The sequence below is a fragment of the Ascaphus truei genome, chromosome 1, assembly GCF_040206685.1.
Source record: "Ascaphus truei isolate aAscTru1 chromosome 1, aAscTru1.hap1, whole genome shotgun sequence".
Lineage (NCBI taxonomy): Eukaryota > Metazoa > Chordata > Amphibia > Anura > Ascaphidae > Ascaphus > Ascaphus truei.
This window is the reverse complement of record NC_134483.1, coordinates 119,034,215-119,315,014: the sequence shown is the minus strand read 5'-3', so window position 1 is coordinate 119,315,014 and position 280,800 is coordinate 119,034,215. Positions and strand designations below refer to the sequence as shown.

Here is a 280,800-nt window from a genome sequence, read left to right as displayed (position 1 = left end):
CTGTGTCTCCAATAATGTGTGTCTGTATAGGTCTGTGGGCCCATTTATATATGTGTCTGTATAGGTCTGTGGGCCCATTTATATATGTGTCTGTATAGGTCTGTGTGCCCATTTATATATGTGTCTGTATAGGTCTGAGGGCCCATTTATATATGTGTCTGTATAGGTCTGTGGGCCCATTTATATATGTGTCTGTATAGGTCTGTGGGACCATTTATATATGTGTCTGTATAGGTCTGTGGGCCCATTTATATATGTGTCTGTTTAGGTCTGTGGGCCCATTTATATATGTGTCTGTATAGGTCTCTGTGCCCATTTATATATGTGCCTGTATAGGTCTGTGGGCCCATTTATATATGTGTCTGTATAGGTCTCTGTGCCCAATTATATATGTGTGTCTGATTAGGTCTCTGAGCCCTTTATATACACACACACATATATATATATATATGTATATATATATATATATATATATATATATATATATATATATGTATATATATATATATATATATATATATATATATATCAAATGGAAATATAACTGTGTGCTCATTTGCATGTCTTAGGCAGGTCTGCAACCCCACCTTTCACCATTATCACCTAGCACACAGCACTTCCACTGCAGCAAGGGATTCTGGGAAATTACATGCAAATGAGCACACAGTGCCACCTTTTGCTTCAAAACCATTTTTAACGTGGTTCCCTGGGGGCTCATTTGCATGTCATTTCCCAGAATCCCTTGCTGCAGTGGAAGTGCTGTGTGCTGGGTGATAATGGGGAAAGACAGGGTTGCAGACCTGCCTAAGACCTGCAAATGTATTAGTACATACAGTAATATTTCCATTTGCTATATGCTTCGCTGTGGAGGGTTTTTGTCACTTTTTTTACCCACCATAAACTTAATAATAATAATATATATATATATATCTCCTTAATGGGATCAACTGTCGGGCTAGAGCTAGACCATACTCCAACCTGAGGTATATTCCATCCCACAATGAGCAGCCACTCACCTTTTTGTTTCAACATTGTCCCTCGTTCCCTCCAGTGTGAGCTCTCACAAGCAGGTCCCTCATTACCTCTTTGTATCAGTTGGCACTTGTTTGTCCTTATTTATATCTGTAAGTACCTCTGTTTATGTAATTATCAAATCTCTGTACCGCACAGCGGGATATGTTTGTGCTTTACAAATAAACAATAATAATCATTTCCCTTGCTCATGAAAGGTATTTAACATCCCTGGTGGAGATATTAACCCATTTGCTGCCTTTATGACATGTATGTATGTCTTTATTTATATAGCGCCATTAATGTACATAGCGCTTCACAGTAGTAATACACGTGACAATCATATAAATAAGAAATAATACAAATAACACATAATGGGGATAAGTGCTTCAGGCATAAAAGTAACATTGTAGAAGAGGAGTCCCTGCTCCGAAGAGCTTGCAATCTAATTGGTGGAGATAACGTACAAAGACAGTAGGAGGGCATTCAGGTAAGTGCGTCTGCAGGGGGCCAAGCTTTATGTATCATGTATAATATTAGCCACGGTGCTACTCATATGCTTCTTTAAGCAAGTGTGTCTTAAGGTGAGTCTTAAAGGTGGATAGAGAGGGTGCTAGTCGGGTATTGAGGGGAAGGGCATTCCAGAGGTGCCCGGGGAGTCAGTGAGAAAGGTTTAAGGCGGGAGAGGGCTTTAGATACAAAGAGGGTAGAGAGAAGACATCCTTGAGTAGATGGTGCATAACGAGAAATTAGGGCTGAGATGTAAGGAGGGGCAGAAGAGTGCAAAGTTTTAAAAGTGAGGAGGAGAATTGAGTGCGAGATGTGGGGTTTGATAGGAAGCCAGGAGAGTTATTTCAGGAGGGGAGATGAGGAGACAGATTTAGGAAAGAGTAGAGTGATTCTGGCAGCAGCATTTAGGATAGATTGTAGGGGAGACAGGTGAGAGGCAGTAAGGTCGGACAGCAGGAGGTTACAGTAATCAAGACGGAAGAGAATGAGGGCCTGAGTCAAAGTTTTAGCAGTCGAGTAACAGAGGAAAGGACTTATCTTTGTTATATTGCAGAGGAAAAAGCGACCGGTTTTAGATACATTTTGAATGTGAGGGGCGAATGTGAGAGAGGAGTCGAGTGTGACCCCTAGGCAGTGTGCTTGGGCTACTGGGTGAATGATGGTACTTCCAACAGTAAAGTGTAAGGAGGTAGTAAGGCCAGGTTTGGGAGGAAGAATGAGGTGCTCTGTTTTTGCCATGTTAAGTTTAAGTCGATTGAGAGCCATCCAGGATGATATCACAGAGAGACATTCAGAAACTTTGGTCTGTACAGCAGGTGTAAGGTCAGGGGTTGAAAGGTAAATTTGTGTGTCGTCAGCATAGAGGTGATATTTAAACCCAAGGGATGTGATTAGGTCACCTAGAGAAAGTGTGTACAGAGAAAAGAGAAGAGGTCCCGGGACAGAGCCCTGGGTACCCTTACAGAGAGATCAATAGAGGAGGAGGAGGTGTTAGCAGAAGAGACACTGAAAGTACGATGGGAGAGGTAAGAGGAGATCCAGGATAGAGTTTTATTACGAATACCAAGAGTATGGAGAATGTGGAGGAGAAGAGGGTGGTTCACGGTGTCAAATGCTGCGGAGAGGTCGAATAATATGAGCAGAGTGTAATGACCTCTGTCTTAGGCAGCATGGAGGTCATTACTTATTTTAGTTAATTTGTACTGATGGAGTCCTCCGGAGCTGAAAAGCATGACCGTTTTAGTTGGCGGTGTTCTTGCAATATGGCCACCAGTATTGTCCAACTGGAAGCACAATATCATCCCATATAATGTCACAACTTCATTTTAGTCAGCAGGAATAGGCAGCCATTTTGATTTCCCGAAAGGGAGAGAAAACACCGGCAAGTATATTGGCAAGCAGTGGCTAAAAATAGCACGATCCAGCACTGGAGGGACCCCCGGCTCGAATTCTTAAAAATAAAAAATGGAGGGAGGTGCGATCACTGCTTTCAATTCGTTAAAGCTCCCCTAAAAAAGGAAGAAGTATAAAAACAGAAAAGCAAAAGTCATGTGTTATTAAAAAGAAAGTCAAACAGTGTGTAAAAAGGAATGGTACCCCAAGTTTGTAAATAAACAAGTAGTCCTACTCCATACTCCGAACCCTCTAACACCATCACATTTCCACCTCAGATTACAGCACCTACAAATACCAGTTGTGAGCACATTCACATGCCTTTAGATTGGGATTTCCCTGATATGTCTGACCTTTCCCCATGTTTGCCTGTAGATGGTGCCCTGAGCCAAGGCACAGCTTGGAAGTTGCTGCTGCTGTTGTTTGCTGGCTGCTAGATGAGTAGGAGGACTGCAGAGCCTGTGTGCGAGTATAGCTGCCTGTGAGATCATTTCCTGCCCTGATCTTTCCAGGGATCACAAGTACTATCTGTTGGAGCAGCAGCGGAGAAACATGTCTTCAAACTCCAACCTGAGCACAATGCAGAGACTGGTGGAACAGCTGAAGCTGGAAGCTAGTGTGGAGAGGATCAAGGTAATATAAGACAGCTACTCTTGTAAGGACCTTATATTGTACTTACAAGAACTTACTTTGCTGATTGGTCACCATCTGATACTCTGCATAAGTTTTTGGAATCCCTGTAAAACATTATATTGTTGTTATTGTGTAATTTTCTAGCAGGGCATTGTATGTCTCATATGACAGCAGTTGCCAACCTTAATTTATGAACCACTATAATTAAAGATGAAAACCTTCTGAGCAACCATTTTTTTTTAAAAACAGATGTGTCTATGTCAGTTATAAAAATATCCCCATTTGCAATCTCAGCATTTCGTTTTAGTTGAATGATTGCAATTGAAAGCTGCAAAACATGTGAATTCTTATGTATTTTTTAAAAAATAAATCAGTTCTGTTGTATTAGATAATACTGTATTTTTTACATTTTTATTCAACTCTTAATTCAAATTTTAATGTGTTAAAGCATCCTTTGATTCCTATAGCAGGTTTTATCCCACCTCCCCAGCAGTACAAGATAATTGCAACACTTTCCTGTTTGTGATAATTTGTTGCCAATATTCCCAACAGGTTGAGCTGTAAAGTATAACAATAGATAATGTTACCTTTATAATATAAGGATACATTGTAGCTGCTGAATTACACTGACTGAAGCCGCCATTATGTAAGGCACACAATCAGGATTTTTGCAGATTTATAACATGAGCAGCAAACGATTGCCAGCCTAGGTAAGAATGTAGCATTATACACCGTCACATGAAATTAAGTATTTCAATCAATCTGACACACCAGAGGTTAACATTGGTTACAAATTTTCTTAAAAATACATGAATTGTTTTAGGACAGGAAGTCCATGCCTAGCTTTATGTGCTGATCAAAGGATATCTGGTTTTGCAAGTTGGGGTAGGGGGGAGGGGGATTGAAATATGGCTTCCCTGACACTAAAATAAACAGGACCCTTTTAAATGTACTGTGGAAAGGCATTCTTTGGGGGTATTCTGCAGAGTATCAGGGGGCAGGCCAGAGAAGGTTTTCCCAAAAGAGTAAATGTATTAAATATGAAGATATCATGGAGCTGACACCTATTCTCAAGAATAACAAATAGATATTTGTAATAGTTGCAATGAGACGAATCAAATGATGCCAAACACTTCATGATTAAGAGGTGCCAAGGACAGATATCTGTTTCTCATGCAAAAATAGATGGTATATTGTCATATTTTATATTCAGGTGAGTATATTAAGTACATACACCAGTGAAGATGGTGTGTGTCTGAGTATTATAGAAACAAAGTTATAAAGTCTTTTATATATTGAGGCAAAGTTAAACGTCAAAAGGAAGATTTTTACAGTTAAGTCATAGAACTGTTGTGGGGCTGATTGATGAAAAGGGGTGGGCTTATGTTGTTTTCAATGAGAAGAAATGGAATATAAGACATAACATTAGATTTTCACCAAGGGAGTATCTGACGTCAACAAGGTATGTGAAGTCTCCTACTTTTCCACACAAGACCTTTTTGAAGAAGAAGCATGTTTAGTGGTAATGTATAGGAATTCTTAGTATATCCTTATTTTTCATTTTTTTTAGCACACTTATATTTTTAACTGAAAAGTGCAAGTATGGCAAGCACTAACTTACTCCAGTGTCTGCTTTTAAAGAGGGTGGTTGAGGAGGGAAGGGGGTACAGTCCACGCACAGCAAGGATTCTATCTTCATGGTGTACGTCAAGGGTGCGCAAACTGGGGGGCGCCCTCTCCCGGGGGGGCACTAGATTTTCTGGGGGAGGTGGGGGAATGGCAGTTACAGAGGTCCCATGTTCTCTCCTCAGGCATTTAAATTAAATGCCGGGAGAGCGCAAGGCATCTATAATACACTTACCTTCACTTCTAGCAACGCGTCGTCATGGTAACCCGGCATCAAATGACACAGCAGGGTCACGTGATGCCATGTTAACAAACGTGATGTCTCATGACACCGCGTGTCATTTGACGCCGGGGCCAAGCAAGGGGGGGCACTAGGCGCCAACTAGAGCAGGCAGGGATGCGCACGGGGAAATGTTTGCGCACCCCTGGTCTAGGTTATCATTAATACAGATGTTGCCATTATACAATTTTTAAAGGAGGATTTCTCCCCTATCTATCCTCGAGCCAAATTGTGCAGCCAGCCATGGTTCCCAAACTTTTGTGAATTTATCACATCTATCTAGAAGGTACAGTATGGTCATTCTTTTCAGGGCAATCTACACCTTGTAGCCAATACTATACGAGAGATTAATTTTTGGGCTGAGTGCAGGAGCTCTTGTACTGATTTATTTAACAAAGCCACCCATGGGTCTGCGAGTATGGAGACCCTAAAACTGTTTACGAGTAAGAATATTTCGGACCTTAGGGAATCCATCTTGGAACACTCTCACCAGATATGGACCAATCCTTTTATTCTTTTGATGAAACTGTCTGAATTTATTATAACTATGTTCTTGTAATAAAAAGTGTATGTAACTGTGTTTTTAGATATTAAAGCCAAGCTTTAATAAGTAATACTTTGGACTTTGGTCTCTGATTTAACTGTTGCACACTTGGTAGAGCGTAATGAACATTTTTGGACACATTTTGCTATAACAGAATCATGTGTGTGTTAAGTGCATAGTTTTCTTAATAAACAGGGAGCAAAGACTGCAAATAATTACATATTTGATATTTCTGTGGTGGTGGCAGCGGGTCAAAGATATATTGTAATGGAGTAAGGGTAAATATGAACTAATTTGAAGTACCTTGCGAAGGAGAAAGGTGAGGCAGTTAGTTGTGTATATTAACTCTAGTTGCATATTACTTGTGTTCAACAAAGACCTTAAACTTTAGAAAAACAGATTTTAATAAACTGCTACGTTCTTTTCTGAGAACTTGGACCCAAAAAGTGGGACTTAGAAAATGTCTCACCTTGAAATTTCTGAAGCCGGCTCACGTCTATTTCTCCAAGAGCATCTTTTGGTGATTTCAAATTACCTGCTGCTGTTTTGGTGCTCAAACCTTAGAGAATCTCAACACCTGCTGGCTGCAGGGTTTCTTTTATAGTAATTTAATTCACAAAATACTACAGCCAATCCCAGCGTGGGAACTTTAAAACCAGCCAATCGGATGCCTGCCAGTCTTCTGCTTGCCCGGCTTCAGATCTTCTGAATGAAACAAGGGCACGTGTGAATTTGCTACCTTAGCCACTTGCTATGCAGAAGCTACCTGCGGGGCTAGGTGCATTCAGGTATGGGAAGGCGAATGCTAGCCAGAACAGCCTGCACTGATCCCAGGACGTGGGTACTTCACCTAGCAATCCTGCCCAAATGTTCAACACACCTCTGGTAGCATCTGTGGCGTTCAAGTCCGGACCTCGAGTAGACACAGTGGCACCACAGTTTGGTAGCCCCCTGGCTAACTGAGAATACCGGCTTTGAAAGTCCCAGTTTATTTTACAGTGCACAAGCATAATACATTATGAACATACCTGTTTAATAGAATATACTTTACACTTTTATTCTAAGTATTTTGGCTATGAGGGGTAGAATGGGACCCTTTACTTTTATTCCCAGTAGCCATCCCCTCACACACGGCAAACCTGACTTAGACTTAAAAATCCTTATTGCATTATGGGCTATTAAACATTTATGAAACAAAATATTTTTCACCATATTTCTTCTAAGTCCCAAAGTAGAATGAAAATACACTTAGGTTTATTCCCAGGGCTGTAGCTCATTCCCTTAAGAAAAAACAAACATATAACTAAAAAAATGCTTAGGTGTGTTCTCAGAGCTGTATCTCCTTTCTTTATTGAAAACTGGACTTAGGTTTCATAAAAACCCTCACAACCTCATATACGATTGGAGTATCCCCCAGAACCTCTATACTGTTGTTGTTGTGCAGTGTGCTGGTTCTGGGGATCTGTGCATATACTGGGGGACCCTCACTAACTTAGGAACCCCTGACTTTACCTGGGATACACATATCCCTATGCTCCCATTTACCTTTCTGGTCTGTGCAGAAGCGGGGAAACCTGGCGGTGAGTCGCGTAATTGTTTTCAAGGGAGGATTTTGACCGGGGTGATGTGTCTATATGTCCCCGGGAATCTTGACCTGATTCCCGGATACATTTTTGGGGCGGCCAGAAACTCTGGACCCCGGCAACCTATGCACAATCTGACAACACTTTTACCACAGCCCCCCACCCTGCACCCCTTGAAACTCATAGCCTCTTAATCTCCACTGGTTAGCACTCCTGGAAAGGCAAAACACACATACATTCTTTATTGTTGTACATGAAATGCATATGATTGTATAACAGACAGGTTCAAGAGCTGACACTCTCTAAAACCCCAAATATGGCTCAGAGGTAACCAGCCATGCATACCTTTATTGATGGCCTGGTTACCCCCTCACCGTCACATGGAGGAAGCACAAGAGTGTGCTCCAAAAGATATCCCTTTTGGTGGTGCACAACAACCTATTACTGATAGGGATGATAGTAAATTAAATCTACAAACTTTATTACCACAATATTAAATAGACGAGAGTGCAGGACAAACATTTTAGTAAAATTTGGATGGTGTACAGGTCCTAGTGAATAGTACCAGGTAGCAAAACTGATATTGGCACAGTTTAAATGTATATACATAAGTGTAACAATACCCTCCCTTGCCTCCTCCATGGCAATGGTCCCATTGCGTGGGAGAGTTTGAGTGAGCTCTGTCGGCCATATTGTGGTTGGCGCAGCCACATACATATGGACTGTGTGTAAGGCAGTGGCCATCTTGAGGTTGGTGCTGCAGGAAGATGAGGTCCTGTCATTCAGGATTTCCTCCCCGGACTGGAGGCGGCGTGCTCAGTCCTGACGGAGCTGGCAAAGGAAGAGGTAGTGTCCGGGGAACTAGTCAAGCCCCCTGGACAAGGCCAGACCCGTTACCAGTAGGCCCCAGCTAGTTTCCCCTACACCGTAGTAGAGTATTGAAAGGCTGGCCAATAGTAAGGGACTTGAAACCTAGGAAGGTACACACGTGCACCAACACCACACAGGGAGGGTAGCGCTGCCCTCAGATATATCTTTGGGTGTGATTGTTCTGCCGGACACCAGGTTCTAGCTGCCCAGGGCACCCTCCGTACTTTGGGGGAACAATTGGATTGTTACCTACTGGAGATTGTATACACAATAAAAATTGTATTGCAGGGAGTACTATGGGATCATAGTAAAGTGTGTTGCATATACATTGTTTGGATTGTGGTTATTTGAGGTATATTTGTTCCTTTGAGGGCCAATCTCACCAACGCTGGGATCCTCCACGGGTGGAGGTGCTGCACCAGCCACCCCAGGCTCCCAAGCGCGGAGGCTCAGGCCTCTTGTAAGCCTAACAGGTTAGCACCATAACACCCGTATCAGCCAAATGTCCCTTAGGAGGAGGGATGGGGTGTTACACATGTATAGACCAGGGGCGCAGCTATAGCCCGGGCTCCGCCCCCCATGCTTTTGGGGGCCCCGGTGCGGGCCGCTGACAGGTGGGGGGGAGAAACTGAGGCGGAGTGCTGCAGAACTCTGCCTGCACCTGCTCTCCATGACATCAGGGGGAGGCGTTACTATGTGCTGTGTGGAAGGTATGCTGTGTGTATTTGAGGCGGGGGAAGGGAGAACCAGGCTTATAATAAAGATCAAGCCACTTGTTACCCCTGACTCGTGTTTTGGGGTCCTAGAGTGTCAGCTCTTGGGCCCGGGCATTGTGTATGCATTACTGTGACTGTGTGCAAAATATGAAACAATTGCCGTTTGTGTTTTACCGTTTCCAGAGGTGCTGGGACGCCCTGCTTCAGCACAGTGCAGGAAAAGGTAAAAATGGGTATGAAGAGGTTAAAAGATATCTGCAGGTATACACGGAGTTCTTAGTATAGCAAGTGGCTCCCCAGTATAGCAGAGGTACCCACATACTGTACATGCCCAGGTATCCTGAGCCTAGAGTAGGGGTTCAGGAAGGTGCTCACACTAAGGTTATGAAGCTGAGCAGATTTGCAGTGTTTTAAAGGTTTAAAAGTATTTTTCTAATGTGTGCCAGGAATGAGGCTAGTTTATGACCCACCATTCCAGGGGGCAAGTAAGCATAACCGAAGGCTAGCTTATAAGGGACCCTCGGGAGAGGCCCTCCAGGATGTATACAAAATGTTAGAGCTTCAAAGGGGTTAAACTGCTGACCAGCAACTGGGGGATATTTTGACCAGAACCAGATATTCTGTCATTGAGCAAAAGGGGTTTGGCCAGCTGGTATTATAAGCTGGTGCAGGCCATGGGGAAATTGTTCTCTGCTGTAACATTAAGAAGGAGAGGGTGGGGGTGAAGAGGAGTTTTATCACCATCACAGATTTGAACCCCGCTCAAGATTAATCAGTTCTAAGAGATCCATCTAAGTTTTTCATGAGTCCAACAGTTCCATCTTGTGTGATTCACCTGAGATTCAGTCCCATTGGATAAGTTCCAGCTCTGAGTAAATCGCCTACATTTCTCAGAGGCTAAGGGACCCCGAATTCAACAGCAAGAGGCCACAGGAAGGAAAAGTGGCCAGGAATATTTTGCTGTGTGTTTGCAACTAGAAAGATTAGTTTTGTTATCCCAGTTTCCTGTAGTTTTCTTTTTACTGTATTTTTGTGTAACATAGTTGTGTACGTTCATTAGGTGAATAAACGCAATTTATTTTTCTCTCTGCTTGCTCAATCAATGATCCCGGTAATTAAAAGTCGTAATAAGCTGGGTCCATCGTGACATTATTTGTGTGTTTCAGTCTGTCACTGTCTGTCGCTGTCTGTCAGTCTGCTGTGTGTAAATTTGTCAGCTACAGTTTGCTCTGTCAGTGTGCTATTTGTGATTCAGTGTCTGTCAGTGTGCTGTGGGGTGCAGTTGATGAAACTTGCCCCGGGTGCAAAAACACCAAGTTACTCGCCTGCGTTTACGCATATTTATATTATCAGATGCTTCAACAGCTGCTCGGTCCGACCTCCACTCCTCAGACGTCCAGTCAGAGACCCCCTCCGCTCCCCTTCCTCCATGCTCCTCATCCTCTCAGTCAGGCCTCCCTCTCTCACTCCTCATCTTAAGGGGGCTATTGCAGTGTGCGTGTTTGGGGGGGTTTATTGTAGTTTGTGTGGGGGGCATGGAGGTTATTGTAGTGTGTGTGTACCTACCCAATATTCTTATGTGCATGCTCTTATGTAGCTAGACTGTATATCTTTACTATATGCCGGTACTGATTCGACCAGCTGTAGGGTATAGTGCATACTCCGATATTCGTGCTCTCTGTGCCTTTAGCAGAATTTCATATCACCTTGGTACACATCGGTATATCTGCTCACACTGTTGTGATACCTTGGGGAGCGCTACCAGGTACATTCTATTTAGAGTACTAATGAGGGACCACTAACTATAAGTTAGAAGTAAGCTTAAGGTTCCATTCCACTATATACTAGTGTCTATACGTGTATTGATACACTTATGTGTATACATTTGTAGCCAGGTCACCCTATGCCCCCTGCGACCCCCCCGGGAGCCTCCGTGGCCAGGAGCGATGTCGGGTACTGCCGGAGGCCAGCGACCGACCCGATGGCCATCCCAAGGGTGGGGGCCGTTGCAGGGAGCAGTGCTCTGCCTCCGCGAGCAGGCCGGTTGCCGGGGACGCAATCGTGCCGTTGCTAAGGCCGCGGTCGCGTCTCTAAGGTCCCGGCGGCCGGCAGAGAGTGTGCCGCCATTACCCAGCCACTCGCGCATGCGCAGTGATCGCGCGAGTGTAGGAGCAAGCCAGGAGAGTCGCGCGAGAGTAGGGACAGGTAGGGAGATGTTGCGGCGGCCATTAGGGGTTAGTGCAGGCAGAGGGAAGGCGCGCACGCGGCCGCAATGTTATTGCAGGCGCCCAGGGACTACAATTCCCATAGGGCTTATCTAGGGAGGCACCAGGTGCCTCATAGGAGCCAATAGGGCTGTAGGCCTGCCAGGAGGAGAAGTGGATACATTTGGCAGGCTGGCAGCTACGAGTCAGTTAGAGAAAGGAGCAGACGAGGGAAGGAGGTAGGGTACAGGAGAGAGGGACTCCCTGTACTAGGCCAGCACCCCCTTGGCCCAAGATAGCTCTGAGTTACCCCATGATAGTGAGTGTTGCCAGGGACTGCCCTAGAGTAAGGGACCCTGTCACTCAGGTTAGTCAGTTGTTAGTGGGAGTCAGGACTGGGAAGAGTTAGAGGAGCAGAGCAGACTATTAACCCCTTAGGTCCCAGATAGGCTCTCACTCTCCTTTTTGTGGTACTACAGGGACAGGCCCTAGGTTAGGGTACCTGTCACGGTAGTGTCAAGTGTTAGTTAGGGACTCAGCGTATGCTGCGGTTCCAGTGACGGAGTTCGGACCCACGTTGGGGTCCACAGAGACTGTTTCCAGGGTGGGATCGCCCTCGGCGGTCCGCGTGCCAGGAGTTCGGTTGGAGGATCAGACGGATTCATCACACGTCTGACCCTTTGTGAAGCGTTGCTGATCCGAGCACTGGAGTGCTCGGCAGGTATCTACAGTTCTAAGTGCACCAACGGGCCCTTAGTGTAACTGTGACTGCGCAGTCACCCAAGTTCTCTCTGCAAGAGTGTGGGACATTGGGTGGGGTTCTTTGGACACTGGGTGGGACCTGGTGTTGGGAAAGCGTCCTGCGGGACGTCGCAGTAAGTGTCTCCTCTAGAGAGGGACACCAGTCAAGTTGGTATTATGATGTGATGTGTGTTATCTTATGTTCCTGAGTAAATAGTATTAGTTATTATACCCCATTGTGTATGTGATTATTGTGTTTGTCCTGCGAGGAACCACTCCCCCTCTGGTGGGAGCCATCGCAGGTGGAGGCGCTGCATCGTTGTGAGTACCCCTAGTATAATTGCCCCAGGTTACCCGTGGCGGAAGCTCAGCCCTCCTGCGAGCCAACAGGTAATGCACCACACCTATGGTAACATCGTATGTTCCCTTGCACCCCACACTCTATCTGTGATTGGGGGGGGTAGGGGAAACTCGTTACACATTTATACTGTGCCAATATCAGTTTAGCTGCCTGGTACTATTCATTAGTACCTGTACTGTACACCACCCAATTTTACTAAAATGTTTGTCCTGCAATTTGTCATCTTTATACTTTTGTGCTATCAATGTTTGTAGCTTTAATTTACTATCGTTGCTATCACTAACAAATAATACAAATAACAGGTCATGCGAATAAGCGCTTCAGACATAAATGTAACATTTAGGAAGAGGAGTCCCTGCTCCGAGGAGCTTACAGTCTCATTGGTAGGTAGGGGAACGTATGGAGACAGTAGGAGGGCGTTCTGGTAATTGTATCTGCAGTGGGAAAAGCTTTATGCATCGTGTATAGCATTAGCCACGATGCTACTCATATGCTTCTTTAAGCAAATGTGTCTTAAGGTGGGTCTTAAAGGTGGATAGAGAGGGTGCTCTTCGGGTATTGCGGGGAAGGGCATTCCAGAGGTGTGGGGCAGTCGGTGAGAAAGGTTTAAGGCGGGAGAGGGCTTAAATAAATGGTGTGGCAACGCAACGCGCTAAATGAGTACTACATCTGTAGCTAATCATGTCATGAGCTCAGGCACTCCAGGGGCCTCATTGAGCAAGCGCAGGGGGGCACAAACGTTTCCCCCTGCACCCCTGTGCCTGCTCTCCCGCCTGCTCGTGCCCCCTGCCTTACCTTGTCTCTGAGGTCAAATGACGCTGCAGGGTCACGTGACATCACGTTGCAATAGCAACCGGAGACAAGGTAAGAGGCCTTGCGCAATTCGCCGGCATTTAATTTAAATGCCTTCGGGAAAAGCTCAGGGCTTCTAAGTACCCTGCCCCCACCCTAGAAAATCTCCCCCGTGCTAAGGGACATTGCGTTTTAGTTCTCCAGATCGGACAAGTAATGGAAGATGAGACCTTCTCCTTCTGTCTTGATCGTGTGATCTCTCCCGAGGAACGGCGGCAATGTGCCAGAGGGGGCTGTGGCATTCTGGCGACGCCGCGCCTTCGGTTCTCAAAAGTTTCATCTACACAAATGAAAACTGCACAAGATATAGATAGTTTTTCCTATATATGACACCGTGACTGAGTTACCGTATTATCTGCAGCCGGGTCAGCTGCATCAGGGCCCACCACCTTTTAAGGGACCCATCCTTGCACACGCTCGAACACTTTTCTGACACTTATTTAAATTTTTCCCACTGGGGAATTTCATCTGAAAAAACGTCCCGATTGGTCGCTTTGTCTGATGTAAAATAAGCCCTTAGATTTCAAATGTATTCCTACAGTAAGTGCGCTCTGCATTCCGTTTCTGGTAAAAAAATAAATAAATAAACTTGCATCTACAATAGTATTTATTGTTCACACTCATTTTGTTTTTGTTTTTTTAAATTCCTTTTATTCACATTTGTTTCTGCAAAGTGTGTAAAACGGCAGAATTATAATTGCAAGTCGCAAGTGAATTTAACATAAAAATAATAAGCATCACTGTTCCCGTATCACATTGTGATCACACCATTTCCCTCTCTCACTGTGGCTCCCTTTCTTACAGTGACACCATTCTTTAATTGTCTCCAAAAAGCAGCCTTCAGGCATTGGCGCCCTGCCTAATGCATGACTATTTATTGAACATTTCTCTCCTATGTTTGGCAGCTATTGATTCTGTTTGTGTTGTAGGAGCAAGCTAACTGCCAGCTAGTTCAGCCATTTGCTAAACCGAAGACAATTAAATGTTTTAGATTATGTAGCCATGCCACCTTTGGCTACTAACCTGCCCTACTCCTGGGTTTTCCCCACTCACTGGAGCTGCACTTGAGTGACAGTACCTGCCAAGTTCCCTTAAATGAGTATCTCATCTCAAGCCATCACTATATATCTTTAACCGCTGCTACAACCAAAGAATTATCAAAAATGTAATTTACAGAGTCTTTGGTCCCTGTTTACTAAAGAAAATAGGCACTTAACACCCACGTTTGTAAAAAAACGAATTCTTAATCACAAATGCAAGCTTTTTATACCAACAATCCTAAACAGGATAGGCCCACCTTCTGGGTGGACTCTTAAGCTCCTCTCATCAATCTATAATTACACTTCCCCCCCATCTTCACAGCTCCATTCCCCCCCCCTCCTTCACAGCTGCGGTCTCCCCTCCCTGCACATCACTCTCCATCCCCCCTGCACCCCACGTCACTCTCCATCCCCCCCTGCACCCCACATCACTCTCCAGCCCCCCCTGCACCCCACATCACTCTCCAGCCCCCCTGCACCCCACATCAGTCTCTCCCCCCTGCACCCCACATCAGTCTCTCCCCCCTGCACCTCACATCAGTCTCTCCCCCCTGCACCTCACATCACTCTCCCCCCTGCACCTCACATCAGTCTCTCCCCCCTGCACCTCACATAACTCTCCCCCCTGCACCTCACATCACTCTCCCCCTTGCACCTCGCATCACTCTCCCCCCTGCACCTCATATCAGTCTCTCCTCTCCCCCCTGCACCTCACATCAGTCTCTCTCCCCCCCCTGCACCTCACATCAGTCTCTTCCCCCCTTGCACCCCACATCACTCCCCCCTCCCTGTACCTGACATCACAGTCCCCCCCCCTGCATCACCCCCCGGTGCTTGTTCCCCCCCCCCCCCACCGGAGCTCACGCGGGTAAGGTGAGTCGGGAGGCAGTGCGGCTATGTGAGGCGGCGGATGATGCGGGAGCCGGCACCCGGTCCCTGGTGCTCCCTCGGGTGAGGCGGTGAGTCGGGAGGCAGTGCGACGGCGGGTGATGCATGAGCCGCCACTCGTTCCCCTCCCTCATGTCCCCGGTGCTCCCGCGGGAGCCGGCGCCGATATGAGGCGGGTGAGTGTAGGGTGTGAGAGGCGGCGGGTTGAGGTGAGGCGGTATGCTGCTCGTGCTGAAGGGTGGCGGGTTGAGGTTAGGCGCGGCTGCCGGGTGTGGGTGGTGTGACTATCACGCCCTGCTGTGACGTCAGCCCACCCCGCCGGCCAATGAGCTGTGGCCATCCGCCAGCCAATCACAGGGGGCACAAATACACACACAAACATTATTTCAGTCTTATATATATAGATTTACACTGTAACACATATACAACGTGAGTTGTAAGGCAATTGATGAAATTTACGAATAGGATATTTCTTTTGTGTTGCTGATGGAACAACCTGTTTTTCAGTTTTCATATGGTTGCATGCCTTGCACTTCCTGCATTTATAATTCCCAACAATACCTACTCGGGTTTTAATATCCATAGGCACTTTCTTTACAGTTTTGACTTGACTGGGCGCTAGAATTCCCTTCAAATTTTGGGCCTTCCTAAAAACAATATCAGGTTTTGATTTTATTAATGGCCCCAAAATGGGGTCTAGTTTTAATATCCCCCAGTGTTTACACATGGTCTTTTTTAATTGAACCATGCGTGCTATTGAATTGTGTAATGAAGGCTGGCATTGTTTTGCTTAACTCCACTCCTCCTTTTACATCTTTTCATATTATTAGATTTTTTTCTTGTACTGTAACAATGAGGAACGTCTTTCTTTTTTGACTTTCTCAATTGATGAATTGAGTAAAGACTCGTTATTTATAAAATGTTTTACCAGGAAGTAATACATTGAGTTACCTCTCGTTTTCAAGTCTGTCCTGGTCACAGAGTTAAGATGACAAATAATACATGGTACAAGTACAGTTACTTAAGTGATCAGGGTATACATTATATACAAGACATTGCGTGCACAGTTAGAGATAATATATATTATGGGCGTATGTAACAGTTACAGACCAGATTAAAATGTCAGACAGCCTTAGTTTTGAAAGAACTTAAGACTGGTGGTGGTTGTGAGAGTCTCCGGTAGATTGTTCCAGTTTTGGGGTGCATGGTAAGAGAAGGAGGAGCAGCTGGCTTTATAATCTTTTTGGAGGCATCTTTCCCTAAAAAAATGAGTTTGTATATTGAGATTTTCTTCAATGGTACTATTTCTTTTTCATCTCAAAAACTGATTATAAGAGAGATTCTTTATCCATTTAGGATCATGGCAGCTGGTGGGGTACAGATACGAGTTTTTAAATTTGTGTCTTTAAAGTGTGTTTTGGTTTGAATCACACCTTCAGCGATGAATATTTCAAGGTCCAAAAATTGAACAGTTGGGATACTGTTCATACCACTAAATTTTAGATTATAATCATTATTATTTAGGGTCGACACAAAGTTCAGGTACGAGGATTCACTACGGCCCCAGATGATCAAAATATCATCTATGTACCTCCTCCACAGCTTCAGCACACCGACCACAAAAACAGACTCCCAAAAACCGACTCCCACTGCCCCATGTATAAATTGGCAAATGATGGGGCAAAAGTTTTTTGCAAGAAATAAACAGAATCAAACATAAATTAATTGTGAGTTTAAAATAAACTCAATAGATTTTAAAATAAAATCAATTTGTGTATGGGGTAATTGATAATTAACCGTCAAAAAGTGTTGAACAGCCGTCACCCCCTTGGAGTGAGGGATACTAGTGTACAAGGCCTGCACACCCAAAGTTGCCAATCAATATCCCTCACTCCACGGAAACTCTTCAATAGTGCGTACACTGATGTTAGTTGGGGGCTTTATTAACCCCTGTACTTCCGGAGGGGACAGTAACGCTCTACAAAGCAAGGGATATTTGTTCTGTGCAATGTGTTATACCGTACTTGTTTCCATAATAGGGAATGGATTTCCTTGCCCTCCTATGTATGAGAGTGATGATTTGGCTTTTCAGACGGCAGAACTGTGCTAACACAATCCCCCGTTTACCCCTCTCATTTTTCCGTATGACAAGATTATGCAGAGGAAAGAATTCACTTCATATAATTACTAAACCCACACACCTTGCTTTAGAATATTCAAGTACATAGCTGAGGGCATTTCTACGTCAATTACATTTGAAAGTAGAAAATATGCTGAAAATTCTGTCCCATTGCCATACTTGCAACTCTGCCCTTCAGCTAAAAACTGTTTTTTCTTTTTAATTACAAAATGCTAACAGTTATGAATAATGGGAATTATCCTGTAGGCTCCAATACCGCCAATACGGTGGGAAATTATGGAAAGGCCTATTGACGTCAAACATTTAAAAGCTATTTCCAGCACCCAGCCCAACCTTCTTTTTTTTTTTTAAATGTATTTGTATCAGCAGGCTGAGAAGCAAAGGGTCACCCAGAGCTGAAACGTGTTAATTTCTGCTACGGCTAACCTCTGGTTCCTGAGATACTTCCCGGTAATGGTAGCGTTGGGCCTTTCTGGTCCGCAATCCCACAGACCAATAGAAAGCCGCAACGGACGAGGACCTTCCCTGGAAGTTCTGATATGAAGTCGGAGAATGAACCTTCAGGGACCAGGGGGTCCCCGGAGCTGAAAATAGTGTTACAGCTGTAATGACCCACTGGTTTCCATCCTGTTACAACCAACAAAGGGGGGTTAAATCTGACAGGTGGGGTGCAGCTGCTTTATAGACCAGAATATTAAGCCGAGGAGGATAGGCATGATTTTGAAAGCAATAGTTTTATTCCCTTCACTGAATTGGATACGTTTTTAGTAGATGAAGTATTTTCTGGCATCAGACATTGAATTTAGTTTAACACAATATTAATGACAAGCATAATGTTTAACATTTGACTAATTTTGACTACAGAGTTCTATTTCCGACAGTTTGAAGTGCCAAGATTTTTCTATTTTTGTCTTGCTGGGAACTATTTAATCTGGGGTATGCACCAGTGTTTGATAAATGAATGATCCTGAAATGTCATGTTGGGTTTCCACCTTGTGCTTTGTTACACAACTAATTTCCAGCTCCTTTTAGGCACTGTTAGGAAAGATATAAAGCTGTGCAACAAAATTACTGATGCATATACAAACAAGTGACAATAGTATAAATCTCATCTGTGCCTGCAGCTGAGGTCCACTCTCTCACCCAGGGAGAAAATGATTTGTCCAGAAAAAACTGAACCTATAGTGTAATGTGGTTGAGAAACAAGGAATGTCCCACTCCGTTGAGGGAACTCGCAAGATTGCTGTTTTTTGGGCATTGGACTAGAAGTAGAGCAGAAACAGACCACTCAAAATATGGGATGTCTTTTCTTCCTATAAGTGTTACTCGATCTCCCATGTATTAGGACTTATGTGAAGGAAAGTTGCAGAAAGAAAACTTTAATAAAAAATATATGAAAAACAAATGCAGGGAGTGCTCACAAATTTGAAGATAGTATAGCGCGGTTAAGAGTACATCAGACTCTAAGCTGTGGTGGAGGTGCGTCTTTCTCGCTCCTTTCTTGCTCCGGTGTGTTTTCTCTGGCGTGTACACAGTCTACAATCCACTTCTGCATCACATGGTGGAAAATCTCCTCTCGCTTGGATTGATCAGATGGGATACTGGCTAAGCCTGCAGCTGGGCTCTCACACGTTCACCCTATGCATTTTGCTAGAGCTTCATCAGGGGTGCAGATGATCTGCACCTCTGAAGCTATAGCGAAATGCGTTGGATTTTCATTTTATGCTAACCATTATAAAATACATGTTTTTGATGTAAGAATCGGAGCTTGTTTTGACCGACACAAAACTCGCGATAACACAAGACAGTATATCTTGTTAAATCACACAACATCAGAGTTTCCGTAGGATTCACTGTTGGTGCAGGGTGTCACAACATAGTCCACCATAATGCAGAAGACGGGACAATGAAGTCTGCTACTTCTCTGGTTGACAGATGTCCCACACAAATTATTAGATGGATATTATTAGTGTCTTTCAATTCCAATTTACTGCTCTGTGAAATGTGTTGGTGCATAGTGAATATATGGTGATGATCATATTGCTGTATGTGGTTCTTTGCAGGTCTCCCAAGCCGCAGCAGAGCTTCAGCAGTACTGCATGCAGAATGCCTGTAAGGACGCCCTGCTGGTTGGAATGCCTGCTGGAAGTAACCCATTCCGGGAGCCAAGGTCCTGTGTGCTGCTCTGATGTTAACTACTGACTGTGCTGGATCAATGACCAACGTGAGTTTTAAATGCAAAGTTCTAGAACCAGCGCAAGTCTAAATATGTTGATGGCTGGAATATAACCACAGTCTGGGACTTGCCCTTTTATTGGGTATTACTTTAGCTACTGTTTCTGATGTATTTATTGTTAGAACTTCTACAGGGGTGCAGAAAAGCAGAAGTGATAATCATACAAATGGGGTTCTGATGATGCCTCATATCACGTTATAAGGATATCTGGACATAAGCTACCTAAATGTTTGGAATAAATAATGCTTGAGCAGCAGGGAAACATTTGATCATATTGGATAAGATTTGATAGACACACAAAGGGATATATTCACTAATACAGTATGAAAATCACTTGAATGATTTCTGCTTTTGGCTTATATACTTGGGAAATATGCTACCAGGTATATAGCAGAAAATAGCAGCGCTTTGGTTGCATAATGGGAGAATTATTTAAGATCCACTGATGCTGAGCAAAGTTGTGCAGTGGTACTAAAATATTGATTTTTCTTTTGTAAACTCATAACTTGATCAGTGTGCCACGTGCCACATATTGTAACATTTTGATATCTACAGTAATGTCATAGACAAAACAGCTACTTTTGCATTATTTTTTTCCTTCACATTTTTGTCAATTTAACAGCCCAAAAATTAGCAGCATTTACAATCTGTCAAACAGAAATGGGCCACGCTCTTTCAAGGGGGCAGGATACGTGGTCAGTCCAAATATATATTATTTTTTTTAGGGGGGGGAAAGGGGGAGCCTGGCTGACCGGCATGGAAAGTTGGGCATGGCCAGATGTCGAGCCCAACTTCCATGTCTGGCTGCTGGAGCCTTTGTTTGGTGTGAAGCCTGTCACACAAGTCCAGCACTTTTGACACTTTTTACCTTCGGGGATCATTCACTACGCAAAACAAGGTAGTGGAATAAAATGACGTTTATTTGGGTGAAACCCACATACACACAATGAATATTTATTTATAAAATGTTTTACCAGGAAGTAATACATTGAGAGTTACCTCTCGTTTTCAAGTATGTCCTGGACATAGTTAATATGACAAATAATACATGGTTACAAATACAGTTACATAAATGAACAGGGTATACATTATATACAATACATTGCATGCACAGTTAGAGATAATATATATTATAGGCGTATGTAACAGTTACAGACCAGATTAAAATGTGAGACAGCCTTAGTTTTGAAAGAACTTAAACTGGTGGTGGATGTGAGAGTCTCCGGTAGGTTGTTCCAGTTTTGGGGTGCACGGTAAGAGAAGGAGGAGTGGCCGGATACTTTGTTGAGCCTTGGGACCATGAACAGTCTTTTGGAGTCAGATCTCCGATTATAAGTGCTGCATGTGGTAGTGGTGAGGAGATTGCTCAGATAGGTGGGTAGCTTGCCCAGAAAGTATTTCAAGGCAAGATGGGAAAGGTGAACTTTGCGCCTAGACTCGAGTGATGACCAATCTAGTTCTTTGAGCATTTCGCAGTGATGTGTGTTGTAGTTGCATTGGAGAATGAAACGACAAATTGAATTGTAGAGGGTGTCAAGTTTGCCAAGGTGGGTTTAGGGTGCCGAGCCATATACTATGTCTCCATAGTCGATCATTAGCATCTGCTGTGCAATACGCTTTCTGTCCAACAGGCTTAGGGAGGATTTGTTCCTGTAAAGTACACCTAGTTTGGCATAGGTTTTGGATGTCAGGGCATCAATGTGCATTCCGAATGTTAAGTGGGAGTCAAACCATATGCCCAGGTATTTAAAACTAGTAGCAGGAGTTAGGGTGGTGTTAGCGTTGGTTCTGATCTGGAGCTCAGTCACTGGAAGCTTTAAAAATTTAGTCTTGGTCCCAAATACCATTGTTACAGTCTTGTCAGTGTTTAAAAACAATTTGTTTTGGGAAATCCAGTTTTCGAGTCTCAAAAAGTCAGACTGAAGTATGTGTTGAAGGTCAGAGAGGCTATGGCTGTGTGCATATAAGGTTGTGTCATCTGCATACATGTGTATTGAAGCTTCCTTACAAGCTGTGGGAAGATCATTGATGAACACTGAGAAGAGTAGGGGCCCCAGAACAGAGCTTTGCGGGACGCCACAGGTGATATCCAGGGGGTTGGAGTTAGAGCCTGAGATGGACACATGTTGGGATCTACTTGATAGGTAGGACTGAAACCAGTTTAAAGCATGCTTCCCTATTCCAGAGCTCTGGAGTTTGTTAAGCAGGATAGCATGATCAACAGTATCAAAAGCCTTTGCAAAATCTAGGAATATTGCACCAGTGAGTTGACCACGTTCCATTCCACACTGGATCTCATTGCAAACTTTTAGCAATTTGGAATTGGCTAGGGAAATTTGTCTTGGTATAGTAATCGCTTAGTTGCGAGTGGACACATTTTCCCATGACTTTGGATAGGATTGGGAGAAGGGAGATTGGCCTGTAGTTTGAGACAGTGTTTTTGTCCCCACTTTTGTAGATTGGGACAACTCTAGCAGTTTTCCAGGTCTTAGGGATATGGCCTGCAGACAGGATAGAGTTGACTATGGAAGCAATTGGTTTGGCAATTGCTGGGGCACCAAGTCTTAGGAACCTAGATTGTAGTAAGTCAGGTCCACATTGGCTGCTTAGTTTTAATTTGAGGAGCGCTTGTGTAATCTCCTCTTCGGATACTGGGCCAAATTGAAAGTACAGAAAGAATACACACTTACTGGGGGTCTGGGGTTTATAACTAGCCTCAAATAGTTGCAGGGCGCCTGCTTCGGAAGACTTACCTTGACCAGGACCTCGTCCCGGGCTACGTGGTACTCTTTTTGGGAAGAATACCCAACCGCGACCACTACGTTCTATTTTCAGAACGTGGTCCTCGTCTGACTTAATCTCAGCTAGGCAGGCTTTCCTAGCTTCAAAAGTAAAGCTGGTTGCTCTGCTATTCGCAACAGAGCAACTTTGAAAAGCTGGCTCGAAAAGCCGGGTGAGCGGGAAATATGAATCGGCCAATGGGAAACGCGCCTACCTGCAGCTTCTTCTCCCAGCCAACCCATTGCCACCCGCTGGGCAGGCTCTACCAAGTCTGGCAGTCCAAAAGGTGCCCCAGTGGGATGCCCTTGTTCTCCGGACCTAGTACTCCGCCCTTCCCCCGTTCACCAAACTGTTTTCTCACCTCCTAACATGCCTTCTTCCCTTTGATCTACGATGTCTATGCAGACATCCCGGCACCTATGTAGATGCCTGGGCTGACTGTATAGACATCAATACATACTGTATAAAACATAACACACTGTTTTATTAAACAGATATCTCTTGGGGAACCCAAGTGTGGGAGAAATGGGTCTGGAATACTTGGGCTCGAAAACCAGGACCCTGGGGGACATTGTGTAGCCCCAGTGTAATTCACTTCATGTACCAGCAAATCATGGCTGCACGTCGGGAAGAATTACGGGACTACCGGTAACTTTGTCCCCTAAACTCCTACACAAAATGTAAACACTGGGGAAGGGGGACAGGTGAACCACACAACAGATCAGGTTTTTCATATACATTAGTGTCCCTAGCTTATGGTGCTACTTAGCTGCCAGGGACCCACGGTTTTCAGGGGTAACCAGTCGGGCTTTACCTTTTATTATGAAGACTGACTACCCCATATTGTCACAGGGCCCTCATGCAAGACCCCCCACCAGCCTGGGTGCCCGTGTCCCGGTCGGTGCCAGAAGTTAAGCCTTTCCCTAGCAATCTAGCCCAACTTCTGCACCCCTCCCACCCCCCTGCATACAGTGATGGCTTATATTCCTTTTGTCCTATTTGACATCCAGAAATATTCAGTTTAGGGTGGATAAGGTTACCAAGTGGTTCCATTGAGAGTGCAAAAAGCAAGGGAGATAAGGGACAACTCTGTCTAGTCCTGTTGGCTATATGAAAATAACCAGGTGTCATACTGTTAACCTTGATAGCCACAGAAGGGCGGGTGTATAGGGCTTTTATTCCCTATAAAAGTCTAGGACCTACTCCAAATTTAAGCAGTGTTGCAAACATATAATCCCAGTTAGGCCTTTTTCTGCATCTACTACTAACAGAGTCATTGGGATATTTTTCACTTGTGTAAACTGTATGATATCTATCAACCTTCACATGATATCCCCCGCTTGTCGATTTTAATAATGAACCCTAATTGGTCTGGAGGAATGATTGTATGTAGGATGGGTTGGGTCTGATAGCGAGGACTTTGGTATATATCTTAACATCTGTGTTCAGCAAAGAGTTTGGCCTCTAGCTGCCACAGACCAAACTATCTAGGACTTTGGCAGCTTTGTGTCATTGAATTCTGCCTGTGCTCATGTATGGATATGAAACTTGGACCCTAATTGTCGATAATTTAGAAGCTTCAAACAACGCAAAAAAGTATGGAGAGATGTATGCTGGGTATTACCCGAAGCGACAGGTAAAATAATGAATGGGGTTGAAACCAAATAAGTCTCTGACATCACAAGGGTGGAGAAATTAAAATGGCAGTGCGCCATAATATCGCAAGAAGAAATAACCATAATTGGACAAAGATGGTACTGGACTGGATTCCAAGAGAGATTAAAACACCACGACAATGACCAAAAGTAAGATGGGAGGATGTAATCAGAACATTTATTGGGGCAACTTGGAGAAGAGAGGCTTGCACCCGCAATACCTGGAAGATCACGAGCTATATAGATGTGACCCTCCTAGTGGGATTACTATTGTCCACTGAAGGGGTTAATAGGGCATTAACAGGTTAATGTATAGGAATAGCCCCAGCTAAATGTAACTAATTCCATGTAGCTTATTTAAATAACATATTTCAGGTAACCAATATATGTTGCCAGAATAGTCCCTGTCGGGTGACCAGCCCCATCCTTAGTTCCAGAACTTGCTGGAACTAGCACCTGCTAAAGGTAGATCCTATTGGTTAAGGATGTCTGCATCTTGCCCAGTTGTAGGGGCAGGATAGTGACATCACTCAGGGGTATAAAAGGAACTGTAGAAGCTTCCAGACCCCAGGATCCTGGAGGACACAAAAGGAGAAGAGTCTCACTGTGTTTATTTTATGGTGTTATTAGTATGTCCTTAATGTGTAACTTTGAATGAACAATGTCCATTCACCTTTTGTTTTTTTTGCAGTTAGAGAAGTGTCCCCCCAGCTACAAAGGGCCTGTAATATATTATGAAGATGCCATAGCTGCTATCTATCCTTCAAGAATGACGTGCGTGACAGTTCAAGACAAGGGATCCTTAAACTAGGGTTCCTGGGAACTGTCACAGCTAGAGTTGCTCTAATGCCAACGCTTGGCATATGCACACGAGGTTGTTACAGTGAAGACTTCTACAGTAGGTCAGTGTATGGATGATAGGTGCTGGATAGAAGTGCACCCCTATACAGAGTCTTGGAAAGTACCTGGTAGTGACTCCAGATCATTGAAGCTATAGAAGCGCAGTTCCCCTTAACCGTGGGCAAGGGAAGGTGATTTGTACCTCCCTTGGAAGCCATTTGTACCTCCCTGGGAAGCTACCTGGCACCGTGACGCTGGTGAATTTAAACGTGGATACCGGCACCCCATAACTGTAATATTAAAATAAAACCCTGCGATCGTCTGTTAGAGGCGCGCAGGTAGAGTGACTGATTCAGTCTATATCTGACTGCACGTCTCTTACAGACAGGTAGAACCCGGTAGGATTCACACAGCAGGGACCCCCATTAGTCTGCTGTGGACCATCTCGCGGAGTGTTTGGGGAATTGGCCGTGATTTGGGATCGTGACTTGGTCGAATACCGGTGGCTGCAGCTGTACCTCACTTACTGTAGTTTGGACTCTCCTTTTAGTATCAGCCGGGCAAGGAGGGGTTACAGATACATATCTCCCAGTCTTCTAGCTGCAAAATCAGGGCAAAAAACACAATCCTATTTATCCAAGCAAAATGTCACAATGTTTTCTATTGAACCGTATTCTTTTAAATATCTGGTGCAGTTTGTTTTGTCGGTAGTCAGATTTCATGGGAAAGAAAAAAAGCTATGTAAGACAACACCATGAGGTCAGAGATATATTTTTAAACAGGTATTATTATTATACACTTGGCAGAAGAGAAAATCATGTTTGTTATACTAAAGTGACATGCTACATGATTATGTAATCGCATAATACTGGGTATGTCACTGCACAATATTGACCAGATTGATTCCTGTCTTTTATTCTTGTAGCAATGTTGATATCAAATTCTGTTCATGTAAATGTTGGATATGTTTTGTCTAACCAACCTCAGTTGTTTTGACTTCACAGACGACCTTATTTGGAGATGATGAAGTGGTTAAGATGTTGGTCTAGTACACACAAGCATGTGAGTTCAGCCACTCATCTTGACTCTGGCCCCTATTCAATAAGCGGTGAAGCAGCTTCCCAGTGCTGGAGAAAATCAATGAGTTCAAATGAATGGGACTAAAATTTACTCCATCACTGGGAAGCTGCTTCACAGCATATAAAATAAGGCTCAGAGTGTGATCGTTGACAAATCACTTTATATTATTATGTCTAAGCTCGTTCAACCATTGCTCCTCTCTCTGCTTTCATCTTTCAGAGCGGCCTTGTTTGTATGCTAGGATTCTATACTAGAGGTGCTTGAATGCTATTGGAAAATGCAATTCACCTAATTCTTTCCCCTCGCCTTTAGTAAGGGCGTCCCAGTACATTTCTGGAAGCCACTCCTAAACTTTCTTGAACTTTTTGAAGTGAAACTTCTTTGCTGGTACCTGGCACAAATCTCCTTCTTGGAGACGAAAGTATGTAACGGAAGTGATGTTGCTGCTAGCGCATGCGCAATAGTGCTCGGCACCGTCTGTGTCTGTTGCCATCCACGCATGCGCTGTACTGTCCGTTGGCATCTGCGCATGTGCATTGTGTCCGTCGACATCCACACATGCGCAGTATTGTCCGTTGGCATCCGCACATGTGCAGTAGTGTCCGTTGCCGTCTGTGCATGCCCGGCGCAGACCGCACATGCACAGAGGGGACACAGCTACCCCCCCTCCCCACCCCCCTTTTGTGTGTGTACACATAAATAAACAAAAGGTACAGTGTTATTACAGGAATTCCCAGTGGGTACAAATATAGAAGTGCAAATAGCAAAACATTTAAAAATCTACCATTTATAATAAATAATGGTGAAAAAGAATGAATATAATATAGCCACTGTAATGATTATAAAAAAAAAAAGAAAGAAGGGTGTGTGCCGAGCACGCGCGTCCTAAGTCAACTTCCTTTGCGTTTTGTCACTGAAATTGTACTTTGATTGAATGAAACACTTTTGAGTAATGGCATTTAGATACTTTACAATCCAAAATATATGTATCTTACTTTAGTTATCATCAATTGTATCATGTATTCCAACTGATACTGCGAATATTTCTGCTGAAAAAGAAAAAAATAAATAAAAATAAAAGATTTAATAGTATAAAGTCTTTCATTCAATCAAAATCATAACAATCAAAATACAATTGCAGTGACAGAACGCAAAGAAGTTTCTCTTAGAACACATGTGCTCGGCACACACTGGAATGGAATGGGACCTTTCTGCGTGGCCATCTTGCCACAGCCGATCAGCCGCAGGGGACAGGAAGCCGCCGGCCATTTCACCACGAAGGTATGTGGTTAGAGGGTTTAGTGTTAGTATTTGGGGTTAACTTTAAGGGTTTTAGGGTAAGTGGTCTGATTGGGGGTTAGGGTAGGGGGTTAAGTGTTTTAGGGTAATGGGTTAATGGTTAGGTGTGAGGGGTAATGGGCGAAGTGTTTTTAGCGGTTAAGGCTAGGGACTTACCTTCGCGTGAAACGGCCGGCGGCTACCTGTACCCTGTGGCTGTGAGATGACGCTGAAATGTCCTAGACCGCTCTGAAACTCTGCGTGGGATAGAACATGGCAGACAGAATCAAATGAAGCTTTCATTCCAGACTGATGTCACTGTCCTCACGTAGGATCGTGAATTCTGGGAGAATAGCATCCATAGGATCTCGCTGATGTTTTGGCAATCCGTACAAATTTAAATTGATAAGTGAGGAGATTTTAAGATGCTTTTTGGAAAAAGGGCAGCGTATTACTTTTAGCTGGGAACTCCTGTTATCTGTTAAGATCTAAGTTGATTTTGGGTAGGATTGCATCTTTAAAATGTGTTAGAATTCAAAGCTTGCAAACTGTAAATAATAGACATTATTAGCATTGCCCACAACGCTTCTGGGACCACACAAGAGAAGGTGTGTGGTCCTGGCAGTTACCCTACCATATAATTTGTATGTTTTACCATCATATATCAAGGTGTGTATGTGTACACACATACACCTTTTCAATATAGCATTTAGTTTCACTCCTCCAGATGCATTTGCTTGTTACTAAACCTAGACATATACTCTTACTGTCTCTGTAAGACTCCCAGTCCTGATACACCACTACAAATTTCAGCTCTTTTGTTCAGGGATTCCTGTCCCCCAGTTTTTGCCTAAGGCTGAGTCCCCGCTGGCGCTGAGCTCGCTGAGCTTGGCGCGGTTACATGCATATATATATGCATGTTCCCGCTCACGCAATGCGCGCGTGCGCAAATGCACGGGCACACACGCTTGGCGCTTTAGTAAACACATTTTTTAAACTTTCCAGCTCGCTCAATAGCCCGCAATGCTCCTCCCTCCTCCCCCCCGCGCCCGCAAGTTGCAGGACACCCGGCGCTCATGCTCTAAGCATGAGCGCGCTCAGCGCCAGTGGGGACTCAGCCTTACACTCAATTCACTCATCTATTTTGTAGATACAGAGCTCAGCTCTGATGAAGGTCCATGTTGGACCGAAACATCAGTCTGTCTTCATCTGATCTAATAAAATGAATATATGGTTTTTATTCATGTGCTCAGCTTCTGCTGCTTTTGCATCTATTGCATTTGGTGTTTTGGGGCATTAACCATTTAGCTGAAGGCACTAAACTTTTGGAAGTAAGTATTTTTGTATTTGAGCTTTTTTTTTTTTTGTGTTTTCAGTCATAACTTTGTATTTCTCATCTATTTTGTACCATATTTCATCTATACCATGTCTTGGTCCCTATTGTGCTGAAAATTGTGAGCACTTTCACTTTCTTGACAACGTGAAATTTAAGAGAAATTTGTGAAAAACATGCTTTAAAGCACATTTTAAAACGTTTGCACATCTTTTCTCCTTAACCCTTTGCTACGAGAAGGGCCTGAAATGCATTGAAAAACTGTGTGGCAAGCAAGTCGTTGATCCAATCTGTGCTAGATGGGATAATTTGCTTTGAGGTTTTACAATGCACTGCACCCCTCTGTGTATCTGAAGAGTTTTAATGTCAGCCCACCGTATTCTATACAAAATACAGTATATGGACAGGTAAGTGTACAAAAGGCAACACAAACTATGAATAATAAGGGCAGACCGTATGAAAAAGTGTGTCCAAATAATCACATATTACATTGGCTAGGATGGATACTCCTAAACCTATAGAGGTTATTCATGCAATCGATTCGTGCAATAGTCATCCAATGGGTGCTATCGCTCAGTAATGAATAATCCGCTGCGGCAAGCCGTGTGGCACAAAGCAGTGCGTTGCTGGACTATCTGGCAGTGAAGGGGTTTGCTGCAGTCGTTGCGCTGCAGAACGTGCTTGACATTGCAGCTGCAAACATTAAACATGCTCAATTCCTCCCTTGTTTTGCAGCCAAAGAAAGTCTAGTGCACTCTTCAGACAGTCTGTCTTAGACAGACTCATAAAGAAACATGTCTGAAGCACTTATTCCCCATATCTGTTATTTATGATTGTCACGTGTATTACTACTGTGAAGTGCTATGTACACTAATGGCGCTATATAAATAAAGACATACATACATACCTAGCAGCCAAGTGTAACATTTAAAAAAATCTTCCCCACCCCACTTTAAAAAGCGCTTTTAAATGCATTAAAATAAACATTCTTTTTAGTCTAAACTTTGCTGGAAACATTTTTCCAGCTTCCCAACATTCCTTGGTGTAATCCCAGAATGCAGTGTGGCAAATGTAGCCACCCATATCCTGCTTCAACAGGGTTTTTTTAAACTGCTTTCTCAGGCCTGATTTGCAGGGCATCTTGGGCCAAATCTCTTTATCCCCCTAATTAATAGCTTACTTTGCACTGCATTGTAAACCCTCTTGTTACTAAAGAAATGTTGAAGTCTTCAAACTACATGCGAGATCCCTTTTTGCATTATACTGTAGTAGTAAACTGTCCCATCAAAACGTCCAATTTGTTTCACGCTGCTAATTTCTATGGCCTTATTACATTGCTAAATATTTTGTAAGTGATGCCTTTTGCTTTCCTTCTTTTTAGGTAACAATGCCACCCAGAGGATTTCTCCCCATGCTTGGAATGAAGAGAGTCGGCCTTCCCTGTGCCAGTCCTAATGATGTGGCCAGAAAAAGTTTTCCACATATTTATTAGTTGTTTTCCATAATACTTCACCAGATATGTTTGCCAACGTTTTTTAAAATAATTTTCTACTATAAAACTTTTGGTAAATGTTACATTGAATAATTCTGGCAGTTATTGCAAAATGTGATGTAGCTGTCACAATGTTATTCTTTGTATTTGACACTTGGTGCTATTATTACATGCCACATACAATATGTTGTTTTCACCCCTTTTTTTTAAATTATTATTAAGTATTTTGTACAGGGCTTTACATCCTTTTGTTTGGGCACTAATAATTAATACTTGCACCTATTACTTTACACAATAATATAAGATATTAATATAAGTCATTACCGGTTCAAATAGAATTAGAGATTTGGTTTATTCTAGACTGTGTGGTTTTTTTTTGTATCTTGTTTAAATTTGACCGGTATATCAAGTTCACAACATGTAATGTTACTTTCTTAGATGTGTGCAAACTCTTCCCTCTCCATAAAGTGTCCATCCCAAAAAAATTGCTATATTTCGTTACCCATTAGGGGGGTGTAAAGTATGCTTTACAAACGGATGTAGGTTTAGGTTGGCATTTACTGATATGGTGTTCCCTATCATAATGTGTCATTTTTAAAATGTATAAAATGAATTCCCCGAACTATGATACTTTTAGCCAAATTGCCGATTAGGCGGCACTCTTTAATCCCATCGGGGCCTCATCACTCCTGTTTCTGGTATTGTCCTGTGATCACAAAACACCATGCGCTAGTTCCATCCTACATCTCCCTGAATACATAATGATCGCATCAAACCACACACCTGTAGTTTCTTTTTTAAAAATTCTTATAAAGAGGACCTGTTCTATTTATTGCATTCCCATTCACATGTATTGAGTGCTATGGCTTGCAATGCCTTGGTTCTTTAAACACAGCTGCTTATAGTAGAAATGTGTCCAATTAGCTGCAACCACTTATAAGACCGCATGGAACTAATAGAAGTGACATGGTAACTGGTTAAATCTTGGTTATTGACTACGTAAAAATATATATAGATGCCTCAGTTTTTAAAATCACTTTTGTAAGATAAGTTTAATAATTAAAACTAATATACAGCAGAGACTTCTCTCCCCCCCCATGATATTGTAATTACATTTACTGTATATATAATACATGCTAATTAAGAAGAGGGAATGAGTGCATTTATATAGAAAGACAGAATATACTGTAAGGGAAACAAAACAATTCCCAAGTCTGTTTGCTTGTACTGAGTGATACTATTCAATATGTTGATTCATTCATTGTACTGTATATTACCACCTACAAAAGAACTGGCTAGTACAACACAACTCTTTCAAGTGCCTGATATATTCAGGTACTGTATGAATGTATTAAAGCAGCAAAACGTGAAAAATCCTATATGTTTTTTTTAATAAATGAGTTCTGTAGTATTAGATAATACTGTCTGCATTTTTTTTAAACTCCTATTGCCATTTTTAATGATTTCTGTTAATGTACTGATCATCCCTTTGGTTGCTAAAAAAAAACATTTAGAAAGTCATATCTACTTCCTCTTTTTAAACTGCCTGTGACACAAACCTTTTTGAGCTATGTCCTTTGGCAACAAAGTATCACAGATAGATCTGTTGCTGTGTTCCAAACAGCAGACTGTCTATTAGTCTGAAAGCTGTAACAATAATGTGTTACACTTAGTAATATAATGTTACATATCAGCAGAAAGTTAGAAGGCGGCCATTTCGTTAGGCACACAATCAGGATTTTTACAGATTTATAACGAGCACCAAACGATTGCCAGCTTAGGTAACAATGTAGAATTATACATTCATATGCTTTACATTTAAAAATAAGAAAAGAAAAAAAAGGGGGTGAAGCTTACCTTAAATGTAGGATGGACCTGCTTTAAGAATAATAGGTTCACTCTCGCAGTCCCCATCTTGCAGCTTTGCTTAGTGTTCCCACATTACTAATTTAGGCTTAGATATATAAAACCACTGTAAAAAATATTACCAAAACCAGACATTTATCCATTTTGTTGCTGTAGTATAACATATATCTTGTACCAAGGCAAAACAAAAGGAAGCCTGACCATTCACTGTACCAAACATATCAAAAGTCTTGTCTGAAGGACATGTTTCCAGGACAAGAGCAAATGGCTCTTACGGAAACCGTGGACAGTATATGAAAGAGAACTCTTGAAATCCAAGCATTTGTATGACATAAGGCCTAGGTTTGCCCATGTTTTGATCTATACCTTTATCTTCGTGCTGTATGTTCCTGAAGCTTCCCATTAAAGTAGAAATGTGCTTTTGTAGTTCTACACTGTGGTTTCTGGGTAAGTTAGATAGATGAACTCACGCAGGGCTACTTACAGATGCAGCAGCCATTATTTTAACAAATCACGGCGCAGTTTGTGTGCGCTGCTGTACTCCACGTAGCATGAACGCAGCCAATCGCCCCAGGCACACGTGTTTATCGCAGTTGCTTTGTTTACATTTCATGGATGTGTGCAATTAAATGCAGTGAAATGAATGAATTGTAATGTGTACAGTACTGTGCTACTGTGTCAATTTCAGGTGTTTAAAAGCCAGAACACTAAAATGCAATTTTATGCAGTCGCCTGCACCTGCGTCTTAAGGCGCTATGGTTGAAAGAAATCCTGCGCCATGACATGGGTATTCCGAGGTATACACCGCGTGATTTGTTAAAATAATGGCCGCTGCATCTGTAAGCGAGCAAAGTTCAAGTAGAACATTGTAATAACTGTGCTCCTATTTACAAGAACTTCTTATTTATTTCAAAAACTGCTGATAGCTCTGCCTCTTTTTATAATTCAGCATTGGCCTAATTTAAGGAAACCTCCTCATTTGATGCTTCAACAGCATTTATCTTTGCCTGTCATTAACTGCGTTCATAGAAGAAATCCCGTACAGTCCCCATGTAAATATCTAACAGTTATTTCTGGGTTACCAAAGCATTTTATGCCCCATTCACTTGATTGAGACGAATGCTTCACTAATGAGATAACTGCTTCATAGCATATTGCATAGGGGCCAAAGAAACATATAAAGAAAATGATGGTAGATAAGCGCCATTTGATTTACTTTAGCCCAGTGTTTCCCAACTCCAGTCCTTAGGGAACCCCAACAGGTCAGGTATTAAGGATATCCCTGCTCCAGAACAGGTGGCTCAGTCAAAATGACTGAGCCGCTGATTGACCCACCTGTGCTGGAGCAGGGATAGTCGTAAGACCTGACCTGTTGGGGTTCCCTGAGGACTGGAGTTGGGAAACACTGCTTTAGCCCATAAAATTTCCTGTACTTACATCAAGAACATGTCATCTGTATTTTTTCCTAGTTATTATCCTTAAAACGTTTATATTTGTCTATGCACCTGTACCAACTAACCCTGAATGTTGTTGTAATGCATCTAAAACCTTCTCCATAATGGGTCTCCTCTGCCCAGTTCTTTCACCATCCACATCCAGAATACGTTACATTCTCTTGTGTGGCCATTTCTAGGTTTACCAAATGGTTTTATCCGCCATCACAATTGTAAGGTTTCTATATGAGGAACTATGGAAGCAGACACAAACTATGTGTGGTCAAAAGTGTCAATGATAGGTTGTTACTGTATATGCTCTTCTAACTGGGCAAATAACATAGACCGTTATGACAAACAGAGCATAAAGGGCTAAGCATTTATAATCCATTGCTTTCTTTTATTGTGAAAAAAATAAAAACGGATGTACAGAAGATGTTTTTGTTGGTATGCTTTGGATGTGAGGGGGTGTTTAAGTTATTTGCCTGGTTTAAAAGGAAGCAGAGATCACAACAACCAATACCAGAGTTTGGAAAGCTTGTAACAAAACTAACAATGCCAATGTTATTAACAGTGTTGATCCCAGAAGGATCAGAAAAGGTTCCCTCTATTAGTAGCACTCTATGTTGGAGTTCAATAGGCGGACTACAGTGGTCCAACAGATAATTACTGTAATTAGGTCTATTGACCTATAGGGACCGGGAAGATCAGGAAAAAATAATAAAGTTTTATTCAAATATTGGTTAAAATACACATATATAACATTCATACATTAAAATAACCCCATGGTGAAGTGGCTAAACATGCAGTCTATAAAGGTAAGTATTCTTTTCCATTCATAGGTTCAGACTGCTGTCTAAGCGTCTATTTTAAATTGATCTATTTAAAATTGATTTATGATCCTTCTGGGATCAAAACTGTTAATATAGTTCCTTTCTCCCCCCTGAGCACCTGTTTCAATTCATTTTCATTATATTATGTACATATGGGATGAGCAGTCTTATCTCCTTTAAATGCCAATGTTAATCATTTTCAGGTGTGTTGAAAACAAATGAAGTGTGGACTGAGGGTGAAATTGTGTTTTATTTTTTATAGCTTTATGCAGCTATGGGGTCTATTCTATAAGGTGCGATAAGTGCAGATGACGTGCTATTGCATGAAAAGTCCCATTGTGATCAAAATGATAATTTTTAAGTGAGAATATATAGTTTGACTATAGTTTGACTGGGGACTGGATCTACTGCAAACTCTTCTACACAAGGCAAGATGAGCTACTCTGACCACACTATGATCCCATGCTTGTTATCCTGCACACTTAACACCCCCTTTACACCTTATTTTACTGCAGCCTCTCCCAACACTGACTGCACACAACTGCCCTCCCCCCCTCAACCCTCACCCCACTCAACCCTCTGCAAACCCTGAATAGGCCCTAGCATTGCAAAGAGCAAAACAATTTGACAAGGAAAAGGCACACCTCTGCTGTTTAGTCTATACACACTCACTTGGCTCACAACAGCTTCATACAGCATTACCTACCTCTGTGATAATGAACTTGCTATGTACCTCAACTTTGTTCTTTCTCGTGGTCTCATGGAAATGTTACTCTCTCTATCCACTACAAACTCATACCTCCTGGCCCACACCCAACATCACCATACACCCTGGATTACTCAAAAGCCTTGCACTATCTACTGCAGGCCTGCACAACTCCAGTCCTCGAGGGCCGCAAACAGGCCAGGTTTTCAGAATATCCCTACTTCAGCACAGCTGGCTCAATTAGTGGCTCAGTATGAGCCAGCTGTGCTGAAGTAGGGATTTCCTGAAAACCTGGCCAGTTTGCGGCCCTCGAGGACTGGAGTTGTGCAGGCCTGTTCTACTGAATGTTGGTGGAGAACTCTGAAAACCTGCATACCAACCACCGCTCACTCTAATGGCAAACATCACAAATTTACAACTTGCAAACCACTACTCACATTTCTACTCATACTATTACTCTCTTTAGCAGGTGATATTGAACTTAACCCAGGCCCTCCCTTTTCAACTCCTGTCCCATACCCTATGAGAATACCCCCTTCAAATTCCAAAAAGGTCTATCTTTCGCCCATATAAATATCTGTAGCCTGCTGCCCAAACTGGATGAACTAAGGGCATGGTGCCTTATGCATAAACCCAAAGCCATCGTTCTCATAGAAACATGGCTAACCCCTAAAACCCCTGATACACATATTGCCATTCAGGGATACTCCATTTCAAGGAGAGATAGGTCAAAGAGAGGAGGAGGAGTGTTATTTTATATTGCAGACACCTTACAGTTTACACTGTTAAATTGCCCCCCAAGCCCACCCTCTTTTGAAATCCTAGTTGGCAAAATTTGCCTCCCCTTTTTTAAGCCTATCTTGGTTGCTAGCATCTACCGCCCCCCTAAAGCCACTCTACAGTCCCTGACTGATATCACCCAGTTTCTAGGCTCCATTTCCTCTCTAAATGAGAAGAGTGAGCTGCTAGTTCTTGGGGATTTCAACTTCAATTGGCTCGACCCTAAAAACCACAAAATCCAGATACAACTCAAGTCACATAATCTAACGCAACTCATTTCCCAACCCACATGGACAACCCTGAAATCTCACATCTATTCCAGCTAGACTGGATTCTCTCCTCAAATCCCAGCAGAATCCAATCCTCTGGCATCCTTCCTGACATTTTCAGTGACCATGCAATAGTGTACTGTGTAAGGAAAATTAAACCACCCCAATCAAGCCCTAAAGTTCTCACTAGAACAGTTACAAACTTTAACACACAACAGTTTCTGGCTGACCTTACCGACTGCCCTTGGTACAGAATCGATTTAATCCCAGACCCTGATTCTGCGCTCGACTATTTCCAATCCGAGTTCTTCAAACTCTTGGATACCTATGCTCCACTACGCCGAATAAGAGCACGGGAGTCCACTTTCTGTGGGTTATAATTGACCTTATAGCACTCTACCATTTCAGGGATGCCTTATGGAAAAGCTACAAAGTAACTGGCACTACCAAGGATCTCAATCACTACAGATGCCTGCGGAACATGTGCACAAGGCAAACAAAACACGCAAAAGCAAAATATTACTCTGACAATCTTCACCAGAATACCAAACCCAGCTAACTTCTGGAAGGTTATCAACAATATATTCCAGCCTTCTAGCCATCAACAACCAAGTAATATCACTAAGGAGGATATTACTCTGACAAACCCCACAGACATTGCAAATGCATTCAATGATTACTTTGTGGAGTGTGCTACTAACTTATTAGCAAAACACAACCCAAACCACAAACATGAACCTCATTCTGTGAGTACCCCTTTAGCCCCACCCACTCCCAACACTGCTCTTAATTTTCAATTTGTCCCAGTATCTGAAGAGGAGATTACACAAGTGCTCCTCAAATGAAAACTAAGCAGCAAACGTGGACCTGACTTACTGCAATCTCAAGTTCCTAAGATTTGGAGCCCAGCCATTGCCAAACCAATTGCTTCCATAGTCAACTCTATTCTGTCTGTAGGCCATATCCCTAAGACCTGGAAAACTGCCAGAGTTGTCCCAGTCTACAAAAGTTGGGACAAAAACACTGTCTTATACTACAGGCCAGTTTCTCTTCTCCCAATACTATCCAAAGTCATGGAAAAATGTGTTTACTCCCTATTAAGCGATTACTATACCAAGACAAATTTCCCTAGCAAATTCCAATCTGGCTTTCGCCCCAAACACTCCACGGTAACTACCCTGCTAAAAGTCTGCAATGAAATCCAGTGTGGAATATAACGGGGACAACTCACTGGTGCAATATTCCTAGATTTTGCAAGGGCTTTTGATACTGTTGATACTGTTGATGATGTTATCTTGCTTAACAAACTCCAGTGCTCTGGAATAGGGAAGCAAGCTTTAAAACTGGGTTCATTTCTACCTATCAGGTAGATCCTAACATGTGTCCATCTCAGGCTCTAACTCCAACCCCTTGGATATCACCTGTGGTCTCCCGCAAGGCTCTGTTCTGAGGCCCCTACTCTTCTCAGTGTTCATCAATGACCTTCCTACAGCTTGTAAGGAAGCCTCAATAAACATGTATGCAAATGACACAATCTTATATGCACATAGCCCTAGCCTCTACGACCTTGAACACATACTTCAATCTGACTTTTGAGACTTGAAAATTGGATTTCCCAAAACAAACTGTTTTCAAACACTGACAAGACTGTAACAATGGTATTTGGGACCAAGGCTAAATTCCTAAAGCTTCCAATGACTGAGCATACTCAATACTTGGGCATATGGTTTGACTCCCATTTAACATTCGGAATGCACATTGATACCCTAACATCCAAAACCTATGCCAAACTAGGTGTAGCTTACAGGAACAAATCCTCCCCAAGTCTGCTGGACAGAAAGCGTATCGCACAGCAGATGCTAATGCCAATTATCGACTATGGGGACATAGTATACGGCTTGGCACCCCAAACCCACCTTAGAAAACTTGACACCCTCTACAATTCAATATGCCGTTTTGTTCTCCAATGCAACTACAACACACATCACTGTGACATGCTCAAAGAACTAGACTGGTCATTACTTGAGTCTAGGCGCAATGTTCATCTTTCCTGTCTTGCCTTCAAATACTTTCTGGGCAAGCTATCCATCTACCTGAACAAGCTCCTGACTCCTACCACATGCAGCACTTATCATCTGAGATCTGACTCCAAAAGACTGTTCATGGTCCCAAGGTTCAACAAAGTATCCGGCAGCTCTTCCTTCTCTTACCGTGCACCCTAAAACTGGAACAATCTACCGGAGACTCACAGCCACCACCAGTCTAAGTTATTTCAAAACTACAGCTACCACACATTTTAATCTGGTCTGTAACTGTTACATATGCCTATAATATCTATTATCTCTTACTGTGCATGCAATGTCTTGTATATAATGTATACCCTGTCCACTTATGTAACTATGTACTGTAACCATGTATTATTTGTCATCTTAACTCTATGCCCAGGACATACTTGAAAACGAGAGGTAACTCTCAATGTATTTCTTCCTGGTAAAACATTTTATAAATAAATAGACTTTAATAGGGCTTTTCCTGCGATAGCACATCAGCTGCACTTATCACAATTTGCAGAATAAGGGCCTATGACATTACCTATATTCTTGCCTCTGCTCAATCCTTTCTTTATCAGTTTTACCTGTCTCCACTGCCCATTAACTTCTGAAACGTTTTCATTAGTTATCTCCCTAAAATCCGGAACTCTCTTACCATCAGTTGTCACCAAGCACATATTTCCAAAAAAGCATTACAATAGCTAGAGTAATACTAAGGATTACACTGTCTTGTCAACAAAGGTTCCTCTGTCCTATTCAGTGTGCTGTTGTGACGACTCAGGAGATTCCTTCCCCTCCTTTGCCCTCTCTCCCGTCTCCTGTTGCCCCTTCTACTCCCCACTCCTCTCCTTTGCCTTCCACCTCTCTCCCTTTGCCGCAGCGCGTTCCCCGCAGGTCTCGCATACCCACGCGGTCCCTAAGTCCCTGCTATGATCCTCCCTGCTCCCTCTCTCCCGCGGTGCCAGCATTACCTTCCCCTGTGGTGGCATCCGTCCCGTTGCCTCCTCCCTGCGTGGTGCCCGCGGCGCGGCGTTCCGCGTGCCTAGTGACGCCTCCGGTGCGTGCACTCCCTCAGCCCATGGAGGGCGCGTACACGCTCCTCCGCTGGTCTCCCTGACCCACCTGCTCCCTCCTCTCGCCTCTGCATGCCGTCTCGCGGTCGCAGGTCACGCGCGCGTTCCCCTTCTCTGGGCTCCGTGCTCCTCCTGCATCCTTCCCTTGCTCCGTGCGGTCCCTCTCTGTGTTGCAACCTGTGCGCGCGCATCCCCAGCTTACAGAGGGCGCGCGCACATGCTCTTCTTATCCTGTTCCCCATGTCTCCGCCTCCCAAGCCCTCCAGACCATTCCCTTACTGCCCCTTCTGTCTCCTCCTCTTCCCTCCCTGTCGTCTCCCACTTCTCTCTCTACTCCTCCCCTCTCTCCTATTGGTATGCCCTCCTTTATAACCCCTGTCTGTCCACTTCTTCCTCGCTCTGCATAGTTCCTGTTTCCCTGTGTGTACCTAACCTATGTGTGCTCCCTCTGTGTTCCTGTTGTTTCCTGCTCCTGTGTTATCTTGGATTTCCCTGGCTTTGACCCCTGCTTGTCCTGGACTACTCTGCTCTCTGGTATCCCTTTGAACCCTGCTACACATACTACTTCGCTTACCTCTAGCTTCCTAGGACCTGGCTTATACTCTGACGATTCTAACCTCTGGACTCCTGAACATTGGCACACGGACACGACTATTCGTACGGACATCCCCAAGCGTTGCAAGTATAAACTAACAACTCTTCCTACAGGCCCAGCAACGCTGTACCACACTCCGGGCTTGCTCCCACTGCTGTGGGTGTGTGGTATCATACCATTCCCACCTCAGTACTGGGATCTAGCCTGGTCTGTGGGCATACAGGCGTGACATTATGCAAAGCCCAACAAACGCAGACCCCCCTGAGGTGGGTACAAGTATTACCATAGCGGCCTTACACTTCGTTAGCGATCAGCTGTCCACTGTCTCCCAGCAATTGGCCACCTTCTCCCGTAAGGAGGGTTCCACGGCTTCTGCGCCATCAATGGTGACTACCTACGCCAGCCCTGGTCCACGGATCCCCTCTCCGAATCGCTACGATGGGGACCCCCGCACCTGCCGCGGTTTCTTAAACCAATGTGAGGTGCAGTTTGAAATGTCCCCCTCCCTGTTTCCTACTCGCCGTGCTAAAATTGCTTATATATATGCTCTGCTCACCGGAGACGCTCTTGCCTGGGCCTCCCCCCTATGGGAGCGTAAATGCGAAATAACGCAAGATTATCCTTTATTCAGACGTGAATTTCAACTTGTGTTTGATACCCCCGCACGGCGCGAGACAGCCGCCTTCTCCCTGTTTCATATTTCTCAGTGCCGAAGATCAGCTGCCAAATACGCCATCATGTTTCGTAAGCTGGCCGCCGAAGTACAGTGGAATGATGAGGCCCTCACCGCTGCGTACTGGCACGGACTCTCAGATACATTGAAAGACGGTCTGGCTACTCATGCCCGGCCTACGTCCCTGAAGGAACTCATCACCCTGAGCGTACGCATGGATCAGCGTACGCAGGAGCGACGTCACGAGAGACGCTGTTCCCGTTCTTCGCCCTCTGTTGTTTCTCACATCGTCGCCCACTACTCCTCTCCTGGCTCTGGAGGCACCGGAACCTATGCAGGTCGGCAGTCAACAACTCCAGGCAACCGAGAGAGCGCGGCGGCACCAGAACAGGCTGCGTTTCTACTGTGCTTCCTCGGAACATCGTCTCCAGAATTGTCCCTTGAAGCCGGGAAACGGGCACACCCAGTAAAGGTAGAGGGGCTTCTACTGGGTACTGTCTCTCCTAACTCCTCTCCTTCCGAAGCTCTCCCAAAGACGTTTATGCTCCTGGCCACGTTGGAGGGTCCCAACCTTGTCGTAAAGGTGGAAGCGTTCATCGATTCTGGATCGGGCGGTAATTTCCAGGACCAGCAGTTCGCATTGGAGAATCAAATTCCCATGGTCAGAAGGAAGAGCCCTATTGGCCTAGAGGCCATCGACGGACGACCGCTCCAGCCGGCCTTCATCATTTGGGAGTCTATTCCTCTTAGCTTGACCCTGGCTGATGGTGACAAGGAGGTAATTGTCTTTGACGTTTTCCAATCCCCTTCCGTACAAATTATTTTAGGATTGCCTTGGCTTCAACTCCACAATCCGCGCATTGATTGGTCCGGTACTCTGCCTATCCAGTGTCCTTCGTCCGCAGATGCTGTGCCAGCGGATCCTCCCGTGGTTGTGCTTGCCGGTCTGGACTCCGTACCTGCCGATCGGTTGTCCCTGCCTGCTGTGTACCATGAGTACTTGGATGTGTTCAACAAGGTACAAGCAGAGGTTCTTCCCCCTCACCGTCCGTACGATTGCCCTGTCGACCTCATCCCTGGGACTGTCCTGCCGAAGTCTAAGTCTTATCCACTCTCCATCCCGGAGACCGAGGCCATGACTACTTATATTCAGGAAAATATTTAAAAGGGATTCATCCGCAACTCTACCTCTCCTGCCGGGGCTGGCTTCTTCTTTATGAAGAAGGATGGATCACTGACGCTTGCATCGACTTCCGCGGACTTAATAAGATCACGGTGAAAAACCGGTATCCTCTTCCGCTCATTTCTGAACTGTTCGACTGTCTCCAAGGGGCCTCTATCTTCTCAAAAACTTGACTTAAGGGGTGCCTATAATCTCATTCGTATAAGGGAAGGAGATAAGTGGAAAACAGCGTTTAACACACGTTCTGGACATTATGAATATCTTGTTATGCCTTTTGGGCTGTGTAACACCCCGGCCGTGTTTCAGGAATTTATGAACGACATCTTCCGTGATGTATTGGGAACTTTTGTCATTGTCTATCTAGACGACATTCTTATTTTTTCTAAAAATCTGGAGGAACACATTCAACATACCAAACTTGTGCTCTCCAGGCTTCGTTCTAATCGTCTTTACACCAAGATGGAGAAATGTCTGTTTCACCAGGCTTCCACGGCCTTCCTAGGCTATATCATCTCCAGCCAAGGTTTTTCCATGGACCCAGAGAAGCTGAAGGCGGTTCTCGACTGGCCACTCCCTAATTCGCTCAAGGCTGTGCAACGTTTTCTTGGCTTTGCCAATTATTACAGGAAGTTTATAAAAAAAAATTCTTCTATTGCTCTTCCCATCACCGCCTTGAACAAAAAGGGCGCCGACGTCTCATCCTGGTCACCTGAGGCCATTTCAGCCTTTGAGATTCTCAAGAAGGCATACGTGTCTGCTCCCATCCTTCGTCATCCGGATACCTCCCTCCCCTTTACTTTGGAGGTTGACGCCTCAGACGTAGGAGCTGGAGCAGTTCTTTCCCAGAGGACTTCTCCCCAAGAGAAACTCCATCCTTGTGGTTTTTTTTCACGGAAATTCTCAGCAGCAGAAAGGAATTATGATGTCGGTAATCGCGAACTTTTGGCCATTAAGTTGGCTCTCCAAGAATGGAGACATCTTTTGGAGGGTTCCAAAGAACCAATCGCTATTCTCACTGACCACAAAAATTTGTTATATATTGAGGGGGCTCGTCGCCTAGGCTCCCGCCAAGCTCGCTGGTCACTCTTCTTTTCCCGCTTCAACTACACCATCTCGTATATTCCTGGGACCAAAAATGTTAAAGCGGACGCCCTTTCTCGTCAGTTTGCCTCTGAGACTGAAGCTAAAGAAATCTCGGAACCTATTCTCCCGGCCAAGTGCATAATTTCTGCTAACAACTTCGATGTGTTGGATGAGATCAACAAGGCACAAGCGCATATTCCCAGCAGGTTCAGGGTACCAGAAGGACGTCTCTATGCTGCTCCATGTTTTCGCCATAAAGTGTTACTTTGGGGTCATTCCTCTAGAGCAGTTGGTCATCCAGGCTTCAAAAGGATGGCAGATCTCATTAAACTGACTTTTTGGTGGCCTAAGATGAATCAAGACATTCTCGAATTTACCTCCGCCTGTCCTGTGTGTGCCCAGAGTAAAACTCTCCATCATAAACCATCTGGACTTCTTCTACCACTTCCCATCCCTGAACAACCCTGGAAACACATTTTGATGGACTTTATTGTTGAACTGCCTACTTCCAAGGGGATGAACACTATTTTGGTCGTGGTTGACAGGTTTTCGAAGCAGGCACACTTTGTTCCCCTCAAGGGCCTTCCCAACTCTGCCACCTTGGCGGACGTCTTCTCCAGACAGATCTTCAGGTTGCATGGCGTTCCCATTTCTATTGTCTCGGATCGTGGGTCTCAGTTCATCTCAAAATTCTGGCGGGCCTTCTCCCAAAGATTAGGTATCTCTCTCTTGTTTTCCTCTGGATACCATCCACAAACCAACGGTCAAACTGAAAGGATGAACCAAACTCTTGAACAGTATCTAAGATGCTTCATTTCAGACTCACAAGATAACTGGGTGGATCTTTTACCATGGGCCGAATTTGCCATAAATTCCTTGAGGAACGAGTCTACTCAGGAGTCTCCTTTCTTTATCAACTGTGGCTTCCACCCCAGTAGTCTCCCTCTCTCACCTTCTGGTGTTCCTGCAGCTGACTCTCATATCACTAACTTACAAGAATCCTGGAAAAAAATCCTTAAGTCTTTACAGTCTGCGGTTGCCAAACAAAAAACCAAGGCAGATCGCCACCGTCAAAGGGGTCCTTCCTTCAAACCTGGTGATCTGGTGTGGCTGTCTTCCAAAAATATTAGGTGAAGGAAGAACTCAGCGGATCAATCAGCCGGCAAACGTCACATCATGACCACTGAAGAACTGCCGGGTGCTGCTGAAGGAAAACTGCACGGTGCTCCTGTTGCTGGTATCGGTGGCATGCTCCTGCTCGTGGTAAGTAAAACAGGTGAAGGAAGAACTCGGCGGTCACTGCTCCTCTGGAAGAACTCCAACCAAGCGCGTAAAAAATAAAAAACTTTTATTTAATCAAAAGAAAAAAGACATCCACATGGACTGTGAAACTCTGACGCGTTTCGTTCTATGGTAAGAACTTTATCAAATGCGTCAGAGTTTCACAGTCCATGTGATGTCTTTTTTCTTTTGATTAAATAAAAGTTTTTTATTTTTTACGCGCTTGGTTGGAGTTCTTCCAGAGGAGCAGTGACCGCCGAGTTCTTCCTTCACCTGTTTTACTTACCACGAGCAGGAGCATGCCACCGATACCAGCAACAGGAGCACCGTGCAGTTTTCCTTCAGCAGCACCCGGCAGTTCTTCAGTGGTCATGATGTGACGTTTGCCGGCTGATTGATCCTCCATTACACCGGATGCAGGTGAGGCTAGCAGTAGCTGGACTCGTGATTTACCCTGGGGCTCTGTCTCGATAGGGCTCCTTTGTACTTCTACCAGCCGTGCTATCAAAGCCCCCCATCCAGGTTATATTGGTTCATAATGGAGGTGGATCTATAGACATACTAACATTTAATCTGTTGCTGCGGTGTTCAACTCTGTTTTCTATAGACCCACATTATCTGCTCAGTTTGTAGCATCAGTTTTTCAGGGTTCATTCCCTGGTTTCTCTTCTAAAAATATTAGGCTAAAAACCCCTTCACCCAAACTATCCCCTAGATTCTTGGGACCATTCAAAATCTTAGAGAGGGTTAATCCAGTAACCTATCGTCCCGATCTTCCCCCAACAATGAAGGTTCCGTCCGTGTTCCATGTTTCCCTCCTTAAAGAATTTATTCCCAGTCCTCATTTCCCGGACCCCTCTTGGAGACCCAATCCTGTGTCCACCCTGGGCCAACAGGAGTACGAAATACAGTCTCTCATCGACTCTCGTTTGTCTAAAAATAGACTGCAGTTTTTGGTACACTGGAAGGACTATGGGCCTGAGGAACGTTCCTGGGTACCTGCACATCACATCCACGCTCCAAGGCTACTTTCTCTTTTTCATCAGAAATTTCCCCTCAAGCCGTGGTTGGATCACTCGGAGATTGATCCTCAAGGGGGGGATACTGTGACGACTCAGGAGATTCATTCCCCTCCTTGTCCCTCGCTCCCATCTCCTGTTGCCCCTTCTACTCCTTCCCACTCCTCTCCTTTGCCTTACACCTCTCTCCCTTTGCTGCAGCGTGTTCCCCGCAGGTCTCGCATACCCACGCGGTCCCTGAGTCCCTGCTATGATCCTCCCCGCTCCCTCTCTCCTGCGGTGCCCGCATTACCTTCCCCTGTGGTGGCATCCGTCCCGTTGCCTCCTCCCTGCGTGGTGCCCGCGGTGCGGCATTCCGCGCGCCTGGTGACGCATCCAGTGCGTGCACTCCCTCAGCCCACGGAGGGCGCGTACACGCTCCTCCGCTGGTCTCCCTGACCCACCTGCTCCCTCCTCTCTGCCTCTGCATGCCGTCTCGCGGTCGCAGGTCACGTGTGCGTTCTCCTTCTCTGGGCTCCATGCTCCTCCTGCATCCTTCCCTTGCTCCGGTCCCTCTCTGTGTTGCAACCTTTTCTTGAGCTTTCCTTATTAAAAATATGTAAACGACACTGGAAAACCCTCTTCCTCCCCATCATCTCTATCTCCCCATGACTTCTCTCCCTCTACCATCACCCCTTTGTCTCTCTCCCCCCATCCCCCCTTTGTCTCTCTCTCCCCATCACCCCTTTCTCTCCATTCCAACTCCCCATCTCACCTCTCCCCAGCACCTCTCTCTCCCTGTGGGGGCCATCAGACTCAACTGCTCACACTGCAGGTCCCTGCACAGCGTCTTGCCTGCTGAGTGGACGCGGGCCGCATAGCGACAGTGTTTGACATCCCTGCTCTATACCATTAGTAGGCAACAGGCATCCCTTGGGGATTCACTTGCGGCCCTCAACTACTGGCTGCCCCAGCAGGCCGCGTTTGCCATCTCCGAAGTCCAGAGGGAACAGAGATGCTGCTGATGTATACTGGCTCACGCCTCTTCTGTGCTAATCACTAGTTCCCACAGTATAAAAAGAGAAGCGGGACAATATTCACCAGCGAGCTGGCATTATGCAGCTGACTGGAGGGTATGGTGAAAAAACCCTACCAATGGCAGCAACTTCCCTCCTGTCTGACTATCTATCCATCTAACATGCTGCCCTTTCAAAGGTTCAAGGGCTGCATATTGTATATCAGGTTGTTCCGTTAGCAACACCAGCATATATGGGTTAAATTAGAAGTATGTACCCTTTAAGAGATTTAGTTCTAATTTTTCATAAGGTCATGGTGTATTTAAAAAAAAAATCTGTCTAGCCCAGTTAAGCTAAACATACATTTGCTAATTCTAATAAATAATAGTGCGTGCACCCAGTGCCTAACATCTGAATTCTCATTCTATACGTTCCCCAATAAATATATTTATCAATTTTCTTTTACTCGTCATAAAAATATGTTGAGTTTAAAATAAATAAATAAAAATAATGCAAGTAAGGCACATTCCTCTGAAAACCACAATTACTATAATGTGAACCAGGAGCAGAGTGACTCGTAAAACCAATGTAATGCTCGCTAAAGAAATATTTTGGAACCTGGTTACTACCTAAAATAATTGCTATGTTTAGTTTTATTCCAAATATGGCTGTTTTGATTGCAAGGAGTAAAGGGCCAATGTGTTTTAACAGCTATGACTCTGAGGACCGCTCATATGTATACAGGCATGAAAGATGCACTCAGCGGTGTAATTAAGGGCCACTCTCTACCATTGTTGTGTCATGCTTAAGGGTGTTGTTTACTGAAGTTTTCCGGCTGTAAAAAAGGGTAGGGGGAACTATGTAAAAAAACCAGCACCATATTTAATAAATATGGAAGGGAAGGGGAGGGTTAATTCCCACTTGTGATGCTAACCAGGAGTAGGCAATGTTTGATCATGATATAAAAATATAAACATCTTCATAGCATAGGACAGTTCATAAGACTCAGGATTCCAGATAGTCCAATGTTAAACACACTCCCATAGATTATGCCACTAGCCATATAGGTAAGTCTTATGTGGTGGTCTAGGTGACCGTGTGTGGGACTGATCACATAAATGAAGTAAATGGATTACTCACTGCTGACCTTGGGGATATCCTGGTCCTGTCCTGCGTGCTCCTACCAAAGAACAATTGACGAGAGTACAGGGAAAACGGTGGTGCATCTGCTGCTGCTGCTGAAGATTGGAAACCACATCTCTGACGCGTTTTTAGTTTACTCTTTGATAAAGCGTGGGATACCACGGGAAACGCGTCAGAGTGTTCTTTTTGGCTGTTACTATGCCCTAAAATAAATTTTTGCACCTAGGATATTTTGTGGTTTGCAGTTTGTGGTTTCCAATCTTCAGCAGCAGCAGCAGATGCACCACCGTTTTCCCTGTACTCTCTTCAATATTTAATAAATAAAATGAATTCTTGTTGAAGGCAACTGAACGTTTACCTTTGCTAAATCTGGGGCAGTTCTGTTGCACTATTTCCCACCTCAGTTTTGCAGCTGGTAGCCTTTAGTCAATCACTCCCTAAATGTTTTAAGCTCTCAGCCATCTATTATCTTCTATATTTGTTACACAGCATTTCCACTGATTTTCTTTGCCATTTGCTCTGATTCATCAAGACTGCAAAGGCTTGTATTAAAACAGCAATCACACCCCCCTTATGCTTATGCTGTGATTATAATGTTTTCCTTGATAAAACTCATTTTTTTTTATTGCTGAGTGTTCCCTTTTTTATTTATTTATTTGGCAACAGCTGTTGCAATGACAACCTGTGCTCGCATAACATGTGTGAATGACGGAGGTCACTTCAAAGGTCCCAGAGAAGGGGATATCTATACAAGACTATTGTAATAGGGCCACTACAGAATATAAATCCTGTCTAAACGATACTACTATAATCCAACGTTATATGTTGGAAAAAAAGAGGTTAATAACTTTAGTGTAACAAGTAAATAACAACAATTATTATAGCCAAAGCCACATGCGCTATAAAAACAAAAAATAAAATGATACACAAAAGCTAAAATTAGAATGTCAGTACGTGGATGAACCAATCTCCAGTGATTCTACATTGCACTCCTTCAACAAACGGCCAAAAGAGAGCTACCCCTACGCGTTTCAAGGAATACTGATGATGGAGTACTCCTTGAAACATGTAGGGGTAGCCCTCTTTTGGCCATTTGTCTGAAGGCACGGTGTGTGGAAGGAGTGGAATAGAGAATCTCTGGAGCGTGGTCCCTCAGCGTGGTGATGTCATGAACGCGTGCACGTGGTGCGTAAAGACTGGAATTCCCGTGCTAACCGAGGACTCTGGAGACGCTACCAACGCTTTACACTAACTTCATACTTCATGCTATTTATTCACAGAAACGTTTGAGAGTTTTAGTCTTTATTTGATGGTGAATGAAATAGTACACTATGACGTTTTTGCTCTTCTATTTTTCTCCTAAGCGGATATCTATGCAATGCAACTGCAATATTTAGTGAAGGCTGCTTTAAAGGAGCAATCCAAGCCATTTTTTTTTCTAACAGAGGATTTAAACAAGAGGTCTCCGAAGCTTAACCCTTTTCATTTCAGCTCCAGGGACCCTATGCTTCCAGAGATACGTACCTCCAAAGGGGGTGCCAGTATCCCACTGCTTTTTAAAGCTCCCGCGTCACATGGGCCAAAAGGCTGCCACACCGTATGACGTCACGACTTTCTGTTGGCCCACAGGGCGTGGTAGCTTTGAAACTCTGTCATTACAAGGACCCTGCTAGTGGAGCGGCTACTGGCAACCCCTACGGAAATGTGTGTCTCCAGAAGCATGGGGTCTCCAGAACTGAAAATAACAGCTCAGCTCCGGAGACCCCCTGCTTCAATACAATGTAAAAAATTAAAAAAACGTTGCAAAACAAATCACCGGCTTGCACTGCGCCTTTAATGAAACAATGACAAAAGGATTTATTGTTGGAAATAACGAAAAAAAACACAAACTATTTATCTCTGTAGAGCACATTTCTGTTCTAAATCCTTTTTGGGTCCATGCATATCTCACTGGTCACTGGATACCCATGTTGCTTTGTAATGTGGTGCACTTACACCCAGCAGTGACCACGTTTATGTAACACTTGCCATGATGATATACTGGGGGTTGTGCATGAAAGTCTGGTAGCTGCACAACTGGAGCAAAAAAAACGGCACCAGATTTATCAAAGAACAAGTTCCCATAAGAAACAATTGTTTTATTTTATGCAGTTTTATTGCTTAAGTTTTGCAGCTTTTGGGACTTTGATACACAGTGCCCACTAAGTGCAACGTGTTGGTACTTCTCGTTGGCATTTATGGTTATTGTTTATTATTGGAATATATTTTTTTCAATGTATTTATAGCGTATTAGTGGTGCTTCATCGATTGCAGAGAATGTAATTGCATATAAAGTTTGGTTGATGGATGTAAATGTGATATGAATAGTTTTTTTGGAGGGTCATTGTGCGTGTGTATACATTTCTATGCATTTGTATACATATAAAGGATGCAGTATCACTGCAACAGAGAGTTCACTAGCAACTTTATTTGAATTTTAAAATGCAAAGACAACAAGGGATCTGAACAACTTGTGTCATAAAAAAAACCTAAATCTAATGCCTGTGTAAATAAACTTCTACAATAATAAATGAAAGAGCTTGTAGCACACAACAGCCAGTAACGCACTCCTCTAGAAGAACTTCAGACGCGTTTGACCATCACATCTTCCTGGGACTTTTTCAAATGATAGTTTCCTTCTTTTGAGTTGTGGCTGCTGAGCAGTCTGTATTCCTGCGTTGGAAGAAATTAAAGATGATCTCCTTTTTATTGGACAGCAAAGGACCATAGGCAGTGTTAGGGTTCATAACATCAAAACGGGCAGGTGTTATTTACTTTAGATTTTCTAAAGTTCTCATAGATAAGCATATATAATAGCAGAGACAGGCATCCTCCCAGTTGTGTTTTAAACAGAGTTGTCCAAGGTCAATTAAGTGATACCCATGGACCAGGTTTTCAGCGCTATACATGCCTAAGTAACTTGCCTTATTTATAATTAGAGAAAATTAATTGGTCATTCGTGTGTTAATAAGAGAAATCTTGAAAACCTGGTCTGTTGGAAGTCGGAGGACTGAGTGTGGACCACTGTGATCCGAAACAAAGGACAGACTTCTAAGACACTGACATCTGTACCTAGACCTTGTAAGGGTTAATTCAATTATACTATTATGATTTAAAAACAGGATTGCAGGTTGAAGTAACAACACTGCTCTGAAGACGTGTTGGTTGAATTTTTTATGTATTCACAATGATTTTGTGTGGCCCTGTGATTGCACAACTGTGCTTCCAATTGTAGGTACTGTATATTAAAATGAATTCCAGCAGTGACATAATTGGAAGCAGATTGAACGGTCCTCCACTTTTGGTATTATGTCCTAACTGGAGGTTTAAATAACTCAATGCATACCTGTTGATGCTATTCTCTCTGCCAAGACTGTCTCTGCTACAGTAGACCTTTTCTGAACAGCAAGATCTCCTCTCAACTGGTTGAAATGAAGGTCATCAAAGAGGTCTTGGCTGGCTTTTGTAAAAGGGACAGAATCAAACACATCTGTCCTTTGTCCTGAAGGGTTTAGGTCCCAAGGCTTCTCTGTAGACCTAGGTGGGCTGACATAGATAACATCTTCCAATTCATCTCTGTAGTATACTGGAGTTTTTTGGGGAAGGCCGAGAAGGTCTGTAAAGAAATTGTTTGTCTTGGTTAGAGAGCAAGGATTCTGCGCATTACCATGATGGACCTTGAAACGCTGATGATAGACAGGCATGGGGAAGTCCTCTTCTTGATTACAGAAGACATGATCAGCAAAGTTGTCCATAAGATATGCAGAGTGAGGCGCATGTTCAGAAATAATTTCAGACTGCATCGTTCTTTGATGCGGCCTGAGAAAGTCCAAAGAAGCCTCTGTGCTGTGGAGACCAAAACTCTGTGATGGCACTGTAGGTTCAGTAACTGTATGACTGCTCGCAAATGAAAAGGGTATTGGTGTCACTAACTTTTGGGAACACTCCTTGTTGCTTCCAATATTACTAAGGAAAGTCTGGTTCTGACCATACATCGTATATTGGTGTGCTTTGTGTTTAGTGGCTTCACCTTGGTAAGATGGAAAAGATTTAATGGAGTGGTCAGAAACTACAATATCTGTCGTCTTCAATGAACCTCTGTAAGGCTCAAATGCAGCTGACCTGTGCCTTATGTTGTCACTGAGATGTGGGTCGCTGAGACGTTTATCATGTTCGTGCATGGCAGATAATGACCTTCCGACAGAGTGGGGGAAATGATATGGGCTGGAGCAGTTTTCTGGCCTCTGTAACGGTGACATGTCAAGATGCCTTGGAGGAGAGGCAGAAGTGCTCAGCTGATGTAGGGAAGTGATGTCAGTAAAATGCTGCAAAGAAAAACATGAGAATATTTCATTTGCTTACTGTGTATCATAATGCAGATTTTATGTTTATTACAAGCATATAATAAAGATAAATATGTATCGCTGTAGGTTTGAAGATTTCTACCAGCAGAGTAAGCAGACCTATCTTAGGTTTTATGGAAACAATGCTGATGATTTATTTTGCGATCTTCAGATGAGTCTCTTTTTACAGCAAAAAATACATGCATATGTTGCTTAAATCTGCCTAAAATAAAAATTAAATAAAAAAAACCCTGCTTACACAAAGTGAATAAGAATTTAAAGCTGGACTTCACCAGATTTGCTTTTGCTACATCAGATGTACTTTTATTCATTACCATTGTGCACTTTTATTAAAATTATATAATATGAGATGTATATATATATATATATATATATATATATATATATATATATAGCACTGAAATGTTTATATATTAAAAGTTAATTCTGATATAACAATAGCAAATCTGTTACCCAAGGAGGAACTGGCATGCATTTTGTTCAGTCCTCAAAAATCTGAAAATACAAGCAGGTATCACTAGACAGAGCTTAAAATGTTTTGTTGAAATGTGGCAATAACTACATAAATATGTTTTGCAAAGTCGAATATACAGATTGCATCTTTAAAGAACTCCCCATCTATTATAACACAAGAGGAAGGGAGAAATGTCATCATGCAAGCTGCATCTTGTATTATTTTGTGTTTATCCCCCCCCAAAATATCACAAGTAGAGAGAATCCTGGGACATGTATAAGATGTAATGGTTTTGCCATTTGATTGTGGGAAGCAATTTGGCCTGTGTGAGAGAGAGTTCACCATCTCCATGTGGCACAACATTATTCCTGTAAATTATTCAGCAATGTAAATTCATTGTAGGTTGTTTTACCTTTTAAGGGACCAACATTCGGGTGCTTCACACAGAAGATGAAATGATCGTGTGCAGAGCTTTCGAAACATTGTTTTCTACTGTACGTCAAGTGTACTATGAGTTTTCAAAGGTTCTGCACACGACAATTTAAACTACAGTATGGAGAATCCTAATGCTGGTCCCCTAAAACAGGGGTGCGCGCAAGATTTTTCTGGGGGGGCGCAGGCGGTTGCAGAGGCCCCGCGCTCTTCCCCGAGGCATTAAAATTAAATGCCGGGGGATCGCGTGAGGCCTCTGCAACATCAACTTACTGCGATTCAGCCAGCGTCTGGTGCGTCTCCATGGTGATGTGGTCACATGACCCCGCAGCGTCATTTGACGCTCTAGGAAGGTAAGAGGGGGCGCAAACACGGGAGGAGTGTTGGCACTGGGGCGCAGCGCCAAAAGATTGCGTATCACAGTCTACCACAAATCTACGTTCCTCCGGAACCAAAACAGCTACTAGAACTTTGAACTACATGCAGCAGTGCACAGTCATAAAACATAAGTGCACAATGTCGGACGTGAAATATTTAGGAAAAACACTCAACGTTTATTTTGGATTCAAACCAAAGGCAAGTTACTCTTTATGTGCGAGACCTTATGAAACATGGGATAAATAAAGATGTTCCCAGCACTCATAGAAAAAAACACCAAAATACTTTTTCCGTATAAAATATATTGTAAAACATTTCTGACTTAAAAAGAATAGCACAGTAGTACAGTACATATAATACAAAGTTATCCCCAGTATGGACCACATCCCACATGGGTAAGTATGTCTATCATATACAACCCATCAGGTGAGTGTACTTTGTAAATGGGAAAAATTTAACAAAGCCACACATGAAAACGTATATCAAGGTAAATTAAAGTCTATGATTTTGTTTTTGTATTACAATATGAATGAGCTCTACAATAGTCATTTGTAACATAATACGGAGTAATAATAATGTACCTCAAATAATATTAGGAACACGTTGTCTTCGTGATATATCTGGAGCTTTTTTTTTTCTGGTATTACAACTTTTCTTTTACCAAGGTAAGTCAAGGGATTGGAAAGTATATTAATTATCATTTGCCCAGCTACATCACAGATACAAAATACTGCAGCATCAAAGAAAAAAAAAATTGAAATATAAACCAGGAGTACAAAAGAAAACAAATGTCATGAAAACCATTGTGATATATTTCTTTGATACATGTGGTTCTGTTTTTGAAACACTTTTCCAGAATAGAGATTGATCATTAACCCTGGTGTGTGGAGCCCTGGTCTTGATCTGCAGTATCAGAGACCACTCAGTTGTTCAACCTCCCGTTCTGTATCAAATTAGTAGTATTTCTGCAAACCTTTAAAACTTTTGATGGCACTTCTGGTAGGAGTTCTTGTAGTTGGTCAATGGTTGCTGACAGTAGCCACTGTAAAGATGATCCTCTGTGCAGCATCAGCTGAGCCACCATGGGGTTAATACAAGGAAATGCCAGTAGACATTCTTCTGCCTGGAAAAGAAAATTCATAGCTGACAATGACACACTCATAATGTACAACACATCAAAATAAAGCAAATAAGGCTTCATAAACGGTAGATGAAATTGTAAAAAATGTGATGTTCAATTACAAAATAAATTCTGTAAAAGTAAAGTAAAAAAAAAATTGGTATTTTAACATCAAAGTATTGATCCTTAGTGGGAGTACACTTTCTCAGTGCTCCCCATGTATGTTAAAATATATGTTTTTTTATTTGTTTCATTTGAGTGCATGAATTTGTCACACATTTTTCCTATGCAAAGTGTTTTTTCTTTGTGTTCATATTTAACACGTAAAGATGTTTCATACTAATAAAAGTACTGCAACCAAATCTTATTTTCCCCAGGAGGGATACGGTAACCACAATTCTGCACTAATGAAAAATACAAGCAAAGAAGTCTCCATTGCTGGAGGACATATTACTATATGTAATATATATATATACAGTATACTGAATTAACCACCAACATAGCAGTTTGACTATGTAAGTTGTTGCAGGGCTCTCTGGCAGAGAAAAGTTAAGGATGAAGCATGAGAATAAAAAGGACCCAGCTACCGATGTAGTAAGACTTCCTGTCTTCGATGCAGCGGATGAAAAAGCAAACATCTGCGTGATCGCGATGTGGGGGGACCCATGCTTCTGAAAGGGACCCCCGCAGCGTTTATCCTATGGTACCGTAACCAGCACAATCACGTGACGGCAGCACCGAACATGTTCAGTCTTACTACATCTGTATATTCTCTGGTCCATCCTCTGCTAGCTGCAGATAACAATGTTTCTAAGAGCCGCATGGATGCACCATTGAGCACTTTTCATCATTATGCCCTCTCTTATTAAATGAAGCTACACGTACATAATCTCCCTGAACAACAATGGCTTTGCAATACCACTAGCAAAAAGATAACTCACTTAAGGTTATTGTGAAAAAACATAAAGTGAATCCCTGCGCTTCTCCTATTGGGCTAACAATAAATAGGGAAATAAATATACATAGTGAAACCTAAGTCTGTAAGACAAAGGAGACTTTTGGTTACATCCTTTGGTCAAATAATGACAAGCCTGCTAACCAACGTCAAGGTAAGTCTCAGTAGCAGGTCCCTATGCATGCAAATGTTCTGTGAAATATACCCTGAAGGGGTTAATAAACTAAGCATATGTTTATGTAACTTAGTGCAGTTAAAAACTGGTATATACCAGTGAAGATACTCAGATGTAGGCAAGTAAAGTGGAAAGTGAATTTACAGGGACCTTTACTGGGAGATTATATACCTTGAAGGGAGAGACTATAAACCTCCCACAAGCTGCTCAATAAGCAGTTACAGGTGGATTGGCTAAATATATTAATCACACCCTAATAGTGGCGCCCACTGGAAGCGTGCTGCTAGGGATTTAATTCGGCTCAACAGAAACATGTAAAACAAATATATATATATATATATATATAAATTCATCGCGCTTCTCCATGTAAGAACATGCTGCTGGTGAAAAGATTGGCCATACATATGGTTATTGGACTGTTTTCAGTTTATTGATTCACATTAAACTGGTGTATGTATGGGAACTTATTCATTTGTGTTTTCCATAAGATCTTGGGCTCAAAGCTGAAGAATACATATTTGTAATGCACAGAAAATGTTCTCAGGAAAGCATTTTTTTTTCCTAACACAAACTCAGACCACATGTGGTCTTTAGATAAACATAAAACATGATCTCACCCATGGAAATTACCATGTATTTGTTTTTAGATTATTTGCTTTTGTTCATAAAGCGTTATGCACTCCCAAAAAAAGAACAAAATTGTCCAACCTTATTTTGGGCTGTGAGACTAAGATTCTGTAATTGTGCAAAATGCATTCTGCTGATCTTTCTCAAAGCACGTATTTCTACATTAGAAATTCACCCTCAAGCTCCACACCTCGGTATCTCTGTTCCTTGCTAGAGAAACATGTAACCCCCCCGTGTGATGAGATCTACACACTCACACTGCCAGCTGGCAGGTTCCTCTCCAATGTGCTTTGGATATGTTACTGTAATGAACATGAGAGCAGCCAATCATAATGGCTGTGGAAGAGGTGGGACTAAGAGGGAGAGGAGCATTTAAAAAGGTTGGCGGCCATGTTGAGTCAGATCTGCGCGTACTTGAGTGCTATCAGGTTTGGTCTACGATTGCAGTGTGCACGTGGCAGCAGTAACAGAGCATTACAGTCCAGACATGATCAAGTGTTTGAGCGCCGTTGGAGGGGACCCTCAATGGCCACAAGGCACAGTGGTACCTAAGCATCATTTTCAAAGTACAGGTCTGCAACAGTTCGTACATAATGAGCTCCCACGGTGTGTCGGCACCATCACAAATAGCCAATCTATGCAGGATTGAGTGGCTAACACACCACTGACAGTCACTTATACCTTCGCAGTTATTGTGAAGTGTATTATTATTGTATATTGTGTATAGTGATACTCTGCTGAGTTTCACGGGTTGCCCAGGTTATAAAGAGCATAATAAACCCGTTGTACCATCCGTATGCTATATTTCTCCCGTCGCCTGGCTGTAGGCCACGAATGGCCATGTAGTATCAATAGACCATTTAATATACAGGAAAATAATACAGTACAAATATAAGACATTTTAGAATACAAACTCATATTATGTACCTTACCTAATGTATCAGAACGTGTTAAAGCAGCAATCTCTACCGGATACCTATCTGAGTTTAACTTATAGAATGCTCATGTCTTGTCCCTTGAGCATGTCCTGTTCATCAATGTCTTAATCTCTAGTGTCTTGATTACCATTGTAACCTTTAGGCTGCTCCAAATATTTCATATGCTTATATCTCCTGAACAAAGCATCAGATTTTTCAAATAAAAACAGCTTTAGAAAGGGCAAGATGAGATCTATAATAGCTTTCGGGTTGGTGCAGTTAAAAGGTTTATACAAGTGTACACCAGATCTGCCAACAATCATTGTGTTGAAGCAGGGGTGGGGAACCTTTTTTCTGCCAAGGGCCATTTGGATATTTATGCAATCAGAAGGGAAGGCCCTAGTGACTACAAATCCCAGCAACCCCTGCTATATCTGATAGACACTGCACATCAGTCTCTGTAAGCTGTCTCCTACAAGACACACACACACATATATATACAGTCATGTGACAAAGAAAGTACATCCTCTTTGACTTCCATGGTTTTACATATCAGGACATAATAAGAATCATCTGTTCATTAGCAGGTCTTAAAATTAGGTAAATACAACTTCAGATGAACAACAACACATGACATATTACACTGTGTCATGATTTATTTAACAAAAATAAAGCCAAAATGGAGAAGCCATGTGTGAAAAACTAAGTACACCTTATGATTCAATAGCGTGTAGAACCACCTTTAGCAGCAATAACTTGAAGTAATCGTTTTCTGTATGACTTTATCAGTCTCTCACATCGTTGTGGAGGAATTTTGGCCCACTCTTCTTTACAACGTTGCTTCAGTTCAATGAGGTTTGTGGGCATTTGTTAATGCAAAGCTCTCTTAAGGTCCAGCCACAGCATTTCAATCAGGTTGAGGTCTGGACTTTGACTGGGCCATTGCAATACCTTGATTCTTTTCTTTTCAGCCATTCTGTTGTAGATTTGCTGGTGTGCTTGGGATCATTGTCCTGTTGCATGACCCAATTTCGGACAAGCTTTAGCTGTTGGACAGATGGCCTCACATTTGATTTTAGAATACTTTGGTATACAAAGGAGTTTGTGGTCCACTCAATGACTGCAAGGTTCCCAGGTCCTGTGGCTGCAAAAAAAACAAACAAATCATCATCCCTCCACCACTGTGCTTGACAGTTGGTATGAGGTGTTTGTGCTGATATGCTGTGATTGGTTTTCGCCAAACGTGGCGCTCTGCATTATGGCCAAACATCTCCACTTTAGTCTTGTCTGTCCAAAGGACATTGTTCCAGAAGTCTTGTGGTTTGTTCAGATGCAACTTTGCAAACCTAAGCCGTCCTGCCATGTTCTTTTTAGAGAGAAGAGGCTTTCTCCTGGCAACCCTTCCAAACAAACCATACTTGTTCAGTCTTTTTCTAATTGTACTGTCATGAACTTTAACATTTAACATGCTAACTGAGGCCTGTAGAGTCTGAGATGTAACTCTTGGGTATTTTGCAATTTCTCTGAGCATTGCACAGTCTGACCTTGGGGTGAATTTGCTGGGACGTCCACTCCTGGGAAGATTGGCAACTGTCTTGAATGTTTTCCCCTTTTGAATAATCTTTCTCACTGTAAAATGACGGACTTTAAATTGTTTGGAAATGGCCTTATAACCCTTCCCAGATTGATGGGCAGCAACAATTGCTTCTCCAAGATCATTGCTGATGTCTTTCCTCCTTGGCATTGTGTGAACACACACCTGAATGCTCCAGACCAGCAAACTGCTAAAACTTCGGCTTTTATAGAGGGGGTCACACTTGCTGATGATCAATTAATCATGGGCATTTGATTAGCAGCACCTGTCTGCTACATAGCATCTTAATTCCTATGGAAGCAGTAAGGGTGTACTTAGTTTTTCACACATAGCTTCTCCATTTTTGCTTTATTTTTGTTAAATAAATCATGACATGGTGTAATATGTCATGTGTTGTTGTTCATCTGAGGTTGTACTTACCTAATTTTTAGACCTGCTAAGGAACAGATGATTGTTATTATGTCCTGATATGTAAAACCATAGAATTCAAAGAGGGTGTACTTTCTTTTTCACATGACTGTATACAGTATATATATATATATGAAAAAGAAAAGAAAAAAGTGCACCCCATAGTGCATTATCTTCACAGTAGGAAGATGAATTCTTTATTATTAAAAAAGGTGGTAGGCAATGCACACTTATAAGAAGTATATATCCAATGTTCACATAAAGGTATTTTTAAGGAGCCTCGAATGCCCAGCCGGTAGATGGATTATGGGGACACAACCAACTCACTGTAATCACACTGGGCAGATGGCGTCTCTCATAGCACAGATAGCTTGTGCTAGTTGGTCAATGGCACAGCCCAGGCTTAACTGCGGGGTCCCCCGCCAGACAACAGGCAATCAATAGGCTCCGGGTCTAGGAGCGGAGAGTAGCGGATCGTTGGGGTACGTAGCCGGAGTCAGGATTGGAGCGAGTAGAGTCGTCGTAAAGCCAAAGCTAGGGTCAGTGCAGGATCATCATATTCCAAAGCCAGGGTCAGTGCAGGAGAGTATCCCAAAGTCCAAAGCCCAAGGCAGGGTCAGGCAGAAAGGTAAGAGGCAGACAGGCAGGATGCAGTGAGGTTCAGAGTCACAAACAGAACTTAAATTTCTTTATGTAGCCAATCAGCGTATTCCTATCTTCTACCACCTCCCGAAGGTGCAGAAGAGCCTCGTGAACCCACCAGGTAGGCCCATTGTGTCAGGGGTGGAGTCTATGACGTCGAGTGTGTCTAAATACGTGGACCATTTTTTACAAACATATGTGGTCCATCTTCGTTCGTATATAAGGGACACGCTCCACGTCATAGACTCCCTCTCTTCTATACAGTGGAAATCTACTTTTCAATGGGCCATCTGTGACGTTCAGTCATTATATACATGTATTGGGCATGATAAGGGTATCAAGGCTGTTGCGCACTTTTTGGGGGTTGGTGGAGATCTACATGTATCACAATCTAATTTCATCCTCTCCCTTGTCGGCTTATCCTTGGTCACAATTATTTTCTGTTCAGGGATAGCTTCCATCTCCAGACCTGTGGTACGGCCATGGGCACCACATTTGCCCCCAGCTATGCAAACCTTTTTATGGGTCATTGGGAATCCAAATTTATCTGGCCCAATGCACGGCTGGGGGCGGGTCTGGTGTTCTATGGCCGGTACATTGATGACATCTTGATCATATGGGACGGAGATGGGGGTGACCTCGAGCAGATACTGACCGACTTTAACTCCAATGATATGGGCCTCAGATTCACCCGCCAGATTAATGCATCTAGTATTGTCTTTCTAGATTTGGAATTGTCGGTAGATTTGAATCTGAATATCCAGACACGGGTGCATTTGAAGGACGTGGCGGTCAATGGCTATATACATGCAAAAAGTGCACATTATTCCAAATGGCTAAGCAATATCCCCCTCAGTCAGTTCAATAGACTGAGGAGGAATTGCTCGTCCGACCAGGTGTTTTGAGCTGCAAGCCGGTCGTCTCATCGACAATTTCAAACAAAAGGGGTATGATATGTCTCTGGTGCAGGAGGCATTCAAGAAGTTCAGGTCGGTTGAACATGTGGATCTATTAGCTAAATCAAAGCTCAAACAGTGCAAACAATCTATGCCTTTGGCAGATATCAACACAAATAACTGTGGGGTTAAGTTTATTACAAAATGTAATGGGTATTCCCACAAAATTAGACAAATTATCAATCGCCACTGGAAAGTGTTGCTCTCGATCCACACCTCAGCAGTCAGTTGTCCCCTGTGGCACCACTGGTCTTCCGCAAGGGTCTAAATATCAAGAACATCTTGGCCCCAAGTAGACTTAGTGATACTTCAGTTGAGATTAGTGGTTCACAGTTGGTGTCTGGAAACATTAAGTGTGGCAGATCTAGATGTCTAATGTGTGGACATCTGCATCTGTCGGATACTTTCTCTTCATTTAGCAACAAGTCTGAATATACATTAAAAAGTTCAATCAACTGTCTCTCCACATATATAGTGTATGTTTTATCTTGTCCATGTCAATTGCAATATGTGGGTCGCACTAAAAGAGCACTGTGTGTCAGATTCCTGGAACACAGACGTTCCATCATTAAGGGATGTGCTGGCACACAGTGTTCCTCGACATTTTTCCCAAGTACACCAAAAGGATCCCAAGGGACTTGTTATTATGGGTATTGAGAGTATTCCGAGTACAGGCATACCTCGCATTAACGTACACAATGGGACCGGAGCATGTATGTAAAGCGAAAATGTACTTAAAGTGAAGTACTACCATTTTTCCACTTATCGATGCATGTACAGTACTGCAATTGTCATATACGTGCATAACTGATGTAAATAACAAATTTGTAACAGGCTCTATAGTCTCCCCGCTTGCGCACAGCTTCGGTACAGGTGGGAAGCTGGTATTGCTGTTCAGGACGTGCTGACAGGCGCATGCGTGAGATGCCGTTTGCCTATTGGGCGATATGTCCTTACTCGCGAGTGTACTTAAAGTGAGTGTCCTTAAACCGGGGTATGCCTGTACCCTATTAGGGGGAGATAGATTTAAGACACTATGTATGAGAGAGTCTTTTTGGATTTACTCACTTGGATACTAGCACACTGGTTTAGTGTCCTCCCTTGCTGTTCTCTGCCTTGCTGCTCTGGTTGCTAGTTCGGTTCCTCTCCACCTATCCTAGGATGGGGTTCTGTGTTTTTGGAGGGGATTCCTCTATATTATATGATATTTCCTTAGAGTAGGTGTTATTTAATAGTTAATCCAGTTTTTCCTTTATCTTTTTATCATTTTAGTTATTTTTTATGTAACAATTGTTGTTATTATATGTAATTAGATATAATTTTAATGAATGCACTATGTGAATTATCAATTTAATAATTTCTGTTAGTACATATAATGTAAAGATTGTTTTGTGAATGTTGTTCCCATCACACAAGGAATTAAATAGGTTGATTTCAATATATTTTTTCAACTTTATTTAGATTTTTCTATAATTCATTTTTATATGGTGTAGTGGTATTTGGTTGTTTATATATTTATATTATTATATTCTAATTAATATATTGATTTATTAATATTTTTTGGAACTAATATTATAGGTTTAGGCTTTAATTTTAATTTGGTATAAATATATATTTTCTTCCATATTTGATGAAACTTAGATTGGTAATAGTGAGACAGCTTTCTCTAACACGTCATTGTGTTAGTTGAGTTTATACATAATTAAATTGTTTAGTTTTAGCTATTTTCATTGTATGATGAGAACAACATAATTATTGATGTTTTTTTGTTGTTATTCATTGTAATGTGAATATTTATAGTAATTTTAGAGTTATACGATTTGTGGTGAAACTTAGTACCAATGTGAAAATAGGTTTACTTGATCCAGCCTATTTAATTGGCTGTCCTTGACCAATTACATAACTCCTGATGAAGTCGCCGCAGTGTGACGAAACGCGTAGAGCTGTGACGTCATCACGTTCGTGTTGGTGTATTTGGAGTCCCTGGCTTCCCTGTGCTCTGGCTGGTGGTAATTTCAAGTGCTAGCAACCATTGTATGAGGGAGCAAAGGACGTGCAGGCATTGGATACCTTTTTATCTTGCTGCCAATTTGGGATAGGAGTTCATGGTGAACCTGGGCTGTTTACATCCACTCTGCAAACCTGGGACTCACCCTATCACCGCAGATGACCACAATAGAGATTTCTCTCCCACGAATGGTTCTGTTTAAAATCCTGTAAGTGCACGTTCTTATGGGTTGCTGATTTTTTAAATAAATGTACCTTATTTTTTACTCAGTTACGTGCTATGGAGCTTACGCTTTTGTTTGTTTTTTGTTCATATATTCCAAAAGTGGTTGGCTATACCACTCCCCTTAAAGCTGCAAAGACGCTCCCTGGATCTTCTATTGGGACTATATATCTCTCTGGATTTTTTGTTTGAGTGGAACATTCATTTTGGATTTTTCCTTTTTTTCACTATCACGTTATGGTTTGTAGATATTATTAGGTTAAATTGTGGTAAATTTTTTTTTCCAATGGTTTTATTAGGCATTTTTAGAAAATACAACATTCCTAACATATATCGTAGCCTAATATTTTCCAAAACATATTTTTTTAAGGGGGGAAAAAGAAAGGCAACCTAAGTTGTCCAGGAAAGAGAGGGGGAGCCTTCATAGAGAGAAGGTAAGAGGGAGGGTGATGGGGTAGATGAGGGGGTGTGAGGGAGGGGAGGGGGAGGGGGCTGGGGAGGGTTTTTGTAGACCCACTTGGCTGTTAGGGTGTTTCTGGTGAGATTCGTGTGAGTTTTTTCTTATGGAGGGGGAGTTGGTCTCCCTCTCACCTGGGATGGTCGGGGCGCTCTGGTAAAGTGGAACCAGGGTTCCCAGATATCCTCAAAGGCCGGGGTTTTTTGTCTGATGTTGGCTGTGAGCCTTTCCATAGTCATTACATCCCCAATCCTTTTCTTTATCGTGTTGAGCGCCGGCGTAGTCGTTTTCCTCCAGGAGGTTGCAATACAGCATCTCGCCGCAGTGAGAATGAAGGATATTAATTTCCTGGTGGGCCGAATTATATTCGGCATGGGTGCAGTATTTCACAATTTCTGGACAGGTCCACCAGATGTGGGCCATGTCCCCTCTATTACCACAGCCTCTCCAACATTGGTCTGATGCCAGAGGGTAGATCTGGTTTAATCGTGCTGGGGTAAGATACCAGCCAAACATAATTTTGTAGATGTTTTCCTTAATTGTGGTGCAAAGGGAAGTTTCTGAGGCTGCCTGCCAGATTTCCTCCCATGTCTCTCTTTCTATGTTAACGTTTAGATCAGCTGACCATCGCAGCATATAGTCGTGCTGTGTCGGGGACGTTGAGCGCATTAGGATATTGTATATGTCCGAGATAAGTCCCTTCTGGTAAGACTGGTCCTCACATAGATGTTCAAACGTAGTGAGAGCGGGGTATTCTGGATGAGGGCACGTAGCTCTAACAAAATTTCTAATTTGTAGATATTTAAAGGTGTCCAATTCTGTAATTTTAAATTTGTTCCTCAGTTCTTGGTAGGTCAGGAGCTTCCCTAGGCTCAGTACGTCGGCAATCGCCTCTATACCCCGTGTGTGAAAGTGGGCGAACAGCTTAGATCCGCATCCTGGAGGGAATTTAGGGTTATTAACGAGGGGAGTGAGTTGTGAGTTTGTGGATGAGAGATTAAATTTAAGTTTGCATCTGGACCAGGTGTCCCACGTGAATCGTGAGGCCTGTAGTTTAAGATTGTGTAAGTGGCCCCCTCCTCTGTTCAGGCTCCAGAGGGAGGCTTGCAGAGAAGGCAATTTGGCACACCGAGTTTCCATTCCCACCCAGCAACATCGGGTCGGGTCTGAGTTCCACATTACTACCTGCCTGAGCTGAGCGGCTAGATAGTATTTGTATAGGTCAGGCACCCCCATCCCTCCTCTGGATCTCGTGGTAATCAGGACTGATCTGGCGACCCTGGGCCTCTTACCCTGCCAAATGAAGTGGAGTAGTCTATTCTGTATATATTTTAGATCGGCGGCCGGGACCTGGATTGGGAGCGTCTGGAATAGGTACAACATTCTTGGGAGTATATTCATTTTGGTAGAGATCATCCTCCCAATCCATGAGATCTGATAACCTTCCCACCGATCTAGATCCCTTTTGATCTGATCCCATAGTTTCGGGTAGTTATCCCTATATAGGTCCCGATAGTGCCTAGATACATTAATTCCCAGATACTTAATGCATGAGGGGCACCATCGGTAGCTGAAATTTAGCTTAAGGAGTTTGACTGTGGGGTCGGGAAGACTAAGATTTAGGGCCTCAGATTTGTCGCTGTTTATTTTATACCCTGATACCTTTCCAAACTCCGTCAGTTCCATCTGGAGGTTGGGGAGGGAAGTTAGGGGTCTGGTCAAGGTCAGGATAATATCGTCAGCGAATAGGGAAATTTTGTATTGTTCAGTGGCCATGGGTATACCCTGGATGTTTGGGTTTTGTCTTATTTTGGCCGCCAGTGGTTCAATCGTGAGAGCGAAAAGGAGAGGGGAGAGGGGGCAACCCTGTCGGGTGCCATTTCTAATGTGAATTTGTTCCGCTCCTCCACCCGATAGTCTAACTGAGGCGGATGGAGTTTGGTAGAGCGCCTGGACACCCTTAAGAAAGGAGTCCCTGAATCCGAATTTTTTTAATGTTTGGTCTAGGAACAGCCAGTCAATTCTGTCAAATGCCTTCTCTGCGTCTAAGCTTAGTAACATAGCTTGTGAATCTGTAAGGTGGGCATGGTCAACCAAGTTAATGATTTTACGGGTATTGTCTGAGGCCTGGCGGCCCAAGACAAACCCGACCTGGTCCATGTGTACTAGTCTCGGGAGAATTGGATTAAGTCTGTTCGCCAGTATTTTACTGTATAGTTTTAGATCATTGTTCAACAGCGAGATTGGTCTATAGCTACCGCATTGTGTGGGGTCCTTCCCTTCTTTGAGGATTATGGCCAAATTGGCGGACGACATTGAAGATGGGATAGGACATCCTTCTAGAAATGAGTTGAACAATTGTAAAAGGTGGGTGGACAGAATGGGGAGAAACTTTTTATAGTAGGCATTCGTGAAACCATCAGGGCCCGGTGCTTTAGAAATTTTGGAGGCCTTAACGGCCCATTCTAGTTCTTCCGCCGTTATTGTGGCGTTCAGGAGAAGGATTTCCTCCTCTGTTAATGAGGGGAGGTCGCAATTAGCTAGATAGTCAATGGTAGCCGATAGCTCCTTCGGGTCTGGGCTAGCAGAGTGAGCCCTTAGGTTATATAGTTTAGAGTAAAATTTAGTAAATTCCTCTGCAATTTTTTTTTCATTATGTAGGAGCTCCCCAGCACTATTCCGAATCGCCGTTATTTGCGATCTTTTGTGTATGCCTCTTAGTTTGCTAGCAAGAAGTCTGTCGGCCTTGTTCCCTTTATCATAATACCTCTGACCCGTCCATTTAAGAGCTTTTTCGACATTGTCCATTTGGATTATTCTTAAGTCGCTTCTGGCAGAAGTCAACTGTTTATAAATTTTCCGGGAGGGGTTATTTTTGTGCTGTTGTTCTAAGCTTATTATTTTGTCTGTTAGCTCTTTGGTTTGTTTAAGTTTAGTTTTTTTCCGATGGGAGGCAATCGAGATGAAATGTCCTCTGATTGTCGCCTTATGGGCTTCCCACAGGCTCGCTGGAGAGGCAACAGTGCCTATATTTATCCGGAAATATTCCTTAAGGGATTTTTTGAGCTCCCGTACTGTCTCCGAGTGATTCAGTAGGGAGTCGTTCAGTCTCCAGGAATATGAGGTTGTTTTCACGAATGGAATGGATAGGGTCAGGGTGATAGGAGCATGATCTGACCACGTGATGGGGCCGATGTCAGTATCTAGGGCGGCTTCTAGAATGTTCTTGGTAGCAAGAAAGTAGTCTATACGGGAATATGTCTGGTGAGGGGCCGAGTAAAAGGTATAATCCCTTTGCCCCTGGTGTTGTGTTCTCCAAATGTCTAAAAGTGAAAAGTCCCCCATTATGTCCTTGAATTTTTTCCCCAGTCTTTGTGACTGGGTGGAGTGTTGTCGTCCTGGGAGGCTCGATTTGTCTTCTATTGGGTTAAGAGCCATGTTTAGATCCCCCGCGATAAATAGCGAGGATAGGTACTGTGGGTCAATTTCTTCCAGAACTTTTTTTAAGAATTCTGTCTGGTTCTCGTTTGGGGCATATAGGTTAATAAGGGCGATTGCCGAGCCTGAAAGTGAGCCGTATACCACAATAAATCTACCCTCTGGATCGGCCTGGATTTTTGTTAGATTAAATGGGGTGCCCTGACGAATCAGAATGGCAACCCCTCTTCGTTTGCTACTAAACGATGAGAAGTAACTCGACGGATACGCTTGCTGAAATGTTTTAGGCGGCTCCTTAGATGTGAAGTGAGTCTCCTGGAGGAAAACCACATCGCCCCCCGACTTCATTAGTTCCTGGAGGGCTAGGCGTCTCTTCTTATTGTTATGCAAGCCCTTAACATTTAGGGAAACAATTTTTAGCGCTTTTTGTTGAGACATTTTGTCTTAAGTTTTCGTTGGGCCAAGGGTGGGGTCCCCTCTGGTTTGGGGGGGGGGGAGGCTTGAGAGGGAGTCTTAGTGACTGGGGTTGCCTGCTCTGTCGGGGAATCTGCGTGTGTGTTGTCGTTGAAGAAGAGCTTAGAGACAAGCAGCCGAAATGGGGGGGAGAGGGGGGGGGAGGGAAGGTTGGGGGGGGAAGAGGGGGAGGGTTGGGTGAAGAACCGCTGGGACAGTAACAGCGGGTAGGAGAAGAAGAGAAGAAGGTCGACCCTTATGGGGTCTTAAAGATTGAAAACCGGTCTAATCTAAGGACCGGCTGGAGTGGTATAAGACCCTTGGGGGCGGGTCCGGTAACGGCCTCCAGCAGAGGCGGGCTGGGCAGAGACCCATAACAGTCTTCGGTTACACCCGAGCATACTTTCTCTAGGGTGCCCGAGTTGAAGAAGCTTCTAGGGAACCTGCTGCCGACAGGGCAGGTCGGGGCTATGCTCCCATCGCCCCCTTTTCCTTCATGTGGGGAAGGCTGAGAGGGGATAGCATCTCTTGGTTGCCTGTGTATTGAAATGCGGGTGAGATTGGGGGGGGGGAGTGGGTTGGGGCAGGTGGGAATGGGGGAGTGAGTTGCGTGCATGAGGATGAGTGCCTAAAGATAAAGGGGGACGAGAGGGGGGGGGGGGAAGGGGGGGGAGGGAGAGCCACAAGGGGGAAGGAAAGATAGAATGAGAAGGGGGGGAGGGGAGGGGGGGAAGAGAGAGGGGGGTAGAGGTGGGATGGTGAAGGGGTAGTTCAAGAACATGTTCCCCTTTGTTATTCATCTTAGCTAGCATAAAACACTCCAAGTACATAATACATTATACAATCCTTTACCACCAGGGTAGATAGTGCCAATCTTTTGGGATAGGCTACACACTCCTGATGTCTGGTGTGATATTGGTATGAGGCGTCATTTCCAGGGAGGTAGGGTCCTTGGGGGGGAGAGGAGGGGGTGAGATGGGGGGGTGGGCAAAAGGGGTGGGGTTGAGGGAGAGGGGGGGGGGGAGTGGGAGGGAGGGGGAGTGGGAGGGAGGGGGAGAAGGGAGTACGGGTGGGGGAATAACGGGTATGGGGGGGGGAGAGTGTGGGATTGGTGGTAGGGGTGGGGTGGGGGGAAGGAAAGGGAAGTGGGGGGGGGGAGGAGGGGGGGAGGCATATCTCTGCATAAACAACAATTTGTCTCAGCCTGTAAATGAAGCGAGAGTGATAACATGTGCTCCATACCGAGCGATAACAGTAGCGGTCGCAACAGCAACAACAAATCCCTTTCATGGGGCACTGGATCAAAATCAAGGTGGGGAAACTTCTATAACGCTAATGTTAAGTATAAAGAACAAGGGGGGGGAGGGGTCCTGGGAGCTTGAGGGTAGGGGTCAGTGGCTAAACCTGCTCATTCATCTAGTGGGGGCTAACACAACTGTAGGGTAGTGAAGGGGAAACCCTGCTGAATTTAGGGGTGGTGGGGAGAGACTCAGAGGGGAATATATATGGGTTTCACAGTTTTACAGACCCTGTCCCTGGAGGCAAGACCACGGAAGGGCGCGTGTGGGGCTATGTAGTCTTGTGCCGGCGGCTCTCCTCCAGGGAGGGTGTCTGTCGAAGATAAAAGAATGCCCAGGGAGGGCCCATTGGCCGAGGGGGAGGGGGGAACTGCCAGACAGCCCCGAGCTGGGAGTATCATGTGGCGTCAGCTGGATGTCACTCGGGGGCCCCGGCGTTCCGGTCCAGGCACCGCCGCCAGGTCCAGGCGAGGCCTCCGTCGGCGCCGGGTGCGGGTCGCGCATGATGCTGACGTCACTCTCGGCGCGTCCGTTGGCCTCGCGACGCTCCACGGATGGGACTGGCTTCCGGGTTCCGGCGGGGTCTCCATCTGCGCCGGATGTGAGTCGCGCAGTCAGCTGACGTCGGCTGTGGCGCGCCGTCAGACCTTGTGGTGCTCCGCGGGCGGGGACGTCTCTCTCGGGCGCCATTTTGTGGAGGGAGATGTGCAGCTCAGCCAGGGAAGCCACGAGGACCGGCATGCTCGCTTCGGACGCCATTTTGGGAGAGCCTTGGAGCAGGCGGTAGTGTTTACCCCGACGGACACCGGGGGCAGCTGTGGGGATCCGAAGTCGGCTGTGCGGCGTCTGCCCTCCGATTGCCCATGGTAGGTTTTCTGGAACTGGGGAGGAAGAGGGCCCCCCCCGCGGCTCCGGCCCGGAGGTCTTCTGCCTGGGCTAGTGAGATCGCGTCCGACGCCATTTTGGAGGAGTTTCGGGGCTGACGATGGCGTGGGCCCGGGCGGGAGATTGATTTGCCGGTTAGTCTTTTCTTATCTGTCCCGGGATTGCCTTTGCTCGGCTATCCGCTCCGATGCTCTCACAGGCTGATCCTCTTTGTCCTGGTCCCGGTTACCAGCTGGGTGGGCAGGTTGGAGGGAGTCCACGGGAAGGCCCAGGGCTTTTGCTAAGTGCACCATATCTTCAGGGTTCCGGATGGTGAGAAATTTGCCCTTGTGGGGAATAATCAATTTAAGAGGAAACCCCCATCTGTAGTTAATTTCTTTCTCACGAAGGAGTAATGTTAGGGGACGTAGTGCTTTGCGTTGGTCCACTGTGAGCTTGGAAAGGTCGTTATAGACCTGAAGCGGGTCGCTTCGGAACGCGATCGTGTCTCTCCCCCTGCTAGCTCCTATTAGTTTATCTTTGGTGGAGTAACTGTGGAGTCGCACGATCACGTCCCGCCGGCGGTTGGGGTCCTCGGAGCGCGGGCCCAGGGCTCTGTGCGCCCTGTCCATTTCCAAATCCCGGGAGTCAAGGTCTGGGCATATGGAGAGGAAGAAGTCCTTCAGGTATGCTCGCAGATGTGTGGGTAGCACTGCCTCAGGGATGCCGCGGATCCGCAGGTTCTGGCGGCGATCCCTGTTTTCCTGGTCCTCCAATCCGTCTCTTAGTGTATTTATTTCTTGGCCCAGGCGTATGATCTCATCATCGGCCTCTGACTGGTGGTGTAAAGCCTCGTCCAGTCTGGTCTCCAGTGTGGTAGTGCGTTCCTGCAGCCCCTGGATATCCTGCCTAATTTCTGCCACTGCGTCTTTTATATTGGCCTGTAATGACCGTTGGAGCTTGGCAAGGAGTTCCTCTAGGTATGTCTTTGTGATCCCCCCGTCCGGGGAAGAGGGGGTCTCGGTAGGGCTCGCTGAGTCTGAGAGGCCTTGTTTGCCTCGTGGGCCTGAAGCCTGGGGGCCATCTTGCCTTCTATTCCCTGTCTCACCAGGCTGTTTTGCAGGAGAGAAGAACTTCCCCACTCCCTGAGTCGGGGGATTTTTCCCCTTACTAGCCATCCCTCTGGTTTTAGAGGGTCGTCAGGGGCTTTTTTCAGGGTTTTTGCCCGGGGTAAAAGGGTTTAAATCAGCAGTTATTCAGGAGGGTCTCTGGAGCTCAGCTTTTACCCGACTGTCCTGGATGACGTCATAGACACGCCCCCCAAATTGTGGTAATTTAAATTTATTTTAATATTTTAAATATGTTATTATAATTTATCATTTATTAGGGTTATTTCACATCCTCTTTAGCACTACTTAATTTTTGTGTTAATATATATATTGTGACAAACGGCTTACTCCAGGGCTCCGCCGTCTGTCCGGGACTGTTAGAACACAGTCTTTTAGGGTAGGTTAAATGACGAGGCGTAACGTGCTGTTCCTTTAAACAGGCTATGCCTGGTTTATTCAGTCCCAGGCACTGAGACTGCCACAGTGCATACAAAAGAAACACAAGCAAAACAAAAGCCTGCTCACCTGAGCAATAACTTAACTAAGGTTTTCCCTGACTCAGGGTTGGAGTGGCTTTTCCACTTCCAACAACAAAAATAAGGACCTTTGCAGTTTTAGAAACAAGGAGCAAAATGATTTAACCTGTTTGGGGAGAGGCTTTTTCCCCTCTCTGCTTCCAGCAGCCTTCCTGCCTCCAGGCTCTTGGGGAGAGGGAAGAGGAACCAGGAAATCAGTCTTAAATACCTGATTTCCAACTAGCAGGACAGGTGACAGAAATCAGGCAGCAGACAAACTCTGGTCTGGATCCCTCATCCCTCAGTTCCAGCACTTGCCCAACTGTGGGATGGAGTGCATGTATTATGAGGCTGCACTTTCCAGCTTAAACAGGATAGAAACTGTTCAGTATCCTGGGAGCCCTATATATGGAATTTATTACCATCCCCTGGTTTCTGTCACAATATATATATGTGTGTGTGTGTGACTTGTAGGAGACAGCTTACAGAGACTGATGTGCAGTGTCTGTCAGCTATAGCAGGGGTTGCTGGGATTTGTAGTCACTAGGGCCTTCCCTTCTGATTGCATTTGGATGCTTGGCATTCACACCAGAACTACAACTCCCAGCACACAGCCAACAAACTACAGTGACATCACGTCCGGATCTGCACATGCGCAGTCACTCACTTTCGTTATTTTTTTCGTGACAATTTTCACTTGTTTTCCCTAGGAGATTTTTTGTGGGTGGCAGTGCCACTAAAGAAATTTCACTTCAATAACTTTTCTGGGCATTGCTGCTTTAGAAAAGAAATGAAGCACAGTTACTGTAGTCAACAGAAGTGAGGGTGTACAGTATTTATCATGGACTGTACAGTACCTGTACCGGTAACGTATGTGCCCACGTTTTACACCTGTACCAACAAATGAAGTTGGGGATACTGTGCATAAAAGATGAAAAAAAAATTGCATAGCCTCCCACACGCTTACCACTATCTGAACCAACTGTTGTCCAGATATTGTGCTTCATCTTCTGTCATGGATCAAACCCAATTCTACGGACGCAACAACCGGATTACTGCTGCTGTCCCAGCCACGAGAAAGAGAAAGGTAGCAGCTGTTTCCAAACGAAAGGCAATGGTGCCTAAAGAAATGGCACGAAAGCTCCCAAGGCAAATAACCCTGGATTGGGCTTTAAAAGGAAAAATTGAGAACGCAATCTCCAAGACAGTTATATGGGTGGAACACACTGATGCCCAACCAGATGTCCCTTGCCCCCCGAAGCAGAAGCCAAACAAGAAGTCCATTGCCCCATCGATACCCAACCAGACGGCCCTCGCTACATAGATGGGATTTTGATCATCTGGGATGGAGATGAGGGTAGTCTTGAACAGGCCTTAGCTGACATTAATAATAACGATCTAGGATTAAGATTCACTTATCTGACCAGTTCAAATGACATTGTCTTTCTGGACCTGGCGCTTTCGGTCGACGCTGACTTAGTGATACATACTGAAGTTCACTTTAAAGATGTGGCTGTTAACAACTATTTACATGCAAACAGTAGCCACCACCCCAAAAGGATTTGCAATATTCTTCTGAGTCAGTTAAACAGGCTCAGATGGAACTGATCTTCTGATCTCACCATTGAGGTAGTCACGTCGACTGACGGTAAACATTGTCCAGAAGGGATATGACACAGATCTGGTTCAGAATTCATATGAAAAAATGAGGGCCATTCCGTTTTGGTGATGTCACTCGTGCAGAAATATATACTCTAAATTGCCGGATTTTATTCTCTCCTTGTGAGTGCAGGTCCTTCAGACGGGTTCTTTTTAATTATTCAATAAATTGCAAGAGTTATGCTGTGAAGAATCTCTCTCTTTAAGTCTCTCTCTCGCTCTCTCTGTGTCTCTCTCTCAGTATCTCTCACTCTTTGTGTGTGTCTCTGTCTCTCTCTCTCTCTGTGTCTCTGTCTCTTTCTCACTGTAAGGAATCGGGGAACACGTCCTTTGCGACGTGTTCCCTCCTTACCTGTCATATCTCAGACCTCCACTCTGGCACCAGCGCATGTGCGCACCCCCGCTCTGCTTACAGAGCATGCGCAGCCCTTCTAGAGTGCCACGGAGTTTAGATCCGCCCCCTCGGACGTGCCGCGTGCACACGTGACGACGTGCACCGCTCCGCAGCTGCGTGGCAAGTACTTCTAGCCCACTTGTCTCCTCCAGCCAATCCTTGCCTCCGTGGAGGCCGCGGCTCCGCTCAGCCTCCCTTGTTACTGGTTGCTGTGTGCTATAAAGATCCTGCAGTTACATTCCTGCTTTGCTGAGCATAACTTGTTGTAGCCTTGAGCTCTTGCGTCTGTTGTGCCCTGCTCCTTGTCCTGTGTTCTTTTGCAGTTTAACTCTTCTTGTACCAACCCGGCTTGACTTTGGAACCCCGCTGGATATTGACCCCGGCTTACCCTCGACTCTGCGGACCTCTCCAACCTAGACCACGGCTATACGGACCTCCACGATTCTAACCTCTCCAATCCCAGACCACGGCTAAGGGACTTTGACTATTCTGACCTCTCCATTCCAAGACCTTGGCCAGTATCAACTAATCCACTCTCTCCAACCCAGACCCAGCAACATTTGACAATCCATCTGCCAGGCACGATTCCGCTGCTGTGGGTGCGTGGTTTACTACTTCCCCACCTTAGTACCGGGGTCCTGTCTTGCTCGTGGGCAGCGCAAGCGTTACACTCAACCTGTGTGTCTTTCTCTCTCTCTGTCTCTGTGTCTCTCTCTCAGAGTGTGTCTCTCTCTCTCAGGTGGTTGCTTGTGTTGGGGCCCAAAGAAAGGAAAATATAGAAAAAAGCTTATGCAAATGTGAAAAAATAATGCTTTGCTTGGGCCTATCCAGAGATATGGAGTCTGGCCCAGGGCTTCCAGATTCTGTGTCCCTATCTAATTAACTAATGGAACAGGGCTTTCCTGTGTTACCAAAGAGATGGTGACTAGGCAACAGATGTCTCAGAGACGGAACCTCTGATGCAGGGGGTTTTGTAGACAGGAATACGGCTACTATGGTTGGAGAGGATGCTCTCACCTCATTGGTGGGGCGTTCCCACTCATTGGTGGTTGCGTCACTACAGATCCTCTTAAGGTTTTTGAAGTACACCTGCATAGGGGGCAGCCTCTCTGTACTCTAAGGTTAAGGGATTTACTTCCAAAGGGGGTGTCCTTCTGTCCAAGTACAGTGGCTTTAGTTCTTGTTTTGGAGCTGCCTGGAGCTAAACTGCATTGATGCAGGCCCCGGGAACCCCCTTTCCCCCAAGATTCTTAAATCTGAAAGGGCTGCCGATGGCAGTTCTGGCCGGCCAAAGAAAATGTCTGTTTAAAAGTCCCACAGGCCAATAGAAAGCAGCAATGTCATCCCTTGCGGCTTCCCATTGGCCCGTTTGCCGTGGAACCTTTAAACAGAAGTGGGAAACTGGCATTACCTTCAGATGTAAGTATCTCGGGAAGCAGAGGATCCCCAGAGATGAAATTATAGCCATTCAGCTCCGGAGACCCCCTGCTTCCCACCTAGGGATATATATATAGGTCTTTTAGGGTTAATTTTGTTCTTTCACAGTCTCTATCAACGTTATTTCAGGTCTGTCGGATTTATCAAAGTTAGTCCTAGCCCTTGCCTATAAGGTAGAGGCTATATTCTTTTTACGGTCTTAACATACTCAATCTTGAGGGGATTATAACTGATAGGTTTGAGTTTTAAAGTCTGTAGCTGTTCTAGAAGACACACCTTTATCAGGACTAATGGTATCTACCTGGCAGCAGCTTTAAGTTTTAGACAGGGTGCCCATAGAGGCAGAATCCCATGGCATTCTGCATGCTATAATGAAGATAAATCCCTCCTAATAGAGCAGTTATCTGTAACACTTTGTTGATCACCGAGCATGTAGTTTTAGCACACAGCAGTATGTCACTTCTGGGTTATGCTGACATTACAGCTGGCCGAACACGAGGTGACCCTGGGTTTTGTACAAGGACAACCAATAGCTTTCCCTGAGGTTTTGTTTTAGGCTTTGTTCTGCATCCATTGGTTATCAGTCCAGGAGCTGCACTGTGCAGCACACTAAAGCACAAAGTAACATAACTCATATAATAATACAATCTGATGACAAGGAACAAACCTTTTTACCATAATTAAGCCCCACTATGATTTACATATATTCTACATACAGCCATCTTAAGTTTGGAATGAAGTGCTCATTACATTCCTGCTCCATGCAAAATATATAATAAAATGGTGATCAGCACAGACTGCTGCTTTGACATGACTTTCGGGTCATGTCACACCACATAATGCTAACAGGCATGATCCTCCCCCCTCTCCCCTCCATGAAAACGAACAAGTGCCCATGACATTCCTTGGGGACCATGGTCTATGCCTTACCAGGTACTTCATTTTTGCACTGTAAAGGTTAATATTTTGTGTTTGGACCTTATTCAATATGCTGTAAAGCTATCTTCCTCAGTCTTTGGAAGATGTAATATCCACTAGTTTAAATGAGAATTAAGCTTCCTCAGTAAGAGATGGATTCCTAGCATAATAAAGTGAGCTATGTTTTTTTTAGACCACTGTTTTACTGTATTGCACTATAAAATATATTGGTGTTTTAGAAATGTATAGTCTTGCAAATAGCATAAATGTAGTAAGAAGGGAATCTGTTGATATATTTTTTGTTTATGTAAGGAGGTCACCCCCGGTTCCCCTGATCTTCCTTTGCCCCCTGCCTTACCCCTGTGGCAGTGGGGGAAGGGAACGGCGACTTCTCCCGGCGGGCACCGCCCTCTTGGTTGTGGCGCGAGCTTCGTCCATGCGCAGTAAAGATCACGCACGCGGTCCCCATAGAAAAGAGCTGTACCAAGAACTACAATTCCCAGCAGCCTCTGGGGACTGCACTTTAACCCTTGTCACAGGCAGCATTGAAGCCAATAGAGCTGGCAGATTCTCATGCTGCAGAGTTGCAACAATGTTGTGTGCAGACAGGGTTTTTGTCAGTTGGAGCTGGGGAGCAGAAGGGGAAGGAAGGGTGTAGGGAGTGAGTGAAGCTCCTGCACCAGGAAAGGTCCCCTATATCCCAGGTAGGCCCCAACTCCCCACCAGGTTAGTGGGTAATTAATTAGGGACGGCCCTAGGTAGGGACGCTGCCCTTAGTGAGTGCTGTCTTGTCAGGGTCACGGCTGTCAGTGCTGTGAGGTCTGGCAAGAAGGCACAGGGTTTGTGCAGCACGGTTGCTGTACGTACCAAGTAGGTTGCAGCGCGTGGCTGCGAGTACTAGTTCTCAGTTAGAGTCAGGACCGGGAAGGGTTAGGGGAGCGGAGCAGGCTATTAACCCCTTAGGTCCCAGATAGGTCCTCACTCCCCAGTTTGTGGTGCTAAAGGGACAGGCCCTAGGTTAGGGAACCTGTCACAGTAGCGCTAGTGTTAGATAGGGAGACAGCGGACGCTGCGCTTCCCCAGAGAAGACTTGGGCTCAAGTCTGTGCCCAGAGACAGAGACTATCTCCAGGGTGGGATCGCCCCTGGCGGACCCTGGACAACGACCCACAGGATCAGACGGAGATCACCAAGCGGCAGATCCTTTGTGAAGTCCGTTGCAGGCCCGAGCACTGGAGTGCTCGGCAGGTAACTCTGACCTACACGTGCACCAACAGGCCTAGTAGTTCCTTAGTGACTGCGCAGTCACACATATCCGCTCTCTATAGATTGCTGGACATTGGTGAGGGATTACTGGACACGGGGTGGGATCACCCGTTGAAGGTGGGAGAGTTATATGTGTCAGGTTACTCAGTGTCTCCTCTAGAGATGGACACCCGATATTATGTGTATTGTTATTAGTTCATATGCTCATCAGTAAAAGTCGTTGGTTATTATACATACAGTGTATGTGGTTATTGTATGTGTCCTGCGAGGAACAATTCCTGCTCTGCTAGGAACCATCGCAGGTGGAGGCACTGCACCGAGTACAGGGTTACTCATATTATAATTGCCCCAGGTTCCCCGTGGCGGAAGCTCAGCCCTCCTGTGAGCCAACAGGTAACGCACCACACCTGGTAACATTGTATGTTCTCCGCACCCACACTATATATGCGATTGGGTGGGGTGGAATACCCGTTACATTTATTTTTGATGGAAGATATGAAAAAGTAAACAGTTGGTGACTTCCTTTTAAACATTCGTCCCACTCAAGCTTTTGAGTGCAAAGTTACTTTTTTTTTCATCCCCGACTTATAATTCATTGTATATGTAACCCCCCGCCCCCTCTGGGGACAACTATGAAATCTAAAGGGTAAACAGCCTTAATGGGTTAACCGGGTTGGATCACTCTGGTATTGCCCCTACCCATCAGGTGATATAGGATGACTGTGCAGAAGAGGGATTGCCACTCCCGTGTGACCAGTGATGCCCCTTTCGGGAGATAGCAGGGTATATATAGCTCCACCCAATGTTCTAGAACCAGGAGTTCAGACTGAGGGGTCACTGTGAGTCCTGCAAATAGGTTTGTGTTTATAGATTCATGTATTAAGAGTGTATTGTCCCTGTGTATTGTTTTCAGTTAAGGAACACATCCTATTTAGTTAGCGCCTATAGTAATGGCCCAAGATTGTTCTCATTCAGGAAGAGAAGTCCGCATCCGAGTTCTCAGAGTAGTAGCTCCGGAGCATAAGTGGATCGACCCCATCGGACGGTCCATAATAAACTCCTGATCCAATAAATATGGACGAAGAATGAACTACACAAAAAGGCAATACTGATCCCAGAAAGTAGAGTGTATTATCAGCAGGGGCCCACTGGAGATGGGGCACTAGTGACGCTTTGCAGGAGATTGCCAATCTAACCAATACTAAGGGAGACAAGCATAAGTACCTCCCAGCATTGGAGTGAGAGCTACCAGGGGAAGAAGCAGAGTAACTTTATGATTTGCTACTAGTTAATATGTCTGACGTGAAGTCTGTCTTTGTATGGCGAGCCTTATAAACTGATGTGAATAAAGCTCTTGTTTGTACTATAAACGTTCCTGGTGCCCATCATTGTTCTATCTGCATATCCACGCCCAGCCTGCACCTACCCTGCACCCTGAACAGGTATGAGAGACTGACCAATGCCATGTATACAGTTCAACTCGAGGTAAACGCCTTTAAAGCTGGGCAGGGAGGGTTACATATATCTTTATGTAGCAGTCAGTGTTCTCAGCATTTTACAAAAGGCACAATATAGTACATGGAATTGTAATACATTAAGTGCAACAAACAAGATCAGACAATATGTAAGGAAATCCCTGCCTTGGAGAGCCTACAATCTAAATGGTATGATGGGAGACTTACAGAGACAGCAGGTGAGGGAATAAGTGCAGTAGCTGGCAGTGCTTGGCCACAATGTTTGGTAGGAGTGACAGGGTGTGGGACAGTGGCCATAACTCTAGGCTATTGTACACTGGCGACACACTTTATTCGAGCTCGGCTAGTCCCACGAATTCGGGTATACCCGGGTGTATTGAGGTTTGTGACTGTTTTCTGCCCGAGTGCATTGAGGTATTTTCCAGGCAGGGATTGAAGCATTTTATTCCCGCTGGCTGCAATACTGCACAGTATATATATATATACTGCATTACAATTCATGAATTTATGCCATCTGGTAGACACGCGAAGCATTGCAGCCTATTAAATCCTAATCATTATCATTTAACAGATCAGCCGCCCGTCAGCCAGGCATGAACCCAGGCTGGGAAGGCAAACGCAACGGGGCTTGTCAGAGGTGAGGAGCGGCGCATTCCAGGTATCTGCCAGGTACATACTGGGTATTTGCTCGAATAAAGTGTGTCGGTGCAGTAATGTGTAATTTAAGAGGTTCAGTTTTAAGGTTTGACTTAAAGGTGGGGAGAGAAGGTGCCTGGCATATACTGAGTGTGAAAGATTTCCACATGTAAGGGGCATGTAGGGAAAAAGGTTTAAGGCGAGAGAGAGCAGTAGAGGTGAAGGGGGAGGGAGACCATTATCGGTAGTGCGCAGGAGATGAGCAGGGGCATAATGAGATCAAAGCCGATATGTAGGAAAGAGCAGATGAGTGGAGAGTCTTGAAGGTAAAGAGGAGAACTTTGTAGATGATCTGAAATTTGATGGAGAATAAGGGGGCGGATGGGGGGTGAGGGAGTTGAGAGGATGGGAGAGGGATAACGGAGGATAGGGGGGGGGGGGCAGGAGAGGGAGGAAAGCAAAAAAAAAGGGGGGGGGGGCACAGTTTGTGATTTAATTTGTTTTCTAAATATTTTTTCATGTGACCCGGTTTTTACATTTGAAAATCTGGTCCCCCTAGTGATCACGCTTGTTAAAAAGTCATTTTCAAGCTATATTGCCATGTTATCGAAGCTTTGTGAATAGCTATAGTACACATGCAATATCGCTTGAAATGAGCTCTTACCAAGCGTTGTCACTTATCGAAGCTTAGTGAATAGACCCTAATGTGTAATCATTTTTGTGGAAAGTGTTTAAAGGAGCACAACAAGTTGGTTTCTTTTTTTAAGTTATAGGATTGAAGCAGGGTGGCCCCGGAGCTGAACCCCATTCATTTCAGCCCAGGGAAGCCCCTGCTTCCCGAGATACTTACCTTCGTAAGGGATCTACTATGTCCTTCGTCACACAGGCCAATAAAGAGCCGCAAGGGATGACATCACGGATTCCCATTGGCCCGCAAGACACGGGACATTTAAAGCCTTCATTATGTTAGCCTCAACAAGCCCCGTCGGAGCTGCTTCCTGCAGACTTACCGGCACTCCCTACGGAGGTAAGTATCTTGGGAAGCAGATGGTCCCAAAAACTGAAATTAACACTGTTCAGCATCAGAGACCCCCTGCTTCAATCCTATAATAAAGAAAAAAAGTGTTGTGCTGCTTTACGAGAAGGCTTACTGAATTAAGCTCTACAAAAAATGTCTAGAAATAACTGCTGCATGCGAAAAAAATTATATTCTGTGACTTTGTTTATGTGTAGGACTGTGTCCCATTTATTGATATACTATAGATGTTGGTACAATTGGTATTAATAATCTCCCCATTAAGCTTGTGCACCAAATTTACAAACATTTTTGAAATATTTTTTACACTTAATTGCTGTTTTTTTTGGCAGATCCCATTTTAAAGACAACGCCCCAAAGATTGCTGCAGTTCTACATTAAAAACAGCTGAATAAAATTGTAGTTTGAATTTTTTTTAAAGAAATGATATTGGACAAAGCGTTGTAAACCTCACAAGTCTCTTCTTCAAGTGTAACGTGATAAAAGGGTTTGAAATCTGAAAACGCTATAATTTCATCAGTGATGAATGCCCATGTAGGTACAGTAAAGCTATGCACTGTGCAAAAGATGACATTAAAGGTAAAATGATGCTCATAGGATATCTTGGAAAATTAGCTCTTTTGTTTTTTTTATCGCTCTTATTTTTTCTGTTTGAGCTACACTTTGAAATCATGTGTTATTAGTAGCCTTTTTAAGATATAAGACACAGCCAGATGCAAGAAATCAATTTTCAATTGCAAGTAAAATGAGGTTTCAACGGTGTTGCTATGCAACATGTACGTAAAGCATAGTTCTGATGTCATCATAACATATTCCTGCAGCTCTGATCATAATACTCTACTTTAAAAGCTTAGAAAAGCATGGCATGGTTTAGACACGGCAGAATAATAGAACCCATTTTTCCTGCATGGAAACAATGACAAGTCTAAAGCCATTGTCGTGTTAGATGGATCATGCTGCCATGTCTATTGCGTGGATCATGCAGACAACGATACTGATGCTGTTAACAGACCAGTAATCAGGAATACACATCAGCACTGTTGTCCTGGAGTTGGTTGGCAGGTACTTTATCATAAACTTTGCCACGGCTAATTCTCAAACAAGGTGATGATCATTCAGGTGTCTACTCCTGCTACTTATCTGCACTCTGTTCTTTATTGTGACTTCATGGAAATGTTACGCTCTCTATCCACTACAAACTCCTCCTCCTGGCATACACCCAATATCATCACACACCCTGGATTACTCAAAAGCTTCGCATTATCTACTGAATGTTGGTGGAGAACTTTGAAAACCAGCACACCAACAACCGCTCCTTCTAAATGGCAAACATCTCAAATGTACAACTTGCAAACAACCACTCAAATGTCTATTTATACTTCTACTCTCGTTAGCAGATGATATTGAACTTAACCTAGGCCCTCCCTTTTCAACTTGGTCCCATACTCCTGAGCATACCCCCTTCAAATTCCAAAAAGGTCCATCTGTCACCCATAAAAATATCCATAGCCTGCTACCCAAATTATAACTAATTTCCCAACCCACACGGACAAACCTGAAAACTCACAACCATTGGTTGCTAGACTGGATTCTCTCCTCTAGTCCCAGAAGAATCCAATCCTCGGGCATCCTACCTGACATTTTCAGTGACCACCCAATAGTGTACTGTGTAAGGAAAATCAGACCTCCCCAATCAAGCCCTAAAGTTCTCACTAAAACATTTAGAAACTTTAACCCACAACAGTTTCTGGCTGACTTTACCAACTGCCCTTGGTACAGAATTGACTAAATACCCGATGCCGATTCTGCGCTCGATTATTTCCAATCCAAGTTCTTTAAATTCTGTGATACACTTGCTCCACTACGCAGAATAAGAGTACAGGAGGCCCACTTTCCATGGGCTTGAACCAACCTTATAGCGTTCTACCATCGCAGGGATGCCTTATGCAAAAACTACAAAGTAACTGGCACTACCAAGGATCTTAATAAATACAGATGCATGCGGTACATGTGCACAAGGCAAATAAGACATGCAAAAGCACAATATAACTCTGACAATCTTCACCAGAATACATCAAATCCAGTAATTTCCCGTAATATCTATTTTGCCTCAGTAACTGCCCCCTTATATCTAGAGTATTTTACATCAGTAACGCACCCTCACATCTATTTCCAGTAATTTCCCTTAATATCTATTTTACCTCAGTAACTGCCGCTCTTGAATTACCTGCCCCTGGGAATTACCGAGCTGGGCAGCAGGTCAATAGGACAGTAAAAGGGACGATGTGGGGGCAGGACTTTGGATTGTACCTTGTCCAAGACATCGCAATATTCTTTGTATACCTCTGGTAGAGAGTTTGTCTCCTTCGTAAGTGTGCACAAGGCCGTAACCTTATGGGCCAACACCATACAAGACTCTGCACAACGGGTACTCCATGGATGGGCTCTCTATTGGTCCGATCGATGCAAGGATTATGACGTTGGAGCCACGGAAGGCCCAGAATCACTTCAACGAAGGGGGTATGGATCACGTCAAGATGAATCTCCTCTTTATGGTCCCGTGCCGTCTTTAAAAGGAAGGGAATAGTCTGCAGGTAAATGAAGGCTGGTTGTAGAGGTTGCCCATCGATGGCATCCAATCCTACAGTACCTTTTTGCAGGTAAGTGGAATGTTATTCCGTTCTGCAAAGGCCTGATCAACAATCCACAATCCTGATCAACCCGGAATCCACAAACGCCAGTGCAGAGACGTGAAAACTCTCCCCAGTAAGATAGACAAAAATCAGAATCCTGGTTGGGAAGGTTTCTTTGGTGATAGGGGAGATGGACAGTGTTCCCAACGAGAATCCACGGGATCTCATTGGGAGTTGGCATGTCCCGGCTTGTGGGGACACTGGAGCACTTGATGGCCGGAATTGCCGCTGTACAAGCAGAGGCCAGCGCTGCGGTGGCGTTGCTTCCCGGATGAGGACAACTTGTTATCCCCAAGTTGCATAGGTTCCGGAACATCAGAGTGGGTAGATAGCGGAGTGGCGAAGTGATGGGAAGGTGATCTAGGTGCCTGTTGTCTATGGCGTGAACGTTCTGCCCTCCTTTCTTGCAGGCTTTGGTCTACCCAAATACAGATGGCGATCTGTTCCTCTAGATCAGTAGGGCACTCCTGTGCTGCGAGTTTGTCCTTTAGGGGTTCCGAAAGGCCCTGCCAGAAGGCGGTAGACAACGCCTCATTGTTCCATCCAGTTTCAGACACGATGGTTCAGAACTCCAGAGTGTACCTGGCGACCGGTCAGTCTCCCTGGGAGATATGCAAGAGAGAGGAAGCTGTGGTCATCTTACGTCCCGGAGTGTCGAAGACCCTACAGAACTCCCTGGCGAAGAGAGAGATGTCCTGCGTAAGGTCCGACCTCTGCTCCCAGATGGGGGAAGCCCAAGCCAGGGCGTCGTCTGTAAGACGATGTAGGCCACCTTGGATCTTGAGGAAATAAAACGAGAGGTGGTGATCTCAAATTGTATAATACACTGATTTAGGAAGCCTCTAGACCCATGGGGAGCCACGGCGTTGCGGTTAGGCAGAGCTCAGAAGCCGTCGTGGTGGGCAGTAGACTAGCAGCAGAAGTGGCGGGTGCTGGCGGAGCGAGTACGGGAGAAGCCGTCTGTGCCTGAACCGTGAGGGAATGGAGGCTCAGCTGTAGCAGATCCATCCATCGGTCATTATGCTCAAGGTATTTCTCTAGTTTGGAAAACATGTTAGCATGTGAAGACGGGGATCGCTCCACCTCAGCGGGGTCCATGTTTGTGGGGCTGAGCATACTGTCACGCTGTGCTCACCACAAACAAGGCAGGACCACGGTGCTGAGGTGGGAAAGGATATAACGCCACCCACAGCCACGAGGGCGCGTCTGGATTGTAGAATTGGTCGGGGTAGCCGGGTCAGGGTTGGAGAGGTACGGATGGTCGATATACTTGCCGGGTTCAGAGTAGGAGAGGTGCGGAACGTTGCAGGTACTATTAGCCGTTTTCGTGTTGATAGAGGGTAGAGTCATCATTGTACGGTTGCCAAGGTAAGGTTTGGAAAGAGTAGAATGGTCATTTGTCCGAATGCCGAGGTCGGTACACAGAAAGAGCAACAGCAAGACAAGGCAAGACTGTGGAGGCAGAAAGGATCCCTGATGAAGTAATTAAGTTTACGAAACTCGTAGGAATGATTTGTGGATGCTGTTCGGTTGGCGTGGAGGTGCGGAATACCGCAGATGTACCCTGTCCTGTTTGCAGTGCTGAGGTCTTGAGATATACTTTCCTCTGGCAAGGTTCCAGAGAGACAACAGTGGGGGACGTTAGCCTGTTCATTATTTTCCACAACTTGGACTCTGAGTGTTAATGTGTGCTGCTGGAAAGGACTTACCTGCTATACTGCTGCTGCTGAGGAGATACGCTTCTATTAGGAGTGGAGGCAGATGCTGTAAAGGAGTCCCCAAGAAGCAAGCTGTTCGTGTCCAGTTGTGGTAACATGTACCCTGAACATGTCCTGCTTGACTAACTGATTATTTTGTACGTGCAATACTACCACTTATTATTAATTCAATATAATTACTTATTAACCCTATGAGTTGTGCACTGTGTTCTTTTCTTTTTCTAGAAGACTGTGTAGCGAAGAGCCTGGGAAAATGGCAGCACTACATAAAGGGAGCCGTTTGCCACAATATACACATATATATGTATATATGTGTATATGTGTATATGTGTATATGTGTATATATATATATATATATATATATATATATATACACACACACACACACACACACACAGTGGTCGACAAATACGGGACAACGGACTTTGACCGCTGGCGATCTGCCAAGCAGCGCACGCGGTTCTGTTTAAAATCTCCTGCTCGCACCGGAAAAAAAAAAACCCCTTCCTGATTGGGCAGACGCGTGTTGGCGTGCTGCCAGGATTTTTTTTTGCGTGCAGCCAGGCTCTATGTGAGCTGAGCAGTCAAGCCCGCCCGTCCTTCTCTGCCCAGAGGTAAGTACTGATGCCCTCTCATACCTCCCCCTTTGTATCGTGTGTGTGTCCCGTGTGCTTGTGTTTCCATGTGTCCGCCGGGGGGGTGATCCTTTCCTCGGGAGGGGACAATGTGCTCCCTTGCCTGTATAACGCCTGGGATGCGGGAGATGGGGGATGGTTGTGGTGTGCGGTCGCGGCTGGTTGGCGGCGCGTGGTGGGCGCTCCCGCTTCCATGCTTAATGCGGGACTGGCGCGCACGGGGTGGGGAGGCTGGAGGGACTGGCGCACACGGGGTGGGGAGGCTGGAGGGACTGGTGCGCACGGAGTGGGGAGGCTGGAGGGACTGGCACGCACAGGGTGAAGAGGCTGGAGGGACTGGCACGCACAGGGGGGGAAGGCTGGAGGGACTGGCACGCACAGGGTGGAGAGGCTGGAGGGACTGGCGCGCATGGGGTGGGGAGGCTAGAGGGCAGAGTCTTGGTGCTTTTTCACCTGCACAGGTACACTTCCTCCACCGCCGGTTGCCGGGCTGGCCCGCCTGGGGCCTGGGGGGTGTGTGTGGGGGGTGGGGAGGGATGGGGGGGGGGCGCGGGGGTAGAGTGAGTGTGAGTGTGAGATTGTGTGTGTGGGGGGCAGTGTGTGTGTGTGAGTGTGACACCAGAAGTACCCACCCACCCAGTCGGTCACCCAGTCAGTCACCCACCCAGTCAGTCACCCACCTAGTCAGTCAGTAACCCACCCACCCAGTCACCCACCTAGTCAGTCAGTCAGTCACCCACCTAGTCAGTTAGTAAATGTCAGTCAGTCACCCACACAGTCATCCACACAGTCACCCAGTCAGTCACCCAGTCAGTCACCCACCCAGTCAGTCAGTCACCCACCCAGTTAGTCAGTCAGTCAGTCAGTCACCCACCCAGTCAGTCAGTCACCCACCCAGTCATTGAGTCACCCAGCCAGTCAGTCACAAACCCAGTCAGTCACCCACCCACCCTCTCTCTCTCACTCTCTGTGTCACCCACCCTCTCTCTCTCTGTGTCACCCACCCTCTCTCCATCTCTCAACCCATCTCTCTGTGCCACGCACACTCTCTTCAGGAAACTAGTAATTCTTATCTGGCTTTTTTTCTAGATTACTGAGGTAATCCGACACACACACACACACACACACACACACACACACACACACACACACACACACACACACACACACACACACACACACACACACACACACACACACACACACACACACAACTATGTAACAAGGACTAATTGTAGTAAAGTATACATGTAATACAATAAATAAACTTATGTCAAAAACAAATGTTATTAGTTCTTACTAGGAATTTATTCAATTTCTTTTTTAAGGGTGGGGCTGGGGTCGGGGCTAGGGCCGGGGCTAGGTGGCGAGTAGATGTTTTGGTTCGGCGAGTAGATTTGTGGGTGATTTGTCAAGCACTGTATATATATATATATATATATATATATATATATATATACACACACACACACACATGTTCAGGAGGGAGAAGTGTGCTTACAATAACTTTATCCTTGCCTCCTCTCTTCTCCATATGGCATGATTATGCAGACGCACTAAATATGAATACTACACCCACATACATTGCTCTAAGTATATAGCGGAGGGCTTTTTAAATCAATTACATGTGGAAGCAGTCTGCACAGTTCTTTATATCACGTTCCAGGTTATGTGCCTAAAAAGACATTGACAGCCGAGCATAGTACAGTACATGGAGTTCTTGGTAAATGGAACTTGGTCCATAAATAGACCAGAACGAAAGCAAAACACTCTTTATCTATTTTAAAACTGTAATTATAGTGGGAATACTTGGCAAAGAACGATGCCTACCAAAAATGCATATAATTGGTCAGTTTTCATTTTAGTTAGGCGGTTCTATACAAAATGTATTGGAGCCCCAATTTAAAGCAGCAATCTGTACTCCTAGATCAATTTTTTTACTTTGTTTTAATGGGGGTGGGGGGGGGGGGGGAGAGGGCGTGTGGAGCAACAGGCACCGAACCATCACTATCACCAACACTCTGAGTATAGGATCACCACAGTATACAGTAGGAGACTCCACCGTTCAGGGGGAAAAAAGAACAATTAGAGGGGGATGGTGTGTCAAGGGAGAAGATTGCTGCTTCAAAGTTGCAGTTGCAAATCATTTAAAAACAAGTTGCCAACCCAGTTATCCAAGCATTATAAAATGAAGCTGAACACCAACCTCAGAAGGCAAGACAGACAGCCAGGACTTGTCCAGCCACTTGTAAGGGTCGCTCTTACATCGCATGACTGTGTGCTCAGCAATCCGTTGAATCAATAATCCAGTCTCTTCCACTCCTGGAGAAATGAGAACCTGAACACAGATTTGAATTGTATTATGTGGTTTTAATGGGGATCACATATTACATGGTAGCAGTAATAGCCCTAAGGGCGGTTGCTATGTGAGTACAAAATGGGTCTCGTACTTCACTGTAGTAAACCAAAAGTTGTTCTGTGTGTAACCCCTTTCCCTCAGACTATGGAATCTGTCGCTGAGGTGGGTGCCTGAGTTATATATATATATATATATATATATATATATATATATATATATATATATATATATATATATATATATATATATATATATATATCTATCTATATCTATATACACATATATATATATATCTATATATATATATATCCAATGTGACGAAATACATAGTTAAATACTTCAATGTTAGTATGCTCATGAATAAGGGTCGAGGTGTGGAACCGGAGCACAGCAAAAAATCTAAAGACAACGCACCTACGCGTTTCATGTGTAAGCACTTTATAAAAACCTTGATAAAGTGCTCACTCACGAAATACGTAGGTGCATTGTCCATCTGTATTCCATCAGAGCTTTTCAATGAACTATTTTATCTAGAGTTGCCCTGGATCTTTGGATTTCTTGCCGTGCTCCGGTTCCACATCTCTCTTCCTGATTATCACGGACTGCATGCCCTGGAGTGACTGGACTGGCTGATGAAGGAGGCTGACAGGTAATGGGCTTCAGCCCTAAGTTAAGTTACCTTCTCCTCCTACTAAATATTTTGTACATTGTGGAGAGGATTTAAAATTGTGCCATTTTCTATGTGTACCTATAGGACACCACTAGGCACTTATTCCTCTGTGCCATCATTATATATGAACTGTTCTTATTGTGGGCAACTATTGAAGCACCCATTAACTACATGAACATATCATACAATTTGTATATAGGGTTCACATGTGATTTTGAGCACCATTCGCACCATATCCGGTCATTTAGTTAAACCCTTTGGCCAAAGCATTATAAGTCTGCAGTCACTTCACGGCATGACCAGTATGCAGGGCCTAACACTACTACTGTACCTGTGAAAATTCTCATTTACCTCTGCAGTGCAGGGAGAATGGCCTTAATACACCTGTCCTGCACAGGAACGTGAACATGAAAAAACCTGCTACTTAAAAAGTGGGGTTGGATGAGCTTTTCACTGGTAGTATCAGGACCTGCATTCCGGTAATGCCGTGAAGTGGCTGCAGGCTTATAACACTTTGGTCAAAGGGTTTAACTAAATTACCCTCATTCATGAGAATACACACATTGAAGTAATTAACTGTGTATCTTGTCCCATTGGATACCTTTGTCTTTTGTTGCAGACATTTGGCCACGCTTAGTAGCATTCCTTTTGACACACACACACACACACACACACACACACACACACACATATATATATATATATATATATATATATATATACCCACCGCAGTATATATATATATGTATATATATATATATATATATATATATATATATATATATATATATATATATATATATATACATATACATATATATACATATATATACTGCGGTGGGTTCTGGCAGCAGAGGAGGAAGACGGCGGCTGGCAGCAGAAGAGGAGGACTCAAGAGCGGAGCAGCATCAGATGAAGACAGCTGGTGGTGGAAGAAGAGGACCACCATGTCAGCAGAGCAGGCAGCAGAGGGCTTACATGGCCTGCGGCGGTAGCCGCAGGAGGAGAACAGCATTGACACCATGTGAGAGACGGGAGAACAGACGGGAAGGAGCTGTGCTGTAGCAGCGGCAGACACCGAAGTCAGTAGACTTCCGGGTCGAACCGCTGGGGCGCGCTCCTCCCGGCTGTTCTCCTGTCTCTCACATGGTGTCAATGCTGTTCTCCTCCTGCTGATGCCTGCCGTGTAAAGCCTCTGCTGCCTGCTCTGCTGACATGGTGGTCCTCTTCTCCCACCACCAGCTGTCTTCCTCCGGTGTCGCTCCACTCTTCAGTCCTCCTCTTCTGCCGCCGGCTGCCGTCTCGCCAGCTGCTGAAATCCACTCGCCGTGGGCGAGTGGGCTTGTGGGTTTGTCGAGATATAGGGATATATACCAACCTGAGACCGTGATCCTTAACATCAGGATCACCTTACACCAGTGATTTTCAACCAGGGTTCCACGAGCACCCCTCAGAGGTTCTGCGGTCGCCAGGAGGGGAGAACTGGGACAACTCTCCCAGCTGTCCCAGGCCCTGTGGCACGGCGATACCCCATGTAGCAGTGGCACGGCGGTACCCCATGTAGCAGTGACCCGGCGGCTACCGAGCTCAGTAGCAGCACTGCTATCCTTCCTCTCCCTGTTACTGCCCGGCACCGGAAGCTGTGTCAACTTCTGGCTGACAGAAGGGAGAGGATGGATCAGGTAAGCGCTCTCAGCGGTGTGTGTGTGGGTGAGTAAATGAGGAGGAGAGTGAGTGTGTGAGTGAGAGGGGGAGTGTGGGTGTGTGTAAGTGAGAGGGGAAGAGTGAACATAAGGTAGAGAGTGTGAGAGGGAGTGTGCGGGCAAGAGATGGTGCAAGGGGGGAGTGGCCCAGAGACTGGGGGTGAGAGATGGGGGGGCGAGCGTTGGGGTTCCCCAGAATTTACTAAACGAATTCTGAGGTTCCTTAACCAAAAAAAGGTTGAAAACCACTGCTTTACACACTACTGCACATTTATCAAACTGTACAATAGGATGGCTAAACGAATGGGTTATAGAATCTAGCACTGTCATGCCTCCCAGTCCTGATGGGTACTGGCCAATATTTTAGGGGTGCTGGTAAACCCTTTGGAGCTCGTTAGAAGGTGTATGTGTGTGTTGCAGGCCTATACTTTGCAAAGTTCCTTCGGTACCAACATGAATGTAGTCAGCGGAGGTATCCTCTGCAGTGTGGCTCAATCGCTCATGACCTGCCATGCGGTCCCGCTCTACAGGTCTCTGTCGCATGGCTATCTCTCTTTCATCATGCTCTGCCGGGCTCCACTACACGCGCTCATCCAGCTGTGCAGCGTTCCCTCAAAAGTGTTGTCCAAACTCCTTCAGGGTCATGCATGAACTGACTGAACTGTAATGGCCGCCTCGTCTTAACAGCTCCTCTCTCTCTTAGTCCCTCCTCCTTCACTAACCTTCCTACTGGGTTGCTACAGTCACCTGTCCTGTCGAGAGGAACCTGCTACGGGGCAGTCAGCCTGTGTTGCTTGTAGGCACAGGGAGGTTACATCCTCCTCCTGCTGAAATGCTGATGTCCCCATCATATAGGAACATTTTCACACAGTCTAAACTAAAAAATGCTAACTCTCTAGTTGCACAGTATCACCGGTATCTAGAAACCAACACGAAGACAGTTCTTAAATATTACATTATTATTACACCACACAGTTCCACAATTTCCAGAGTCATTAACATCTAATGTCATTGGTACCACCCATTTAGCCACACAAACTACGTGGATTTCTATTGACACTCCTAGAGTTTCATAGGTCAGCCTCATGGGAGGTCTGGTCTCCCTTTTTGGATGTGGCGAGTACCCCTAAAGTGTGGCTACTACTTCCCCTTGGCTTTCAGTAACCCCACTAGGTATGGGTAATCACTTGCTGCAGGATGGCTGGTCGTAATTGTCTATATGTACTGCATTTTCAAACTCATCCTCAGAGGATGCAATGGGGCAAATTCTCCTCCTTCTGGATCTAATTCACCGATACTATTCCTATCCCTATACCTTCCTTCCTGATAAAGAATATCAGACAGGTGCCCCAACATTCTTCCTTCTCTATATCCCTCATCTTCCTAAGACTCATCGTTACCCTGAGTACATGGGTACGATGAGCTACAATTTGTGCCTTGACCTCGGTTTTACCGGTAAGTCCTGCGGTGCTGGACATCTACTTCTGTTATATCTTCTCTTTCAAGGCAACTGACTTTGTTTCAACTGATTTATTGGTAACAGGTGAATCCTATGAAATGGAGTGTGGGTAACCGGTACATCAGAAGTTGAAAAGTCCCATTAATAGATGTTGAAATCTCCGCTAGGACCACTCCAATAACAACTGTATACAATATAACTTTCCTAATAGGGATGGGGGACTAGTACCTAGTGCTCGCAGGCACATACACACAGAACATAGATTATCCCATACAGTGTTGAATAAGGGCATGGAAACCCACAGGAATGACTCACTGTTTGCTTCCACGATCCATAGTGCGGTTCTGTTGCGGTAATTCGACGGTGTGCAGTCCACCAGGCAGGATAAGCAGGATACAAGTGAAAAAAGGCAGTGTACTGCCTAAAAAAGCAGGAGGAGGTTCACAGGTGCACAAAAACAACTTTATTCCATAAGTGGATCAAACATGACCCCTAAGAACAACAGCAGGTAACACACCTACGCGTTTCGGGCCGTGTGCCCCTTTTATTACTTTTATCAATTTTCTATGAAATGTCCTCTCTGACCCTCTTCCCTTTTCAAGCTTCAATCTGTATACCAGCAGTCCTTTTAGTTTGTCTATTACTACATAGGGCATTGGTTTCCAGCAGTCCGCTATTTTGTTTTTCAGGTACTGTATACCCAGATTCCGGATAAGCACTCTACCATCTTTTTTTAACTCTTGGTCACGCACTATCCTGTCATATCGGCCCTCATTCCCTTGATTGTCGGTATCGGCTGTAGTGGCAGCCAGCCTGTACGCTTCTTGTAGTTGTTCCCTAAGTTTCTGTATGTATTTCATGTAGGTGGTGAGGGATGTGCCATCCGCAGCAACTCCAAAACACAGGCCAATAGGTAATCAGGCTTCTCATCCAAACATTAAGTAGTAGGGAGAGTAGCCCGTGGCATTGTTTTGAGTACAATTATATGCATGTAGCGGAGGATGTACGTACTGGCTCAATTGTGTCTTCCCCTGGGAGTTTAATTTGCCCATCATGTTCAACGATGTTCTTTTAAAACTCTCTGGCTTCAGATTCCCCTGGGATGATAAGGTTTGTCCGGGATTTCTTTATTCCACATATACGTAATATCTCTTTAATAAGGCGGCTTTCAAAGTCCGAGTGTATCCTTGTTGGCAGTCCATAATGAACAAAGTACTTGTTCCAGAGCTCCTTATCGACGGTAGTGGCTTGCTGGTCCTTTGTTGGGAATGCTTGGGCATACCTGGTGAAATGGTCTGTGACCACTGGGATGTTATTGGTATTCTTCCTGTCCAGTTACAACTATAAAAAGTTCATGCAGATCAAATACAATGGTCCACCATTGATATTTATTAATTGCTGCCTTTTTTAGCAGGGTTTTAGCATGCACCTTCCACAGTTCTTGCAGTATTCTTACACGTCATGGGCCATTGGAGCAATACTTCACTAATCCTAGAGTCTTTTAAGCACCCAAGTGGCAATGATTATCATGGAGAGACCTGAGTACCACTTGCCTATACTTGTAGGGGAGTACCAACTGCTTGGTCACTGTGGGTGTGGACTTCTTGGCAGCTCTAAACATTACTCCACTTTTAATGACCAAACCGGGCCATTGTTTCATCAGTAACTGACTCTCGAGGTTTGTTCCTGTGACAGCTCTGGCTGACTTCCTATGTTTTAGGGCTAGCCACACTTTGCCGATGCCTAGGACTGTCTGCTTTCTGCAGGTCTTGCTGATTTAATATGGGCAATACTTCCATGGTTAATGCTGCAGTTTGTGAATACACCAAGGGCATGGCTGTGTGGGAGATTCCCATGGCTATATGTTAGAAGTGCCGGCATATCCGTTGGAGCTTGTTACAAGGTGTATGTGTGTTGCAGGCCTCTACTTTGCAAAGTTGCTTCGGTACTAATATGAATGCAGTTGGTGAGAGGTATCCTCGGCTGTGTCCCAATCGCTTACGACCTGCCGTGCGGTCCCCCGCGGCTGGTCTCCGTCGCACGGCTATCTCTCTCTCTTCTTCGCACCATGCAGTCTCGTCCTGCTCTGCTGGGCTCCATGCACGCACTTGTCAAGCTGCGTGCAGCACTTCCTCAAAAGCATTCCCCAAACTCCTTCAGGGTCATGCAGGAATGACTGAACTGTTATGGCCGCCTCCTCTTAACAGCTCCTCTCTCTCTCCTAGTCCCTTCTCCTTTGCCACCCTTCCTACTGGCTTGTTACAGTCACCTGTCCTGTAGAGAGGAACCTGCTATGGGGCAGTGAGCCTGTGTTGCTTGTAGACACAGAGGGTTATATATCTGTACCCTTTCTGCTATGCTATCTTTAAAGAGGCAGTCCAACCAATCCGTGTAATACAGTAGCTTCCTCAAAAAGATGAAATCATCCTCAGAGTAACTGTTTTAGATATTTACATTCTGTTAAAATGAAATGTTTCCCTTTGCTCTGGGCCCACTGAATTCCAGGTTATCAGCTACCGATATTTATATGATTAATTAATGGCAAAACTTAAATGATAGGTAGGCTATGTTGTCATAATAATAATAATATAATTAATTTGCAAACAAAGAATATATTTCACCAAAAGACATTGGGTATAAGTTCTACAATTTCTCAAGTTTCAGTTTATTGTGGGATTGTTAAAGAGTTTTTAAAAAATATTTTAAAATACTTATACTTTTGGGGAAGTCAGCTTAATTTAAACCTAATAAACATGCCACTGTCCCTATTTCAATTTCATCCTAAAATGGACTGCTCCATTAAATCCAGCAATGCTTTCATTGTAGATGTAATGCTTGGAGCATTTACATGTACTTTATTGCTAGGGCTTTGTTCTCTATGCAAAAACTGACAATGCATCAAATAGCCAGCAATTAAATCTAATTTGTCAGTTTCTTGGAGTCTAGATTTTTAACACATCCCCTTAAGCATTGTGAGATTTATAGTCTCAGTTTTTTCATTCAGAAAAAAATATATATCACATAATGCTTTTGGTAGGTAAAAACCAGGAATGGACCACATATTCCCGATATGTTGAGTTAATTGGTATAGTATAGTCATACTACAGTATATCATAGTAATGATTATTATATATTATATTTGTGTGGTTTCATTTGCAGAGGTCAAAGATATGGTTATTAAAGACAAACTTGTACCTTCACTTCCAGTTCCTCAGACTTTGAAGTAAATGGAACTAAAGCTGCATACATTAAGGCCAAGTTCTGTAGTATATTTCCTGGCAGGCTGTACCTGTAATACACAAGAAACACAGCTAATAAAGCAACTACAATTAGTTTTGCTTTGAAAAGCCAGTAAACATTAAGAAGTAGATTTGTATGGGTCTCACATGTTCCCAAAAACCTGTTGCCATGTCTATAACATTATGGGGGAACGATATGAAAGCAAATTTGGAGCAAAATATTTCTCACGTCTATTTGTGTCAATGTATCTTTTGCTCTAACTTCTGCACACACACCATGTGTCAGTGTAATGTCAATAGAAGTTAGGAATGGAGTTACATGAAGCCCAGGATGTATCAAACTCTGGGACTTATTCTAGTAGCTTCGATAACTATAATACTGATCGAGCTTTTTTAGCACTTCCCGTAGGATTTGGCAAGATTGCTATTTAGAAAGCTCAGATGACCTGCTAAACTCGTACAGGAAGTGCACCTCCCCAAGCGGTAGCACTCCTGCTCAAACACGCCGAGTGGGAGCTCAAAAAGAGCTCCAACTTGCATTTTTTATTAAATTACCCTATTCTAGTAGCTCCGATGAGAACATCGAGGCTCTCACCTAGCGAGCTACTCGCCAATTTCATCTCGCCACATGGGATTTGTGGTAGGACTTTTTTTTATTGTTCCTGCATCGGATTGAAGCCGGGAGTCTCCGGAGCTGATATGCATTAATACCAGCTCCGGCGACCTCCTGCTTCAATCCAATGTAATAAAAATATATTTACAGGCAGTTTCATTACCTTAGCGGCTAACCGCTAAGGTAATGAATGGGTTAAATACCAGTGCTCTGTTTATTGGGGATAGCAGGGGTGGGTATTTAGGCCTCTGGGGGGGGGGGAGTTGTGGGAGGAGTTAACCACTTCATTACCGTAGCGGTTACTAACGCTAAGATAATGAAGGGGTTAACAGGTTAACTCCTCCAGTTACCCACCTGGTAGGCATAAACACCCACCATGGGCCAAATACCCCCTTCATCCACCCCCGCTACCCACAATAAACATTAAAACAAAATACTACCCAATACACCCATTGATTGCCACTGTACCTCAATTGGAGCAAAGACAACCCCAATAGCAATGAATAGGCACCCTACTGAAAATTTTAGCAAACAGACTTAATGAATATTTACCGGATCTGGTAAAGGGGGATCAAACCAGATTTAAACCAAAAAGAGAAGCCAAGGATAACACTAGGCAAATTATAAATATACTGGACCAGATTAATAAAACACAGACTCCAGCTATGATATTATCTATAGATGCAGAAAAGGCATTTGATAGAGTGCAATGGAATTTTATGTTTAAAATGCTGGCACAAATAGGAACGGGGTATATGTTTAGACAGAATATAAAGGCATTATATAGTAATCCGTCAGCAAAGTTCAAGGTAAATGGAAAGGTCTCGAACTCATTTCAAATATTTAATGGTACCAGTCAGGGATGCCCTTTGTCCTCGTTGATTTTTGCCCTAATAATGGAACCATTAGCAGAATCAATAAGGAATCATCCAGATATTGCGGGAGTTAGAATAGGTGAGAAAGAACATAAGATTGCATTATATGTGGATGATGTTCTTCTGATAATAACAAATCCACTGGTCTCATTACCAAATATAATGAAGGTTCTGGGTAGATAGTTTAATATCTAATTTTTAAATCAATTTAACAAAAACAGAGGCCCTAAATATTAGACTTCCAGCAGTGGTGGCGGCCCAAGTCAAAGAAAACTTCCCTTTCGAGTGGAAGAATAGAAGTATAAATATTTAGGTACAAACATAACACCAAAAGAAGAAGATCTGTTTCAGGCCAATTATACTCCTTTAACAAAAACAATAGAAAACGATTTAAAAAGGTGGAATAAGAGTATTATCTTGTGGATAGGTAGAATTATATGTGGATGATGTTCTTCTGATAATAACAAATCTACTGGTCTCATTACCAAATATAATGAAGGTTCTGGGTAGATAGTTTAATATCTAATTTTTAAATCAATTTAACAAAAACAGAGGCCCTAAATATTAGACTTCCAGCAGTGGTGGCGGCACAAGTCAAAGAAAACTTCCCTTTCGAGTGGAAGAATAGAAGTATAAATATTTAGGTACAAACATAACACCAAAAGTAGAAGATCTGTTTCAGGCCAATTATACTCCTTTAACAAAAACAATAGAAAACGATTTAAAAAGGTGGAATAAGAGTATTATCTTGTGGATAGGTAGAATTGTGTTAAAATGTATATACTGCCGAGGCTCATGTATTTATTTCAGACTATCCCCGTGAAAGTTTCCAAGCAGTATATTGCTACACTACAAAGTAAAATTAATACATTTATTTGGGAATTTAAAAAGCCAAGGACAAATACTAAAAACACTGCAAAGGCATAAATCGCAAGGTGGACTTGGTCTACCAAATATCAACAAATATTATTTCGCTACACAAGTGAATGCCCTTTTTGAATGGTATCACTGTACTATTATTGGGTCCAAGTAGATGAAGTAGACACGGTAGAAAAGCAGAGGATTTATTAGCAGCTCCTCACTTGTCCACAGCTCCGCAGAACTGAAGCTCCACAGGGTGTGGCAAGCTCCTCCCATGGCTGAAACAAAGTCCAGGATTGGATACAAGGCATTTGCTCCTCACCTAGGTGGAACTCAAAGTGGGAGAAGGGTGAACCAAGTAGTGGCCAGGCTCAGGATGAGCGAGTCACAAGGAGGGGTGTGGCTATACTTTGCCGCTGAAAAGGTTGCAACTTGTTACAAACTTTTTGCAGAAATGATTGCTTACTTCTTGCAACCCATGAGGTTCGCGATTTTGGCGGGAGCGCCATCTTGACTTCGCTAAGCACTCCATTTTGAGAGCATTGCAGAGCTACAATACAATCACATGGGGAGATGCATAAGGGGCCCGCCTCTAAGGTGCACAAGAGAGAGAGGCCCGTCCCTTGTAGAACAGAGATGTGGGGTAACACGTTCCCGAGATAATTTTCCCACCGGGCACGCCCCCAGAAGCACAGTGCATGGTGCACGGGTTACCCCAGAGCCTGAAAGGTCCCGTCCCAGAAACACAGTTTATGTGTATTGGTACCCAAGGGTCCTCACAGTACGTTGTCAAGGCCCTGGCCCATGTTCAGAAGAAAAGGAAGGGTGACATGCTTCCTGGTGACGCCTCAGGGTGCACCCCAACTTGCACAGTTCATTGTGCATACAGTAGGTGCACAGGGGTCCTCACGGTGTATGGCAAGGGTTGTCCTGTCCCTGTCTTGGACTATGATAAACGATAACCACGCTCCCCGGTACCATACCCTCGGGGTGCGTCCCAACAAAGTCTCTCTGGCAAGGGCTTAAGCAGCCTCCTCCCCGGTGACGCCTCGAAGAGAGACTCCCCCCTTCCTTGACATAGAATAGGTGCCCAGGGTCCCTGGGGTAGCACCAGCACCCCGGCCTCTATGTATTACAACCGCTGCCAGTACAAAGTCCAAAGCCTGTCCTGCCAATGCCCATCTCAGCAGCGCCTCCAATTGTAGCGCATGTTCCCTCCCTCTGGGAGATCATGGCTAGGCTACTGCTAGGTGTAGTACTGATTACCTGTGAGGATCTATCCCAACACATTTAAATCCCAACGGGGTTCTGATCATGACACTCCTTAAAGTGTCTTGATAGATTATGTTGCATGAATCCCTTTTGGATAATAACAATATGTTCCGCAAATCTGAGTTAAATGTGGGAATTAAATGTGTTGGGAAAGATCTATTATGGCCAAACTGGAGGTGTGGTGATACAAGTTTCTTTGCTCTACATCTGAGTGATGTCGTCTCTTTTACCATCTGCCTTGGTGGTAAAGTATGTTTTATGTTATTTTATGACCTTAGTACCAGACCCTATTGTGATTTTACATGAGTGCTAGTGTCTGCTTTTACATATATGTGTGTGTGTGTGTGTGTGTGTGTAGCCATGCCTGGCTTGTCTACTAATCTGCCTCCCTGACACACAGACCCTGGTAACAGGGCAGGTAGTGTCAGGACCAATCCAGGGTTTTCCCCACCAGCAAGCAGCTACCTTGAGTGACAGGGGAGGAGGCGGCTAAGGCCTGTATTCTACCCAATAAGGGGCTCAGGCCTTGGACCCTTCACACCTCTGTACTTAAGGGGCTGCATTACCAAATGTTGCCAGTTCTGTTTCTCCCTTGAGAGACATATCCTAGAAGAGTGTGCACAGGGCTCTGGCCACCTTCTATCCCCTCCCCTAAGGGAGTGGGAATGATACCTCTGACTTCGCTAGGGAGTCAGGGAAGAGTAAGGACCGCCCTTGGTGCTCAGGGCTGGGGGCGCGAGTCCAGGGACCATCCAGAGGCTGGAGGCCTATTGAGATTGTATGCAGTGTATGCTGTGTATCCTGCCTGTTGCAAGAATAAAGATAGTTCCAACTAAACTATACTCCTGCCTCGTGAGTGCAATTTATCAGGGAGAGTGTTGGTGAGTTCTCCTGCAGGGATTGCCTCCACATCCCTGGAGCCTGCAAGAGATGGAGGCGCTGAAAACGACATGAGAAAGAACTATCATCTACCCCAAAAGCCTGTCCTGATGTCCCCACTACCATCTGCGGACACCTCAGTATCCTGTAAACTAGCAGGTAACCAGCACATGACACCATATAACGGCACAATATCTCAGAGGGTGGGGGAAACACAGCTATATATATATACACACATATACACACACACACGTACATATTAAAAATATTTAAGAGTAGGATACAGTATCTGTAAGGAGAGTAGAATATACCAGTTCATTTGAACACTGGCATTTACGTTTTCCTTATTACAGAAACAGTGTAGCATGGCTTGATCAGAAAAATCTGGTCTGCTTACTGTGTCACTCCATCCCATTACAGTGCCTCTGGCAGAATCAAATGTCCTCTAGTTTATCAATAAGAGATGTACTTACTCAGAATTAATTCTCTCCTTAGAATATAACACGATCCAACAGCAGCTGTACTGCAGAGACAGCGCCACCAGCTTCAGGATAATGCTCTCTGAAGATTTGTCACACTTTAATTCCTCCAGGTTCTAATAGAAAAGTCAAAAGTAAGTATCCGTGGCGCTAGCTATAAATGTGACAATTTTATACAAATCTAATATCTATTGACACTCTATATACACACGATATAATATAACAACCAAAAACTACAAAAAGAGATTACCACTGATGCAGCACTCAAAATATTCCCTCCCAGTTGATTATATACAGTTCATGCAAAGTCTCAAAAGAGAGTACGCCCCTTTGTGGAATACAAACAAGATAAACAACATGCAACATATAAAACAAAAATAATAAAAGAGGGATAGAGAGAAAATACCAATAGTGTGATATTGCAAATAAAATGTATATTGTTACAAATGAAGATATCTCACTCACAACCAGGCTTCAAATATAAGCATACGTGTAGCATAGAAACACCTTCCGCGATCCTTGGGTACTCTGGTAGATATACAATCCGCTCGCCCTGGTACTCCCAAACTGTAGTTCCGATTTCCTCATGGCGTCTCTGTGTAGCTAGGGGTCGCGTACAGCGTACAACATATCTCTTCTTCTGTATCCTTGTAGTGCGAATATGCTGTATGCGGCTCACTGGCCTCTCGTTCCACACCTCTGGCTCAGCAACCCAATCTCTCCGATCGCCTATCTTTCAGCTACTGTATCAATGTGAGACGATCTTAATAGTCCAAAACCAGATCTCTGGACATTCACCTTCCAATGGGTTTTGCTACCCTATCTAGCTTCATCAGGGAATGTTTGACTCAGTCCAGGATCCTGTTTATACAAGTGAGGCCAGTCAGACGCATACAGCACATCCGCACTACAAGGAGGCGTGGAAGGGATACGTTGTACGCAATTCCTAACTAAGCAGAGATGCTACGGCGAAACCGGAACTGCAGTTCGGGAGTACCAGGGCGAGCAGCGTGTATACCTACCAGAGTATCAAAGGATCAGAGGATCGTGAAAGATGTTTCTGTGCTATGCTTATATTTTAAGCCTGTTTGTGAGTGAGATACCTTCATTTGTAACAATATACATTTTATTTGCAATATCACACTATTGGTATTTTTTCTCTCTCTCCCTTTTATTATTTTTATTTTATATGTTGCATGTTGTTTGTCTTGTTTATATTCCACAGAAGGGCGCACTCTCTTTTGGGACTTTGCATGATCTAATAGAAAAGTGAATTACAAACCAAGTACCAATGGGTTTTAAAGTAAGGTTTAGGTTTCTTATGTGTTGCTGCTATGTGAATATTATGTATTATGCTCCAAGGCCAGGTGCTCTTTCGTTTAAAGTGTCATGAACAATGTACGTACCATAAAGTCAGTATATCAATGTATATTATATAAGTAAGAAAAGCTCAGCGCTAGGTAAGCTAATAGGGATCCTGACCCATAAAAAAAAACCAAGACAGACACAAAAGAACAACTCAACACATAGCACTGAAAATAAATCTAATACTCAACTTTAATAACATTTATGTAGCCCCGTTCCCTTTGGGCTCCCAGTGTCCCCCCCATTACCCCGGCGGCGATGTCCGGCGGGTGTCGGGAATGTGCGGGGGCGGCTGGAGAGGCGAGCCGGTCGCCGGGAGCTCGCGGTGCACCTGGCTAGCGGGGGCCGCCATCTTGAATTGCGCACGCAGGCACAAGAGTCGCGCATACGCAGGAGGTGCACCGCGAAGGCCATTACAGTTGCGCAGCAAGCTACACGCACGCGGCGCCAATAGTAAGGAGGTTCCACGGGGACTACAACACCCAGCAGCCCCTGGGGCTGCTAACCAGATGGGCACAGACGGCCAATAGGGCTGCAGAGATCTCCTGCCAGGATATAGATACATTTAGCGCACTGAGCGAGACAGGCAGTCGGTGCTGGGACAAGGTCAGGATAGGAGGTAGGTGCAGGGGTCCGTGACCCTCTGCACTAGGCCCTAAGCCCAAGCTAGGCCCCGACTCACCTGTTCAGATTGTGGTTGCTATAGGGACAGGCCCTTAGGTAGGGACCCTGCCCCCATTAGCTGTTTGATAGATAAGGGACACAGCTGCAACGCTGCACAGCTCTGATAATTGTGGTCTGGGACCAGACCACCTCTCAAGATACAGAGACTGTCATCACGGTGGGACACTCCAGCGGGATACCACCCCACACAGAGGCGGACTCATTGCTGAAAGCCCATGTCGCTGGATCCTAGTTGTTAAGTCGGCCGCACCAAGTACTGGAGTACTTGGCAGGTACCTTCATCAAAGTGCACCAACACATACAGTACAGTGGTAGCGCTGACCACCCATAAAGGGTGGGGCTATATCCTTGTTGACACTAAGGTGGTTGAGTGCCCAAGGGCTCCTAAGGTACGGTGGGGACTGTGGACAAGAGTGTGGGACCAACATAGTAGGATCCGTTACAAGGGGAGGCGCTGAGGAAGATTGTTCCAGAATACATCCCAGGCTCCCTGCAGCGGAGGCTCAGACCTCCTGTGAGCCACAGGTATTGCACCACACGTACACCGTAGACACATATCTCACAGAGGGCGGGGATATATGTGCTACATATACAACAAACTATTCTCAAACTGCAACATCCCTGCGCTTTGTACACCTTACAAAATGAGAGCGGGAAGCTTAACAGTTATGGAACAAATGTTACTGAAAGAGGGGGAAAGGAGGGATCTCAGTGTAGGGTTGAGATGTGTGTTTAGCCAGAATATCTGGGATAACATTGGTTTCCGATTAAAAGGCTTGGCTCTGACACAGCATTATAGAAGAAACATGGTACTCAGGGGGTTTGGATTGAGAGAAGCTTTCTGTGAATGTTGGTTGAGACTTGTAAGGACTACTTTAGTACTCTCAGCAAGCTATAAAGTCAATGTCCATTCATAATTTCAAACACTCATACCCCAGAAAATATTATTTTTTATCAGCAACATTAAACTATAAAAAAAAAACACCCATCATTTGTTGCTGTCTAGACCTATAGAGACACCAAAAAGACCATACCCCTCCCTCTACCTAAAATCTGCCCCACCCTTAGTTACTGTATCACATGACAATTAACCATAAATTAGTTCATCTGTTCATGGCATACTGCAGTAAGCTCATATCCGTGTTCTAAGCGTTTTTTTTGTTTGCTATTTATTTATAATCAATTGCGCAACAGAAATCTGTTTTGCCTCCTGTTTCCACCACTCATCATTGTAGATGGTGCCAGTCCAAGAGACCTCTTTCTCTGGTGTACCAGTGCATGTTAATTCTGAAATATTTATTTAAATAACTATGTTTTACCATATGAACTGTGCAGCAGAACTTGTTGGTGCTCTATAAGTAAATAATCCAAAAAATACCTGCATTATAATGGCAGTGGATTCATCCACAGTTATCAGTGCACATCGTTCAGTCCCTCCAAATAGTTGCAAAGATGCACTGCTGCTCCTCTCGATACATGTAATATTGTATCTGCAACAAAACAAATTCAGCAAGATCACTAGTACAGTAGTGTGGTTTTTGTCTTTTGCATTTATTTGAATAAAGTGCCTCATAAAACTGGCAAACCTTGGTTTGTCTGCGTGTGTTATGGGAAAGACATTGATCATGTTGCTTGTATCCTTTGCACCTTTCGCCATATACAGTACTGTACATATCAGTGATACATTTGAATATTTCTACCCCAAAATTATTAGATTTGATCATAGGTTCAAATAAATATATTGAAGGGAAAGTACTAAAACATCAGTTGCTTGTTATACCTTTTCAAGTGACTAACAAGTCAGGGGAAAAACAAGTTTTAGGGAGTGATATTTCTCCTTTCATCAGGTAATAGTTATATAGAATCTATTAATATTACAGTGATATTCAAATGTTGTATGTATATTTTTATTTGTATAGTGCCCACAGTGCTCTATAGAAGCGACAATGCAATACAGGGAATTTTAATACAATAAGCGCAACAAACAAAATCAGACAATAGGAAAGAGAGCCCTGGACTTGTAAGGAAGTGACATGACTTAAGGCTGAAAGGCCCCTCCCCTGAGGTACCGTGATGTCACGCCAGGAGGAGGGGTTAAGTAAGGGGTACTTAGGGCAAGGGAGAGGATTTGTCAGGGGAAACTCTTGTTGATGGACATGGAGTTGGATTCTTGGTCAAATCCACGCAGATTGGACGCAAGGTCGGATTCCGGGTAAAATCCATGTGGATTGGACACAATGACGGATTTCGAGATAAATCTGCACGGATTGGGTTGTAAGGGCAGATTCAGCGAGGATAGAGACTTGATCAAATCAAGTCTACAGATTTTGCACCATAGAGCAGATTGTAAAATAACAGGTTAGGGAGATGGATTTTGATGCTTTTACCCATCATTAGTAATAGGGCGGGTTCCATCAGCGGAGGCCTGGAGGTGTCAGGATCTGGACCGCCGAGTATAGAAGGGAGAGGGAGCGGGGGTGTGGCTGCATGTGGCAACGCTGCCCCAGCGCAGGACATCGCGGAATAGGTGGCCTGGAGCCTGCGGCCACTCAAGGCAGCAGCAGAACCGGTACCGCTGCAGGGAATGGTTAGGACTACAGTGAACTTGGCCTTCACTGAGGAGGGAGGGGGGGTACAACACAAGGTGCCCGGATGGCGCAGAAAAGGATGCTGTAAGCGTCAGAGCGACAGCTGGCTGGTAAGTCACACCAAAAAAGGGGGGGCACTGGTGGGGGGGGGGGGGGCTAGAAGTGGACAGGGTTAGTTTTAGGGTGCTAACACAGGGGGGCAGGTAGAGATTGAGATGCGCAGCGGGGGATCAGCAGAGGTGACCGGGGGTGGGGGGGAGGCTAGATAGTGCGGGGGAGGAAGTAGTTGCCTCTTACACCCAGGCAGTAGGTGTGTGGATTGGACGCAGGCTCTGCCTCCATGAATCTCCGGTTACCCGATTGGCTACATCCTAATTTCAGTATGCTGTGCAGCCCTTGCGACTGATTGGATGACCTTGCTATTTAGTCTCAGCCCTTCTATCAGGAAGTTGGCTGAGCATAATCACTTGTGAGGTTGTGCTGGTCGCAAGCATCGTCTCGCCTTGCCTTGTTTGAACCCTGCCTTGACTTTTTCTGTCTGACGTCGCCGACTTCACCTACCCCACCCGGCTAGTGAACCCTAAGATCCTCACCTCTCCTACTCCGACCCCGGCTACCCATGACTACGAAATCCGCAATCCGGATGCGGCTTCGGGGCACCAGGTCGGTGTATTCCATCCCCATCTCGGCCTTGCGGTACCGTCCTGTTTGTGGCAAGCACCCATTAAAGTGGGGGGCATGGTGAGCACACCAAGTGCGAGATGGACTTCAGCAGGTGTTGAGGGTTGGGAGGGTGAAGTTGGATCATTGTGACAATGGGGAACAAGAGGAAGGAGGAAGGAGGAAGGGGTGCAGGATGCTAGTTTTAGGGACACTTACTTTTGCTTAGGTGCATCCCTAGTGGGCAAACTATCGGTGTTAGTGAAGGAGCGGGTATGGAAGGATGATTACGTTGAATAACTGACATTATTGCTGGACTATAAGGAGCCGACAAAGTCAGATAAAAAAAGAGGTGAAAGAGGAAGCAAGGGAAAGGAGGCAGGTTCTCAAATCTTTTGGGTCAGGCTTTGCAATTTTAGCCAGCGTGATAGGGGAGAAGAAGCCGGAGCATCCCTCTGCGTTCTTCAAGTATGTGTATACGATTTGGGAGGCCTAAAAGTTTTATGGTATTCTTTGGAAGAACGATAGGGACTTCAGGTAGGAAAAAGGCGATAAGGAAACACTTGTGTTCGGACGTGAAAGATATACACCTGAAGATGGTCAAAATTATACTGCATAAAATTAACTACTTTCTGTCCGGGCCGGCAGCTCGCAGCAAGCTGGGCAATCGGCCGGGAATAAGAAGGGGGTTTCTTGCTGGCAGAATAATGTGGGCTAGTGTAAGTTGGGTACAGGGTGTCGTTTTAAGCACGAGTGCACGTGCTTAAAAAGGGCAAGGGTGCATTTAAGAAAGGAGCAAGTGGAGAGGCTGGGGCAAAGAGTAAGGATACCGGTGAACGTCGATCGTTCTATGTGAGTGCTATTCTTGTGTTTATCTGTGCAGTCGTTTTAACCCAATAAATGTCCTGTTAAAAACTTTATACTGACACAGTGCCTCACTCACTCCTTGAATTACTGGATCGGGGAGAATGATAAAGACCGCCTGACCCCAGGCACCTAAGAGGGGAGCCCTGACTGTAGTTCTTATTTAAAGAACATACATTGGTGCCTTTACTTGGGTCTACATCCTGGAAGGGTTAAGCTGAACCCCACAGACTACTACAACCACATCTTTACTTACACAGGGCCGTGTAAGTATTTTGTTGTTATTATTAATACCACCCTTACCCCTCCTCCTGGGACAGTTCGGAGGATACATCAAAAGATACCATTATTCACCTACACTTACAGTACACAAGGCCGTGTAAGTTTATTAACACTATCACCATCATTATCATCGCTTATCAGGGGTGTTTATCCCAATTATTTACGAGCTTTTTGCCTGGAAATTGTTAACCCCTTGCTCCCATGTTTTCTCTGTTTTTTTAAAGTTAAAGGGAGACAGTGACTTTACTAAGGATTTCATAATATGCAGAGTAGTGGCAGGTTGGAAGAGAGGGGCCAAATCCAAGCATGATAGGGCCCCGACTTCAGCAGCAATGCAGGAAAAAATTGTAGGGGCAACACATGAAGCAGGTTTTTCTAATTATGAAGCGCAGGTATTTGGCATAGCCTTATGCCTGGTGTTCTTCGGGGTCAGGCGTATTAGTGAGACAGTGAGCACCCCAAAGAAAAGCGGGGGGAGGGGTTGCTAAGAGTATGTGAAGTGGGATGCAGGGTATGTGAGGTTTAGAATCAGGAGTTCTAAAACAGACAAGGCAAGAAAAGGACAATGGGGTCACGTAGGGGGGATAGAGGGCAGTGTGATCTGTCCTGTAAGGTGGTGGAGTATGGGCAATGTAGGCCCCAGGATGGTGCTCCTTCTTTTTGATCCATGAGGATGGGACAGCAGTGTCCTGTTTCCAGTTTAAAAGGGTCTGAAGAGATGTGCGGAGATAGCAGGTTTTGGGGACTTGATAATTAAATCCCATTCTATTAGAATTGGGGCAGCATTTGAAGCTGCTAGATTAGGCCTAGGGGAGGCAGTTGTTTAAAAATTGGGCAGGTGGGCTGTTAGAAATCCATTTACTATATTAAAATGTATGAATGAGAACTTATATCAAGACAATTGCATGAGAATATATTGTAGGATTTGGAATTCATATGTAACAAAGGGAACTGAATACTAGTGAGTCTTTAATGCATAGCAGATGTTGGGGGTTGGCTTGAGTAAAGGCCTTGTAGGAAATCTGAACCTGAAGTAGCTTGGAAGTTCTTTGTCTCAAAAAACCCACAAGACGAAAGGGGCGGAGTTAGTGATAAATAACTACAACTTGCTCTCAGCAAGTCTCTCTTTTTTTCTTGGATCTCTCTTCAAGCACACACAGTCCATGTACCATCTAAGTAGCAGCATGTGAATGAACAAGTGTTCCTTTGTTCTATGCAAACCATCAGAAGCACATGTTTTCATAATTTACTAAACTTTCATCTGTAAGTATCACTGTAAGAATAAATTGACGTTGTCTGCTGGAAAACCATCTTCTGAAGTATTGGAAGCTTTCTGAACTAATAATAAGTGGAATATTATTATTTAACATGGTCACAGAGGCGTATTAAGGGTTATATTAGATCATGTACAAACGGTTAAGAGAATTCAGTGGTTGATTTTGTTATGTTTTTGTCCAGGTCAAGCCCCTCTGGAAGTCTGGCAGTGCGGGGACTCCTATGTTCACTGGGCAGGACAGCGTGCAGAGCATAGGCCAGAGGGAAGGCAGTGTGGGATAAGGGCAGACTTGGCCAAGATGTTTTGGGTGGGCAGTAATGGGATGTATTGGGACCAACTGCCGGAGTTAGTGTGTATGGAAAGGGGTAGGGCCCCATCTGAAATAGTTTTGCTACAAGTGAGGGAAAACTATTTGGCATCGATCAAATTGTTGGATTTAATCAGGAGCATTCAGTGAGAAATAGGGCTGATAGTGACAAAATGTAATCAGGTAATGACAGTCTGGTCAAAAATATCCTAGGTTGCACTGGCATGGAGCCAGAAACGACGCAACTGTAGGCAATAACAGCATTTGTGCTGTATTTTGGGGGTATTAAAGTAAGTCATGAGGACCTGTAAGGGGGGATGAAAGGCCTGATTCGAGAGAAAGAGGTCCATTTATCAGATATCGGGCATGATATCCTGATTTTAGCGTGGCAAGGCACGCAGGAGAAGACAGTGAGGCTAGTGGCGGCTCGTAAAGCCAGTATAAGGCCTGTTAAATTACTTTGCTGGTGGTGGGAGTAATGTTACTCTAGGAGCGGAACTCAGTCAGTATTGGCTCCTCGAGGGAGGTTGCAGACCTCTGAAGTATTTAAATTGGGGAAGGCGGTACCATTCCAGGCTGTTACGGCTGGAATGGTGGTGACCTTCCAGATGGAATTTGTGGAAGGTGGTAATATTCCTGACTAGGCTCGGTTGGTGTGGTAGTGAACTTCCAATGAGGGCTCTGTTCATTCAGACTAAGGTACTGAATGTCTAGATGAGCACGAGCTGAGGGTATCCTTCGAGCTCTGGTAGATGTGAGAGGAGCAATATGTCTGGGTCCCTAGTTGGGGATAAATATGAGATATTTATTTTAATAAATAAAGCTCTGGCCGTTCATTTCTCCGAAGAAGTTGTATGGTGTGTTTATTGGGAATGGGAGAGGGGTCCAGCTCGAGGCATGGGTAAGTCATGAGAGCTTAAAATGATACTTATATTTTCTTTTTTATATTATTTAGTTGTACGCGTGATGCAGAAACCTGTGAACTTTTGAGAGCTATGTATAGTATATTTTATAAAACAATATTTATTTGTGAACTAATGAAAATGATCAAAATCTACGACAAATTGTTGCTTCAGTTTACTCAAGACAAACACAGCCCACTGAACTTCTGGACACACTTTTCCTGTTTATCAAGCAGTATAACTGATATTTAGCTAAAAAGTGAATGATTTGTTTAGATTCCCTCGTCCTAGTGCTAGCCATACATCTTCAGTTGACTATAAGGCAAATGCAATATCAGCAGCTATTTACTGTAGCTACAGTGTTATTCAACTGTTCCCAATCCATGTATTTTTGGGACATGGAATAATTATGCTAAACCCATTCACGTGTTTGTACAATCAGTGGTAATTTAGAAAACCTGGCAAAGCTTTTGACCCCCAGGTTTGGTTAAAGGACCACTCTAGTCGTCAATGCAATAGTGAACATTGATCAGTCAGATCTAATGGCCCAGTGGCACCAAGGCCTGGCTTGCATTCTCAATAGCCATTGCCTTGTCAAAAAGGGGGTTTCAAAGTAAATTAAATGATGGCAGCTGAATGTGCATTGATCTATTTTATTGATCAGGCAAGGGGAATCTGTCACTTAGGACCAAATTGACTAAGCACTGCAATGCCATAAAACACCTCCCAGAGTCCCAGTGCCAGCAGATGCCTTTTCGGCCCATTCATAATTCACAATAAACATAGTAAATCAAGAGTACACTGAAGCAGTGCAAACTAATACATTAAAGAAATGTATGGGTAGTTTCTTCCTGTGGCTGTAGTAAATAGCCTGTTGTGTATTTTCTCTCAATGAAGGAAGCAATATTTGTGTCTGCCTTACTTTGACTCCATGAGCTGCAGGATTTCTGGGTTGTTTAAAAGTCCTTCAGATGTTAGGAAAACATAGGGAACCTGTATGTCCAACTGGAAGAAGCCAAAACTATTCAGTGAGGTCTCTCCTAAAAATAACAAACAACAAAACATAGGGAGTCATTTATCAACGTATCCTGGCTGCAAAACTGCCAGCTACATTTTACCCGTTGAAACCAACAGGATTTTCCCTTTAAAAAAAATCCGGTCTAGTACTTTTAAACCAATTTTGCCCCAGGTTTGCAGTCGGAAGTCTTTGATACATAAATAACCACCATTGGAGCTTATTCAATATGCTGTGAATTTGTCTTTACAACATATTAAATAGGGACCATACAGTTTCTGAGCTTACCTTTCATCCTATAGAAACATACTGTATCAGATTATGCTGCTCTGTGCACAGCAAAGAAATAAACAAAGAATCAATACCCCTTTCTCATAGCTTACAATTTATTTTAGTACCAGAAGCTACGGAAAACAAGGGGGTCTAAGTATTAAGGCAACTGTGGTACAATTCTAGGGCAACAAACTGCAGCAAATGTTTCATCATAACATTCCATTGGTAATGTCACGGGAGACCAGCACTTGTAACACCTTTTACCTTCTGGGATCATTCACTAGGTAAAACAAGGTAGTGGAATAAAATGTAGTTTATTCGGGTAAACCCGCGTACATACAATGAAATACAGAATACAGATGGAATACACACTTACTGGGAGTCTGGGGGTGAAAACTAGCCTCAGATAGGTGCAGGGCGCCTGACTCGGAAGGATTACCCTGACCGGGACCTCGTCCCGAGTTTCCTGGTACTCTTTCCGGGTAGAATACCCAACCGCGACCGGTTCAGAGAACTTGGTCCTCGCGTCTGACTTAGTCTCTGCTGGGCAGGCTTTCAAAGGTCCAAAAACTAAGCCGGTTGCTCTGCTATTCGCAACAGAGCAACTTTGAAAAGCCTGCCCTTGCTTCACCGATTCAAGCCACTAGATGGTCTCGTTCTCTGATCGCGCCGTCCCCTTAGGCTGCGTTTACGGCGACGCGACCAATGACGTCACCCGTCGCCACTAGCGAAAGTTATAATTTAACTTTCAGCGACGTCGCTGGCGACAGGGTAATTGATTGGCTTACAGACAGTCAGATGTGGCGACCGTCTGTAAAAAATCAAATTTGCCCCGCTTCCAAATTTTTGGTCGCAACGTCGCTCCGTCGCGCTTACTATAAGCGCTGGTGACCAAAGGGGCCTCTCCCCCCCTTCCCCATACAAGTGGGAGGCCGGGAGGCCCCCTCATCCCAGTAGGTACACAAGTGTGGGCCTTTACCTCCCCCCATCCCAGTGGGGGTACTCTGCACCTTCCCATTGGGAGCCTTCTTTCCTCCCCCCAACCCAGAGAGGGGGGGGTGCCACCCCAGTGAAGGCTCAGTTCAAATGGGGGCTTCCCCCATCCCCATACAAGTAAGGAGGAGGGGAGAGGGAATCATCCCCATTCCTGTAGCTAGCACTTACCCCACAGATGTGTCCCGCATCACCACCGGCCCTGGCCGCCTTCGTAGCTCCTGCCGCCCTATCGGCGGCAGCACTCGCTGAACACGCATCGCTCCAGTCCTCCCCCCGCCTCCCCGCGGGGACACGCTGCCCCGCCTGCCATCACGAGCCGCCGCAGGGGGAGGAAACGGAGGGGACAGTCACATTAAAATGGCCCTTCTTGTTTAAAACCATTTCTGATCCAGCTTTTTTGGAAAAGTAGTTGATAAGTGCTGCCATGGGATGCTGTTGCTTACCCATTAAAATAGGGTCGGGGAGACAGGTTTGTAGGGTCATGTAAGGAACCTTCAGGTCTTGGCATATTTTCAACCAGCCGGCAGTGCAATCATATTCAACCACGAGCGAGAATTGATCCCAGGGAAAATGTGCTCCAATGTGTTGGTTAGTTACTATAATGCAGGAACAGCTTACCAAACTGTAAGATAGAAAACAGGTACCCAGGTCATTACGAGGACCAAAAACTTTTTATAGTGAAGTACACTAGCATTTAAAAGTACCCCTCAAAACTTCTCGTCTTTCATTTTTTGCAACACACATTTTATATATATATATATATATATATATATATATATATATATATATATATATATATATATATATTAAACATAAAAGTATACAAACTCCATTTTAAAAGATTGCAGAACAGGTTTACACATACTGTATATTGTTCCTTTTTTTAACTACCCAAAAATAAAAGGACACAAAAGAAAAAATGTAAAGTATTGCATTAAAGTGCTACAGAAAATGTTTAGTGAAAATAAGATTCCTTAAAAAATGGATGCCTGAAAGATGTACAAACACCTTTGTGTATATGTATAAATTTGATTTCAGTCCAGGATCCACTTGGATATTACTGTCCCATGTAAATTATGTGAAGTGCCAGGTTGCCCTCTGACGGTTTACTGCAGCTCTGAAGGTTGACTAGACCACATTAATACATGTAATAGAAACAAAGCGCAACACAAATATTCATAGTGTAGTCATTTTAGAGTGTTTTAATAAAAAGTTACCACCTGTACGAATCTACTCCCAAACACCAATTAGGTAAGCACATGGCAACGGTAAAGCGTCTCCTAGTGCTGGTCTTCCGTCTGTAAGGGCTCGTCCAGGCTGAGAGCGAGCGCGCACACATTGAGACAATGTATTTGACCAGCGTGAGTGCATGGCGCTCAGCTGCTTGGCGTGACTAATCAATTTCATTTGGCCACTCGCTGGCACGTCACGTGAGCGGTTCTCCAAATGAGGGCGAACCAGCTCCGTGATGTCATAGCCACACACCCTGACATGCCCCTCGAGCACGCAACTAGCTGTCCACGACACGCTCAGCGCCTGACGACGCAGCGCTCAAGCGCCCTCCCACCCTGGACGAGCCCTTACTCTGCCCCTTTGGCAGGCAGCTGGCGGGGTTTTGACATCGAAGACACTGGGTACACTTGCCTGCAGGAGTGATGGGCTGTGTACAGCTTGCTCCATCCCAATGCGTTTCAAGAAGCAAGATTTTTTTTCATCAGGGGATGGTTTGTTACTAACAAAGTAGCTCCTTAAATACCCATTGCGATGTTAATCATAGCAACTTGCCGATGGACTCATGTGTAAACTCATTATGGGCTAAAAATATATATATATATATATATATATATATATATCATAAATGATATGCACTACCATAAAAATCTTAAATGAAATAATAAGGTTAAAAAGTTAAATATATATACAGTTGTGTGAAAAAGAAAGTACACCCTCTTTGAATTCTATGGTTTTACATTTAAGGACAGAATAACAATCAATCTGTTCCTTAGCAGGTTTAAAAATGAGGTAAATACAACCTCTTGATAAAGCGCCCTGTGCGTGAAACATGTTAGAGGATCTGTCAGGATTTTTGTCTATATGTTTTTAATCCAATACATTTTTGATACTGGCCCTCTGTCCTACCGGTACACCTTTGTTCTAGCTGTGCTTCGGATCTTCTACTTTTGAACAACCTTTGCTGCTTCCATAGGAATTAAGATGTTAAGAAGCAGACAGGTGCTGCTAATCAAATGCCCTTGATTAATTGATCATCAGTAAGTGTGACCACCTCTACAAAAGCCGAAGTTTTAACAGTTTGCTGGTCTGGAGCATTCAGGTGTGTGTTAACACAATGCCAAGAGACGCAATTGTTGCTGCCCATCAATCTGGGAAGGGTTATAAGGCAATTTCCAAACAATTTAAAGTCCTTCATTCTACAGGGAGAAAGATTATTCAAAAGTGGAAAACATTCAAGACAATTGCCAATCTTCACAGGAGTGGGCGTCCCAGCAAATTCACCCTAAGGTTAGACCGTGCAATGCTCAGAGAAATTGCAAAAAAAACAAGAGTTACATCTCAGACTCTACAGGCCTCAATTAGCATGTTAAATGTTAAAGTTCATGACAGTACAATTAGAAAAAGACTGAACAAGTATGCTTTGTTTGGAAGGGTTGCCAGGAGAAAGCCTCTTTTCTCTAAAAAGAACATGGCAGGACGGCTTAGGTTTGCAAAGTTGCATCTGAACAAACCACAAGGCTTCTGGAACAATGTCCTTTAGACAGACGAGACCAAAGTGGAGATGTTTGGCCATAATGCACAGCGCCACGTTTGGCGAAAACCAAACACAGCATATCGGCACAAACACCTCATACCAACTGTCAAGCATGGTGGTGGAGGGGTGATGATTTGGGCTTGTTTTGCAGCCACAGGACCTTGGAACCTTGCAGTCATTGAGTCAACCATGAACTCCTCTGTATACCAAAGTATTCTAGAGTCAAATGTGAGGCCATCTGTCCGACAGCTAAAGCTTGGCCGAAATTGGGTCATGCAATAGGACAATGATCCCAAGCACACCAGCAAATCTACAACAGAATGGCTTAAAGAGAAAAGAATCAAGGTGTTGCAATGGCCCAGTCAAAGTCCAGACCTCAACCCGATTGAAATGCTGTGGCAGGACCTTAAGAGAGCTGTGCATAAACAAATGCCCACAAACCTCAATGAACTGAAGCAACGTTGTAAAGAAGAGTGGGCCAAAATGTCTCCACAATGATGTGAGAGACTGATAAAGTCATACAGAAAACGATTACTTCAAGTTATTGCTGCTAAAGGTGGTTCTACAAGCTATTGAATCATAAGGTATACTTAGGCTAAGGCCCCGGTAACTCCGCTGCAACGCGCGTCCGCGAGATTGGCGGCACGTGCAGCTGATTCCCTGGTCTGCAGCTCACTGCAGGAAGAGAGACCGGGGGGGGGCGTGGCGGGGCAGTGACGGGGGCGCGGCCATGACGTCACCCGGCAGGTTCGCCCTCATTGGCTGAACCACCGGGGGCGTGCCGTATCGCTAGTCGCGAGTCCTGCTCTCAATTCTATTGAGAGCAGGAGCAACTCTCGCCCCAGTGCTGCGGCCCCCCCTCGCAGCGGGCCCGGCGCCATTGAGGGGAAGGCTCTCGTCCGTGCAGCGTCCGCCACAGCGGACGCTGTAGTAGGCAGCGGGGTCAAGGCCTTAGTTTTTCACACATGGCTTCTCCATTTTGGCTTTATTTTTGTTAAATAAATCATGACAGGGTGTCATATGTCATGTGTTGTTGTTCATCTGAGGTTGCATTTACCTAATTTTAAGACCTGCTAAGGAACTTGTAACTTGATTGTTATTGTGTCCTGATATGTAAAACCATAGAATTCAAAGAGGCTGTACTTTCTTTTTCACACAACTGTATATATATATATATATATATATATATATATATATATATATATATATATATATCCATGTAGAGGTATCAGTACCGTGTTAGCCGAGCTTCAATAATCAAAAAATAAATAGATGATACCGTTCTGTGGCTAACGAAATGCTTTTATTTGTGCGAGCTTTCCAGATACACTGATCTCTTCTTCCGGCGATGTTACAATGAATGAAGCAAAAGGTTACTTAAAAAACAGTGTCTCTTGGAATGTTATCTGTGCTGTTCCTTCCCCTGGTGTGGATGAGATTTATGGCTAGAGGTGTCAAAAGGTAATGAAAGCAAGTGAGGAAAGAGTGTGTATGTGTATGTGTCTCTCACACATACTAATACTCCTTGTTTTTCCATCCCTATACACCAATAGGGACCACTAAGTATCCACACACACTTTTAGTTGTGCTACAAAGTCTCACATTTCCACACCCACCCACACCATTTATATCCACTCCCACTCCACACACACCTTGTGTAAAGCACTGTATATACTGTGGGCTCCCCATTCATTTTTATTCACACTGATACACATACACACTCTTTCCTCACTTGCTTTCATTACCTTTTCACACCTCTAGCCATAAATCTCATCCACACCGGGGGAAGGAACAGCACAGATAACATTCCAAGAGACACTGTTTTTTAAGTTATCCTTGCTTCATTCATTGTAACATCGCCGGAAGAAGAGATCAGTGTATCTCGAAAGCTCGCACAAATAAAAGCATTTCGTTAGCCACAGAACGGTATCATCTATTTATTTTTTGATTATATATATATATATATATATATATATATATACACACCAAAGGAATAGGCACACCATTAATATGCAAACAAATGTATTTTATTGGGCCAATAAAATATATATTTTTTGCATATTTATGGTGTGCCTATCCCTTTGTTATTTGTGTACAGTACATCACTTTATAGGTACCTAATAGCAGCACCCTCTCCAGTAGTCTGGTTCATACTAGTTAAGTGTGCACCCCAATACCTTCACATACATACATACTAACATATATAATATCCCCCCCCCCTCCTCCCCGGCTCTGGCATCAAATGACCATGCGGTCAGGGGAAGGTTCACAGTGTAGTGTTAGGACCTGCAAATTTGGTTATACCTTGACGTTGGTATGCAGGCTTATAACTCTTTCGCCAAAGGGTTTAACTAGATAACCAAGAAAATATTATTATTGAAGTATTTAACTTTATACTTATTACCATATATGTGTTGTCAATTGGATGTAGCATTGGGCTCCCCTGTCTTTTGTTGTATACATTTGCCATGCTCAGTAGCACTTCTTTTGACATAAATATATGTATATATGATGTGGTAGGTGTTGGGGTTTGAGCTTGCTGGGAATGTGTGTGTTATACATACATACATTCATACATATATATATATATATATATATATATATATATATATATATATATATATATATATATATATATATATATATATATATATAGTGCAGAATAAATGAGTTCTTCAGTATTAGGTGATACCTTTTTTATTGGACTAACAATTTATGTCATAGGACAAGCTTTCGAGAGTTCTCCTCTCTTCTTCAGGTCAGCAATTCTTATCCACACTTTCTTCCCCCCCCCCCCCATCCCTTCCCCTCCCCACCTTTCTTTGACACTGTCCCCTGGCTTCAAACACTTAACACCCGACCTTATCTACAGTAAATATCTGTTTTTTTTTTTTTCTCTCTACACTGTTTTAGCATTGATTCCTGTGTAAATCAGTATTTCTGACCTGAAGAAGAGAGGAGAACTCTCGAAAGCTTGTCCTATGACATAAATTGTTAGTCCAATAAAAAAGGTATCACCGAATACTGAAGACCTCATTTATTCTGCACTATCGCAACTGGACTAACGCGGCTACTTTCTGCTTTATATATATATATATATATATATATATATATAGATATATTTATTTTACCATTGTATCTTGTTTCTTGGTCTACAGTATTTCTCATTTCCTCTACAGTGGCAAAAATAGTTTGTTAACCCCAATGATAATTACGGAAATTTCATAGTGTTTCCACGATAACCTTCTTGAATCAAAACCAGTATTTACTAAAATAGACAAAAGAGTTTATACTAACCAATTCCATGTTTTTTTTTTTTTAAATAAAAATGTATATGAATTAGACAAACAATGAGTAATTAAGAGTTAGGTTATGTGCAAAAGTAAGTGAAACCCTGGTTTTACCAGCTAGATTAAAGGGGATCATTAGAATAAGGTGTTTCAATAATTAGGTAGATCTTCAGGGGTGAGTTTGGGAGGCCCTAACATATATACAGATCAGAAACATTGTGAGTTTGGTCTTAGTCATACAGGTGTATGGAAACACAGTATGCCAGAATGAAAAGAAATCTCTGAGGACATCAGAAAATCAGTTATTGATGCTCATCAGTCTCGAAAATGATACAAAAACCCTTTCTAAAGATTTGGCGCTCCACCAATCTACTGTCATAAATGGAGAAAGTTCACGCCCACAGTTACTCTACCCGGGAGTGATCGTCCTACCAAAATCTCTCCAAGTACAAACCAGAAAATCATCAAGAAAGTCACAAAGAACCCCAGAGTAACATCCAAGGATCTGCAGGCAACTCTCACCTTGGCTAATGTGAGTGTTCATGACTCATCTATCAGGAAAAGAATGAACAAGAATGGTATTCATGGAAGGATAGCCAGGAGGAAATCACTGCTCTCTAAACAGAACATTGCTGTCCATCTGAAGTTCGACAAAGAGTACATAGATGATTCATAACACTTCTGGAACAATGTTCTCTGGACAGACGAGACAATGGTAGAACTTTTTGGCCTCAATAAAAAAGGTCATGTTTGGCAAAAAAAAAAAAAACTCACCCTTGCTCGCACTAAAGTAACTATACCTAGGGAATACTGCATATCAGGTCCCTTTTGAACATTTGATCTAATTCACCTCATCTGTTCATATCCTTCTAGAACCCGGAGTGTCGTATACACTCATCTTAGGGTTAATATATATGTGTCTTTTGCTGGATTTTAACCCTCATTATTTTAATCAGTTTAACATTAAAGATTGTATTTTAATATTGTCATATTACTATTATCTTGAGGGTATTGAGTGCTACTATTGGGTTCTTGCCTCTTTGCTGTTTACCTACTATATTACCCATAGCACCATAGCACCTTATCTAGTATTTAGCTGAAGCGGGGTTCACCTTGTTATAACCATTCGAACAGAAGAACCTCATCCCAACCATCAAGCATGGGGATGGGAGTGTGATGGTTTGGGGCTGCTTTGCTGCCTCAGAACCTGGACGACTGCCATCATTGACACAGCAATGAATTCTGCATTGTATCAGAAGATTCTAGAGGAGAATAGTGGGTCATGCAGCAAGACAATGATCCTAAACATACAAGCAGATCTACAAAACAATGGCTGCAGAAGAAGAAATTCCGCGTTTTAGAATGGCCTAGTCAATGTCCGGACTTAAACCCCATCAAAATGTTGTGTCAGGAAGCCCTCAAATGTCACTGTTTAAGCAGTTCTGTAAGGAGGAATTTACCAAAATCCCTCAAAACCGATGTGAGAGACTGATCAGCAGTTACAGGAAACGCTTAGTTGAAGTCATTGCTGGTCAAGGGGGTGCCACCAGGTACTGAATCTAAAGGTTCGCATACTGTACTTTTTTACACATGGATATTGAATGTTGAATCATTTATGGATAAATAAATGCTGAAAAAGTATCCTGTTTTTGTGTCATTTGTTGATCAGGTTATCATTATCTATTATTAGAACTTAGATTAAGATCTAATAACATTTTAGGTTTGAAATATGTCAAAATCCTAAGGGGTTCACAAACTTTTTCTCGCCACTATATTCTGATAAGATTTATGTTATGAGTTCTACATAGAACAGTGAGTGTGGTGCAAAACTGATGCAAAGAGGCATTTTCTAGTGTCAATATAAAGGCATTTTACTTCAAATTTACAACATTTCTTCTTGCAATTTAGGATAGGTGAATAGTGGGAATTAGGATGGAATATATTACATTCTGCTTGCCAGGTTTGTACTGGCATAATTCTATAGTTTACAGTCAGAATCAGAGGTAAAAAACGTAAATTAACTTTGTTACAAGTGATGCAGCAGTGAGCATATATTTAATCAAAGCACTTTTCTTTTTCATTGATACAAAGATTTATATTAGAATTCCTGAGTATATTGAACCTTGACTATACTTTCTACGACAAGAGCAGTCGGTAATAAATAGTGTTCTAGAACTTACTGTATCTCCCTGGCTCACATTTACCAAGAGCACCTTCATGTCCCATGATTTTAACCGCACTTTCAGCAGAGTTCTTGTGACAACGATAAGGTTTAATCTCCAACAGCTTTATCATTTATTGAGCATCTGGCATGTCTTGTGCTAACACATCCGGATGTGACACAATGATAACGGTCCAACATGTAGGAATCTAACATCTAATTCTCACAGTTGTTGGCAAATGTTCACGTATAAAGTCACAATGTACGAGCAATTAAAACATTGTCACAGAAATTGTTTATGCTTGTTTATGGGCGAGATTCACTGAGCTCCATTAAATAATGGCAAACAACGTGACGTTACCTAAAACAACCATTATTTTCCCTGAGTTAACGTCTTATTCACTAATGTAATGATATGCAAAAATATAACAGTCATAATTGATTTCATTAACATAGAGACAACCAAAAGGAAGAATGGAAACGGGAAAAAAAAGAACACAGATTAAAAATGAATTCAAATGTGTGTCAATTTTTTCCGGTTCTTAACACTGATAAAAACAGCTTTAAAAAAAATTCAAATGAAAACACCAGAAAAACAAAAAAAGAAATACCACAAAATCATAATCCCCATGTACAGTGTAATACAGTAATATAATCATAAAATCTTCTTCCAAGAAAGCGCATAACTATTATATCCATTATGTTTATGTATAATGATTAGGTTCATCATAAAATTAATAAGCCGCTCTTTACTTTATATGCTCACCTATCTAAGACATTTTTACGCTCTAGAAATCTTCTTCCTTCTGCAGGACGCAAAGCAATTGCTTTAAAATCTGTCAACGATATGAGGCATTCAATAAAGAAAATTATACATACATATATATATATATATGGACTAACAAAACAAGAAAAAGCAGCGCCTGTATGGGTATACAGTAGCTAGTGATGAAAATTATATGTGGTGTTAATATCAAATTAACAAAATAACAATATATTAGTGTCAGTGCCTGTGTGTAGAACAATAAAAATATATTCAAATGAATAATTTAGGATTTACGCAATTCAATAATGTGCAAAAAGAAAATAAAGTGAAGAACCAGTCCTTTGAAAAATAGTTCATCAATGAAATTAATGACGTGGGTGCAAGGGGTCTCCGGCTGCTCTCAAGAGGATGAACCACATCCTATGGAATCTGTAGAGGAGAAAGAGGAGAGAGTGCACGCCCCATAGTATAAAACTGTATATTTAATGATGGGAAGTGGGAGGGGGGGAAAAAATAGCACTCACAAGGGTAAAAGAGTTAAAAGCATGTCGTGATTATATCACCACCATCCGGTATCTTTGCTTGACTCAAACGTCCGTCGGTCTCTGGATGATGGAGGATCCGTGATCATCAGGATGTTCAGGGCATGAGAGAAGTGTACTGGAATCGTGCTGGAGTCCTTAGAGAATCTCCTTGCTGGATGGCCTCAAGCTGTTGGACGCACGAACCGGCCCGTTCATGCGCACACGTGATGACGTAATGTTCGTACGTAACGTAATGCGTAATGACGCTCCCTGACGCGTTTCGTCACACTCGGGCGACTTTCTCAAAGGGTGAACAAGTTTTTTCCCCCCCTCCCCCTTCCCATCATTAAATATACAGTTTTATACTATGGGGCGTGCACTCTCTCCTCTTTCTCCTCTCTCTCTCTCTCTCTCTCTCTCTCTCTCTCTCTCTCTCTCTCTATATATATATATATCATATTTTAATATACCGTATTTTGAATGTGTAGTTCTCACTCAGGACAAAAGAGAGGAATCTCGCTCTAACTAGAGTTATAAATAAGGTGCTGTGTGCTACCAGGGAGGGAAACAGACTAATCGGAATAAAAAAAACGAGTGATACCGAAGAGGTGCGAGCCACCGAAAGAAATCCCTATGGTGGTGCACAACAGACTGATATCTACAGTACAAGTATGGATAATTCTACAAACTGTGGTGAATGGTATTAAAAATCAACACTTTATTAATTCAAATTGATAACAAATTTTTAAATAAAAAACAATGCTAACCACTGTAGAAGTCAGATAATCTCTTAGTAATTTAGCTGCATAAATGGATACAAGGATCTCCCTATGCAATGTCATTGCTGTGTGGTGCACTTGCATACCAGGGGCATACCAGGGTAGTATTAGATACACACTAGTATATGGCGTATGAGGTAAAAGGACCCTCAGAGCAAACTATATTAAATTGCTTATGTTGGCTTATCTGTAAAGTAAATCTGATAGGGCTCACCCAGGTTACACTACAGTATCAGCATATAAACTGGTGTAATCCATAGTGGTCTCTTGAAGAATGCACAGTCTGCTCCGCGCTCAAAACAGAGACACCATTAATTAGAGTGTCTTCTAAACACCTTTTTCCATATTGTGGTTCAAGGTTTTAAGACAACTGGCTGTCCTCCTAAATTAACGGAACGTGCTTATTGTACCTACTTTAATAACAAGGTCATATGTATTGGGTAAACCTGCGTTATAGTTTCCGTGCCCAAAAGGCGCCGTGCATCAACCGGCAGTGCTGCAGGCATTTGCTATTTTTACACTGTCTATAGGTATATGAATATCTGGCTTCAGAAATTGTTCTAATTTATAATTAAAACGCTAATGACAGAGATCCATTCACTCCCCTAAAATTCTTCCTAATATATTTTCAGACCGGGAGTCTGTTTGTATAGAGTCACAGGGTGACTTATGTGAGCACATATTCAAAAGTCCAGGTGAGCAGTTAAAACTTCTTGCTGGTGGTTAACATAGCTAGCACAGTAATAGCCGGCTAACCCGACATATGTTTCGTCGTATAACTGACTTCTTCCGGGGTGGTGCCGGGGAAAATATGTTATCCAGAATTTTAGCGGAGTGAATGGATCTTCGTCATTAGCGTATTAATGTAAAACAAAAATCAAAACACAATTTCAGTGACAAAACGCAAAGAAGTTTGACTTAGAACACGTGTGCTCGGCAAACACACAGTCTTTTTTTTTTTTTTTTTAAATAATCATTACAGTTACTATATTATATTAATGTATATAGAATTCATGTGTTATATGTTTACACAAATTGCATGTTTTTCACTTCTGCCTTTTTTTTATTATAAATGCTACATTTCGTTAAAAAAAATAATTGCTATTTGCATTTCTATATTTGTACTCACTTGGAATTCCTCTAGTAACAGTGGTGTGTGTGAGGGGTGGGGAAGGGGGGTATGTGTGGGTGTGTCCCCCCTTCAGCACATGCGTGGCCTCTTCTGCGCAAGCGCGAAGAACAGCGGCCCATTCTGCGCATGCACAGAGTCCAGCTGCCCCTTCTGCGCATGTGCAAAGTCCGCCAGCCGCTTCTGTGCATGCGAAGAGTCCGCCGGCTGCTTCTGCGCAGAGTCTGCCAGCCACTTCTGCACATATAGAAAACTAGGGGGGTCATTCATTAAGGTTTTGTGGCGACATACTGCATCAAAATTATTGTTCCCCCCCCCCTTTGATATATGTATTTTTGTATTAGTTTTGCAGCTGGGTGGCTTTGATACACGACCCCCACACTGCATGTATAACTTATAGGCTCTGTCATGGCATTGGAAGTATTCAAATATAAATGTTAAAATTCCCTACCTTTCATTTTGCTGAGGATATCGACAATTGTGCCTTTTGTGTCATCTGAACCGATCCGAGTTATAACAAGCACCTGCCAAAAGATTAAGAATGTAACTTTGGATTTGAATGTCTGCCGGCTGCAAAACCAGAGCACAATTGGTTCAAAAACACCCGCACCACATTTATAAAGACAGAAAACGCAATTAGTTTCAATATCTGTCCTTCATAAATCTGGTGCAGAGTTGTGCAGCTGGGAGACTGATACTTTCATAGTAGTTAAGAACTCTTCAGATGACCATTCCTTCCCCATTCCCTAAGATCTATTTAGATTTATTAGCCAATATTAAGAATTTCTATGCCAGCTATCTAATGCCTGGTCTGTATTTGTCACAGTTGAATATACCCATTATTCAATGCTTGTGTAATAGACCGATGGTGGGTTATTTATCAAAGTTTCCTGGATGCAAAACTGGGGTAAACAAACAGTGACAGATTTATCATAAGAAAATATCCCATTGATTTTAATAGGATTCCTTTTAGATCTGGTGCTGTTTTTGCACTAGTTTTGCAGACCTGATGATATGAACACATTTACCCTGCCTAACATTCGTGTGAATCAAATAACAAGCAGGCCCTCAAGTGGTCTTTTCAAAAGTGTGTAGTGTTATATTCCAGGATCGACGTTTCAGTCCTACGTAGGACTTTGACCTTTGTCAAGACCGAAACGTTGATCCTGGAATAAAACACTGCACACTTTTGAAAAGACCAATGGAGGGCCTGCTTGTTAATCTGATTCTCAGGTGATCCTCACTTGTTGTGGAGTCCGTACCAGATACCCCGACGTTACGTATCTAACATAAGTGCGACATTGTTTTGGACACCAGTCAAGGATCTGAAATGCTGATCTATTTCTGCAAAACCCAGAAAGTGATTCAGATTAGTCCCTGCCATGCAGATGGCGCAGAAGCACATTTTTTTTTAAACTTACATTTTTATTAAGATTTTCAAACATAAATGGGAAGGGGTACAGAAAAAGAAAAGGGGGATGGAGGGGGAACAACCATTTTGTAACAGAATTCTTAACATGACAACAATCACATAACATCATACATGGTTTTGAATTTCACAACATTTTATCACATCTTATCAGGGACATGTCCTACACTTATCGCTCCCAGGTCCACTAGACTATTGGGGCCTCACCCCTATCCAACATCCCAGGGGTCCCAGACTCTATCAAACTTCCTTATGGTGTGATTAAAAAATGAGGTGAGTCTTTCCATTAATTGTACATCGTTAACCCTTCTAATAACCTATCTTCTGGAGGGCAGCAATGTCTTTTTCCATGCTGCAGCTACCATGCACCTAGCCGCCGTTAAAATATGCATAATTAATTTAGCTGAGTAATGATCTACATCTTCCATAGGTTTAGCCAAGATAATTAAAATTGGGACTACAGGAACCTTGATTCCCATCACATCTTCTATCAATATCAAAACTGTCCTCCAGTATGTCTGCATAATTGGGCAAAACCACCATATATGTGCTAAATCCCGCCTGTCCGCATCCCCTCCAACATCTATCGGTCGCCTCCGGGAACATTTGCTTTAACCTTTTGGGAAGTTAATTAACAACATTTTGTAAATATTCTCTTTTGTAACTGTACATATAGAAGTTTTGACCGCATTGTCCCATATATCTTCCCAATCCTCTCGTTATTTCCGTCTGAAAATCCAAAGCTCACTGGTCCATATATTTATGAGCCGGGATATCCTTTTGGGGGATTAAACCTTGGTACAAGGATGAAATCAGACCCTTTTGATATTTTTGTGTTTTGCATAAATCTTCAAATCATGTATATTTAGGGAATTCCTCCTCATAGAAGCCCTGGTAAACAAAATGTCGGACCTGCATATTTTTAAACACCTCCGTCCGATGTAAACCATATTTTCTTATCAGTTCCTCAAACGACATCAACTTATCTTTTTCTAGTAGATCTCCCATCTCTAGAATTCCACTTTGGCTCCAGGTTTCAAAATTCCGACCCTTAAACCCCGGCAGAAACCCTGAATTACCAAACAGGGGCGTAAGTCTAGATGGAGTTGACATAACGTTGTAATTCTTTTTTGCTAACTGCCAGACTTAAAAGTAAACCCAATTACAGCCGACTCAGGCTGTCTCCCAGGCCCTGTCCTAGAGCTCGACCACAGCAGAGTAGGTAGGCCAACCGGATATTTAAGTGAGCTTTCCAGATCCACCCAAGCATAGGTCCCTCCCGGGGAGTGCCAATAAACCATTTGTTTCAAATGTGAAGCTATATAATATTTTAAGATATTTGGAACCGCTAGACCCCTCCTTCTTTAAACTCTTGACCTAGCTATTCTCGGTAGTTTATGTTTCCAAATAAAGTGAATAATACGGTTTTGGATTTCTTTTATATTTATATGTGGTTCAGATATTGGTAATATTTTGAAATAATATAGGAGTCTGGGGAGAATATTCATCTTAATCGCGGTTATACAGTACGCCCTATCCAGGAAATATGATGAGAATTCCAATCTTGTAGATCCTTTCTAATTATAGAAAAAAGGTCGGGATAGTTATATTTATATAATGAGTCGTAGTCCCAAATACTTCAGATGGGTCTTTATCCACCTACTGTATAATCAAAATTTAGCGCCTCCGATTTTCCCACATTAACTTTCTACCCAGACAACTCCCCAAACCTCCGGAGAACGGATTGTAAATTCAGGAGAGATATCAAGGGATTAGCGATAGTAAACATAATATCATCTGTGAAAAGTGATAGTTTGTAACACTCATCTTTTATATTATCCCTTGTATATTTGGGGTAGCTCTAATTGTAGCTGCAAGGGGTTCAATTGTCAAGGCAAAAAGAAGAGGAGAGAGGGGGCACCCCTGTCTAGTCCCGTTCTTAATTGTTATTAGACTCCTCTCCCCCCTCCCCCCGGGATCTTCAAAGTGGCTGTCGGTTTACAAGTTTTCGGACCCCTTGTAAAAAAAACCTTAGAATCCAAATGCCTCCAGCGTCTTGTCTAAAAAATCCCATCTTATCCTAGCCAACGCCTTCTCCGCATCCAGGCTCAACAACATTGCTTTTATCTTAGGGCTGTTATATACTGCATGCGGCCGTGCGTGCCTATGCGAACGCGCATGCACGTGCTGCATGCTTTTCGTAAGTATACTGTGTTGAGTAAGTATACAGTGTTGAGTGTGTTTATGTGTGTGTATGTGTATGTATATGTGTGTGTGTGTTTATGTGTAATTTATTATTTATTTAAAAAAAACCACATTGGTAAAAATAAAAAATGTATTAGATTTGTGCAGACACACAAATACACACACACACACACACACACACACACACACACACACACACACACACACACACACACACACACACACACACACACACATTCAGCGCCGGTAGCGGCGCAAAAAGATGATTTTCCTCATCTTCGCCGCTGTGTCGGCACCGCTCTCCCTGCCGTGTGTGCGGCCCTTGTATAGAAAGGCTGACTGATGTCAGCCAACTAAAATTCCGCGCGCGCCCACGGCGTAGCATGCGTCCGGCACTATAGAACGTGCCTTAGATTTATGTATCTGATCTATCACATTAATAATTTTCCATGTGTTATCTGATGCGTGGTGTTCGCTCACAAAACCTATCTGGTCATAATGAATTCCTCTAGGGAGTATTGGGTTCAACCTGTTGGCCAAAATGTTGCTACAGTATGAATGTTCAAATCCGTATTAAGCAATGAGATTGATCTGTAGCTACCACAACATAAAGGTTCATTGCCCTCTTTAGGGATCACCACTATATTGGCTTTCATCATCTGTGGGGGGATTTGTTTCCTACTGAGAAAATAATTGAATAAATCTAATAGACATGGTCCTAGGATCCCTATAAGATTTTTGTACTACAAATTTGAGAAACCATCTGGGCCTGGAGCCTTTGATGGCTTCAATGAGCTAACCACACTTACTAACTCTAACCGGGTTATTTTTACATTTAAAACTTTGTAGTCTTCCTCCTATAGTTTTGGGAGGTAACAATCTCTAAGATACTGTAGGTCTCCATCTGGGTCAGGTCGGGGACTTTAGCATTCGGAGTGAACTTGTCGAGATCATAGAGATCCGTATAAAATGTAGCAAATTCCTCTGCTATCTTTGAGGGGTTATAGGTCACTTCTCCCCCTTTTAACCTAATAGCAGGGACTAATGATCTCGACCTGATCCCTCGAAGTTTATTAGCCAATAAACAGTCCGCCTTATCTCCCTTATTATAATACTGCACCGACACACTTTATTCGAGCAAATACCCAGTATGTACCTGGCAGATACCTGGAATGCGCCGCTCCTCACCTCTGACAAGCCCTGTTGCGTTTGCCTTCCCAGCCTGGGTTCATGCCTGGCTGACGGGCGGCTGATCTGTTAAATGATAATGATTAGGATTTAATAGGCTGCAATGCTTCGCGTGTCTACCAGATGGCATAAATTCATGAATTGTAATGCAGTATATATATATATACTGTGCAGTATTGCAGCCAGCGGGAATAAAATGCTTCAATCCCTGCCTGGAAAATACCTCAATGCACTCGGGCAGAAAACAGTCACAAACCTCAATACACCCGGGTATACCCGAATTCGTGGGACTAGCCAGGCTCGAATAAAGTGTGTCGCCAGTGTACGTCTGCTTGGTCCACTTAAGGGCTTTCTCAAGAGCATCCTCTAGTTGCACCCTCTTAAGTTCCTAGCTTGCCTGGGCCAGAATGTTATAAATTTTCCTCGATGGTCTTTTTATGTGATTGTTCTAATTTTACAATTTTTTCTGTTACATTTTTTTGTCTTTCTATTTTTATTCTCTTTCTCTGTGATGCTATTGAGATGAGCTGTCCTCTGATCGTGGCCTTATGTGCCTGCCATAGTATTGATGTTGAGCCATTGTTGATATGAAAATAATTTTTAAGTTAGGCTGAGTCCATAGACATTTCTCCCGTGCGGAGGCGCGCGGAGGCTGAGGGAAAGCGGGTGCTTTCCCTGACCTTACTACGCCGTCCGGGGGCGTGTCTGTGGGCGGGCCAGTGACGTCACGGAGCTTGTTCACCCTCATTGGGCGAACCGCTCACGTGACCGACCCTCCGCTCCCCTCAGCGCGTAAATGAATTTTTTTTGACTGCTATGCCTCCGCACGCCTGTGGAAGCATGCTCGAGCCCCTGCTAAAGCCACTCTCATTGCGGCTGCAGGGGCTCACTGGCAAGCATGAACGCGGCTCAGCGGCTAAGCGCTGACCATGCCCGCGGCCTTAGTCTCCAATTTGTGTGCTAATCTCTGGGTAGTTCAATAATGAGTCGTTCATCCTCCAATGGAATGATTTCGTCCTAGCAAATGGAGGATCAAACAGGATCACCACCGGGGCGTGGTCTGATTATATGATAGGCCCTATATCTGAATGGACCAATACCTCCAAAATACCCGGGGATACAAATATATCGTCAATTCTGGAATACGTATCATGTGGGGGTGAATAAAAGGAGTAATCCCTCTGTCCTTTATGTGATCTATGCCCAGCATCCCACAGATCATATTCTTTAAGTAGCAGACGAAATTTCTTAGCTACACTATATACCATAGCAGAGTGTGATTGCTCTGGGTGGGTGGACTTATCCACATCCAGATCTGGTACCATATTAAAATCACCTCCCAATATCAACAGTTGCCGGGGATAAAAAACAAAGGGAAGGGACCTTCCCCCTCTGGGAACTTGGGGAAAGACAAAACCGCAAAAATTAAACTATAAGATAAGATGAGTGTAACCAGCCACGTATCCCAAATTTGTGGCAAGAACCTATGTGGACTGGACTGGCGGGCATATGGCCCTACTGGGGGCGACCTGACGACAGGCATGCAGATCTCCCACCGATCCTGCACACCCCGCCTCTTTCCGCTCTCCCTCCCCTGATCGCGCCCTCACCACAGCTTGATTAGAATGTAACAGAGCCTAATAAAGACGCCCATTCCTAACAACCGTGGAACAAATGTATAAAACTTTTTGGTTTAAAATATACTTATAGGGGGTAGGCTTCCCGGTTAGCCAAATAAAAACCTGGTTTCATATTCTGTCTTTAAGTGTTCAATGTAATTTAACCTTAGAATATTCGAGCAGTAATTTGCTCTCGGCTTCTCAGTGGGGCATAGTGCCCTCTCCTCCTCTAAATTGTCATCCTGGAAGATCTGGATGGAATTGTTTTCAAATTTACTTGAGCCACGGTTTCTGCAGCCTTTAATAATCCTTTCCTTGGTTGCATATTGGTGGAGCCTTAGGACCACATCTCTGCTTCTTTTGGGGTCTTCGAATCTCGGTCCTAGAGCTCTGTGAGCTCTGTTCATCAGAAGATCACCCTCTTGTAACTGGGGATCAATTGACGTAAAGTCTTTTAAGGTATGGCTGTAGGGCTTCGACAGATTCAGAGACATGACAGATTCATCAATTCTGCCTTCGCTCCCTGTTCTCTAGATCGTCTATATCATCCCTCATGGCTTTTACCGCTTCATTGTGATGCAGGACCTCATTGTCAGTATTTACCGGATTTTGTAAAGAAATGTCCATTTTATTTTCAAGCTCAGTAGTTCTTTTAGCCAATAAAAAAACTTCTGCTTTAAAATTCCTTTACAGCTCTATCCAGAGCTGACTGAAAGCTTGCTTGCATTTCTTTAAGCATGTTCTGGAGGTCCTGTTTAGTAATTACTGTGTCTCCCTCTGCCATACTCAGCTCTGTGCCAGGAACAGCTCTACCCACTGCCTCTTCTCCTGCTGTTGCCCTCTCCGCCGAGTTTCTCAGGGTGGCCTTTGTATCAGAGATGCCCCCCCCCAGGTCCCGCAGCTTGCTCCCGTGCACTCAGCTTGGCGGCGCCATCTTTATTCCTCCTTCTCTCCACTGCTGCTGGCTGTCCGTGGCTGTAGCGGGAGAGATCAGGTGTCCCCAGCTTCTGCATTTTTTTTGTTCTCATCTCCGCTGGTTCCCCCGGACGGCGTTGCGTTTCGTGGGGCTGTTTGGAGCGGCGATCAGGGGTTATAACTAAATCTATTGCGGAGTGCACAGAGCTTCCCTAACTCGTGTGCATCCGCAATTATGTCACGCACGAGCACATTTTAAAGTAGTATGTACCTGTCCCTCTCACATTGAAGACGCTTAGTACAATAGCTCAAAAAGCTGATCTACTTATAAACATCAGCCAATATAGTATAATAAATGTCTGAAATGTTTTTGCATGTAAGTGCATCCTTAATTTAGCAAATTTGTGGGTGCACTGTGCAATGAGGGACCACAAACTGATATTTAAAGTATTTCAAGTTCCCTGCAATATAGAAAAAAGAAAAACTGTGCACCAAATTGTATAATGGTGTGACAATGTGATATGTATTCTGATATCATCACTGTCCTCTAGGTGCTTGAATAGGGCAGCTATGTGACTTTCCAACGCACAGAGAGTTACTCTCCTAAGAGAAGCCAGCAGCTGCTGCTGACTAATTAATCAGACGGGACTCCTGAGTGAACAGAAGTGTTTTAAAACACAGATTGAGAGCTGCCATGCTGAGAGAGTCTGCTGTCTCAGAGAAGGGGACAAAGAAGTTATGGAAGCTGGCACAGCCCCCCAGGCCTGCTGGACGGTGGTTGCGGAGCCTGCTGGGACTGCCTGGGTTGTTAATCCCAGGAAGAAGGAAGGACCAGAGACCGTGCTGAAGCGTGGATGTCCTGTCCTTAACATTGGACTTACAGAGGAGAGATTCTCTAATCTCTCGTGGGGTCAAGCTCCCCTAGGAAGGAAGGATGCGAGACCACACTAAAGTGGGGATGTCTGCTCCAAACCCTGGAGTAACAGATAAGTGAAACCCTTTATTGCTGCGCTCAGAGACTTTATGTTTTGCTATAATAGTACCAGCTTAGCTGTCCATCCAGGTAGTAAGGGTTGACGCTGAATGTGTAGTTAGTCTCCTAAGAGGAGTAGGAGTTTATTTTATGATTTTGTTTTGACTTAAAGGGTCAGTGGGCCTGTTAGTCTATTATTTATCCCTGTAAATAAACCCCATATAGAGAAATACTACGTTTCCTGCCTAAATCTAGGACTAAAAGATGCTACAATGTGGTGTGGGCACCACAGTATATTAAAGTGATTCCTAGATTAGGTGTTAAATAAAAACCTATTTTAATTAAAGCACACCCTAAATTGAAGACAAGAATACAATATTAAAATAATATTGTGACAATAAGTGATAGTATGATTAAAAAAATACATACAAAAACATTCAATAGTGAATGCTGTTTGTCAAAGTGGATGGCTCAGCAAAACATGAATAGACATGAAAAAGAAAAAGACACAACTCTCATAGTGTAAGACAGTAATTATATTTTTACAAACAAGTGAGGTAATATATGCACGTACAAAATAACTCGGTTATAAAAGCAGGGCATGTTTAGGGTACATGTTACCACTCGTGTACTCACTCCGTGGATAGCCTCCATAGTCATCAATTCATAAGTCCCTGATCAACCCACCTTGCAGATCGATAGTGTCTGGTATACAATCTATCACATCCAATTTATACCAATATGTGGACTACTTCTTACAGAAGTATGTCAGTGCCCTCCCGTCCTATATTAAGGACACAATATCAGTCCTTAATTTATTAACTGAGGTTCAGTGGAGAGACACATACAGATGGGTGACATATGATGTCAACTCATTGTATACACATATACCACACGATTTGGGAGTGGATGCTATTAGTACATATTTTAAAAGCGATACAGAAATGCATCCACTTAATGGGGATTTTGTTTTAAAATCAATAAATTATATCATCTCCCACAATTATTTTATTTTCCTGTCTCAGTTCTATGTGCAGATTTGCGGGACTGCTATGGAGACTTGTTTTGCTCCCAGTTGCGCAAATCTGTACATGGGAATGTATTTGGTCTCATAATCCGTTTGCCACTAAAGTGATAATATGGCAACATTTTATTGATGATATATTGTGTGTTTGGAATGGTGATCAGGAATCCCTAGAGCCCTTTGTGACCTATCTTAACGATAATACATTCAATCTAAGTTTACTTCTCCCTAAGTCTGCTGGTCAGAAAGCGTATCGCACAGCAGATGCTAATGCCAATTATCGACTATGGGGACATAGTATATGGCTCGGCACCCGAAACCCACCTTAGCAAAATTGACACCCTCTACAATTCAATATGCCGTTTTGTTCTCCAATGGAACTACAACACACATCACAGCGAAATGTTCAAAGAACTAGATTGATTCATCTTTCCTGTCTTGCCTTCAAGTACTTTCTGGGCAAGCTACCAATCTATCTGAACAAGCTCCTCACCCCTACCACATGCAGCACTTATCTTCTGAGATCTGACTCCAAAAGACTGTTCATGGTCCCAAAGTTCAGCAAAGTATCCGGCCGCTCCTCCTTCTCTTACCATGCACCCCAAAACTGGAAAAATCTACCGGAGACTCTCACAGCCACCACCATGCCGGGTATATAATGTATACCCTGTTCACTTATGTAACTCTATTTGTAACCCTGTATTATTTGTCATCTTAACTCATACTTGAAAACGAGAGGTAACTCAATGTATTACTTCCTGGTAAAACATTTTTTATAAATAAATAAATAAAACTTCAGATGTTGTTGCCATAGATTTTTTGGATCTACATCTTGAGATTAAACCTGACAATGTAATAACAACTAAAACCTTCTTTAATAAGGTAGACACCAATAATCTGTTGTTGCCTCCAGTAACCATAAAAGGTCATGGATTGACAATGTAACGATAGGTCAATTCCGGCGCCTTAAGAGGCATTATGGCCTGGAGGCTGACTTTAAAATTCAGTCTGATCTACTGTTTGATAAATTTATTCAAAGAGGGTATGGTGTTGATTTACTTTCATCAGCCCTGGCGAAAGTCGGGGGGATGGATAGGAAATCTTTATTGTTGGCAAATCTCAAGAATGTAGTATCCAATCAATCTGATGATAAAAATGTGAAGGTACCTTTTATTACTAATTTCAGTTCAGGTAGCCAAAATATCCAGGCCATAATTAAGAAACATTGGAGTATTTTGTCCAATGACCCAGTATTGGGTCCACATTTGGAAGCATATCCGAGATTCCCCTATAGAAAAGCCAAAAATGTTAAGAATATTTTGGCCCCTAATGACATAGGACCAGGTAAGATTCAATCATCTGATAAAAACTGTCTAGTTTCCAAACTCCTGGATAATTTTAGTCAAAGTGTCTGCAGTCTTATTCACAGTGACAGGAAATGTGTAACTTCTTCTGTCACCAATATTAAATATCCAATAGAGGACTGCATGTCATCAAAACTTTGTATGTAGTCTATATGCTGGAATATCTGTGTGGACTCCAGTATATAGGCGGCACTAAACACTTTCTAAAAACACGAATCCTGGAGCATGCTAGGAACATTAGACTTGGCTTTGAAAAACATAGTGTACCCCTGCATTTTAAGATTCATCACCAGAGTGACACTAGCCTGATGAGGTACAAGGGTATCCAGTTGGTACAACCCATTAGACATGGGGGTGGTAGGCTAAAGATTCTGTCCAAACAAGAGACCTTTTGGATTTCTCAGTTAAGGACCTTGGCCCCCAGGGGCCTAAATGAAGAGCTTGGTGTTTGGTCACTTTATTAGAATCGTTTACTATTTTCATCTTTGACTCATTTATCAGGTGTCTTATTAATATATTTGATATAGTAGGATTAATAAAAAATAAAAATAATTTTCAATACATTTTCATTAAATGTTTATTTTTATTATAAGTTTTTATATTCCCGATTCCATTGAAATTGATCCCTTTTTAGTATTTATACTTTTTAGAGTTTCTCTTCCTCAGTCATTTATGTCTGTTTATGCTACTGTATAGAGGTACTGTATTTTGTAACACCAAGTGTATTTTTGTAAATTTTCTAATCTCTATTTCTAAATAAAGGATAAAAGGCTTTTTTTATGCTGTGCCAACATTGTTTTTATCATTTCAGAGTCTCATCAACTGGCACTGGAATTTCTTAGTATAGTAATAAGTTGTCTAGTTGTTATTTAAAATTGTATTTTAAACTGTGTTAATAAAAATGTATATACTGTATGTATGCTTTGTATATGGGTGTTGGCTTCACCCAAGCTAATCAATGTGTTAGTTATGCTACATCTGTGTTGGTGACGTGGCAGAGTGCTGATTTGTTAACTGCATGATTTAGAATAACCAATCACCTATTTACATAGAGTTTAAATAACATGGGCAACGCCACAGTAATCATCCCTGATGAAGTAGATTTTATTATATGAAACGCATAGGACCTGTGCTGTTCAAGAGTTTAAAGACTTTATATCCCGGTATCTCCGTGCCTGTGCTCTAATCAGTTGTTTGCGGTATACACACTGCTCCTGTGCTGGAGTCGTTCGTTCGGACGCGCCCCCAGTGACGTCAGGAGTTCCGCTTTGAATTACTGGAGCTGCGGCTTGAAACTTGGGCTAAGTGAGCCCTAGAGCCAATACGAAGGGGAACACTTGGTCTAGTTGTGTCCCGGGACAGTGGAACGCTCGAGTGGACCTGCGACCAGCGGAGGATTCTTTGGACTGGTGATTCCTGGACCGAGGGACTCTGTGCTTCCGGACCGGAGGCTGATGACTACGGAGGCTATCCACAGAGCGAGTACACGAATGGTAACATGTACCCTAAACATGTCCTGCTTTTATAACTGAGATATCTTGTACGTGCATATATTACCTCACTTGTTTGTAACAATATAATTACTGTCTTATACTATGAGAGTTGTGCGCTGTCTTTTTCTTTTTCAAGTTCCCTGCAATATATTGTTGCCATGGTTTTCATATGGTTAATGAAATGATTTGCCATTACATTTGGAATGGAGGAAGAAAAGAAAAAAAAACACCACGGTATTAATAGTGAGACTGCGGAGGATATTCTTAGAATGTTTGTCGTGCTTCCAAAACATCTAAAAATAAATACAGAGGAATAACACAGATAACACAAACAGGATACAAGAGTAATGAATGCAGTATTATTTAGCACGCTCTAGTGGCTCATTACTACTACAACAGTTAAAATGTTTACCTAAAGCATTGCAACCTAATATGTTCTTAGTTGCATTGAGAATCTATCAATAAATTAAGTTCAGTTAATTTTTACTGGTCATTTTTTATCATGCTGGCATTTAAAGGCAGGATACATTTTGTTTTTAATGTAGTTATGACATGCTAAAACAAGCACATATATAACACAGGAACTTTACACCATGGAATCTTTGATTTGTGATGTCATTTTTGACTATTCAGAGAGGCTGAAATGCATTGAGAGTCATCCCCAACCCCTCTTAATTTGAACATCACATGGCATTTCACAAACCTGCCCTCTGCATTGAGTCAGGTGTACGACATCAGTTTAGTGTGTTCAGAAATTAGAACACGTTCGAAACATATCTGTATGTGTGTACATTATTTATTTAGCTAAACGGCTACATTTTGCAAAGGGAGGGGCACGCAAAAAATATAACGCCATAGAAACCTTTTCATTTCTGAGATAAATTTGAGCCACAGGTAATTCTATACAGCTATAGCTTCTTTTACCGGATGCTGATCTTTTGAGCACAGTGGTTTACATTACCTCAGACCTGCTCGACTGAAATGACTCAATAAGAAAGGAAAATTCCCAACTGCAGACTCAAATGTTCATATATCATGTTATGATAATGTATCAAACAACTTTATGTATACAATAAATAACTGCTTTGTAAATGAGTCATTATGATTTTTTTTTTTTACCTCTGTGGAGAAAGAGTGCGTTAGAAATCAATATAATGTTATAACCCGGTATAGTAGCTTGTTGGAGCCCTTAGGCTACACTTATAGTGACGGCGACGCGACAGTCGCTGAAAAATCAAATAGAGATGACTTCCAGCGATCGCGAACAATCCGTTGCTCCGCGCTTACTATAAGCGCACGCGACGGCGGCAAAGCATTTCTTTTGTCGCGACGGCGAGTCGCTGTGGCCGGCACTATAAGCGCAGCGTAAGAATGTCTTAGTTTTCTAAAAACAACGGAATATCGTATGTGTTCAACGTTAAAAAAAAGTCAAGGTGACCTTTTTCTTTTTTTTTTTACAGAAGTTTTGACCTAGATGGATAACCTGTACTTTAAAGAACACTGCAATTATTTTTCTTATTAGCATAATCTTGTATAGAGAGATTACTTTGAATGGCTTATCGCCTCCTGTGTTTCTTCTCCTCCACTGTGACAACTGGTCGTGCAGCGCTGTGATCTTGGGGTTGATTTCTTGCTTGCTTTCTCTGACATACTGCACAATTTCCAACTTTCTCCACACATCATCAAAACAGGATCCTAAGGCGCTCTTATACATTTCCTTTGCCTCACACAAATATCCTTTAGTGAAACAAAAAAGGCAAGACAGACGAGTTCAGTGAAACAGCTCACACATTTGTACTGAAACGAAGGAAAGAAGGGGAGGTGGGGGGCGGGAATTTGGATAAAATGCAGAGACAAGTTTATGTGCCATGTCATGTACATAATGTGGTTGCAGCTGCTGGGAATATTTGTGCAATTCAAATAAAGGCCCGGACGACTTTTAACTTTCCAAGAAAGTTTAATTATAACAATGTACAGTATTATGTTCCCTTGACTTTACTATGAAAGTGGTAGTTTGTGCTTGCTGGGAGTCTTTTTTTATCCACCCTTAAAATGAATAGACAGGAGCATATTATAATGATCATATATATAGGCTTCAAGCTCTAACTTAGGTGTATCATATCAACGCCTAGAAATGTAGTGCTTTAAAACAGTGCACTATATTGTTTTGCAGCTTCTTCATATATTAAACATGTTTCTTATTACGCATAATGAAGTTTTGTCACTGAGAAAAAAAAATCTTTGGTGCACATACAGTACAGGCCCATCCAACACTAAGTGGTGTTATGCCATAAGACTCTTTCCAGTGCTGGAAGACATCTTCCCATGCCAGATAGTGTCTTATGACATAGTACTGCTTAGTAAATATGGGCCTCGTATACAGCACATGGCTGTGCAGGCTGATTATTTCCTTTGGCTGAAGGAGTGGCTCAGTGAGTAAAGGCACTGACTATGAACATATGGATCCTGGGGACTATGTACTAAGCGTCAGAATGAGGGGGGTGTTTATGGCCCAAAATCACCCCGTGGTAATCTAATTTGAAATTGCGCTTGTGTCCGCCTATGTACTAACCTTAAAATTCTCAATCTGCACCAGCAGCGTAAAAAATAAATGTTTAGTTCCATTTTATTATGGCACACAGAAATGGACTTCGCTAGACGTACAGATGCCAACGGTATGTGCAATACAATTATGTTTCTGTGCACAAAAAAAGCGACAGTGCGTCAAAACTGTTCACCAAGTTCAACTTTGCGTAAACACTAGAAAGTCTGTTTCTATTATTAGATCAAAATGAAGTTGCTACTGTATCATCCAAAAATGTATCTGGATGTTTCAATTTACAGTACAGGTTCACAAAATATATTATTTTCACAGTATGGCTTTTATAAATAACATGATACTAATAATTGAATTAAATCTGACGCACAGAATAATTTCAGATATGATCTTAGTACAGAGGCCCCACCGACTATAAAACAGGGAAGCCTACATTATCTAATCCCAGTGACAGCTCCTTGTGACCCTGTGCAAGTCACTTTATCTCCATGTGTCTTAGGCCCCCCCCAAAAAAGTGTAGGCTCATTGGGGCAGGGCCTGTGTCTGTAAAATTCTATATGTACAGCGCTGAGTACCACACACTATATTTTAATACTCTCCCCTTTGGAAGAAAAGCACTATACAGTATAACACAATTGTTAAATGTCCTATATTATACAGAATGGAAAGATTCACTATGGAAGAAATAAAAGGCTTTTTCAAGGGCAACGTAGAAAAAAGTTAAACTGTATATATATATATATATATATATATATATATATATATATATATATATATATATATATATATATATATATATATATATATATATATATATAGTGGTCAACAAATCACCCAAAAATCTACTCGCCGAACAAAAAAAATCTACTCGCCATCTAGTCCCGCCCTCAACCCGCCCTAGTCCCGCCCCCAACCCTAGTCCTGCCCCCAACCCGCCCTAGTCCCGCCCCCAACCCTGCCGCCAACCCGCCCTAGTCCCGCCCCCAACCCCAACCCGCCCTAATCCAGCAGCTCCCCCCCCACATCTCCGGTAGCTCACATGAAAGTTTACAGAAGAAGCCGACACCACAGATGACCCCCCCCCCCCCTCTCAGCTCACAGGCAGGAGGCAGCGAGGACTGCACGCACGCTCCTAGGAGGGAGGAGGAGGAGAGCGGAGAGGGAAAATCCAGGGGCAGCAGTGAGTGCGGCTGGCCAGCGGAACCCCTGGGACTCGAGGGGGGGGGGGGGGGGAGGGTAGAAAGGAAGAGAGAAAAGGCCGCGACCAGCTCCATGCTCCCCCCTCCCGCCCCGCGCGTGCAGCCATGGGGACCAGGGGGGAAGCGTGGCCTGGGGGGGGTGGAACACCCCCGCTACCATCTCCCACCTCGCGGGTAGACACGGAAACCTGGGGGGAAGCAAGGACTGGGGGGAGGAGCGAGGACTGGGGGGGGGGGGGAAGGGGGAACACCCCCGCTACCATCACCCACCCCACGGGCAGACACAGGGAGGGGAAGCGGGGACCGGGAGGGGGGGATGCAATGGAGTACTAACCTCTTCAAGCAGCAGGAAGAGGATGCGCCAACGTGGCCTTAGCCTGGATGGAAAAAAAAAATCTTGACAGCCCGCCAAGTCCTGTCAGCCAATCAGGCTGCTGGATTTAATTTTTTTTCCAGCGCGAGCAGGGAAAATTAAAAAAAAAAACATGTGCGCTGCTTGGGCGGCCATAAGGAGGTTGCTGAGTTAAGTTATGGTGAGGGAACCATGTTAAAAATGGTTATTGAGGCAAAAAGTGACACTGTGTGCTCATTTGCATGTCATTTCCCAGAATCCCTTGCTGCAGTGGAAGTGCTGTATGCTGGGTGATAATGGGGAAAGGCGGGGTTGCAGACCTGCCTAAGACATGCAGATGAGCATACAGTTATATTTGCATATTTGCTTTCCTGTGGAGAGTTTTTGTCACTTTTTTACTCACCATAACTTAACTCAGTATTATGGTTTAGCCTATCCCATAGCCTCTCTTGCATTCCCAGTAAAATCAACCCCACACTGATGAGACCCATCAAGGTCGAAACAGCTGTCTGTGGGTGGTTTTCTGGGTATGCACCTTAACCCTGGCTGTGCTCAAAGCTGTGACCATGCAGCAAGCTTAAGCCTATAGGGAACCATGTTAAAAATGGTTATTGAGGCAAAAAGTGACACTGTGTGCTCATTTGCATGTCATTTCCCAGAATCCCTTGCTGCAGTGGAAGTGCTGTATGCTGGGTGATAATGGGGAAAGGCGGGGTTGCAGACCTGCCTAAGACATGCAGATGAGCATACAGTTATATTTGCATATTTGCTTTCCTGTGGAGAGTTTTTGTCACTTTTTTTACTCACCATAACTTAACTCAGTATTATGGTTTAGCCTATCCCATAGCCTCTCTTGCATTCCCAGTAAAATCAACCCCACACTGATGAGACCCATCAAGGTCGAAACAGCTGTCTGTGGGTGGTTTTCTGGGTATGCACCTTAACCCTGGCTGTGCTCAAAGCTGTGACCATGCAGCAAGCTTAAGCCTATAGGGAACCATGTTAAAAATGGTTATTGAGGCAAAAAGTGACACTGTGTGCTCATTTGCATGTCATTTCCCAGAATCCCTTGCTGCAGTGGAAGTGCTGTATGCTGGGTGATAATGGGGAAAGGCGGGGTTGCAGACCTGCCTAAGACATGCAGATGAGCATACAGTTATATTTGCATATTTGCTTTCCTGTGGAGAGTTTTTGTCACTTTTTTTACTCACCATAACTTAACTCAGTATTATGGTTTATATTTATATATATATATATATATATATATATATATATTTATATATATATATTTATATATATATATTTATATATATATATATATATATATATATATATATATATATTAGGGTAGGTTAAATGACGAGGCGTCACGTGCTGTTCCTTTAAACAGGCTATGCCTGGTTTATTCAGTCCCAGGCACTGAGACTGCCACAGTGCATACAACAGAAACACAAGCAAAACAAAAACCTGCTCACCTGAGCAATAACTTAACTTAGGTTTTCCCTGACTCAGGGTTGAAGTGGCTTTTCCACTTCCAACAATAAAATAAGGAACTTTGCAGTTTTAGACAAAAAAGAGCAGAATGCTTTAACCTGTTTGGGGAGAGGCTTTTCCCCTCTCTGCTTCCAGCAGACTTCCTGCCTCCAGGCTCTTGGGGGGAGAGGGAAGAGGAACCAGGAAATCAGTCTTAAATACCTGATTTCTAATTGGCAGGACAGGTGAGAGAAATCAGGCAGCAGACAAACTCTGGTTTGGATCCCTCATCCCTCAGTTCCAGCACTTGCCAAACTGTGGGATGGAGTGCATGTATTATGAGGCTGCACTTCCAGCCTAAACAGGATAGAAACTGTTCAGTATCCTGGGAGCCCTATATACAGAATTTATTACCATCCCCTGGTTTCTGTCACAATATATATATATATATATATATATATATATATATATATATATATATATATATACATACATGTATATATATATATATAGCAAATAAAAAGATCACTTGTGAGCACATTCACATGTCTTAGACAATTTTGCAAAGCCAATACAACCAACTTCACACTGATGATACCCATTTAGGTTGAAACATGTCTGTGAATGGTTTCTCTGGCTTTGCATCTGATTCCCATGCTGTGCTTAAAAGCTGTGTCAACAGTGAGCATTAGCTTATAAGGGCTCCATGTAAAAATGGATTTCAGTCAAAAGGTGACACGTGTGCTGATTTGCATGTCATTTCCCAGAATCCTTTGCTGCAGTGGAAGCACTGTATGCTAGGGGGTAATGGTGAAAGGCAGGGTTGCAGACCTGTTTAAGACACGTGAATGTGCTCACAAGTGATCTTTTCATTTGCTATATGCTATACGGTGGTTTCTCGTTGCCTTTTTCACCCACCATAACTTAAAATGTGATGGTATACACACACACACACACACACACACACACACACACACACACACACACACACACACACACACACACACACACACACACACACACACACACACACACACACACACACACACACACACACACACACACACACACACACACACACACACACACACACACACTTCAAAAATTGCTAAAGATAGTAGTGGTGTTAGTGAACAGAAAAGAAGAGGTATTTCTGCCTGAAACGGTTTGAAGCACACAATGTGGGACTAATATTCCTCTCTAATGAACCCTATTCAATGTGCTGTAAATTTATCTCCCTCTTGCTCAGGAAAATATCATCTCCATTCATATCATATTGAAAAGGGGCCTAGGCTCTCCCAGCTGTAGAACAGCACACACCTGTCCTCTTCCTCATAGTTACAGTGTAAAATACTTGGTGAAGGAAAGAGAATAGTACAGGTCTGGACTGTCCCTGAGTCCAGGTAGATTAGTGAAGAATCTGGGGCCCGTGCATAAAGTGCCAGTATGTGTTATCACACCCGGAACCCTTATTCAAGTCAGTGGGGGTTAATGTCGCTGGAACGGATTCCATAACCCGCCCCGGCACTTGATGCATGTGTTCCGTGGTATCGTATTGAGTGGTGCAGCAACATGACCTACTCATCCCTCCTAAAGTCAGAGGGCTGATATCAATGTATCTTTTTATAGGGTTTTCACTGACCCAATGCCGTATCAAAGCTGCACATTAGCACAAGATCTCGGACTGTCACCAGGATGTGGAAAAGAGCTGCGTGCTTGAATAGCATTATCTCTTTCTCATCTTTCTTTCCTGGAAAAGACCAAAAGTATTGTTTTTTTACACAACGCTCAAAAATGAGTGGCATGTCAAACGTTCCAGTACTATCTTGAATTCATACAGGTATGGTACCTTTGAATTTAGAATCACTTTATATACATATACCACAAGGGAATCATGCAGTCTTCTAAACATTACAGGTTCTGTCACTATTATCACTTAGATTGTAAGCTCTTTGGGGCAGGGCCCTTTTCCTAATGTCTACTTTTATGTACTGTATGAAGTGCTTATTCGTATTATGTCAAGTGTATCACTGCTGTACAGCGCTATGTATATGAATGGCGCTATATAAATAAAGATATATATATATATACATACTATTATGCAGTGTTTCTCACATTTACTCATTTTTGTCTTCAAAGATGGCCCTATTTATATAACCATCATGTAATCAATAGTCACATTTATTACGTTTCTATAAAACGGAGTATTTGTAATGAGTGGTCACAAATGTATTTATTAAGTGGCGCTATGCCATGACACCTTCCATTGCCGAAAAACTATTGACCTTAGAGCCTGCGAGGAAGCTCCCCCTCCATCTCAGCAACTAACATACTGTATAAATAGATAAACACAATGAAAGGTCTGGAGGTACAATGGTCTCGGCTTTATTTACACAAATAATAAACCCTTGTAAGTGCCAACCCTGCCAGCGTGCTACCCCCTGGGTAAAGGCTTATGGTATTCAAGCTATGGCCCACAAGACCCGCCAAGCCTGGCACCGCACCGGCCCAGCCGTGAAGCGAGATTGGTCCCCAGGGAATCATGCACAAATTAGCTCTGCCCACTCACCAACCCCCAGCCACCACAGAGCTATTCTGCACCATAAGGCCCCCGCTGGCGAGGTTAACGCGCACTTACCCTCCCAACAGCCGCCACCCACGGGGCTATTTATTCTCCTTAAACTAGCCCTGTACCCGCAGACCCGCAACGACCCTTTCAAGCCCCTCCTGAAGTGTCATGTTAAACAGATTTAACCCTATTTCAGATAAATGTACCCCATCTATGCCAAATAATTTGCTATTCGCTGAATCAAACTCGGGGTGACTTATCACCCAGCCTCCTACCTGCAACATAAATTTCCCTACTGTCTTATTCATTTTCTTGTTGGTTCGCTCTACCGCCCCAGCTCAGCGCCACCACCCCAGCTCCGCGCCACCACCCCAGCTCAGCGCCACCACCCAAGCTCAGCGCCACCACCCAAGCTCGCTCCACCGCCCCAGCTCAGCGCCACCGCCCCAGCACAGCGCCACCGCCCCAGCTCAGCGCCACCGCCCCAGCTCAGCACCACCACCCCAGCTCAGCGCCACCACCCCAGCTCAGCGCCACCACCCCAGCTCAGCGCCACCACCCCAGCTCGCTCCACCGCCCCAGCTCATCGCCACCACCCCAGCTCAGCGCCACCACCCCAGCTCAGCGCCACCGCCCCAGCTCGCTCCACCGCCCCAGCTCAGCGCCACCACCCCAGCTCAGCGCCACCACCCCAGCTCAGCGCCACCACCCCAGCTCGCTCCACCGCCCCAGCTCAGCGCCACCGCCCCAGCTTAGCGCCACCGCCCCAGCTCAGCGCCACCACCCCAGCTCGCTCCACCGCCCCAGCTCAGCGCCACCACCCCAGCTCAGCGCCACCACCCCAGCTTAGCGCCACCACCCCAGTTCGCTCCACCGCCCCAGGTCAGCACCACCGCCCCAGCTCAGCGCCACCACCCCAGCTCAGCGCCACCACCCCAGCTCAGCGCCACCACCCCAGCTTAGCGCCACCGCCCCAGCTCGCTCCACCGCCCCAGCAAAGCGCCACCGCCCCAGCTTAGCGCCACCACCCCAGCTCGCTCCACCGCCCCAGCGCCACCGTCCCAGCTCGCTCCACCGCCCCAGCTCAGCGCCACCGCCCCAGCTCAGCGCCACCACCCCAGCTCACACCCCAGCTCAGCACCACCACCCCAGCTCAGCGCCACCGCCCCAGCTCGCTCCACCGCCCCAGCTCAGCGCCACCACCCCAGCTCAGCGCCACCACCCCAGCTCAGCGCCACCACCCCAGTTCGCTCCACCGCCCCAGCTTAGCGCCACCACCCAAGCTCGCTCCACCGCCCCAGCTTAGCGCCACCACCCCAGCTCGCTCCACCGCCCCAGCTCAGCGCCACCGCCCCAGCTCGCTCCACCGCCCCAGCTCAGCGCCACCACCCCAGCTCGCTCCACCGCCCCAGCTCGCTCCACCGCCCCAGCTCAGCGCCACCACCCCAGCTCGCTCCACCGCCCCAGCTCAGCGTCACCACCCAAGCTCGTGTCACCACCCCAGCTCAACGCCACCGCCCCAGCTCGCGCCACCGCCCCAGCTCAGCGCCACCGCCCCAGCTCAGCGCCACAGCTCAGCGCCACCACCCCAGCTCTTCGCCACCGCCCCAGCTCAGCGCCACCACCCCAGCTCGCTCCACCGCCCGAGCTCAGCGTCACCACCCCAGCTCAGCGTCACCACCCCAGCTCACACCCCAGCTAAGCGCCAGCGCCCCAGCTCACACCCCAGCTCAGCGCCACCGTCCCAGCTCGCGCCACCGCCCCAGCTCAGCGCCACCGCCCCAGCTCTTCGCCACCACCCGAGCTCGCTCCACCGCCCCAGCTCATCGCCACCGCCCCAGCTCGCTCCACCGCCCCAGCTCTTCGCCACCGCCCCAGCTCGCTCCACCGCCCCAGCTCAGCGCCACCACCCCAGCTCTTCGCCACCGCCCCAGCTCAGCGCCACCGCCCCAGCTCGCTCCACCGCCTCAGCTCAGCGCCACCACCCCAGCTTGCTCCACCGCCCCAGCTCAGCGTCACCACCCAAGCTCGCGTCACCGCCCCAGCTCACACCCCAGCTCAGCGCCACCGCCCCAGCTCGCGCCACCGCCCCAGCTCAGCGCCACCGCCCTAGCTCTTCGCCACCGCCCCAGCTCTTCGCCACCACCCGAGCTCGCTCCACCGCCCCAGCTCATCGCCACCACCCTAGCTCTGCGCCACCGCCCCAGCTCAGCGCCACCGCCGCAGCTCGTTCCACCGCCCAGCTCAGCGCCACCACCCCAGCTCGCTCCACCCCCCTAGCTCAGCGCCACCACCCCAGCTCGCGCCACCACCCCAGCTCGCGCCACCACCCCAGCTCTTCGCCACCGCCCCAGCTCAGCGCCACCGCCCCAGCTCGCTCCACCGCCTCAGCTCAGCGCCACCACCCCAGCTTGCTCCACCGCCCCAGCTCAGCGTCACCACCCAAGCTCGCGTCACCGCCCCAGCTCACACCCCAGCTCAGCGCCACCGCCCCAGCTCGCGCCACCGCCCCAGCTCAGCGCCACCGCCCTAGCTCTTCGCCACCGCCCCAGCTCTTCGCCACCACCCGAGCTCGCTCCACCGCCCCAGCTCATCGCCACCACCCTAGCTCTGCGCCACCGCCCCAGCTCAGCGCCACCGCCGCAGCTCGTTCCACCGCCCAGCTCAGCGCCACCACCCCAGCTCGCTCCACCCCCCTAGCTCAGCGCCACCACCCCAGCTCGCGCCACCACCCCAGCTCGCGCCACCGCCCCAGCTCTGCGCCACTGCCACAGCTCGCTCCACCGCCCAGCTCAGCGCCACCGCCCAGCTCAGCGCCATCGCCCAGCTCAGCGCCACCGCCCCAGCTCAGCGCCACCGCCCCAGCTCGCTCCACCGCCCCAGCTCGCTCCACCGCCCAGCTCGCTCCACCGCCCCAGCTCATCGCCACCGCCCCAGCTCAGCGCCATCACCTCAGCTCAGCGTCTCCACCGCAGCTCAGCGCCACCACCCCAGCTCGCTCCACCGCCCCAGCTCAGCGCCACCACCCCAGCTTGTGCCACCGCCCCAGCTCAGTGCCACCGCTCCAGCTCAGCGCCACCGCCCCAGCTCGTGCTACCGCCTCAGCTCAGCGCCACTGCCTCAGCTCAGCGCCACTGCTCCAGCTCAGTGCCACCGCCCCAGCTCAGTGCCACCGCCCCAGCTCGCTCCAACCCCCCAGCTCACCGCGAGGAAACTCCAACCCTCTCTAATAGCACGTCTGAGATCAGATAAATTGTAAAATGTACTGTATTTGGTACCATTTTCAAATTTAGAGATAGCCAGGGAATCGAAGGCTTCCTAGGAACCCCAGTTGAAAAATACTGACCTACTGTAGATACTACTACATCTCTCAAGCAGTGCATCAATTGTATCTAGTAACTGCTTGCTCACATGATCTTCCACACAGAACTTTGCATTAGGAGTTAAACAAACATGCTGACAGTATTATCTAATACTACAGAACTGATTTAGTTAAAAAAAAAATTATCATATAGGATTTCTCATGTTTTGCTACTTTAACCCATACTGGAGGTTAGTGACTCTCCCCCCAAGTTTTGGTTGCACCAGTATATTTTCTTCCCTGGGGGGCGATATCAATGGGCGATCCCACCACATAGGTCTCACAAGACACCCCTGCATCTGTCTGATGTCTCTTTTCTCAATCTTTTAAACATTATTTTAAAATTCTACCCATTTTATTTTTTATTGTAGTACAAACTGAAATTGTGCTCCTTTTATATCAGATCCAGCTCCCAAAATATATATATTTTACTTACTTTTTCTGCAAATACAGCACTTACCCACTTTGCAGCTGTCGGACACAGTTTTTTCTTGCTGCCTTAAGAAAAAACGAGTGCAGTCAAAGTTGACAGATGCAAACTTCCAATCCATGCATGCAGTCACTCCTAAACCTATCAGCTTGTCTAGTACCGGGATGGCTGCGGCCTCCAGGATGCGGTATGCCTGACATTGGCTATCTGTTTACAACAACAGCAACACCACGCTTAGCATTAGTAACCAGTTCATATCCATCTACTTCATATTCCTGTACTTTGCGTTCAGAATGATTCCAAATGTAACATTTCAGAGTAGTTCATTCAAGGGGCAGCCAGTGTGTTTACTTTTCATACTAAATCTAAAAATGTAGACCCATCTTATCTCACTCCATATGTTATAGGGCAGGGGTGGCCAACTCCAGTCCTCAAGGGTCACCAACAGGTCAGGTTTTAATGATATCCCTGCTTCAGCACAGGTGGTACAGTCATTGACTGAGTCAAGGATTCAGTCACCTGTGCTGAAGCAGGGATATCCTTAAAACCTGAGCTGTTTGTGGCCCTTGAGGACTGGAGTTGGCCACTCCTGCTATAGGGGAATCTAATGCTTCCTTACCGTATGTCTATCATTTGTGAGTTACCTGTGTTTTGTTTTTTTAATTCCTATAGTAGGTCTATCTTCACACTGGATTCCATGCTTTTTTTTTTTTTTTTAAAGTATCTTTTTATTAGGGTGTTTACAGATACATTTCAAATATTACATTGTAGCATATTGTATTTACATGTACATAGGTTATCGTATAATGTTACATAAGTCAATACATATTTGCGATACCCATTTTTAGGATTTCATGCTTTTAACATAAAATCCCAGTGAAATAACTCCCCCCCCCCCTTCTGAATTAGTTTTTTTTTTTACATGGATGGGAAGCAGTTGGTCTCCGGAGATGAACCGCGTTCCTTCCCTCAAGGGGAAACAAAATGGAGGTTTAAATCTCCCTCATCACGCAATCCCATAGGAAGCCACAATGTCATCCATTGTGGCTTCCTATTACCCTAAACAACATTTGTAGAGGTCAAACAGCACTCCTAACAGAACAATCACGAGAATACAAGAAGGGTAGTGCAACGGGAGCAATAAAGGGAATCCTGTTTCCCTCAATGAATAGAACAAAAACAGGGAATGTTCGCAGCAACCAAAAGAAAAAGGCATAACAAGAATCCGTCAACATGAATTTGTACTAGCTTAAATATGATACATACATCAGTGCTGCATGTGTATAAACACTATATCTAAACAGCAGTGCTGACATGAGCAACAGAGACAAACAGGAACACGAAACAATAAATGAAATGAAATTAAACAAACAATGATGATCTGATAATGATCTAAGAACAAAAACTGCAGATAATGTTCCTACCTCTAAATTGTGCAACAAAAGTAGGGATACTTATCCTATCCTAAAAGTGGTAGGCACCCGGTAGGTCCAAAAAGAGGAACGATAATAATAATAATAGTAACTTTTTATTTCATATCGCGCTTTTCTCCCAAATTGAAATGACTCCAGTGATGTAACATTTTCTCCTATTTCTAACATTTCCTCAATAATTGAAGAGCATCCCCAACCTGTCAAAATTAGGCTTGAAACGAAACATTAATACCATGAAATAGTAAGGAGCTCACACCATTAAATAATTAGGGCATTTTATTTTTTAGCAAATTAACCATATTGCTCAGGGTTAACATTGGTTTGTTATAGACGTTCAATATATATTTAAAAAAAAAAAAAGGTAATACCAGTACTACATCTGGATAACATGCAGATTAAAGCTGCAGTTCAGTCTTTTTTATTTTTTTATTTATTTTTTTACTTCAATAGTTTCATGTGGGCAATCTCTAATTACCTAAAGAACTGTATAGCTGCCGGTCAATTCGTTCTCCATGTATTGATCGGCGAAATTTGGTGACATAATTAGTGAAGGGATCTGTTTTTCTTCTGCTTCTGTCTCTCAGTGGAAGCTCATGAATATTCATGAGCACTCCTGCACTGACATGCTAGAGGGAGGGCAGGGCTGACAAAGGGGTGTGCCAGTGCTTGTGACAGGACATGAAGGGGCAGTGCCTTAGCAAATGGCTGTTAAAATAGAATACAAGAAAATTGGTCTTTCAAAGTTGTTGTTTTTAAAACAGAAAATGCTAAAAGTATTTTTTCTTACTACAGAACTGATTTATTAAAAAAAACACACATGCAGGATATTGACTGAACTGCAGCTTTAAGAGCCTACAACAAGAGTTTAGTGTCCAAAATATATGCATCATATACTGTATAAGGTCTTTATATATCTTGCAGCAATTTTGCAACTTGGAGACATTGGAAAACAGCCTCCATATATTTTTATTGTGATGGGAGCTGACATGTTTCATGATGTGTCATGAATCACATGTGATTATTCCTGGTATGCTACACACAATGCCTTTGTGACGTATGAATATTATTTCCTCTTTACATGTTAACATGATCTCTGTACCTGAAGCCTGAATGTTAACAGATAATCGATAGTCTTCTGTGTCCTCTTCTGCCCTCACTTCAGATATGACATCAGATGACAAGTGGGTATCTTCTTTGAGCTCAGGCGTGCTGATCTCTAGAGCTTCAGCTTCTAAAACTTTAAAGAAACAAGAAAGAGAGAAATAAACAAAAGCCCCCCAAAATGTGTAGCTAAAGAGTGCAGTCAGTGACTTTAGTAGAGTGTTTTTTTATAATTTGACCTTGATGACCTCTGTTGTGGTCCCCGAAGCCTTTTATGTCCCTTCAGACAGCTCTCTCCTGCAGTCTGTGCACTTTCTATCACCACGAAAGGCTGATTTTTAGATACAGATTCAGATATTTTTTTTAACGTGATTGTATACCTCTATATAAAGATAGAAGTTACCCTTAGGCTGCCCTTATGATGTTCCTTATGACATTCAGAGAACTACAAAAATAGCGATGACCGACCGCTCACTCCTAATGCCGTATAGTTTAAGTAGACTAAAAGGAATATTAGGGTGCAAAGAGATAAATATTCAAACAACTTGGTATGTGAGGTACAGCTCTCACGTAAGATCCCTGTATAGTGCACTCACAGTACATAGCTAAGTATCATATTACCATGGTTTAATAAGCAAGAATACTAATATTCTAATTTTTAATATTGGTATTCTTCATTATGAAATCATGGTAATATGATACTTATCTGTGTACTTTGAGTGCACTATACAGACATTCAGAGAACACCATGTAATTATTCTTGTTTTCTAGGGGGAGGTGGAGGTCCCTGAACACAGTCGGAACGGACGTGGAGCCCCCTCTTCTTCCATTCATGTCACTTAGGTCTGGTCATGACCAAGTAATCCTTAACCCAAGCAATCACTTGGTCACGATCCCAGAAGACCAGTGGCGTTAGGGTGCCGCCCGTCTTCTGTCACAACATGGGTTAATCCATGGTATAATGGATTAATCCAATACATACAGTAGTTACCAACCAGATTTCCTTCTCTCTGTAGTGCCTATTTAATATACTGTAAAATATCTGAAAAAAAACCAGATATTTTATAGGAAATGTAAGATTTATAGGTAAACCGCATAGTGTAACAAAATAAAATGTTAGCAAATACACATTTACCAAAGCAATAAATAAAATCCTTCCATGTTCTGGGGTGGAATAAGTTCCATTCAAATGTATTTAATGAAAATCTTCCTGAGCAGTGGGAACAAAGCTGTAGGTAATACTCACTTTGACAGTACACACACACACCACACACACACATATATAGACACACACACACACACACACACACACAAATGCAGCCAAAGTTACGTGACTGGTTCCAAACAATGGTAGTTTCCCCCGCTGTTCTAACCCACCAGTGGTTACAATAATGTTGCCACGTGTGAATATATATTTATTTTACACTCATTTTCATGTATTAAATAAAATATGATGATCTAATATTGCATTTAATTATTATGAATAAATACCCAGTACTGGAAGCTCCTGTGTAACTTTGTCCTCAGGCTGGCCTCGGATTTGCCTGGTTCTCAGCATGATAAAGTTGCTGAGCAGATCTGAAGTATCTTCCGGTTGTGTTTCCAGTCCATAAAGACCGGTGTCCTTATTCTTGCTTGCATCGTGAGTTTTACTTGGTGTAGTGCTAAGTGGGTTCACATGGTTTAGTGATAACACCCTTGTGGTTAAGAGTGAGTTTTTTCTGAACTCTTCCTCCTCTGCAGAGAAAACAACTGCATGGGTTTTATCCTGCTCCTTTCCATCAGTGACTAAATCTACATTAACCTGAGTATCACTGGGAGCCACATTAAGCTCCCAGTGCCAAGGGGAACTCGAGAGTTTTATCTTTGGGGGTGAATCACCAGGAGAGTTGGGCTGTTTTTTACTGTTTTGTAAACTTGTCCTTTGTTTCATACAGGACGCTTTCTCTTCCAGCATCCCTGCAGAAGAGAGAATGGGAGAATGAGGGAAGAGGAAGATTAATAATAGGGTAAAGCCAGCCTCTGACATATTGATTTTAATTGACCCATATTCCCTACATGGTTCTGCGCTTTAGCATTTCCTAACTCCTATTCAAATGAATGGGAGTTAAGACAGGCTAAACTTTAGCACCCTTTAGTGAATCTGGGCGATTCATGCGTTCCATGCGATCATGCGATTCATGCGATTCATGCGATCGTCGTTCCATGTGACGATCAACCAGGTTACCTGAGGTGCAATACATTTATGAAGGAAAGGGTCGGTACTTGAAAAAAAAAAAACACATCAAGCCTACTCTAAAGAGGCAATCCCAGCCATGATTGAAGCAGGGGGACTCCGGAGCTCAGCCCCATTAATATCAGCTCCGGGGCCACCTGCTTTCATAGATACCTCCGTAGTGGGTGCCGGTAGCCACTCCAGGTTTGACTTCAGTATGTGGCTGCTTTTTAAAGCTCCCGGGCCCTGCGGGCCAATAGAAAGCTGTGACATCATCCGTTTCGGCTTTTAATTGGCCCATGTGACAGTGGGCTTTAAACTGCAGGAGATACCAGCACCCCTTTTGGAGGTAAGTACCTCTAGAAGTAAGGGGTTCCCCGAAGCTGAAATTAACAGGCTTTAAACCTGTATTTCTGTAATTCTACCCAAAATGCACACACAGGCTCTTCTACCTTCCTCCCACCTCCGACAGAAACAAAAAAGCTATACACACAGCTTATGGTCCTACTGTCTTTCTAAATATTAGCGTGTGATATCAGAACAATGTCCCAGCATCCCATATAGCTAAACAAAGGGACCCGCTTAGAAATTCCGCCATGGGTTAACACAGAATGGTGGGGAAAGCTTGTCAATGATGGTTGAAAGATTCTAACTTGCATAGCCAAAGAAAGCCTCCCCTGCTCATACATTTCCTAGACTTCCATTACAAACTATCACTGACAAGAAAGGGACACTAGGTGGCGCTATCCAACAACAGATTCCAAACCTGTGTTCTTTCCGCTCGTTTTGAAGAGGCCAATAGAAAAAAAACCTGAAAGATGTGCTGACCAATCTTTCAGAGCCCAAAATACACACAAAGAACCGAATATGCGTAAACATGAGCACACCCACATATTGATTTTATTTGTCACTTGAACAAACTTTTAGCTGCTGTTAGCCGAATGTGAATGCCTATGCAAGCCACGGAAAAGTTTAATTTTTAGTCCTTCATTTCGTTTAAGGGTTCAACAACAGGCACCATGCACTTGCATGCAGCACTCAACGTGGCATTACAACGTAAAAGGATTGGCTGTTTTTTCCCTTTGGATTGTTATCTTGGTAAAACAAAAGTCAAGTATGCAGAACATATTTCATGTTGGAGTTGAAAGTACCTGTCACTTTCTTACACTTCCAGATGCACCCCTATAAAACCAGCCTTGAGATAAAGTGGTATGATCCTAATAATAGGGTGACTGAATTGTAAAAAGTAAAAACCCGGGACACATTTAAAAAAATGTTACAAAACAAATGACATCACTTAAAAATAAATATTATAAGGGTAGTTGTCAATAGCATCACCAATTATGCTGTATTATTCATTATCTCACCCTCCCCCCCCCAGTCTTTCTCCCTGCCCCCTCCCCCCAATGTTTTACTCCCCAAATGTCTCTTTCCACCCTCCCCCAATGTGTCACTCTTCCCCTCTACCCAGTCTCTATTACTCCCCCTCCGCCAGTCTGTCCCACCCCCAGTGTCTCTCTCTCTTTCCCCCCTGCCTCTCTCCCTCCCCCAGTGTCTCTATCTCTCTCTCCCCCATTGTCCCTCTCTCTCCCTCCCCCCAGTCTCTCGCTCTCCCTCCCCCAGTCACTCTCTCCCTCCCCCCAGTCTCTCACTCTCCCTCCCCCCAGTCTCTCCCCCCCATGCCTATCTCCCTCTCCCCTGTGTCTCTCCCTCTTCCCCCAGTGTCTCTCCCTCTCCCCCCAAGTGTCTCTCCCTCTCCCCTGTGTCTCTCCCTCTCCCACCAGTGTCTCTCCCTCTCCCCCCAGTGTCTCTCCCTCTCCCCCCAGTGTCTCTCCCTCTCCCCCCAAGTCTCTCCCTCTCCCCCCAGTGTCTCTCCCTCTCCCCCCCAGTGCCTCTCCCTAACTCACCAGTGTCTCTCCCTCTCCCCCCAGTGCCTCTCCCTCTCCCCCAGTGCCTCTCCCTCACCCCTTGGTCCCCTACCCCCAATGTTTCTCTCCCCCAATGTCTCTCTCTTCCCCTCTCCAGTCACTTTATCTCTCCCTCTCCCCCCATTTGATCTCCCCCTGCCCCAGTCTCTGTCCCTCCCCCAGTGTGTCTCTCTCCTTCCCCGCATTGTCTCTCCCCTCCCCCGTGTCTCTGTCTCTCCCTCCCCCCATTGTCTCTCTCCCTCCCCCCAATGTCTCTCTGTCTCTCCCTCCCCCAGTGTCTCTCTCTGTCTCTCCCCCGTGCCTCTCTCTCTCCCTCCCCCCAGTGTGTCTGTTTCTGTCTCTCCCCCGTATCTCTCTCTCCCTGCCCCCAGTGTGTGTGTCTCTCTCTTTCTCCATTGTCTCTCTCTCTCTCCCTCCCCCAGTACCTTCCCCCCAGTGTCTCTCTCTCTCTCTCTCCCTCCCCAAAGTCTCTTCCCCCTCTCACTTTAGAACACACTAAAATGTGTATACCGTACTGTCATCCACTTTCTCTTTATCTGCTTTTTATTTGTTTAAGTTTTTGTCTCTTTTTCTCTAGTTCAAAAAAAATGTTTTATTTTCACTGAGAAAAATCAATGGTGACGAACAGGAATCATGTTTGTACTCTAGAAGAGATTATATATACACATATATATCCCAGTTATTTATTGTATATGTAAGCAATTATGTGACTCTATGGGGTATATTTATCAAGGCAAAAGTGCTACAAATTTTAGGCAAAAAATTGCAGACATACTGTATTATAAGAAAACATCCAATTGCTCCGATAACACGCCAAATCGCTCTAAAGCTGCTTCTTCCTGATCAGTAGCACACCCACTCAGACAAACCGAGCGCTAGCTCCAAAAATGCTCAAACTCGCATATTTTTTGACAAATCGAGCTATTCAGGTAGGGTGGCCATTGTGGCTCTCTGTGATTCGTTGAGGGATTTCAACAGTGACAATCAATGGATAAAAGCAGCAGTCAAAGCTTGTTCCCCCCCCCCCCCCCTTAAATATGTGCATCAATACAATCCACACAATGATAAGTAATTAGCGAAGTTGCCGATCGATCCGTTTTCCTGTGATCGATCGGCGAAGATTCGGCTCTGGGGTTCACTAAATGGCTGTCAGTGCTGCAGAAGATGACTAAAGATACAAAGTTCTGTGGGGAAGATCATGTGACCAGGCAGTCACTAGATACAATTGGTGCACTGCTAGAGAGAGGGCAGGGCTAAAAAAAAGGGGTGTGCCAGAGTCTGTTTCAGAAGAGGAAGGGGATGTGACTTTGTAAATGGCTCTTATAGAAACAAAAAAAATGCTTGTTTCATTATAATACATTAAAAATGTCATTCAGAGTTGTTTAAAAAAACAAAAAAAAACAACAACAATGCTATAAGTATTTTGCCATAGTACAGAACTGATAAATAAAAAAATGCATGTAGGATATTGCTTGGTCTGCAGCTCTAAATGGTTAGTGTATTTATTTTATAGTAATGTGTTTTTTTTTATATTGTTGTATTTTATTGTATTGCACTGTAAATGATGATTTGAACGGGCAAAAGTGATATTAGCCATCTTTGGCAAATGGCACTTTTGCCAATTCCTGTGTGGTGTCATTGGTTGAGGGGGTGGGTGAAGAGGGTAGCTGCCCCGGGGACGGTGGTTAGGCCTCGCGTGGGGTTTAACCTTTTCATTATCTTTGCGGTTGTAACCACTAAGGTAAGGGAGGGGTTAATCCTTCCCTGGAAGCCTAAGCACCCTCCCTGGGGCAACTACCCCCTTCACGCACCAATAAACATGGTAGTTGCGGTTAACCCCTTCTTTACTGGTAATGAAGCTCTCCTTTTATTTTTATTTTATTAACACAGTATTGGAGCGGGGGGGGGGGGTGGTCTGGACCTGAACCGCATTAATTTCAGGTCTGGAGACCCCGTTTCCCGGGGGTACAGGCCCCGGTATGGGGTGCCGGAATCTCCGCTAAATGTAATTCTGGGGGGGAAAAGACAGAGCTAAAGACACTGCTAAATCGATCGGTATGGCATTTTCCTACTGAGCGGTATCTGACGATTGCGATAACTGTTTCTGAATACAGTGATAACACAAATGTCATACTGGTCGGTAGGAATATGTCAAACCGATCGATATGGCATTGATGTTATTGAACCTACTTGAATAGGCACCTATATTGAGCCAAAATGTACTTACGTTCTAACTGGGCTGCAGTGACTGCTGTAAATGTCTCCATTCTGCTTGACAAGTTATTTGCGCTGAAACTATGTGTATTCAGTTGCTCTATGGTGATAGTGCATGTCGCATTGAGTCCTGATTCGCTCCACCATTTATTTCCTAAGGTGACACACGTGAGTATCTCTGGATTAATGGATATTTTCTCCTTTAGTTCCATAATAGTCCAGTGCTGGAATGAATCCTGGATAACTGGAACTACAAAAGGAAAAAGTGTGCAATTACAACTGCAGATAAAATGTGACATTCTTAATAGAAACGTGCAACATTTTCACCGAAGTTCAAAAGCCAGGCGTAATCTGACATTTCCTCGCAAACAAAAATGGTGCAAAATGTCAACGTTCGAAAAAAAGATATTTGCTAAGCAATAAATGACCCTAAATGAAGGTCACATGAACCTTCACCTACTGCCATTTCCCCAAAGCGATGGCGAAATTCTAGCAGAAGTGGTGACATTTTTTAGCAATGTTTCTGTTCATGAACATTTCATGAAGCCCATTTGAAGACATTTGCATTTCCCTCCATCTTGGACCTCCACGCTGCTTAGGCTTCATCCCCGGTGGCTGCGCGTGTGACGCACACAAAGTACAGCCCTCTATGGGGCAGGCCCCAGTCGGCGTGTACGTCTTTTGGCACAACGGCCGAGCGTTGGCCACGTCACGGTGGCGGTTCAGCCAATGAGGGCGAACCAGCCACGTGACGTCGTGGCCGCGCCCCCACCATGCCTCCCCGTCGCGAGTTGCCTGAAGTCCATCAGATCGCTCTGATGCAGGGAACGTGCGCCGCCAGGCACCCTGTCTCGCGTGCAGCGCGCGCACTGGGGCCGTAGCCTTGTAAGAAGAAGTATCTAGGTGCTAAATACGCTCTAATTCCTTCAGGGATATGGGTCACAATAAGTTCCAGCACAGAAAGGTCTTAGGAGGAAGAACCTGGTTTGAGACGGTCGCTACTCACTCTATGTGATATTGGGCAAATCATTTTTGGCCACATTTACTTAGTGGTGCTAAGCCATGACACCTTACAGCCCGTTTAAGGCCCAGATCCACAAAATGATGCTAAGCTTTAACACGTCTTTACTCCCATTAATTTCAATGGGAGCAAAGGCGTGCTAAATCTTAGCACCCTTTTGTGGATCTAAACCTAAGTGAATAATAGGGAAGGGAATAAGTGTGCATGTACAACATTTAAAAAGAAGTATATATATATATATATATATATATATATATATATATATATATATATATATATATATATATATAACACAAAGAAGCCTGCAACAGACCTATATAAATAAGCTGTGCTAAAACCAGTTCAATGAGGTGTAAATAATAACACCACTGGCAGTGCTGGGGATGGGAGTAATATGAAAACCAACACAGAAAAAAAGAATCCGCTGATAGCACGCTAGCATACAAAAGTAACAAAATGTATTAATCACAAGTAAACATACATAAGTTAAAAGACGAAGCGGTGGTGTCCTGCCTGCTGTGGGGTAGTACTAAAGCTCCTTAAAGACAAACATAACAAGCTGAAATGGGCTGTTACTAAATTTATAGTGGTCTAAGAGGAGAACATATTACTGAACTATAATGTGGACACAGGTAATAAAAAGCTGATACTATATGCTTAGCAGATGAAAATAACTGCACCAAAGAGTAATGAGAGTGTAGAAGCAAAACAATGTTTGCCTCTAACAACTCAGACCGGCCGGTCAGTAACTACTAAAGTAACAACCCCTATAGTAAATCAGTGTGTGCATAACAGCAATAATATGCAGTGAGTGGAATGAGTATAAATTTGGCACACACAGAGGTTGACTGAATGACAGATGATATACAGTACAACAGAGTCAAAACAAGGTGCGAGAGATACTTAGCATAAGTCCAGCAGTAAAGAGTGTCCACAGCCGAGGTAAATACTCGTGGGTTCAGAGATGGTAAATCACGGCCGCAACCGCCACAATGCGCATGCTCCCTGTGTAGTGGGAGCGTCGGACGGAAACACGTGATGCGGCAGGAGGAAGTGATGTCAGCTTGTTATGTTTGTCTTTAAGGAGCTTTAGTACTATCCCACAGCAGGCAGGACACCACCGCTCCCTCTTTTAACTTATGTATGTTTACTTGTGATTAATAAATTTTGTTACTTTTGTATGCTAGAGTGCTATCAGGGGATTCTTTTTTTCTGTGTTGATATATATATATATATATAATAATAATAATATATATATATACAGTGTTCGACAAACCTATACATTTGCTCGCCCCGGGCGAGTGGATTTAACCCCCGGGCGAGTAAATATTGGCCCAAGCAGCACACGTTTGGTACTAGGTGGCGAGTAGATTTTTTTGTGTGGCGAGTAGATTTTTTGGTGATTTGTCAACCACTGTGTGTATATATATATATATCACAAAAAGACAAAAATTAATGAAGTAGCGCCTCTAATATAACCTAAACAAAGCTGAAGAAGAATAAGCCTATAGATACACCCAATGGGGTGATGAGAAAAAAGCTAATTAAAATATGAACCTAATTTTCCAAAGATAATTATATAATAGCAATCAACAACAATAATTAATAAAACATAATACTAATAAAAACTGTGGATAAAAAATTGTGATGCCTCAATAATAACTTGTTACTAAAAATTGTAACTAAAAAACCTTGTTTTAAAAGTCCTTTGAAAAAACACAGTCCTGTTCCAAAAGTAATGTCTCCAGGTGTTTTGCAGCCCGTTTCAAGGGTTCACTACTCCCTTATTATACCTATGAAAAGAAAAAGAAGAAAACAGGCGCATACCTAGTGCATTAACATAATGACGAAACGCGTAGGGCGTGGTTTGTGAGAAGCCGTCACGTGCCCATGACCTTCTGTTGCTGCTGGTGTTAGAATTTTGGTTCCTGCTCCCCCGTGTTGGATTACTGGCACAGAGAACCTGGTGTGGCTATTGCTGGTTCCCGGAGGGACTTCCTGTGCAGAAGCGCCGAATTGGAGAGACGTCACTTCCGGTATCTGACTGCATGGATAAGAGACGCGAGCGGACGCCATTACCCTGATCGGACAGCACTTCTGGCACATGAGAGCCAATCTCATATCTGCTATTTTAATCAGTACTTTTGTGAGTGGGCATTTGTTGATTTTAATGTTCTATAAACGCTTGTTATTATGTTAATGCACTAGGTATGCGCCTGTTTTCTTCTTTTTCTTTTCATATATATATACAGTATATATATATATATATATATATATATATATATATATATATATATACACACACACACACATACACACACACACACACATATACAGTATTCTCCCGATAGTTCAACGGTTACTTATTCTTCCTAAATATTTACTTATCTTTTGTACCTTTAAGCAACATAGGGTATAGCTCTGAATGGCACACCGAGTTTTCCAGGGTCTCTTTTGCGGAATCTGTAATCAAAAGACTAGGACAACAAAAGATGTAAAGAAAGAGAATGCAGTTACTATACAATCCTAACTAGTGATTGTGCTTGAAAACAATCACTATCCAGTTACACCATCTGTCTGTGCTTACGTGCTGTTTTACATGTATACTTCATTATTTTGGTAATACTTTACAGTCAATAAACTGGATTGGAAGGTGTTTGTGGAAGTGATTACTTATGCTTGCAAACGCTTTGACAGTGGCAGAACTATATACAAAATAATGATGATATAGCTATCTGATATGCATAACATGCATTTTACAATGACTCGCATCACATGAAAACAGGCCGTATTTGTAGCTTTTCTGTGTAAAGCCCTGCACAAGAAACAAAAAATATCTCTGGAGCTACAGTAGTGGTTAGGTAGGATCAGCCTCCCCACCAAACAAAAAAACGGATGTCTGCTTCTTTAAGAGTAATTAATTGAACAGTGGAAGCGCTTCAGCTTAATGTATGATATGGTAAGCACAGTGAAATTGGGATATGTATCATATAGCAATGCGAAAACAATACCTGTGCAAAAAAACAAGTTTAAAAACAACACACTAAAAACAGATTTAAATATACCATTTTGCCCTGGTGTTGCTGCAGGGGGACCTTAGCGAATTGCACCCTCAGTTCAAAGTGTTCCTACTTTAGTTTGATGTGTAGATAAAATCTAATTGATGGCGGTGCCATCGGTGCGTCTGCATTCTCCCGGGGCCCCACCTGTGGAGCGGGTACAGTGGTGGCGATAGAGGCAGTCTAAGCAGGCAGCGATTTTGGAAGCCGAACCCGACTTCCAGTGAGGCCAAACTTCCATGTGAGGACCCCGTAGGACAGTTCCCTCCAACGCCACCACCTCAACCGCCCCACGGGGAAGGGAAGAGGCCCCGCACACAGACACACACACATACATACTACACCAGGTGCAGATTTCACATTATCTCACAAAAACAGAATGGTATATAAAGATAAACACACTACAGGCAAATTTGGAGTTTGATATTTGAAGTTAAAGAAATGGGGGGGGGGGGGGGAAGGGTGTGTGTGCCGAGAACACGCATTTTAGGTGACATTTCTTTGTCTTTTGTCACTGTTTTCTCACAGAAATTGTATTTGTGATGGTGATGTTTTTAATTAAAAATCAAAACACAATTTCAGTGACAAAACGCAAATAAGTTTGACTTAGAACGCGCATGTTCGGCACACACACCCTGTTTAAGCTTGTTGCACTTGTATATTTATACTAACTGTGAATTCCTTGTGTGTGTCTGTGTGTGTGTCTCTCTGCGTGTGTGTGTGTCTCTCTGCGTGTGTGTGTCTCTCTGTGTGGGTGTGTCTCTCTGTGTGGGTGTCTCTGTTTCTCAACTATGTGCTGTTTCCTCTGCGCATGTGTAGAGCGCAGGCGGCTGCTGCGCATGCGCTGAGCGCTGGCTACTGCGCCGAGCGCCGGCTGGTACTGCGCATGCGCCGAGCGCCCAGCTCCTCTTTTGCCCACAATGACGTAACTTCCGTGACATTACTTCCGTCCCCACGAAGCAAATTCACCTAGGTCCCAGCAAAGAAGTTTCACTTAAAAAATATATTCATATACTGTATATGTGATACTTAAATGTTTCCTTCTGCTGCTCTTGCCAAACCATAAGCTGCACAGTATGTGTATAAGAACATGATACATTGATGCTAAATGTCTCATTAAAAAGGCCTCTATTTTAGTAAAGTTTTGGGCAAAAATCAAACTTGGTACATGATACAGTACCCTGACATTTTAGAGAAACCAGAGCAGGAATAGATAGCACTTTAGGTAGTGTCCTTGATAGTCATAAAGTAATTATTTAATCACATACAGTATGCTGAAAAATCATTATTTCTCATGGACCACAGACATGTTTAAAATTGCTTAGAAGCTTAAAAAAATGGCAACACATGTACATCCGAAATGCCACACAATAAAAACAGAAAAGCATGAATCATCAACAATACAGCGCACAGGGGTTTCTGGCTTGCCCTCAGCAGATTCTTCAAAGTCATTGGTGACCTTGTCTTGGAGGAGTTTGTTCAAGTGCTGATTTAGCATCTGCAATATGATATAGCAGAGAAGAACTGCCAAAACAGTGATGGATGGCTTAACTGTTTTACTATTAAAACGGGTCACGTGCAATGATTCGAATCTGAGACCAAGATGAACAAATCAAGAGATGCAGCAGTCCCATCATCTGTACTTTGGTTCCCACACATTGGGATACAGTTTCAGGGGTCCTTGAAGGGACTGGGTATGTTTTTTGGATTGCGCGATCTACAGTAAGCAAAATGTATGCAATTCTGAAATGTCCGAGAAAAAAAAAACCTAATAATTTCAATCATTTTTTTTTCTTTGATGCATCTGGTGAATATTTTGGCCTCAGTTTTGCCTTGATATATAGACCCCTTAGTGCACGTACTAGTACACACTCAGATCGGGGTCTTCGTATAAAGGCAAACTCAGTGCAAGACAAGGGCATTTTCACCCAGCATATATGTATCAAAGTATTTTGCCCCAATTTTGCGCCGTCGGCCCCAGCCTGCAACTTGGGGAGAGCAGGAGGAGTTGGGGAGGAGTTGCATTGTGCACTTGTTGTTATAATGAGATGTATCCCAGTCTGCATTTCTATGTATTTCCCAGTTAGTTGCCCTAGAAAATCCTCTACTTCGGAAGTGGTGCAAGTCTAAACTGTCCTTAAATATGACGAAATTCTGATCAAAATAATGGAGCAGTGCGTCAAAACAAACTTTTTCTACATTGATATGTAGGCCCCACGGTATTATGTACAATCATGGAGCATAGGGGAATAGGGAACCATCCCCTAACTGGTGCTACAAACGTCACTATGTGGTGTAGGAATACGTTAAACAAATCCAGAATCCATGTAGCATGAAATGACAAATCAATCCAGGTGCACAATGAAGTGTGTAAATGAAGGCAATCTCACTCCTATTAAAGCCCCATAAGGTAAGACCAGTAGAGAGGTCTGACTGTGCTGACAAGGGCAAGTGAAGAAAAATCAACACTTACCCTGTGTGAAAGCACATGCCTCTGCCGGCGGTCTGGACGGCTGGAGGGATGTGAGAAGCACACTGGCAACCGAAGGAAGTTTCGTGTAAATAAATAAATAAACTCACAGAGTCAGCTGGATCCCGGTGAGGCGTGCTTCAGTCCAGGTAAGTGCAGCAAAAGTTCAAAGAGGGGACTGATCACAGCCAGTGATAGGGCTGGAGGCAGGTACCAATAAAAAAAGTATTTATTTAATTAAACAGCATAACAGCAGACAGATACAGGGTCCTCTGGCGCGTTTATCGATAAAGCGCCTGACGGGCGAGAAACGCGTCAGAGGACCCTGTATCTGTCTGCTGTTATGCTGTTTAATTAAATAAATACTTTTTTATTGGTACCTGCCTCCAGCCCTACCACTTGCTGTGATCGGTCCCCTCTTTGAACTTTTTATGTACTGTACAATCATATCAACATGTATTAAGATTACGCATTATATCAAAGGTTATCATATCATTCATTATGGAAACATGCAAACCAGCACCAGCTGTCATTAGAGCTGTGATGTTGGTTTCCTTATTTATTAAAGTAAAAATTGCCTTTCCTTGCAGAATTGGGCAATATTGCATAGAAACACATCTCACTGTGTTAGTTAAACGGTTCTTGCATGCCCAAACCCTGCTAAAATAGTTTTTGTAGTCATTTCATTTTGGCTTGTCAATTATGTGCAATACGTAAATGTTATACGCAAATGAGGAAATCTCACAAAACTAAAGGGCTTGTATATGATGGCAAAGGTGGTGCAATTCTGAGGCAAAGTGCCCCATATGTATCCAAGAAGAAAAAATCCCATTCAAATCTATAGGATATTTTTTTTGATACACCTGGTGCACTTGTATTCCCCCATAATGCCTCACGTCTGCCTTAATACATAGATCCCTAAGTATTGGTATGCTATTCAATAAGGTTCACCTTCGTGACTCTCTGTCCTCTTACACCATTGGCATTAAATGTAATACATTCTATTGCACAGGAAATCAGTACCAATTCTCAGTTACAAGCAGACGTACAACTGCTGCTGTTTAGAGAAAGGATATTCTAATTATTGTATGTTTGGGAATGCCTAGGACCAAGCGATTGAAAACATTGGCAGGGAGTCATGAAACCGCGATTCATCAGACATTGCGCCTGATCTTGCAGTAATTGCCATTGACTTGTTCTTCATGACTCCTGGCCACTAATTCAAGATATATTATATCCAAGATCAGTCTCTTGACACATTTCTTTTCATTGTCTTTCCAAATAACGATAAAATCATTGGGATTTAAGCAACATTGGTCCCCTGATGGAAAAAATAGATAATTGGATAAGATTAGATAAAAGCTACTGTTAATGAAAGCATAAAGGCCCTTATTTATTACTAAGAGCTGCTTTTCTATAAGACACATTCCAGTGCTGGCGCAAAAATGTGCATGTAATGTGTTTCTCTCTGGATACACACACATTATATAAAAGTTATGGTGGGTAAAAAAAGTCACAAAAACTCTGCAAACAAATGTTAATTTACGAGAGAAAAACACCCCCCACAGTTGAACGATATGGTATATTTGTCTGCTTTTTTTGCTGGGTTTTTTTTGGCTTCTTTTTGCACCAGAATTGTATCTCCCAATTTCTCTAAGATTACCATGACACGTTCCGCTGAAGAGCTTCCAATGTTCGATGAACTATCCTTAAGACTGGCAAGTCATGCAGTCATTAGGGGTTATGTGTCAAAGTCTCCAAATTGCAAAACTGAAGAAAAATTGTTACACCAGATTTATGAAGGGATAAGGTCTTATAGGAGTCAATGGGACTTTTGCTCCAGTTTTACAGCCAGAAGACTTTTGAATGTACTTGTTGTTTTGAAGCGTGGGCTTATATTTGGATACCGCGATTCTGGATGCATGGAATGCATACTTACTGTATGCAGCAACATGGTCATGCTGTGTTCCTTTGCTGGGTGCTTCTCACCAGCAGTCTCTGCAGCTGCATTCAGAACCAGCGTACATAAGATGCAGCACACCAGCCTTAACTGATCAATAAAGTAACTTATTTATTAAAAAAAGTCAATGTTTCGGTGTTCTGTCACACTATCATAATCCTGATGAAGGTGTGACAACCCCGAAATGTTGACTTGTTTAAATAAAAAAAAGTTAGTTGATCTTATGTACTCTGCTTGTATTTGGAAAGCCATGTTATATATCTCAAGTAACGTAAGTTTTTAATATAATTGTACTTGCATGTAATATAATTATGTTCGCTGCTCTTACAGCTGCTCAGTTACTGAGTTGGGTAAAGGCTTCTAACACAACACATTACAGGCCTAACCTACCTCTTGCAACACAACAAATTGCAGGCCTATCCTACCTCTTCTACCACAATTTAAACCGTGTCTGAAACTGTTACATAGGCCCATAATTACATATTATCTCAGTCCATTAAATGTCTGTAAATTCTATGTATTACCACTCTTCATTTAATGCAACCATCATAACTGCATAGGACATACTTGAAAATGAACGGTAACTCTCAATGTATTACTTCCTGGTTAAACATTTTTTATAAATAAAATAAATTATAAATAAATTATACAAGGTTAATACTTATGAAGAGGAGGTGACATTTCTTCTGCTTTAAGTTCAAAGCCCAGTGTATCCGCATGAGGTTTAAATGTTGAACACGGCGGAGTTAAGGGCATCTCCACCTCAAGCAGATGATACGAGCTGTAGCATGCTGAAAAAGAAAATGTAAAGAAACTTCCATATCAGTACAGGATGAATTCCTGAAACCACAGTCATAAAGCAGAAACAGGCAAAATAAATTGTAGCCCTAATGTGATCTTACACTATGATACTCCGACTAGCACCCTCTCTATCCACCTTTTAGACCCACCTTAAGACAAACTTGCTTAAGGAAGCATATGAGTAGCAGTGTGGCTAATACTATACGCATGATACATAAAGCTTGGTCCCCTGCAGACGCACTTACCAGAACGCCCTCCTACTGTCTCTGTACGTTCTTCCTACCTACCAATTAGATTGTAAGCTCCTCGGAGCAGGGAATTCTCTTTATAAATGTTACTTTTATGTCTGAAGCACTTATTCCCATGACCTGTTATTTATATTATTTGTTATTTATATGATTGCCGCGTATTACTACTGTGAAGCGCTATGTACATTAATGGCGCTATATAAGTAAAGACATACAATACAATGATCTTGTACTGTTTTTCTACGCATGGTAAGATTTTTTTCCCCTCACATACAGTAAAAAGATTTATCTATGAAGTCATCTGCTATTAGACAACTACCTGCACAGGAAGACGCCTTACCATCCTTTGACTTGAACCGTACGTAAGGGCTTTTCCAGCGCTGCAAGGCGTCATATGGCAGAACACTGCTTAGTGGATATGGGCCATAATATGATCAATACTGAAATAATACAATTAGCTTAGTAAGATATAGTAAAATATAAATGACTATAAGCTATAATTACTAAGTGGTGCTACTCCATAAGACACGCTTTCCGGCGCTGAAAGATACTTTACTGCTCATTCACTTCTATGTCTTCCAGCGCCGGAAGGTGGCTCTGTGGAATATCAGCACTTAGTAAATATGGCAGAAAAGAAAGAGCGAGGTGACTGCCGCTACGAGTGAAAAAATGTTGGAAATTCACAGTGACGGGAGACGCACTTAATAACACATTTATATTTCGTGGATCCTGATTGAGCAGAACAGGTTGAGCAAAATAAACTGAGATTTATTCCCTTGATAAGCAAACACACGACAACTGCAGAATACACTTAATAATTACACTTACGGGTATAGGAACAGGGGATAATGTCCAGAAAGGTGCAAAGCACCAGAAGATTGTCTTTTAAAATGTAGTCCTTTTGCAAATTGCCAAATAAATAGCCAGTCCAATCCTTCTGTGAAAGTGCAAAGTCTTTTCTGGTTCTTTGGGGTTCGTTCTGGAATCCGCAGGGCTAACGAAATCCTGAAGCAAGGCAAGTTTCCTTGTTGCGATGTTTTTAACCCCTTGCATTCTGGAATCGTAGCCGCTGTACTTAGATCTTATCCGCTTGAAGAAATCAGGTAACAACAGCAACAACAACAACAACACAGGAATGAGGGTTACAGGCCTTTTTAAGGATAAGGGCCTGTGGGGTTTACATTAGCCTCATCCCATTGGCAAGGAATTATCTTCCTCCTATCAGAACCTGCCATGTCACATGGGCAAATCCTACAGCCAGCCCAGGTAACTCTGAGCATGCTCAGTAAGCAGCTTGGTAGCACTGCTAAGTAAAAAGGGGTCAGTCATTTCTGGGGACGCAATGTATGGAGTTTGGTCCCAAGGTGTGGAATATCCAGGATGAGTAACAGGATCTGCTACTCAGAAACATCCTGATTAAGTGACACTGTAAGACTCTGGGGTCTTTCATCCCCTAGACGCATCGGCATCTCCCCAACAGGGGGCTCATATATGCATAACATTTGTTCCTTAACGCATTACAAAGGCAGGCAGAAAAAAATAGCATCCTGCCGGTACATTTTAAAACTGCAACAGAAAGGCACATCAAAAATATATGTTTCCCTTATGACAAAGTTATATTTTTAATATATGTGTTCTTGGGGGGTTACACTGAGGCTGCACACCAAAAATCAGGGTGCTGGATCACTCCGTTCCTAAATTAGCAGTCTTAATGGACCGGCCCCTGTTATTCAGCACTGCAGGTAGGGACAACAATGCATAGAGGGGAGAATGGTACATGGGAACAGCATATAAAATTAACCCCTTTATCCCCAATACGAAATAGGGGTAACCAGCTGAGCACACTGCCTTTATTAATGCGCTGATTACCCCCATTTTCGCCACACTCACCAGCTGATTTAGAAGGTAAAATCCATTTATTCACCTACATAAAAACAGACAAAGATAGGACAGAACTCCTCCTCCCACACGTTTCACGCCCACAGTGGCGCTTTTTCAGGCACCCAATAATGGGGCCTGTAACTTAGGAAGCAGGGGGTCCCTGAGGCTGAAATTAATGCAGTTCAGCTCAGGAGAATCCCTGCTACAATGCTATATTATTAAAATTTACATTAAAACAGCTTCATTACATTACCGACGAGCTGCTTTGGCAATGAAGGGGTTAATCCAAAGTACCTGGTTTATTGGGGGTACAGGGGGTGGGTGAATGGGGCTAATTGGACCAGGGTGGGTGGTTAGGCCTCTGGGAAGGTTGCGGGAGGAGTTAACCCTTTCATTACCATAGCGGTGGTAACCGCTATGGTAATGAAGGGGTTAACCCCTCCCGCTACCCACCCGGTAGGTCTAACAACCCACCCTGGTCCAAGCACCCCCATTCACCCACTCCCTCTACCCCCAATAAACATTGAAATACAACAACCCTACTACCCATCCCCTCTACCCCACATAACCCTCCCCCAGCCCCCAACACATACAGTACAATAATGGGTAACATTACTATTATCTAGATCTGGATAATAGCACATTTACGCATTAAAAATTAAACAGTGACTCCCAGGAGGTAGAGCTGTAACATGGCTGCATTTCTCAGGAGCTCCCGTACGGCCTACTAACAATCCGCAGACATCGTTCATTTTCTACAGCAAAGTGCATATTAAAAGGTGCCTCTTGGGAGTGTCCCATCAGCCTGCTCTACTGAGACCATTATTGATCTGATTGATTTCCCCACAACTCAATACTTAAAAGAAAATCTGAGGCCTAACCCTGTGCCTCAGTAGCAGTTTAAGGGAAGCACATGCTCAGGGCTTGTTACAGTACATAAACTGTCTCTCTCTCTGAGTGTCATGCCGGCTCTGGGGATATTTATCTCCTCTACGACATCTACTGTGTGTGCTGGTGCCCGTGCTGTGGGAGTTACTAGCTGTGGACAAAGCTTTTGGGGAATCCGGAGTAGTGTCGTTGTGCAAATAATCCGGCTGCCGGCAGAAGCATCATGCCTCAGAGATTACAGATTCTCGGTACCACGCCTGTTTTGCGTCTAAAATGCATGATACGTGCACGCAGACCGGGAGGGTGCAACAGGAGGCAACAACTACAATTGATGCTGATTACATACAACTGATAACTAGACGGATTAGGCAAGATATGAAAAATTGATAAATGCTTTGATACATTTGACAGAAAACTAGCTGAAATAATGGGCACCGCTATTCAACAAGTGACCATGCCTGCAAAACATGGCCAAGAACAGCCACAGCCCACAGCCCATCTCCCCCTGAATACCCCAAGGTGGCAATGCTGCAGAAGAGAAACAGCAATGCTCAACCTCAGGACCAAGTTTTACAGACACGACCTGGCAGTATGAGTATCTCGGGCTTACCTGATCTAACGGTCCACCAGCCATTGATTAAAGACCTGGCGGAAGCACTCCCTTACCGGGCACATCTGATCAGTAAGTTTACCATACCAGTAGCGGGTCGCCACATATCGCCACATATCGCCACACACACGGCTCAGCCCTGGTGCGATCATATATAAGTCACTGACCCGGCAAATGAACACTTAAAAATCCTAAAAGAGAAAGGTTTCTCTCTTCCTCCCCGACCAGAAACTTTTACTTTTCAAAACGCCCCGGAGCTGCCCCCCGAGAGTGGACGTGCTGTTCCCCCGATTACCGCTGGCAGCATGGAAATGGCGGCACATGACCGCCTGATTCCTGTATACAGAGGGGGGCAGCCCTTCATGGTGGATCTGCTCGCTATGGACGCTCCACTTTCCTTCCAGAATAATCTACTATATTATAGACAATCATTGAATCCATCACTGCGAAAGTTTCTACTGCCACCTTCCCGCAAGCCCTAAACACTCACCCTGGGGCAACTACAAGCTTCACCCACCCCCTGTACCAACAACAAAGCAATGCCTGTTATTAATCCCCTTAATTACCTTAGCGGTTAGCCGCTAAGGTCATGAAATTAGCTATAATTTTATTTTTACTGCATAGGATTGAATCCATGGGTAAAAAGAAAAGAAACTCCTTGTTATGCATATTCTGATAGCACCATCCTTTAGCTGGCGTCAAAAGAATACCATTTTTTATCGTACAATATGCTTATCAGAGTTTAGTGAATAGCAGATTCTGGCAAAAAATGCAAATTGTTATAGCCAGAATGTTATAGCTCGGTAAAAAGCCGTTTTAGTGCGATATTGCACTGTTACCGAAGCTTTGTGAATAAAAACACATGCAATATCGTACTAAAATGGTATTTATAGTGCATTAAAGCACTTATCGAAGTTTAATAAATGTGCCCCTATGTGCAATAGTGTCAACTTCTCCACCCTGATCTATTAAATTATTCACCCAGGCAAAAAAACAATTAGTCTTGTTTGACACAATCTCCTCCCATTAAATCCATGAAGCCAGGGATATTGTACATTGCTGGACTTTAGATATTTAACAAATCTTCTTTTCAGAAGTGCTTCCATCAATTTGCTCACTACTGACCTGTAGTTACCGGCCTCTTCCCTACTTCTCCTTTTGTGAAGTGGGATTACGTTTGCGCTTCTCCAGTTATAGTGTATGTAACTACACCTGATAAGAGTTTATTTTTCCCACTGCTCCTCCACTGCACTTAACTACCTCTTGAGGTCATAGAATCCCTTAAATATGGGCCTCGGTCTTTAATACTACGTCATACTGATTGATGATCACTGGAACCTCAGTTCTCACCAACTTTGTCCCTATAGGCCTTAAGTCTAGCATTGATTCCTTGGGCCCCAACACCAATTGATTGAGATTCTCCCTGCAAGGAAACCAGAATGCCCCTGCCTCTGACTGAACCTGCAGCATAGACATTCTGTACCAGTCCACATGTGGCAGACTAATATCTTTATTATCTCTATTTTAACTACTATCTTAGCACTCTATTAACACCCTGTCCAATCCCTCTTCTTGTCCTGGAGGTCTGTAAATCCCACCAGTATGAATGACAGCCTTCTCTTACCCAAAATGTCTGTCTTTTCTCCGGTACCTAGTATTAAAGTAGCTTTTATATTGCTCTTCACATAAAGTGCAACTCCACCCCCCATCCGTCCTACCATGTTTTCTAGCCACGTCCCCATCCTGATTAGCATTGTACCATAACTCAGTACACACTATCTATATCAAAGTTGCATTTGCTCTTGATTTACTTTTGTCTTTTTTTTTTGATACCTGGGTCTAAGATGTTTTCATATTTAGCGGAGTCAACGTCTTGTTTAGTAAGGTGGTGCTCGAACGTTTCCACTTCTCCTGTTGTTTTTGTTAAAAAACCTACAAACAGAAATGTCATAAAACATTTTGGATTACAAGTTATGTTTTGCCACTCAATTCAGCCAATATCCTACGTTTTTTTTTTTTTTTAAATAAATCACTTCTGTAGCATCCGATAACACTTACTGCCTTTTTTTTATTTATTTGACTCAATGCTATTTTAATGAGTTTTAATATACTGATAATCCTTTGATTTCTATAGCAGGTTGTAGCAGACTTCCCCAGCAGTGCAAGATTTTTTCAACACGTTCCTGTTTGTGATCATTTGTTACCAATGTTCCCACCATTTTGAGCTCTAAACTGTAACAATAGTCAATGTTACCTTACTAACATCAGGATACATTGTAGCTGCTGAGTTACACTGACTGAAGGATTGATTCAAACTGAAAGGCAGCCATTACATGAACCCTGGGAATCAGGATATCTGCTGACCGATCACGGGAGGACGAATCGATTGGCAGCTAATTAATTCATTTTCAAAAAAGGTAATCAAAGGCTGCATATATTAAAACAAACATGACCTGTCTCTTTTAAGCAATACTGGTACCACAAATAGCATCAGATATCTTCAAAGAAGAAATGTCACTGCTTTCAAATGTTTTTTTTTCCTTTAATAGATATTCTGCTGATTTGTGGATTAATTACCCTTGTAAAATTGTCTGTTTGACAGCACACTTTGTCATGACATCCCTTTCAATCAAATTCATGCCCAGGACCGCATGATGGTAGCCAGGAATGATGGCAACAAATGCTTTCTGCAGATGCGAGATAACAGCTGTGTAGGTCTAATTATAACAGGGGTATTGTAATGCGTGTTGACAAATGCAAATGAACAAAAGGTTAAAGAAGTAATTTATTAAGAGACAATGAATGATGAGGAAACATGACTGTCAAGCTGCATTTATCTAGGCCAATTGAATAAACTTCTTTCATGCGACTGTGCTTCTTGTGCGAGAGTTATAACGTACATTTTGCTATGTACTGTAAGTGCAGTAAGGGCAGTAGCTGCACAAACAAAGTGCAGTTAACAAAACCATACAAATGCAGTTATTTTTGGGCAAATGTCACTATTTTGTCTGTTAATAGATGAATTCTAGCAATTGTTTTTACATTCATAATGCTCTGAATAGAAATTTTTAAGAGATCCTGCCATACTGATTAGCCATTGCAAGGTGTGAGCTATAGTATAGAGGAATGAAATGTCAGTCTACGTAATTTCCACATGTCTCCAATGCACATTATATCAGCTAGTCTAATATGCCTAAAAATATATCTGAATGCTGGATGGTGATATAATGTACACAAAGCAAGGAAAAAGCAGGCACTAATTCTCAAGAAAACAAAAAATAGAGATTGAATGAAATCCAGGAGAGCGTGTGCCCATAAAAAGAATGATTTAATGGAACCAGCAAAAAAAATACAGCTAGATTACGGGGTACACAGACCCCCACCAACGCGTTTCGAGCGTGAGCTCCTTCTCAAGGTGACACCTTGAGAATTAGTGCCTGCTTTTTCCTTGCTTTGTGTCCATTCCATCTACAGAAAAAACGGAAGCACACCCCCCATTGGGAAAGAAGAATTTTGGACATCCTTAAGGACATTATCTACTCCAAATGTGAGTTATATTTTCACTAGCAAATACTCCATTCTGATATCTTATGCTGGGGCACTTTATTATTGTGTGGCCCCTTACTACATTGTTCGTGGGGGTCCTAGCCCACTAGTCAGATTATAATAGAGGAGTGATTCATGCAAGATTGTTTTGTGTCCTATGGATTGGTTATCCCTTATTCATTACCGGGGGGGTTTCATTTCAAGAAACATTATATGTATTCATTGAACTTTGCAATTTTTGTAAAATATTTTGAGGCTTTTTTTTTTTTAGAGCACCACACATTTTTTTCCATTTTCTGATGGTGATATAATCCCATGGTAAAACATTTCTGAATACATATCACCGTTTGCCATAGACACTGAGGCATACAGAAATACCATTGGTTTCCAAACTATAGGGTAAATTGGTAATTTGGGATTTTGTTGGAATTGCTGGCTAAACTAGTTGCTTCACACCAAATGAACACGATCTGCCGCTCACCTAATATAATACAATGATCATCCACGGTTGTAAGAGAAAGAGGTGGTGCATCAGGGATGAAACCTGACTAGAACCTAACACTTTGTGAAACCCCTTGGGGTGCTCACAAAAAGAATCCCTACTGTATATTGATGCACTCAACCTAATTATAATATTATTGGCAGTATATGACTGCCGAGTGTAATACTCAAAACATCAAGGACGACTAAGGACTAAAGTGGTCCCAAAAGACCCCACTAATAGAAAAAAATAATACAATTTTATTAACATATATGCTTGAAAAATAACAGACACAATGAGGTTAAAATGCAATGTAAATAAAATCCCCTTGGTGAAACCAGACCTGCTGAGTAGTTGGTATATGAGGATGTATAAAGGACTGTTTGGTCACTAGCCTGGTAATTGCCCCTAGTGTTGGCAGCCAGTGTGAAATATAATAAGCAGAATCAATGTTGTGTCCCTCAAACATCCGAACCCCTCAACGTTATGTGGAGCTAGGAGTATGGAGTAGTGCTGAAAGCGAGAAGGGGTAAGGAGGAGCAGAGGGATGATCGCTATGGTGAGTGTTCACATGTATAGGTGTAGCCACCAAAACAACTCAGTCCAGTGGTTCTGCTGCCCAACCTTACCTCCTATCTCTGTACAAAGCGTGGAGGTGTACATGTAATGCGTCTAGTCAGGTAACAATAGCAGGTGCGCAAAAATCCCCCTGAATATAGTGCATGCCCCCGTGATACAACAGTGGGTACAATTGTAGATGCGATGATGTAGCTATATATCTCAGAGTAACGGAATATCAAAAGGAAATCCTGTAACAGAATGACATGCTAGTTATCCATGTCTTTCCACAGCAACAGTCGCCTCTAAGAAAATAGCATAATTGGTAACTCTGTACCGATAAATATAGGCCAGATGCAACACTTGGATGCCTCACCACCAGGTGTCAGGCTGTATCTAAAATATATGTATCAGCATAAAACAAATGAAAAGGCAGATGGCTATGGCTGTGAGTTACAGAGTGCAACAATGTGAACAAGAGGTACTGTTGCCAAATTAACTATTATGTATCAGTTGAATTCCAAGCAAACAGTATCCCCTACAGAAAAACACATGTGACAAATGATGCTAAACAGAATAATGTAAGTGCAGGGGGGAAAGGGGAAAGGTAGTGAACAGGGCGCTTCCAAGGAGTGAAATAAAAAACAGTGGTTGTGGATATATAATAAAGCACAAATAAACACCTAAAGACAATTAATAACCTTCACCACCCAGTGATAATAGGTAAATATAATGTATACAATAGGTAATATGCAGCTCAACTTCCTCATAGGGGACTGTTCCAAGTACCCAGATGATAAACGACTTTTCTTCTTGGAGAGGAGGAGCGCAAAGTGACTCAGTGATATATGTGAAAAGAAATAAAGGCAAATATAGTGCAGAGTGTAATATTTATTGTGTAATGGTTATTGTGACGTCATGACGCTGACGTCCGCATGGGGAACAGACCGGCAGAGTGGAGTTGGGAACTACGAGGAAACGGGTTGTATTGCGTTGGCGTCAGCCTCCATACATTATTATGGTGTTGTGGCTATTATGAATGCTCTCTTAGTCCATTATATTTCTATGGATAGATGTTATTCCTAAGGCCTCGGCCATGTTTAGCGCTTGCTTGCTGAAGCGTGCTGACGCGCGCTCCCGCTCAGCACTGAGCCCTTACAGCCGCAATTAGAGCGGCTTTAGTAGGGGCTCACCTGCGCTTCCGCAAGCGCGTGGAAGCGCAGGTCTTAGGGGAATTTAAAATTCCCCCGCTTGCCGGCGCGACAGGCCGGTCACGTGAGCGGTTCGCCCAATGAGGGCGAACCAGCTCCGTGACGTCACTGGCCCGCCCCCGGCCAGTGACGTGCCCGCCCCCTGACGGCCCGCTGACAACGCGTGCGGTAAGCAACTGCAAGGCCAGGGAAAGCACCCGCTTTCCCTGCGCCTCAGCGCGCCTCAGCACGCCAGCAGGGAGCCTGGCCGAGGCCTAAGTGATTACATTGATTACACACACATACACTGGCGACACACTTTATTCGAGCTCGGCTAGTCCCACGAATTCGGGTATACCCGGGTGTATTGAGGTTTGTGACTGTTTTCTGCCCGAGTGCATTGGGTTATTTTCCAGGCAGGGATTGAAGCATTTTATTCCCACTGGCTGCAATACTGCACAGTATATATATATATACTGCATTACAATTCATGAATTTATGCCATCTGGTAGACATGCGAAGCATTGCAGCCTATTAAATCCTAATCATTATCATTTAACAGATCAGCCGCCCGTCAGCCAGGCATGAACCCAGGCTGGAAGGCAAACGCAACAGGGCTTGTCAGAGGTGAGGAGCGGCGCATTCCAGGTATCTGCCAGGTACATACTGGGTATTTGCTCGAATAAAGTGTGTCGGTGCAGTAGGGAGGCTCTAGCTGCAGGTACAGTACCTCTTGTTCACATTGTTGCACTCTGTAACTCACAGCCATAGCCATCTGCCTTTTCATTTGTTTTATGCTGATACATATATTTTAGATGCAGCCTGACACCTGGTGGTGAGGCATCCAAGTGTTGCATCTGGCCTATATTTATCGGTACAGAGTTACCAATTATGCTATTTTCTTAGAGGCGACTGTTCCTGTGGAATGACATGGATACCTAGCATGTCATTCTGTTACAGGATTTCCTTTTGATATTCCGTTACTCTGAGATATATAGCTACATCATCGCATCTACACTTGTACCCACCGTTGTATCACGGGGGCATGCACTATATTCAGGGGGATTTTTGCGCACCTGCTATTGTTACCTGACTAGACGCATTACATGTACACCTCCATGCTTTGTACAGAGATAGGAGGTAAGGTTGGGCAGCAGAACCACTGGGCTGAGTTGTTTTGGTGGCTACACCTATACATGTGAACACTCACCATAGCGATCCCTCACCATAGCGATCCCTCTGTTCCTCCTTACCCCTTCTCGCTTTCAGCACTACTCCATACTCCTAGCTCCACATGACGTTGAGGGGTTTGGATGTTTGAGGGACACAACATTGATTCTGCTTATTATATTTCACACTGGCTGCCAACACTAGGGGCAATTACCAGGCTAGTGACCAAACAGTCCTTTATACATCCTCATATACCAACTACTCAGCAGGTCTGGTTTCACCAATGGGATTTTATTTACATTGCATTTTAACCTCATTGTGTCTGTTATTTTTCAAGCATATATGTTAATAAAATTGTATTATTTTTTTCTATTAGTGGGGTCTTTTGGGACCACTTTAGTCCTTAGTCGTCCTTGATGTTTTGAGTATTACACTCGGCAGTCATATACTGCCAATAATATTATAATTAGGTTGAGTGCATCAATATAGGGATTCTTTTTGTGAGCACCCCAAGGGGTTTCACAAAGTGTTAGGTTCTAAACTGGTTGCTTGTAATGTTATAACTGTAGATATTAGCTATTTAATTACCCCATTATTTCCCTCTCTAGAGTATATACTGGCAAGTATGGTGTGTTAATGGTGTAAGTCAATTTACAATTGCAGTTCCAAAAGACGGAGCAGTGTACCTATTGCTAAAACATGTCACAATGTTATTAGTAAAAGGCTGTGGTGATGGTCATTTCCTCTTAACTTTTATATGTATCTCTTATAGGTTTTACTTTCTCCTTTACCTTCTGTGACTGTCTGTCCTTTGTGCTCATCTGTTTCCATTTCTGGAGTGAGTCCCAGGAGGATAATGAGTTCTGATACACCGAATCCGCTTTCTTTGGAGTCATCGTTCATATGGACTTCCAGTTTACAGGGCAACATTAGGCACTGTTAAGTGCAGATGTGATAAAACACAATGTTAATACACATTAATATGGTGCTCTATCACTCGTGACAGCCTCAGCCATAGTTCTTTCTAAGCTCAATGGAAATTAAAGAATTTCACAATTTGAATTCTCCTTTTTCAGGGAATGCCATTACTTTCTGTGTTCAGAGCCAACAGAATACAGGGCTCCCAGCAGATGCTACTAGGTAGCAGAGCGCTTAAAATCAAACATGGGGTAATGCAAAGTACTGTACTGTACTGTACATATGGCGCCATAGATTATAAGCGGGTCTCAGATCATAATGAACATGTTAAGACAGAGCTATGGCTAAAACATTTACTATGTATGATGTCATGTTGAATGACATGTTGAACCACATAAACATTATTATACAGTAAACTTCTCACAAATTATTGAATGAATAATCTAGATCTGTAACAGAGGCAAAGTCTTTCAATATTCCTTATCTCTGTAATATTGGCCATACAATTGTGTAAATGAGTAACTATATCACCAGGTGCTGCTTTTGTATTATCTTCTCTATTAGCAGTGTCACCTTTTGTTAGAATGTAACATATTGTTTGATAGATTACACTCAGGCAAAATGAAAATGAATGTTAGAGGCAGCCAGGAGGCCAGGTTTCCCCAGGGCTGTAAGGTGCCTCACGTCAGTGTATTGTGTGATATGGAGTAGCATTGATTAGTAAATATGGCCAAAAGTGCCCTGGATACATTTTTTAAGGGACCAGCTTTGGTGCTACAGGAACAGCATTGGTGCTACATTAGGATGGGATATTTAGGAAATTAATTTTGCTGACACTTAACTTTTAATAACAATTATTTTTCAGGACAGCTTCAGAAGCTGCATACTGAAGTGAACCCATCTCTGGCTGGAGCTGCACCTTTGATCTTGGCTAGGTGGTCACTTTAGGCCCGGGCCATAGAGGGGGGGAGCCGTGCTGAGGCGCGTGGACGCTGAGGCTCGCCTGCAGAAGCTGGGCGATTTCATGCCCATACAGGCGAGCCAGCGTCCGCGATCGGAGGTGGGGGGAGACTTAGGGAGGCGGGGCAGTGACGTCGCTGGGCCAATCGCCCGCGACGCACTGACGTTGACATCACGGCGCCGTGACGTTGACGCAGCCCCACTCTCATTGGAGGTTTTCAGCCGACAGCGCGCAGAAAAACAGCTTGGCGCTTGGCTGAAACCTCCAACTCCTCCGCACGCCTGCGGACGCTCGCGCGAGCCCCCTCTCAAGGCATCCTCATTGAGGATGCAGGGGCTCAGCGCGGAGCGTCCGCACGCCTCAGCACGGCCTGTCCATCTATGGACACGGCCTAGTGGGGAGAAACCTCCAGCTAGCTACTTGTCACCTTCTATAAGCATTGTTTGCTAATGTAAGGGGTCATATTTACTAAACGATGCTGAGCAATAATATCTCCTGGGGTTGGGAGACATGCTATTACCCATTCACATAAATAGTTTGTAAGATGTCTTCCAGTGCTGGAAGGTGTCTTACGACATAGCATAGCTTAATAAATATGGGCCAAGATGTCTGTATGAAAATGCTTTATTCTACATCAGGTGTGCCTGCTGAATTTATACTAAAGGGTTATTGTGTTAGCCAGCAGGAAAAACAAACAAATAAACTTTCCTTTATTAGTTAAGTGATGTTTAGTGTGTGTCTGAAGATAGATGAAGAGGTTTAAACTGTAATACTACTGAGTTCTAATCTTAATACACAACAATAAGACCAGCCACTTACATGACAGCTGTGTATAATCAATTGATTAATGTGTTGTAACAAGAAGGGGCATTCTGGATTGTAAACAAATATTTGTTATGATGTTAGCTATGAGGCAGTTTTTCACGGTCTAGGACATTTCACCATGACCAAATGACCGCTGGCTGCTTCGACGCAAAGGTAAGACCCTAAACTTAACCCCTACCCTAAAACCCCCTACCACCTTAAGCTTTCCCCTAAAAGCCCCTGCCCTAAAAAACCCTACGCTAACCGCTAAACACCCTTCAATTAACCTCCTACCCTAACCAGTAAAACGTACCTCAGAAGCAGCCAGAGGCAGAGGTTCTAGCGGTGGATCGGCTGCGGCAGAGGGGCCATCTGTGGCCGAAAACCAGTCGTCATTTGGTGGCGGTGAAATGGCCGCCACCAAATGTCCTGTTCCGGTTTTTCAAACCTCAGTTCTACACAGTGTTTTACTAAAATAATGTTTTTGGAAAAAAAAACAATTTTTGGGATGTTGTGTAAACAAACTACTAAAATAGAATATATTAAAAGAGCTAGAACAGGTTAGACATTTTGTTTGTTATTCAGGAAAAAAGAACATACTGTAGCACAGACTCATTTTATCATCTTAACCTGATAGACATTTATCAAAATTAATGTTTACAACACACATGAGAATATGTGCTGTTCTAATGGTTAATTTATAACTTGTAACATGTATTTAGCTTGTCTAATTCATAACTGGCCAACCTCTTCTGTGTTCATGGGTAGCACACAGAAATCTTCTTTAAAGGCATTTTGTTCTTCTTCTGTCTCCATAGATACGTCCATTCTATGATGGAAAGGGAAACATTAGTGTAGGGCAGTGGTTCCCAATCTGTGCGCCGGCCGGGCCGCAGGGGATTAGCTGCAGGTCAGAGGAAGCCGGGGGCGGGGCTTCCACTTTGTGCAGAGCACACGGTGAGTGTGTGTCTGCCTTCCCGCTCCTGGCTCCTCTGTCTGCTGGTGGCTGCGCGGTGTCCCGTCCCCTTCTGCCCTAGGTGATAGGAGAAGGTAGCGGGGGTGCTGGGGGGGAGTTTGCCTGTCCTGGAGGTGTGTGCAAGGGGAGGCGGGGAGCCACCTGCACGGATCTCCTGCTTTCCTCCCTACCCCCCCCAGTCACTCACATTCGTCGCTGCCTCTGCTCTCCACTGCGTGTGTGTATCAGTGTGTGTGTGTGTATCAGTGACTGTGTGTGTGTGTATCAGTGACTGTGTGTGTGTGTATTAGTGACTGTGTGTGTGTATCAGTGACTGTGTGTGTGTGTATCAGTGACTGTGTGCAGGGGGAGGCGGGGAGCCGCCTGCACGGATCTCCTGCCTTTCCTTCCTCTCCCCCTCCCCCCCAGTCACTCACATCCGCTGCCTCTGCTCTCCACTGCTCTCCACTGCTCTCCACTGTGTGTGTATGTGTGTATCAGTGACTGTGTGTGTATCAGTGACTGTGTGTGTGTGTATCAGTGACTGTGTGTGTGTATGTGTGTGTGTGTGTGTGTATCAGTGACTGTGTGTGTGTGTGTGTGTGTGTGTGTGTATCAGTGACTGTGTGTGTGTTTATCAGTGACTGTGTGTGTGTGTATCAGTGACTGTGTGTGTGTGTGTGTATCAGTGACTGTGTGTGTATCAGTGAGAGTCTGGGAGAGTGTGTGTCAGAGAGTGTGTGTCTGAGAGTGTGGGAGAGTGTGTGTCTGAGTCTGAGGGAGTGAGAGAGTGTGTCTGAGAGTGAGTGAGATGTGTCTGAGAGTGTGTGTTTGAGAGTCAGAGAGAGTGTGTCTGAGAGAGTGAGAGAGAGTGTGTCTGAGAGAGTGAGAGAGTGTGTGTCAGAGAGTGAGAGTGTGTGTCAGAGAGTGAGAGAGTGTCTGAGAGAGTGAGAGAGTGTCTGAGAGAGTGAGAGTGTGTCTCTGAGAGAGTGTGTCTGAGAGTGTGTGTCATAGAGAGTGAGTGTGTCTGAGAGAGTGAGAGAGTGTGTGTCTGAGAGAGTGAGTGAGAGAGAGTATGTCAGATTGAGAGAGAGTGTGTCTGAGAGAGTGTGTGTCTGAGAGAGTGAGAGAGTGTCAGAGAGTGAGAGTCTGAGAAAGTGTGTCTGAGAGTGAGAGTGTGTCTGAGAGAGTGAGTGTGTCTGAGAGAGTGAGTGTGTCTGAGAGTGAGAGTGTCTGAGAGAGTGTCTGAGAGTGAGAGAGTGTGTGAGAGCGAGAGTGTGTGTCTGAGAGAGCGAGAGTGTGTGTCTGAGAGCGAGAGTGTGTGTCTGAGAGAGAGAGTGTGTGTCTAAGAGAGAGAGTGTGTGTCTGAGAGAGATACCAACTGCGCACTGCAACTGTTAGGTATGTATATACAACTTTGTTTTTACTTTGGGCGCCACGGAAAAATCCTGATCGCCTTGGGGAGCCTTGAACCGAAAAAGTTAGGTAACCACTGGTGTAGGGGATATGCATCCCGGAAGCACAACGATGTGTTCTCTTATAAACAACTGGTCTTCACATGTCCCTTATGTCCTTTAATAAGTAATGTGTGGCTTATCTGAGATAAAATGAACGATATAATAATACTCATGTGCTGTTTAATATTCATGTATAAATGTCTATGTAGTCATTTCTTCATTGCATACATAGTTCATTACGTAGGGACGTTGTTTCTGTCATGCTCAGTGCGATCGCCCTTATTAGAGGAGACCATTGAATCAGACCCTTAGGCCACACTTATAGTGCTAGCGAAAGTTATCATTTGATTTTAAGCGACGTCGCTGGCGACAAGGCCAGTGACGTCACGAAAGGGGCGGGCCGCGGTCTCTGTGGCGACTGTCTCTGAAAAATCAAATAGACCCGGCTTCAAAATTTTTGGTCGCTCCGTCTCCATCGCTCTTACGATAAGCGCTTGCGACGGAGTCAATGTATTTGTTTCGGAGCGACGTCGCAAGGCACTATAAGTGCAGCCTTAGAATCAGTAGTCGAAGTATGATGGTACTAGGGCATACAAGGTACCACTACTTGTATTTTTACACCCAGAGTACCACTCTGTTTTCTTTTTTTAATAACTATATTTTTGAAATCAAGTTTCCAAGGCGGATAGGATACAGAAGCGAAGAAGGGAGGGGGAAATAGGGAATGGGGGCCATAGGGAGGGGGGCAAGGGCAACACCATTGACACGTATTTACACACATTCTGATAGGATGACACATTGCAGATTTTTATACATGTTTTATGTTTACACATATTGTTTTATACATATAGATTGTCGTTGCCAGCGTATAGAAGTTCGACCCTCGCCTTTTGTTACTAAACACAGGACTCCTCCGATTAAAAGTTGGCGTGAAGCTCAGGAGAACCTGCAGAGAAAGCGGCGAGAGAGGACTTAGGGGGAAAAAAATGATTTTTTCCTACATTGGATTGATGCCGGGAGTCTCTGGAGCTGATACACATTAATATCAGCACCGGAGACCCCCGGCATGAATCCCATGCAATAAAAATGCATTTATAGGCAACTTAATTACATTAGTGGCTAACCGCTATTATTTATTTTTATATTTGTGATTGCCCATTGACTGCTAATGTATTAATCTGTGCCCCTTTAGGGTACAGATAAATAGTGACAGCCAACGCATTTTTTGGCAAATGCTTGTTTTGAATTGATTATTATTTTATAGATTTCTGTTTATTGTTTAGATAAAATTGTTTTGAATTTGGCTTTCTTACTTTTAGTACATTTTAGGATTGGTTAGTGTTTTAAATTAATTAATTGTTTTGTTGGCTAGTGCTTTTATTTATTGAATTGATTGGTTGGCTAGTAGTTTTATTTATTTAATTAATTTGTTGCCTAGTGGTTTTATTTCTTGAATTGATTGGATAGGTGTTTATTTAATTCTTATGTTTTGGAATAACATAATTTTTATTGTTTTGCTGTTTTGGTGATAGATAAATGTTATTCATGTGTACTATAAGGCTTTTAAATTATTTTATTGTTGGGGTGTTTAGGTGCTTGTGTATTTATTTTATTATTGTGTATTTTTGGCCTTAATGGTTTTTATTAGGTTGACCGTTGAGGGCTATAGTGGCTTATCATGCCCATATTATATGTGTATGATATACCACTGTGCCAATCAATGGGTACAGGGTGGGTATAGTGGGTCCAGGGTGGGTGGTTAGGCCTCTCAGGTGGGTAACGGGGGACGGAGGTTAACCCCTTAATTACTATAGCGGTTATTAATCGCTACGGTGATTAAGGAGTTAGGGGCCAGTAGATTGTATTTTTTATGTACTCTTGCTGGCTACGAACCTGCAGTATGCTGATGAGGACGCCCTTCATGATGGCAGGGGTAAGTAGAACATTTTTTTATTTACTTTATTTATGCTTGCTGCCTAATGGTTGATTTTATAATGGGCAAATGAGCTATTATTCATATCTGGATAATCGTTATTTTGCCCATTAATGTACTGTATGTGTTGTGGGGGGGGGGGGGTTATTGGGGGTAGGGGAGGTGGGTAGTAGGGTTGTTGTGTTTATTTTTGTTTCTTGGGGGTAGAGGGATTGGGTGAAGGGTGTAGTAGCCCCAAGGGTGGATGTTTAGGCCTTCCGGGGGGTAGCGGTACTGGTTAGCCCATTAATTACCATAGCGGTTCCCACCACTATGGTAGTGAAGGGGTTAACTCCTCCCGTAACATTCCAGACAGGCCTAAACACCCACCCTGGGACTGCTACCCCCTTCATCCACCCCCTCTGCCCCAAGAAACAGGCTATTGAGGTTTAATCCCTTCATTGCCTTAGTCATAGCCGCTAAGGTAATGAAGCTGTTTTAATATACATTTTAATACTAGTGTAGATGAGCACGGGGTCTCCGGAGCAGAACCGTGTTGTTTTGAGGTCCGGGAACCCCATGTTTCCCGAGATACAGGCCATGTTATAGGGTGCCGGTATCTCCTATGCATTTTATTCCCATGGTCATGTGACGCGAGACATTTAAATGCATAGTAGATATCAGCACCCCATAACAGGGCCTGTATCTCTGGATTCAGGGGGTCCTCGGACCTGGAATCAATGTGGTTCTGCTCCAGAGACCCCCTGCTCAGCTACGCTAGTATTAAAATTTATATTAAAATATTTCGATCGCTGGCGAGATATGCGCAGGGAGAGGTGGCTTTCTCTGTGCAGCTCTCTTTGCAGCTGAAAGAAATAGCCGGGTAAGCCCTTTGAGCGGTGATCATCACGTCGCCCAAAACTCACCCGTTTTGGGAATTTTGCTATCACAGGTATAACCGTCCTGGTGATTTTTTAAAGAAGGCTTATAGAGTAGACACAGCGAGAAATTAGGGCTGAGATGTAAGGAGGGGCAGAAGCGTGTAAAGCTTTAAAAGTGTGAAGGAGAATTAAGTGCGAGATGCGTGATTTGATAGGAAGCCAGGAGAAGGATTTCAGCAGGGAAGACGCTGAGACAGATTTTGGAAAGAGTAGAGTGATTCTGGCAGCAGCATTTAGGATAGATTGTAGGGGAGGCAGGTGAGAGGCAGGAAGGCCGGACAGCAGGAGGTTACAGTAATCGAGACGGGAGAGAATGAGGGCCTGAGTCAAAATTTTTGGCAGTCGAGTAACAGAGGAAAGGGCGTATCTATGGTATATTTTGGAGCGACATGTTTTAGAGACGTTTTGAATGTGAGAGAGGAGTCGAGTATGACCCCATGGCAGCGTGCTTGGGCTACTGGGTGAATGATGGTACTTCCAACAATAATGTGGAAGGAGGTAGTAGGGCCAGGTTTGGGAGGAAGTATGAGGAGCTCTCTTTTTGTCATGTTAAGTTTAAGTTGGCATGATATCGCAGAGAGACATTCCGAAACTTTGGTCTGTGCAGCAGGTGTAAGGTCAGGGGCTGAAAAGTAAATTTGTGTGTGCTATCTAGAAGCCTATACAGAAGAATAGCATTATATGTGATGTATAAAAAATATAAAAGGTACAACAGCCTGTTTTTATTTGCAACTGTGTAAAGATGTTCCCATGCAAGGGGGCCTATGCATAAAAGAGTCTTGTTGTACCACCCACAAGCTTCTGGCGTCCTATTTGTCATCGCCCAGCTTACCACAATAGCCCCTGAGATAAGGTAAATTATTGCCGAGTTGAATATTACGCCATATCCCAAAGTACTCTCCTTAGGAACAGAACAAGGAGGGTTACATATTAAAGCCACTTGGACCTCTGCTTAGAATCATTATTATGTTTATAGAGAGATAATTACTTTAATATTACCCCATTTATATTTTTGCATGGTTTGAACATAATATCAACAGCTATTTGTTCTTTCCATGAATATTTTATTTAATCCCTTCAATACTAAAAGGATCTGTGTTGCAGTCGCTTTCAGAGCTGAAGGGGTTAAAAAATGGATATCTCTGTTGCCATCCTGATGTGGTTTCCTGGACTTAAAGTTCGCCTATGGTGGTCAATATAACCTTGCGCAAGGTATGAAACCCTTCACTATCACAGTAGCCAGACAAAATCAGGTTTGACAGGATAAGATGCAAGGTGCTGGATTGTTCCCGGTTGGGAATTATAATACTATGGCCTAGTGTTTCACTGGCATGCTAAAAGCACCCCCATGTATCAACCAGCTTTGTATGGCCCTTTAAGCCCCGTGAGCCATGTACTGTTGTGACCTTGATTGGCTACTCTGCAGATTTATTTCCTATCTTATAATTATATAAATACGGGAAACACAGCAAAGAGTGTAAATCTTTTCAAAGAATGGACTTGTCTTGTAGTGCTGTGGTAATTGAACCATATGTAAATCATATGTTGCCATAAATTAGAGATGCAGAGTTGCTGAACCAACATGAATACACTATGATGACACTAATACATGATATTTACAATGTGATCTTAATTAATGTGAGTGGCAATAGTTCAGCCAGATAACCATGTAGGCTTACTAAACAAAAAACTAACTTTAGTAAAAGTAGAGTAATACTGTACTATTTACTGATAAGGGCTGGTTGGGGCTTTACAGGTATTATAAACTCATCTATTTATTACTCATACTGTATGTGGCTATATACAGTAGGACAAGATAGCGTTCAAACAGCTAAATATATAATATGGGTGGCGGCCATTAAGCTTGAAATGAAGAACAAGTTCATTTATTTACCGAATGCCCAGGTTCTTAAGGCGCTAAGTTCAGTAATAACCAAATCGTTATATTTAATATTCAAGGACTCTGTTCCCACAGGCTCAGTAGCACATGATTGGCGTAAAGCAGATGTGGTGCCTATATTTAAAAAGGGAGCTACATCACAACCGGGGAATTACAGACCTGTAAACCTGAGATCAATAGTGGGGAAGCTACTTGAAGGTATAGTAGGGGATACTATGCAGAAATACCTTATGGATAACAAAATTAGTAGTAGTAGTAGTCGGCATAGATTTATGAAGGGTAGTTCATGTCAAACTAACCTTATTAGTTTCTTGAAGGGTGGAAACAGGAATTTAAACCATGGTAATGCAATTGATGGTGTCTACTTAGATTTGCAAAGGCTTTTGATACAGTGCCACACAAGAGGTTAGTGTATAAAAAAAGGCAATTGGTGTCGGTAAACATATTAGCACCGGGATTGAAAACTGATTTGAGGTTAGATAGCAGAGAGTTATCATAAATGGAGCCCTTAAAGTTATGAGTGAAGTACCTCAAGGTTCGGTAATGGGACCCTTGCTTTTAAACTTGTTTATTAATGACCATGAGGTTAGGATAAAGAGCAAAGCAGGGCCATCTTAACGCATGGGCACGCTGGGCAGTTGCCCGGGGGCCCCACAGCATAGGGGGCCCCCACGCACCCGTCCCATGCGTGCATGGGGTTGCCACCTCTCCGGGTGAGATTTGGCATCCCCTTCTCCGGGCTACGGGTTTGTCCCTGAAATCTCCGGCTGGGCGGGTGGTCTGGGTGGCAGTGGCCCGCTCATGTGAATGACAGGAGCCGGGCGGCAGTGAGCAGTGGCGTGCTCACGTGAATAACAGGAGCCAGGCGGCAATGAGCAGTGGCGCGCTCACGTCAATGACAGCTGCCGGGCGTCAGAGGTTTGGAAGACTGTGGTGGAGCGTGCTGTGCCCGCACGCACGAGCGCTCCCAAGTGCCCCCAACTCGCAAGTCAAGTCCAAGTCTCTACTGCAGCCAGGTACATGTCACTGCCTCACCTGGTGCTGTCCTGTCCTCCATTGCAGTGCCACGCTGCTCTCTGAGTCTCACTCTGTCCTCTCTGGCTGTCCTCCTTCTCCTGCTGTGGTGTGTATATATTGTGGCAGGACGGCCTCGCGGCGGGGTCAGTAAGACACTAGACACGTTGGGACGTTAAACTATAGTGGTTTATTAGCCACAGCAAAATAAAGTACGGGTGCACTGTCCCTTTAAAAAAAGTACTTCCTAGAAATTAAAGCCTATTCCCGTTAGGGAAACTAACTCACTTCTTGAGCCCTTACTAACAGGACAGCCAGCTAATCTGGTTATGCCCAAAACATATGCAACACAAAGTATAACCAATAAGTGTAATAATAAAGTCTTATCTGTTGCAGCTCCAGTAGCAAATAGGAACACGGTTCCGGGGAGCAGGCTGTGTCTAGCCTCGCAGTAATGTTTATCTTTATCCTGGGTTGGGGTCCCAGCTGGTCCCAGCAGCAAAGCTCCTCGCAGGACTGGGGGACCAGAGCAGCAACTGCTACGGCTTCGTAGCCGGGAGAGTCCTGTGGAAAAACAAGCTCACCTTGTGTGAGCAACTTCCTGCTTTTTAAACCTGCAGTCTCTCAGGCCTCCTGCTTAATTAGGCTGCAGGTGTGCTTCTTTCTGTCTGAGGAGATTAACACTCTGTGAACTGGCTGCAGCATCTCTCCATTCACTGTCACAGCCTACTGAGTCAGTGACTCTGTCACATATCCCTCTCCCCAGCGAAACATTGTCCTGTGGAGCGGCCCGTGCACCAGCATCTTCGTCGAAAATGTCTGACGTCGGCCCTTCCCTCCCCCTTTTTTTTTTCTTGCCTTCCAATTTAGGCATTTTCTTTTTGGGGTAATTACCAGGCCACCTGGGCCTGAAGACTGGTACCTCACTATCTCCTTGTGTCCAGAGTCTCCTTTACCCAGAAGAAGAGCCTTGACCTCGGTCAGCTCATTGCATACACTTGCTAGTGACTGTTTGGCCTTTTCCTGTGAAGACAGCAACTCCGCTTTAGCGGTGATGGGTTTTGGACCTTTTTCCATCAGCATACCTTCAGTGTTGGGTTTCACATCATTTATCTTCAGAACTTCAATTTGGGTGGGGGTCTTTTTAACCCCAAGTGCACCCCATGATGCCTCTCTTTTACAGTCGGCAGACTCGAAGGCTTGGCCTGTCTTTCTTGTCCCCTTAACTTACTCCGTTGGGAGTGTTGCTGTACAAACTGTGAGGTCTTTCTCATCTTACAAACATGGACACTCTTTAGTCCCATTCTCGACTGTCTCTTCACAGCGGCTGCCTTCCTTGCAAGGAATCCACTATGGGTCCCATAGTACAACTGGTTTCTTATTGTGCTACTACATAGCACCTTGGTCTTCCCATCCCGTGCCTTGTGAAAAGTAGACTGTAACACTGCAACGGTATTGCAGTCACGCTTCCTGGTGCGCCTCACTTGCTTTATCTCTACCACCCTTTTTCCCATGGACTGCTTCTGTGACCCAAGGGTCTGTCTTAGGGTTGTAACCTCTTTCTCCAACTTCAGCTGAGGAATCTCCTGCTGGGCAGCATTAGAGTCCAACGTAGCATCCTGCTCAGTCTTCAGAGCCTCGAGTATCTCATCCAGGTCACGCTTTTGTTTCTCTGCCATCTTGCGGCAAGCACGCTCAGACTCCAGGTCCTTCCTCAGGTCTTGAAGCTGTCCTTCTGCATTTCTTTTTTCACTCAGTGCAGCTGCCAGTTCATCTTCTTTGGCGTCGAGTCGCGATTCCACATCTCCTAGCTGGTTCAGCGCAAGTCTTAAATCTGTTTCATTTCCTCTATTTCTGACCTGCAACTGCCAGTGCTCCTCCCAGACCAGCTGCAGTCGGGCCATCTCATTGGACGTGTGGTCCAGAAGCTTGCGGTTATCAGCCATCTCGGTTTCATAGCGCAATGTCAGGCAAGCCACCTGTCGGACGGTCACCTTCTCCCGCTCGGCGAGCTGTATCTTCCGCTCAGCAACCTGCGTTTGCAGCTCTTCAATTTGATCCTGCAAATCCCCTCTCAGGGCCCTCACCTCTTCCTGGTGCTTGCTCTGGGTTTGCGTCAGCGCCTCCTTCATCTTTTGGAGCTCTGCAGTTTTTGTCGCCAGTATCGCCGTTGCTTCTGTCTTCCAGGCTTCTTTCTTCTTGGCATACTGACTCATGGAGATGGAGTTGCCTCTCTGCTTCTCCAGCTCTTGCTCCAGTCTCTGGACCTTCTTGCGCTCCCTCTCAAACAGAATCACCTGGCTTCCCAGCTCTGCCCCTAGCGATGCTCTTGTGGTGCTCATCGTGACCTTCAGCTGCTCCTGGGCGAGGCATTCTTTTTCCAGCATTTTCTCTGCATTCTGCAGAGCAGCCTGTACTTCTAATTTTTCTTGCGCCAATTGCGCCTTCACTTTCTGCGCTTGGTGAAGCTTCTCAGTCCCATCACTGACCTGACCAGTCAGGTTTAAAACCTCTTCTTTCAGGTTTATATTCTCCATTTTCACAGTCTCTATATCCCTTAGGACCGTCTCATTGGCTTTCTTCAAAGTACCCAGCTCTGTAGTTAGACAGTGGCCCTCCTGGCGTGAAAGCTCCAGCTCTGTTTTGAGCACGCTAGCTTCTTGGTGAGAAACTTCTAAGTCTTTGATGAAGTTTTGCACATCTCTCTGGGACATCTGATAGCATAGTCTCCAGTCAGGACTTGTTCTCTCTGATTCCCTGTTAGCAATTGCGGTGTTGGCCTTATCCAAACTTGTCTTCAGCTCCTTATTCAATTGTTCCTGCAAGACATCATAATCACGGTAGGCAGTTTGGAGTGCAGAAATTAAGGCCTCTTTTACCTGGATCCAGGATTCAGCTTCCCTTTGCTCCTCCTTTTCCTTTGCCACCGTTCCTGTGACAATTCTGCCCATCACTCCGGTCTGCAGCACATCTCGGTGGCTTGCTGACGCCTATTGTCCTGATGTCGCAGGCTCAAGTGGTTCGGTCACTTCCTCTGTGACTTGAAAAATATTTTTATTTTTTCTCTTTGTTTTATTAGTTCCAGCGACATCAGTGGTACTGGGCACACACACACTGGTCACTTTTGCAGCTTTCATCTGCGGGTACGTCTCTCTTCTTGGGGCCACATATGCGTCATCATCATAATCATCATATGGCCTGAAGGGACACTGTTTTGTATGGTTATGTACATTGAAAAATTGACACTTGACGGCGGCCATTTTAAAACCCCGGTTTTTTTTTTTTTGTTTGTTTTTTCCCCACACCCGACGGGGCAGACTTTGCACAACACACGTAAGCTGTAGGTGCTTTACAATCTATGAACCTTCTGGGTTTTTCTTAGGGCAACTTCTTTGCAAAAATCCATTTTCACTTTCTTTTTTACCAGACAGGGCAAACTTTACTCACAGCACTTGCTAGCTGCAAATTCACTCACTTCAGAAAAAGGCATTAGCTTTACACAGCAATCCTTTCATACCCGATGGGGCAAAAATTACACTCAGCGCTTGCTAGCTGTAACTTCCATGCTTCAGGAAAAATCATTTTTTTTTCCGCTTGAGTTCAGTGTCTCAACACATCTTCATCTACTGACCCCCAGAGGCGTAGCATCCCACTTCTGACACCACCTGTGGCAGGACGGCCTCGCGGCGGGGTCAGTAAGACACTAGAAACGTTGGGAAACGTTAAACTATAGTGGTTTATTAGCCACAGCAAAATAAAGTACGGGTGCACTGTCCCTTTAAAAAAAGTACTTCCTAGAAATTAAAGCCTATTCCCGTTAGGGAAACTAACTCACTTCTTGAGCCCTTACTAACAGGACAGCCAGCTAATCTGGTTATGCCCAAAACATATGCAACACAAAGTATAACCAATAAGTGTAATAATAAAGTCTTATCTGTTGCAGCTCCAGTAGCAAACAGGAACACGGTTCCGGGGAGCAGAGTGTGTCCAGCCTCGCAGTAATGTTTATCTTTATCCTGGGTTGGGGTCCCAGCTGGTCCCAGCAGCAAAGCTCCTTGCAGGACTGGGGGACCAGAGCAGCAGCTGCTACGGCTTCGTAGCCGGGAGAGTTCTCTCCACCTTCCTGTGGAAAAACAAGCTCACCTTGTGTGAGCAACTTCCTGCTTTTTAAACCTGCAGTCTCTCAGGCCTCCTGCTTAATTAGGCTGCAGGTGTGCTTCTTTCTGTCTGAGGAGATTAACACTCTGTGAACTGGCTGCAGCATCTCTCCATTCACTGTCACAGCCTACTGAGTCAGTGACTCTGTCACAATATGTGTGTATATGTATGTGTGTATGTACAGTCATGTGAAAAAGAAAGTACACCCTATTTGAATTCCATGGTTTTACATATCCGGACATAATAACAATCATCTGTTCCTTAGCAGGTCTAAAAATTAGGTAAATACAACCTCAGATGAACAATAACACATGACATATTACACCGTGTCATGATTTATTTAACAAAAATAAAGCTAAAATGGAGAAGCTATGTGTGAAAAACTAAGTACACCCTTACTGCTTCCATAGGAATTAAGATGCTAAGTAGCAGACAGGTGCTGCTAATCAAATGCCCTTGATTAATTGATCATCAGCAAGTGTGACCACCTCTATAAAAGCCAAAGTTTTAGCAGTTTGCTGGCCTGGAGCATTCAGGTGTGTCTTAACACAATGCCAAGGAGGAAAGACATCAGATATGATCTTAGAGAAGAAATTGTTGCTGTCAATCTGGGAAGGGTTATAAGGCCATGTCCAAACAATTTAAAGTCCATCATTCTACAGTGAGAAAGATTATTCAAAAGTGGAAAACATTTAAGACAGTTGCTAATCTTCCCAGGAGTGGACATCCCAGCAAATTCACCCTAAGCTCAGAGAAATCGCAAAATACCCAAGAGTTACACCTCAGTCTGTACAGGCCTCAGTTAGCATGTTAAATGTTAAAGTTCATGACAGTACAATTAGAAAAAGACTGAACAAATATGGTTTGTTTGGAAGGGTTGCCAGGAGAAAAAAAAGAAGTAAAAAATTGGGAGGAGCGCACAAACCGAATGGAGCAGGAAAGGACCCAGGAGAAAGCCTCTTCTCTCTAAAAAGAACATGGCAGCACGGCTTACGTTTGCAAAGTTGCATCTGAACAAACAACAAGACTTCTGGAACAATGTCCTTTGGACAGACGAGACCAAAGTGGAGATGTTTGGCCATAATGCACAGTGCCACGTTTGGCAAAAACCAAACACAGCATATCAGCCCATACACCTAATACCCAGTGCTTGACAAATCACCCAAAAATCTACTCGCCGAACCAAAAAATCTACTCGCCACCTAGTCCCGCCCCCAACCCCGCCTCTAGTCCCGCCCCCAACCCCGCCTCTAGTCCCGCCCCCAGCCCCGCATTTAAAAAAAAACATAAATTAAATAAATTGAATAAATTCCTAGTAAGAACATTCGTTTTTGACATTAGTTTATTTATTGTATTACATTATACTTCAATTAGTCCTTGTTGTGTGTGTGTGTGTGTGTGTGTGTGTGTGTAAGTAAATGTTGGATCTAGAACAAAAAAGCCAGATGTGAATGACTAGTTTCCTGCACCCCGTAACCAGTGTCTGGACGCCCCCGCTTCACAATATTTAAAGCAGCAATCCCGTATGGGATCTTACCTGATCCGCAGACCCTCAAAGTCCAGGTACCCTCATTCCCGCAATGTTATACATTGATGGGGAGGTTTTCCCTACCTGTCTTCTGGGTTAGGGGGGGTTCGATGTCTTCCGTGTGAAGCTTGAGTCAGATCTGGAAGTAAGCAGTATAGGTTATTTCAGTGTAGACTAGGGCAGTTAAGATATCCAGATCCAGTGTGAGAGAGTGTGGGGGAGAGAGAGAGAGAGAGAGAGAGAGAGAGAGAGAGAGAGGAGAGAGAGAGTGTGGGGGAGAGAGAGAGTGTGTGGGGGAGAGATAGGGAGAGTGTGGGGGAGAGAGAGAGAGAGTGTGGGGGAGAGAGAGAGAGAGAGAGAGAGAGAGAGAGAGAGAGAGAGTGGGGGAGAGAGAGAGAGTGTGTGGGGGAGAGAGAGAGAGAGAGAGTGTGGGGGAGAGAGAGTGTGGGGGAGAGAGAGAGAGAGAGTGTATGGGAGAGAGAGAGTGTGGGGGAGAGAAGGAGAGAGAGTGTGGGGGAGAGAGGGAGAGAGAGTGTGGGGGAGAGAGGGAGAGAGAGTGGGGGAGAGAGAGAGAGTGTGGGGGAGAGAAAGAGAGAGTGTGGGGGAGAGAGAGAGAGAGTGTGGGGGAGAGAGAGAGAGAGAGTGGGGGAGAGAGAGAGAGAGTGGGGGAGAGAGAGAGAGAGTGGGGGAGAGAGAGAGAGAGAGTGGGGGAGAGAGAGTGTGGGGGAGAGAGAGAGAGTGTGTGGGGAGAGAGAGAGAGTGTGGGGGAGAGAGAGAGAGTGTGGGGGAGAGAGAGAGAGTGTGGGGGAGAGAGAGAGAGTGTGGGGGAGAGAGAGAGAGTGTGGGGGAGAGAGAGAGTGTGGGGGAGAGAGAGAGTGTGGGGGAGAGAGAGAGTGTGGGGGAGAGAGAGAGTGTGGGGGAGAGAGAGAGTGAGAGTGGGAGAGAGACAGAGAGAGAGTGGGAGAGAGACAGAGAGAGAGTGGGAGAGAGAAAGAGAGAGAGTGGGAGAGAGAAAGAGAGAGAGTGGGAGAGAGAAAGAGAGAGAGTGGGAGAGAGAAAGAGAGAGAGTGGGAGAGAGAAAGAGAGAGAGTGGGAGAGAGAAAGAGAGAGAGTGGGAGAGAGAAAGAGAGAGAGTGGGAGAGAGAAAGAGAGAGAGTGGGAGAGAGAAAGAGAGAGAGTGGGAGAGAGAAGGAGAGAGAGTGGGAGAGAGAAAGAGAGAGAGTGGGAGAGAGAAAGAGAGAGAGTGGGAGAGAGAAAGAGAGAGAGTGGGAGAGAGAAGGAGAGAGAGTGGGAGAGAGAAAGAGAGAGAGTGGGAGAGAGAAAGAGAGAGAGTGGGAGAGAGAAAGAGAGAGAGTGGGAGAGAGAAAGAGAGAGAGTGGGAGAGAGAAAGAGAGAGAGTGGGAGAGAGAAAGAGAGAGAGTGGGAGAGAGAAAGAGAGAGAGTGGGAGAGACAGAGAGAGAGTGGGAGAGACAGAGAGAGAGTGGGAGAGACAGAGAGAGAGTGGGAGAGACAGAGAAAGAGTGGGAGAGACAGAGAGAGAGTGGGAGAGACAGAGAGAGAGTGGGAGAGACAGAGAGAGAGTGGGAGTTACAGAGAGAGAGTGGGAGAGACAGAGAGAGAGTGGGAGAGACAGAGAGAGAGTGGGAGAGACAAAGAGAGAGAGAGAGACAGAGAGAGAGAGAGAGAGACAGAGAGAGAGTGGGAGAGACAGAGAGAGAGTGGGAGAGAGAGAGTGGGAGAGAGAGAGTGGGAGAGAGAGAGTGGGAGAGAGAGAGTGGGAGAGAGTGGGAGAGAGAGAGTGGGAGTGGGAGAGAGAGAGACAGACCGACAGACAGAGAGACCGACAGACAGAGAGACCGACAGACAGAGAGACCGACAGACAGAGAGACCGACAGACAGAGAGACCGACAGACAAGAGAGACCGACAGACAAGAGAGACCGACAGACAAGAGAGACCAACAGACAGAGAGACCGACAGACAGAGAGACCGACAGACAGAGAGACCGACAGACAGAGAGACCGACAGACAGAGAGACCGACAGACAGAGAGACCGACAGACAGAGAGACCGACAGACAGAGAGACCGACAGACAGAGAGACCGACAGACAGAGAGACGGATAGAGAGAGACAGAGAGACGGATAGAGAGAGACAGACAGACGGATAGAGAGAGACAGAGAGAGACGGATAGAGAGAGACTAAGGCTGGGGCTCGCCTGCTGAAATCTGCGCGATTTCATGCCCATGCAGGCAAGCCAGCGGGCACGATCGGGAGGCGGGGGGAGACTGACGGAGGCGGGGCAGTGACGTCGCTGGGCCAATCGCCCGCGACGCACCGACGTCAACGTCACGGTACCGTGACGTTGACGCTGCTCCGCGCTGATTGGATGTTTTCAGCCGACAGTGCTCTGAAAAACAGTTTGGCTGTCGGCTGAAAAATCCAGCGCCTCAGCACGCCTGCGGACGCTCGCGTGAGCCCCCTCTCAAGGCATCCTCATTGAGGATGCAGGGGCTCAGCACGGAGCGTCCGCATGGCTCAGCGCGGCCTGTCCTTCTATGGACTCGGCCAGAGAGACAGATAGAGAGAGACAGATAGAGAGAGACAGATAGAGAGACATAGAGAGAGACAGAGACAGATAGAGAGACAGAGAGAGACAGATAGAGAGAGACAGAGACACACACAGAGAGAGACACACACACAGAAAAAGAGACACACACACAGAAAAAGAGAGACACACAGAAAAAGAGAGACACACACAGAAAAAGAGAGACACACACAGAAAAAGAGAGACACACAGAAAAAGAGAGACACACACAGAAAAAGAGAGACACACACAGAAAAAGAGAGACACACACAGGAAAAGAGAGACACACACAGAAAAAGAGAGACACACACAGAAAAAGAGAGACACACAGAAAAAGAGAGACACACAGAAAAAGAGAGACACACAGAAAAAGAGAGACACACAGAAAAAGAGAGACACACAGAAAAAGAGAGACAAAAAGAGACACACAGAAAAAGAGACACAAAAAAAGAGAGACACAAAAAAGAGACACAGAGAAAGAGAGACACAGAGAGAGAGAGACAGAGAACACACACAGAGAGAATGAGAGACAAAGACAGAGAGAGTGCGAGGGCGAGGGCGACACAGGGAGAGGGCGACACAGGGAGAAGGCGAGGGCGACACAGTGAGAGGGTGACACTCACAGACACACACTCACACACTCACACACTCACAGACACTCACGCAGAGACACACTCACGCAGAGACACACTCACGCAGAGACACACTCACGCAGAAGACTCACAGACACTCAGAGACACTCACTCACACACACTCACTCACTGACACACACACAGACACACAGACACACACGCAGACACACAGACACACACGCAGACACACAGACACACACGCAGGCACACAGACACACACGCAGGCACACTGACAGACACGCAGGCACACTGACAGACACGCAGGCACACTGACAGACACGCAGGCACACTGACAGACACGCAGGCACACTGACAGACACGCAGGCACACTGACAGACACGCAGGCACACTGACAGACACACAGGCACACTGACAGACACACAGGCACACTGACAGACACACAGGCACACTGACAGACACACAGGCACACTGACAGACACACTCACAGACAGACAGGCACACTGACAGACACACAGGCACACTGACAGACACGCAGGCACACTGACAGACACGCAGGCACACTGACAGACACGCAGGCACACTGACAGACACGCAGGCACACTGACAGACACACAGGCACACTGACAGACACACAGGCACACTGACAGACACACAGGCACACTGACAGACACACAGGCACACTGACAGACACACTCACAGACACACAGGCACACTGACAGACACACAGGCACACTCACAGACACGCAGGCACACTGACAGACACGCAGGCACACTGACAGACACGCAGGCACACTGACAGACACGCAGGCACACTGACAGACACACAGGCACACTGACAGACACGCAGGCACACTGACAGACACGCAGGCACACTGACAGACACGCAGGCACACTGACAGACACGCAGGCACACTGACAGACACGCAGGCACACTGACAGACACACAGGCACACTGACAGACACACAGGCACACTGACAGACACACAGGCACACTGACAGACACACAGGCACACTGACAGACACACTCACAGACACACAGGCACACTGACAGACACACAGGCACACTCACAGACACGCAGGCACACTGACAGACACGCAGGCACACTGACAGACACGCAGGCACACTGACAGACACGCAGGCACACTGACAGACACGCAGGCACACTGACAGACACGCAGGCACACTGACAGACACGCAGGCACACAGACAGACACGCAGGCACACTGACAGACACGCAGGCACACTGACAGACACGCAGGCACACTGACAGACACGCAGGCACACTGACAGACACGCAGGCACACTGACAGACACACAGGCACACTGACAGACACACAGGCACACTGACAGACACACAGGCACACTGACAGACACACAGGCACACTGACAGACACACAGGCACACTGACAGACACACAGGCACACTGACAGACACACAGGCACACTCACAGACACACAGGCACACTGACAGACACACAGGCACACTGACAGACACACAGGCACACTGACAGACACACAGGCACACTGACAGACACACAGGCACACTCACAGACACACAGGCACACACACAGACACACTCACTCAGACACACTCACAGACACTCACTCAGACACACTCACAGACACTCAGTCTGTCACTCACACACTCACCGGGTCGCACGTGGCAGCAGTGGGGTCTCCGCACGGCGGCAGCAGCACGCTCCCCGGACACCCCCGGGCAGCAAGCGGGGATCGGGGGCAGGTGATTAGGGAGAGATCATGGGCAGGAGGCGGCCTGGCGCAGCTGGGTTGGCGCTTCTCCCTCCGTCCCACGTGAGTTGCGCGCGGGGCTTGTTTTGGGCTTCCCCCTCCGTCCCACGTGAGGAGCGGAGGGGGGAGGGAGCGGAGGGGGAGGGGGGAGGGAGCGGAGGGGGAGGGGGGAGGGGGGAGGGAGCGGAGGGGGGAGGGGGCTGGATTGCGCGCGGCGCTTGTTTTGGGCTTCCCCCTCCGTCCCACGTGGGGAGCGGAGGGGGGGGGGCTGGGTTGCGCGCGGGGCTTGGTTTGGACTTCCCCCTCCGCCCCACGTGGGGAGTGGGGGGATTCTGGGTTGCTGGGGGGAAGAGGCAGCGGGCCCACAGGCAGCGCAGAGGGCAGGACACCCTGCTTGCCCTGTGCATGCGCGCCGGGACCACTGGAATCGCCGCCATTTTTTTAAACTTTTTTTTTTAAATGTAATTAACAGGCACTAACGGGAGGAGATCAGGAGGGGGAGGAGATCAGGGGAAGGGGCTCTTCCCCGCGTTAACCCAATCAGGGAGGGGGATTATTTATTTATTTATTTAAAAAAAAAAAATTGGGCACGAGCAGGGGAATTCATAGAGCTGCGGCACGGGTCGCCAGCTGCCTAAATCCACTCGCAACGTGCGAGTGGTTATCATTATTTGTCGAGCACTGCTAATACCAATTGTCAAGCACGGTGATGGAGGGGTGATGATTTGGGCTTGTTTTGCAGCGACAGGACCTGGGAACCTTGCAGTCATTGAGTCGACCATGAACTCCTCTGTATACCAAAGTATTCTAGAGTCAAATGTGATGCCATCTGTCTGACAGCTAAAGCTTGGCCGAAATTCGGTCATGCAACAGGACAATGATCCCAAGCACACCAGCTTGTGCATACAACAGAATGGCTGAAAAAGAAAAGAATCAAGGTGTTGCAATGGCCCAGTCAAAGTCCAGACCTCAAACTGATTGAAATGCTGTGGCAGGACCTTAAGAGACCTGTGCATAAACAAATGCCCACAAACCTCAATGAACTGAAGCAACGTTGTAAAGAAGAGTGGGCCAAAATTCCTCCAAAATGACGTGAGAGACCGATAAAGTCACAGAAAACGATTACTCCAAGTTATTGCTGCTAAAGGTGGTTCTACAAGCTATTGAATCATAAGGTGTACTTAGTTTTTCACACTGGCTTCTCCATTTTGGCTTTATTTTTGTTAAATAAATCATGACACAGTGTAATATGTCATGTGTTGCTGTTCATCTGAGGTTGTATTTACCTAATTTTAAGACCTGCTAAGGAACAGATGATTGTTATTATGTCCTGATATGTACAGAGGCGACCAACTTTATTCTAACTCGGCTAGTTCCGCGAATTTCAGAATATCCCGGTGATGTGCGGTTTTGTATCGTTTTCGCCCGGAGTGTATTGCGTTATTTTCCCGGCTGTGATTTAAGCATTTTATTCCCGCTGGCTGCAATACTGCAATGCCGTGTAAAAACACATGGGGGAGTTTGCGAGCTGTTGTCTTTGAAGCCGTCCCCTATAACCCCTAACGTACAGTACTGTATATGCACATCAATGATACTATGGGCCGGCGGGGGCGAGATGTGTTTGCAGCAGAGAGAGATCTGCTGCTCTCTCTGCGCAAACATCGGCACATTAAAAATTATTTAAAATACATTTTTATTCATAGTGTACATGTGCAGGGGGTCTCGGGAGCTGAACCGCGTTGGTTTCAGGTCCGGGGACCCCCTGCTTCCCGAGATACAGCCCCCTTTATGAGGTGCCGGTATCCCTCTGCATTTAAAGGTCCCGATCACGTGACCGCTGCCTGTAAACCAAGCATAGGGATACCGGCACCCCATAAAGGGGCCTGTATCTCGGGGAGCAGGGGGTCCCCGGACCTAAAACCAAAACGTTTCTGCTTCGGAGACCCTCTGCACATGTACAGTATGAATAAAACACATATATAAATAAACACTCGTTCCTTACCTTTGCGGCTATGTGCTATGGTAGCGAAGCAGCATTTCTGTATTTTTAATAATATTGTACAGTGAGCAGGGGGTTCCCTGAGCCAGAAATCAAAACTCAGGGGACCCCCTGCTCCTGCACAATATTATTAAAAATACAGAAATGCTGCTTCATTACCATAGCTGATAGCCGCTAAGGCAATGAAGGGGTTAACCCACCGTGCCCGCTTTATTGTGGGTAGCGGGGGTGGGTGAAGGGGGTATTTGGCCCTTGGTGTGAGTTTAGGACTTGCGGGGGGGGTTGCGGGTGCAGTTAACCCCTTCACGACCGCAGCAGTTAATACCGCTACGGTCATGAAGGGGTTAACCCCTCCTGCTACCCCCCGCAAGCCCTAAACAACCACAGTTGGGGCTAATACCCCCTTCACCCACCCCCGCTACCCACAATAAAAAAAACTCACACACAGCAGCCGCCCAAAAAAAAAATCTAAATAAAGATGCTCCTTGGTTTTAACTTTTCTTTATCTTTATTTTTATCTGTTTTTACACATTAACTTGTGATCAGTGTATGCTAGTTTGTTCTAATAAAATTTAACCACCCCAGTGTTTAGTGTCCTATAGTCTTTTGCTATTTGGATCTAGCCCCTAGGGGCTTTCAACCACTTTTGGATTTCCCAAGACACCATTACAAGTGTGTACTCACACTGGCCCGTGTGAGTATTTTGTTTTATCGATATATTTTCCCCTTAACTTCCCTTTGCCATTGTCATACACGGGACCTCTGACCTGTGTTTTCTCTCTAACCTGAAGACCTGTGATCCATACAGGTGCTTGCAAGATACCGTTATAAGTTATCGCTCACATTAGGCCGTGTGAGTGGATAATTATTATATTCCTATACACCTGATGACACTGTCTCATTGCCCTCCTTTACATTGCAATCGAATTTGTGTGTACATGTGTCTAATTACCTTTTTTATCTATGTTTATACCCGTATGAGAGGGGAACCAATGTGAAGATTCATCTAACGACAAACATCAAGGTTACAGTAAGAAGAAAAGACAGGAAGAGAAGACCATAAAGAAAGAAGAAGCATCATCTAGAAGAAAGACACGACTGCAAAAGAAACCTTGATGGGATACAACTTACACAAGGCCGTGTAAGTTTTCCTTTTATTGATTTATTTTGCATATATAGACTTATTTCACCCACATAAGTCTTAACCATATTCTAAGGGGTACCCCTCTCCCTTTGAGGGCACTTTGAGGGTGCCAGAACCCCACTGAACATCATAGAGAGATAATACAATCATACTCCACCATTCCTTACGCTGTGCTCCCCCATCCCTCCTTACGTTCCATATATATCAAGGGTTTTGGATGGACCCTAGTGGGGTAGTTTGAGTCACAAGAGGACATCACAATTAAAGTTGCATGAAACATCACTTACCTTATTAATAATATACTTAAATCCAATACTAACCACGGTCAGAGTTAGCGCCCGGGGAACACACTACAACTTTTCATTACCATAGCTGATAGCCGCTAAGGCAATGAAGGGTTAAGGCAGAATAAACAATAAATACATTAAATACATATTTTTAATGTGTGTGTTAAACCTCCCTGCCTTGACTGTAATCTGTGTAAGACCCCCTCCCCCTATTGTGTGTGTTAAACTTCCCTGCCTTGACTAATCTATGTAAAAAACCCTCCCCCTATTGTGTGTGTTAAACCTCCCTACCTTGACTGTAATCTATGTAAAAAACCCTTCCCCTATTGTGTCTGCTAAGATTCCCTGCTTTGACTAATCTGTGTAAGCCCCCCTCCCTCTATTGTGTCAGTTAAATCTCCCTGCCTGTGTTTCTGTGAGTGCAGTGTACTGTATGTAAATGTGGGGAGGGGGAGGGGGATCCCGTGTAAATAATCACACTCACACCCACTACCCACCTGCCCATGGCCCCTCCGCTGCTGCAAAACAGAGACAAAAATTAAAACATCCAAAGTAATGTCCCCTAACCCCTTAATCACCATAGCGGTTATTAACCGCTACAGTCATTAAGGGGTTAACCCACCCTCACCCACCACTCGGGATGCCTACATACCCTCCCACACTAACCCCCCCCCCCGTGAGGCCTAACCACCCTCACCCAGTACCCACAAGGGAGGCCTACCCACATACCGTTGGGGAAACACCCCCCCACCCACCCCCAGTACTCACAATAAAAACAATACAGTGACACACAATAAACAGCATTATATTTATTAAATACATTACCCACCCCCTGTGCCCCCCCATAAATACAAGATTTATACTTTTACATACAGGGTTCATAACGCAGCCCCACGCGAGTCCCCGGTGGGCTGGCGGGGCACCTGGACAGACCTACAGGGTACCAGCAGCCCTTTTTAAACAGGTTCTGGAGGCCTGCTGGTGGGTCCCGCCAGCACCATGGCCCCCAGGTGGTCTCCTTGGGTCACCGTGGGCCACAATTGGGTCCCTATGGTAGGCCCGCGGATGTCTGGGAGCCCCGGGTCAGACCCACAGGTGTCTGCGGGGCCTCGGGTGGTTCCCACGGGGGTCTGGGGAACTCACAAGTGCTCACTACGGGTCCGCGGTGCCCCCACAGAAGTGGGACCACACAGTTTCATCCCCGCAGACTACGGGTCGGCGGTGCCCCCACAGATGTGAGGCCACCGCTTCATCCCCGCATGTGTCACCCGTGGAACCACCAGCCTGATACCCGTGGGATACCCGAGGAGATCCACAGGTGGTCTCCAGAGGTCCCACGCAGAACCACGGAACAAACCCTGAATGTAAAAAAAATAAACCTGGCCTATACATTCAATACATACACCCCCCCCACCAACACCTACAGTACAATAATGTGCAAAATAACTATTATCCAGATATGGATAATAGATGAATTGCCCATTATTAAAAACATTAACTAGCATATTCAAATAAATAAAGTACAACTGACCTCATCAATACGAAGTGTCCGTCGCCAGCAACATCCTTGTCTTGCCCACAACATACATAGCAAATACAAAGCCAATACATTGCAATTACATTCAGATATCAATTAACCCCTTAAACACCTTATCAGATAATAACCGCAAAGGTAATTAAGGGGTTAAGCCACACTGGCCCGATACCCACCCTTCACCCATGAATTTGTACAGTGGCTTGATCATGCAACTATATATACAGTATATATATATATATATATATATATATATATATATATATACACACAGATATATATATACAGTATATACACACACATGATGAACCAATATACAAATAAATGTAGAAGAGTTATCAAAACCATACTGTCCTACAAATAACACTTCTCCATACAGACACACTACATTAAAATGAATTTCCTTTAATAATCCTAACTGATCTTACAATCTAAATCATCAAATGCCAATGAAACACCTCACATTCCAATCAATACATTGCATTTACATTGTATAAATGATGCATAAAATCTATGCACCATATACATTCTGCAAATGAATGTTAACAATATCATTGCAAGCAAAATACAAATACTTCCAAACAAGTAAACTAGTTTAACCAATCAAGTAAACAAAAATCAATTGGCAATCATTATTTACATCCCTAAACAATTGACAGTCCATCCCGAACAATGAAACAATGAACTAATTCACGCCTGGAGCAGAACAATTTAGCATGTGAAAAAAATATAAGTACCAACCAGAATACAAACTTTAAAACCAAGGCTATCCCTGAACACAAGCACACAATACAATACCAAGGATTACATCTCTCTAATTTTAAAATACTTTAAACTCACAATAAAGCATAGCAGCATAGACAAATTAATTTAAAACACATCAAAACAAGCTTTTAAAACAACATCATTTCTTACCCTGTATGTATATATCTCTCTAGACATATATACATACATACATACAGTGGCAAGAAATGATATACCACAAAAAAAAAAATACACATGTTAAAAAAGGTTTTAAAAAAATTAACAAGTTTGAAGCCAGACGCCGCGGAGGAAGGACCTCCGGAGAAGAAAGAATTCAAGGGCGTGGCCGAAGGCGGGAAGAAGACCCCGCCCGGAAGAAGATAGAAGAAAGAAGAATACAGATGAAGATGGATTACAATTAGAAGACCCGTGGATTGATTTGGATTTTTAGTTTAATGTTTATTTTTTTATGGTTTATTATTTTATGGGTTCCTGTGCCTGGTGGATTGGTTCGTGAGTAAGGTGCGCAACGGGAGTCGGTGGGGCCAAGTAATGGTAAGTGAACTAAAGAAATGTATTTTATTTAACTTGTTAATTTTTTAAAAACCTTTTTTAACATGTGTATTTTTTTTTTTGTGGTATATCATTTCTTGCTACTGTATGTATGTATGTATATATGTCTAGAGAGATATATACATACAGGGCAAGAAATGATGTTGTTTTAAAAGCTTGTTTTGATGTGTTTTAAATTAATTTGTCTATGCTGCTATGCTTTATTGTGAGTTTAAAGTATTTTAAAATTAGATAGATGTAATCCTTGGTATTGTATTGTGTGCTTGTGTTCAGGGATAGCCTTGGTTTTAAAGTTTGTATTCTGGTTGGTACTTATATTTTTTTCACATGCTAAATTGTTCTGCTCCAGGCGTGAATTAGTTCATTGTTTCATTGTTCGGGATGGACTGTCAATTGTTTAGGGATGTAAATAATGATTGCCAATTGATTTTTGTTTACTTGATTGGTTAAACTAGTTTACTTGTTTGGAAGTATTTGTATTTTGCTTGCAATGATATTGTTAACATTCATTTGCAGAATGTATATGGTGCATAGATTTTATGCATCATTTATACAATGTAAATGCAATGTATTGATTGGAATGTGAGGTGTTTCATTGGCATTTGATGATTTAGATTGTAAGATCAGTTAGGATTATTAAAGGAAATTCATTGTAATGTAGTGTGTCTGTATGGAGAAGTGTTATTTGTAGGACAGTATGGTTTTGATAACCCTTCTACATTTATTTGTATATTGGTTCATCATGTGTGTGTATATACTGTATATATATATATATATATATATATATATATATATATACTGTATATATAGTTGCATGATGAAGCCACTGTACAAATTCATGGGTGAAGGGTGGGTATCGGGCCAGTGTGGCTTAACCCCTTAATTACCTTTGCGGTTATTATCTGATAAGGTATTTAAGGGGTTAATTGATATCTGAATGTAATTGCAATGTATTGGCTTTGTATTTGCTATGTATGTTGTGGGCAAAACAAGGATGTTGCTGGCGACGGACACTTCGTATTGATGAGGTCAGTAGTACTTTATTTATTTGAATATGCTAGTTAATGTTTTTAATAATGGGCAATTCATCTATTATCCATATCTGGATAATAGTTATTTTGCACATAATTGTACTGTAGGTGTTGGGGGGGGAGGGGGGGTGTATGTATTGAATGTATAGGCCAGGTTTATTTTTTTTACATTCAGGGTTTGTTCCGTGGTTCTGCGTGGGACCTCTGGAGACCACCTGTGGATCTCCTCGGGTATCCCACGGGTATCAGGCTGGTGGTTCCACGGGTGACACATGCGGGGATGAAGCGGTGGCCTCACATCTGTAGGGGCACCGCTGACCCGTAGTCTGCGGGGATGAAGCTGTGTGGTCCCACTTCTGTGGGGGCACCGCCGACCCGTAGGTGCGGGGATTATGGTGTGTGGTCCCACTTCTGTGGGGGCACCGCGGACCCGTAGTGAGCACTCGTGAGTTCCCCAGACCCCCGTGGGAACCACCCGACGCCCCGCAGACACCTGTGGGTCTGACCCGGGGCTCCCAGACATCCGCGGGCCTACCGTGGGGACCCAATTGTGGCCCACGGTGACCCAAGGAGACCACCTGGGGGCCATGGTGCTGGCGGGACCCACCAGCAGGCCTCCAGAACCTGTTTAAAAAGGGCTGCTGGTACCCTGTAGGTCTGTCCAGGTGCCCCGCCAGCCCACCGGGGACTCACGTGGGGCTGCGTTATGAACCCTGTATGTAAAAGTATAAATCTTGTATTTATGGGGGGGCACAGGGGGTGGGTAATGTATTTAATAAATATAATGCTGTTTATTGTGTGTCACTGTATTGTTTTTATTGTGGGTACTGGGGGTGGGGGGGGGTGTTTCCCCAACGGTATGTGGGTAGGCCTCCCTTGTGGGTACTGGGTGAGGGTGGTTAGGCCTCACGGGGGGGGGGGTTAGTGTGGGAGGGTATGTAGGCATCCCGAGTGGTGGGTGAGGGTGGGTTAACCCCTTAATGACTGTAGCGGTTAATAACCGCTATGGTGATTAAGGGGTTAGGGGACATTACTTTGGATGTTTTAATTTTTGTCTCTGTTTTGCAGCAGCGGAGGGGCCATGGGCAGGTGGGTAGTGGGTGTGAGTGTGATTATTTACACGGGATCCCCCTCCCCCTCCCCACATTTACATACAGTACACTGCACTTACAGAAACACAGGCAGGGAGATTTAACCGACACAATAGGGGGAGGGGGGCTTACACAGATTAGTCAAAGCAGGGAAGTTTAGCAGACACAATAGGGGGAGGGTTTTTTACATAGATTACAGTCAAGGTAGGGAGGTTAAACACACACAATAGGGGGAGGGGTTTTTACATAGATTAGTCAAGGCAGGGAAGTTTAACACACACAATAGGGGGAGGGGGTCTTACACAGATTACAGTCAAGGCAGGGAGGTTTAACACACACATTAAAAATATGTATTTAATGTATTTATTGTTTATTCTGCCTTAACCCTTCATTGCCTTAGCGGCTATCAGCTATGGTAATGAAGCAGCATTTCTGTATTTTTAATAATATTGTGCAGGAGCAGGGGGTCCCCTGAGTTTTGATTTCTGGCTCAGGGAACCCCCTGCTCACTGTACAATATTATTAAAAATACAGAAATGCTGCTTCGCTACCATAGCACATAGCCGCAAAGGTAAGGAACGAGTGTTTATTTATATATGTGTTTTATTCATACTGTACATGTGCAGAGGGTCTCCGGAGCAGAAACGTTTTGGTTTTAGGTCCGGGGACCCCCTTCTCCCCGAGATACAGGCCCCTTTAGGGGGTGCCGGTATCCCTCTGCTTGGTTTACAGGCCGCGGTCACGTGATCGGGACCTTTAAATGCAGAGGGATACCGGCACCTCATAAAGGGGGCTGTATCTCGGGAAGCAGGGGGTCCCCGGACCTGAAACCAACGCGGTTCAGCTCCCGAGACCCCCTGCACATCTACACTATGAATAAAAATGTATTTTAAATAATTTTTAATGTGCCGATGTTTGCGCAGAGAGAGCAGCGGATCTCTCTCTGCTGCAAACACATCTCGCCCCCGCCGGCCCATAGTATCATTGATGTGCATATACAGTACTGTATGTGTTCAGTACTGTATGTTAGGGGTTATAGGGGTTGTTGTTATACAGTATATATATATATATACTGCATTACAATTCATGAATTTATGCCATCTGGCGGACACGCGAAGCATTGCAGCCTATTAAATCCTGAACCATTATCAATTAACACATCAGCCGCGCATCAGCCGGGCATGATCCCTGGCTGGGAACGCGGCATGCTCTGGGTGAACAGTGTCGCATTCCAGGAACCAGCCAGGGACAAACTGGTAATTTGTTAGAATAAAGTGTGTCGCAGCAGTAAAACCATGGAATTCAAAGAGGGTGTACTTTCTTTTTCACATGACTGTATGTACAGTATGTATAGGCAGGGCTCATGCACTGCTTTGCCTGGGGGCCCCTAATGTTGTTAAGATGCCCTGGAGCAAAGTCTCCATCTTTGCTGATGGCGCTAAATTAAGTAAATTAGTCAAATCAGAGCAGGATGTCAGTTCTCTACAGAAGGACATGGATAAACTAGAAACTTGGGAGGGGTAAATGGCAAATAATAATACAGATAAATGTAAGGTTATGCATTTGGGAAACAAGAATAAACAGGCAACACAAATTAAATGGGACCAATTTAGGTCAATCATGGATGGAGAAGGATTTAGGCCTCGGCCATGTTCCTTGGTTGCTGGCGGAAGCGCGCTGACACGCGCTCCCGCTCAGCACTGAGCCCCTACAGCCGCAATTAGAGCGGCTTCACTAGGGGCTCACCTACGCTTCCGCGCACTTGCGGAAGCGTAGGTCTTAGGGGAATTTAAAATTCCCCCGCTTGCCGGCGCGACAGGCCGGTCACGTGAGCGGTTCGCCCAATGAGGGCGAACCAGCTCCGTGACGTCACTGGCCCGCCCCCGCTAACATCGTGTGCGGTAAGCAACCGCAAGGAAAGGGAAAGCACCCTCAGCGCGCCTCAGCGAGCAAGCAGGGAGCCTGGCCGAGGCCTTATGTGTACTTGTAGACAACAGGTAGCCCTATGTACAAGCCCTGCGGCTGCGGACTGGTGCTTCGGTGGTCTGGAACCAGACCACTCTCCAGAGAGAGAGAGAGACTGTAACAGTGGGACACTCCTGCCGGACACCACCCAACGCGGAGGCACTCGTCGCTGACGGCGTGGGACCGTACAGCCTTCGTCTACAGTCTGCTTTACCGGGTGCCAGAGCACCCGGCAAGTTAAACAAGTGCACCAACTGTACACACACTAGTGACGCAGCGCTGTCTCACACACTTGGCTGGAAATTGCTACTTGTGGACACCAGGGTGGTTGGGTGCCCAAGGGCCCTCAGTACTTTGGGGGGATAACCCTTCAGGTGGGACAATGGTTGGAGGACTCTATGGGGTTACAGCCATGAGGACACTGTGGGGTTCCGGCCCTGCGAGGCCTAGTTGGTGGGGACTTGGTACTATTGTCCATTATTCTTTTCATGCATGCAGTAAACTGTTATTATTACTATCAGTGTGTGTATTACTGTATTGGGTCCTGTAATGGGGTTATCCAACATAGTAGGATCCCGCGCAGGTGGAGGTGCTGTCACCAGACGTATTAGGTACACCCCAGGCTCCCAGCAGCGGAGGTTCAGGCCTCCTTTGAGCCACAGGTAATGCACCATATACACTGTAACCGCCATATCTCCCAGGGGCTGAGGGGAAGTGCGCTACATACTGTTGGTCTTTTATATATCCATTTGAAAAGCAATTCAAACTATTTGTTTTATAAATAAAAATAAAAAATGAAAGAAATGTTGTGTTCTGTCATTTTACTGCAATCCAAAATTTTTTGCATAGAGGGACTCCAACTTTTGGAATAGTTATCGTTTTAAAAATACATGGAGGTATACCAAGGCTTTTTGATGCTTTTGCATCTGAGCATTATGAATAGCACACAATTGTTAACACAAATAAATCTGTTCTACTTTTGCCACTGTACAAACTGGAGTAACACATTAATATCCTCCATTATTACATGTAAAGGTTAATTTATAATGCTGTTATGCAATAACTACTTCACCAGCTGAATCAAGCACAAACAAATCTGATTTACTTGATTGTTCACTAACTTGCTGCTCTTACAATATGTATTAACTCAAATAAGCATACCTGAAAAGTTGATCACCTGTAAATAGAACCTTGTGCCTGTTGACCAAGGGGTCCGGCACTAATAAGGTTTTTAGCCTGCTTCGGAGGACAGCCAAACTGGGTAAGTGTCGCCCGTATTTTGCAAAGTGGTCAACAAATACAACTTCCTCTGGGAGAAAATAATCTGAAAGGAGTAGAGACAGAACAGATGCCAGTGCAAAAATATGACAGTATATTGCCATCAACAGTCCAGCATTGCATGCATCCAGACAATCTATGATTTCAACAGTTATTATGTGTACAGTTATTGTGGAAAGAAACAACCAACCAACGTTTTGGCCCAGCATACATAACAAGTGCCAGATTACTCAATCAGATGATGAATGCTGTAAAAATGTAACTCTATGTCACGTACTGAATATTGCCTGCGAGTATAAATTCTCTATGCAAGGTTAACCCTACGGCTGGGATTCAGGAAGCGCCGATGTGGGGTATGGTAACCTGATCTGACATTAACTGCCATTGACTTGAATGGCATGTATATTGGATTGGGGTGCAATCTCCCACTATGGCCTACACCCACTTCAGACAGTACTTGTTGTTCTCGCCGATTTTTATCTTGTCCACACTCCTGATCATGGTAAGAAAGACATTCATAAACAATACTGTGACCCAAGAGTTTTTTCACATAAGAAGAATGGAACAATGCACAGTACTATTGTCAGGTAATATTAGGTAATATACATAAGGAAGGCTTGATCATAACAACTATGGAAACATCTTAGTGCAACATTGTTCTTGTTGCTTTTAATTATATGAGAATTTGCATAGCAGAGGCAATCTTGTTACCATCTCATCATACTGTGAATGTAATCAAGGCTGTAATGCTTTAATGCTACTTTATTAAATATATCTAACAGAGTAAATTACATGTATTGAAGGGGTAATTACCATATTTGTGACTTTAGGGAGGGATCAATAATCTGTTATATAAAGCAGCAGTGCACAAACTGGGGGGTGCGAGATTTTTTTGGGGGGGCGCAGGCGGTTGCAGAGGTCCCACGCTCTTCCCCAAGGCATTTAAATTAAATGCTGGGGGACCGCGCGAGGACTCTGCAACCTCTACTTACCGAGATTCAGCCGGCTTCAAGACGCGTGACCATGGCAACGTGGCATAAAATGACGCTGCGCAGCGTCAAATGACGCTGCGCGAGGTAAGGGGGTGGAGTGGCGCAACAACAGAGAAGAGCAGGCGGGGGGCGCAGCAAAAAAAGTGTGCGCACCCCTGGTATAAAGTATGATCAGGAGGTACAAAATAAGCAATATCAGTTTAGTGAACCCCACCAATGGCATTTTCACTGCCACCAGCACATCTTACTTCATGATTGACACACCTTCCAAGTTAATTAAAAATAAAAATACATTTCAAATCCATAAGTGATTACACACGTATTTATTCCCATGTTCAGTTGTTAAACTTTTTAGTAGCTAAAGATGATGTTAATTACAATATGACTTAATACAGCTCAACCCCCTTATAACGCGGTGCTTGGTGTCCAATGAATCACATCGCAATATAAGCGGGTTGCGTTAAAAATAATGTACAATTGTATGCATTGTACAATTATTTATTTAAGATACCAATAAGCGTGTTGTAAAGTATTCATAAATACGAAAATTGGGAGCCACGCTTGCATCGCGTTATAAGCGGATTCGCGTTGTAACGGAACGCGTTATAACGGGGTTGAGCTGTATATCTCTCTGTACCTTTAATGCACATTTTTAACACGTCTGTATGTTTTGCTTCATTGTTTGGATTACTTCCTGTATTTATACAGAGAACAACTTGGACTGAGAAGATCCTATTGTAGATGCATTTTGTGGAGCCCCCCTGATGGTAATGTTGCCATATGTACCCTCATCAAAGCTCAACCCCAATTTACTCTTTAAGGATTCTTCTGGCCAAATTTTTACTCACCACCTCGTATGCACCTTTTCTTATTGCACTATACTGTATATTTGAGGTTGCTTTATTCAAAGCCTATCTTATACATCATTATTTTATTTGGATGATTATACTGTATAGGTTGTTTTCCTTGGATAATGTTGTTTTTTTTGTTTGACATGTACCCCACGTAGCCACAAAAAAAAAAAAAGATCTTGGGACAGGTTTATAAATTTCTTCCTGATTACAAAAAATTGTTCTTTTATTGTGGTTAGGCATTCTCATTAGCCAAATGAAAACAAACCCAGTATTCTTTTCAAAACAATGTTTGGCATGTACTGTACGTCAAATAGTTGATTAACATTATAATCATGAGCCATTAGAATTATAACCCTGTCACAAGAAGAATATAAAACATATATAAAGATGCCGCACTTATTTCTTCATACAGTATGTAACCACAGATTATACACAATGTTTCGGGAGGCAGAGGGGGACAACATAATAGTGCCCTTGAACTGCTGCATGAGAAGAATAACAGCTATAAGAGTCATACTCTCGCAGACTTCCTTCACTACAAAATTATGTTATCCTGTTTCAACTCTGCCTTCTCTCAAGCTAAGCAAATCTACTTTTTTTCACTAATCAACACGCACAAATCTAACCCACGCTGACTCTTCTCTGTCTTTGACGCTCTACTTAAACCACCCCAGCTGCCTCTTCTTCCTCCATCTCACGTCAGGACTTTGCTGACTATTTCAAGGAAAAGGTGGATTCCATTCGTCAGAACATCCCCTCTGTTTCCTCCTCCCTTCCTACACTGCTTCCTAACTCTCCTCCAGCCATCCTTGACTCTTTTTCCACTGTCACAGAGGAGGGTGTATCTCTACTGATCTCCTCTTCTCCATCTACCACTTGCCCTCTTGACCCCATTCCCTCCCATCTCCTAAAACATCTTGTTCCTACTATAACCTTTATGCTCACACACATATTTAACACCTCCCACTATTTTGGTACCTTTCCCTCCTCCTTCAAACATGCAACCATTATACCATTACTCAAAAACAGCAAGCTTGACCCTACCTGTCTTTCTAACTATCGACCTGTCAACCTCATGCCTTTTGCCTCTAAACTCCTTGAACGCCTTGTATTCTCTCGCTTGCTCCATTTTCTCAACACCCATTCTCTCCTAGACCCTCTACAATCTGGCTTCCGCACTGCTCACTCGACTGAAACAGCCCTCACTAAAATAACTAATGACCTCCATACTGCCAAAAACAGAGGTCATTACACTCTGCTCATATTACTCGACCTCTCTGCAGCATTTGACACTGTGGACCACCCTCTTCTCCTTCACATCAGCTCTATCCTGGATCTCCTCTTACCTCTCCCATCGTACTTTAAGTGTCTCTTCTGCTAACACCTCCTCCTCCATAGATCTCTCTGTGTGGGTGCCACAGGGTTCTGTCCTGGGACCTCTTCTCTTTTCTCTTTACACACTTTCTCTAGGTGACCTAATCACATCCCTTGGGTTGAACTATGCTGACGACACACAAATTTGCTTTTCAATCCCTGATCTTACACCCGCTGTACAGACCAAAGTTTCGGAATGCCTCTCTGCGATATCATCCTGGATGGCGCTCCGCCAACTTAAACTTAACATGACAAAAACAGAGCTCCTCATTCTTCCTCCCAAACCTCTCCTTACTACCTCCTTCCACATTACTGTTGGAAGTAACAACATTCACCCAGTAGCCCAAGCACGCTGCCTAGGGGTCACACTCGACTCCTCTCTCACATTCGCCCCTCACATTCAAAACATATCTAAAACCTGTCGCTTTTTCCTCCGCAATATAACAAAGATACGCCCTTTCCTCTGTTGCTCGACTGCTAAAACTCTGACTCAGGCCCTCATTCTCTCCCGTCTCGAATACTGTAACCTCCTGCTGTCCGGCCTTCCTGCCTCTCACCTGTCTCCCCTACAATCTTTCCTAAACGCTGCTGCCAGAATCACTCTACTCTTTCCTAAATCCGTCTCAGCGTCTCCCCTGCTGAAATCGCTCTCCTGGCTTCCTATCAAATCCCGTATCACACATGCAATTCTCCTCCTCACTTTTAAAGCTTTACACTCTTCTGCCCCTCCTTACATCTCATCCCTAATTTCTCGCTATGCACCATCCCGACATGCGTTCTGCTCAAGGATGTCTTCTCTCTACCCGCTTTGTATCTAAAGCCCTCTCCCGCCTTAAACCCTTCTGACTGATTGCCCCACACCTCTGGAATGCCCTTCCCCTCAATACACGACTAGCACCCTCTCTATCCACCTTTAAGACCCACCTTAAGACACACTTGCTTAAAGAAGCATAGGGAGAAGGAGTGGCTCAGTGAGTAAAGACACTGACTGACACAGAGATTGCTGCAGGGGAGCATGGTTCAATTCCCGGTGCCGGCTCCTTGTGACCTTGGGCAAGTCACCTTATCTCCCTGTGCCTCAGGCACCAAAAACATAGATTGTAAGCTCTACGGGGCAGGTACCTGTGCCTGCAAAATGTCTCTGTAAAGCGCTGCATACAATTAGCAGCGCTATACAAGAACATGCTATTATTATTATTATGAGTAGCACCGTAGATATTACTAGACACATGATACATAAAGCTTGGCCCCCTGCAGAAGCACTTACCAAAATGCCCTCCTACTGTCTCTGTACGTTCCTCCTACATACCAATTAGATTGTAAGCTCCTCGGAGCAGGGACTCCTCTTCCTAAATGTTACGTTTATGTCTGAAGCACTTATTCCCATGACCTGTTATTTATATTATTTGTTATTTATATGATTACCACATGTATTACTACTGTGAAACGCTATGTACATTAATGGCGCTATACAAATAAAGACATACAATACAGCTACTCTAGTAGTTAGGAAAATATCCAAAGTAAAGACAATTTAGTCTTAACACTTATGAACAACAGTTCATTATCAATTTGACAAAAACTGTAATTCATGTTGTTCCATTGAATGGTATAATTACCTAGTTGACAAAAGGCCATTTGTTGAGAAATGCTATTCCATAAGACACCTTCCACTGCTAGAGGACATCTTAAGGACAAGGACATTCATGTGAATGGGCTTTATGGTATCTTCTAGCAGAGAAAGATGTCTTATGGAATACTACTGCATAGTAAATACTGTATGGCTCAAAGTTAATTTAATCTTCCCTAGCTTATTTATCTGTTAAAAATGTAGTTTATTGTATGATCCTTATCCAAGTTATTGATATCCTCATTCCCACCAAGCCGACCCATAACTCCTCCTGTTCTGGCCCCTGTATAGTTTTCCCCCTTTTTTGTGGCTGTTATCACTCTTAGGGGGCTATGCATTAAGCAGTGAGCTTTTGCGCCCTTAGTGTGCAGATATCTCAAAAGGAAAAAAAAAATGGAAAAAAGGGCGCAAAATTACCAATGAAATAAGCCAGATTGCGCGACCTGTTTTTTGCCCCCTGTTATCGTGCTTAAACTTGTAAAGTGAGTTAGCTGATAGAAAAAAAAAGCCGCCTGTAAGAGCTGCATGGAGATGGTGCGTCTCCATGCACGGCTCTTACAGGTGACTGTGAAGTATAAATATACATTTGAATAATAATGTACATGAGCAGGGTGTCTCCTGAGCTGAACCGCATTGGTTTCAGCCTTGGGGACCCCTACTTCATGAGATATAGGCCCCGTTATCAGGTGCCGGTATCCCCTGTGCTTTTAAAGCTCCCGCGTCACGTGACCGGGGGATTTAAATCCTGCAGGGGGATACCGGCACCCCATAACGGGGCCTGTATCTCATGAAGTAGGGTGTCCCCGAGGCTGAAACCAATGCGGTTCAGCTCAGGAGGCCCCCTGTTCATCTACACTAGTATCAAAACACACATTACAATAAAAAATAATTAATTACCGTAGCGGATAGCCGCTATGGTAATGAAACTGCATTAATATAATTTTTATTATGTGTGTAACCGCATTGATTTCAGCCTCGGGGAACCCCTGCTTCCTTAGTTACATGCCCAGATATGGGGTGCCGGTATCTCCATTATTTACATGTCACACGTCACGCGACGTGGACGCTTTAAAAATGGCGGCAACACTGGCATCCGATGCCCAATACCAGGGCCTGTAACTCGGGAAGCAGGGGGTCACTGAGCTAGAAATTAAAGCGGGTCAGCTCAGGAGAACCCCTGCTCCCGCACACTATTAAAAAAAATACATTAAAGCAGCTTCATTCCCTTAGCGGCAATCCACCAAGGCAATGAAGGGGTTAAAGCACAATAGCATGTTTATTGGGGACAATTGTCCCCAATAAACATTGCAATACGCAACTCACCCAACCCTGTGATTCCAACAACCCCTATACACCCCTAACATACATAAAAGATCTTTTTTTTTAATGCACAGGAATTATGCTATAGGCCGGTGGTGGCCCTTGGGTGTTCCCAGCGGGTGTCCGGGGGCCCACAGGGGTCCCCAAAAGGTGACCGGGGGTCCCAGCTTGCCTGCGGTACCAATCCTGTGCCCCCCCCAAAAAAACATACTTTTAAATAAATACATCCCCTCCCTCCCACGCCCCCAAACACATACAATACAATAATGGCCTAAATTACTTTTATCCACATATGGATAATAGTGCATTTGCCCATTTAAAATACAACATTAAGCAGCATAAATAAAGTAAATAAATCTTGCACTCACCCCTCGCAGGCTGCCACGAGGAATGCCGTCCTCATCACCGTCCATGGCCTCTGTTGCCACAAACAAAAAAATATATAATGTTCCCTAACCCCTTAATCACCTTAGCGGTTAGTAAGCTCTATAGAAATTAAGGCGTTAACCCACTCTCTGCCAATACCCACCCAGGAAGCCTAACCACCATTCCCAGGCAACTACCCCCACCCTTCACCCATTCATTGGTACTATGGGTACATCATGCTCATATAATATGGACATAATTTACCACTAAAGCAAGAAATGGTGAAGGAACAAAAAAAACAGGCCCAAGTCAAAAACCTTACATAGCTAAATAAAACACAGCACATTGCAAAATAAAATACAGCACATAGCCAATTAAATAAATAACAAATGTCTATAAAACAATTGAATGGCACAGTGGGTACCTCGTGCCCATATAATATGGGCATCATTTAACACTATGCCAGTCAATGGTCAACCTAAAAAAAAAAACAATCACAAACAAGATACAATGCAACCAAAACAATGAGAAACTAAAAACAAATAAAGATGTAAACAGAACTAAATTACCACCAATCAATTAATCAAATTCAAAATAAATACCATAATTAACAATCAAAACACCCAAACAAACCCATTAATAAATAAATGAAAGCTCAAAGTAAACACCATCAGACAAAATCTAACTACCAAAATGAAGCCACAATTAAAAAGCAAGCAACCCCCGCCCCTAAAAGAAACTACTGTATGTAAAACACCACTAAAAATTACATCTTACTAAATAAAACTAAAAATTAAATTGGCAAAACATTTCTAAACAAATATGCAAAATACATTTAAAATACATAAAAGCAAGCATTTGCAAAAACAACCATTGCTTGTCCCCTGTATGTATGGATATCCATAAAGAGACATACATAAATACAGTGGCAATGATTGGGCCTAAAAAAAATGCAAATCACATTAAAAACAAAAATTTAAAACCTATATAAAAAAAAATGACATACATTCTATGTTTTTCCTTACCTTTAGATGTCTTCACTCTCCGATTCCTGGGGACACCACAAGCTTTCACACCAATCCACGAACCAAAACAGCAACAGGCCACAGGTAAAAAAAAATCCAAAGTCCTTTTCTTCTTTCTTTTTCTTCATCTGTAATTCAATTTCAGGGTCTTTCAGGGGTCTTCTTCTTCTTCATCTGCATCTTCTTCCATCTTCAGCAGGCACACCCTTGTACTCCAATTGGAGGAGGAGGTCCTCCCTCCTCGGCTTCTTGTCATCAAATGAGGCTGCATAGGCTTTTATAGGCCTGTGACGTCACATTTTTGGCAAATGGTTCACACGGCTCTGATTGGTCAGTGAAAACCATACGCCTTTTCTTTTTTTTTTTGGTCACGTCATGTAAAGGAAATGAAGCCAGCCAATTAGAATGGCTGTGCTTCTTTTCCCTTTAACATGATGTCATCAAAAGCAACATGGCTGCTGTCACATGGTACTTGACCCAATCAGATGGTGGGAACTATGGGCCTCATGCACAAAGCGCCGAAAAGTTTTTTTTCGCCACAAAAAGCCTTTGCTATTTAGTAAGCGCCGATAAGTGGCCAAAATCGGCATTTTTTCTTCCCGATAAAAAATTATCGTCAGCAAGCCACTTTTCGGCACCTTTCGCCACTTTTTAAAATCGGCTGTATTCTAGTAGCCCCGATCATGTTATCGGTGCTGATCGGTGCTGATCGGTGCTGATCGGCACTCTCGAAAAGACATTTTTTCGCCAATTCGTCCCACCAACTAAAAGTTGGCGGGTCGGTGGGGAGAAGCATCGGCAAGGGCGACACTTAGAAAAAATCAGGCCTTTTTCTTGTCTGTGATTGATGCCGGGGGTCTCCGGAGCTGATACCAGCACCGGAGCCCCCCGGCGTGCATCCGAGGCAGGAAAAATGCATATAAAGCCCACTTCATTACCTTAGCGGCTAACCGCTAAGGCAATGAAGGGGTTAACCCGCCGTGCCAGGTTTATTGTGGGTAGAGGGGGTGGATGAAGGGGGTATTTAGCCCTTGGTGGTTGTTTAGGGCCTGCGGGGGGGTTGCGGGTGCACTTAACCTCTTCCCGACCGTAGCGGTTAATACCGCTACGGTCATGAAGGGGTTTTAAGCCCTCTCGCTACCCACCCGCAAGCCTGTGTACAGTGAAGTGACATCACACGTGACTAAATAATATTGCTCCAGCCATACAATCTCATTTAACATATTTAAAATGTGAGTAGTGTCTTTTAAATGTGATTTGAGTTTCTTGACTTCTTTTTGTAGAAAAAAGTCCAAATATGCTGACAAGTTTGAAGTCATAGATTGTACACCAGAAATAATAGGGCGTCCTGGGGGATTTAACGGATCTTTATGGAGTTTGGGTAAATAATAAAAAATAGGTAATATGTTTTTTTTATCAGAATAAATTCAAATTCTTCTTTTGAAATAAAATTCTTTTTGAGTCCCAAAACTAGCAGATTCTCCAACTCATACAGAAAATCCTCTGTTGGATTTTTACAGAGTCTTAAGTAAGTACAGGTAAACCCCGTTATAGCGCGGTCCTCGGGGGCCACCCGATCCGACCGCGCTAGACCCGGGGTCGCGCTAATTTAAAAAAAAATGGCCGCCGCGCGCCTGATCGGGAGGGAGTGAGGAGGGAAGGAAGGAAGAGGTGGCCGGAAGCCCTACACGTCCCCTAGCAACGGCGAGTCCAGCCGCAACCTGCTCCTTACCTCCCACCACCGGCATCCATTTCCTCCCCGCCATGCCCCCACACCTACACCCCCTCCTCGGCATAGACCACGCGGCCCTCTGAGTCCCAGCCTGCTCCTCACTCACCCCCCCTCCTCGGCATAGCCCACGCGGCCCTCCGAGTCCCAGCCTGCTCCTAACTCACCCCCCCTCCTCGGCATAGCCTACGGGGCCCTCCGAGTCCCAGCCTGCTCCTCACTCACCCCCCCTCCTCCCGACACCCCCCCTCCTCCTGATGCCAGCTCCGCTCCGATCTCAGCAGCCGACACCAAAGGTAGGGAGGGGGAGTGGGAGGTGTGGTGTAATGTGCTGTGAGAGTGTGTTGTGAGTGCTGTGAGAGTGTGCTGTGAGTGCTGTTGCTGTGAGAGCTGTGTGCTGTGAGTGCTGTGTGCTATGAGAGTGTGCTGTGAGTGCTGTGTGCTGTGAGAGCTGTGTGCTGTGAGAGTGTGCTGTGAGTGCTGTGTGCTGTGAGAGTGTGCTGTGAGTGCTGTGTGCTGAGAGCTGAGTGCTGTGAGAGTGTGCTGTGAGAGCTGAGTGCTGTGAGAGTGTGTGCAGTGTGCAGTGAGCAGTGTGTGCAGTGAGCAGTGTGTGCTGGGAGAGTGTGTGCAGTGAGCAGTGTATGCAGTGAGCAGTGTGTGCAGTGGGCAGTGTGTGCTGGGAGAGTGTATGCTGGGAGAGTGTGTGCTGGGAGTGTGTGCAGTGTGTGCAGTGAGCAGTGTGCAGTGAGCAGTGTGTGCAGTGAGCAGTGTGTGCAGTGTGCAGTGAGCAGTGTGTCCCTGACGCGGGACCGGGGGGAAGCGGGGGGGGGGAAGCGGGGACATGAGGGGGCATCCCCCGCTCCCATCACCCGGCACGCTCCCTGACGCGGGACCGGGGGGACGCGGGGACATGAGGGGCATCCCCCGCTCCCATCACCCGGCGCGCTCCCTGACGCGGGACCGGGGGGAAGCAGGGGGGGGAAGCGGGGACATGAGGGGGCATCCCCCGCTCCCATCACCCGGCGCGCTCTCTGACACGGGACCGGGGGGAAGCGGGGGGGGGGGGGGGGAAGCGGGGACATGAGGGGGCATCCCCCGCTCCCATCTCTCTGACACAGGACCGGGGGGAAGCGGGGGAAGCGGGGGCCTCCCCCGCTCCCATCTCTCTGACACGGGACCGGGTGGGAAGCGGGGACATGAGGGGGGGAGCGCCAGAGAGGGGAGAGAGGTGGGGGAAGGCACAGATAATACTTACTGTGTCCTCCATCCTCCATGGGGAAAAGAATGGCTGCTCGTTGGGGGCGGGCTCATATAGAGCCTGGCCGCGCGCCCACAAAGCCTGGGAGCGCGCACCAATCAGCAGTCAGGTAGGGGGAGTTTTTTTTTCCAGCTAGCGCGAGCAGGGAAATTTAGCGCGAGCAGGGAAAATTTAAAAAAACGTTACTCGCCCGGGGGTTAAATCCACCCGCCCCGGGTGTGTAAATGTATAGGATTGTCGAACACTGTATATATATATATATATATATATATATATATATATATGCAAATACAACTGTATGCTCATCTGCATGTCTTAGGCAGGTCTGCAACCCTGCCTTTCCCCATTATCACCCAGCATACAGCACTTCCACTGCAGCAAGGGATTCTGGGAAATTACATGCAAATGAGCACACAGTGTCACTTTTTGCCTCAAAAACCATTTTTAACATGGTTCCCTATAGGCTTAAGCTTTCTGCATGGTCACAGCTTTGAGCACAGCCAGGGTTAAGGTGCATACCCAGAAAACCACCCACAGACAGCTGTTTCGACCTTAATGGGTCTCATCAGTGTGGGGTTGATTTTAACTGAGTATGCACCTTAACATATATATATATATATATATATATATATATATATATATATATGTGTGTGTGTGTGTGTGTGTCAGGGTCTCCTAGACCTCCTGCCTAGCCATAGTTCTTCTTTGTCCACTGGGTGTGCTGCTGTCTTCTGTTTCCTCTGTCTGCCTGTCTGTCTTCTTGTTGCTCCTGTCTCTGTCCTTTATAGCTTCTGTTTCCTGGTTGGTTCAATTGCCTTTGCTTCAAGTCAGACTCCTATGCACATGCCTCTGTCTTTGATCCTGATCTGTTCCTGTACCTATATTTAAGTCTGTTCACAGTAAAGGCCCTTGCTGGTAATCTGGCTTGTCCCTGTTTGTTCCTTGCTCCCCGTTCTCAGTCCCTGCTCCCCGTTCTCAGTCCCTGCTCCTGGACCTGTCCTGCCCCGCCTGTCCTGTTCCAGTCTCCTCGTTGCCGACCTCTGCTTGTTACCTGACTTCGCTACCTGCCGCCTGCCTCGGACCCCTGCTTGTTACATGACTTCGCTATCTGCCGCCTGCCTCTGATCTCTGCTTGTGACCCCTACTACGCTCCTGCTGTTCCGGCCACCGAGATCCTATCCGCCTCAGGAGTCTCCCGTGACAATGTGTATACATATAGTTGCATGATGAAGCCACTGTACAAATGAATGGGTGGGTATCGGGCCAGTGTGGCTTAACCCCTTTATTACCTTTGCGGTTATTATCCGATAAGGTGTTTAAGGGGTTAATTGATATCTGAATGTAATTGCAATGTATTGGCTATGTATTGGCTATGTATTTTGTGGGCAACGAAAGACAAGGATGTGGCTGGCGACGGGGGCTTCTTATTGATGAGGTCAGTAGTACTTTATTTATTTTAATATGCTAGTTAATGTGTTTAATAATGGGCAAATAATCTATTATCCCTATCTGGATAATAGTTATTTTGCACATTATTGTACTGTAGGTGTTGGGGGGGATTGATGTATTGAATGTATAGGTCAGGTTAATTTATTTTACATTCAGGGTCTGTTTCTTGGTTCTGCGTGAGACCTCTGGAGACCACCTGCGGTATCCTCGGGTATCAGGCTGCGTGGTCCACGGGTGACACCTGCGGGGAAGAACCGGTGGTCCCACATCTGTGGGGGCACCGCGGACCCGTAGTCTGCGGGGAAGAACCGGTGGCCTCACATCCGTGGGGGCACCGCGGACCCGTAGTGTGCGGGGAAGAACCGGTGGTCCCACATTGGCTATGGACGACGGGCCACTTGCTTATTTCTTATACATACCGGCTTTCCCACATTGACTGTCTTATATTGACTTGGCATCGCAGTATTGTAGCATCAGTTTGGGGGTGCTTCTCCCATTTTTTCTCTTACAGAGAAAAGAGAAGAGGTCCCAGGACAGAACCCAGCGCACCCCCACAGAGAAATCTATGGAGGAAGAGAAGGTGTTAGCAGAAGAGACACTGAAAGTATGATGGGAGAGGTAAGAGGAGATCCAGGATAGAGCTTTGTTTCGAATTCCAAGAGTATGGAGAATGTGGAGGAGAAGAAGGTGGTCCACGGTGTCAAATGCTGCAGAGAGGTCGAGTAATATGAGCAGGGTGTAATGACCTCTGTCTTTGGCAGCATGGAGGTCATTAGTTATTTTAGTGAGGGCTGTTTCAGTCGAGTGAGCAGTGCGGAAGCCAGATTGTAGAGGGTCTAGGAGAGAATGGGTGTTGAGAAAGTGGAGCAAGCGAGAGAAAACAAGACGTTCAAGGAGTTTAGAGGCAAAAGGCAGGAGGGAGACAGGTCGATAGTTAGAAAGACAGGTAGGGTCAAGCTTGCTGTTTTTGAGTAATGGTATAACGGTTGCATGTTTGAAGGAGGAGGGAATGTTACCAGAATAGAGGGAGGTGTTAAATATGTGTGTGAGCTTGGGGTTATAGTAGGAACAGGATGTTTTAGGAGATGGGAGGGAATGGGGTCAAGAGGGCAAGTGGTAGAGGGAGAAGAGGAGATCATGTCACGCTGTGCAGCCCGCAGACCAGACCAGTCTCGTGTACTGAGGTGGGATGTAGAGTATACGCACTGACAGCAGAGGGGGCGTGTCCGGGATGTGGCGTAGTAGCATAGCCAGGCCTGGATGTAGGTAAAGAATGGTCAAGTACTTGTCGAGTCCGAGGATATAGAAAGTTCCGTAGTCAAAATCCGTAGATGAGTCCAAGGGTCTTAGAGGTTATAGTAGTCTGTAGGAAAGCCGAGTTCAGGAGCCAGAGGGGGTATTCAGACGAGCCGGGTCAGTAGCTGTAAGGAATAAACAAAAGAGAGCACGACACAGGTTCCAGGCAACAAAGGTAGCAAGGAGCTATGCAGAGCAAGGAAGTGAATGCAAAGCAGGATATTTAAAGCGACAGTGACCAATCCGGACGAGGGGCATGGCGGAGGCGTGTCGAGGAGCTGCTCATGAGTGGCTGAGAGACCAGGAAGTAGTAGAGCACAGCTCAGAGTCTGTAACACCAGTGCCAGAATCCAAGATGGCAGCGGCAGAGTTCAAGGTATGCACTGGGCGGCGGCATGGGTAGCTAAGGGCGGCATGGGTAGTGACGGGTGGCTGGGGCAGCAACCGCTGCAGTACTGGTAGTGGGTAAAGAGGGGTCATGCCGCAAGGGACGTGGCCCCCGATTCCTTACAGATCAGTAGAGATACATCCTCCTCTGTGACAGTGCAAAAGGAGTCAAGGAAGGCAGGAGAAGAGTTAGGAAGCAGTGTAGGATGGGAGGAGGAAACAGAGGGGATGTTCTGACGAATGGATTCCACCTTTTCCTTGAAATAGTCAGAAAAGTCATGATGTGAAATGGAGAAAGAAGAGGCAGCTGGGGGTGGTTTGAGTAGAGAGTCAAAGTCAGAGAAGAGTCGGCGTGGGTTAGACTTGTATGTGTTGATTAGTGAACACTGTGCACTCTGAGTATATTTTCGTTGTAGAGTGCTGTCTAGTAGTATATCACATGACATATTACACCGTGTCATGATCTATTTAACAAAAATAAAGCCAAAATGGAGAAGCCATGTGTGAAAGTGGCCATGTGTGACAGTTATGTCCGGAAAAAATTGGACACTGATACAATTTTCATAATTTTGGCTCTGTACGCAACCACAATGGATTTGAAATGAAACAACCGAGATGCAATAGAAGTGCAGACTTTCAGCTTTAATTCAAGGGGTTGCACAAAAATATTGTATGAAACGTTTAGGAATTGCAACCATATTCATACACAGTCCCCTTATTTCAGGGGCTCAAATGTGATTGGACAAATTAACACAATCATAAATAACATGTTCATTTATAATACTTTGTCGAGAATCCTTTGCAGGCAATGAATGCTTGAAGTCTGGAACGCATGACATTACCAAACGCTGGGTTTCCTCCTTTGTGATACTTTACCTGGCCTTTACAGCAGCTGTCTTCAGTTGTTGTTTGTTCGTAGGTCTTTCTGCCTTAAGTTTTGTCTTCAGCAAGAAATGCATGTTCGATCGGGTTGAGATCAGGTGACTCGGCCATTGCAGAATATTCCACTTCTTTGCCTTAAAAAACTCCTGGGTTGCTTTCGCAGTATGTTTTGGGTCATTGTCCATCTGTAAAGTGAAGCGCCGTCCAATCAACTTCGCTGAATTTGGCTGAATCTGAGCAGACAATATATCCCTATACACTTCAGAATTCATCCGGCTGCTTCTGTCACATCATCAATAAACACTAGTGACCCAGAGCCATTGTAAGCCATGCATGCCCATGCCATCACACTGCCTCCATCGTGTTTTACAGATAATGTGGTATGCTTCGGATTAAGAGCCGTTCCAAGCCTTCTCCGTACTTTTTTCTTCCCATCATTCTGGTACAGGTTGATCTTAGTTTCATCTGTCCAAAGAATGCTGTTCCAAAACTGGGCTGGCTTTTTTAGATATTGTTTGGCAAAGTCTAATATGGCCTTTCAATTCTTCAGGCTTATGAATGGTTTGCACCTTGTGGTGAACCCTCTGGCCTTTTTGTATTGCAGAGCTCACCAGTGCGTTCTTTTTTTCTCAGAATGTACCAAACTGTTGATTTGGCCACTTCTAATGTTCCTGCTATCTCTCTGATGGATTTTCTTTTTTTTTTGCAGCCTAAGGATGCCCTGTTTCACTTGCATTGAGAGTGTGACGAATCGGGTAACACGACCCCTGCCGCGTGTTCCCTCCTTACCTGTTGAATTTCAGATCACCGCCCTCTAGCTGCGAGTCAAGATTATCTGATGTCTGTCTGTGTTCTGAACCCTTCTCGGCTTCCGCAGAGGCCGCGCCTCCGGTCCGCCCCTGCCTTGTCTTCTCTACAGAAAGTGACTTCAAGCATACTGAGGCAAGCGACGCCATATTGCTTTCTGGCAAGTCATGCCCTCTTTCTCCTGTCAGGAAGTAAGCCTCACTCTGACACTCATTATCAACAGCTGCCGCTGCCCTTTAAAGAACAGACAGTTGCTACCTGCCCTGGGTCATGCTAAGTACTACCCCAGTACTCTATGCTTCTTGTGCCTGCCATCACATGCTGTTCCTGCCTGGACTTCCCCTGGGACCTTTACTCAACTCCTTTGGATTTCCGTAAGGCTGGGACATTCCTCCTTTCTTTGCTGAGGTTAGTTTACCGTTGCGGGTAGTTTAGGACCTGCTGAATAAGGTTTACCTTGACGTGGTAGCAGGCTTACAATACTTTGGCCAAAGCATTTAACTAAAGAACCCTTACTTGAATTTGTATTGCTTCACTCTTCAGTTTCTGGCAGTCTGCCTTTAAGGAGGCTGGACGTCCTCCAGGAAGTAATTCTATAGTGACATTGTGCTCTGGACTCTATCCTCCCCTGCTCCTCACTAGTGGCATACCTCACCCCCCCGCGTTGGTGCCTGAGAGCGTGCACATCCCCACACTGCTCCCAGAGCACGCGCACATGCAGCTGGTCTAGGCGTGCCATGGAGCTTGGCTCCGCTCTTCCCGACGCGTCGCGCGTTCTCCTGTGCGCGGCACGCTCACGTGACTACATGCACCGATCCCCAGCTGCGTGGCAACTAATCCCTTATCTCGAGTCTCCTGCAGCTTCCCCACCTCGCTATCGGGTTCCCGTCCTTGTCTTAGCTTGTTAGTGGGAGCACAAGCGTCACAGAGAGCTCCTTTGAACGCATGTTGTGGGTTCACAGCAACAGCTTCCAAATGCGAATGCCATACCTGGAATCAACTCCAGACCTTTTACCTGCTTAATTGATGATGAAATAACTAAGGAATAGCGCACACCTGTCCATGAAACAGCTTTTGAGTCAATTGTCCAATTACTTTTGGTCCCTTGAAAAAGAGGGAGATACATATTAAAGAGATGTAATTCCTAAACCATTCCTCCAATTTGGATGTGAATACCCGCAAATCAAAGCGGATAGACTGCACTTTAAGCCCATATTCATTATTTAACAGTAACTTGAATTTATTTTGGTACACAGCCAAAATAGGAAAACTTGTATCAGTGTCCAATTATGTCCGGACCTAACTGTAAGTACACCTTATGATTCAATAGCTTATAGAACCACCTTTAGCAGCAATAACTTGAAGTAATCGTTTTCTGTATGACTTTATCAGTCTCTCACATCGTTGTATAGGAATTTTGGCCCACTCTTCTTTACAACGTTGCTTCAGTTCATTGAGGTTTGCAGGCATTTGTTTATGCACAGCTCTCTTAAGGTTCCGCCACAGCATTTCAATTGGGTTGAGGTCTGGACTTTGACTGGGCCACCTTGAATCTTTTCTTTTTCAGCCATTCTGTTGTAGATTTGCTGTTGTGCATGGGATCATTGTCCTGTTGCATGACCCAATTTCGGCCAAGCTTTAGCTGTTGGACAGATGGCCTCACATTTGACTCTAGAATACTTTAAAACAAGCCCAAATCATCACCCCTCCACCACCGTGCTTGACAGTTGGTATGAGGTATTTGTGCTGATATGCTGTGTTTGGTTTTCGCCAAATGTGGTGCCGTGCATTATGGCCAAACATCTCCATTTTAGTCTCGTCTGTCCAAAGGACATTGTTCCAGAAGTCTTGTGATTTGTTCAGATGCAACTTTGCAAACCTAAGCCGTGCTGCCATGTTCTTTTTAGAGAGAAGAGGCTTTCTCCTGGCAACCCTTCCAAACAAGTGAGATAAATGCTGCACACCTCAAAATATGAACAAAAAGTGATACAATTACCGGTGCTCCTGTGCTTGAACGAAAGCCTGTAATCAGTCCTGGGTAGATGATAAAAGGAACACAGGGCACAACGGATTTAGAATATCCAAACTCATTTATGCAACTATGTCACTTGATAAAGACCATTTATGGTCGAAACGTTGTGTTGGCTCAATAAATAAGTTTGGATATTCTAAATCCGTTGTGCCCTGTGTTCCTTTTATCATCAACCCTTCCAAACAAACCATACTTGTTCAGTCTTTTTCCAATTGTACTGTCATGAACTTTAACATTTAACATGCTAACAGGCCTGTAGAATTTGCTGGGACGTCCACTCCTGGGAAGATTGGCAACTGTCTTGAATGTTTTCCACTTTTGAATAATCTTTCTCACTGTAGAATGATGGACTTTAAATTGTTTGGAAATGGCCTTATAACTCTTCCCAGATTGATGGGCAGCAACAAATGCTTCTCTAAGATCATTACTGATGTCTTTCCTTCATGGCATTGTGTTAACACACACCTGCATAAAGCTTGGTCTCCTGCAGATACACTTACCAGAATTCCCTCCTACTGTCTCTGTACGTTCTCCCTACATACAAATTAGATTGTAAGCTCCTCGGAGCAGGGTCTCCTCTTCCTTAATGTTACTTCTATGTCTGAAGCACTTATTCTCATGACCTGTTATTTATATTATTTGTTATTTATATGATTACCATGTGTATTACTACTGTGAAGCGCTATGTACATTAATGGCGCTATATAAATAAAGACATACAATACAACAGAGAGCTCCATAGAGGTAGAAGAGGAGTTGACAAAAGAGACTCTGAAGGAGCGATAAGACAGGTAGGAAGAGAAGCAGTACACAGCAATGCCAACTGATGCCAAGAGAGTGAAGAATGTGTAGGAAAAGAGGGAGGTCAACAGTATCGAACGTTAGGGAGAGATCAAAAAGAATCAAAATGGAGTAGTTTACTTGAGATCTGGCAATATGGAGGTCATTAGCAAACTTGGTGAGTGCAGTTTGTGTAGAGGCGGGCACAATGGCGCTTGCCAAGACTTTTTTGGGTGCCCGCCAACAGGGAAGAGAGCCGGGGAACTGCTCTTCCACCTACAGCGGGCTTCGCCTCTCTCCTCATCCCCCGGCAGTGGGCTCGGCCTCCAGTGTTAGCTCCACACCCAAAGTTGGGCTGTTCGGCGCGGCACAAAGTGTGTGTGTGTGTGATGGGGGGTTATTGTGTGAATGGTGGAAGGGGTTGTGTATTGGGGGAAAGGGGAGAGGTTGTGTATTGGGGGGAGGAGTTATGTGTATTGGGGGGAGGAGTTATGTGTATTGGGGGAGAGAGAGGGAGGTGAAAAGATTTGTGTGACTATCCCTTTAAGAATCTCCATTTTACAGTTTCTTTGTTCATTTTTTCTATTCCTGGACATTACTTTTAGTTTTGCACCCGGACTTGGCATCAAAAGTGTTCACAGTTTTTCTGCAGATGACCTTTACCCACATCCTATTATAGCCAAACCAGTACAAACAAAAACACATATTTGCACATGTTACTATTTCTGTTACAAGATTCTATCCTCCTATCAGACACGTGTGTTAATTGGTTTGTGCCCATCACTCTCTCCAGAACTCTCAAGTGTGCCTTTGGACACAAATAAGTTGGGGACCCCTGGTGTAGACTCGCAGGAGAGCGCAAACTTTTGTACCTGCGCCCCCCTGCCTGCTTCCCCTCGCTCTCGCCCCCCTACCTCGTTTGGTGGCGTTAAATGATGCAGCGGGGTCACGTAACGCGATGTCAGGTGACCCCATTGCCATGGAGATGGACGTGTGACGTCACTCCGCATGACGCCGCGTTGCCATTGCGACGCGTCACAGCAACGCGACTGAACCACGCTAAGTGAGTTGCAGACGCCACACGCGATCCCTCGGCATTTCATTTAAATGCCTCAGGGAGGAGCGCGGGGCCTCTGCAACCGCCCACGCCCCCCCCCCAAAAAAAAATCTCTGCGCCCCGCTGGTGTAGAGTATGCTGTGCGAAGCCTGATTGGAGAGGGTCAAGTAGGTCATGGGAGTTGAGAAAGTGAAATATATGTAAACAAACAACTTATTGTAGAAGTTTAGAGGCAAAAGTCATGTGTATCTTGTTTTTCTTTTTTTGGCATTACAGTACTAGAATTAGCAAGTCATGTTTGCATTCCAGATTCCATAAGAATAACATCAATAAAAAAATTAAATCATACAGTATTTAACTCGCACATTTCTCATTATGCCTATGCCACAGGAAAGTAATTGTAAATAAAAACAACATTGTAGATTATATTTAGTTAAGTGGTGCTATGCCCTAAGAAAACTTTCAGGCGTTCAAGAACATCAAGGTGTCTTCCGGGCCTGGACCGGGTCTTATCGAGTAGCGCTGCTTAGTAAACATCTTCTTTGTAGATAAGGGGCCATATTTACTAAGCAGTGCTACTCAATAAGACACCTTCCGGCACCAGAAACACAACCCTATTGACTAAAAGGGCCATAAGGAGTCTTACACCACAGGAGTAGCACCCCTTAGTAAATATGGCGACGTAGAAAATATTTACTAAGCAGGTCTCTGCCATAAAACACCAGCCGGCGCCAGGAGGGTGTCTTGTTTAATAGCACTACTTAGAAAATATGGGCCAAAATTCTTCAAAACAATCAAATTCAAAGACGGCAGCATGTGTATTTTTGTTATGAACACTAGCTATATATCTACTGCATCTGGATGTGCTATTAAACTGTAGAACCTGCTAATTAATAACAGATATCATTTTAAAGCTGAAGTTCCTCATACCTGGCCAGTGGTAGATCAGTAACAGAATAGTTGCAGTAAGTATGTGGTTACATGTGACACATTAAACAATTCTGGGTCTGAAAATACCTACTTATTAAAAAGTGTCTGCATTTATAACACGTAGCAGAAAGCTTTGTCTACAACGATTGGTACATTGCACATCTCGTTACATGTTTAAAATGCAGTTCACCAAGGTTCGTCTAAATACAATTTACAGGAACGAGATTTTTTTTTCTAAGGTTCATCCTTAATTAGGTCTGGGCAAACATAGATTCATATAAATGTTTGTGTGTATATATATATATATATATATATAATCAAAAAAATAAAAAAATAAATAGATGATACCGTTCTGTGGCTAACGAAATGCTTTTATTTGTGCGAGCTTTCGAGATACACTGATCTCTTCTTCCGGCGATGTTACAATGAATGAAGCAAGGATTACTTAAGTCCAGCGTCCTCGGGTACCCTTACGACAATTTCGCCCAACCGGAGAGTCGTGTTACCATTGCGGATCTTCTGAGCATCGGACCCGTGACTGTCCACCATCCCCGGGAAACGACCAAACCCAGTGAGTACGAAGGGGCTCTCCCTGGGTGCTAAATCTTCTCGGCCCCTATCCAGGAGGGAACTCCCTAAAAAATTGACCATTCCTGTTTCTCTCTGGTCCTACTTTCCGCACCTCCACAGCAGCCTTTATTAATTCCGGCGCAGGAGGGAACTTTGTGGACCAGACCTTCTCCGAACAGAATCAGATTCCACTCTCTAAGAAGAAGTTCCCAGTTGCCTTGGTCGGGATTGATAATCGGCCGCTCACCCCGGCATATATCTCCTTGGAGACCGGTCCCATCACCCTTTCTTCTCACTCCCACAAGGAGACCTTGTACTTTGACGTAATTCAAGCTCCTGGTACACCGGTCACTCTTGGCCTGCCCTGGTTGCAGAAGCACAATCCACATATCGATTGGGTATCTCCTAACCCCATTGTCTGGAAGTCTAGGTCAGAGGAATCTTCTTCATCTACAGTACGTCCGCCTCAATTACTAGCTAACACATCCAATTCTAAGAGAGACTTACCCTCCCCATTCGCGGATTTTTTGGATGTGTTTAGCAAATCGCAATCTGTGCTCCTACCCCCTCATCGTCCATACGACTGTCCGATTGACCTGGTACCTGGGTACACCTTGCCCAAGTCCAAATCCTACCCCCTCTCGTTACCCGAGACAGAAGCCATGGATGAATATATTCGTGAGAACTTGAGGCGGGGTTTTATACGTCATTCCAACTCTCCCGCGGGGGCTGAATTCTTCTTCGTCAAGAAGAAGGATGGGACTCTCCGACCGTGTATAGATTACCGGGGCCTGAACCACATTACGGTAAAGAATAGTTATCCACTTCCACTCATCTCTGAGCTGTTTGATAGACTTCAAGGGGCCAACCTCTTTACCAAGCTTGACCTTCGTGGAGCGTACAATCTCATTCGCATCCGGGAGGGCGACGAATGGAAAACTGCCTTCAACACCCGCAGCGGGCACTAAGAATATCTTGTGATGCCCTACCGTTTATGCAATGCACCAGCGGTTTTTCAGGACTTTATCAATGACATCTTTCGGGATGTCCTTAATCGTTTTGTAATCGTCTATCTGGATGACATCCTTATTTTTTCCAAGAACCTACAGGACCATATCATCCATACGAAGTTTGTGCTCTCTCGTCTCCGAGAGAACCGGTTGATTGCCAAAATGGAGAAATGCCTTTTTCACAAGTCTACCACTTCCTTTCTTGGGTACATTATCTCCAACAGAGGCTTGGCCATGGACCCAGAGAAACTGAAAGCCATAGTGGATTGGCCGCAACCCGATTCCCTCAAGTCTATTCAGCGATTTTTAGGATTCTCTAACTATTACCGGAAATTTATTCGCAACTTTTCCACCATCATCGCTCCAATCACGGCACTGACCCAAAAAAGTGCGGATCCTTCATCTTGGTCTTCCAAGGCAGTCACGGCTTTAAAAACATTGAAACAAGCTTTTGTCTCTGTTCCCATCCTCTTACTGCACCGACACACTTTATTCGAGCAAATACCCGGTATGTACCTGGCAGATACCTGGAATGCGCCGCTCCTCACCTCTGGCAAGCCCCGTTGCATTTGCCTTCCCAGCCTGGGTTCATGCCTGGCTGATGGGCGGCTGATCTGTTAAATAATAATGATTAGGATTTAATAGGCTGCAATGCTTCACGTGTCTACCAGATGGCATAAATTCATGAATTGTAATGCAGTATATATATATGTACTGTGCAGTATTGCAGCCAGCGGGAATAAAATGCTTCAATCCCTGCCGGAAAATAACTCAATGCACTCGGGCAGAAAAAAGTCACAAACCTCAAAACACCCGGGTATACCCGAATTCGTGGGACTAGCCGAGCTCGAATAAAGTGTGTCGCCAGTGTACATCCGAACACTAATTTTCCATTCACCCTAGAGGTTGACGCTTCGGACTGGGGGGCTGGCGCGGTTCTATCCCAGAGATTTTCTCCCCAGGACAAACTTCACCCTTGCGGTTTTTTCTCTAAGAAGTTTTCTCCAGCTGAGAGAAATTATGACGTGGGCAATAGAGAACTTTTGGCTGTCAAATTAGCTCTTCAAGAATGGAGGCACCTTCTGGAGGGGTCAAAAGTGCCATTCACGATTCTCACGGACCATAAAAACTTGTTGTACATCGAGAATGCCCGCCGCTTAGGTCCCCGCCAAGCTCACTGGTCGTTATTTTTCTCTAGGTTTAACTTTATTCTGTCATACATTTCCGGCACCAAAAACGTCAAGGCTGATGCCCTCTCTAGACAATATTCTTCTGAAGAGAGACCGGAAAAAAACAGAGTCCATCCTTCCTAAACAAAGGATCCTCGCAGTCGCGGCGTTCAAGAATCTTGAGAAGATCATCAAATCTCAAAAACATCTTCTGACTGGTCTTGACGTTCCGAAGGACACTTTGTACATAGAGCCCAAGTTCATTCCTGAGATACTTGATTGGGGACATGCTGCCCGCTCGGCAGGACATCCAGGATTCAAGAAAACTTTGGATTTCATCCGTCGCACCTTCTGGTGGCCCAATATGGCCAAAACCATTCTCGAATTCACACGGTCCTCTCCGGTATGTGCACGTAATAAGATTCCTCGTCAGAAACCCCATGGTCTTCTTTTACCTTTACCCATTCCGGAGCGCCCCTGGTCACACATATCCATGGACTTTATTGTTGAGTTGCCTAGGTCGAATGGCATGAACACCATTCTAGTAGTAGTGGACCGGTTTTCCAAAATGGCACATTTCATCCCTCTCAAAGGATTACCCTCCTCACCCGCCCTAGCCGATATTTTCTCCAAAGAGATTTTCCGGATCCATGGGATTCCTACATCCCTCGTATCTGATCGGGGCTCTCAATTCGTCTCCAGATTCTGGAGGACTTTCACTAAAAGACTGGGCATCTCTTCTTCCTTTTCTTCAGGATATCACCCTCAATCTAATGGACAGACCGAGAGGGTTAATCAATCCCTCGAGAAATATTTAAGGTGCTTCGTCTCTAACTCTCAGGATGACTGGGCGGAATTACTTACCTGGGCTGAGTATGCCTTTAATTCCTCCAAGAACGAGTCCACTCGTGAGACTCCCTTCTTTATTCATTCTATTCATGGTCCCAAGACTCAACAAAGTATCCGGACGTTCCTCCTTCTCCTTCCGTGCACCCCAAAACTGGAACAACCTACCAGAGACTCTCATATCCACCACCAGCTTAAGTTCTTTCAAATCTAAGGCTGTCTCACACTTTAATCTGGTCTGTAACTGTTTCATACGCTCATAATATATATTTTCTTTAACTGTGCATGCAATGTCTTGTATATAATGTATACCTTGTTCATTTATGTAACTGTATTTGTAACCATGTATTATTTTGTTTTACTCTGTGCCCAGGACATACTTGAAAACGAGAGGTAACTCTCAATGTATTACTTCCTGGTAAAATATTTTATAAATAAATAAATACATTTCAAAAGACAAGAGTGCTTCTATTATTTTGTTACTGCATACTGTGATTTTTCCTGCAATCTGTAGTTTTTCATATGATTGTTCTAAGGTTTAAGGTTTACCTGCAAGTTCCCCTAAAGTTTGTTTCTCTGCAACATATGATATCCCTACGCCTGATATCAAAGGTTTCAGATTTGACTGCAATGCTCTCTGTCTGATATTCCTATGTCTGATGTCTAAAGTTTCAGATTTAACTGCAAGGTTCTGTCTATTCACTGGTTGGACCACTGCTGTTCACAGGGTTCCCATTTCAAAAGACAAGAGTGCTTCTATTATTTTGTTACTGCATACTGTGATATATTCTTGCATCTATAGTTTTTCATATGATTGGTTCTAAGGTTTCAGGTTTACCTGCAAGTTCGCCTAAAGTTTGTTTCTCTGCAACATATGATATCCCTACGCCTGATATCAAAGGTTTAAGATTTGACTGCAGGGTTCTCTGTCTGATATTCCTATGTCCGATGTCAAAAGTTTCAGATCTAACTACAAGTTTTCTCTGTATTAGTTTCCTGCTGTCTATGATATTTCTATGCCTGATATCTAAAGTTTCAGATTCAACTGCAGGTTTTCTTTGTCTATATGATATCCCTACGCCTGATGCCTAAAGATTCAGATGTAACTGCAGGTTCTCTCTGTCTATATAATATCCCTACACCTGATGTCTAAAGATTCAGATATAACTACAGGTTTCTCTGTCTATGTTTTTTCCTTGCATTTATAAATCTCTGTGACTGATGCTAAAGTCTCAAAGGGTCAGCTCTCCTATCTTGTGTCTCTCTGTGTCTAATATTCCTGTTGTTCATTCAAATGCTTCTGTTTTAAAAACACATTTCCTCTTTACTGGTTTCTTGGGAAGTGTGGTTTAATTATGGCTCCCACTCAAACAGTCTTGAGCAGTAAATGTGAACAGAGCACCACTGATTCTTCAGAACTTCTCAAAGCAAGGAAGAAGAAAAAGAAGGGAGGCATTACTGTGGAAGTTGCAGAAGGAATTAAGAATGAAAATTTAACCTCAGAGTCTGCATTTGATGAAAGAAATATGCTGCAGCTTAAGGCAACTCACAGACGTATCCCAAGAATAGTGGAAGAGGAGAAAGATGCTTCTACTCAGACGCTTCAAGCTGCACAGAAAGCGATTGATTGTCTTTATGGACGTTTAGATAAGGAGCAAGAAGCCAACGCTGCACTACAGAGCTGTCTTTCCTCAGCAATTGCTAAGTGTGTTCTGCAGGAAAAAGAAAAGCACCAGTTGGAGAGTGACCTGGATGTCATGTTAGGTGAGCTGGAGAAGGCATATGCTGAGGTTGCTGAGAATCGGCGCCACGCTTCTAAAAGTAACGAATTCCTGGAAATCTCTATGAAGGAAATTGACAGGCTTAATACAGAGCTTAAAGTCTCCCATGAGGATATTTGCTACTTCAAAAAAGAGATGGAAGTCGATCGGGAGGAGAGATGCTACTTGACAACAGAGATACGTTCTATGAGAGAAATCTTCGAAGGGTTAAATATCAGTTTTGAAACTGTAACCCAAGAGTGCAAGAATCTCTATGTCCAAGTCAGTGAAGGAGATAAGAAAATCCATGAATTAGGAGAGGAGAAGAAACAGTTGGCCCAGGAAAAGTTAGACGTGCAGACAGCACTGCAGAATGCAGAGAGAGTGCTGCAAGAAGAACGTGTCTCCCTGGAGCGGCGCACACAAGCAGAAAATATGCTGCAGAGTCAGCTGCGAGAACTGCGTACACATCTGCAGGACATCAAGGAGAAATGGGTGAATGCTGAAGAAAAGCAGCGAGTTCTGCAGGAAGAAAGTTTCCAGACTGCCTACAAAATAAGAATGCTGCAAGATTATTTGAGTACCCAGTGTGTCCCCAAAGAGCAGCATGAGGAGCTGAAGGCCACACTGAGCATAACCAGAGCCTCGCTGGAGGAAGAGCTAAAGCTAGCAGCTGAACACACATCTCAGCAGCTCACAGCGCTGCAGGCGCAGATCGCTGAGCTCAAGACACAGCTTGCCAAAAAGGAGGAGAGAGAGAAGGTGTCCGTCTGTCAAGTGGCTGGCCTGACACAGCGCTATGAGGTCAAAATGGCCGATGCCTGCAAATTATTGGACCACACAGCCCGTGATAAGGTCCAGCTGGAGCTGGACAATGTCCGGGAGGAGTACCGGCAGCTGCAGATCAGAAATGAAGAAGATGAAACATATTTAAGCTTTACTCTGAGTCAGCTGGGAGATATGGAGTCGCGACTCAACTCCAAAGAAGCCGAACTGACAACTGCATTGAGTGGGAAAAGAAGTGCAGAAGGACAGCTTCAAGAGCTGAAAAATCAAATAGATGGTCTTAATGAGAATTTAGGTGATACCACGAAACGGCAGTCACAAAAAGAGACCACGGAAAGTGAATATGTCCCCTCTGCCGCATGTGAAGAGCCTGATGTATCTGTTCCCGATGCCCCTGCTATGACGTTAGACGGATCCCTGGTGAAGTTCCTTGCTATGCCTAATATTCTTGATGCTGATGCCAACGCTCTTGTGATGAGGATAAATGCACCTCTCACAGATTTCCCATCAGCACTTGACGTACACATTAAGTTGGCCTTCCATCAAGATTTCCCTGAAGAGCCTGGAGGGTTGTCCGGAGTTGTTGCTGATCCCTATGTTCCTGCAAAACATGGAGTGTTGTCCGAAGGCCATCGAGAGTCGGCCTTCCATCAGGGACACCTTGCTAAACCTGGAGGGTTGTCAGGAGTATCTACTGGCTCCTCTGCTCCTGCTGTGAAGACAAGCGCACGTTCTTCCGCTTATCTACAAAAATCTGATGCGTCCTCTGCTGAGCCTGTGACCTACTCTGTAAAGTCAAGCTTACTGCTCACAGATTCTCTGGCGTTTGGGTTGATGCATCCTGACATTCAACTGTTCCGAGAGAGAATTGAATTCCTCTGTCGGCTTTCTGATGGACTTTTTCAGTATGTACCTGTGGAGTACTCTCTGCCCGCTGACAAACCACCAGAGGTGGGTCACCTTGAGTCCACTTTTCATCAAGGCCTCCGGGAAGAGCCTGGAGGATCGTCCGGAGAACGCTCTTGAGAGGGGGGAGTAATGTCAGGGTCGCCTAGACCTCCTGCCTAGCCATAGCTTCCTTGTCCACTGGGTGTGCTGCTGCCTTCTGTTGGCTCTGGGTTCCTCTGTCTGTCTTCTTGTTGCTCCTGTCTCTGTCCTTACTGTATAGCTTGCTTCCTGTCTGTTGTTTTTGCCTTTGCTTGAAGTCAGACTCCTTATGCACATGCTTCTGATTCCTGATCTGTTTCTGTACTTGTACCTGTATTATAGAAGTCTGTTCACAGTAAAAGCCCTTGCTGGTAATCTGGCTTGTCCCTGTTTGTTCCTGTTCTCAGTCCCTGCCCCCAGACCTGTCCTGCCCCGCCTGTCCTGTTCCAGTCTCCTCGTTGCCGACCTCTGCTTGTTACCTGACTTCGCTACCTGCCGCCTGCCTCGGACCCCTGCTTGTTACCTGACTTCGCTACCTGCCGCCTGCCTCGGACCCCTGCTTGTACCTGACTTCGCTACCTGCCGCCTGCCTCGGACCCCTGCTTGTGACCCCTACTACGCTCGTGCTGTTCCGGCCACCGAGATCCTACCCGCCACAGGAGTCTCCCGTGACATTCAGTCTACATCTGTGTTACCCCAAAGGTGGAGAGCCTTTGGCAGCAGCCAAAGGGTGTCCACCATTTGGTAATGTTACCCACCAACCCTCTCTTCCCGTTTCTAATATTAACTTACCCTGCCTATAGATTGTAAGTTCCTTAACGCAGGTCCTCTTCAAATACATTGCCTATCCAACCTCTTCTAAACACAATTGTAATCCTGTCTATAAATGTTACTTATGCCATTAATCATTTCTCTGTCTCTTAAATATCTGTAAACTGAATGTATGTATGTCTTTATTTGTATAGCGCCATAAAATGTACATAGCGCTTCACAGTAGTAATAGATGTCATATAAATAACAGATCATGGGAATAAGTGCTTCAGACATACTGTAAAAGTAACATTAAGGAAGGAGTCCCTGCTCCGAGGAGCTTACAATCTAATTGGTAGGTAGGGAGAACGTACAGAGACAGTAGGAGGGAATACTAGTAAGTGCGTCTGCAGGGGGCCAAGCTTTGTGTCATGTGTCCATGATTATCCAGTGCTACTCATATGCTTCTTTAAGCAGATGTGTCTTAAGGTGGGTCTTAAAGGTGGATAGCGAGGGGGCTAGTCGGGTATTGAGGGGAAGGGCATTCCAGAGGTGTGGGGCAGAAAGTGAGAAAGGTTTAAGGCGGGAGAGAGCTTTAGATACAAAGGGGGTAGAAAGAAGACATCCTTGAGTCGTGATGGTGCATAGCGAGAAATTAGGGCTGAGATGTAATGAGGGGCAGAAGAATGTAAAGCTTTAAAAGTGAGCAGTAGAATTGAGTGTGAGATACGCGATTTAATCGGAAGCCAGGAGAGGGATATCAGCAGGGGAGACGCTGAGACAGATTTAGGAAAGAGTAGAGTGATTCTGGCAGCAGTGTTTAGGATAGATTGTAGGGGAGACAGGTGAGAGGTAGGAAGGCCGGACAGCAGGAGGTTGCAGTAATCGAGACATGAGAGAATGAGGGCCTGAGTCAGAGTTTTGGCAGTTGAGTAACAGAGGAAAGGGCGTATCTTTGTGATATTGCGGAGGAAAAAGCGACAAGTTTTAGAAACGTTTTGAATATGAGAGGAGAATGAGAGAGAGGAATCAAGTGTGACCCCTAGGCAGCGTGCTTGGGCTACTGGGTGAATGATCGTATTTCCAATAGCAATGTGGAAGGATGTAGTAGGGCCATGTTTGGGAGGTAGTATAAGGAGCTCTGTTTTTGCCATGTTAAGTTTCAGTCGGCGGATGGCCATCCAGGATGATATTCCAGAGAGGCATTCAGAAACTTTGGTCTGTATAGCAGGTGGAAGGTCAGGGGTTGAAAGGTAAATTTATGTGTCATCAGCATAGAGGTGATATTTAAACCCAAAAGATGTGATTAGGTCACCTAGAGAGAGTGTGTAGAGAGAAAAGAGAAGGGGTCCCAGGACAGAGCCCTGGGGTACCCCCACAGAGAGATCAATAGAGGAGGAGGAGGTGTTAGCAAAAGAGACACTGAAGGTACGATGGGAGAGGTAAGAGGAGATCCAGGATAAAGCTTTGATCCGAATAACAAGAGTATGGAGAATGTGAAGGAGAAGAGGGTGGTCCACGGTGTCGAATGCTGCAGAGAGGTCGAGTAATATGAGCAGAGTGTAATGACCTCTCTCTTTGGCAGCGTGGAGGTCGTCAGTTATTTTAGTGAGGGCTGTTTCAGTAGAGTGAGCAGTGCGGAAGCCAGATTGTAGAGGGTCTAGTACAGAATAGGTGTTGAGAAAGTGTAGCAATCGAGAGAATACAAGACGTTCAAGGAGTTTGGAGGCAAAAGGCAGGAGGGAGACAGGTCGATAGTTAGAAGGACAGGTAGGGTCAAGCTTGCTGTTTTTGAGTAATGGTATAACGGTTGCATGCTTGAAGGATGAAGGAAAGGTACCAGAGTAGAGGGAAGAGTTAAAGATCTGTGTGAGCATAGGGATTATAGAAGGAGCAAGAGGTTTTAGGAGATGGGAGGGAATGGGATCAAGAGGGCAAGTGGTAGAGGGAGAAGAGGAGATCAGCAGTGATACATCCTCCTCCGAGATAGCAGAAAAAGAGTCAAGAAAGACAGGAGGAGAGTTGGGAAGCATTGTGGGATGGGAGGAGGCAACAGATGGGATGTTCTGCCGTATGGACTCCACCTTTTTCTTAAAAAAGTCAGCAAAGTCCTGAGGTGAGATGGAGGAAGAAGAGGAGGCAGCTGAGGGTGGTCTGAGTAGAGAGTCAAAGACAGAAAAGAGACGGCGTGGGTTAGACTTGTGTGTGTTGATTAGTGATGAAAAGTAGGTTTGTTTAGCCTGAAAGAGGGCAGAGTTGAAACAGGATAGCATAAATTTGTAGTGAATGAAGTCTGCGAGCGTATGAGATTTCCTCCAGAGGCGTTCAGAGGAACGAGTGGAGGAACGCAGCATGTATAACCTTTGTTCATTTAATGCAACCATTTATTATAACATCTCTGGCTTTTCCCATCTGTCTCTTGTGTAATAAAATAATTGTATTTAATTGTAGTTGTTACCAAACTGACTGTAAAGTATTGTGATGCCCCCTTAAGTGGAAGCCTGTATTTACTTAAAAAAATAAAGGATGATGATGGATACACTAGAGCCCATGGTGTCAGGAGCATTCCTGGTTTCCATGGACGTATCTAACCTCTATACCCTCCTACAATGCAAGAGTATGGAGGTGGTCCGCAAACTAATCACGAATAACTACCAGTTGATTATCTGCAACTCCATATCCACATTATTCTCCATAAAAATTACTTTACATTTTAAACTGCCTTTTATCTCCAAACCTCAGTTACAGCAATGGGATCAACTATGGTGCCCGCATTCGCCAAGGCATTTATGCATAAGTATGAGACTGAACATATTTTGTCCAACACACTATTTTCACCATATATTCATTGTTACTGCCACTAATGTAGTGCCGACGAGTATTCTAAAACAAACCTGGGGCAATCACCAACAAGACCCAGGTACATGCTGGGTACATTCCAGTGACATTTCTGCAGATAGACTAATGGCCCATCGGATTAACAGCGGGGGTCCCTGGCAGTCCCATTCAAACTGAATGGGACTGCCAGGGACCCCTGCTGTGTTAATCCGATGGGCCATTAGTCTCTGCAGAAATGTCACAGAAATGTTGCAGCATGTACCTAGCTGATACCAGAGTGATAGCCCCAGATTTGCCCCAGTTTTTCCAAGGCAAGTTTAAGGCAAGTTTTAGAATACTCGTCGGTGCACCTGTACATTGACAATCTGTTTTACATCTAGACAGGTACACAAAACACAGTAATGCAACAATTCAATACCCTCAATCAGGGGTGGCCATTCCAGTCCTCAAGGGCCACCAAAAGGTCAGGTTTTCGTTGTATCCCTGCTTTAGCACAGATGGTTCAATCATTATGACTGAGCCACTGATTGAGCCATCTGTGTGAAGCAGGGATATCCTGAAAACCTTACCTGTTGGTGGCCCTTGAGGACTTGAGTTGGCCACTCCTGCCCGCAATGATTTACCCTGACCCATCAGACTGAATATGACCCATAAGGAAGTACATTTTTTAGATTTTAGGGTGCTCGTCAATAATGCATAACTATCCACCACACTGTTCACTAAACCAACTGAGGCTAGCAGTCAGGAACACCTTACAGCATGCCAGCAGCTTTCACCCACTACCACTTAAGAAAGGACTACTTTTCTCTCAGATGGTGCGATTCACATTGTGAATGATCCCGATGAAAGTTAAAAACAACTTAGATATTTTTACATAGGGGCTACAACAGGAATTATGTTTCTTTGAGCATCAATAAGGCACTGAAATATGCCAGAACTGACCTCTTTACTGATTAGGAGACAAAGTGCAGTTGAATCTGAATATTATTGAAAACACAGGAGCCTATTCACTAAACCTCAATAAAATCAGTGCATTTCCGATCGACTTTGCATTGTTTTATCGTGATATAAAACCTGTGTCAAAACGATATTCATTAAAAAAAACAGCATATTTTTTAAAGTTTGGTAATAAAATGCAAGATCAAATGACTTGGTTTGTGTTGTGCTTTATCAAGGTCCCTTCAGTACTGGCCTCTGTCAGGGACATTTAAATAACCCGCGTTCCCGGAAAAAGCGTTTCAGGCTGTTGTTTAAACTGCAGCCTGGAAGAGCTGCATGGAGATGCTGCGTCTCCATGCACGGCTCTTACAGGCGATCGTGCAGTTTAAATATTAATTTTAATACTAGTGTGCGGGAGCAAGGGGTCTCCTGAGCTGAACCACATTCATTTCAGCCTCGGGGACCCCCTGCTTCCCGAGATACAGGCCCCGGTATGGGGTGCCAGTATCCCTGCCATTTTTTAAATCCTCCGTGTCACGTGACCGGGGGATTTAAATACTGCAGGAGATACCGGCACCTCATAACAGGGCCTGTAACTCGGGGAAGTAGGGGGTCCCCGAGGTTGAAATGAATGCGGTTCAGCTCAGGAGACCCCCAGGTCACACACACTATTAGTAAAAATCACATTAAAGCAGCTTCATTACAGTACCTTTAACCCTTTCATAATCTTAGCGGTTAGCCGCTAAGGTAATGAAACTGGCTCCAATTTTATTTTTATTGCACAGAATACCGGAGGCCGGCGGGGAACCCCGGAGCCCCCCCCCCCATACCTCCGGGGGCCCCACCGGCCTCCGGTATTAATCCTATGCAGTAAAACTAAAAGAAAATGCTTTTACTGTATGCATCTTGTAATACCTTTAGCATCAGCCTTTAGCTGGCGCCTAAATTTTAAAGTACGATATGCTTATCACTGCTTAGTGAATAGCAGTTTCCTGCAAGAAAAAGCGATTTGGGGCTTTTTTTGGCTTATCGTACAGCTTTTTTTTTGTTGCCAGAGTGTTGCCAGAGTGTTATAGTAATATAAAAAGCCGTTATAACGCCGTTATAACGCGATACTGCACTGTTATTGAAGCTTAGTGAATAGCAAAACAGGCAATATCGCGCTATAAGAGCATTTATAGTAGTATAGTAGTATAAGCCACTTATCGAAGTTTAGTGAATAAGTCCCACAATGTGATCTCTAAATGCTTCAAACAGGCCAACCTGTTTGCCGGTATCTCCTGCTCAGGTTTAAAGTCCCTAGTCACATGGGCCAATAGGAAGCCGTCTATGACATCACAGCTTTCTATTGGCCCATGTGATGGGACGGCTAAACCTGAGTAGGAGATACTGCTGCATTTTGCTGTTGGCAAAGAACGTATGCACATAGTACCTTCAGGTTTTTTTTCCATGCCCACGGTGACACCAGTCTTCCAACACTCTTTATAGTTGTGCTCTTCCTCAATTATATTTTCAGTGAGCAAGAGCATTTCCTCCAGGTTTGTCTGGGAGCAAGGGTTTGAACTTGGGACAACATCAATCACTTCTCCTTTCTTATGAAATACCGAGCACGAAGAGAATGGCCTAGAAGTCAAAACACCCACTTTTAGAGAGATATTCCAGTCATAAAAGAACAAAAATGTGTAGACTGATCAAAGTCATTTTAAAACAAAGTATGAATTATTTCCTAAAGGCTAGACTATTGCAGTAAAATCAGCTGCGAGCTGAAAAACATGTCAACAATTGCACACACAGTATATGTTGTTCAATGCGTTGTTGGTTCTTTCAGCACTGAAGCGGTTAAACTCCCACTCTTGCCGTTCAATAAATAGCCCCCATAATGCACTTTTGGCCTCATATTACATCCTACTTAGACTGTATATGGCAGCTTTCATGGAGACTGAATTAGCGCTTTGTGTATGCAAAATATGCTTTTTGCAAGTGTCGACTTAGGCCCAGATCCACAGAGGTCCGTTGTTGACTTAACAATGTGTTAACCTCCTAAGTTAACGCCTCTTCAATTGCTAGTATCTTTAAAGCTCAGAAACGCAGTGTTAAGCGCTGTTTCGGACAGAAACGGCATTGTATTATTATAACGGACGTTAGTGCCAATAATGTGCAAAAGAGGTGTTCCCGCTAACAACACCCATCCGCAGAGCTCGTTACAGGTCACGCAGGGATTTAATGAGCCGTTACTTAGGTCACAGCTAAACTGGGCGTTAGTCCCCACCAGACCCTGAACTATGGGGGCAGGGATGGAGGAAAGGGAGACTCCTCTTTGCTACAGTGCCAAGTGCAATATATAGCTCCCCAAACACATGTTTATACAACACGTGAAGCGACACCTGTGTACACCCGTTTGGGGTGGTATCACTCTCTCTACACATGAATAATGTTGTTTGAAGCTAACGCAAGGCAGTGCTAAATTAACATGACGTTAAGCGTATGCTAATGAGATAAACAAAGGCTGTTGTTATTGCATTTAATTCGCTTTCTAGATCTGCGTTAACCACAGGGGAAATAGCATCTGTTCATTATTTTGAAAACGTCTCATTATTAGCACTGCGTTAACGGACCTCTATGGATCTAGGCTGTAATACTATATGTAGCTGTAATCAGTACACAGAACATAATGGCAAGGTGTTTCCATTATAACCTATACAGAAGTCATTATAGTGCTAAAAGAAGAAACCACTATTAATTACCTTTAAAGAAAGACAATTTAGCCCATATGTAGTAACCAGTGGTATGCCATAAAGGACATGGCCATCATGTCTATTCTAGCACTGGAAAGTGTTTCATGCCATAGCACCAGTTAGTAAATACTGTGTGTACTATAACATTTAAAAGAAAAAATGCATTAAATGAATGTGGATTAATACTTAGATAACATATTCATGTCACCTACAAACCTTTCCTCAGGAACCAGCAACCACACCAGGTTTTTGGAACAACCAAGCACTTACACACAGGTAAATTCCCGTAATGTGCATATGAATATAATGTTGGTTCTGGTTACCTGATAAACCTAACTCAGGGCCCTAAGGAGGTTTTTGGAAACCACTGATCTATAACATAAAATATTTTAATTCTGAGGCTTAAATCTAGCAAACAGACAATTAACCGCTGAACAGGATTGTGATACGATATGGAACAGACGGATGAACCTTAGGGAACAAATAATTTAGCATTCTCAACATTTGGCAGTCGTTCATATTGTTCTTTTTTTCAAATGAATAGTATGTTTTAAATGGCATACTGTATGCTTGAAGGAGGAAGGGTAATTATATGTAAATAAAACCTTTGCCTTGTAATATTTTTAGAATGATCAGGGTTATTTTTAGTAGTAAATATCTTGTAAACAAACATCACTACCAGAGTGACAGATTTTAGGACCAATTAGATACACAAACATTGTTCCAACTAACTCAATAAGGAGAAAATATGTAACCTTGGCACAGGGACGAAATTAGTAATGTAGGGCGGTCTTCTCTTGGCCTTCTTTAATTTTAACATTTACACCAACAACAATTAAAAGGAAACCACAGGATAACAATTTGCTGTGAGAGAGGTGACGGTGTTGAATGGACCAACAGAATCTTCAGTCCATTGGCTAATTACTTCCTTAGGACTCATCTTTCTATTGCTTAATTCTGTTATAGGCCTTAGGGCTGTTCCAGAAATCAGCCTCAGGATTCTTTACTTATGGACAGGAGAAACGGAGGGCTTATTTATTTAGTGGTGCTACTCCATAGGACACCTTTCAGTGCCGGAAGAAACCTTACGGTTCAGACACTGCAATAGCCTGTAAAGTGTCTTTCGAGGTGGTAAGGTGCGATAGTAAATATGAACCTGGATGTTCTAGTTCAGGGGGGCGCAAAGTGGGGGGCGCGGCAGCTACAGAGGTCCCGCGCTCTCCCCCAAGGCACTTAAATGAAGTGCCAGGGGGGCCGCACGAGGCCTCTGCAGCTTCTCCTACATTATCTTCAGTGACGCGTCACCATGGTAACCGGCATCAAATGACGCTGTGGGATCACGTTGCCCCGCAACGTCATTTGACGCCGGAGCCTTGCAGGAGGGGGGGTGCGAGCTGCGAGGTGAAAAGGCAGGGGGGGGGGTGCAGGGTCAAAAGTTTGTGGACCCCATTTCTAGTTTATCTGACTATTGCTATGCAATTAGTCATTTAGGGCCACATTTACTAAGTGGTACTGTGCCATATGACACCTGGTTCTTTAACATGAATAGGTCATAAGGTGTCTTACGGCATAGCACTGCTTAGCAAATATGGGCCTAAGTGTCCTGTACCAGGATTAAGCTAGCAGGCCTGGTCTGGTAATTGTTTGGGTTGGATGTAGAAGTAATTTTTTTACTTGTGCAATCGTGCCTTTGTACCATGTCCATACCACATTTTAAAGGTTGCACTTACGAACTGGGATTTCACTGTGAGACCATACTGTATAGTGTGTTGAGAAGCCAGGATCTGATGCTCGTGTTTTTTATTCTTTGACTTTCTTGCCTCGTGTGCATGTCATGTCCTGGTGTCCTACACATTACTGGTGCCTTCTCTGGGGGTTAAGGCATGCTTGTTCTATGCTATGTAAGGCCTGTACCCCCTTGGTTACAATATTTTCAATTCCTAATGGAATTGCCAGGTTCTAGGCTGTGTGGGACCAAAGACAGTCCTAACACTGACACTAACAGAAGCAAAGTAATGTACTGTAAGTGAAGGACGGTTCTGGAAGTCAGGCTTTAAAGACAATAGAGGACCTATTTTTGTGGCTAATTGTATTGTATTGTTTGTCTTTATTTATATAGCGCCATTATTATACATAGCGCTTCACAGTAGTGAAAGACCTCTCAGTACTACAATGATGCACTAACTACTACTACTACCTGTAAACTTTAATAACTCAATGCAAATGTACTACCTCATGTTAACAAGAAAAAAATCATCTCAATTATTTGTTTAGTTAGGCTTTTCAGCTCTCTCCCCAGTACATTGAGGCACCTGTTAATTATTTCTGTACAGTTTATAGTTACTATGCTCTGGTGCATAGTGTTTATAATGGAGTTTTCAGTTTTATGGATTAAAGGTCACACTATTGTTGATTTTATTTAGCTAAATATTTAATCTACATTAAGTTAGTGCCAGACGAGAAACTCTGAAAACAGTGAAGTACTTCCATTGATGCACAGAACACATCAGAGCAAAAAAATGAAAACATGGCTAAACACAGTATGAGTTAATGGCTGAACTTGTTAATGATTCTGCATAGCAAGGAGCTGACTAGCTATAATGTAGTGAGGTGCAGTGTAGAGACCTGCATAGAAAAAGAGTATATGAGGCCTGCTAAGACAATTTTTGAGGCAAATTGGCACCAAGAGCGCCATTTTCATGTTGCATTAATGTATCTAGGTCTTTACCCAATTTTCCCCCGTTGTGCATCAGCTTGTAAATTGGAGCGTCTCAAAATGAGGAGCTAGGAAGGTTATATGGGATTTATCAAATTGTGAGCCACTGTGCAACTCGTCTTCCTTTAATCAGCATCAAAAGATCTGCTTAAAGTGGTCTTGTTTACGAATCGGCATCTGATTAAAAATCTGGAACAAGCTTGTTATGACGCAATTTAGAACACAAAATGTGCACAGTTTTCCCGTACGTTTACACATAAAGTAGATCCCTGTATTTGCTACTGGCTCTCTTCTGAAATGTTGCTACATGGTTGTTCAAATATCTACTGAATCCATCCACCTGCATATAGATATGGTTACATGGTGGAATTAAACAGATTTTCTGAAAATATTCTATCAGTTGTTTAAAGCACCTGACTGTAATCACTCAATTTATAGGGTATTATATTGTAAAATTAAGCTCATAGGAATGAATGTAGTTTATGGGCACTCTGGTAAAATTGGTGTGGAGATTACTTTAGAGAGTATTGAAGCATGTGCAATTATTTAAAACACGTTGGCCCATATTCTCCAAATCAGGGGTGCGCAAGGTGGGGTGCGCGCCCCCCATGGGGGGTTGCAAACATTTTATGGGGGGGGGGGGCGGGGGCAGTGGCTGCAGAGGACCCGCGCTCTACCACCACGGCATTTAAATTAAGTGCCAGGGGATGGCGTGAGGGCTCTGCAGTGTCTCCTTCCTTGTCTTCGCAACAATGTGACGTGTCGCCATGGCAACGCACGGCAAATGATGCTGCGGGTCACGTGACGTAACGTGACCTCGCGCATCATTTGACACCGGATTTTAGGTAAGGGAGGGGGGTGTGAGCTCAGGGGCTGGCAGGCAGGGGGACGCAGCGCACAAAGTTTGCGCACCCCTGCTCTAAAGGGTGCTAAGATTTAGCACATCTAAACACCTATTCATTTGAATGGGGATTAGGTCATGCTGAAGCTCTGCACCCTTTTGTGGCCCCTGTTCAATATGCTGTGACGCCATTTTACAGTGCTCTAGAAGAGCTGGGCTCCATTTAAATGTATAGGATAGAAGTGGCTTCCCAGCATACGGAATTACAACCTGTATACTAGATGGGGCTGAAGCCAACTATCACATGAGATGTTAAAATGAATTAGAGGCAAGCAGCTACTTTTGAAATATTTGGGGTTATTCATTAAACGAAGAGTGCAGATTCGGACATCATCACACGGAAACTCCCAATTTAGTCAGTGGGTGTTTTTGTACGATAGGCCCCCTATTGCCCAATTGCAATTGAATGAATAACCTCATCGGGTTTCATTTAAATGGTTGCTGTGCAGTACAATGGGACTAGCATCAAGACAAAACTGATGTAATTCAGAGGCAAACAAACTGCATCAAACAACAAAATGATATTGCTTTCAATTGGATTTTTTGTAATGCTACATCTGGTGTACTTGTTTGGCCCAAAATTGGATCAATGATACATAGACCCCTAAGTGCTATGTTCTGATGTTTGATCTTTAAGTCACTCCTTTAATGTATATTGCTTCATTAGTAAAGCCCAAATAAGCTGTACCCACGTTTCAAGGTAATCATCAAGCCAGATGCATTTCTTCCATTCATCTAACACAGAGCCCTCTAAGTGCACCTTGAAGGTTGGAATTGCTGAACCTGGAAAAGAGGATATAGATACCAGCAAATTGGCAGACTTATTATGTGACCCTGTACACAAGAAAGATCATCCTGGAAATTGTAGACTGAAAACAACAGACAACATCCACATCAAGTGGGCATCTTGCTTTTCACAAGTGTTTTGTTTTTCACATACAGTAAGTGAATACTAAATAGTGTTGAGTATTACATGTACATTTTACCCAATATGACGTTGCTAAGCTTAGCTTTGTGTAATAGGCACATTATTTCCTTAGGATCCCAGACACTAATGTGGGCCTATTTAGTACTGCCTAATGACAAATGGCAGTATACAGTATAACAGTACACAAAATACTACATGGGGTTCTCTGTTACACGTGAGATGTACTGTAAGTGGAACACTTTTCTTACATAACAGAACAAAGAAAAAAAACGATGTATTGTGCTTTTTGTCTAGACTCTAGACAGTTTTCTTGATCTTCAAACACAATCTCCAGCTTTCCGAAACGTATTCATTCGGAGTATTTGAAAGATATAAACACACCTCTTGTCCAAGGCCTCCTATAATTATCATTGGTAAAACTCCCACTGTGGCAGTACGTCTCCTCTTGCTGAATTCCTTCAGGAAACGGGATTAGCATCCAAGAAATGGCCACTTTTTGTCTCATTATATTCTGAATAAGGGGGAAAAAAACAGTGTTGCATTGTTCACTCATATTGCTGCCCTTTTCTACTATTATTGCTAGGAAATGGGTGCAAATGGAAGCAATGGTCTAATGCAGGGGTGCAACAATTGCAGGGGTGCGTGGCGCTTACAGAGGCCATGCGCTCTTCCCTAAAGCATTTAAATGAAATACCGGGGCAGCGGGCAAGGCTTCTCTGAATGTTACTTACCTTGTCTCCGGCGGGATCTGGCGACGTGGCGTCAGAAATGCCGGAGACTTGGTAAGGGGGCGCAGACGCAAAAGTTTGCGCGCTGGTGGTCTAATGAATCTACTAATAGCTTTTGGGGCCAGTTCGAGCTGCTTACTGCTATGGAATCAGTGTACGGGGCCAGTGTTGAGGAGTTACAGATCTGATGAGGTCCAGGTAAGTGGCATCTAATAAGTGTGGCCAAGAGTTCAAGATGGGTAGACCAGATAATGTAGAAAGAGGCTGATGTATGACTAAATAGTGCCCTTAGAGATACCTTGACTTTGTTTTTATTATAATTTCTTATTATTTTAAACAAAGCATGTACAGTATCTTCTCATCTTGTGGCAAAAGTGTTTGAGTTTTGCCACGGTTGCCTTGTAAAGCTCTTTGCGAAAATAATTATTTTCACAGGCGTCTTGGTTGTACACACGGAGGTTTTAGTCACAGTACTGACTTTTTATCCCTGCATGATTTTTATATTTAAAATTGTATTGCGTAGCACAAAAATAGGTTATTTAAAGGAAAAATAATACGGTAGTTAACCAGAATCTTTTCAGCCTACAGGTATTGCATTTGGAAGGACGTGGAAGGGTAATATTGCCAAAAAAATTATCACCCATCTTGAAGCATTTATATGGGACGTTTGGCCACAACCAAAGAACCACCACCACTACAACACACTGCCGGGCAGGTGGCCGGCGCTCCGCCGCCACTACAACACACTGCCGGGCAGGTCGCCGGCGCTCCGCCGCCAGTACAACACACTGCCGGGCAGATCGCCGGCTCTCCGCCGCCAGTACAACACACTGCCGGGCAGGTCGCCGGTGCTCCGCCGCCAGTACAACACACTGCCGGGCAGATCGCCGGCGCTCCGCCGCCAGTACAACCCACTGCCGGGCAGATCGCCGGCGCTCCGCCGCCAGTACAACACACTGCCGGGCAGGTCACCACTATACAATTAACCGCTCCGAAAATGTACTTCAGCTGCCGTGCACTCAAAGTCCTGTGGTCACCGCTGTCCAGTGGGTCCACAGCCACTACAACTCATCGCTGGCAATCCGCCGCCGCTCCTAGTCCGGTGGCCGCCACTCTCAGTCCGGTGGCCGCCACTCCTAGCCCGGTAAGTCCACCGCCACTACAACTCACCGACGGTGCGAGTGGTCATTCCGCCGCACCATCTTTAAATGTCCCTCTGGACATTTAAAGATTGCGTGTCGGCCACGGGACTAGGAGCACACGGCGGCTGAAGTTAATTTCCGGAGAAGCGGGTTATACAGCGGCGACCTGCCCAGCAGTAAGTTGTAGTGGTGGCTGACCGCCCGCGTTGCTGTGGTCGTGGCCAAAGGTCCTAGACCCTTTGTAGGATAGCTCAGGGGTGCTGAACTCCAGTCCTCAAGACCCCCAAACAGATCAGGTTTTAGGGATATCCCAGCTTGGTGGCTCAATCAGTGGCTCAGTCGAAGACTGAAGCAGGGCTATGCTGAAAACCTGACCTGTTGGGGGGTCTTGAGGACTGGAGTTGAGCTGAGATACATGCAGTACATTATGACAACTCAAGGGCTTTAAAAGGAAAAGGACTGCTGCTGTATCTTGTGTTGTAACAAATCTGTTCCAGAAAAGTGGTTCGCCCAAGCACGCCATATGCTAAGCCAGCGGTAAACAGTTAGCCGGTGCTTCCACTCACAAAGGACCTTCCTGGCCGATACAATAAGAAATAATCTGGGTGAAAGCAATAAGAGGAGGGCACAAACGGACTTAGGGGTTGTGGCGATTGAAATCCTTTTGCATAAGCCCATATGTGCCCTCTTATTGATTTCACCCATTAAAGTGAGTCTATGGGGCTGATTCAATATATTCCGAAGGCAATACCTTATTTAAGTCAATGGCAGTTTTAGGCCAATTGCAGTGTGATCGGCTGCATCGGAGTATATTTGATCAGCCACAAAGGGATAAAGTTGGCAACTCAGATAGTGTAACAAGCATGCAGACAGACAGAGTAGCGAGCGTGCAATATAACATCTAAGGCCGCGCTCATGGTGACGGCGCGGACCGCGCACTATCGAGCGAGCGCCCGCGCATACTCCTGCAGCCAAGTGCACAGATCGCTGTGGAGATTGGGGAGGCGATCGGAAGCGTGGCGAACGCTTCACGAGCTGGTTCGCCCTCATTGGCTGAACCAGCAACGTGACGCTGACGTCACGCTACTGCAGCCTGGAAAGACAAATGTACTTGTCTCTCAAAACAGCAGCAGCGACGATGCGCTACATCACCGCCAGTACTTTGCTTGCTTCAATAAGGTAGCCTAGAACAGTCCTGCAATTGCGCACACGTAGCAACGCCCCCACCATGAGTGCGGCCTAAGGAGTAAAACCAGACAAACACACTGTACCTCGTATACGTAGTCCAATGCACAATATTTAAATGCTGGAAACATCACGGTGCTCATTTTCCCAATCTGAGTGAAAAGCAGGTAAGCATGTAAATGAGCTTAAGATGCAAACTAACCAAAACATTTTTATCTACAGTGCCAAAATAGAAATACATAAAAATGATACTGTGTGTATTAGCTAAAACCTGAAATTTGAGATATTCAGAGGAGAATACCTATTGCATTTACATTTATGTCAACATCCAAATGTAGGCCTCCTGCAATGTAATTTACATTGTAAGCTATTCAAGACTGGGAATGAATTGAACAGTTATGAAGGACAACACTCTTTCTACACAATTTCTCTTAGGTTTAGTTACCTATGTTTAAGTTATAGGAACAGGATGGGAGAGAAGCTACTGTATTTAAAAAGTCAACCCAGTAGGCTCATGCAGAGATTTGCTCTGATTTAAAACAGAAAACTTCAGTGTTCGAACCCCAGGGGTGGGCCCCTTTTTGTCTTTGGGCATGGGACAGATGTTCCTGTATTCCCCCATGTCTAGGGTTGCCAGGTGTCCGGTTTTCAACCGGACAGGCCGGTAATTCTGATGCCTGTCCGGTAGAAAATCGGAGGTAATACCGGACACATATGTACCATGTTGCAGGCGGATGCGGTGGCCAGGCGAGCGCGTGGGCGGCGGCGAGCGCGGGCTGGTCTGCTGAGGACGGTGGCTGGGCGCAGTCATCCTGCACTCGTGCTGTCGAGTGAAGGAGAGGACAGCGGGGGCGGAGCCAGATTCAGAGTCAGAGACGTCTGCTGGAAATAAGGTAAGGACAATTTTTTTTTCTGGGGGGGGGGGAGGGATGGGGCATGGGGGCCAGCCTGGGGAGATGAAAATGATGGGGGGGGGGGGATAAGATGGGGCATGGGGGCCAGCCTGCCAGCCTGGGGAGATGGATGATAATGATGGGCATGGGGGCCAGCCTGCCAGCCTGGGGAGATGAAAATGAGATGGGGCATGGGGGCCAGCCTGGGGAGATGAAAATGATGGGGGGGGGGGATAAGATAATGATGGGGCATGGGGGCCAGCCTGGGGAGATGAAAATGATGGGGGGGACAGGGTGAGATGATGATGGTGGGTATATTTTAAATGTATTGGGGAGGTGGGGTCCAGTATTTTAAATGTATTGGGGAGGCGGGTCCAGTATTTTAAATGTATTGGGGAGGCGGGGTCCAGTATTTTAAATGTATTGGGGAGGCGGGGTCCAGTATTTTTGGACAAGCCGCCTGGCAACCCTACCCATGTCGGTGGCCCTGACACTCATCCCAGTATAAAACACACACACACACACACACACACACACACACACACACACACACACACACACACACACACACACACACACACACACACACACACACACACACACACACACACACACACACACACACACACACACACACACACACTGACTTGACTCAAGCACAACTAAATATATCAGAAGTCAAAATTGTAACAACTGCCTGGTCTGACCACACTAAAAACTGCCGACTAAAAAATATTCCCGACCATGAAAAATTACATAAAACCTAATTTTCCCATCAAACAAACATACTACGTCTGAGCTTAACTTAATTCTCTCTGAAAATATAACTGTGCTACTATGAGGAAGCTAAAAAACCTGATGGACTTAATACCCAAATAAAAAGGTTTAATGGCCTGCTCCAAAGCCAATTCAATTAAAGCAGCAAAACATATAAAATCTTATATATATATATTTTTTAAATAAATCAGCTCTGTAGTATTTAAGTAATATTCCTCTCAGAACAGGGCATTACTGACCAATAATGCCCTGGCTGGAAGAGGCCAGGTCTGAGGCAAAGCCAAGGAACTTTAACCCAGCCATTATTGGCCAGTAATGCCCTGTTCTGAGGGGATTATTACTATTATAGACAACAATTTTTTTTTACATTTTTATTAAAAAGATAGAGCTTTTGTAGTCATATTGATTTTTATCAGCATCATCGTCTACATTCTTTTGTTTTTACTGCACGTGTTTATTAAAATGAAATTGTACATACACACACATATACAGTATATATATTACACGCACACACGCACACTGCAACCCCCCCTCTATATACTGTACGCACTCTGCAGCTCCCACTCCTCCTCTACACCCACAAAACACACACAACAGACTTCCCCCTCTACACCCACAAACACACTGCAGCCACCCTGTAAACCCACAAAACTACACACACACACACACACCAACAAAACACAATCTGCAGCCCTCCTCCACCTTCTACACTCACAAAACCCACTGCACAGACAGAGACAGACACACAACAAAACCGACTGCTGCCCCCCTGTACACCCACAAACACACTGCAGCCCCCTATAAACCCACACACTGAGACACATACCAACCAAACACTCTGCAGCCCTCATCCACTCTCTACACCAACAAAACACACACTTCAGACACACACAAACAAAACAGACTCTGCTGCCCCCTCTACACCCACAAAACACACACCAACAGAAGAGACACACAGACACACACAAATAAACCACTCTGCTGGCCCCCTTTACACCACAAAACACACAACAGACACACAAACCTTTCCCCTCACTCTCCTGTGCAGAGCTCTCTTCAGGAAGGGTGGGGGAGGAGTCAGTGCCTTGCTGCAGGCTCCAGTCCAATCACTTCCCCTGTCTGAGAGCTGATCACACTCTGTGTGTATGAGAACTGAAAGCTGATTGGCTGAAAAAACAGACATGGTGTCCAAAATTTCAGGCCATTACTGAATGAATTCCAGGAATTTTAACCAATCAGAGAGCAGGGATTTCAATAATGGCCAGAATTTAACAGCTTTAGCCGATAATTAAGTAATAATCCCCAAAGAACAGGACATTATAGGCCAGTAATGCCCTTTTCTGAGATGATTATTACTATTATAGGCTAAATCTTGGTTTATTATTATTTTTTATATATGTGTAGCCCTGATTGGTTTTGGGCTTTTGGTTTGCCCTCCTCATAGTAGTGCATTGAGTCAGAGAAGGTAGTGTAATCAGGCCTTGTGTCCAATCAGAGGCACAGGGGTGGTTCCTACTGGATCTGTACAGGCACTGGACTTCCTGTATTTAGGCAGTGTTGCCTGTACCGTGAGAGAGGCTGGTCTACCCGAGCGCAGTGTGCAGGGCTCTGTACACTGTGTGCCCTTCCTTAGGGGAGCGGTGGGAGACTGTTCCTCTTATCTAGGGTTGCCAGGTGTCCGGTATTGAACCGGTATTGAACCGGACAGGCCGGTATTTAGTTACCGGACATAGGATAGAGCAGGGCTGCTGCTGCTAGGGGGCTGGGCAGCTTCTGATTGGTTGCTGCTGTGTAATTCAGGCAATCATGAGGTGGCAGCAACCTGGGGGGGTGGGGCCAAAGAGCGGAGGAAAAGCATGCAGCAGAGAGGTGAGGCTGTGTCTGTGTGTCTGTCTATCTGTGTGTGTGTGTGTGTGTGTGTGTGAGTGAATGTGTGTGTCTCAGTGTGTGTCTGTCTTTCGCTCTGTATATGTGTGTGCCTCAGTGTGTGTTTGAGTGTGAGTGAGTGAATGTCTCAGTGTGTGTGTGTGTGTGTGTGTGTGTGTGTGTGTGTGTGTGTGTGTGTGTGTGTGTGTGTGTGTGTGTGTGTGTGTGTGTGTGTGTGTGTGTGTGTGTGTGTGGTGACAGACAGTACATACAGTACTGGCAACTTTGTTTAATTGCTCACTCACCCTTACTTTTCTTTTTTGCTATACTAACAGTCTTCCCATTTTCAAGATCTATTAAAAATAACCACCATTGTAAATTCTCAGAAAGGCTCCATAACTCAACTCTCATCACAGCAGCATTGCAATCTCTGCAGCACTTGTACTTACAGATCATCCCCAAGAAGTAGGGTGACCAGGCGTCCCGGTTTTGCCGGGACAGTCCTGTTTTTTTCGGTCCTGTCCCGGTTGCCCGTCCGTCCCGGAAATGTCCCGGATTTTCTCCTGGCCAAATTTTTGTAGTTGTGTCTGCCACTGCGGCGGTGAGCGGGGTCTGTGGCGAGGATTGTTAAGTATTTCATGAATGCCAGGGCTGAACATGCCTGGCCGGGCCGCGCCTCAGGGGATTGGTGGAGGATGCTGGGGGCGGGGCTTTAGAATGCCGGGCATCAGGGGATTGGATGAAGGTAGGAGGAAGCCGGGGGGCGAGGCTTTGGCTCTCCCGGCTTTCCTCCCTCGGCACTCTGGTCTAACCCCCGCCATTCTGGCCCTCCATCCGGCACTCTGGCCCTCCATCCGGCACTCTGGCCCTCCATCCTGCACTCTGGCCCTCCATCCGGCACTCTGGCCCTCCATCCGGCACTCTGGCCCTCCATCCGGCACTCTGGTCCTCCATCCGACTCTATGGCCCCCCTCCGACTCTCTGGCCCCCCCTCCGACTCTCTGGCCCCCGTACCGACTCTCTGGCCCCCCGGCTCTCCCTCCGACTCCCCGGCTCTCCATACGACTCCCCGTCAGCCCGACTCTCCCTCCCTCCGGTCCCCGGCTCGCTCTCCCTCCCTCCGGTCCCCGGCTCGCTATCCCCCCTGGCACCCCGGCTCGCTCCCCGCTCCCCCTCCCCCCCGAGCCCGCTCACGGCACTTCCAGTGTCTACTGCGCACGTGCCACAGTCTACCGCCTCCGCCAAACCCCCAGCCGAAACCGCAGCCGCCTGTGGTAGGCATATGGGTGGAGAGAGGTGGGGATGGGAGATGCAGGTGAGGGGGAGGTGGGAGAGAGATGGGAGATGCAGGTGGAGGGGGAGAGAGATGGGAGATGCAGGTGGGGGGGGGAGAGAGATGGGTGATGCAGTTCGGGAGGGGGAGAGAGATGGGTGATGCAGGTGTGGGGAGAGGTGGGGGAGAGAGAGATGGGTGATGTGGGGGGGAGAGAGATGGATGATGCAGGTGGGGGGGAGAGAGATAGGTGATGCAGGTGGGGGGGAGAGGTGCGTGATGCAGGTGGGGGGGAGAGAGATGGGTGATGCAGGTGGGGGGAGAGAGATGGGTGATGCAGGTGGGGGGGGGGGGAGAGAGAGATGGGTGATGCAGGTGGGGGGGAGAGATATGGATGATGCAGGTGGGGGGGAGAGAGAGATGGGTGATGCAGGTGGGGGGAGAGAGAGATGGGTGATGCAGGTGGGGGGAGAGAGATGGGTGATGCAGGTGGGGGGAGAGAGATGGGTGATGCAGGTGGGGGGGAGAGAGATGGGTGATGCAGGTGGGGGGAGAGAGATGGGTGATGCTGGTAGGGGAGAAGAGAGAGATGGGTGATGCAGGTGGGGGGGAGAGAGATGGATGATGCAGGTGGGGGGGGTGGAGAGAGATGGATGATGCAGGTGGGGGGGGAGAGAGATGGGAGATGCAGGGGGGAGAGTGATGTGAGATGCAGGGGGGTGGTGAGTGATGTGAGATGCAGGGGGGCGAGTGATGTGAGATGCAGGGGGAGGCAAGTGATGTGAGATGCGGGGGGAGAGTGATGTGATGTGCGGAGCAGTGAAGGGGGGATTGAGCTCTGTAAGGGGGAAAACGGAGATGTGCAGGGGGGGGGGGGAACAGAGCTGTGAAGGGGAACAGAGGTGTGTACAGGGGGGGTGAACCCAGCTGTGAAGGGGGGGAATCGGAGATGTGAATGGGGGGGAAGGAGCTGTGCATGGGGGAGCAGGAAAATTAAATCCCGGGCAACGCCGGGTATATCAGCTAGTCCTCTATACACACACAAACACACACTTCAGCCCCCACCTCTATACACACAAACACACACTGCAGCCCCCACCTCTATACACACAAACACATACTGCACACTGCAGCCCCCACCTCTATACACACAAACACATACTGCACACTGCAGCCCCCATCTCTATACACACAAACACACACTGCACACTGCAGCCCCCATCTCTGTATACAGAAACACACACTTCAGGGCCCACCTCTGTATACAGAAACACACACTTCAGGCCCCACCTCTGTATACAGAAACACACATTGCAGCCAGGATTGCCACCTTCTATTGAAGGCTAACCCGGAGATAACATTTTTTAGATTTTTTTATTATACATTTATTTATCTTGCCTTTGGCTGTATCCTCCCCTCCAAATTCCAACAACATGGCTACGCGACGTCACGTAATACACATTGCCATAACAACGAGACGCTCCGTGACGTCACGCGGCATCAAGTTGACATGACAACGGGACACATTATGGTGCCGAGGCTTCACGTGATGCCACATTGTCATGGCAACATGTCACCGCCTGACGTTAGTGTCTCGTTGTCATGGCAACGGGGGGCGTGACGTGATGTAATTTGTTTTATAAATTATTTTTTTAAGTGTCCCGGTTTTTAATTTTGAAAATCTGGTCACCCTACCAAGAAGGCAGAGCAGATTACTTATTCAATGGCATGATTCAATATGCAATTTAAAGCTGGATTTTGAAGTCTAAATTTGAAAGCTACTGTACTGATAATGACAGGGAGGGGGGGGTGAGAGGACGAAGGGATGGAGGTAGCAGTGGATGAAGGGAGGGGTGAGAGAGGATGAAGGGAGGGGGGAAGAGGGAGGATGAGAGGACAAGGGTGAGAGGAGAAGGGGGGGTGAGAGGACAAGGGGGGGTGGGAGGATGAGAGGACAAGGGGGGGTGGGAGGGTGAGAGGACAAGGGGGGTGAGAGGGTGAGAGGACAAGGGGGAGAGAGAGAGGACGAGAAAAGGGGCAACAATCTTGGAATTTGTGGGAGGAGCAGTAAGATCAGTATTGCTCGCCATGTACAGTATGACTGCAGGTAAGTTATTTATAAATGATCTGACCATTACGTAATTTGTTCTAAATTTCACTCCAAGCATGCACCAATTTGCACTCCAAGCATGCACCATATTCTATTTCCTAAAACAATCCTCGGAAGGGTGCTCCCTCCTAAGACTCCCCAGATTTTTTACGAAATAGAATATAAATTGGTGCAAATTGGTGAATACTTGGAGTGAAATTTAGAAAAAATTACATAACAGTCAGGTCATTTATAAATAACATTCTTCCCCACCAACGATTCTCTCGCGTGCGTCGCACCTTTCACCATTGTGTCCAGTATTTTTGGACAAGCCACCTGGCAACCCTACTCTTATCCCACCAGGGGATAAGGGAAGAGCTTGGACTGCTCCTGGTGACCTCTGGCTGGGAGTGAGGTCCAGGGACATGCTGAGGGTGGAAGCCCTACAAGCTATAGCTGTGCACTGCTGTGATTCAGAGAGGAAGACTGAATAAAGAGAATCTGTGTTTTATTATACTTCTGGCCTGAGAGTGAAGTCTATTGGGAAGAAGGTAAAGAAATTCTCCTGCAGAGACTTCTCCCCATACATCTGGGGGCTGCAAGAGATGGAGGCGCTGCACCTGTGAGTACGATTCGGGCAAGACCCCAGAAGCCTGTCCTGTCATTTTCCTATAACACCATGCGGGAGACTCCGGGCCACCTGTTACCAGCAGGTATGCACCACACTCAAAGAAGTAACCAGAGCAAGTTTCCCCGAGGTAGACCCTTTGTGAGTTTGGGAGGGGTGGAGGTGGAATAGGGTTACATTTGGAGGCGCTGCTGAGATCAATCAGGACAGGCTTTCAGCTAAGCAGAACTGGAAGTTTATGCTTCCATAGCAAGTGTTGAGGAAGGAGGGAGTCGAGGTGTAGTCAGGAGGCACATAAACCTCGCAAAGCACGACCTAAGACTGCCCTAAAGAGGTGAATAGAGCTGGCAACAGGGCTATAGCTGTTCTAGTCCCCTGAGGCGGGTAGTCATATGATGCCTAAAGGGGGTAGCTGTAACGAGTAGCTCACCACAAACGAGGCACGACCGCGGGGCTGAGTTAGGGATTAGTATAGAACGCCGACCACAATCGCCAGGGCGCGTCTAAAGTGTAGGACAGTCTTGCAAGCTGGGTCGGGGTTATAGAGGACAGCGAAAATGTGATACTTGCCGGGTCTGGGAGCGGAGAGTAGCGGATCGTTGGGGTACGTAGCCGGGATCAGGATTGGAGAGAGTAGAGTCGTCGAAAAGCCAAAACCAGGATCAGTGCAGGAGAGAGTAGGATCGTCGTATTCCAAAGCCAGAGTCAGTGCAGAAGAGTATCACAAGGTTCCAAGTCTAAGGCAGGGTCAGGCAGCAAGGTAAGAGGCAGACAAGGCAGGATGCAGTGAGATGCAGCGTCACAAAACAGGAGTTATGCTCGGCAAGGAATGAGAGTTCAGACAGGGTATAAATAGGACCTCCCTCCAATGGGAGGCAACCAGGAAGTGGCGTGCCATCAGTGATAGGCTGCTGGATAGTGCAGGTGCGTCCTATTGTGCAGCCGATTAGGTGTGGGGGTGGAACCTCTAGAGTGCGCGCAGGCACCCGCGCGTAACCCGCGCATCATGCTGGCGACCCGGTCGCGCACCACTCGTGCGCGCCACGGCACCCACGTCAGTGCTGGGGCGGAGACCGGACACAAGGAGAGAAGGGAGGAACGTGTGCGACCGCTATGCGGAGTAACTCCGACGTCAGAGCAGGGGCAGAGACTATAGGACGTCAAGAGTGCATGCCGTGCATGCGTCGCGCGTCTATGCCACCAGGGGGAGCATGCATCCTGGACACAGGAACTGCGGAGACAGATGGAACCTGCGCATTGCCCGCGCCCCGCGCATGTGAACCACCGCTGATATGCCCTCTTTGAGTGTCGCTATAACCGAACAGACAGATGAGGTTTAAGGGGACAGCACCTCCGGAATGGCGAATCCTCACAGTAGCCTGGTTAACATGGGTCAGGAACTGCTGCAGAGGGTCTACGATACTGGCAGCCAAGAGGAGGTGACGCCAAGTGCCGCAGGGAAAAGCCCCAAAAGCACTACTAGCCAGTGGCTGGACTATCACCGTTGAGCACTTGTACTGGACTGTCATCGTGTGCAGTGTACATGAGAAAGAGTTTTGCCTAGCCTGGGGTATGCTGAATTATCACTGAGCAGAAGCTAAAATGGATTACAGTGTTCACAAGGGAGCGGACCCCCTTATAAACAGTGAGGGTTGTGTTTTGGTGAAAACTGTGGGTTCGCCTAAAATAGCGGCTGCCCAGCTAGGGAGCGCGATGGGTAAAATTTATGTGGAGCTAAGATGGTGGCTGCTATGCTTGATGGTGCACCACGCAGTGTGAAGAATCTAAAAGGGTGGTTCGCGCCGAGTCTGGATGGCGCACGTGCTGCGTGCAAACAGGCTGTAAGAAAGCTGAGTGCAAAGATTTGGCCAGGTTTGGTGCGAAAGCCAGCGCCCCACCTGAAGGAGGGAAGTGGCGTGAAAGCAGGAGACGCGCCCCCCTGTTTTGTGACGTGCCATCGTGCCATGTTACCACTTATCAGCTCCCAGGAGGCTTCCTGGTGGTGGAGGTGGGAGGCCGAGAGTACCTCAGGTGTCTGTGCCTGCAATGCAGATTGCCTGGGGCTGAGCCAAGTACCACTGCCCGGTGTCCGCAGTGTGAGATCTACTATTTATGGCCGGTAACTCCATTCCCTACCGTCATTGCCAAGCCAGTCGGCCCACAAGCAATGTTGACGGAGGTGGACAACCTTGAGGTGGATACCAGTCCGGGCTCGTGTGCCCTACCGGTTGTCCTAGAATCTGTTCCAGCAGCGGAGACTGTGCTGCCGGAACTCGCCAAAGAGAAGGTGACTGCCCAGAGAAAAGGGGGATCGCTGCTGATGGTGGTGCCGGAACGGGACTGTTTCGAACCCCATGTCTCCAGTAAAGGTGCAGAGTCCTGCTGTCGTTCCCCTGCGGAAATGTCACTGCCTGCCTCGTTGGACGATGAGTGTGCCAGTATCTCATCGGTGGCAATGCGTCAACCGGCGGACCACTACAGTGCTGCTGCCAAGAACGAGTCACTTACCTGTAGAGTGGAGCAGATGAGTCCGGAGATTCCCCGACAGCAGGTGCTGGTGCGGCCTGAGCCGCGTAGAAGTCCCACTGCCGTGGCGACTCCCAGTGTGGTGGAGACGGGATCCGAGACTGCTCCGGAGGAACCAAAGATCATCGCAAGTCAGTGGAGCGGTGAGAAACCACCAACTTACTCCCGGCAGGCTACTATGGAGGAGTCCGCAGATGAGGCCCAGTCCGGTGCCTACTTGCGTATGGAGAAGAATGCCGAACTTCTGGTGCAGCGCCCAGCGGATGACATACTTCCGGTGCGGGACCTGACGGGCATGCACGGTGCGCGAGTGGCGAGTGGCGTACGTCGGGTCGCCAACCCCCGACGTCGGTGATGCGCGTGGGACGTAGCTCCAACTCCAAACCTAATCTGGCTGCACAATAGGGCGCACCTGCACGATCCTGCATCCTATCTGCTTCATCCTTCTTTTTCCGCCCAGGCTTACCATTGGAGGAAGGCTCCTTAAATACCTGTTGCTGAGCATAAACTTGTGTGACGCCGTGCCTTGCTGCATTCCTGCCTTGTGCCTTGAGCCTTGTCTGTCTTGATCCTGCTGCTGCCTGACCTTGCAACGCTTATTGGACACCGCATCTCTCCTCTCCTGACCCGGCTTTCATCCTGAACTCTCCAAACCTGACCTCGGCTACCCTCACAACGACCATCCTCCATTCTCCAATCCTGACCCTGGCTAAGTACCCCAACGAACCGCTACTCTCCAGTCCAGACCCGGCAAGTATGAAGTACTATTCTACCTTCCGTTCTACTGACCCGGCTTTGCAAGGCTACTCTACACTCTAGGCGCGCCCTCGCCGTTGTGGGTTGGCATTTTGGACAATTCCCTACCTAACCCTCGCGGTCGCGTCTGATTTGTGGTGAGCTACGTGTTACACGTGACATAATATAACACATAATGGGAATAAGCCCTTCAGACATAAAAGTAACATTAGGAAAGAGTCCCTGCCCCGAAGAGCTTACAATCTCAATACATTATAAAGTCACAGACTCATAATTGTCACAAAAAAGCAGAATGTTGATCACTCGGCTCACCCTTGGGTTTATAATATTCATCGCATCGGTGATGCCCCCTGTACCGTACAAACAAGATCACACAATTAAAAATCAGGACCCGTTAGATTCATTCTTTTACACCAAACACTTCATGGTGATCAGTGATCACACTCTGACAGGCCAGGAATCTAATTGTCATTTGCCCACATAAGGGGTTATTTCTTATTCTTCAAGGGAGTTTCATTGTGTTAGTGCCCCCATCAGCACTACCGTGGCTGAGTAAATGACCCCAAGGGAGTTTCATTGTGTTAGTGCCCCCATCAGCGCTAACATGGCTGAGTAAATGACCCCATAGTGCACTCCCTTAATAAATGATGAGCATCCTCTTGCACTCCAATTTTCCCTTCAAAATTCATCAGATTGCCCTCATAAAATCATGACACTTCATTATTTGCCAGTAGTGGACCTGTCAGCTCTTGACGATTTTCTGCGAGGCTCGCCATTTTAGCAACAGAGGCCCCAGAAACATCAAATGGCGTCTCGCTGACAAAATAATCTCACTGACTTCAATCCCTGTACACGGACATCTCTGCAATAGCCTAGCTCCTGAGCTACATGTTATGTCAACAGCAGAGGTTGGCTTAGAAACTCATGTGGCAGAATGCCCCTGACGAACTAACCGAGTGTCATGAAACTCGTAGGGTGGTTTTATTCATTGAGTTGATTACATCTGTTGACTTGGTAAAGATCCAGCTTGGCTTCATTGCCTTTATTTTGCCTTCTAAAGAGTTCACAAGGACTTTGGAGAGGCAATCCACTATAGCGCTATATGCGCAATGTTTACCAGGGATTTCGAGCTACGACGCATGCGCATTACGCCATGCGACGGCCACAGCGGGTCTGTGATCGCGCCAGCAGGACACGCGGCGGCAGAGTACGAGGTCTGAAGAGCCCTGTGATGCTTCTCCATGAATCCATCCCGGAAGTTTTTGCAGCTGTTGCTGCTACATGCTGGTTTATTATCTATTTCTTGTGAGTAGGTTTTTAGTTTTAACCCTCCGGACGTGATCCTTCTAACATTGCATTTCCTATTTTTTAAGGGAATTGATTGTCATCACAATATTCATTTTTTTCATTAAATGTTATCAGTTTTATTGTAGCTATTCTGTTTCTATGTGTTTTGTGTTGTTAGTGTTTGTTTGTCCTATTAATCTGCATTTCAGTGTTGCACTATGATTTATTTTTTCTATTCCCATATGTTATGAGACACTAAAGAAGTCATCTTTGGATATTACTTGGACTGTGAGGGCAGGACTATCATTGGGTAATCACTCAGGGGATATTAGTTTCATCTAGGCGCCGTTATTATTTGTTTTTTGTATTTCTGTTGGTGATCTGTATGGGTCATTTATATCAGGCTGCCTAGTCCTTCATTTAAGGTTTTGTAAGTATTTTTAGTAAAACATTTTACTACAGTAATTATTAATCAAGCATAAGCGCTTTTTATACACATTTTTCCTTTTTTCACTCAATTTTAGCAACAGAGGCTCCAGAATCATCAAATGTGGTCTCACTGACAAAATAATCTCACTGACTTCAATCCCTGTACGCTGACATCTCTGCAATAGCCTAGGACCAGGTACTGAGCTACATGTTATGTCAACAGCAGAGGTTGGCTTAGAAACTCATGTGGCAGAAGTCTCTTTTTTTAGTTGCAGGACTTTCATTCAAATTGCGCTTATTCGGCTATTTATACAGAATTGAATCACACACACCAGGCAGTGCTGCTTTCTATCTGAATGCTGCATGAAACAGTGCCACAGAGCTGTGGTTGCTATAGCAACATTACATTAGGCTTTTGGGGCCTAAATTGATGCTTTTGCTGCCACAGCCGGGTTAGCATTAGCAATGTAAATTTGCAATGAGCAATGAGACCCTTTAGTAACTAAAGCAAACTGTTGTTCCTCTACTCGTACTATACGGAGGTAATTCCAAGAAATCCCATAACCGATGCAGCTTATCACCCACAAAAACCTTTCTGTGTAATAGGTACAGCTGGTCTTACAGGGGCCAAACATATATAGTGTACTGTACCTGCTTAACAGGTAGTTAGAGGGGGTATGCTAAAGGCTTAAAAAAAGACATTGTCTAACTAAAGTCCTCTTGCTAAACAATTACCGTATTGGCTCAATTATAAGGCTATGTTTTTTGTTTTAAATAAAGTTACGTTGAAAAAACAATACTTGGCTTATAATCGAAGCCCTCATATTTTCGGAGCGTGCTACCAACACAACAGCAGTCTGCACCTGCGCTGGAGAGAGGGGGGGGGATACATGAGAGGGGAGAGATACAGGAGAGGGGAGTGGGGTACATGAGTGGGGGGGTATAGGATAGGGGGGGAGAGATGGAGGGAAGTGAGATGCAGGAGAGGGGAGAGAGATGCAGGAGACGGGGGGGAGATGCAGGAGACGGGGGAGAGATGCAGGAGACAGGGTAAGATGCAGGAGATGCAGGAGATGGGTTGAGATGCAGGAATGGGGGGAGAGATGCAGGAAGGGAAATGGAGAGACGCAGGAGATGGGGGAGAGATGCAGAAGACAGGGTGAGATGCAGGAGACAGGGTGAGATGCAGAAGACGGGGTGAGATGCAGAAGACGGGGTGAGATGCAGAAGACAGGGTGAGATGCAGGAGACGGGGTGAGATGCAGGAGACTGGGTGAGATGCAGGAGACAGGGTGAGATGCAGAAGACGGGTATAGATGCAGGAGAGTGGGGTAGAGATGCAGGAGAGGGGGAGAGGGCGCAGGAGCACCTCTCCTGTATCTATCCACCCTCTGCTTTATCTTTCCCCCCTCTCCTGCGCTCTATTCATCTGAGACGTCCTCACAGAGTGATACACGCGTACTTTCAGTGTTTTCTCTTGCCAAATCTGGCACATCTGAACCTAACAGGTATGCCTCAGCACCACACAGTAGCAACAACAGTAAATCTTCCAGAGGGTGGGGGAAACAGTGCTACATACACAAACACTCTGCAACCCCCCACCCTACACCCGCAAAACACACAGAAGACACATACAACACACACAGTAGCCCCCCACCTCTATACCAACAAACACACTGCAGCCCCCCTGTAAACACACAAAAACTGCAGACACACACACACACCAACAAAACACAATCTGCAGCCCTCCTACACCTTCTACACCCACTGAAGAGACACACATCCAAGGTCTGAACCCCTGATTGGGCAGTACACATGCCTTAGCCTGCCCCCCCCCCCCCTTGTCACTCAAGGAAGCTGTTTACTGCAGGGGAAACCCCGGATTGGGCATAACACTGCCTGCACTGATACCAGGGCTTACATGTATGGCAGGGCAGATTAGTAGCCAAAACCAAGACATGGCTACACTTAAAAAACAGAAAGGAAGAGAGGCTTTTAAAAACCAATCCATGTTCCGTTAAATAGAAAATGAAACCATTAACTTGTGAATTAAAAAAACAGTAGTGGTACTCTGATATTGTAAATAAAAAAAATAGGGGTTCACCATACCCCTGAGTACCACTGAATATTAAAAGTCTAGCCTGTTTCGTGAAACAGCAGTTCCAAAGTCGCAGCAATCAGAGGTGAATTCTGCACCCGTGACAGACAAGCCAAAGGCAACGCACCTGCATGCATATTTGCTTTAGTCTTAAACTTGACCATAGCATTTCTATTTGAATATGCAAAAGCAGCACTACTGAGTTAGTTGTGTTTCCCATACCCTTTTTTTAAAAACAGATTTCAGTGTCAACAGAATACAGATAGATAAGCATCTCGTCATGTACTCCTAATTTATGCAGTTGGTTTTACCAACACCACCCGCAAGTAAATGAATCTGCAGTACTGTAGCTTACTTCTGCTGTAATTGCTCATGCAGCAAACTACAACTAAAAGACCATGCAATCCTCTTAGATTCTAACAATGACAGAGAACAGGAATACCATATATCCTGTCCATGTGTGAAAGCAAACTCACTTCAAGCAATAATTCCCTCCCCCTCCCCCTAATATTGATATTTTTTTGGTAATAGTTTTTTGGTCCACGGATCCAGCATCAGAGAACCCCTTTGTTTAAAGATATTAAGGGGGTTGTTCATTAAACTGCAATAGTTATAGTGTATTGTAAAACAAAATAAAGTGCACTAAATCAAGGGTGAAGGTAAAAGAATCCTGGTGGGGGAAACAGAGCAGAGGAACCAACCTGACACAGACTGGGAGGCAAATTTGGAAACAATCCCAGTGGACTCAGCATAGGTGTACCCTGCCCGAATACGGGAGTGCACCAGCGCCCAAAACATGGCCAAATGGAGATAACAAAGTGCTGTCGCAAAACGTACGTCGGAATATGGGGTGAAATCAGAATGTGGACATTTCAATCACTTCGTAGTGTTTTCCTTCAGGGTAAGCTGTTAGTCACCAGCGCTCCTGAGTGTTCCCCAATCACCCTCATGAGTGTCGGGAAGCATCTGGTGAATGCCCTGGCTCCAGGCATATTTATTTATCCATCTGTACGCTACTGATTCTGAACACTGCAGAGCTCCAGCAAGCCGTATACGGAAGTTCCTGGGGCGAATACTTGCATCTGTCCGATAATTAGGCACCTATAGAGTACCAGGTCCCTGACAGAATGAAGGGTCTTAATTTCTCACAGACCCACCCGGTTATTGTACTCTTAGGCCTCGCTCAGACAGGCTGCTACATCCATGCGCTTGCGTGCGCGCCTCCGCCGCACGCTCCTGCAGCCCAGCAATCTGCGCTCAAACTGCAGGAGTTGGGTCGCGGAGTTTGGGGGCGTGGCGGGGGCGGCGTAACAAACACGTCACGGAGCTAGTTCGCCTTTATTGGCTGAACCAGCTCACGTGATGCGACTGCAGCCCCAAATTTCAATTTGGGTTGTGGCAGCAAAGTATCACAGCGTCAACGCTGTAGTTTGCCACGACATGCTATTTCTAGACTGAAAGAGTGGTAACGTGCACACGCATGTCGCAACGCGGCCTGTCTGAGCGAGGCCTTATGGAGCACGGTACCTAATACGCGCTGGCTTTCTGTTGTATTTAGGATAGGTCTGATTACATTACAGATCTTGTGAGCTAGCAGCGCAACTTTACCATTGAACTCCCGAGTACTCGTCCACCAACAGGCCCTACCCTTACCCGAATGGGGTATAGACACCCCCTCCTATCTATACTACTATTTAGGGGAGAGCGAATCTTTACTGAGCGGTTACCGCACGTGTCAGTTTCCTGACCTACACTAGCTTGGATTAGCCTGATATTCAATGGTGGCTTTTATTACCATATACTGTATATTGTGTGTTTTTGTCTGCCCCATTTATTTTATAATGTGTCTATCCATTAAAGTTTAGTTTTTACCCTAATAAGACTGAATTCTGTTTATTACCTGGGGGCATTCAGTATTCTTATATACAGTATTATTTACTGTAGTTGTGTTGTCTCTTTAACTAGTCTCCCTTTGACTATCTGTACATATTCCTACTACAGCTCTAGGCAGTTCAGAGAGTGCATGCAATCGGGGTTTCAACACTCTCTCCGCCTGTGGAGAGATGCACCTCTTTTACTGTATCTAGTAATGAACAGTGTTGGGGATAATTGAACTCCTGAGCAGGGTAAACCTGATGAAGTATATATATCTAATACAGAGTAACCCCCAAAAAATATATGGGGTTGCAGCGTGGCGGAGTATGATGAGCAGTTGAGGCGTATAATGCAGGGGAATGATACCCTAAAGTTTGGGTCCAAATACATTGGCCTGTGGTTGAGCCTAGTCATACCTTAAAGGTTTAGTCCCTTTACAAACAGGCTGGGTGGGTGGCCCGAGAGTCAACCACAGAGCAGGGGCAAACAGGAAGAATGCTAGGGTGTTTAATGACAAAGTGCACACTTGCGGCAGGGGGGACATTCAGGCACGCATGTAGTTGGCGCGGAGGGTAACCACTCTGCCATAAGTTGCTTCAAGCGGTCAGGCAACCATAATCAGGGAAGAGATCATGCCTATTACAAAGGCCCGACACCGGTCAGCCTTCCTAGAAGAGGGGTTTAAGAAAGGGTTTAACATCCCAGTACAGGGGCTCATACAGGATAGACAGGTGAATTGCAATTTAAAATCAGCTACACATGATGCAGACATAGTCAACTTAAAACTAGGAAAAGAGCTAAAGCTAGGATGCAGGGTAGGCCCGTTCACCTCTCTTCCATTTCCCCTTTGGGCATTGTCCCTGAAAAAAAGACCCAGTTATGGAGAGAGGCCAAGAAACACATCATATTCTGGTCCGATACCTTGGGGGTAGCCAATGCCGTGAATGGCCTATCAGCAACATTATTGCACAGGCTGGTCCTACGGTGCATGCAAAGGACCATAAAGCATGTCCCAGGTAGGTTGAACATAATTGCAGATGCATTGTCCCGCTTTAATTGGCCAGCTTTCATGCAAGCAGTCCCTGGCGCGCAAGCAAAGGGTCCAACTTGCCGAAATCACATTTATCAGTTAGTGCAAAGGGACTAACCAATATGGTCCGGCAATCGCTAGCCCCACAGACATGGGAAACGTCTAAGAACGTCTGCCGGCAGTGGCGTGCTTTCAGGGAAGCCGCAAAGATAAGTGGTAAGGTCAATAACACTCAACAGCTAATTAACTTCCTACGCAGCTAAAAGCAGGTGGGTATGTCACTGAAAAAGGTGGGTTGAACGCGGGTGGGCATAGCCTTTTTTCTCAAATTACAAAGACAGGAAGACATGATGCTGGAGATTTAAACAATGCAGGGAGATACCGGCACCTCATACAGGGGACTGTGACTCGGGAAGCGGGGATTCCTGAGGCTGAAATTAATGCGGTTCAGCTCCAGAGACCCCATACTTCAATACTGTGTTATTAAAATCAAATAAACAGATTCATTACCTTAGCGGCTAGCCGCTAAGGTAATGAAGGGGTTAAACTAGCGTACCTGTTTTTTTTGGGTGTAGAGGAGGTGGTTGAAGGGGGTAGTTGCCCCAGGGTGGGTGATTAGGCCTACGAGAAAGGTTGCGGGGGGAGTTAACCCCTTCATTACCTTAGCCGTTACTACCGCTAAGGTAATGAAGGAGTTAACCCCCAGACACACCCTTCTGGGCAGTCCCCACAACCTCTTGACCTGTCTCTACAAGTTCTGGAACAGTTATCCTCTGTGGCATTCCAGTAGTCTCTCAGGAAATCCCTCTTAGGCCCGGAATATAGTAGTGCGGCCGTGCGCGCGTGCACGTGCCGCACACTTTTTGTGTGTATGCTGTGAGAGACACAGTGAGGTAATCTGTGTTTGTGTGTGTGTGTGTATGAGTGTGTGTGTTAAATACGTTTATAATAAATAAATATGTTGGTAAATAAATTATTTATTAACATTATACATACACACACACACACTTATATATGCACACACATACACACACATACATTTCAGCGGCGGTAGCGGCGCAAAATCTTTATTTTCCCCATCTTCTCCCCTGTCAGCCGGCTCCACGCTCACTGCCATGCGCGTGCGGTCCTATTATAGGAAGGCTGACTAACCACAGCCAACTATAACTGCCGCGCACGCTGCACAGCAAGCGCGCCCTCTAAAGAACAGCCCTTAGAAGCGTGTCCCTGCCTCTGCAGGATCTGGAAGCACTGTCTGTATGTAAGGTCCTGATAGAGCTCAGGAGATAATTACCTACAGCACAGAAGCTAGGGTCTGGTTTGCTGCCACACAGTGACGAAATTGACCTTTCACTACCTCACAGTGTGTATGTGTGTGTGTGTGTGTGTGTGTGTGTGTGTGTGTGTGTGTGTGTGTGTGTATCCATAGGGGAGGAACGCAGGTCCTGTGTCCTTTTTCGTAGATCACGTGGCAAATTTTACAGCATTATTGGGATAATCTAAACGTTTTTATGTTTTATAAAACAATTAGAATGTAATCATTTTTATTTACAAATATAATAATATAGATTTGAAACAATTGTGAAATGTGAATAAATGTGTATATTATTGCCCATATGTATGTTCAAGAATAATTTCCCAGCCGGTCCCATCCTCACGTTGAATTCTCTCACCTATTACATAGTTACATAGTAGTTACATAGTTACATAGTAGATGAGGTTGAAAAAAGACGTAGGTCCATCAAGTTCAACCTATGCTAAATTTAGACAACTGATACTTTATCCTATATCTATACTTACTTATTGATCCAGAGGAAGGCAAACAAAAAAACCCATTAAGGGGAAAAATGAATTCCTTCCTGACTCCAAGAATTGGCAATCGGATTAATCCCTGGATCAACATCCTTCCCATGTATACTTATTTGGTATATCCCTGTATACCTTTCCCATCTAAAAAGATGTCCACACTTTTTTTGAACAAATCTATTGTATCTGCCATCACAGTCTCCATGGGTAATGAATTCCACATTTTAACTGCCCTTACTGTAAAGAACCCTTTCCTTTGTTGCTGGTGAAATTTCCTTTCCTCCAACCTTAAGGGATGGCCCCGAGTCCTTTGTACTGCCCATGGGATGAATAGTTCTTTTGAAAGCTCCTTGTATTGTCCCCGAATATATTTGTATATAGTTATCATATCCCCATATCATATTGTTCAGGAAAAGGAGTGTCTCTGTTTTTATCTCTCAGACTTATGACTAGTGCTGTGGTGGGGCCCCGAGTCCCTGTTAATACTTACTGGGGCCACACATGATCTATGCTCAGACAACAAGAAGAATACAGACAAGGTACACGGGTGATACAACTAGTTTACTTATTCACTACTAACTCGGGCCCCTTGTGATCCTCTGCCCAGGAACACTACACACAGGTCCGCAGACAGGTTTCCAGGGCTAAAGTTTCCACTGGTGCCCCCCATACACGTGTTGGCAGCCTTGCGAGAACCCACCCATTTTCTCTTATACCCCCCTTCTCACACACCTCCTCGCTCTCTCACCCCTCTCTTACACTCCCCCGTGACCCATCCTTCGCCCCTCCCTTACACCCCCATACTCAATAACCCCCCTCCCCAATATACACTGTGGCAGGATGACCGTGGTTAGTGAGGAGTCAACACAATTCTTCTGGTGAAATAATATGGTTGTGGTTTTAATTGTCCAGAAATATAACAAAACAATGGGTGCTCTGTCCCTTTAAGTAAAACAAAATATCAAACCAAAAGCCTATCCCTGTTAGGGGAACTAACTAAACAAAAGTTCAGTCTATCTACCTGGCTGGCTAGCTAACCTAGACCAAACCAACAATGTTCAGTAACACCAGTTGGCTCCTTACCTGGGAGCTTTATTCCCTTCAGGACAAAGTCAGTCTGAGCAGCCTGGGTCTGTCTGTCTGTCTGCTCTCCTCTGTCCTCTCTCACTGTCTGAGGCTGCGTCCATGTTAATTTCAGCCGTGCGGAGGCGCGCTGAGGCTTAGGGAAAGCGGGTGCTTTGCTTTCCCTGGCCATGGTACGCGCGCCGTTCGTGGGCGTGTCTAGGGGCGTGCCAGTGACGTCACGGAGCTGGTTCGCCCTCATTGGGCGAACCGCTCACGTGACCGGCCTGTCGCGCCAAGAAATCAGTTCGAACTGATTTCTTGCGCAATGTGTGCCCCCTCCTGCTTCCGCCCGCACGCCACATGGAAGCGATCACTGCCTTGGGCAGTTTGATCGGTCAGCGTGCTCACGCCTCCGCACAGTCTGCCCGACCATGGACGTGCCTGAGAGAGACTGCTGCCCCAGAGAAGCATTTCCTCTTCCCCTTTTTAAAGCAGATGAGCTCACTTAATTGGGATCACCTGTGGCCTGTTTAGCAAGTGGAGTTAACCCATCAGATACTGGAAAGCAGGCATAATGCAACCTCCTACTAACATATACGGAGTCTATGACTCTGTCACAACACACATACCAACAATAAGCCCCCCTCCCCAAATACAATCACACACCCAATAGGCCCGCCTCCCCAAATACACACACCCCCAATAGGCCACCTCCTCATATACACACACACACACACACAATATGCCCCCCTCCCCAAATACACACACAATAATCCCCCTCCCCAAATATAAATACAAAAAGCCCCCCTCCTCAAGCACAAACACAATAGGCCCACTCCCCAAATACAGACACACACACACACACACACACAATAAGTCCCCCTCCCCAAATATGCACACACCCAATAGGCCCCTCTCCCCAAATGCAGACACACATACACACAATAGGCCCCCCTGCACAAATAAAGACACACAATAGGCCCCCCTCACAAAATACAGACACACAATAAGCCCCCTCCCCAAATATAGACACAGACAAATAGGCCCCTTTCCCCAAATATACACATTCACCCAAAAGGCCTCTCTCCCCAAATACAGACACACACTAAGCCCCACTCCCTAAATACAGACACACACACAATAGGCCACCCTCCCCAAATACAGACACACACACAATCGGCCACCCTCCCCAAATACAGACACACACAGTAGATCCCCTCCCCAAACACAGACACACACAATAGGCCCACCTCCACAAATACAGACACACACAATAGGCCCCCCCTCCCCAAATACAGACACACACACATAATAGGCCCACCTCCCCAAATACACACAATAAGCCCCCTCCCCAATACACACACCATAAGCCCCCCTCCCCAATAAACATGCAAACACAATAAGAAAAAAATCACACACACCTTAGTGGGTAAGGGGCCTGGGAGGCATGTGGGCTTATCTGGGACCCTTGGATTGGCCTGCTGGAGACACATAGCCCGGTGCACAGAAGGGCCCTGTAGGCCCGTGGAGACCTGGGGAAGGGGGGGATATATGGGTGGTGCTAAGAGAAGGGGAGGGTCCTTCAGTCCTGCAGGAGAGGAGGGAGGGATAGATGGGAGCACACACAATAGGCCCCCCTAGCAAAATACAGACACACAATAGGCCCCCCTCCCCAAATATAGACACACACACACACACAAATAGGCCCCCTTTCCCAAATACACACACACCCAAAAGGCCTCTCTCCCCAAATACAGACACACAATAAGCCCCACTCCCCAAATACACAGACACACAGACACACACACACACACAGTAGAACCCCTCCCCAAACACAGACACACACACACACACAATAGGCCCCCTTCCCAAATACAGACACACACACACACAATAGGCCCGCCACGCAAAATACAGACACACAATAGGCCCCCCTCCCAAAATATAGACACACACAAATAGGCCCCCTTTCCCAAATACACACACCCAAAAAGCCTCTCTCCCCAAATACAGACACACAATAAGCCCCGCTCTCCAAATACAGACACACACACAATAGGACCCCCTCCCCAAATACAGACACACACACAGTAGCCCCCCCAAACAGACACACACAATAGGCCCCCTCCCCAATACACACACACAATAAGCCCCCTTCCCCAATACACACACACAATAAGCCCCCCACCCACCCCCAAAATATCACACACAACTTAGTGGGTAAGGGGCCTGGGAGGTTGGTATAAGGGGGGCCTGGGGCATGTGGGCTTATCTGGAGCCCTTGGATGGGCCTGCTGATGACATATGGCCCGGTGCACAGAAGGACCCTGTAGGCCCGCAAGGCCTGGGGAAGGGAGGGAGGGATAGATGGGTGCAGTTTTACTCGACTGCTAAAACTCTGACTCACATATCAGTGTATTGATAGGCAGGGGTGGAGTGTGCCGCAGGTGTAGGATAATTGGAGATAGTTAACCCCTTGTGTGTCCCTGGTGATGTGATGCCGGCGCGAAGATGCGCACCATGAGGGAGCTTCTCCATGGTGTCACGGGGGCAGGGCCTAATCCCGATCTGTGTTGTGACCACGTTTGGGCGCACGGCACCTGTGCGCAACCTCAGTGCGAGGCGCGTCACCTATCTCATCACAGGGTGCATCATAGGGCGGAACAGAAGCCCAATCCTTACACCGATGCAATTGAAGGTGCTATAGCCGTTGCTGACGCTATGACAGGCGTTGCGACTGGGGCTGTGCTTAATGCTGGCATTACAAGGGCCGCTGGCGATGTTCTAGACATAGGCGTGTCACCCCAAAATAATCGCTTGTGCCTCCCAGCACCCTTGGCCCTGCATCAAGTTGCGCCTCTAACGGGGACAGAGTTTGCCTTATGCCCACAATGCAGCTTTGATAAGCTGTGATCCTGTCCTCAAGGCTGACTCACCCACAAACACTTGAGGAGGCAAGGTCCCTGCTAGCCTCTTGGGGGGGGAAACTCCCGCTGTCTATATCCGTGTGAGCTAGTCACTTACACTGGCGACCCACTTTATTCGAGCTCAGCTAGTCCCACGAATTCGGGAATACCCGGGTGTATTGAGGTTTGTGACTGTTTTCTGCCCGAGTGCATTGAGGTATTTTCCATGCAGGGATTGAAGCATTTTATTCCCGCTGGCTGCAATACTGCACAGTATATATATATATATATATATTGCATTACAATTCATAAATTTATGCCATCTGGTAGACACACGAAGCATTGCAGCCTATTAAATCCTAATCGTTATCATTTAACAGATCAGCCGCCCGTCAGCCAGGCATGAACCCAGGCTGGGAAGGCAAACGCAACGGGGTTTGTCAGAGGTGAGGAGCGGCGCATTCCAGGTATCTGCCAGGTACATACTGGGTATTTGCTCGAATAAAGTGTGTCGGTGCAGTATCTTTTTCCAACCGCTTTTAGCCTGGGTGCGGGTTGCCTGTTGGGATACACCCTGGCTGACTCCTTGCCTGATTCCTAATGAAGATAGTACAGGGAAAACGGCGGTGCATCTGCTGCTGCTGCTGAAGATTGGAAACCACAAACTGCAAACCACAAAATATCCTAGGTGCAAAAACTTATTTTAGGGCATAGTAACAGCCAAAAAGAACACTCTGACGCGTTTCCCGTGGTATCCCACGCTTTATCAAAGAGTAAACTTCCCTTCCCTGATTCCTAATGGAAGGCCTTCCCCCGTCATCAGGAGCGACCCCGTACTGCCGACAACGCACCCTCAATGCTGGGCGGCCTCGGCCGCATGCTGCCGATTCGTTCCCGAGTCGGTTGCCACCTCACTGCCACCTGAGATTACAGAATGAGGGGGCCTAAACACCCTAACCACTGGCTCGTCCGTGATTGCCGATGTCCTTGAAACCTCTGTGTTGACATGCCCCCTGGCAACCTTAACGTGGGGCACCGCCCCACTTGCGGACTTACACCCTGCCATTGCGGCGTCTCCCTTACGCCTCCTCGTCCTGCCGCATGACACACCTCCTGGCTGGGGGCGCCCTCATCCCATGATGAGGGCCACGCGTCACTGCATGCGGCAGCGTGCCCACCTTGTCAGCTCAACCAGTCCTGCCGCCAGCCTGACCTTATCTGCTCGTATGGCCTTGACAACATGCCCTCTGGCAATATTCTAATGGGTCACCGCCCCACTTGCGGACTTACCCCTGCCATTGTGGCGTTTCCCTTACACCTCCTTGTCTGGCCGCATGGCGTACCTCCTGGCTGGGGGCGCCCTCATCACCATCCACACATGCGGGAGCATGCCCACCTTGTCCACTCAACCTATCCTGCCCGCCAGCCTGACCTTGTACGCTCACATGGCTTTGTCCGCCCCGTGCTCCATGCATGACAAAAATAGCTGTGCAAAGGTGAAGGCCGATGCGCCAGCAAAACCCACGTACTCGCCCACTTTCTGGCGAGGGGAGAGGAGTCAGAAAATTTCGCTACAGCCGGGAGCAGAATGAACGCTCTTGGCTGAGCCTTAAGGCTTCCCCTTAGGCCCTCCCCCTGCTCCTCCCCCAGTCCGCAACAGCGGCCGAGAGACCCTAGAGTTATGAGTGGGGGGGCTTGTTCCCTGGTCATGGGCATCACTCGCCTAATTGGCTGGAGGGATTGCTGAATCTAAAGGTTCCCATACTTTTTCACACATGGATAATGAATGTTGAATCATTTGTGGATGAATAAATATTGGAAAAGTATCATGTTTTTGTGTCATTTGTTTGATCAGGTTATCTTTATCTATTATTAGGCTCAAATAACATTTTAGGTTTGAAATATGTGAAAATCCTAAGGGGTTTACAACATTTTTCTCGCCACTGTAGGTTTGGAGGCGTGGGTGGGTGGAATTTGTTCTAGACGCACAGTGGCTACCAATCGGATTGGAGAGGGGGGGAAGTCTGATGGTACTGTATGTGATAGGAATTTCCAAAGAGATGGGGCAGCACGGGAGAAGTCTTGTAGGTGAGAGTGAGAGGAGGTAACAAATTAAGAGGAATGGTATATGTCATGGTCAGAACGTAGGGGGTGTTAAGCGTTATATTTGGGGATGAGGGATTGTAAATCTGAACTAGGGTTTTAAATTTGATTCTAACGGATATGGAAGCCAGTGTCTGTATTTGCATAGAGGCGCAGCAGCAGTGGAGCGGTGAGTGAGGCTTTGGTCCCGCTGCGTCCGGTGGCGCGTGTGGCCGCGTGCGCGTGCGCCACCAGCCCCTTACCTGCCCTCTGTTGGTCCCCGCTGCCTCCTCCCTCCGTGGCTCACTACGTGCTGTGACGCGTCAGCCGGCCAGCGCTACCAGAAGATGGTGTTCTGGAGCGTTGACGCGTCACGTGGTGCGCGTGTGAGCCAATGAGGAGGTAAGCAGGGGAGCAGGGAAGGAGCTCGTAGGGAGGCGGCCTGTTTTTTTTTTTTTTGCCGGCTCAGTTTCATTCAGGAGGAGGGAGCCTGGCCTCCGGGCTCCTGCACACCGGAGGAGGGGAGGGGGGTACGAATGGACGAACCCTCTGCTCAAACCACGCCCCCCCGCTCAAACCACGCCCCCCCCACTCCGGCTCCCGCTCCCTACAGACCGCAAATAGCGGTCTGTGCCTCTCAGCGCACTGCCTGCATGCAGTGCGGGCGCGCTGACTGAGGGAGCGGGGCCTTAGCTTGAAGCAGATGCAGCAGCATTTTGGATGGATTGGAGTTGGGAGACTCAGACAAGGGGAATGCCAACTAGGGGATGGTAGCAGTAGTCGATACAGGACAGGATGAGTGAGTAAATTAGTGAATTAGGATTTTAGCTACATCAGGAGGGAGTAATATTTCGGAGGTGTAGATTGCAGGACTTCATGAGAGACTGAAGGAGAGATCAGAATCAAAGATGACCCCTAGGCAAGGAGCTTGAGGTGTTGATGAGATTGTGATATTATTGACAGTGAGAAAACATTTGGGTATAGGGGTGGCAGTAGAAGGGGGTGGCAAGTCTGCTCCTCCCCTTCCAGTAGCTACCAGCCCAGCATTAAGAAAACTGAATGGCCAGCGGGCAATTGCAGACCTTCCAACATATTGTGGGTATAAAACAGTTGTTCCTCTGCTCATGCTATATGGAGGTACTTCCAAGCAATCCCTATGGAAGTTCCATAACCGATGCAGTTTACCTCACACAAAAACCTTTCTATGTAATAGGTACAGCTTGTCTTACAGGGCCAAAATTATTTAGCGTACCTGCTAAATAGGAACAGTTTGAGAGGGTATGCAATTTTCCCCCAGGTCAGCCTGCCTCTAAGCACCACTAAAGACACTCCTAGAAACTAAACAGTAAAGGTTATTGGGTCCAGCAGGAGAAATCATTGAAAAAGCTGAAACAAATTGCTGCAGGAGCCAGTGCTGAAGCTTTATGCACCAAGAAGGCCTATTTACTGTACATTTTAACACCAGCATTACAATCGGCATTGGGTGCAGTCATTCTCAAGAAGCACAATGATTGTCGGCAGCCCGTGGCTTCTGCCTCCAGATCATAAACTGATGCTAAAAACAGATACGCTCAGATTGAGAGGGAGCTTTAAGGAATAGAGAAAGATGAATTATTGAAGGATATTGCAGAGGTCATAATGTAAGAGCAGACTGATGAAAGGGGAAATTTCTTCACAAGTGTAAGAGATTACTGGAACTGCAGACATTAATTTTCAGTGACAGAAGGAATCGTTTCCAAGCGTGCGAAAATAACATGCTGCAAATTGTTCACAAGGGTCATTTACCGGTAGAAATGTGAAGGGGAAAAAAAGAAGAGAACATGAGAAGAGATTTATTGGCTGCAAGTTCATAAAGGCATTGATAATGTGATAGAGCACTGTTTTTTATGCCGGAATTGCAAACCATGCCAACTGGCAAAACCAGTGAAACCACACCCTGTTTAACATACATCTTATGAGAAGATACAACAATAGACAAAGAGGCCCCAATGCTACATGCAATCTGACACATTGTTTAGTTCAATACTGTACTATCTGTTTTTTCTTCTCATAAGTGTCGGTCATTTAGTTCAAATCCTTTGGCCAAAACATTTCAAGCCTGCAACCACATCAAGGTAAGCCCTATTAACAGGTCCAACACTACAAATATTACACAGTATGCAACCAGGGTTGCCACCTTCGACTGACGGTCAACCTGGAGATTTTTTTTTTAAAATGGCACTGTGTTGCCATGACAACGGGATGCTATGTAACGTCACGCGGCGTCAAGTTGCCATGACAACGTGGCACCGCATGACGTCGTGACATCATGTGGCGTCTCATTGTCATGGCAACGAGCATCACGTGATGCTGTTACGTCACGTGACGTTCCCGTTGGCATGGCAACGCAGCGCCATTTGACGCCGCGCAGCCATATTGACAGTAGTTGCAGGGGGAGATGGCGGGAGACTGCTATTGCTGGCACTATTGCTGCATTAATGGTATATGGAATTATACCTTACATCATTTCTATTATTTATAACTAACGCTGATGACAATTGTTGCAAACAGAGTCGTCGCTGATCAAAATTAATTTATTACAATGGTTTATCTCAGTTTACTTTACTTGAGTTCATTTAACAAAGACAAGGTTACCTCATTGCTAGCAAAAGGGAGGAACTGAAGCAGCTTTACTGTAAAGAGAGAGAGGGGGAGAAGAGAGAGAGAGAGAGAGGGGGGAGGAGAAGAGAGAGAGAGGGGGGGAGGAGAAGAGAGAGAGAGGTGGGGGGGAGAAGAGAGAGAGAGAGGGGGAGGAGAAGAGAGAGAGGGGGGAGGAGAAGAGAGAGAGGGGGGGGGAGAAGAGAGAGAGAGGGGGAGAAGAGAGGGAGGGGGGAGGAGAAGAGAGAGAGAGGGGGGAGGAGAAGAGAGAGAGAGAGGGGGGGGAGGAGAAGAGAGAGAGGGAGGGGGAGGAGAAGAGAGAGGGAGGGGGAGAAGAGAGAGAGAGGGAGGGGGAGGAGAGAGAGAGAGAGGGGGGGAGGAGAAGAGAGAGAGGGGGAGGAGAAGAGAGAGAGGGGGAGAAGAGAGAGAGGGGGAGGAGAAGAGAGAGAGAGGGGGAGGAGAAGAGAGAGGGGGAGGAGAAGAGATAGAGAGGGGGAGGAGAAGAGAGAGAGGGGGGGAGGAGAAGAGAGAGAGAGGGGGGGAGGAGAAGAGAGAGAGAGGGGGGGAGGAGAAGAGAGAGAGGGGGGAGGAGAAGAGAGAGAGAGGGAGGAGGAGAAGAGAGAGAGAGGGGAGGAGGAGAAGAGAGAGAGGGGGGGGGGGGGGAGAAGAGAGAGAGGGGGAGGAGAAGAGAGACACTGCTATTGCTGGCACTATTGCTGCATTAATGGTATATGGAATTATACCTTACATCATTTCTATTATTTATAACTAACGCTGATGACAATTGTTGCAAACAGAGTCGTCGCTGATCAAAATTAATTTATTACAATGGTTTATCTCAGTTTACTTTACTTGAGTTCATTTAACAAAGACAAGGTTACCTCATTGCTAGCAAAAGGGAGGAACTGAAGCAGCTTTACTGTAAAGAGAGAGAGGGGGAGAAGAGAGAGAGAGAGAGGGGGGAGGAGAAGAGAGAGAGAGGGGGGGAGGAGAAGAGAGAGAGAGGTGGGGGGGAGAAGAGAGAGAGAGAGTGGGGAGGAGAAGAGAGAGAGGGGGGGGGAGAAGAGAGAGAGAGGGGGAGAAGAGAGGGAGGGGGGAGGAGAAGAGAGAGAGAGGGGGGAGGAGAAGAGAGAGAGAGAGGGGGGGGAGGAGAAGAGAGAGAGGGAGGGGGAGGAGAAGAGAGAGGGAGGGGGAGAAGAGAGAGAGAGGGAGGGGGAGGAGAGAGAGAGAGAGAGGGGGGGAGGAGAAGAGAGAGAGGGGGAGGAGAAGAGAGAGAGGGGGAGAAGAGAGAGAGGGGGAGAAGAGAGAGAGGGGGAGGAGAAGAGAGAGAGAGAGGGGGAGGAGAAGAGAGAGGGGGAGGAGAAGAGATAGAGAGGGGGAGGAGAAGAGAGAGAGGGGGGGAGGAGAAGAGAGAGAGAGGGGGGGGGAGGAGAAGAGAGAGAGAGGGGGGGAGGAGAAGAGAGAGAGGGGGGAGGAGAAGAGAGAGAGAGGGAGGAGGAGAAGAGAGAGAGAGGGGAGGAGGAGAAGAGAGAGAGAGAGGGGGGGAGGAGAAGAGAGAGAGGGGGAGGAGAAGAGAGAGAGGGGGAGGAGAAGAGAGAGAGGGGGAGGAGAAGAGAGAGAGGGGGGGCGAGAAGAGAGAGAGAGGGGGAGGAGAAGAGAGAGAGGGGGGGAGGAGAAGAGAGAGAGGGGGGAGGAGGAGAGAGAGAGGGGGGGAGGAGAAAAGAGAGAGGAGGGGGGGAGGAGAAGAGAGAGGAGGGGGGAGGAGAAGAGAGAGAGGGGGGAGGAGAAGAGAGAGAGAGAGGGAGGAGAAGAGAGAGAGAGAGGGGGGAGGAGAAGAGAGAGAGGGGGGGGGAGAAGAGAGAGAGGGGGAGGAGAAGAGAAGAGAGAGAGGGGGAGGAGAAGAGAGAGAGAGAGGGGGGGAGGAGAGGAGAGAGAGAGGGGGGAGGAGAAGAGAGAGAAAGGGGGGAGGAGAAGAGAGAGAAAGGGGGGGGAGGAGAAGAGAGAGAGAGGGGGGGAGGAGAAGAGAGAGGGGGGGGGAGAAGAGAGAGAAGGGGAGGAGAAGAGAGAGGGGGGAGGAGAAGAGAGAGGGGGAGGAGAAGAGAGAGGGGGGAGAAGTGAGAGAGAGGGGGAAGAAGAGAGAGAGAGAGAGAGAGAGAGGGGGAGGAGAGAAGAGAGGAGAAGAGAGAGGGGGGGGAGAAGGGAGAGAGGAGAGAGGAGGTAAGATACATGGGGGTGGTGTGTGTTCTCTAGCAGGGTTTCTAAGAATGTTACTGTGTTGCTTATATAGCCTGGCCTTCGGCAGCTATAGCTAATTCTGGGCCTTTCCTCTGTCAGTCCTGTTAGAACAGGCAGTGGAAAGGTTAATTCCTTCAGTTGGCCTGTTTGTGAGTTTCAGCTCTGAAGTATTGTAGCAATATTCCGAGGCGGGCCTAAGCAACATTTGAATGTGTTAATCCAAAGGGTGGATATGGGTTGGAACACCCCCTAATGTGTGTGTGTGAGCCAATCGGTATCCAGCTTTGAGTTGTAATGATTCAAAGCTAGAAACACTCCCTGAGGATATTCAAATTGAGACATATTCCCAAATTCAGTTAGTGATCAGGAGTCTAGAGAGAGAGAGAGAGCTGAGAGAGATAGGAAGACAAGAAGAGGTCTCCCCCTCTTGCCCCACCTGGGTAAGGAGGGGGGGAATCAAGCTGCCATGAGCAGAGAGGCAGAGATTACACCATGCCTGTGATATCATGCTGTATGCTGTCTGCACACCTATGCTGAATAAAGATCCACGGAAAAGAAGCTGCTGTGTGTGTCCCTGTTCCTGTGTATGGAGAATGGAGTGTCAGTGGGGGTCTCTCCTCTGGAGACCCCAGGGGATCCCTGCTGGCTGGAGGCACTGCACCACCCAGAGAGAGCAAGGTAACCTGTCCCACATCACCTCCTGTCCCTGTCCTGGTTCTCCCCACAACACCGCGGAGCCCTCAGCCCTCCTGTTTGCCAGCAGGTCACAGCACCCAGACCACTCAGAGTGACCAGAAGGAGTGTACCCCCCAATCTCATGTCGGGTGGGGTACCATAGAAGGGTTACACTTATGTGTCAATCGATCTTGTCTAATAAAAACTACAACTCCCATGATCCCCTACGTGTGAGCATGTGCAGTAGAGCATAGGGCTGTGACCCGGATGTACTGTAGTAGGCAGTGAAGTGCACACAGATAGTCCTGTGAGAAATGCAAAGGATCTG

The 280,800-nt window shown here is 45.0% G+C and overlaps 2 protein-coding genes and 1 long non-coding RNA gene across 6 annotated transcripts in view; 2 read left to right on the top strand and 1 right to left on the bottom strand.

The window, feature by feature from the left end:
* The first annotated feature begins 3,371 nt into the window (after nucleotides 1-3,371).
* GNG10 (G protein subunit gamma 10) lies at nucleotides 3,372-34,201 on the top strand. The gene is made up of 3 exons (XM_075594108.1): nucleotides 3,372-3,546; nucleotides 19,455-19,615; nucleotides 29,976-34,201. The coding sequence occupies exons 1-2, from the start codon at nucleotides 3,466-3,468 to the stop codon at nucleotides 19,578-19,580; spliced, it is 207 nt and encodes a 68-aa protein (XP_075450223.1). The 5' UTR covers nucleotides 3,372-3,465; the 3' UTR covers nucleotides 19,581-19,615; nucleotides 29,976-34,201.
* A 14,173-nt stretch (nucleotides 34,202-48,374) lies between these two features.
* Nucleotides 48,375-252,296, bottom strand: SHOC1 (shortage in chiasmata 1). 3 transcript variants are annotated; one of them, XM_075594058.1, is made up of 28 exons: nucleotides 252,234-252,296; nucleotides 249,626-249,691; nucleotides 246,866-246,995; nucleotides 246,249-246,339; nucleotides 240,637-240,827; nucleotides 207,325-207,487; nucleotides 177,753-177,834; nucleotides 175,114-175,258; nucleotides 169,211-169,309; nucleotides 163,611-163,740; nucleotides 157,858-157,937; nucleotides 154,453-154,689; nucleotides 149,574-150,041; nucleotides 148,081-148,218; nucleotides 145,579-145,755; nucleotides 140,831-140,938; nucleotides 135,154-135,344; nucleotides 121,849-121,921; nucleotides 118,966-119,035; nucleotides 110,425-110,603; nucleotides 108,620-108,737; nucleotides 102,197-102,308; nucleotides 98,764-98,885; nucleotides 93,747-93,840; nucleotides 86,567-86,698; nucleotides 53,710-53,859; nucleotides 50,455-51,433; nucleotides 48,375-49,781 (listed from the first exon to the last, which is right to left on the bottom strand). In XM_075594058.1, exons 2-28 carry the CDS (start codon nucleotides 249,680-249,682, stop codon nucleotides 49,681-49,683), a joined length of 4,617 nt encoding a protein of 1,538 aa, XP_075450173.1. In that variant the 5' UTR covers nucleotides 249,683-249,691; nucleotides 252,234-252,296; the 3' UTR covers nucleotides 48,375-49,680. The 3 variants fall into 3 exon arrangements, with proteins under 3 accessions (XP_075450173.1, XP_075450179.1, XP_075450188.1); XM_075594064.1 differs by lacking the exon at nucleotides 140,831-140,938; XM_075594073.1 differs by lacking the exons at nucleotides 177,753-177,834; nucleotides 240,637-240,827; nucleotides 246,249-246,339; ... (1 more) ...; nucleotides 249,626-249,691; nucleotides 252,234-252,296 and having other exon boundaries at nucleotides 207,325-207,380.
* A 27,632-nt stretch (nucleotides 252,297-279,928) lies between these two features.
* LOC142469531 (uncharacterized) overlaps nucleotides 279,929-280,800 on the top strand; it is a 4,228-nt gene continuing 3,356 nt past the window's right edge. For both annotated transcript variants that reach the window (XR_012789061.1, XR_012789060.1), the window contains exon 1: nucleotides 279,929-280,475. This is a non-coding gene — a long non-coding RNA (uncharacterized LOC142469531). The remainder of the gene's footprint in view (nucleotides 280,476-280,800) is intronic.

Coding starts and splice junctions, on each gene's coding strand:
- GNG10 (XM_075594108.1), top strand. CDS start 3,466: ATGTCTTCAAACTCCAACCTGAGCACAATGCAGAGACTGGTGGAACAG. Junction 3,547..19,454: donor CTAGTGTGGAGAGGATCAAG/GTAATATAAGAC, acceptor GGTTCTTTGCAG/GTCTCCCAAGCCGCAGCAGA.
- SHOC1 (XM_075594058.1), bottom strand. CDS start 249,682: ATGAGCACCGTGATGTTTCCAGCATTTAAATATTGTGCATTGGACTAC. Junction 145,756..148,080: donor TGTTAACATTCAGGCTTCAG/GTACAGAGATCA, acceptor TGTTGTAAACAG/ATAGCCAATGTCAGGCATAC. Junction 110,604..118,965: donor CGTAAAAATGTCTTAGATAG/GTGAGCATATAA, acceptor TCTATCTTACAG/TTTGGTAAGCTGTTCCTGCA.